This window comes from Urocitellus parryii, chromosome 4, assembly GCF_045843805.1.
Source record: "Urocitellus parryii isolate mUroPar1 chromosome 4, mUroPar1.hap1, whole genome shotgun sequence".
Lineage (NCBI taxonomy): Eukaryota > Metazoa > Chordata > Mammalia > Rodentia > Sciuridae > Urocitellus > Urocitellus parryii.
Genome location: NC_135534.1, coordinates 167,783,006 through 168,071,363, shown reverse-complemented (window position 1 = coordinate 168,071,363; position 288,358 = coordinate 167,783,006). Strand labels below are relative to the sequence as shown.

The window sequence follows — 288,358 nt, the reverse complement described above, 5'->3', positions numbered from 1 at the left end:
AGCCTGGCATTCCAGGATCACATTAAGTTAATAGTGTTAATTGACCATTTTCTATTATTTAACTTGGCATAAAGAACAAAGTCCACAAGTAGGAAAAACTTTTTTAATCATTTATTTATTTTTAATTTAAAATATAGATTAAAATGTGGGGGCATTTTAATAGCACCTAAAGACCCACACACAATGTGTAAATATGAAGATACATAATTTGCGTTCTGGAAGATTTAACCAATCTGGCCTGTCTGTAAATTGAACAGACTAGGGTCTCCTCCAAGTACAGTACAGAGTGTTGTTAAGAGAATAGGCTTTGGAATCAGAAAAGCAAATATAAATGCCTATGTCCACCATTTTCTAATAGGTTACACTAGATAGTTAATCCTTAGCCTCTCATCTGTAATAGTATTTTTTAAATTTTTTTTTGTAGCTATAGATGGACACAATACCTTTATTTTATTTTTATGTGGTGCTGAGGATCAAACCCAGTGCCTTCCACATGTGAGGCGAGCACTCTACGGCTGAGCTACAACCCCAGCCGCTATAATAATATTTTTAAAGTATTTATCTCATGAGGTTGTTAGAAGTACCAAATTAGATAATATATGGAGAACATTCAGCACATTGCCTGGGAGAGAGTATGTAAGAATTAATATTACTATTTTTTTTAAAGTTTTAAAAATGGCATTAATAGCCATAGCTCAGAGGAAGCTTGAAAACATATCTCACTGATTAATTTAAAAGAAGGGAACAATTAATACAAGATATGTCCATATAATTTAAAGTGATCACAAAAGTAAAGGACCACAACAAACAATTCATTTATTTCCAAAAGCAATGTTTTATTCAATGTGCCCTATGGATTGATTACCTATTTCAAATACAGAAAAACACTTACTAAACCTCATTCTCCTTTAAAAATAAAAAACAAATTCACAGTGCAAATAGAAATGAAAATAAACTTCCAGTTTAGAGATAGTGAATTATATGTGTATTAGCGTCTTCTCTCTCTCACTGTCCATTAAAATAAAATACGTCAATTTTTAAGGACATAAAACCAATAAGACAAAGAAAATGGAAGAGAAAACAGGAAACAACAGAAATTCGGAAGCTAGACACTGTCAGGCCAGAGTTAACAGATACGGCCGACGTCAAAATGCTATTGCTAAGTGGTCAGTGTGGAGAAGCAGTAGATACTGCAGACCCTATAAAAGATCATAAATTATTGACCACTTGTAATAAGAAAAGGGAAGTGGAATAAAATTAAGAGGAGTAGTTGAAAGTGTGCTTAAAACCTGTTAGATAAAATAAGATACCATACCACACATACTAGGGTGGCTGTAATGAAAAGACAGTGGTGAGTGTTGAATGGGATGTGGTACATTGGAGTCCTCATACACTATGGTGGGAGAGTAAATGGTGCAGCCATTTACAGACCAGAAGTTCCCCAAATGGTTAAACAAAGAGTTACCCTATCATACAGCAATTCTATTCTTAAGCATATACCCAAGAGAAACGATTATGAGTCCACATCAAAATATGTAATAAAATGAATAAATATACCCATAAAATGGAATATTATTTGACAATTAAAAATGAAACACTGATACATGTTATAACATTATTCTAAAGCAAAGAATTCAGTCAGAGAGGCCAAATTGTGTGATTACACTTACACGAAATGTCCAAGTAAGACAAATCCATTGAAACAGAAAGCAGATTAGAAGTCACCTCAGTTGGCTGTGGAGGCATTGAGGAGGCAATGGTATATGGGAGAAATGGAGGGAGGGGAGTGACTGCAAAGTTCTTTCTTTCTTTCTTTCTTTCTTTCTTTCTTTCTTTCTTTCTTTCTTTCTTTCTTTTGGTTCAAGATACCTCTTTTCTTTGTTTGTTTGTTTATTATAATTAGGTATAGATGACAGCAGAACACAGTTTGATTCATTATACACAATTGCAGCACAACTTTTCATTTCTCTGGCTGTACAGGACATAGTGTCACACCATATGTGCAGTCATACATGTACCTAGGGTAATGATGTCCATCTCATTCCACCATCTTTCCTGCCCCCATTCCTCTTTCCCATCCCACCTTCCCTTTGCCCAAAGTCCCTCCATTTTTCCCATGCTCCCCCCATTATGAATCAGCATTCACTTATCAGAGAGAACATTTGGCCTTTGGTTTTTGGCTTATTTCATTTAGTATGATATTCTCCAACTCTATCCGTTTACTTGTAAATGCTATAATTTTATTCTCTTTTAATGCTCAGTAATATTCCATTGTGTATATATTTCACAGTTTCTTTATCCATTCATCTACTGAAGAGCATCTAGGTTGGTTCCATAGTTTAGCTATTGTGAATTGAGCTGCTATAAACATTGAGATGGCTACATTACTGTAGTATGCTGGTGTTAAATCCTTTGGGTATAGACGGAGGTGTGGGATAGCTGGATCAAATGTTTGTTCCATTCCAAATTTTCTAAGGAATCTCCATACTGTTTTCCAAATCAGTTACATCAGTTTGCAATCCCACCAGCAATGAATCAGTGTATCTTCTTCCCCACATCCTCACCAGTACTTATCATTGTTTGAATTCTTGATAATCGCCATTCTGGCTGGAGTGAGATGAAATCTTAGAGTTTTTTGATTTGTATTTCTCTAATTGTTGGAGATGTTGAACATTTTTTCATATATTTGTTGGAGTTCTTTATTTTTTTAAAAAATATAATTTATAAATACATGGGCTATTTTGGAGTTGATGAAATGTTCTAAAATTGATATGATAGTTGAATAACTTTGTAAATGTAAAAAAACCATTGAATTATATACCTTAAATGGATGAATCTTATAGTATGTGAATTATATTTCAATGAAGCTGTTCAAGAAGAGTGGGGGTTGTTTCTCAGGAGGGGATAAAAATGATATTTTGTCAACACAGTTATGAGCAATAAGATTAGGCTGAAGTTTTTAACTGAATTTGAACTTTGTCCCTTCTTTCCCCTTGGGATCCTAAAAAGTTGAATAATGTTTATCCTCTACAGAGAGGGATTCAGTGTATTATTGGGGTATCTCACTAACCCAAGGGACCATTTTGCTACAGTGTGGCTCATAGTCAACAAAATGAATTCATCCTCAGAGCTTCCAGTCAGCCTTTGGGTGCACCACTCTTACAGCAAAACAGGTATTTGAGGGAACCCTCTAATGTAAAAAGAGAGGCTCACAAAAACATCCAGAAGAAAAGCAACCTGAGCTGGGTATGGTGGCTGGCAGCAGGAGGATTGCAACTTTAGGAACACTCTCTCTTCAAAATAAAGAATAAAGGGGTGGGGATGTAGCTCAGTGTTAGACTCCTGGGTTCAATCCCAAATTCTGAAAAAAAAAAAAAAAAAAGCAAACTGACCTGGAGGAAAGAGACTATGAAGGAAGAAGTAAATCAGCATTTTAAAATGATTAATATTAATATCAGAAATTAAAACAATAGAATTTTATATTTTAAATAGTCAAATACATCTATATAATGATACTATTACATTATATATATATATATTATTTTGGTGGTGTATCAAAGCTACATCTCCAGCCATTTTTATTTTTTATTTTGAGACAGGGTCTTGATAAGTTGCCCAGGTTGGCCTTGAACTTACCTCAACTGCCTGAGTATCTGGGATACAGATGTATGCTACCACATCAGGCAGATGTGGATTATTTTAAAAGTATATTGCTATATTAATCTGGGTGTGCTGGTGTAGGCCTCTAATCTCAGTTATGGAAGGCTGAGGAAGGAAGATGATGTTAAGTTTCTGACCTGTGTTTGCCATTTAGTGAGACCCTGTCCCAAAATAAAAAATAAAAAGGGCTAGGGATAGAGCTTAGTGGTAGAGTGTATGCCTGGCATATGTGAGGCCCCAGTACTTGGGAGCAGAAAGGCATTTTGCTCTACGAAAAAAAAAAAAAAAGCCATCCTGAAAAGACTACATACATATTGTATGATTCTAATTATATGATATTCTGGAAAAGGCAAAAATGATAGTGATGTAAAAAGATCAGTGGTTTTCAAGGTTTAGAGGGACCACAGCAATAGTAGGTGGATTACAGCAGATTTTCAGGGCAATGATGCAATTCCGTGTGACAGTGTAATGGTGCAATATGACATTTTTCATTGTTAAGCCACAGAACTTTACAGAGTAAAACATAATGTTTGCAAAATAAAAATTTAAAAATAAGGCCAGGGGAATCTCAGAATGACATATAGAAAGTCACAAAGGAATCAATATTACAAATATCAGAAACAACCTCACTAAAGTGGTTGGGGAGAAAAGAAAGAACCTCTTAACTTTAAGTTGCAACATTGCAAATATTAAACTGTGGAATTCTCTTAATGTTAGTAAAGTTAGAAAATTTTTTTACAAGTGACACCTCCAAGTAAGCATGAAATGTTCAAAGATGAGTCCAAATTACAGGATGTTTATTGTGACAAAGAAACTTTCTTGATAGGGTGTCTCTAATTTTTGAAAGGAGTTCAGCATTCCATTTTTTCCCCTAATTTTTATAAAGTATCTATTTAAAAATAAAAAGTAAAAGTCATTTCTACGCTAACCCAGGTCAAGTACTTGCCTATTATGTTATCTTATTCCATCTTCCAGAAACTTGAAAGATAGTAAGTTCCATTTCATTTTACAAAGGAACATTACATAAAAAAAATGATCAAGATCACAACTATGTGGTACATTTTCCATGAGTTTTTATGGGAAATAAATATAAAAATGAATAATTTTAATATGGTTTATGCATATAAAACAAATATCTTATTACAGATTGCTAAGAATAAAACACATAATGAATGTAAGTATTACTTATTAAGTTCAATTATTGTTCAGTGTTTTCTGAAAATTTCAAAAAGGACTTCACAGGCGATGAGTTTTGAGTTGGGCTTTAAAGTGTGGATAAAATATAAATAAATGGATGTGAGGGAAGAGGAATTTCAGGTGGAGACAGCTAGAGTCAAGAACATAGTGGTAAAGAGTGAATTGGAGTAAAGCACTTTTCATAGGACTTTCAAATCTGTTTTTTTTTTTTTTTTACTTAAAAAGATATATAGGCTCTGCAATCTATATCCACTAATTTTGTGGCTCTCCTAAAGTTCATATTTAACTTTCTTCAATATATTAACAAATATGGAAACAACAGCTAAATCATTGTCTAACAATGTAAGCCCTGGGAGACTTAAAATTTCCCAGAAACACACACAGAGAGAGTGGCAGAGTTGGGGTGTGAACAGACATTCTTGGTTTCCAAGTTCTATTCTTTCTTTTTCCCCTTTGCAATTTTCTTATTGATGTATTTTTCTTATGACTGCCGTATTCTCTTTTTATTTTATTTATTTATTTACCTTAATGTGTTATATATGACAGAAGAATGCATTTCAAATCACAGTACACCTATAGAGCACAATTTTTCATGTCTCTGGTTGTTCACAAAGTAAAGTCACACCACGTCTTCACACATGTACTTGGGGTTCTATTCTCTCTATTCCTTCTTCATTCACAAATAAGGAACTCAGGGCAAGCTGTATTACATAGTAATTTATTAAGAAATAATACTATAAGGTCATTAAGTGAGGTCATTCCATTCTCATTTCTTTAAAAACACACACAGAATAACAGAACAAAGTATAAATAGAACACAGTCACCAGGTTCCCTCATAAACAGGAGTCAAAATAGACCAACAGTTTAGGGAGGAAGATTATTCTGTTTGGTTTGTGTTAAATTTGAGCCTCTTCTAAAAAATATTGGATTTCCAGAGCACGCTTTACAGAAAAATCCTCCAAAGAATGGTGAAACCACTTGAAGCTTTGACAGATTTTGTAAATTATTTGTGTTTATGCTTGCTTACTATCATTTCAAAGAGTCCTTTTCTCTTCCAGTTACATGACCAAGTTGCAAGTTGCCCTCTTGATAGGTGTTAGGCATGTGCCTTTCCTTGGCTTGAGAGTTTAAATTACCTTCTATCATTACCCTCTTTGAAGACAGATTTCAAAGAAGAGATGCAGCCTTTTTTAGTGAGTCCCATGCTTAAAGATATGCCTGGTCTCTACCTTCACCTTCTTCTCTTCAGTTCAATGGAAACCTGATAAAAACCAGGCCTGGGGCTTATCCAAACCAAGAGAATCAAAAGAGACAAACCCCACTGGTGCAGCAAACCAACATTTTTACCCTACTCCTGTTTTCCCAGGAACTAAGAATTTCTCTCCCTCATTATGAACACATTACCCACTTTGAGTTAGTGTTATTTAAAAAAAAAATAAATCAAGACTACTTAGTCCTTTAAAAAGATGACAAATTTCTTAGTAAAATGTGTATAAATATTTTCTAGGGTGGTTTTTATCTTAATACAATAATTGGAATGTAAGAAACAAGAAAATGAAAGTAGTTGACTAAATTTCCAGTGGATTGAGAAATAAGCTAATAAGACTACATTGACAAATTTATGTCATAAAATATATTTCAAGTTTAATCAAACATTGTTAGGAGTATTTGAATTATTCTGAAAATAATTTATAAATTTATATGTGCCTTTTTCAAAACTTATCTCTATTGTGTTTTTTTAAAATTATTTTATTTGCCATGTATTAATCTTTTTTTTTAAAATGGCCTGTTGTTAAATAGTGAGCCCCAGGAAAGAGATCAGATAATTTTAAGTTTTGACAATATTGAACAACTTTTAGTCCTTTTATTTTTGTGACACATTTTTAATGTCCATATTAAATGTGTCAATCCTTGCTTAATATGTGCCTCTTAGGTATAGACCTCATAATGGAAATTACCGATGGAATCATTTTTAAAATGCTAACGAGATTCTGGAATGTTCATCCTTTAAAAATAAATGGTTAGGGACTGGGGCTGTGGTTCAGCGGTAGAGCACTTGCCTGGCATGTGTGAGGCACTGGGTTGGATTCTCAGCACCACATATAAATAAATAAAATAAATGTCTGTCAACAACTAAAAAGTATTTTAAAATAAATAAAATAGGTAGGTAAATTTGCTTTAGGAGGTTTTTTTTTCACTTTTACTTGTGAATCATGGAATTTTATTCTGTACCCTACAAAGATGCACTGTTAACTTAATGAACTGAGTAAATTATCTCTGCTGAGTTTCCTTAGGCACTTATTTAACTACCTAACAGCATCACCTGCACTCTCACAGAGAGCCCATCCTTGGAATTCTCTCTCTTTCCTTTACCCTCAATCACAGAAAAGTGCCGAAAATTGTTTAAGCACGGTGTGTCTGCATGCTGCATACCACAAAATAGGCCAAAACATAAGAAGCCAATGTAGTGGAAAGGAAAAGTATGTATCAGCCACATGATTGTATATTACCAAGATGCTCAGACATCCTGTTTTGAGACACCATTGCTATGAAGGGGAAAGTCACCTATTGATGAAAGTGAGCTTAGGAAAATTTTTATTTCTGTAGTCATTCTTCAAGTCTGGTACTTGTCTCTGTCCCCTACCCAACCCCACTTCCCAATTACAGTAATTAGAAAGCAGGACATACCCCAATGGAATTCTTCTTTGTTTGAAACTTCCTTACCAGAAGTTTATTGTTCTCTCTTCAAAAAAAAAAAAATCACATTTATTGCTACATAACAGTTGTGTACATGTGACATTTTCTATTAAAGTGATTTAAAATCTTTTTACATTTCTTGCTGCTAGTAACTGACCTTGCTGCTAATAGGTTTATCATTACCTATTAAAATTAAAAATGCAATACCCTCCTACCTAGCAATCCTACTCCTTGGAATCTGTCACAAAGAAATAAACACATCAGTAGATAAAGACAAACAAGGATGCTTATTGCAGCATTATTTGCAGAACCAAAAAAATGGCAACAAAATGAATGTTCAGACAATTAGGGGGTTGCTGACTAGATAATGCTCCATCTAAATCATAGAATACTGTGTTGCCATTAAAAAATATGAATATAAGGTACACCCAAATGAATCAGTTATTTCCCACAGGTAATGCTAAGTGAGAAAATATAACCTATGTTTAAAAATTGAAGATTTTTAAAAGCCCTGTTGTTTGGAGATATATATATATATACTGGTAAGAGAGCACTCTACCTCTGAGCCACCAGCCCAGCCCTATATTCTGGATTTTAATACCCTGTCTGAGGAGCAGGTGATAAAGATCTTCTCCCATTCTGTAGGCTGTGTTTTCATGTTCTTAATTCATTCTTTTTTTCTGTGCAGAAGCTTTTTTAATTTGATGCCATCCCACTTATTGATTCGGGATTTTTATTTCTTGTGCTTTAGGAATCTCATGAAGTCAATCAGTTCCTGAGCCTATATGTTGAAGTGTTGGACCTACCTACATTTTCTTCTAGCAGGTGCAGGGGTTCTGGTCTAATCCCTAGGTCTTTAATACACTTTGAGTTTTGTGCAGGGTGAGGGATGGGGTTAAATTTCATTCTACTACACATGGATTTACTGCTTTCTCAGAACCATTTGTTAAAGAGGCTCTCTTTTCTCCAATGTTTGTTTTTGGAACATTTCTCAAGTAGGAGATAACTGTGTTTATGTGAGTCTCTCTCTGTGTCTTCTGTTTCATTGGTCTTCATGTCTGTTTTGGCTCCAGTATCGTGCTGTTTTTATTATTATAGCTCTGAAGTATAATTTGAGCTTTCATATTGTGAGGCCTCCAGCATTGCTCTTTTCACTTAGGATTGCCTTGGCTATTCCAGATCTCAATTTTTCCAAATGAATTTTAGAACTGCTTTTTCTATTTTTGTGAAGAACATCATCTTTGGTACTTTGAGCAGAATAGCATTGAACCTATATAACACTTTTGGTAGTCTGGTCATTATGACAATATTAATTCCGCCTATCCCAGAACATGGGAGATCTTTCCATCTCTAAGCTCTTCTTCAATTTCTTTCTTTGGTGTTATATAGTTTTCATCATAGAGATCCTTTGCCTCTTTCTTTTTCTTTTCTTTTCTTTCTTTTTCCTTTGAGATTATTGTGAATGTAACAGTTTTCCTATTTTTTTTGCAGCAGATTCATTATTGGAGTCCAGGAAAGCAATTGATTTATGTATTTTGATTCTGTACTTTATTAAATTTGTTTAATCAGCTCTAGAAGTCTTCTGGTGTAGTATTCAAGGTCTTCTAAATATAAGGTCATGTCATCTGCAAACAGAGACAATTTGACTTTTTCTTTTCCTATTTGTATCCCTTTAAATTCCGTCTCTTGCCTGATTGCTCTTGAGTTTCAAGAACTATTTTAAATAGAAGGGATGAGAGCGTGCATCCTTGTCTTGTTCCTGTTTTCAGAGGAAATACTTTTAGTTTGGTATGATGTTGGCCTTGGATTTGTTTCATATAGCCTTTATGATGTTGATGTAAGATCTTTTATCCCTAATTTCTCTAGTGTTTTAAACTTAAATGGGTACTAGACTTTGTCAAATTCTTTTTCTGCATTTATTGAAATAATCCTGAATCTTGTCTTTAACTTTATTTATGTGATGAATTACATTTGTTTGACTTGTGTATGTTAAACTAAGCTTGCAGCCCTGGTGTAAAGCTCACTTGATCATGATGCCCTATTTCTTAATGTGTTTTTGAATGCAGGTTGCCAATATTTTATTAAGAATTTTTGCATTTATGTTCATCAAGGATATGGCCTCAAGTTTCCTTTCCTTAATAGGTCTTTGTCTGGATTTTGTATCAGAATGATACTGGCTTCACGGAATGAATTTGACAGTGTTCATTCCTTTTCTATTTTATGAAATAATTTGAGGAAGACTGATATTATTTCTTCTGTGAAGGTCTGGTAGAACATGGTTGATAATCTATCTGATCCTGGGCTTTTCTTTGTTGGGAAGCTTTTGATAGCTGCTTCAATTTTATTACTGATATTGATCTGTTTAAGTTTTCTGCATCTTCATGCCTCAATTTGGGTAGATCATATATATCTAGGAAATTGTCAATATGTTCAAGATTTTTATTAGAGTATAAATTTTCAAAAGAGTTTGTAATGGTCCTCTGGATTTCAGCAGTGTCTATAGTGACATTTCCTTTTTCACATTCTGTTTTGTTAATTTGGGTCTCCTCTCTCTTTCTTTTGGTTAGTTTTGCAGAGGGCTTTTCAATATTTTTTATTCTTTCAAAAAAAAACAACTTTGTTGATCATTGATCCTTTGTATTTTTTATTCTCAATTTTATTGATTTAAATAATTTCCTGTAGTCTACTGATATTGGTGTTAGTTTGTTCTTTGCCTATGGTCTTGAAGTGTTAACATTAGATTATTTATTTGGTATCTTTCTATTTTTTTACCATTTTAATGTTTGTATTTGTTTTAATTAGTTATACATGACAATAGAATGTATTTATGTACTTTGATATATTATACATAGATGTGATATAATTTCCCATTTTTCTGAGTGTACATGTTATAGAATTATATTGGTTACATATACACATAAAGTAGTAATGCCTGTTTTGTTCTTCTATCTTTCCTATCCCCACATCCTCACATCCCCTTCCCTCCCTTCCCTTCACTTCCCTCTACCTAATCTAAAGTAACAATATTCTTCTCTAGTGCCCCCTGCCCTATTGTGAATTAGCATCTGCATATTGGAGAAGACATTCGGACTTTGGCTTTTTGGGTTTGGATTATTTCGCTTAGTATGATATTCTCCAACTTCATCCATTTACCTGCAAATGCCATAATTTCATTCTTCTTTAAAGCTGAGTAATATTCCATTGGAGGAAATATAAATATATATAAATAAATAAATATATAAATATATATATATGGAGAGAGAGAAGTGTTCCAAAAACAAACAAGCAAAAATATATATATATATATATATATATATATATATATATATATATATATATATATATATATATCTCACATTTTCTTTATCCATTCATCTATTTAAGGACACCTAAGTTGGTTCCATAGTTTAGCTATTGTGAATTGAGCTGCTATAAACATTGATGTGGCTGCATTACTATAGTGTGCTGATTTTAAGTCCTTTGGGTATAAACCGAGGAGTGGAATAGCTGAATCAAATGGTGGTTCCATTCCAAGTTTTCTAAGGAATCTCCATCCTGCTTTCCATGCTGGTTGCACTAATTTCAGTCCCACCAGCAATGTGTGAGTGTACCTTTTCCCCACATCCTCACCAACATTTATTGTTGACTCTATTCTTGATGATTGCCCTTCTGACAGGAGTGAGATGAAATCTTAGTAGTTTTGATTTGCATTTCTCTAATTGCCAGAGATATTGACCACTTTTTAATATATTTGTTGATCGATTGTATTTCTTCTTCTGTTAAGTGTCTGTTCAGTTCCTTAGTCCATGTATTAATTGGGTTATTTGGTTTTTTGCGTTAATTTTTTTTAGTTCTTTATATATCCTACAGATTAATGCTTTATTGGAGGTGCATGTGGTAAAGATTTTCTCCTAATCTGTAGGCTCTGTCCTCACTTTATTGTTTCCTTTGCTGAGAAAAACCTTTTTAATTTGAATCCATTCCATTTATTAATTCTTGATTTTACTTCTTGATCTTTAGGAGTCTTGTTAAGGAAGTCAGATCCTCGGCCAAGGCAGTGGATTTGGTCATGTATCTCTATTTTTTCTTCTATTAGGTGCAGGGTCTCATTCTAGTTCCTAAGTCTTTGATCCACTTTGAGTTGATTTTTGTGCAGGGTGAGAGATAGAGGTTTAATTTCATTTTGCTACATATGGATTTCAAGTTTTGCCAGCACTATTTGTTGAATAGGCTATCTTTTCTCCATTGAATGTTTTTGGAACCTTTGTCTAGTATGACATAATCGTAAGTATTTATGTGGGTTTGTCTCTGTGTCCTCTATTCTGTACCATTGGTCTACCAGTCTGTTTTGGTGCCAATACCATGCTGTTTTTTGTTACTATAGCTCTGTAGTATAGTTTAATGTCTGAAATTGTGATGCCTCCTGCTTCACTTTTCTCTCTAAGTGTTGCTTTGTCTATTCTGGGTCTCTTATTTTTCCAAATAAATTTTATGATTGTTTTTTCTATTTCTATGAAGAATGTCATTGGTATTTTAATAGGAATTGCATTAAATCTGTTTAGTACTTTTTGGTAGTATGGCTCTTTTGCCAGTATTAATTCTGCCTATCCAGGATCATGAGAAATCTTTCCATCTTCTGAGGTTTTCTTCAATTTCTTTCTTTAGTGTTCTGTAATTTTTATTGTAGAGGTCTTTCACCTCTTGTGTTAGATTAATTCCCAGGTATTTTATTTTATTTTTTGAGGATATTGTGAATGGGGTAGTTTTCCTAATTTCTCTTTCAGTGGAGTCATCACTGATATATATAGGAATGCATTTGATTTATGGGTATTGATTTTATATCCTGCTACTTTGCTGAATTCATTTATTCTAAAAATTTTTTGGTGGAATTTTTTTGGTCTTGTAGATATAGAATCATGTCATCAGCAAATAGTGATCATTTGAGTTCTTCTTTACCTATTTGTATCCCTTTAATTTCTTTCTTTTGTCTAATTGCTCTGGCTAGAGTTTCAAGGATGATATTGAATAGAAGTGGACATCATTTAGAAAGATGATGCTGTTGAATAGAAAGAGGACATCCTTGTCTTGTTCCAGTTTTTAGTGGGAATGCTTTCAATTTTTCTCCATTTAGAATGATGCTGGTCTTGGGGTTAGCATATATAGCTTTTACAATGTTGAGGTATGTTCCTAGTATCCCTAAGTTTCTCTAGTGTTTTGAACATAAATGTGTGCTGTATTTTGTCAAATGCTTTTTTTGCATATATTGAGATGATCATATGATTCTTGTTTTAAATTTTATTAATATAATTTTATTGATTTCCATATGTTAAACCAACCCTGCATCCCTGGGATGAACCCCCCTTGATCATGGTGCATTTATCTTTTTAATATGTTTTTGTTTGTGATTTGTCAGAATTTTATTGATAATTTTTGCATTTATATTCATCAGGGATATTGGTCTGAAGTTTTCTTTTCTTGATGTGACTTTGTCTAGTTTTATAATTAGGGTGATATTAGCTTCATAGAATGAGTTTGAAGGGTTCCATCTTTTTCTTTTTATGGAATACTTTTGAGGAGTATTGGAGTTAATTCTTCTTTAAAAGTCTTGTAGACTTCAGCTAAGAATCCATCTGGTTCTGGGCTTTTCTTGGTTTGTAGGCTTTTGATGGCATGCTCAATTTCATTACTTGAAATCAATCTGTTTAAATCGTGTATGACCTCCTCATTCAGTTTGGGTAGGTCATGTATCTCCAGAGATTTGTCAATGTCTTCAATATTTTCTATTTTATTGGAATATAAATTTTCAAAATAGTTTCTAATTATCTTCTGTATTCCAGACATGCCCATTGTGATATTTCCTTCTTCATATTGTATTTTAGTAATTTGAGTTTTTTTCTTCTCTTCATTAGCATGGTCGGGGTTTATCTATTTTATTTATTTTTCAAAGAACTTATTTTTTTTAATAACCAACTTTTGTCTTATCAGTTTTTTTAATTGTTTCTTTTTTATTTCATTGATTTCAGCTCTGATTTTAATTATTTCCTGTCTTCTACTGCTTTTAGTATTGATTTGTTCTTCTTTTTCTTGGTCTTTGAGATGGAATGTTAGGTCATTTATTTGTTGACTTTTTATTCTTTTAATGAAAATGCTCAGTGCAATAAACTTCCTCTTAGTACTGCCTTCGGAGTGTCCCAGAGAATTTGATATGTTATATAAGTGTTCTCATTTACCTCTAAGAATTTTTTAATTTTATCCTTGATTTCTTCTACTATCCATTCATCATTCAATAGGGTATTATTTAGTCTCCATTTGTTACAGTAGCTTGTATTTTTTATTTTATCATTGATTCCTAATTTTATTTAATTGCAGTCTGATAAAATGCAGGGTATTATCTCTGTTTTTTTTTTTGTATTTACTAGAGTTGCTTTGTGATATAAGATATGGTCTATTTTAGAAAAGGAGCCATGTGCTGCTGAGAAAAAAGTATATTCACTTGTTGATAGATGAAATATTCTATATATGTCTGTTAAGTTTAGAATGTTGATTGTATTATTTAGTTCTATATTTGTATTATTTAGTTTATGGTCTGGGTTGAGAAATCAGTTGAGATCCGAATTGGCTTCCCTGAATATGTAATTTGATTTTTTTCTCTCACAGCCTTTAAGATTTTATCTTTATTCTCTGTTAGTCAATTTCATTATAATGTGACTTGGTTTGGGTCTGCTGTAATTTTGTACATGTGGGGTCCTATCAGCCTCTTGTATTTGATTTTCCATTCTTTAGGTTTGGGAAATTTTCTGCTATTATATCATTGAAAAGATTGTGCATTCCTTTGGTTTCTATTTCTTCTCCTTCATCTATACCAATAACTCTTAAATTTGGTCTTTTCATGTTACCCCATAATTCTTGGATGTTCTGTTCATAGTTTCTTATCATCTTCTCTGCATGGTCAACTCTACTTTTAAGATTATATATTTTGTCTTCATTGTCTGGGATTCTGTCTTTCAAGTGTTCTAGTCTGTTGATTATGCTTTCTATTGAATTTATAATTTGTTCTACTGATTCCTTCATTTTGAGGATTTCTGCTTGTTTTTTTTTTTCACAATCTCTAAGTCTTTATTGAAGTAATTTTTCACTTCCTGTATTTTTTCTTTGATTTTGCTCCTTATACTATCCTTTACTTCACAGATCAGTTGAACTATGTACATTCTTAACTCCTTCTTGGACATTTCTTCTATTGTGTTGTCAGTGGCTTTTGCTGTTGAAGTGTCTTGGTTTGTTCAAGGCACTACATTCTCTTGTTTTTTCATTTTGCTCATGTGTTTTCCTATCTAGAAGTATGGACCTGAGGCAGCACAAAATCTACCCTGTAGACCTATAGTGTCCCTGAAAGTTTCCAGTTCCTCGCCTTTAATAGTGAGACCAATATTAACAGCACTCAATGTAAACAATATATAGCCTTAAACTTAATAGCTCCTACTAAGGTGTCTCCTACTTTCTCGCATTAAACCAAAATGATGAGTTTAATAACTATCTATAGTATAAACAGAAAATTTGTTAAAATAGTTTACAATTTCAAGTAGTGGACAAGAGGATAGAGGTAGCATAGTACTTGATGTTTGCAAGGGAGGAAGAGAGAAGCTAGAAGCAAAAATTCACAGGAAGAGTGGAAGAGGGGCCCACAGAGATTGGCACTTGGTTGGAGAAAAGTTGGAAAGAAAATACAAGAAAATAGACAAGAGAGAGAAGAATAAAAAGAGAAAAAAATTAAAGACAAAAGAATATAAAACAATGCAAGACACCATTTATATATCATTGTCCTCCACACACTGATGCATAAAAAACACCCTGTTCCAAATACAGTAGAGATATTAGTGAATCGAAAAATAAAAAAAATAAAATAAATCTTATTGGAAAGTCAAACTGTCTCTGTCAGTGTTCAAAAGTTTCTCAGCCCTTTCCCTGACGTCTCTCAGGATCATCAGACCCAGATCAGCCTTCAGAGACCCAGTAGTTACTATCCTACTGATCTAGGCTTCAGACACTTCAGGCTCACCCATGCTGCAGTCCCAAGATCTCAATGCTGCTCCTACTTGCAGAGAGACCATCAGGGATACACTCAAAGGAGCAAACCTGAGATGCAGCAGCAAGACAAGGGCCACCAGCACTTCCAGCAGGAGGACCCCAGGCATCTCTAAATTCAGAGGCACTCCCATGCTGGACCTGCAGGTCCCCACTGGAGTCCCCAGATGGAGGATCTAAATGGGTGCAAGCCATGTGCACCCAAACCTGGAGTCTCCCCCACAGCAGTCTTCTAGGTAGTGGTAGCATATATAGTGGTGGTGGTTGTTACCAGCAGGCAGCAGGTCAGCAGCAGTGGCAGCTGCAATTGCAACTGTGGGGGCAGCATCACCAGGTTATCTCTGGGGTTCAGGAGTGGTGTCACGTCAGTTGCATCCTGGGCAGCGGTGTCTTCTGTGGAAGCAGCAAGTGGTTTCAGCTGTAAGGGCTGCATGGCTTGCACCCCAAAAGAAGACTTCCAGGTGATCTCAGAGTGGCATCAGTGGCATCAGAGGCAGCAGTGATGGCAGTAGCAGTGCAAGCTGCAGATGATTGGAAAAGAGACCTTCCTTTGTCAGCAGCAGTGACCTCAGAAGTAGCATAGGAGGCAGCCAAGACTGTGCCCCTCTTTCTATTTTTTTTAATGTAGGAACTCCATGCTGTAAACTTTCATTGTAGAACTGACTTCACACTGTCCCAGAGATTTTGATATATCATTATTCTTGTTTCTAAGAACTTTTTTTAGTTCTCCCCTGATTGTTAGAATGTTTTTTTAATCTTTTAGTTGATATCTAATTTCATTTCATTATAATCTGATAAGATGCAAAGAATTCTGTTTCTGTGTCTGTGTGTGCATTTGCTAAGATTGTAAATATGATCTATTTTAGAAAATGTTCCATGTGCTGCTGAGAAGAAAATTAATTCAGCTGTTGATGGATAAAATATTCTATAGATGTTAGGTCCATTTGATTAATTGCATTTTTTAGTTCTGAAGAATCTTTACTTAGTTTATGTCTGGATGGTCTATCTAGTGGTGAGAGAGGTGTGTTGAAATCACTCAGTTTTATTGTATTGTGGCCTATTTTATTTTTAATCTTGAGAGAGTTTGTTTTGTGTAAGTAGATGCATCAATGTTTGAGATATAAATATTTACAATCATTTTATCTGATTCGATTGGATGATTCAATTCCATTAAATATTATGAAGTGATCGTCTCTGTCTCTTCTGATTAATTTTGGCTTGAAGTCCACTTTGTCTGATATGAGAGTAGCTATCCTTCCTTACTTTTGGCAACACTTGCATGATATGTCTTTTCTCATGCTTTTACCTTCACCCCTGGATATCTTTATCTGTAAGGTGAATCTCTTACAAACAACATATGGTTTGTTATTGTAATTATAATCTAATCTGAAAATTTATGTATTTTGAGGAGTTTCTTAGCTTTTCACACTCAAAGTTATTATAGATTATTTTTATTCCCTGATATTTTGATTTATTTCTAATGCTTAATTCAGAATTAATTATCTTTTCAATTGATTTATCTTCTAGGGCAATTTATCCCCATGCCGGTTTTCATTTTTATTTTCCATTTCTTATTCATGAAATAGTTTATTGAATATGTTTTGTAGTGCAGACTTTGTGGTTATGAATTATATTTTAGTTTCTGCTTATTATTGAAAGTTCTTATTTCAGCTTCAATTCTGAAGGATAATTTTCCTGGGTATAGTAATCTTGGTTGGCACTCATTTTCTTTCAGAACTTGATATATATTATTTCAAGCCTTCCTAGCTTTTAGGGTCTGGGTTGAGAAATCAGTTGAAATCCAAATTGGTTTACCTCTAGATGTGACCTGTTTTTCTCTTGCAGTTTTTAAAATTCTATCCTTATTCTATATGTTAGGCATTTTCACTGTAATGTGTCTTGGAGAAGATACTTTTTTGATTCTGCCTATTTGGAGTTTTATATGCATCTTGTATTTGAATGTCTATCTCATTTCTAAGATTTGGAAAATTTTTGAATATTATTTCATTAAGAATATTGTGCATTCTTTAGTTTGTATTTCAGAGCTTTCTTCTACCCCAGTGATTCTTATATTTGGTCTCTTGATGTTATTCCAGATTTCTTGAATATTCTGATCATAGTCTCTTTACATCTTTTCTTTATGGTCAACTTTATTTTCAAGGTTATATACTTTGTCTTCAAGACCTGAAAATATACCATCAAAGTTGTCTAATTTGTTGGTGATACTTTTCACTGAATTTTTAATTTTTTTTATATCTTTCATTTCCATGATTTCTGTTTACTTCTTTTTCAGAATCTCTTTATTGAAATGATTTTTCACATACTATATTTTCTCTCTAATTTTACTCCTTACATCTTCTTTTAGCTCATTGAACATTTTAACTATTGGACTTTCTAATTCTTTCTCTGACATTTCCTCCACTGTGGTGTCGATAGAGTCAGTTGTTGATGTTATGGCTGGTTTGTTCCCTTGCTTTCTCCTATTGCTATTTGTTTATCCATATTGGGATGCTTATTGCTTCTCCTTTTATGCAAAACTATTTCATGAGCTTCTTTTTCTTAAGAGCCCTGGGCTGGGTGTATATCTAGGTATATGTGGCCTCTGCTGTTTCCTGTATCAGCACCAATTTGAGAAAAGCTATTGAATCTTATTTACTACAATCGTTTCAGAGCAAAGCTACATACTATTCAATCTTATGAAAAATTAAAGACTTTTTGATACTCCTCTTTATAGTTCTCCACCCACTGGCTGCTGCTGATCCAGGTGTAAACTTGTAGTAAAGTTCTGGAAGAGATTGAAAAATTAGTTTTTACTTACAATAAAATTGCTACAACATTATATAGGGGCTAAAAGGGAGAAGAGAAAAAAAAAACTGGGCAAAGTGGGGGCAGCAGGGAGAAAAGATAGAAAATAAAAATACACATCAATGTATAAAGGAGAAAAAGATGAATGAAAGTGTGTGGATTTGAGGCAGTAGCAGACAATATAAGAGGAAGAAGAGTGGGTAAGAGGACAAGTATAAACCAGAGATAGGAAAACAAAGATAGAATGATAGTGTGTGGATTTGAGGCAGTAGCAGACAATATAAGAGGAAGAAGAGTGGGTAAGAGGACAAGTATAAACCAGAGATAGGAAAACAAAGATAGAATGATACCAACTAATGCTTTAATTAAACCAAGAGTAGAAATATCATTAAATGGGTTGAGGACACAATGTTGGCTATTAGGGTAACAACTATCAAATCAAGATAAAGAGTGATATATATGATCAAAGTTGACATTAGAGTTATTTATAGTAAATCATGCCAAGATGAAGAAAATTCTTACTGACGGTTGGTTTGAAATTCATTAGGATTTGGGACATTTAGAAGATTTCCATCATTCTTTGGCTTTGGATCACTCCATAGATGCTGAAGAACAGGAGCCACTCCCCAATTGCACTGGATCTCCCACCAGCTAGTTCTCATTTGTCAGCGCAGGGACCTGAATTGACTGACTATTCAGAGGGTGTGATATTATTTCTGATGTTTTTTCTATCATGTGCAGGTGTTTAAGATGCAAAGCTCTGGGCTGTCTCTGATTGCCATGGGTCGCCATGTACTTGCTCCCTCCTATGGGATGGTGTAGAGCCTGGTGGCTGTCTAGAAGCACAAGTCTAGTGATTATGGATTTTCTGTGTGTGATCTGTGGTGCAAAGGTGTTCCTTCAGCTTGTTCACCTATGTTCTAGTTTCCGCTGCCTCAGGTTGGGAACTGTGGGTGTCGCTTCCTTCCCTCTGCTGTGACTGAGGCAGTGTTCAGCTAGTGTCCAAACATTCACCAGCTATGACTATGGGTCGGTTGGGGTGCTGTTGCTCTCTGTTCTCTGCTGCTTTAGATCCAGGCAGCTTTCCACCTTGACTGACCTGCTGCTGGCAGTGTTCATGATCTGGACACCATTTCCTTTAGGCTTTGTGGGACTCAGGCAACTTCCTGCTGTGATCACCCACCCACTGGCTGCTGCCATGATAGGAATCATCCCTCTGTATTGCTTGGAACCAGGAAGCTTCCACCACGATGAGCCCCATGTGTTAGCACAAAAGACCGAAGCTTGATGCAAACTTCATGGATCATTTCAGCTTTTTATTCAGGAATGAAGTTCATGCAGGAACAGGGTATGAAGGAACCTGGTGATGCCTCTGATGGACCCACCTTTGAGCCGCTGATCAAAGGAGGAATATGGACTTACATAGGTCATACTGGAAGATAACCTAATTATTGCCAGAGCGTGTCTAATGAAAGGTCCGGGGTCAGCAGTCAGTGGGCCAGATGGAGGGTCTAGTGTCAGTGTTCAGAATTTATCTCTTTCCTTTGGGGTCTCATTGTACTGTGAAAGGACTTATTTTGGGAAGGATTAATACTTTAACTTCTTCCCAGAGATTGCCAGTCTAGGCTTGGATGGATATTCCACCCCCCACCTCGCCCAGTCTTGTCACTGGGAATGAATGTCCTGGGAAAGGATCAATGCTATCAATGTACAATGGCTTTCTTTTTTACTCCCCTCCCCCAGGATGCACTGTCTTGTGGTTTTTCATTTTCCATACCCAACACCATGCAGGCTGCGGCTGCGATCAGGCGGACCCTCCCTTTAGGCCTCCCACCAAGATCCCTGGACACCTCTCTATGCTGCTGGAAATACAGTCAGCTTCCCACTGTGATATGCCTCCTGCGAGCACCAGTTCCTGACAACTTTTCTTTCCTCCATGGAACCAAAACTGCCTTCTCCTTTGAATCTGAGCTCTCACTTCCTGCTGTAGATCCTCTCTGTTTGGGTTCCCTCAAAGGTTGTGTAAAGCGCTGTTTTAAGCAAGCCCTTCCTGGGCTGGGGCTGCTCTACCCCACTCCCCTTATTCATGGTGAGAGTGAGGGGGTTTCAGTGACTTTTAGCCAGTTGCAATCCCTCCACAAATCCTTTCTAGAAAGATTCTTAGATGCCATGCGGATTTAAAGGGCAACCAGTCATCTAAGGGTGCCACAAATGGCTGTGGAGCCTGGCACATCTTGCTGGCTATAGTTTGGTTTTGAATTGCTTGGTCTGTTTCAGTGACCCTGCTGATCTTGCCACTTTTCAATTCAGTCTGCTTTTCTTTTCAGTTGTTGTTAAGGGAGTGAACTTAATGTGCTTTTTTCTCTTCTCTTGCTGTTGCCCCTCCCTTCTTCTTCCCGCCCTGGCCCCAGTTCAGGGTTTGGGAACTCTGCCCTCATTTTCTTCTTCTGTAACCAAACTCCGTCTCTCCAAGTCTCAAACTGTGTAATATTAGGTCTTAGAGCATTTATTCTGTCACTTGTCACAAATGAGCAGTTCCTTTAATTCCTCTGTGTGCTTTGGGGATATCAAGGATCACTGTCTAGCTCATTCTGCCATCTTCTTCCAATTAAGCTACATATGAACTATTCAGAAATACTTTTTTTTTTTAATAAAAGGTATTGGACTGGGGATGTGGCTCAAGCAGTTGTTTGCTCACCTGGCATGCGCGGGGCGCTGGGTTTGATCCCCAGCACAACATAAAAATAAAATAAAGATGTTGTGTCCACTGAAAACTAAAAATTAAATATTAAAAAATTCTCTCTCTAAAAAAAAAAAAAAAAGGTATTTCTGTTGTTCTGAAACCCAGCTTTCCTTCTCCCTGGAAAAGTTGTGGTGATATACCATTCTCAGCTGATGGAAACCTGACTGTGGGCCTTCTGTGACATTCAAAACATCCAGAAAGAAGGAAATCCAATGAAGAAAAATTCTATAGTGATTGCTGCTTATCTAGTTTTGATCACTCTCAGAATCAGGATATTGGTTATCCAAAATCATTTCTTAACTATGGCAATAAGTTTCTTAATTTAGACTGTTTTGATGATAAAAGAAAAATCATCCCTGCACTGCAAGTGTACCTCAATGGTAGAACAGGTGCTTAGCATGTAGGCCCTGCATTCAATCTCCAGCCCACATGTGCACCCCCCCCACACACACATAATTGTTCATCTAACAAGTATTTGCTAAGTAATTACCAATGTAACATTATTCTAGAAATTGTTGGGAATGAATGAATCCACACTATATGCTATATATATTATATAATATATATATATATATATATATATATATCAATACAGAATTTATCATAAGGCTATTATTTAGTTTCAGCTAAAATTTAGCATGTTAGAACTTCAATTAAGATTTTTGAATGGCAACACCTTATACAAAATGAAAAGGTAAGAAACAGACTGAGAGAAGATACAATATAACAAATGATTAGGCTCCAAAACAGTAGTAAAGCTTTAAGAGACAATACAATACAAAATAGGCAACAGCAATAAAGAGGTAAATTCTAGAAAAAATAATGTCCAACAGTCACACTAGTTACCATAGAAATCCCATTAAAACAATCCAGAAAAATTTAAAATCTGAAAACACCAAGTTTAGGAGTTGACTGGTGGGAATATAAACCAGCACAATCTCTTTAGGAAAAACAATTTGAAAACATGCATTCCCTATGATCTCACAATTCTACATCCAGGTAACTAAATTTGTATATTTGTGCACAAGTCATGTACCAGAATGTTCATTGAGGCACTGTGTTGTAGAAAAATATAACACCTTAAATATCAATCAGTATCACTGAAAGAAAATCATCCACGGTTTATTCATACAGTAGAATATAATACAGAGGAATTAAAACAAATAAAATCAGAACCAACAAGGATAGTTTCAATAAAGTAATAGCTAATTGAAAAACAATGTAGAATGATACATATTATGTAAATTTTAAGAACATAAATCAATTATACATTTTTTAAAGAGAGAGAGAGAGAGAGAGAGAGAATTTTTTTAATATTTATTTTTTAGTTTTTGGCAGACACAACATCTTTGTTTTGTATGTGGTGCTGAGGATCGAACCCGGGCCGCACACATGCCAGGCGAGTGTGCTACTGCTTGAGCTACACCCCCAGCCCTCTATATTTTGTTTATAAACACATATATAGAATAAAAGCCTGAAAGGATAAACACCAAATTTAAGGTGGGCTTTGGGATGGGTGAGGGAAATAAGACAACACTATATTTGTAATCTGATGTCATATTTGTTATGCCACAATATCTGTGAAGACAAAATATTAACAATTTGTTAATTCTAGGTAGTGAGTACACTAATGTTTATTGTAAAATTCATTATATTTATTGATTTTTTAAGATTTTTCAATAAAATCAGAAGTATTACCATGACTGTTCTGAAAAATTGGATAGTAGGGAAAGGCAAGAGTTCAGTCAAGGTCCAAGCAAAACACAATAGGGTTTAGAATTAATGCTGTAGAAACAGAAATGAAAAGAAATATTGGCAAGGTGGTATTTTAGTGGTAGTTTTAAAAGCTTCTGATGAATATGAAGAGTAAGGGAAATAAAGGAATAGATGATACCTCTGAATATTAAATGCATTTTTGCACATAGAAACTTTTTTAACAGGCATAGATTTATTGAAAGGGAGAGTAATACACAATAATGTCGTGTAGGGTGGGCAGAGCAAGAGAGTGGCTCAAGGACCCAATGTCTGGGTGAGTATGGTTTTATATGCTGAGATGCACCTTGGTTTCCCTCACTGCTTGCACCATTTGTTCCTATTGATTACTTGATTTTTGCCTGATTTAGAATACCGAAACTGTGGTGGGAGTTGCTATGGCAATAAGCCCTCAGTGATAGGAGTTTTCATAATAATGGAACTTATCCTAAACAGAGACATTATAATGTCATAATAACTCATCTGCCTGTCTTGTACTTCAGCTGGCATATTTCTTGCATCCTGCCTCTGCCATCTTGACATTCTTAAACTCCTATCTCATTTCCCCATGAAAGAAATGATCCCAAAATTCTTTTTTGAGTGGTTAAGGGGATGAGGGTCTTATCTTCTGTAGTTGCTTCAGGTGGGCTGGGGACCACTGTCTTTGCACAATTGGGGATCACAAAATTCCCTATCTGGTCAAGTCAAGACAGCAGGTACTTGGGTTCATTTGTGGGATCAGTTTGAAGCCCTACTGTGGCACCAGATAAGAAGATAAGAAGAGATAAACTTTGTTAGCAGATTTAACAGGCATGGTGTGAGCAACAGAATTAGGAGCACCAAAGTTGGCCCACCAAGGGCAGCAACCAAGATATCCAGTTCCAGATTTTGACTGTGATCTTATGACTCTTGACAGCTGCTGCCAAATCCTGGAGTCATGGTCTGCTAATTTCTTTCTTGCATATGAAACTATCCTAGATTGGTTTATATAAAAATATCATTTTTCCTTCAGCAAGACACAGTTTCCTCTTTTTGATGGTTAGTAGAGCTAATATTCTTTGGTCTGGAAAGTATGTTTAATGAGTCGATTTGGTTCTGGAGTATAGACTTACTTTTTTGCTTATAGTTTGAGCTGGTGAACAGTGTCTCAGCTGGATAAAAACCTGGATAAAATTAAATCGTATATTGTCATAAATGTCACTTGAAAATAGTTACTTGGGATAACTACTTGCTAACTATTTCAGGCATAAAGGTAAGAATATTATACTTCCGTATCTTGTTGGGAGGTAATGCTTGGCTGGTAACTAGCTGCCATATTTTTAGTTAACTATGCTGAAACAAGTTAACACAAATGTAGTGGCTTAATGCAACATCGATTTATTATCATGTAGCTCTAGATATCAGAATACTAAGGTTTTAGGGGAGACTTTTTTCTTACCTTGTGTATCTTTTACAGACTATTTGTCATGTAAATGGTCCCTTCCTCTACTTTCAAAGTGCATCATTCTACCCTCTCTCTACCTTTATTGTCACAGCTCCTCTTTAACATGGACTCTCCTCTTCTAAGGATGTTGCGATTAGTGTCTATTTGGATAATTCAGAATAATCTCTCCATCTCAAGATTCTTCATTTCTTCGCATTTGCAAAATCTCTTTTGGGAGGAAATGTATTTTCAGGCTCTAGGAATTAGGATGTAGAGACCTTTGGGGACCTTATTTGTCTACCCCCAGTGATTTGGAAATCTTATTTGCACATATTTTTCACTCTTTGCTCATTCACTGTTTTTGCTTCAATGTAAAAAACTTAAAAATTTTTGAAAATTTAGAGGCACACAGGTGAATTTCACTACAATCAACAAAATTAGAAATATATGTCTATCTTAGCCAAGAAGTCCTCGGTACCAATCTGCCTTGCGACCAGCATGCAAGCTTCATACTAGAGGTTCTAAGCATAGAAGTTAACTAGTGAGATCAAAATAAACACACATAAACTCAATTTACCTTTTTCTTGACCAGGTCAGAGATGGTCCTCCCCGGCTCCTGCCTCGAGCCACCTGGTGGGGTAGCGAGATTTACACAAGAGACTATCAGGAGAGAGGAAGGGGCACGCCAGAGAGTGGCCTTTTATTGGGGAACAAGAAATTCAGGGGAAAATTCCATCCAATGAAGGTCGAGGGGGACAGCATTCCAAAGTCAGGGTCAGTGATTGGTCTCAGGGTCAATGGTCAGTCACACCCCCATACAGACGGGCTCTTGCACCTAAAAAGGGTGGGGATAAGTTCTGACACAGCTTGGCCAGAACGTCTCACACCCAGTCAGGGAGGTGCGCAATCACGTGTGAGAACGACCTCCCAAAAGCACCTCTTGTAATAGTTGGGAGCCAGAGGGACTCTTTGTCTTTTACCAATCATTTTAAATGATTGCAATATAAGTTATGATTTTTAGGGGCTCGGGATTTAGCTCAGTGGTGGAGTACTTACCTATCATGTATGAGGCACTGGGTTTGATCCCTAACCACACACACAAAATGATTTTCAAGTTTTAAGACTTATTCCTCACCCCCCATTTCTCACTTCCAAACACAGTGAAATCTGCTTCAGGCATGTTCAAATGTATGTTGTGCTTCCAATGCAGTCAACTTGGTAATGCAGGTTTTCAGCCCAAGGATGTTGCCTTTATTCTCAACACTTTTATAGCTTCGTTTTTGGAATTGTCTTTAAAGACAGTTCAGCAGACACACAGGAAAACACAGCTCGTTATTTTAAGGTCACAAGGTACTTTGCCTACTCTGTCTTCTTCCCTTCCCCATTGTTTTAACCCACTTAGCTTCATCCCCACTCCTTCCTCTGCTGATATTAGTGCCAGAGATCTGTGAGGCTGAGAGGAAGGCCTGGGGAGCCAGACTGTGACTGCAAAGGGGGCAGGGAGAATGTCATACAGCTCACATGGCAGCAGACTCACAAAGTTTATTTGTGGGATCCAGCCCATTTCACATACTGAATAATAATAATTTATAATTTGCTGAGTGTCAAGAAATCATGCCATTAATATAAATGTAGGCTGAGAATTACAGACAGACTTTTTGGTATACTACTTTTTGGCAGGAGAGGTGGGATCACTGGGGAAGAAACTGAATAAAAAAATAACAAAACTCATCCATGTACTGATTCTTTTCAAAGAATGTCTTAATTCAGAGGCTTTTTAAGAACAATTCTATGATTCAAAGCTTTCCAACTCCAGTAATGAACATTTACTAGTTTGGTGCATGCATAAATGAAGAAAATATTGATAATGGCATCATGTGAAATATCTATGAATATAATAAAGACTTCAAACATTTTGAAATACTGGAGTTATTAAGTGTAAACACCAACTCCAAAACCTCTGATATTTTCAATTACTGAATTTATGGGATATTTGTTATCCAGATTCTTTCCATTCGTAAATATAGTATCTAAAATACTATATTTGGAGGCCCATTATACTATAAATAAAATACTATAATGGAGGCCCATTCGGAATATAGTATCTAAAATATTCCTGTTACATATTTTAATTATACACATACTTATATGCATTTATATTTTTTATTCTTGGACCAATTAAGATTATTCCTCAATAAAATATATCTAGAAACTGAAGAGTAATCAAAGGAAATACAAAAAATCCTACTTTAGATTGTAATCTCACATAGGAAAAGGTTTTTTTCCCTTTTACAGGACAGACTTCCTGTATTTAACAACTACCATTTGGCTTCCTCCAGTGGCTCATCCCCTGGATATCAGAATAAAAACCTCTAATTTCTAAACCTATGCTGTTCAATTTATAGCCACTCTCCACATGTAGCCACTGAGTATTTGAAATGTGCCTAGTCAGTGCTTACAGACTAAGATGTGTTGCAAGAGCAAAATATTCAACAGATCTTAGGGATTTATAATGAAAAAAATAATGTAAAATAGATGTCATGAATAATTTTCTGATGACTACATGTCAAAATGAAAATATTTTAGACTGCTAAATTAAACATATCATTAAAACTAATTTGGCCTACTTCTTTTGACCTTTTAAAGGAAGGTAAGAGGGTTTTTAAAATTTACATATTTGGTTTACATCTGTAGCTCTCATTCTGTTTCTATTGGACACTGCTATTTTAAATCATCAGGGTAGTATTTCTTTCCATAGGATCAGATAGTTTATTAAACATGTTTGAGTTATATTTATGCAGAAAATAAATTTGATTCAAAATATTTTGAAACACTATCTACTTAGTCACTAACTCCCTGAAAAAAATAGTTTTGTCTCCTATTTTCCAAATGTCACACAAACCACAGAGATTTAAATGACTAACAGTTGTATAAGTGGGACAAGTTGCACTAAGTTGCTCAGGCTGGTCTCCCACTTGGGGATTCTCCTGCGTCAGTCTCTGTAGTAGCTAGAATTACAGGCATGTGCCACCTTTCCTGGATCTCAAAAGTATATTTTTTAAAAACTATCAAAATACTCATTAATTTCAGTACTACACAAAGAACTATCTCAATTATATTTACAGAAGGGCAAGTTTGGTACTCTTCGGTTTTTTCCCCAAAAAAGTATATGAGTAAAATCCTATGCCTCATCTATTATCATAATCTCTCTACATATGTCTGTCCATCCATCTGTCTGTCCGTCCATCCATCCATCCATCTCCAGAGGAACAGAAATCAGTCCTGTCTTTGAATAAGCTTCAGAAAGTTCCCTTAGATTATAGTCATTATGCTAGGGTACATTTTAGACATTTCTGCTTCCAAGCAGAATCCAAGAGACTATTTGAAGCACTCTTTTAAAAAGATATTAATGGATAATTTTATTAAATATCTCTTCAACATTAACCAATGGTTAATATGGTTTGCTTAAAGTTTCATATATGTGTGTTTGGCATTGGGGATTTGAACCCAGGAGTACTTAACCACTGAGTTACATCCAAGCCCCACCCCGCCCCCCTTTTTTAAAATTTGAGACAGGGTCTTGCTAAGTTGCTAAAATTTTGAGACAGGGTATGGCTTTGAACTTGCAATCCTCATGCCTCAGCCTACTGAGTCACTAGGATTATAGGTGTGTCCTACCACACCTGGCAACTTTTGAATTGTTAAGATATAATTCATATACCATAGAATTCACCCAATGAAAATATAAAATTAATTTTTAAATATTCAGTTGTGCAAACACCACTATAATCAATATTAGAACATTTTCATTATCTCAAAATAAACATTGTGCCTTCAACTCTCTTGGTTTCCATACTTAGGCAACCACTAATAATATGTGGATTTATCTATTCCAGATATTTATATGAATAGAACTTATAATAGTTGACCTTTTGTGTCTAGCTTTTCACTTAGCATGTTTTCAAGCCTCATCCATACTTTAGCATGTATTATTACTTCATTCCTTTTCATGGCTGCATAATGTTACATTGTGTGAATATACTGTATTTATCTGTTCATCAGTTGATGAATAATTGGGTTATTTCTACTTTTAGACTACTATAAATAATGCTACCATAAACATATGTATACAAACTTTCGTGTGGATATGTTTTCAATTCTCTAGGGGATTATGAGAGAAGTTGCTAGCATTTGCTAACTCTCTATTTAACTTTTGTGTATGTGGTGCTGCGGATCAAACCCAGGGTTTGTACTTGCCAAGTAGACATTATCTCTGAGCTACATCCCCAGCCCTATGTTTAACTTTTCAAGGAATTTTCAAATTGTTTTCCAAAGTGGCATTTGCCCTTTTAATTTGGATTACTCCTATAAGTTTCTGATTGAGTCTATCTTACCCCAAACTAATTCAGTGCAATAAGCATTCACTGGTCAGCTCATCTGCCAAAGGGTCTATTTGGCAGAGAGGATAGAGATGACTTTGACACCAACCTTGTTCACAGGGAACCCACAGCCTGATGAAAGACCTCAAAAGTGCAGGAGAAATAAGTGAGAGGTTCTTCCTACCACCTGGCATCTGGCTCAGAAGAGGAAGGAAGAAATACTTGTGCCCTATGAATATAGGATGAGTGTAAGATATTCAAATAACCCTGGTACTTTACAATTAATTATACAAATCACACTCAGGGCATATTTAGCAATGAAACTTTTATTATTGTTTTTATTGCTGCTGCAGCAGATTTTTATACTTTTAGATGAAACAATCCATGCTAGCTGTTTCTAAAAATTATCTACATCTAGTGACACTTTACAAGTGTATGGGAAATTAACTGATTTGGATCCTATTTTCACTAGTTATTCTCAATCACAAAATTACTGAATTTGAAATTAGTCTGACACACAAGAAACTCAGATAATTCTAACAGCCAAGGGGAAAAATTTATTTAATTTGGCAAACTAAAACTCCCTCAGTCTCCTATAAGGCAAAGAAGAGATACCTTAGGGGAAAAAATTATGAGTGGATAAAAAGGAGAATTAAATGAAAGTGATATTATAAAATCATAAAAAAGTGAAGTAAAATGTTTCAAGAAGGGAGAGGTTAATAATGCTAAAACACTATATGGAAATTATACTGAAATAAAGCCACAGTCTACTAATTCTAGTAATAATATATCACTGAGTATATTAATAAGAGTAATTTCAGTGAAGTAGAGGTAATTTCAGTATTTAGAAAAAAGAGTAAGATTTAAAGTAGAGTAGCATTTGAAGAACTCTGAATGTGACATTAATGAGAGAAAGAGAAGGGAAGGTGTTTCTATGCTTAAGGATGAAATTGATGAAAGAAAGATTAAAGCCAGAAGAGAAGAACAACAGAGGAAGATTCCTAAAGAATTTGGAAAAGGTATGATGAGAACAAGTGAAGGAATTACACTTGCATAGAGGGGACTTCTCTTAGAGGAACTTAATAACTATGCTTCTAGGATACATGTTTCTTCGAGAGAAGAATGGTACCATTAACAGATGTTTGTGTGGGGGCAGTAGTGATGGAAAAGTTAAAGAAATATAGTGACTATACAGTATTTTATAAACAAAGAAATTTCACACACATTAGATGCCATTGAGTCTTATAACAACTCTGGATATAGGCTCAGGAAGTTGAATGAATTTCTCAAGAGTCCTTGAGATAGTGAGCAACAAAGACACTTCTTCAGAGCTTTGTTCCTCATTAATAACAGAGGAGCAAGGTGATGAAGGAAAAGAACCATGGGAATGAGGACTAGCTTGAGCAATATAAAGGGACGTTTTTCCACCTGTGGGATATCTTTGTGGAGATTAGAATGAATTCCCTAAAGACCTAATAAGAGCATGCTACAGGGACACTGCTACATCGATGTTCATAGCAGCACAATTCACGATAGCAAGATTGTGGAATCAGCCTAGATGCCCTTCAATAGATGAATGGATAAAAAAAATGTGGCATTTATACACAATGGAGTATTACTCTGCATTAAAAAATGACAAAATCATAGAATTTGGAGGGAAATGGATGGCATTAGAGCAGATTATGCTAAGTGAAGCTAGTCAATCTTTAAAAAACAAATACCAAATGACCCCTTTGATATAAGGGGAGTAAACAAGGACAGGGTAGGGACAAAGAGCTTGAGAAGAAGATTTACATTAAACAGGGATGAGAGGTGGAAGGGAAAGGGAGTGAGAAGGGAAATCACATGGAAACGGAAGGCAATCCTCAGGGTTATACAAAATGACATATAAGAGGAAAGGAGGGGTAAGACAAGATAATACAAATCGAAGAAATGATTTACAATAGAAGGGGTAGAGAGAGAAAAGGGGAGGGGAGGGGAGGGGAGGGGGGATAGTAGAGAATAGGACAGACAACAGAATATATCAGACACTAGAAAGGCAATTTTTCAATCAATGGAAGGGTAACTGATGTGATACAGCAATCTGTATACGGGGTAAAATTGGGAGTTCATAACCCACTTGAATCAAACTGTGAAATATGATGTATTAAGAACTATGTAATGTTTTGAACGACCAACAATAAAAAAAAAAACAATTCTTATTACACATATATACCACAAAAAAAAAGAAAGGTATTGTGTCTGACTACAATTAAAAAAATAAATATTAAAAAATGGCATCTGTACTGAAAAAAAAATGAATGATAGTTAAATAAATGTCCAACCATATTTGTGTGGTGGGTGCTTCTACCACAATGGAAGAAGTGGGAATAAAGTCAGACTAGTAGAACACAGAGAAAATGGTTGACTTTATGTGGTAGTCAAAATCCCAGGGATTTCTCCTTTATTGGAAAATAATCTGTTAGTACTAAATTTCCTCTGCAGTCTTGGAAATGCCCCACCCCCCACTTTTTTTTTTGGCATTATAACTCCTGAGGCAGTGAACACACTATGTCAGTACATTATCATGGTATAGAATTTCAGAAAATCAGTTTGAAATACTTTTAAAAAATTATTTGCATCAGTTCACATTCCAATTCTGAAAAAGTGAGAGACATGGCTTCAGTACCCAGCTCAATGCTATGCTGAATGAAGTTACTGGTGAGGGAAAGGAAATATTTTTGGAATTTAAAATCTGACAAATTAGTGTGGCTATGCAAATTTGTATCAGAAATCCAATCTATGTTCAATGAAAAGGTACTAGAGAGAAATTTTGAACATTTTTTCCCCCTGGAGCTTGTTTTCTGGATGAGGTGGGGGCACCTTAGAGTGATATTTTGTAAGAGATTTGCTTACCTCCTATTACTTGGTACTCCTTTAATCATCTGCCACTTAAGGCATCTTATGAATATCTCTTATGATCTAACTGGCTACCTCCAGCATGCCTCTAGGAAAAGGAATAAAAGCAACTGGACATTTACAGTTTCACTAGATCTCCTTTTCTAACTTTGATATTTCTGGTAGAAAAAGAAACTGAGCCAAAGAACAGCTTCATGAGAAGACTCCAGAAGGGGAATGCCATTTGACTTTCTGATAACCACAGCAAGTAAAGGACAGATGCTTACATGGTGACATCATAAAGGCAGTAACTCATATACACTCCAAGGATCCATCCATCTACTGTTGGCATTTTTGTTATTTCCTCCCAAGGGATGCTCGCTTTTCGCTGTGGGCTACATGGGAAGTTGGAGAAGCTGGAAAAGCAATTTTCTTTTCCTCTCCTGCTTAACCATTTCCCCTAATCCTGAGACACAAGGTCCCTGCTTTGTCCTTGGAATTGGGGGTAGATAGTGATGGGGGTTGGTCAATCACTAAGGAAGCTCTCCCTACATCCAGTAAACTAAGGGAAAATTCATTTCAACAAGAAGCTAATTAAAGATTGAGAAAAACTTTTTTAAATGAATTATATTTTCCTTTGATAAAAAACATTCAGATTGAATTTATGGATTGTATCAAATATTTTCACCTTCATGTTAGGCTAGACTTCCTCTAATACAGTGATTTGTCTGTTGAAAATGATAACAGAATATGAGATAATATTTCAGTTTGATTAGTCAGCTTAGCTATTGTCTTCTAATTTTAAATGGCTAACTTAGTAATAGTTCTTTCTTCTCCTTCTGCCAAATATAACCTCAACTGATTAAATGTCTCCCCCTGGCTTTATCATGTTATTATCATGATTACCAGAAGATTTTGAAATAAAACAAGTTAATTTTGAAGACTTCATTTTCATTTTTTTTAAATTTTGTCTTATGAAAGCCTTATCTAGTGTGCCTGAGATTCTTTTAAGTAATAGACAACTTCTGACTCATGCTTCTTCCAAACTCTCCTGTATATTGGGTATGTTGGACTCTCCAATGAGTATTATTTTCCCTCCTGTGACACAGATTCTCCTTTATGTGTAACCACTTGACTTATAGGAACACAAAGAAAATGACCAAGCAGAATAGCTTAGGTTTTTCCAACACAGGTTAGGAGATTTTCAGAGCAGCAAGTAATTTCAAAGCGTTATGAAAGAATATATTAAGGCAACAAAGAATAATCAAAGATCTTCTAAAGTAGTAAGAAACAGAGCGCCTACAGAATGAGAGAAAATCTTTGCTATCCACACCTCAGATAGAGAGCATTAATCTCCAGAATATATAAAGATGCAGTATCAATTAAAAAAATACATTATGACAATTCTCTAGTAGTCCACATTGATTTCTTCCCTGAGTCTAAACACTATAATTTATTAAGGTTGTTTATACTGAAATTGTGTAGCAGAAGGAAAGAGCTACAGAGAAATTAGGGCCACAGAACTTCTAGATGTACTACTAACTGATATTTTCTCTAGTGTGATATTTACTCCACACTCTAGTTCTAATCCTGCATTGAATTTTGTGCCTTAGCATGAGACTTAAGTATGGTCCAGTTATTTAAAAAAAAATCAAGAACTCATTCTATTTATTGATAAAGGATGGGAAAACAGACTTGCTAGCTTTCCCATGTTGATCTTCATTAGTAAAACTTCTCAACGTGTTTGTTCAGTCTGCAGCTTCTTTCCACATGACTTTCAAGGTGTATTTTAACACGAATGGAACTCACTGAGTGATGTGACTGAATGAGGAAGAGCTGGTTCATGCAGATATTAAACTCTAATTCTATCCCAGCAAAGAGAATATTCTTGTTTGATTTGTTGAAAGGCTCTGAGAGGAAGGAAGAGACATTAGTGAGAATTTCCCTCACATAAAACATGTTTAAGTTTAAAGAAATCCTGCTCAATTATGTTCCCCAAATATCACATATGAGTAATTTAGAACAGAAGTTAGAAACCTTGCTTTTTAAATTTTTTTCCTGTCAAGCTTCCTATCGTTAAAATGATACACACACACACACACACACACACACACACACATATATTTTTTAATATGTCTTTATTTTCTGGGTAAAGACAGTTTCGGTTCTACACAGAGCCAATGACCAAAGAATTGTTGTACTACCTGTATTAGGCAGCTTAATGTTACTGTAATGAAATTCCTGAGATAGGCTCTTTGATCAAGAAAAGCCCTCAATTGGTAAAGGCCTTTCTTGTTGGCAGAGCCCAAAGTCATACAGATTATCACATGAAAAGATATAGGGACTTATGCATGTCAATCTAGTTTCTCTTTTCTTATAAAGCGACCAGAATTAAATCATTGGGCCTCTACCCTTATGACCTTATCTAATCATTTTCCAAAGGCCTAATCTCTAACCACCATAATTAGATGAAGTTTCCACACTCATAATGATTCACAATGGGGGCCAATTTTCAACACATGAAGCCTTGAAGGACATTCAAACCATATCACCACCATACATCCTTTAAACAAGTAGTACATATATAAAACTTTGTTTGAATTTTCATTGCATTTCTAAGTATTATCCATACATGATAGGCAATTTAGAAAATCCTAAAAAGCTTTAGGAAGATTAAAACCACCCATAATACAATCCCATCACTCATTATTAATAGTAAAAATTTACTTGGTAATCAGTTTGAAAGGGCCCAGGAAGAAGAACACAAGCAGAAAGAGAAAAACTAAAGAAAAAGTAAAGCTTTAGAATTTGCTTTGAAATGGGGAAAATAAATAATACTTACCATAAACAAATTTCTCAAATTCCTATCCTCTAAGTATCTATAATGTAGAATCATTATTGAAGAGAATGTAGGAATCAGTTCTCTTGCTTAAGTCATATCCTGGCTCACCTGTGGTTGTTACTATAGACAGCAGCAACATTTCTTAGCAGTCACGCATATACCTAAAGGATCCTTTTTTAATATTTATTCTTTTAGTTGTTGTTGGACACAATACCTTTATTTTATTTATCCATTTTTTATGTGGTGCTGATGATCAAACCCAGGGCCTCAAACATGCCAGGCAAGTGCTCTACCACTGAGCCACAACCCCAGCCCCCTAAAGGATCCTAATCACCAAATTACACCAATTACTTTATGAATGAAGAGTTTGGCAAACTGTCATCAAAATTCGTTACTTGTTACTTCTACTGAATTACAGATTTTATCTCTTTAATTCCCCAAAGAGTATTTTCTTGTGAATTTAAATATGATAAACACTTTATGCTACCAATTTTCAGTGGAAAATTCCACATTACCACACACAAAAAAAAAAAAGAAATCTGTGGTGGCTAGAAAAAGACACACTTAGGAATCCCCTGGAGAAAGCCAAAAAGCTAACCAAAGGACTCAAGGAAATGAAATTATTTTATATATAAAATTTTGCACCCTAGACCATGAGTCTTATGTGACCTAGGGTCTGTGAAAGTAAGAGCTCTGAAGACAAACATTTTTGGAAATGCCTTACAGTATATACTCCTTCTTGAGTGTGTTACACATTATCATGTTAAGAGCTTTCAGTATGGGCTGGGGATGTGGCTCAAGCAGTAGTGCGCTTGCCTGGCATGCATGCGGCCCGGGTTTGATCCTCAGCACCACATACAAACAAAGATGTTGTGTCCACCAAAAACTAAATAATAAATATTAAAATTCTCTCTCTCTCTCTCTCTCTCTCTCTAAAAAAAAAAAAAAAACAGCTTTCAGTAGTCAAGAAGAAAACAACATTTCCCTAATTTCTCTGACCATGAATCTGTTGGTGGTAGAACACCTATTAATAATTTAAGGAACCCCTTTCATGAATGTCACCTTAATGAATTTATCATTGTCCAGGATCTTCCTCTATATTAGTAATCCTAAACAAGCTCAACAAGGGTCATTCCTCTACCTAAACTTACACAGATTAAGTTGAACAATTTATAGTGATAAATATTTACTTTAAAAAATTAGCATGAATAAAATGATATGAATAAAATATTTGTCACATAAATGATGTCTCAATGTAAAAAAAGTTCACTTTTTGGTCTTCTTTTTTATTTTTTAAAGAAACAAATGTTCTTGTTTCAGGATACTGAGAAGAAGAGCTACTTGTTGAACATGTTATCAGAACAAAAGAAAGATGTTGAGAGCCACAGCCGAAGGGGCCCCAGCAAACTTCCAGCTGCCAGCAAACTTCCAGCTGCCAGCAAACTTCCAGCTGCCAGCTGATGATTGGCTCAAGTGGCCCCAGCAACTTCTAGCTGCCAACTGATTGGCTCCTCTGTGGTGATGCTCATTGGGCTGTTTCCCTGCCTTTTCAGACCATGGAGCTGCTCATTGGGGGACTTTTTTTGGCTCCGCCCACGTGACCCAGCCAATCGGCCTCAAGAGCAGGAGGAGTGGGGGAGGTTGAGAGGCTTGTGGGAAGCCGGTGGTGGCAGTTGGGCTCTGAAGGTTTTCATGAGGAGCTGTTTTGTTTGGCGTGTGTGGTTCTAAAAATAAAGTTCGTTTCTTTTGACAAGTGGCTCCTGAATTGTGCCCAGCCAGACTGTGGCATTTGGTGGGCCACACAGGGAATGACTGAGGGTAAGTGATAAGGTAAACTGCTCACCCCTGAGGGCAGGGCGAGAGGATGGGTAGCCATTTTAAGATACTTCTTTTGTTTTGCTTCACTTTTGTTTTAAGTTGCCTGTCCCTGGAGATGTGTAAGATGGAAGAAAAACTGCTCACATCTGAGGAACAGATAGGGAAAAAGGACGGATGGATGGATATTTTAGGAGGCTATTATAATGATTTTGTGTTGTTCCAATTTTGTTTCACTCTGTTTCAGTTTTGTTGGGTGTTATCTTGTTGGGTTGTATTATAGTAGAAATATGGGATCAGAAATTAGTAAAAAACAAACTGAAAGAGTGTTAAATAAATTGTTAGAGGAAGGAGGCATCTCAGTAAAATCAAGAACAGTCAGGGCATACGTTGATACAATACAAAAATGTAGCCCATGGCTTTTTAAGGAGGAGTTGTTAAATATATCACAGTGGAACCATCATGGTGGAGATTTAAAAAGAATAGAAAAGAAAAGCCCAGGGACTCTGCCAGTTGGCACATTGCCATTGTGGATGTTGGTATCTTGTTTGCTTAGTCCAAAGCCATCAGTTCAGACAAAGGTAGAGGAAGGAGAAGACATATTGATTCAAGTAAAAGAGAAGGTCTCTCAAGTTAGTCAGAAAGAGGAAAAGATTCAAGTAAAAGAGAAGGTCTTTCGAGCTAGTCAGATAGAGGAAGAAAGCTTAGAGCAGAAAAAGACATCAGGGGAAAAGTTACAACAGGAGACTGCTACTAACACCTTTCTATCACCAGAGGGCATAAGTGTCCAACCAACAGTGCCACCTCTACAGGAGACCGCTACTAACACCTTTCTATCACCAGAGGGCGTAAGTGTCCAACCAACAGTGCCACCTCCATATGCTGGGAGGCCCCCAATCCCTGCAGTTGATAGTTGGGATCCTGAGACAGGATCTCAAATATTAACATGCCCTGTATTTGAGGCAGGAGGGCAGCTAATTCACCATGCTTTAAATTTCAAAACAGTGAAGCAGCTAAAAGAGGCTGTAACAACCTATGGTCCTCAAGCACCCTTCACTGTAAGCATGGTCGAATCCATTAACAACTTGAACATGACGCCAGCAGATTGGACTAATATGTGTAAAGCTGTGCTAAATGGAGGACAATACCTATTATGGAAGGTTGCCAATGAGGAATTTTGCAAGGAGACGGCTAGGCGAAATGCAGCAGCTGGTTATCCTCAGAGAAATCTAGATATGTTGTTAGGAAAGGGACCTTATGAGGATCAGCAGCAACAAATTGCATATGATCCTGGTGTATATGCACAAATTGCTGTAGATGCAGTTAAGGCATGGAAGACTTTACAAGGACATGGAGGTTTACAAGGTCAATTATCTAAGGTAATACAAGGAGCTAATGAACCTTATGCTGAATTTGTAGATAGGCTTATTCAAACAGCTACCAGAGTTTTTGGGAATACAGAACAAGTAATGCCATTACTAAAACAACTGGCTCATGAGCAAGCGAATTGTTGGTGCAGTGAACTCATTAGACCATGGAAACATGAAGATTTAAACACATATATTAAATTATGTAGAGACATTAATGAACAAGAGCAAGTCGTGGCAGCTGCAGTAAAACAGGCTTTAGAACAAGGGCAAGTCGTGGCAGCTACAGTAAAACAGGCTTTAGATGCCAGGCCAAGAACATGCTACAATTGTGAACAAACAGGACATTTTAAAAGGAATTGCCCCATAGGAGGAGGGTTTAGCAAAACTAGGTATCAAAGGAGTAGAATACCGGGTATTTGCCCACGATGCCGTAGAGGGAGACATTGGGCTAATGAATGCTGTTCTCAAACCACCATAGAGGGTACTCCATTATCAAAAAATGAACAAGGACCAGGTGTTTATCCACGATATCATGGAGAAAGGCATTGGGCTCTGTTGCCAAAAAATGGAGATGGGGGCCAAATGCTCCGGGGCTCAAAACCACAAATATATGGAGCACTGGAACCCAGCAACCCCATCAGGGTAGTGCCCAGGACACATTGTCCATCAGATCCCTCATCAGACAAACCAGAGGGAGCGCAGGGTTGGACATCTGCGCCTCTGCCAGAGCAGTACTAACTCCAGAGATGGGAGTTCAAATCATTCCCACAGGGGTAAAAGGACCTCTTCCCAAAGGAACACTAGGCTTATTATTGGGACGCAGCTCTTCTACTCTAAAAAGACTTATGATAAGTCCTGGGGTAATTGATCCCGATTATGAAGGTGAAATAAAAATTATAGCCAGTTCTCCAAAGGGTATATCAGTAATTTCACCAGGAGATAGAATAGCACAGTTACTAATAATACCCAGCCTACATGATAAATTTTCCAGTCGTACTGTAGAAAGAGGTTCCAAGGGATTAGGCTCCACAGGTATAGATTGGCCTATGCTTTCTTTAAATTTAGATTCTCGCCCCATGCTAAAACTAAATATTCAAGGACATGAATTTAATGGGCTACTGGATACAGGTGCAGACCTTAGCATCATCTCTCATCAAGAATGGCCAAAACATTGGCCATTACAACAAGCCACTCAAATGCTTTGAGGCCTAGGAGTGGCAACTAATCCCCATAGAAGTGCAATGGTATTAGATTGGAAGGATCCTGAAGGATGTGAAGGAACTATACAGCTATATGTATTGGATCATCTTCCCGTAAATTTATGGGGACGAGATGTCCTAGATCAATTAGGTTTGACATTAACAAATAACATCAATTAAAATGCACCCACTATTATGGCTAGACAAGGTTTTAGGAAAGGAAAAAGATTAGAAAAACAAGAACAAGGTATAGCAGCACCAATACAAATAGATCAAGGAACTGACAGACATGGGTTGGATTTTCAGAAAGGGCCACTGAGACAATAAAAGTTACTTGGAAATCATAAAGACCAGTATGGGTTCCTCAGTGGCCCCTGACTAAAGAAAAGATACAAGCAGCCCATGACCTGGTCAAACAACAATTAGCGGAAGGACATATACAACCTTCTGTATCTCCCCATAATACTCCCATTTTTGTCATCAAAAAGAAATCTGGTAAATGGAGATTATTGCAAGATTTAAGAGCCATTAATAATGAGATAGTTATTATGGGACCTGCTCAATCGGGGATTCCTCAATTGTCTGCTTTGCCAAAAACCTGGCATGTTTTAGTTAGAGATATTAAAGATTGTTTTTTTTTCAATTACAATTCATCCTGAGGATAGTCCACATTTTGCATTTACTATCCCTGCACTGAATCATGAAGGTCCTGATCAGAGATATGAAAGGAATGTACTTCCTCAAGGGATGGCTAACAGCCCAACTATGTGTCAAATTTATGTTAACAAAGTAATCCAGCCACTTAGAAATCAAAATCCTGAATGTTGGGAGCCATTCTCACACGTGATCGGGTGCCTCCCGTTGAGGGTCTGAGGCACTTTGGCATATGTCGAAGTTTTTCCCGTCCCTCTCCTGATGAGAGAGCCCATCCGTGTGGGGGTGTGCCTGACCACTGACCCCGGGGACCCAATCGCTGACCCTGACCTTGGAGTGCAGCCCCCCCTCAAGCTTCATTGGATGGAATTCTCCCCTGAATCTCTGGTTCCCTAATAAAAGGCTACTCCCCGGCGTGCTCGCTCTCTCTCTCCTGCTAGCCCTGAGTAATCCTTGCTGCCCTGCTGGGCGGCTAGAGGAGCGAACCAGAGAGGGGAGCCGTCTCGGACCTAGCAATAGAATTAAGGTAATTGAGTCTTGTGTTTTTATTTCGATCTCGTCTAACTAACTTTATGCCTAGAACCTCATTAATGAAACCACTGCGCAGGCCGCGTGGTAGACCTGAACTACAAATATTTCACTATATGGATGATGTATTATTAGCACACAAAGATAAAAACACATTGCTAGAATGTTATGCCACACTTACAAACTTATTAAAAAAATATAATCTAGAGGTAGCAATAGATAAAGTACAATTAAATTTTCCAATTAATTATTTAGGAGTTCTATTATCCTCAACCATGGTCCGTCCACCAAAAATTCAAATACGAGTAGATCAACTCAAATCACTTAACGACTTTCAAAAGTTATTAGGAGACATAAATTGGATAAGGCCTTATCTAGGTATACCAATAGGAGAGTTGGGACCTTTATTTGATATCCTAAAAGGTCCATCAGATCCAAATTCACCCCGCATGTTAACGCCTGAAGCAAGAAAGACATTAAAAATCATTGAAACATATATGGAAAATATGCATTTGGATAGAATTGATATAAGTTTGCCTTTATTATTTAATGTACTACCAACAAAAAAATATTCCTACAGTAGTATTTTGGCAAGAAGGTCCATTATTATGGATACATTTATCTTATTCTCCTAACACTATTCTTACTAGGTATCCTGAAGCTGTAGGACAATTAATACTCAAAGGAATAAAAACAGCAAAGGGAGTGTTTGGAATTTCTCCCAATAAAATTATTACTCCATATACTATGAATCAAATTGATGAGTTAGCTAATGAGTTAAATACTTGGGCAATAATCATGTGCAAATCTAATGTTTCATTTGATAACCACTTACCATCTAATCCTTTATTGTCTTTTTGGTCATTGCATCCTGTAATTTTTCCAAAAATGACAAGAAAAACACCTATCATGAATGCTCCAAATATATTCACTGATGGGTCAAATAATGGTACAGCAGCAATAGTTACACCTGATCAAACTTTTACATTTTTAGTACCCAAACAATCAGCTCAAAAGGTAGAGCTTAATGCAGTTTTACAAGCTTTTGTGATGTTTAAAGATTTTGTATTTAATTTATTTTCCGATAGTCAGTATATAGTCAATGCTATAGTATCCCTTGAAGATGCTGGTAGGATTTCCCCTTCCTCTACTGTTTTCTCTTTGCTTTCCACTATACAAAGTCTAATCTGGGACAGAAAAGATCCATTCTTTATAGGACATATCAGGGCACATACAGGATTGCCTGGAGCCCTTAGTTTGGGCAATGATTTAGCAGATAAAACTACACATGACATACATATTTTCTCTACACTAGAAACTACAAATTTTCATAAAAAGTTCCATGTCAATGCTAATACTTTACAAAAGCATTTTTAAATAACTAAGGAACAAGCTAGACAAATAATAAAACAATATCAAAATTGTGTGATCTTTTTACCACAAGTTAATCTTGGAGTCAATTCTAGAGGATTGATATCTAACCATATTTGGCAAATGGACGTCACACACTTGCCAGAATTTGGAAAATTAAAATATTTGCATGTTACAGTTGATATTTCTTCTGGATTTTTGATGGGCTCCCTTCATGCCGGAGAAAAAACTAAAGATATTATAGCTCATTGCTTACAAAATTTTGCCACTGTGGGCGTTTCAAAACAGTTAAAAACAGATAATGCCCCTGGTTATACTTCTACCTCTTTTAAACAATTTTGCTCATCATTTGGCATTACTCATATAACAGGAATCCCATACAATCCACAGGGACAAGGCATAGTTGAAAGAGCTCATCAAACTATTAAAATGTACTTATTAAAGCAAAAAGAGGGAATTGGGAAGGGGTATATATTCCCCAAAGATAAACTTAAAATAACCCTTTGTACTCTATAAACTTTTTAAATTTGGATTCATCAGGACTTAGTGCTGCAGAAAGGCATATGTCCAAAAAATGTGCATAAGCCCAAGGTACTTTGGAAGGATATTCTAACAGGACAATGGAAAGGTCCTGACCCAGTAATTGTCTGGAGTCGGGGGTCTGTTTATGTGTTTCCACAGGTAGAACAGCAGCCGATTTGGATTCCAGAAAGATTAACTAAAGTGATTTCTACAGACCCAAAAGATGATGATTTGGCTCAAATCCACAACAACTGTTATCCAAAACTCCAGTTTGGCTATTCTTACATCTGCGACAGAACCAGGATGCTTTTTTCAATATCTATTTTATTATTACCCTTTCCCACATCATGAAGTTCTATTTTGTTTTTTGAGCTCATAGAGACCTAGGTTAATGTTTTGCTGATCAGTTCTATTTTTTGACTATAGAGTTTTTAAACATTGCAATAGAGATTTCACCTGTAAAAAGTTATAAGGCCTTTACTATTATGTTATGTGTTGTGTGCACACTTGTGTTTTATGTTATATGTTTGTATGTATGTATGTCAATATATATCATATATGATGAGCGCTCATGAAAAAATGAATCCAAATATTTTTTTATTCATGTGATTTAAATGGTTTAAATTGGGTAAACAGCTGTTGAGGATTGTTTTAATATATGAACAAAAAAGGAGGTTAACAGATGTTTGTTTACTTTCACCTTTCCTTTTCATTATATTTAATAATTCTGTTGAAGATAAGGTACATTGTTAAGAAAATTGTTTTCTTTTTTTCTTTTTTTTTTTTTTTTTAGTTGAGATATGAAACTGTCTTGAAGACAGTCACTGTTTTTTTTTTTTTTATTTATTTATTTTTTTTTTATTGGTCGTTCATAACATTACATAGTTCTTAATACATCATATTACACGGTTTGATTCAAGTGGATTATGAACTCCCGCTTTTACCCCGTATACAAATTGCTGAATCACATCAGTTACCCTTCCATTGATTGACATATTGCCTTTCTAGTGTCTGATGTATTCTGCTGTCTGTCCTATTGTCTACTATCCCCCCTCCCCTCCCCTCCCCTCCCCTCCCCTTTTCTCTCTCTACCCCTTCTACTGTAAATCATGTCTTCCATTTGTATTCTCTTGACTTACCCCTCCTTACCTCTTATATGACATTTTGTATAACCCTGAGGATCGCCTTCCATTTCCATGCAATTTCCCTTCTCACTCCCTTTCCCTCCCACCTCTCCTCCCTGTTTACTGTAAATATTCTTCTCAAGCTCTTCGTCCCTACCCTGTCCTTGTTTACACCCCTTATATCAAAGGAGTCATTTGGTATTTGTTTTTTAAAGATTGACTAGCTTCACTTAGCATAATCTGCTCTAATGCCATCCATTTCCCTCCAAATTCTATAATTTTGTCATTTTTTAATGCAGAGTAATACTCCATAGTGTATAAATGCCACATTTTTTTTATCCATTCATCTATTGAAGGGCATCTAGGCTGGTTCCACAGTCTTGCTATCGTGAATTGAGCTGCTATGAACATCGATGTAGCAGTGTCCCTGTAGCATGCTCTTGTTAGGGCTTTAGGGAATAGACCGAGAAGGGGAATAGCTGGGTCAAATGGTGGTTCCATTCCCAGCTTTCCGAGAAATCTCCATACTGCTTTCCAAATTGGCTGCACCAATTTGCAGTCCCACCAGCAATGAACAAGAGTGCCCTTTTCCCCGCATCCTCTCCAGCACTTATTGTTGTTTGACTTCCTAATGGCTGCCAGTCTTACTGGAGTGAGATGGTATCTTAGGGTAGTTTTGATTTGCATTTCTCTGACTGCTAGCGATGGTGAGCATTTTTTCATGTACTTGTTGATTGATTGTATGTCCTCCTCTGAGAAGTGTCTGTTCAGGTCCTTGGCCCATTTATTGATTGGGTTATTTGTTATCTTATTGTCTAATTTTTTGAGTTCTTTGTATATTCTGGTTATTAGGGCTCTATCTGAAGTGTGTGGAGTAAAGATTTGTTCCCAGGATGTAGGCTCCCTATTTATCTCTCTTATTGTTTCTTTTGCTGAGAAAAAACTTTTTAGTTTGAGTAAGTCCCATTTGTTGATTCTATTTGTTAACTCTAGCGCTATGGGTGTCCTATTAAGGAATTTGGAGCCCGATCCCACAGCGTGTAGATCATAACCAACTTTTTCTTCTATCAGATGCCGTGTCTCTGATTTAATATCAAGCTCCTTGATCCATTTTGAGTTAACTTTTGTGCACGGCGAGAGATAGGGATTCAGATTCATTTTGGTGCAAATGGATTTCCAGTTTTCCCAGCACCATTTGTTGAAGATGCTATCCTTCCTCCATTGCATGCTTTTAGCCCCTTTATCAAAAATAAGATAGTTGTAGTTTTGTGGATTGGTTACTGTGTCCTCTATTCTGTACCATTGGTCCACCCGCCTGTTTTGGTACCAGTACCATGCTGTTTTTGTTACTATTGCTCTGTAGTATAGCTTGAAGTCTGGTATTGCTATACCGCCTGATTCACACTTCCTGCTTAGTATTGTTTTTGCTATTCTGGGTCTTTTATTATTCCATATGAATTTCATGATTCTTTTATCTATTTCTACAAGATATGCTGTTGGGATTTTGATTGGCATTGCATTGAACTTATAGAGAACTTTTGGTAATATCGCCATTTTGATGATGTTAGTTCTGCCTATCCATGAGCAGGGTATGTTTTTCCATCTTCTAAGGTCTTCTTCTATGTCTTTCTTTAGGGTTCTGTAATTTTCATTGTATAAATCTTTCACCTCTTTAGTTAGGTTGATTCCCAAGTATTTTATTTTTTGGGGGGATATTGTGAATGGAGTAGTTGTCCTCATTTCCGTTTCAGAGGATTTGTCGCTCATATACAGGAACGCCTTTGATTTATGCGTGTTGATCTTATATCCTGCCACTTTGCTGAATTCATTTATTAGCTCTAATAGCTTCTTTGTAGACCCTTTTGGGTCTGCTAGGTATAGAATCATATCATCTGCAAATAGTGATAATTTAAGTTCTTCTTTTCCTATTTTTATGCCTTTAATTTCTTTTGACTGTCTAATTGCTCTGGCCAGTGTTTCGAGGACTATGTTGAACAGAAGTGGTGAGAGAGGGCATCCCTGTCTTGTACCAGATCTTAGAGGGAATGCCTTCAATTTTTCTCCATTCAGAATGATGCTGGCCTGTGGCTTATCATAGATTGCTTTTACAATGTTGAGGTATGATCCTGTTATCCCTAATTTTTCTAGCGTTTTGAACATAAAGGGATGCTGTACTTTGTCGAATGCTTTTTCTGCATCTATTGAGATGATCATATGGTTCTTATTTTTAAGTCTATTGATGTGGTGAATAACATTTATTGATTTCCGTATATTAAACCAGCCTTGCATCCCAGGGATGAATCCTACTTGATCATGATGTATAATTTTTTTGATATGTATTTGAATCCGATTCGCCAGAATTTTATTGAGGATTTTTGCGTCAAGGTTCATTAGAGATATTGGTCTGTAGTTTTCCTTCTTTGAAGTGTCTTTGTCTGGTTTTGGAATCAGGGTGATGTTGGCGTCGTAGAATGAATTTGGAAGTTCTCCCTCTTTTTCTATTTCCTGAAATAGCTTGAAAAGTATTGGTGTTAGTTCCTCTTTAAAGGTTTTGTAAAACTCTGCTGTATACCCATCCGGTCCTGGGCTTTTCTTAGTTGGTAGTCTTTTGATGGTTTCTTCTATTTCCTCTATTGTTATTGGTCTGTTTAGGTTGTCTATATCCTCCTGGCTCAATCTGGGCAGATCATAGGACTCAAGGAATTTATCTATGCCTTCACTATCTTCTATTTTATTGGAGTATAAGGATTCAAAGTAATTTCTGATTATCTTCTGTATTTCTGAAGTGTCTGTTGTGATATTGCCTTTTTCATCCCGTATGCTAGTAATTTGGGTTCTCTCTCTTCTTCTCTTCGTTAGCATGGCTAAGGGTCTGTCAATTTTATTTATTTTTTCAAAGAACCAGCTTTTAGTTTTGTCAATTTTTTCAATTGTTTCTTTTGTTTCAATTTCATTAATTTCAGCTCTGATTTTAATTATTTCTTGCCTTCTACTTCTTTTGCTGTTGTTTTGCTCTTCTTTTTCTAGGATTTTGAGATGAAGTATGAGATCATTTATTTGTTGGTTTTTTCTTTTTTTGAGGAATGAACTCCAAGCAATGAATTTTCCTCTTAGAACTGCTTTCAATGTGTCCCATAGATTCCGATATGTTGTGTCTGTGTTTTCATTTAACTCTAGGAATTTTTTAATTTCCTCCTTGATGTCTTCTAAAACCCATTGATCACTCAGCAACCTATTGTTCATTCTCCAGGTGATGCTTGCTTTTTCCTTTCTTCTTTTATCATTGATTTTCAGTTTCATTCCATTATGATCAGATAAGATGCATGGTATTATCTCTACCCCTTTGTATTGTCTAAGAGTTGCCCTGTGACATAGTATATGGTCTATTTTTGAGAAGGTTCCATGTGCTGCTGAGAAAAAAGTGTAGCTACTTGATGTTGGGTGGTATAGTCTATATATGTCAATTAAGTCTAGGTTGTTAATTGTGTTATTGAGTTCTATAGTTTCCTTATTTAACTTTTGTTTGGAAGATCTGTCCAGTGGTGAGAGAGGTGTGTTGAAGTCTCCCATGATTATTGTATGTTGGTCTATTAGACTCTTGAACTTGAGAAGAGTTTGCTTGATGAATACAGCTGCACCATTATTTGGGGCATATATATTTATGATTGTTATGTCTTGTTGGTGTATGGTTCCCTTGAGCAGTATGAAGTGTCCTTCTATATCCCTTTTGATTAGCTTTGGCTTGAAATCTATTTTATTAGATATGAGTATGGACACTCCTGCTTGTTTCCGCGGTCCATATGAGTGATATGATTTTTCCCAACCTTTCACCTTCAGTCTATGTATATCTTTTCCTATCAAATGCGTCTCCTGTAGACAGCATATTGTTGGGTCTTGTTTTTTGATCCATTCTACTAGCCTGTGTCTCTTAATTGGTGAGTTTAAGCCATTAACATTTAGGGTTATTATTGAGATATGGTTTGTTCTTCTATCCATATTTGTTTATTGATGTTACTAAACCTGATTTGTTATCCTCTATGACTACTTTCCCCCCTTTACTGTCCTACCTCCCATTGTTGGTTTTCAATGTTGTTTTCCATTTCCTCTTCCTGTAATGTTTTGCCAAGGATTTTTTGAAGAGATGGTTTTCTAGCTGCGAATTCTTTTAACTTTTGTTTATTGTGGAAGGTTTTAATTTCATCTTCTAACCTGAAGCTTAATTTCGCCGGATACACGATTCTTGGTTGGAGCCCATTGTCTTTCAGTGTTTGAAATATGTTATTCCAGGATCTTCTAGCTTTCAGAGTCTGTGTTGAGAGATCAGCTGTTATCCTGATTGGTTTACCCCTAAATGTAATCTGCTTTCTTTCTCTTGCAGCTTTTAAAATTCTCTCCTTATTCTGTATGTTGGACATCTTCATTATAATGTGTCTAGGTGTGGATCTCTTATGATTTTGCACATTCGGCGTCCTGTAGGCTTCTAGGATTTGGGATTCTGTCTCAATCTTCAATTCTGGGAAGTTTTCTCGTATTATTTCACTGAATAGACTGTTTATTCCTTTGGAATGGAGCTCTGTGCCTTCCTGTATCCCAATGACTCTTAAATTTGGTCTTTTGATATTGTCCCATAATTCTTGGATGTTCTGCTCATGGTTTCTTAGCAGACTTGCTGAGCTGTCTATGTTCTTTTCCAGTTGAAATACTTTGTCTTCATTGTCTGATGTTCTCTCTTCTAAGTGATCTACTCTGCTGCTAGTATTCTCAATTGAGTTTTTAAGTTGGTTTATTGTTTCCTGCATTTCTAGAATTTCAATTTGTTTGTTTTTTATTACCTCTATCTCCCTGTGAAATTGATCTTTGACTTCCTGGATTTGTTTGTCAATGTGATCTTTCTAAAAAAAAAAAAAATTGTTTTCTTTTAGTGCCTTCTGGAATGTTATATAATTTTTTCTTTAGCCATTATTGCCAGAATTCCTATCTTCATCCCAGTGAAGACAAAAATAAAACCAATCTACAGCTTCTGCAATAGCCATCACTGAACTGCTTGCAAAACTTGCCTGGACTATGTATCACTTGTATACATTGTGAACTCACCTGTATGCATTGTGAACTATCTGTTGGTGCAGTGACTTGTGGTAGTGTTGGGGTATTTTTGCTGATGATGTCATCGGTGGTACAATTTTTCCAAAAGGAGCCATCAATTGGCTTGGTATATCTTCCTCCCTTCTGCTTGTCATGGTCGTTCAGCTAAAATTTGGGGGCCAACAGAGGTGAGGCAAAAAACCTCACTCCCCCCCAACTGATACAAAGACCTATCCACAGGTGTGGCTGTATACTGGACCGGTAGTCAGTGACGGGTAAGATCCAATTGCAATGGTACCAACCTAAGACAGGAGGCTGATGCCTTGAGGTCAGTTCATCCGATAACAGGTAAGGACCATATGTACTATTGGACAACCTAAGGCAGGCACGGTCCCTAAGCCACATGCTTGTTGTTTAAACAGAGAGGGGGAGATGTTGAGAGCCACAGCCGAAAGGGCCCCAGCAAACTTCCAGCTGCCAACTGATGATTGATTCACAGCGGCCCCAGCAACTTCTAGCTGCCAACTGATTGGTTTGTGGTGATGCTCATTGGGCTGTTTCCCTGCCCTTTCAGACCATGGAGCTGCTCATTGGGGGACTTTTTTTGACTCCACCCATGTGACCCAGCCAATCGGCCTCAAGAGCAGGAGGAGTGGGGGAGGTTGAGAGGCTTGTGGGAAGCCGGTGGTGGCAATTGGGCTCTGAAGGTTTTCCTGAGGAGCTGTTTTGTTTGGCGTGTGTGGTTCTAAAAATAAAGTCCATTTCTTTTGACAAGTGACTCCTGAATTGTGCCCAGCCAGACTGTGGCAGAAAGATAGTTTTAAAAATATTTTATGCTGGCCAAGGTGACTCATTCCTGTGCTCATCTGTAGTTACTATAATGTCTTCAAAACTGCTAATTACTATACAATTCTAGTTCTTGTGGATTTTCTGTTCAAATGTTTTGGTTAATACTTACAAATTAATCTACTTAAGTCTTTCTAATGGTACAAAAAGGGAATGCAAACTCCACAGTGGAAATGAACAGCTATAGCCATAGTTCAAAAAAGTCTACTGCAAGTGCAGCTTTTCTTTTAAATTTCATTTTTCCTGGCATATATATGTGAGAAATATTTTAAGAATGTAAAGATGTAAAAGTTTTAAACTTTAATTTAGGATAACTGATATATAAAGAATATGTTATATACATTGATATAGCTTTTAGTATGATAGAATATACATTAAATATACCCTATTTGAGAAGGTTCAATGCTAAAATCTCTTTTCTATATGTCTTTTTCTAGAAGCAAAATTTGATAAGCTTAATGATTTAAATGCTAAATCAAAATCATACTCCATGTATCTTTCCTAGAGTTGAGACATTAAAAAATTATCTCATTTGTTGCCATGAATCTAAATAGTCAATTTTCATTTCTTTATCTCTTGGTTCACCAAACAAAACAAATAAAAACATAACAGAAAAAAAGATGACACTTTTGTATGCAAACTCTTTATTGAACTATTTTACTATTTAAAACATTATTCCTTAAAGCAGCCACATTGAAAATGTACACAAATTTTAGAAATTTTCAAGAGTAAACTATTTTTAGTCAGCTTGTACAAACTTCAGGGGCAAGAAGATACTTCTTTAGAGACTGCCAGTTGATTTAGACTCAGTTTCTGTTAGTGTTATGTAAAGCATCCATGATGGTTTTATTGTACTCTGCAATCTGCTTGGTCACATTTTTAATAATGGGCTGGTAATCACTCTCTTGACTCTTGGTTGCTATGACTAACCACATGAGTTAAGGAGAACACTGTTAATAAAAATATTCATCAATTGTCTCAGGAACTAAACCATACTGGTATTTTTCTTATTGAATATAAATAGTATAGAAAATATGCACAATTAAAATACTTTCAAAATACAGTATGTTGTTTTTAACAGGTTAAACATCAATTGAACCCTAAGATAAGCAAAACTTGTTTCAAAAATGTTTATCCACAATATACTTAATGTTATGTATCTCAACTGAATTTCTGCTCTTAGAACAATAATAATATTCAAAAGAACCCATGCTCTCTAGAATACAATACAGAATTTCAGGCAAATTTCTAGATTTCTCCCCCATTTCAAATTACCTATTTTATGTTACACAAAACCAGAGAGCTAGGCTTTAAGCATGTTGTGAATGTCTTTCTATTTTTAAACTAAGTTACACTACTCCTGGGAAAAGAGTCCCTAACTCATCTTATTTAGTGGTAAACTGGGGTACATTCTGGCTCTCAAGTGAAGTTCAGCAGCACCCTAAAGGAGAACATATGCCACCACTTGGTCAGGATCTAGTTCTCCAAGTAAAGATGTCCCTGAATGAGTCAATAAAGGGAAAAGAAACAACTTCTGAGAAGATATTTGTTACAACTCCACAATATATGTTTTCAGCAGCAGCTGCCTCCTGTGACTGCGTAAAGATGCATAAAAAAAGGGGGCTGGGGGTTATGGTTCAGCGGTAGAGCGCTTGTCTCGCACATGCAAGACTATGGGTTCGATCCTTAGCACCACATATAAATAAAGTTATTGTGTCCAACTACAACTACAAAAAGTAAATATTAAAAGAAAGATGCATAAAAAGATGGGATGTAAGCATCATTTTGGTAGAAATGAGGTTGAACTGGCTGAAACATGGATGAAATAAATCAAAGGTCAAACTTATATTCTCACAACTCACTTAAAATTCCCTTTTCTGCCCTGATAGCCAAGATACAGTATTATATACAAAATTCTAATATATGCAACTATATTCATATGGTTATATATAATTCTCCTAATAACTCTCTTAGAAAGAAATACTATTTTAGAGGTAATAAAAAATTGAGGTTTAAACAGGTTAAGAAAACTGTCCAAAGTCCATAAGCTTAATGACTTAAATGCTAATAGGTGGAGTGAACATTAAAACTAGATTTCCTGACTTGTACACTTAATCACTATGCTACAGTATGATTTTATACTCCTATTCTGGCAAATCTCAAAGTCTGCTTTCTATTTATTAGTTACTCTGGGAGAGTACACACACACACACACACACACACACACACACACTCTCTCTCTCTCTCTCTCTTTTTCTTTCTTTCTCTCTCTCTCTGACACTCCCTATCTTAGAGTGAAAACTAAGTATTATTTGTTTATGCCCCACATAGTTAGCTCAATGTTTGGTACATATTAGGTATTTGTTAAGTGTGTGTTGAACTAAATTTGAGCCTTTAAAAAAATTCCTAGAAAGAAAAACAGTCAAGTTCATTTGCACCATTTTAAAGGATACATTCTTTCATCACAAAATTATTTTGCTCCTGGTGTTGCCACTTTCTCTCCAAATTTGTAAGCTAAAAACACAAAAGAAAAATGTTAACTGGGGCTCATATTCAAAACAATTATAAACCCTTCAAAGAGGATAAAAAAATTCAATTTTAAATCTTATCAACTCCTTGAATTTTATTGAGATAAAGTTATGGTAAATACAAAAATTTTAGGAATGATTAAAATAGTGGTAAGTACACTGAGACAATACAGACATCTATAAAAGGTTTACTCTGTATGTTTATTTTAATTAGAAATATTTAAAATGTTTATTATACCAATGAACATGCCAATTGAGACAATTTATGATTTTCCATTTCCTAAAAGAACTTAGAAAAAAGGGACACGGTGAGAATCTCTCCTTGAAATCTGGAAGTCTAATGCCACTGGAGTAATATATATTCTAACACTGTCAAAGGTTCAGCTATATAGGAAAAACTTCCTTATTTCCAGGGTTAAATTTCCTGTCTAATTTCACAAGCTGTGATAAGAGTAGAGCTGCAGTGTGAAGATTATAAGAGGGTTTGCAAAAAGTTGGCACTGGTACAATAATTTCTGCATCAACAGGAAGCTAATGTGGATATTATATTGATGGTTGCTTCCTCAGAAGACAATTTCACTGTTATAGAATTAAATTGTTTTTCTGATTTAATTAACCTTGTAACTCTGGGTTATGGTCTTTCTTTTTTAAGATGCATAGTTTTTCCTAAGAAAAGGACTGTCTGAAAAATGAAACAATAAAAAAAAATTCTGCCTGGATATTTCAAAGAAGTAATGAACATTTTTAAAAGTATGGTAACTAAAGCAGCTTTAAAAAAGAGTTTCTACTCTCTGTTAAGATTGTTTTCAGGGTCTAATTTCAGTCTTGATGTAGCACCCATCCCACTGCTTCCTCCAAAGAGATAAATCTAGATATTAAGATGAATTATAACTAATTAATTATGTGAACTATATGTGCTATAAATTAATACTATTAAATCAGAACTATTGCTCCCAAATAGAACCTTGAAGTTAAGATAGTCTTAAGGAAGCAGTCAGCACTTTTTGGCAGTAAATCTCTAATAACCTTTTGCAAAGTCAAGTACCAGACTTTTTCTCTTTGTTTCATACAAAGAAGTGGCCTTCTTATACCAATGGACCTCTTAAGTGCTACACAAATAATGATAGTAAAGTAATGGTCAGGTGGTCAAATTCCTTTTTTATTATAGATCTATATTACTGTCTTTTCTTTAAATATCCAAGGACATCATGAAGCTTAAGTCCATTTTTGAAAATCTGGGGTTTTTTTTCGCTATAATTTATTTAAATAGCTTCTTATATATAATTATTTATAGATGTTAAAAAAACAATTTTTAAGAAAATAGTTATAAAAGATGGGACACCAGGATTTGATTTGATCAGCTGGGAGTCACAAATGACAACAAATAATACAGACAAGGATTTAATATTGTAGTATCTGTTATAATTTCGGAATAAGCAATATATGGGGATAGTAATTAGCACTTAATGTGGCAATAAACAAGGTAGCCACTGATTGACTCTAAAAAATGGCATTTGTCAAGTGTTTTCCACCTTAAATCATCAATTCAAAGAAACAGGAGGACCAAGAAGGGATAAAAAAATACAGCATTTTTTTTTCTAAGAGCCATCTGAGATAAGACAATGACCTCACAAACATTTTCTTTATGTTTCTTCTCTAGCACACATTCCCACTTGAAACAAGCTAATTTTGTCACTTCCAAATCTTTATCTAGGTTTGAATATGAAGTAGAGATAGAATAACTGAAAAGTAAAACTGAATTATGCAAATTAGTGATTTCTAAACTTTTAGTAGTTGTGGAAAACTTTTATGAGACTACTTCTTTCAAGAATATAAGGTACATTGTTTTTTTTAAATAGTATACCTATACAATAGAATTGCTTATTATAAAAATGTCATAAAAATGAAAACAGTTACAAAGACCATATGTACACAAAGATTTTACTTTTTAAAAACAATATAATTGATATGAATGCATGAATGCTAAGGGAAAAAAGTCTCAAGGATTACACATCAAAATGTTAATAAGGGTTGTATCTGGATAGTAGGAAAGTAAAGTGACATTTTCTCCACCATGATCATATTAATGTATAAAAGAGGATATTTTTAACGTATCCAGTATGTTAGTGCAAATTGCTAATACAGACTCGATATGAAAACAACTAATCCTTTTCTGACCATATTTACTAGTTTTGTATATGATACACAATGCTTCATTCAGTCATTCAAAAAATACTTACTGAATATCACACCTGTGTGAAAGCTAATTGTCCAGTGTTGAAGATAAAGTGAATGACACAGACATAGTCTCTTCTCTCTCAGAGCTCACAGTCTAGAAGACTTCTTGGTAATTACTCTTCAGGTAATTACCAAGAAGGCGAGTGGCAAGAAAATGGGCTACAGTTATGTCTGTGCAACCTATGTAAATAATTAGAGATGTGAACCAAAAGAATAGGACAGATAGCCTAAAAGGAGAAGTGAATTCCAAAATCATTTTAAAATTTTGTTTTACCTGAGCATGTGTCTCATTTTCTTGCAATTGTGTTTTTAATGTTTCATATTCTTTGTTTAGCTTTTCCATTATTTTCTTAAAGGCATTTCTGCGGGTTGATAACACTGTTCTCTCCTGATGTAATTTCTATAGATTCAAATAGAAGTAAGTAAGAGGCTACAGTGAATATCCAGTAAGCCAATATAAATCTCATTTGACTCAAATAACTTCAGTTATTATATTATGGTAAAATTCTACCAAGGCTAAAATTACTCTAAAACATGTTTGCAAAAATATCCTTTGAGTTAAAATAAGCTATATTGATATTGATTCTGTTAAAATAACTCAGTTAATATTTCCATATCTGTCCCTACCCTACAAAATTTACTTTAAATTAATGAAAATGGCAATGGAAAGACACTAACAAATTTAAAGTAAGAATATGTTACATCAAACCTGGATTTAACAAAGTTCACATCTCTTGAAATGCTCTGTATTAACTAGTAGCTTGTACTGTTTTTGAACTTTTTTCTTTTGTTTAAAACTTTAAGTCACTCTAAATTCCTACTACATATGTAAATGTTCTCAACCTGTTCTCAGGATACACTAGAGATCAGTTTAAATTCAAAGAGCTGTATGTCAAATACTAGCGTATATGTCAAAAAATCAACTGAAAAAGTTCTATAAACTACATATACATTAACCAATCAAGAAAAAATTTGAATTATAATTTTTTAAGACTTGGTTACCATTTACCTTTTTCTTTTCTTCACCTGATGATTTTAAAGCTGGCAAATCATTATATGTCTCCAGATCAGCTGTCATTTGCTTAATTTTGCTTTTTAGAGACTGTTGTTCCTCAGTCATCTTACTTTCCAGAAGCTCCATTTTCTGTAGATCCAACTGTAGACGTTGACTGTCTGAAACATAATTTTTTAAAAAAAATCTCATCTTGATTTTTAAAAAATATTTTTTAGTTGTAAGTGGATCTTTTATTTTCTTTATTTATATGTGGTGCTGAGGATCGAACCCAGGGTCTCACACATGCCAGGCAAGTGTTGTACCACTGGGCCACAACTCCAGCCCCTGAAACATAAAAATTTAATGTCATAATTCATCAAAATTTTATTCCTTTCATATAAGAAAATACAACACAATAATTAAAAATCATGTTTTATGAGAGTATCTGCAAAACAAAAACATGCTCACTGTGACTCTTGAGACCATATAACTTAAGGGGAGAGGGGAGAAATGAAGCTTTGGCAACCAATTTAGCCTGTTATATATTAGCCACATCTGCCTCCATGCTCATATAAACATAAAAACATACATAAGTTTTGTGTGTGTTAAGTAATATAAATACTATGATATAAACATCTCTTATTTTTAATAGGGTTATGATATACCCACAGTTACATTTAAAAAATCAAGTTATAAAATGATATATATTTGAAAACAATTTTATAACTATACATATATAATTTTTTTTTCAGTTTTCACTGTTTGCTATAATTTCTATAAATTCACTATGACCAATGAGTTAGCAAACAGATTGCTCCTCGGAGAAATACAGCGTTGGGTTCCTGCTAGTCTGTGGTCACAACACTTTTGTCAGCTGACAAATACACAATCTTATTTTATGTGTGTTTCTGTTTAAACACGTTATTCTACACAAGTTGGTGATTTCTTAACAATGAACTCATGGACAACAGCTACATGTGAATGAAGCTTGTGTAATATACATTTTGTCCATAAGGCACATAACAGCTTTCATGCCCTTAGGAACACCAGATAGCATATCAGTACTTTGCTTAGAGGCGTTTTAGCTTGATCACCATAGAGAAGCACAAAAATGTGAAAAGAATTTTTTTGCTGGCACTAAATACCTAGCCAAAAATGAAACTTGTTTACAGCACAAGACCTGAGAATAAGAAGTCATACAGTTAGTTGCCTTTTTCAACCTCTATAGGGAAAGTGAATATTGGGCTGTTCAAATTTTCACCACTCTGTATATGTCCATGAAGAGCTGTAAAAATGCTGCCAAGTGTTGATTTGGAGTTTCAAATTAATTTAAGTGAACAGGAAAATTCACAAATATGAAAGCCATGAAAAATGAGAACTGCCTATACCCATACATGTACATGTCATTCTTTTATTCAGAAGTACTGAGCATATATTAAATGCCAAATAATAAGGATACTCTAGAGATCAGTTTAAATTCAAAGAGCTATTTTCTAGAGGTAGAACCAGGCAATTAGATAAATATTTACAATAAGCTAAATGACTATGAAAAGAGTAAAAATACAGGGTGCCATAAGCACATTTGGCAGGGTCAAGACTACTCTCTTGAGACAGGCCTTTTAACTGAAGCAGTAGGGATTAGTAATCAGCCAAACAAAGGTAAAAATGTTGACTTCAGTCAAAATACTTAGAAAATAAGCACATTTATGAGGGATTAGTAATCAACCAAACAAAGGTTAAAATGTTCCAGAGAAAACAATCAACGGGTATAAAGTCTAGAGGCAAGAAAGCATGGACCCCTAAAAAATTACCGAATCCAATATGTTGAATATTAAATAGCATCTAATAGTCCTATTAAATGAATATTCATAGTAAAAAATAGTGCTTCAAAGCCACTGATTAAAAAAAAAAAGGGGGGTGTTATATAACCAAATCTTTTAAAGTTGGTATAATTAAAGCAGTATTTTCTTGAATGTTTCTTTTATTCCCTCTTAAGAGTTTTAAAGTTCAAACATATTGACACACATTATTAAAATATACATATATGTATACATACAAACAAATATAATAGGTCTTAATGTTGTGGCAAAGAGTTCTATTGGATTCTTATCTCTACTAAGGTTGGAAATGTTACAATGAGACTCAAAAGTACTGAACAAATCACTAAGATGTAGAGTGTTTTAACTATTTTGTACCCTTATCTCAGATGTTGAACACCTATAAAAATTTAAATATAGCATATAATGTATAACATATTACATAGCATAAACTTATAATACAATTGTAAAATTATATTAGTTCATAAAACAATATATAATTTCCAGATTATGATTGCAAGTCTATTTTAATATACCTATGTCAATTTTGTTAAGATATCTGTATAATTGAAAACTTAGGATTTAATGGGTAAATGCTCTAAATAAGAAATGTGCTTATTTTCTAGGTATTTTGACTGAAGTCAACAGTTATATACCTGCAAATGTAATTTGAATGTATACTACTGAAATTATTTAAGAATTATACAAACTGATTTCTCTAGAGAAAAGGAGAAAATGGTTGGTTGGTATAGGGTAAAGTTTATCTTCCTTTAACAACAGGTCCTCATGAAAAGCTAAAAGCTTCTCCAAGGGAAAAGACAGGAAAAGGATGCAGTCTAGTTCCTTCTGATATGCTATGAAGTTGCAAAGTTTACCAAGCAGTGTGTACATAGTAGCAAAATCTCAGAAGGAACCACTTTGACCTGGGGAAATGTTTCTGAAATATTGTGCCCTCAGCACATTTGTTTACTCCCTGGAGTTTCCTTTCCAAAAATATAAATAAAAACCACGGCTGACAGACTCCTTGCCTCTTCACTCAAGTGGTACATCAGTGTTTCCCGACCTTCCTGACTTCTTTTTCTTTCATTATCAGCCCCTTAAGGAGCATTTGCAAGCCCCCTGTCCATTACTCTCCTTAAGATTTTATATCCTAGATATAAAATCTGTTTATCTGTTTTTTTTTCACTTGTCCCCAAGAAGCAATGTTACCCACTTTGGGAACAATACTGCTCCATTAAAAATCATGATGTACACTAAGAAAATCAGGAGAATCTCAACTATAACCTCAAGGATAGAAAGGGAGGCAATTCACAAAAGGGGGATACAAAATGTACTATATCTGAAAGGTGAACAAAAATATTATAAATGTCCTTTGGTGATTTTTACATACAAGGAATTTCTTGAGGTGAAGGATGACATAAGGGGAAGGAAAGGAAGAATAATTATATGTTTGGTTCAAATTAGCACAAAAATAACTCAAAAATGACATTAACTTGGGGATAAGAGAATTTAACTGCTAATAAGAAAAACTTCCAGCAAAATCTTTAAAATAGTAATAAACTAGATTTTTATTCTATTAAAGCCAGTTCTCAATCTTTTTCAACTATATATCTTGGAAGAAAAAAATAATTCTTGCTTTTTTTGTTTTAAGTATAAAAGTATTCAAGGAATACAAAGTCCTTATCATTGAATTTATTTCTTGTTATTGATTACTTGCTTTTATGAAATCTGTGTTTCTCAACAGCTGTTGTACAAAGTCAGCTTAAAATAGGAAAAAAAAATATGTTGAATTAATATTGACCTTAGAGAAATGAAAAACTTAAGCACTATGGTAAAAAACACAAAACAGAGGTTTTTTCTAGATGGAACAAAATATAAAATTCCTTAATTTATAGACAAAAAGGAAGTAAAAATTTTAAAATAGGCACATATATCCAAAAGAAGTAAAAATAATTCACTGATATGAGGTATTTAAAGTACTCAAACACAGAAACAGAGGTAGAATTGTGATGGCCAGGGGATAGGGGAGAGTTGTTCCATGGGTATGAAGTTTTCAAGATGAAAAAGTTCTAGAGTTCTATTGTATAATAATACTTATATAATTTACACTACCATGCTGTACACTTAAAATGGTTAAGATGTTAAATTTTTGTTATGTGTTTTTACCATGATGAAAAACATACTTAGAGTCAAACCAATAGTGGATATGAAACAAGGTTAGTATGTACTTCCTGCGGTTACTTGGCATGTAATTCAGATATAAAAAAAAAATATGGCAAAAAAATCTTGGCATAAAATACACTTAACTATATAGAATTATAATAACTATTTACTTATAAGTCTTAATTCAAAGGTATACTATGATCATTCAGTATGCATTTATAGGTCCATAATCCCTTTTCTAAAACTCCTGGGCAGTTATTTTCAGAAATTAGAATTCTTTGGATTTTAGAAAAGTAATATATGCACATACTAATTATAACTTCTATAGCAGGATCTGATGCAGCACCCAGTCACTGAGTTAATATTTCTAAAATAAAGAGTCATATAAAGTGGGATAATTAAAGACAACACATAGTCTCATGTCAATTCAGGTCAGGTTTGATTTTGCTGTCGAGATCTTTTTAGATTTTTGGGAATCCAGATAAGGTACTGTAGGGTTCATTCCATTTCAAGAATCTTTAAACTGAATTGACAAAAATTAATTAAATCTTTATTTCCTATAATCTCACTAATTGCCAGATTAAGTCTAAGTAGACAAAAACGTAGCTAACTCAAATTCACCATATACCAATATAAGAAACACTGTAGTTAGATTTCATACAGTTTTTACATGATTTTTTCCCAGCCTCTTTAAGCTGACCTTTGTATGTTTCTAATCTCTACTTGCCCCATCCCAAATACAGCCATTAGTCACTTATGACTTTTGTACACTTGAAATGTGTCTAGACTGAATTAAAACATTTGAGTATAAAATATCTCACTAATAGTAATATTAATACAGATTATATATAGGTGAAATGATGATGCCATAGATACACTGAGGTAAATATATTAGTAAAATTCACCTGTCTCATTTTACTTTTTTAAACACGGCTACAAGAAAATTTTAATTATGTAGTTGGCATTATATTTTTCTTAGACAGTGCTGCCATAGTTGCATGCTACTGAGCCTAGCTGAATCTATTTAAATTAAGCATCATCCCTTCTAGGACAATTGCCCTAATTATTCTCTCACTGACCAAACTCTATTCGGGCTTTTTTGAGCCCTTCTCAAATAGACCTTATTCTTGGCCTATAAAAACTCCAGACTTGCAACACAATTACTAATTCTTTCTTCCCCCCAGATTAAAAGATTTACACAAACACTAACATAGTTCTAACATCTTATGGCTGCATTACTAGGATGACCCCTTAAAGTGCACGCCTGAGAAAACCCAACATTGCCCAAAGAATTTACTGTTTGTTCTGATATCTGACAATAGTCCCCTGAGCACCTGTCTTAGAACATTTACTAAAAAAAGCTTACAAATGGGAAACCATCCTCAATCCCTCTGAGTTGTATACACATCATTACAACTCAGAAGTGTCTTTCTCAAGGATCTGAAAGCCATTCCTTTGAAGTGTAATCATTAGGAAGGTCAGAGTCTCTATAGAAGCCTAAATGGGTTAATTGACAATTGGCTTAATCAACAGTTATGCTGACCAAAGATTGTTGTTTTTTCAATTCCCTATTCTAATGAACCCTCAGGGATGGGGGACAAGCAGACAGGCCCTGCATCTGTTTTTTCCCTAAAATTCCCAGTCACCTCTGTAGAAATTGAAGTTAAATTTAATTCACACTGGATCCTTTCTTTACTGTATTATTACTTCATTACTGATAAAAATGTGTTCTTGCCACTTTAGCATCCAGCTTTAACTTTGATATTTCCCAGGACACAGCATAGACAAGGAGGAAGTACAGATGTTTCTTGACTGACAATGAGATTACTTCCAAATAAACCCATTTTGAAAAGAAGTTAAAAATGTACTTAAGATACCTAACCTACTGAACCTTATACTTAGCAACACAGTACAATGTAAAATACTGGTTGTTGACCCTACTGATTGCATTGCTAACTGGAACCCGTGGCTCATTGCTGCTGTCCAGCACTGTAAGAGAATATCACACTATATTATCATTAGCCAAGAAAAATATCAAAATCCAAACTTCAAAAGAGTTTTTACTGAATATGTTTTGCTTTAGTACCACAGTAAGTCAAAAGAAAATTATAAGTCAAACTACCGTTAAGTATAGGATGGTCTATTTCAATAAATGTTGTTATATGAATGAGAATATACTAATGTAATACTAGTAAGTTGATAAAAAAAAGTCATATAAAATTATGAGACCACAAGTGATTGAAGTAATAGACAATTCTAAATAATATATTTCCTCAACAATTTCCAAAGAAGTCAAAGAGAATAACATTGATATATTTTATATATAACATTGATATATTTTATACCCTTCCTCAATGAGATTTTCAAAAACAGAGAGAATAACATCAATAAAAAAAGTTCCAATTTGTTACAAAAACAAATAAAGAAAGAATATAAAGTCTAGGCCAGTTTCTTACCTGAAGTCAAATTCCTAGCTGTACTTTGTGATTTCTGCATTTCAGTAGATTTAAAATTAAGGTCATCTTGCATCATCTTTAACTCTTGATTGGTGATAGATGATATCTGTTTCATACGATTTATATTCTATATTTATAAATAAAAATAGGAAAAATTCCACTGAATTAACTCTTCAATAAAAACCACTGAGAAATACTGTGGAAGAATGGGATCCTTTCATTAGTATTATTTTTTTAAATACATCATATAATTTTGATATTGCAGAGAAATTAGAAATCTCTCAAAATAGGCAATAAACTCAATTTTTAAATTTACTTTATTTCACTGTAGAAAAAAATAAACTACCCTATTTTACGAACTGATTGTAGTCTTAAAACTAAAAATACTGAAAAGGGATCAGGGACTTTCCTATAATAGTATCACACATATCAGATGTTCAATAAACTATTTTGATAGTTCAAGATACTCATTGGGTATATCTAGAAGAAAAAACTCTATTTATAATGAAAATTACAATGTAAAGTATATTAACATTTTCCACATAATGTTTAGGTTTTGAAATTTTCCAAGTTTTTCTACTACTTCAAATAAAACAGGGAAGAAAAAAAATCTTAATAATTACTTTAATAAGTGCCTCACTTATTGCTGAATACTGATATTATACATATTTCATTCTTTTCTCCTATTGCCTAATTAGCTAAGACTTTGCTAGAAAGATAAAAATTAATAAATTAAATAAATAAAATAGCAAGCAAAGGAATATAAAGGAAATAGTTTAAGTGAGCAGACATAATATGAGCCTTCCATTTTTGTATTTGGAAAGTTAATCACAGTGAAAATAATGGAGACACAAAAACACACTCATGGTACTTACCCGACTACAATGCTCCAGAAGTGTAACAATGTTGGCTTCTATCTGTGCCTTCCTTTCCAGTTCCTGATTCTTAGTTTCCTCAAAAGTCTCTATAAAAGCTGACAGATGAAAAATATGATAAGAGAGAATATTGCTGTATATAGTTAACACTATATAAACCCTGATTTTTAGGTCTTTAAAATTAAAATACATTTTAGAAATTCAAAACAAATATAAATTTTAAACTACCACTGCTTAATTTTTTATTAACTAAAGGATAATTACTCAATAAGAACATTTCTACAAACTTTCAAAATTTTAAAGCCTGTTATTATAAACTTGATATGAGTAAACTAGGAAGTTAAAAATATAGGCTCAAAAGAAACAAACAGTAAAAATAAAATAAAAATCAGAAAACATCTGTTTTTACATAGGTTCTCCTTGATACATCTATAATTTTTAACACCTATAATTGGCCATTGGCTTTATGAAATTAATATTACTAAATACCTATTTTATCTGAAAATGTATATTTTACTTAGGTTAGATTAATCTCAAAATAAATTTAGTAATTCATTCAGATTAAAAAAATAGTCTAGGAAATCATCCCTTCACCTTTCTAATACAGAACTATCACATAATTTTGCTCTTATTTATACTCTTCAAGAGTTCCTACGGAACTTGTGAAAAGTAAAAAAAAAAATTAGTTAAAAATTTTACTATTAATATGAGATAAACATATGGTCTATCTTTCTATTACACTCTTTTCTACTTAAACATTTAATATATTTTTTAATCAAAACAGTCTTTAACAAAACTTTTTTTTAATGAATATGGTTGTCAGAGACCATAATCAACATTAAAAAAAAAACAACTATTATTTATGCCCTACCTTCAACATTTAACTACAGATCTTAGCTACAAATAGCCTGCTTCTATATCAGTCATATATTAAATAATCATATGTTTTTTTTTCACATAATAATGTCTGTCAGAGGTTATTTTGTTAGAAAAACAAACTATAATAAACACTTAGGAAGAAATCTGGATGAAGTGCCTTGCAATTTTTAAGATTCTGGAACATAGGAATTATTTTAATTCATTCATTAAACATTTAGTAGGTGAAATTTATTAAGATACATCTAAATGTCAGATGCCACACTATTTCCAACATATGGGGCTGTGACACATCATTCCTTGATCTTACACCTACTTCTCTACTAAAAAGCACTTAAAAAAAATAAAGAAAGCAAGGAATTAATTTTGAAATAATTTTTGGTACTTGTTGAGGCTGTAAAGAAATCGAGTTATTGTGAAATCAGAATTGATAATTGCCATTTTGTAGAAAGTATCCATGAAGGTAACAATTGACATCAGACCTAAACAACTTCAGATATTAGCAAAATGATAATTTAAAAAGGAAACTGGTAGTAGATAATTACATATTTTATAAATATACAAAGTTTAATTTAAGATCTATTTATAAAGCTAAGATTAAAAAAAAAAGTGAAGGAAAAACTCTAACCAAAGACCACTAAAGTTATAGTTGGTAACAGAAACAAGTAAAATGAACAGAGGTGAGGGCTAATAATTGAGACATCATAAAAAGCTGTAAAAAAGTGAAAGATATGAAGGTGAACATAGTCATGTATAAGAAGACATTCAAGGGCTGGGGATGTGGCTCAAGTGGTAACGCGCTCGCCTGGCATGCGTGGGGCGCTGGGTTCAATCCTCAGCACCACATAAAAATAAAATAAAGATGTTGTGTCCACTGAAAACTGAAAAATATTAAAAAATTTTCTCTCTCTCTTTAAAAAAAAAAGGCATTCAACATTCAAACAATAAGTGGTCTATAGCTCCCTCTATACAAATTACAAATGTAAATACTAGTTTTAGAAGCTATCCCCATTAAAACAAAACAAAACAAAAAACCTCATGCCTACATGTATGTGTGTGTGTGTGTGTGTGTGTGTGTATGTATGTGTGTATATATATATATATACCTTTTAAAATTCCTAAAAATGAAAAAAAGTTCTATAATTCTTCATATTTTGCATTTATTAGCCATTATGTCTTCTTAAAATGGGATCTCTGATTTGGTATAAATGAAAAGCAATTTGAAATATATTTTTATAGTTATAAGATCATCACTTACTGTCCATATTTTCCTCCCTTTTTTTTAGCTCCTTGTATTTCTGATTCATTTCACCTATAAGAAATACAAAATTGAACATATATTTCAAAACTTCCAGTTATAATATTCTAAATTAGAAATATCTTTTAGGTTCTCTATATACAATTATTCACTGAATATTTGATATTTTTAATTGGTTGAAATTCTTTTACATTAACTTACAGAGTATTTTAAAGAAGCTATATATTTGTGACTTGACTATTTGGAAAAACAGTTTCCTGACTGGAAAAGACTTATAGGCTTTCTATTCCCAGGGTGGGGTTAATCAGCCAACATATGAACACTACTGATGACAGGAAGCCTAAGTTCTGAAGGAGATACATTCTGTCTTTAAATAGTTCACAACAGCAAACAAGCTATCAGGGTAACATCTCTCAGAGAACTAGGGATTTAACAAATAATTAAAGTAAAAATGTACTAAGTGCTTTCATATGAAAAATAGGAGTAGACATCAAGGACAACTAATCTGGTTCAGGGACTGGGAAAAATTCTCTAAAGGAGTAATATTTTTGCTGCATATAAAGAATGAATATGAGTAGCTAAGGAGGCTGAAGCAGGATGATTCCAAATTTAAAGTCAGCTTTAGCAACTTAGAGAAACCCTAATCAACTTAGAGAGACCTTTTCTTAAAATAAAAAATTAAAAAAGGATTAGGGATGTGGTTCAGTGGTTAAGCACCCCTGGGTTCAATCCTTGGTACCAAAAAAAAAAAAAAAAAAAAGAATGAATAGGAGTTACTTTGTCAAGATGCAGAAAATGGAATGTCAAAGAATTACCAATACCAAAGTGTGGAAGTGAGGATGGATATGAAAACATGAGAAACTGAAAGTGGTAGGGCTAAGAGAATGTGAAGTTTTAGAAAGGTAGCACAGAGATGAAGCAGATTACAAAATACCTTATAAAATACATATTAAAGACTGGACTTTCTCCAAAAGACAATTATTGAAGAACTTTAAGAGGGACCAAGTCTGGATGAATGATGAAATATGCCTGGAGTAGGATAGATCTAATAAGCATGGAAATTGGATTTTCATTTGAGACATTCAAGAGCCAAAGTGAATGATTTTGCTTAGGGTTAGAGAGGGAGGAGTCAAGTATAATACACAGGTTTCTGGCTTAGGCAACTGAGAAGATGGTGGTATTAACTGGAAAGGGGAATGTCGAGTTTAATGAACATGAAAGACATGTAGAAAGGGACAAAATACAAGGCCCAGTGAGATAAATGAAATATAACATGTCAGCCTAACAAAGAGAACATTAGGGATCATGATTACTTTATAATAGGATTTTACAGTAATGCTGAGCTTTGGAGGCACAGGGCTATTTTGAATAGTGAGATGGCTGCAGCTCCCAGCTCCCAGGTAGAGAAAAAAGAATAAATGTGTGATTGTTTCAATCTGTAGTTTCTTGATCCCAGTCAGTTAATTCTCAGCTTTCTGTGGAAACTAGTAAGCTTAGTAAGATGATACCCAGCAGGTATGAAAAGAATAACAAGCTGAATATTTCTAAAGGAGATCCAGATTAGAAGTGGCCTCTAGAAGGACTTTAAGAATAGAGTGCAACTTTTACACTTTTCTTGTGATTGTAAGTTAGTATAACCACTATAGAAAGCAGTATGGAAGTTCCTCAAAAGACTAAGCATGAAACCATCATATGACCCAGCTATACCACCTCCTTGGTATTTATCCTAATTAGTCAACACACTATAGTGATATATTATAGCTGCATAATTCACAATAGCCAAACTATGGAACCAGCCTAGGTGTTTATCAATGAATGAATGCATAAAGAAAATGTGGTATATATACACAACGGAGTTTTATTAGCTATACAGAAAAATGAAATTGTAGGAAAATGGATGGAACTTGAGACAATTTTATGTTAAACAAAATAAGCCAAACTTGGAGTCAAGGGTCATATATTTTCTCTCACATATGGAAGCTAGAGAGAAAAAAGGAAAAGAAAAGTATGTGTGTGGGGGGGCAGGGATCTCATGAAAATCAAAGGGAGGTCAGTAAAGGAAAAAGAGCAGGGGTGAAGGAGAGGGGAAGTGCTAGGTAGGGACACTGGTCACATTATATTGTTATAGTGTGTGCATGTATAAATGTGTAACCACAAATTCCAACATTATGCACAATTACAATGCACCAGTAAAAAAATAAATAAAAACAATAAATAAATAAGAATTCCAAGAAAGTGGGTAATCACAGTGGAAAGTCCAAAGACTAAAGTTCCAATAGTCAGTCTGTGTTCTATATATCCACCTACATGGTATTGAGTTTTTTCAAGATCTGGCTAGATAGTAAAGTTAGGAAACAGAGTAATAAACTGGGTGTAGAACTCTGTAATTACTGGGGAAGCGTGGATCTCCATGTGCTTTGGTGGTGAGTTACGAGGTCAACAAACTACTTTTTTGCCCTATGGTCTGAAATTGCTTTTCTCAAATTCACTGAGGATAGCCTTGATGCTGAGAAAAGCTTCAGGGTCCCAAAATATTACTGGTAGTAAAAAGCTAAAAGTGAAAGATAAAGTGAATACATGTGGTCATGAGTTCCTAGCCAGGCTACAATCAGTACCAATGGGAGATACTATGTCAACACAGCTAAGGCCTTGGATACATTAATAACTTTACTGAATGACTACACAGTGAAAATTAACATCAGTATACTAACAATAATTATAATAATGCAGTATGATTTGTTGTGAGGGAGAAGTGAGAGGTAACTTGTTATTAGTAACACATTTTTCATATACTTAAGTTTTTTAAAAATATTATAAGACAGGGCTAAAAATTAATCCCATAAAAATGTCAACTATTCATTTACCTTACTAACTAAATTTTTTGAATGGAAAACAAGGAAAAAGAGCTAAAGATTTTAGGATACATGATCTGGGACAACACTCTGATCAGAGAGTGATACATATAAATGTCATTAAAATATACGTGAAGTACTAGAACATCCAGTAGCTCTGAATCTGCCATGGCCTAGGTTATAAATAAAGTCCATAGTTCCTTGTTTTAGCTGTCTGAGAAGTTCCACTCTTGAGAGACTGATCAGGCATTAAAGGATTAGGAAGAAGGCCTGGATTCTTAGCTTTATGCAAATTTAATTACCACTTTTTATTTCTTCTTCTAAACTTATGAGAATTCCCTACACATTCCTTTTCTATTTATTATCCTGCTTTTGATCCTCAAGGCAGGAGGTTTTCCCTCTTTTTCAAAATGAAACTGCTCTCAATACAGTTCTGAGTCCTAAATTATCAAATCCAAAGGGCAGTTTTCAGTTTTTATCTTACCCTGCAAAAGATTTGCCATTATAGACAGATTATTTCAATTTTCTTATTTCTTTGTTTCCCTTTATGCTTTGTTTTTGCTTTTTATTGGGGGGGGGCAATTTCTGTCTTTTCTTACTCCCAGATCACTTTCTGTCTTTATGGGTTTCTCTTCCTTCTTCATTTAAATTCTGAGTTAAGTACTAATGCTGAATTATTTGCATAACAATCTCACTCATTCTTGTGGTTTAAAAAACCGTCAAATCTAATGTTTTCCCTGATTTTGAAATCCTTTCAACATCTCATACTTATAATTAAACTTATTAGTTTTCCCCCTCAAAATTTGCACCCATTTTAATTCCTTATTACATTTGTTTTTTACTTATGTGCTGCTGAAGTGAGCTCCATATTATATTTGAATGTCCTCACTATCTACTTATTATCCAAGTCAGAAACATGGAGACTCTTCCCCTCATTATCCTCAAATATTCCTCTCCTAGCTGTCAACATACTGAATTGGAAAGTATATCTGGTACATGTCTCCAGCTGCAAGCTGGCCAGCCAGATTAGATGGGACAGAGCTCCACATATCTCAGCAGAATCCCAAGCTTCAAAGAAATTTCCTCTGATATCACGGCTAGGAAGGAGAGTGGTGGGAGCATTAGAACTGGTCTATTCTGTGATTTCCAAGTGGAGAACTGATGTCTTACCTGCCAATAAAAAGGCAATGTAGAGGTGTGGGCAATCCTAAAGCAGGATAAATGTGATTACCAAATATATCCTTGGATTCAACATTACAGGAAAGTAAAAGATCACAGATAGAAAGAAGTAAATCAGAGTATCACATTGGCAGTGTAATCAGGCAAACAGAAATATTTGAAGTGGTAGGATCAACAATGAGGAAACCAAAAAAAGATGGGAAGAGACACAATGATACAATGGGGTAATTTTGGAAATATCCTCTAATTCTGAGTATCTGCTGTGACCATAATTCTACATTCATTTATTTATTCCATATATTTACTGAGTATCTACCATGTACTATTATACATAGTAGGGATACGATAAGGAACAAGGTAATTTTTGCCCTATCCTCAAAATGCTTATGATCTGTTAGTTTGCAATAACAAAAGGTATAAGGAAACATAAGTGCTGTAACTGAGTTATGTATTAAGCATTATGATAATCAGATGGGTGAAAAGTAGTCGGGGGTTTTTACATTATCAGGCAATGTAGAAATAAAAGAAATAATATATTTTCCTCCAAAAAATATACCCTAATAAGACTTGTACACAAAAACATATACTTCAAATTCAGGCTCTTCCTCTCCCTCAGACAGGAAGGAAGAAATGGGTATGGACTGTTACCATAGTCTTGGGCTATAGCAGAAAGGACACCATTGCTCTTGGATACTCCCTGCTTTAGCCAGCCAGTGGAGATATGGTCTCTTCATATTACCAAGAGATTCAGTGCCATCACAACCTCCTCTGTCCTCACTGTGAGGAAGTTCTGAAATTTAATTCTCTTGTCTCGGGGTAAAGGTTGGAGCTATCTTGATTTTCATACTTTGAGAAATAGTTCTGATCTAGAGAAGATCTGATTATGATTTTCAGGAATGGGTAACTACCCCAATCTTCCCTCCTGATCATAAATAAAAAGAGATGTACTAAAAACTCCACTGACCTCAAGGCGCTCAACTCAGCAAGCCTTCAAATTTTGGAGTTGAAAGGGCAAAGAAAACAGAAGCAGGGAGATGGAGCAAAAAAACCCCAAAAGACTTCTGCATATTCAGGTGGTTCCTTTCCTGCACCTGGGGCAAGCTAAATCTCCCAGTACCTCATGTGCTATTGTTTCATTCCTTATTACCATTCTTAGTACTACTCCAAATGAATTCCAGTTCTTTACCCTTTTATAAGTATTATGCCAAGAAACTTATGATTCCAAGAAGACTATCACTTCCCATAATCTTAGATGGGTTGCAAAGTTAATGCAACCTAGGATTTCAGCTGTTCTCAGGGCTATATCCCATTAATCCATAATGAGCTATTATTACACCCCTTGTAACAGTTTCACATATTTTAGTTAGCCAAGCCACTTTCTTTCCTTCCCTTCCCTCCATCATTCCATTCCCACTCCTGCTGTTTGGTGCTGAGGATAGAATGCAGAACCTTGTGTATGTGAAGCACTCACACTTCCACTGAACTCTATCCCCAGATCTTGAGCCTCCAATTTTCTTTTTCTTTCTTTCTTTTCTTTTTTGATTGGGGGTAGTAATAGGGATTCAACCCAGAGTTGTTTCACTATCGAGTTACATCCAAGTCCTTTTTGATACAGGGTCTCACTAATTTGCTCAGTCCAGCCGTGAACCTGCAATCTTCCTGCTTCAGCCTCCTGAGTTACTGGGATTACAGGCATGTGCCTAGGAATCAGGCCATTTTTGTATTTCAATTTTAATTAGTTTGGGGATCTATTAAAGCCCGTCTGTTTATATTTAGTCTATCTTTCCCACCTAATTTTCACATGCTACTACAGCAGTATCCAACAAATTAGAATTTAAAATCCTTCTAAATTGCTCTATTAAAATACATATAAACAATGTTTTAAACAAACTTTTGGTTTTAGATGTCATCCCACTTACTAACTATACATTCCCTGCAAAATATTTTAAATTCTGGCAGAAATATATCTTTAAAATTAGGGAGACAAGGTCAGATAATTTTACTTCTGAATGCAAGAGGCACTTTAAAAAATATAATGAAAATTCTCTAGACATGTCATAACAATTAAATAATCATTGCTAAAAGCCTCACCATCTCTAAAGAAAACAAAAGAAATATATGGATGATCTTTTCAACAGAGTAATATCAATCAGATGGTAGGACTAGTAGTCCTTGGCATATACTAAATGCAACATAGGTCCTCAATTATTTTCTAAAGCAATGGTTATTAAACTTCAGTATGAGTCAGAACCACCAGGAGGGCTTGCTAACACACAAATTATTGTGCTCTGTTCCTGTTTCAAATTTAGTAGGTCTGGAGTGGGGTCTAAGAATTTGCATTTCTAAGAAGTTTCAGATGGTGCTGATTCTCCTAGTCAGAGATAATCCGACCATTTAAATGAAAAATACCAAGTGTAGTTTAACTAATTTCCACATAGAACAATAATGATTTGTTCCTCATCTGATATATAGTGAGAATACAGAAAGTAGAAATGAGTAAATGCCATTTATTATCCCAGATACCAGAAGACAAAAGCTTTGAAATTAAAAGATTATTTTGTATATATTTAGAGGAAATACTAATGGAAAAATACTTTCTAATATAAGCTTAGAAAACTATCCAGAAAAAATTACTCAAGTTTCAGTCTATAAGCTAACAGCATTAACAACACTGTTAGCTAATATTTAGGATAACTTTTGAAATTGAGTCCTATTCTGAGTCACACACACAGACACATATATCCTGCATTCAGCTAATCCTCATAATAAGCCTATAATGTAGGGACTATTATTATTTCCCTTTTAAAGATGAGAAAACTAAGGTAAAATTAGTTTAAACATTATGTCCAAGATTGAACAATAAAAAATAGCAATTTGAACCAAGGTACTCTGGTTGCAGAAAAACACTAGTCTTCCTTAAATATATATTTTTTTAATTTTACCTGATATAACCAACGAATAATAGCTCTTAACTGAGGTCTTAGAAATCTGAGTATAAAGAAGTATCTTACAAACTAAAGAAAAATATTACATTTTGTACTTTTACTACTCTTCAAAGATGCATGTAAATTATAATAAATACTTTCAGAATTTAGAAAAGTAATCCAATGTTTCTACCTTATGTGTACTTCCATTATGATCTATGTTTATCACATCATAACAGTTATATATTTATATGCCTGTGATGTTAATAATCTGTGATAAGGGGGCTGGGGTTGTGGCTTAGAGGTAGAGCGCTCGCCTACCATGCATGAGGCACTAGGTTCGATCCTCAGCACTGCATAAAAATAAAATAAAGATATTGTGTCCACGTATAACTAAAAAATAAATATTTTTAAAAAATTAATCTATGATAAGACTTAAAACTGAATCCATATTTGGAGTACTGGACTCTAAGAATGAAGAAATAGTTTTTTTTGTTGTTGTTGTTTTTTGTGAGTAACTGTGCTCAAAAACCCCTCCTAGAGAGGTATGTGACTGTACTTTGTTAATTGTTCATCAATCCTAATCTGTGTGTATGGATTCTTAGAAAATTAGCCCCACCTTGTGGTTAATGGCAATACTTCACATTCAGGCATTTAAGAACAGTCCAAATTTTCAAACTGGGAAGAGATGAATATATTACCTTGACGGACAAAAATTAAAACATTTATATAGCTGGCACTGACAAGGAAACATGTTTATATACTGCTGCTGGTTGTATAAAATGGGTCAGCATTTTCTGAGAGGAAATTTGTAAAACCAAAATTATAAATACTATTCTATTCAAAATTTCACTTGTAGAAATTTATTCTCTACAAGTACTGCATAAGTAATAAGCATTAATATAGGATGTTTATTGCAGCATTTTTCTTGGAAATAGAAAAGCAGAAACAGTGTAAATGCCAATGTGGATACAGCAAATACTATACAAACATTACCATAATAGCGGCTAATGATTATCACAAGTGTTTCACGTGCACTATAGGCGTTATTCTTAAGTCAGACTTCACAGCTCTAATATTAACAATTATTCTTTACCACTTCCCAGAATAAGGTATATATACTTTCATAAAATAATGTGCATTAAACATAGTTAAATAAAAAGACTAAAGCTCAAAAGAACTATGCAATATTACTCCATTTAAAAAATTAAAATTTGTAAATGCATAGAAAAAAATGTAAAAGGCTAAACATCAAAGTATAAACAATGATTACCTCTGAGAACTCAGATAAGTGTGAAAAGAGAGATGATTTTTTATTTATATACTTTTGTAGTACTTGAATTTTTTCCACATTAAATACCCATCAGATTCATTTTTTTAAATCACAATTTTTAAAAATAAAAATTAGCTGAGTCTTTAAAATAACTTTAACAAGTTAAGAAAAATAATTTTTAGATTTTACTTTTTGTTTGTTTGTTTGAGATGGAGTCTCACTATATTTCCCAGCCTAGCCTCAAACACCTAGGCTCAACCAATCTTTTTGCCTCAGCCTGCCTGGTAATAGGGACTATATGTGCTAGCCACAGCAAATGTTTTTAAAAGCCGGAAGGGGTGATTGAGGCTAACTGCACAGTCAATGAAAGTACATGAAATGGTCATTTGGAACATAACACCCTCTTCTCTCTCTCTCTCTCTCTCTCTCTCTCTCTCTCTCTCACACACACACACACACACACACACACATACACATACACACACACACACACACACACACACAAACTTGTTAAAAGCCAATAAAATGAAGCATATCCAAGTGATATGTTTGGTAATTTCTTGGTAAAGATGGCAGATTGAACATGCATATCTAACACTGACCTCCTTCAAACTCCACTAAAACTATAGAAAAAATAATGTTTAAAAGTATAAACTCCTGCCAGGCATGGTGGTGCACGCCTGTGATCCCAGCAGCTGGAAAGGCTGAGGCAGGAGGATCGTGAGTTCAAAGCCAGCCTCAGCAACTCAGTGAGGTCCTAGGCAATGCAGCAAGACCCTGTCTCTAAATAAAATACAAGAAAGGGCTGAGGATGTGGCTTAGTGGTGAAGAGCCCTGAGTTCAATCCCTGGTACCTAAATAAATAAATAAATAAAAACTTCCAGCAACTCAGAAAAGGAAAAAAAAAAAAATTAGAAGATGGAAGTGAAGATGGAAGTAGTAACTAACTTAGCAGACTTTTGAAAATCTAATCGTAAACCCGCATGAGTAAAGTTGAGAACCACCCTGCCTAAAGACTCAGCAATTTCACACTGTAGTAAAAACTAACCACTTATCATCTACATCCTAAAGAATGGATTATCAACAATCTTGAGTCGAAGAACTACTGAGAATGCAGATAATACAGATAAATGTCTACTGCTTTACTGGAAAACATGAACCCAAGATACAAATCCTCTAGAATGAATGTAATAAACTCTTAGTTAAATCCTCTTTGGGGAAGAGTACATACTTGCATCATCTTAAAATGAGGGGGCCCAAAGAAGTAACTAGAGTTCAATTTTCACCTTTAATTCAATTTAAAACTCTTTCTCTGCTAAAATGTGGGTTATTTAGTTCATTTCAGAAACATTTATTTAGTGTTTACTTTTTCAGATGCTGTATTGATGATAGAGACTACCAAAGTCTTGAGGACTTTTAAAAGGGAAGCAATTTAGAGAGATCTTATCTCAAAATAAAAAAGGCTGGGGATGTTGCTCAGTGGTTAAATAACTCTGGGTTTAATCTCTGGTACCAAAAAAAAAAAAAAAGGAAAAAGAAAAAAAAAAACAAGAAGGACAAACACATGAATAGATATTTGCAATATAAAGTGATCAATGCAGTGATATGTTCAAGAACAAACATGATTTAAAAACATGGAGGATGGTCACTCAGTCCCACTCAGAAAAGAGTCAGGGAAGGAAGTTAAAAGTTATGCTGGATGAGAGGATACCTAAGCTTAAAGGTCTTAAAGGATGAAAATTTAATCAGCTAAAAAAAAAAAAAAAACAGGAAAAAGAACATTCAAGATAAAAAAAAAAAAAACAAATAGTAGCCGCAAAGGATTAGAGCATGAAACAGTTTGCTATATGGTTTCTTTTTTTTTTTTTTTTTTTTTAAAGAGAGAGTGAGAGAGGAGAGAGAGAGAGAGAGAGAGAGAGAGAATTTTTTTTTTTAATATTTATTTTTTAGTTCTCGGCGGACACAACATCTTTGTTGGTATGTGGTGCTGAGGATCGAACCCGGGCCGCACGCATGCCAGGCGAGCGCGCTACCACTTGAGCCACATCCCCAGCCCTGCTATATGGTTTCTAAATGTAAATTGTTAACACAAAGTGTGAAGATGATGAGGGGTGGAAGGGAAGGTCAATGACATAGAGTCTAGATTACAGAGGGACTAGTACGACATGCAAAAATTCTTTAACATTATCTTATATATCACTGGCAAACCACTGTTAAACAGAAGAATGACACAGAATCATATTTTACATAAATCACTCTGGCAATATTATGGTGAAAGAATCTGAGAGGGGGCAAGACTGGAGGTGGGGTGACCAGTTAGGAGGCTACTACAATAGTTCAGGCAGGAAATAATGAGGTCCTGAACTAACAAGTAACCTTCTAACAAGTAACCATCTAATAAACCCCCCTGTGCTGTTAAACCAATAATCTAAGATGATTACAATACAGCAGAACAAAAAAAGAATGCACTGATATATATATATATATATATATATATATATATATATATATATATACACACACATATGTATATATCACATATATACAAGAATATATATATAACATATATCATATATTTAACAGATATAAATGCTTTTTGCCACCATTACATAGAATTAGATTCTTCTTCTGCCTTAAAAAAAGGACAAAGATTAGAAAACAAAAAGAGAAATAGAAGCTAAAATCCAAAGCATTCTGCACTTTCTCTCAGAACTAGCAACTAATAATACATTGTTACTCCCACCACCCAAGATATTTTAGTGAAAAAACTTAGGAGGAGGAAAATTTAGAACACGTCCTATGAAGCATCAAAAATCAAGAACATTATAAGATTTTTCAGAATAGTTTTGAATATATTAATAAAGAAAATCAAGAATACTAGTCTATATAAATAAAAGCAATGAAATTATTCAGTAAAGAAAATAGTATGGTCTAAAGATATAATATTTCAGATAAGATAGGAAGAATAAGTTCTGGATATATATTATACAACATGATTACTATCAATTAATAACAATGTAGTATATTCTTGATGATCACTAATAAGAGTGGATTTTGAATATTACTACCAAAAAATAAATGTGAGGTAAAGCATATACTAATGTTTATTGAGCCATTTTACAATGTATACATATTTGAAAATGTTATGCTATATGCAATAGTTTTTGTTAATAAAAACAAATTATTAAAAATAAATTCTTAACAATTTATTGTGAATCTATCTTGCTATATGTGACTTTTAACATATATAAGACCTGGTGAGATAGAATAATTATATTCATTTTTCATGAGAAAACTAGATTTTGGCAAATTCACTTACCTAATAATGGAGTTTTAATGTCTATCTGCTTTTAGATGCCTTACTGAAAGCCACACACAGCTATATAAAAATTAAACTATTTAAATCTAAGAACATTTTTATTTCACAAATACAACACTTCAAGTCAGAAGGTCAAAGCTTAGATTTAGGCAATGGAACTATGACTTTGGAGTCAGAGACCTTGGTTTAAATCTACACTTTATTCCTTACTAAAAAACAAAACTTTTTTGAGCTTCAACATGTATAAAATGGCTTAACAAGGCTTCACAACTTTCTTGGAAAGATGACAAAGTGACTATCCCAGGTAAGCAGTAGTAGGTAATGATATTATTTACAAATCAACTAAAGCATAATAAAATTTACATGCCACTTTAAAAATCAAAGTTAATGGGCTGGGATTGTGGCTCAGCGGTAGGATGCTCGCCTAGCAGGTTGGATCCTCAGAACCACATTAAAAAAAATAAATAAAGGCACTATGTTGTGTCCATCTACACCTAAAAAATAAATAAAATTTCTTAAAAAAAATCAAAGTTAAAAAAAATTAAAACAGATCACTCTTTCCCTGCTATGTTTCTTTAGCCATAATAATTACATGTGCACATTTTATACCATGAGGTGGGAAAGATTATCCTGATCTTTCCCTCACTGACTCATAAGAATATACAATCAATCAATGATAAACTGAGAGAATATTACCTAGTTTGCAGTTAATGTGCCACAGGAAACCCACCTTTCTCTCCTTTATTAGAAAGTAGCTGGCCAGGAAACTATAATGCTCAACCTCTTCCTCTATCCAAACATACCACTATAGTTTCCAAACCCCCACCACAGAATTTCCACGTTTAGACCCTAAGCTTCCTTAGCTGTTCAGATCCCTGTGCTGTTTCTTTAAATCTCACTGTTGGAGAAAGTTGGGTGAAAAAGAGGATAATCAGTGCCTGCCACCTCATACATGAAACTGGCTGGGAAATTAATTTTTCTTGATTATTTGTGATAGCTGTGTCTTGATTCTCACCTCCTCAAACTCTACCAATTTCCTTAATATTGGACCACACTGAGGAAGTAAAACTTAGGAATCTACAATTATTTTACTTCTTTAAAAACCTGCTTTGTAAAACACTGAATAAATTCTTACTAATATGCAAACATGAGGTTATTACAAATTTTTGAACAACTCAAATAATTGCTTTAATGTTACTCATAATATTCAGCAGCATATAATTTAGTAAAATTAAAATATAAAGAATTAAATAATAAATCCAAGGTAGTTAAATTATTGCTGAGATTCCAGATAATGCTATACTAATACTACTATAAAGCTATTAATCTACATCATAAAAATGTAAAAGTACACTAGAAACATTACCTTGGTGTTCCTCTAAATCCATATCAAGTTGTCTAATTTCTTCAGTAAATTGATTTGTTTTTTCTTTTATATCTGTTAACCTGTTGAAAATATTATTTAATATATTTATGAAGATAATAGGACGCTCAGTAAAAAAAAAAAGATGTTAGGACATCTTTTCTAAGTTGCATAATATCTAGAAATAATATACCCTATTCTGAAGATAATACTATAAGCATAAAGAGAAAATCTTTTCTAGACCCGTTTTCATGATTCCTATTTAGAGCACAAGTGAATTCTGAAAACACTAGGTTGCCAGGCTACAAGAATAAACTGTTCCTTTTAAGCTTGACTTGCATATTAGGAAAGTAGAAAATAGTTAGCAGCCTTATTTTTGTAGGTTTGTAAAAAGTAAACTATGGTGGCACCCAGAAAGGGAATATTTACTCATGGTCAACATTATACAGGTTAAGCCAAAAGCACTGGCTCACACCTGTAATCCCAGTAGCTAGAGATGCTGAGACAAGAGGGTTGCGAGTTCATAACTGGCCTCAACAAAAAGTGAGGCACTAAGCAACTCAGTGAGCCCCTGTCTCTAAATAAAATACAAAATAGAGCTGGGGATGTGGTTCAGTGGTTGAGTGCCCCTGAGTTCAATCCCTGGTACTAAAAAAAAAAAAAAAAAAAAAGATTATACAGGTGAAAATGATGACAAAAATGTTGACTTTGTAGTAAGTATTACTACAAAGCTAACAGTACTCATGTCATACTAGAATAAGAATAGATATACATATCAATGTATTAAAATTGTAAGTTCAGAAATAAGATCATATATGTGTATACAGTCAAATGATTTAGGACTAGAGTGCCAAGAAAAATAAATAGGGAAACAATGGTATTTTCAACAAATATTTAGTTATCCCAGCACTATGCACAAAAGAATAAAATTGTACTGCTATCTCACATCATATATAATAATTAACACAAAACAGATCAGAGATTTAAATGTAAGAGCCAAACTGTAAAACTCTTATTAAAAGAAAGCTTAGGCACAAATCTTCATGACCTTGACATTGGTTTCTCAGACATGATACCAAGGGCTAGGGATGTGACTCAGTGGTAGAGTGCTTGCTTAGAATATGTGAGGCCCTGGGTCTGATATCCAGTAATACACACACACACACACACACACACACACACACACACACACACCTCTAAAAACATAAGCAATAAGAGAAAAAAACATTTAAGTAGACATTATCAAAATTGAAAACTTCTGTGTTTCCAAGGACACGAATAAAGGAGGAAAATGATGACCCACAGAATGAGAGAAAATTTTTGCAAAGTGTGTATCTGATAATAGTCGTGTATTTAGAACATGAAGAACTCTTACAATGTAATAATAATAAAACCCCTATTTTAAAAACAGGCAAGGAGTTCAATAAATATTTCTCTAAAGAAGACATACACATGGTCAATATACACATAAAATGAAGCTCAACATCATTAACCATCAGGGAAATGCAATTCAAAACCATAACAAGACACCACTTTATACCTATTAGGATGACTAGAATAAAAAAAAGACAGATAATACAAAGTAATGGTAAGGATGTAGAGATAATGGAACACTCATAAGCTACAGGCAGAAATACAAAATGGCAGAGTTGCATGACATCCCAAGCTTTTGTCTTCTGCAATCATTTGATCCTAATGGACTCCAACTCATCATGTTAAACAGAATACCACATGAAACAACAATTCTATTTCTGGATACACACTCAAGAGAAATAAACACGTATGTCCACACAAAAACTAGCACATGACTGTTCATACCAACATGATTCAAAATAGCCCCAAACTGGAAACAAGCCAAACATCCATTACCTGATGAATGGATCAATAAATTATGGTATATGCATACCATGGAATATTATTTTAAAATAAAAAGAAATGAAATACTGAAATATGCTACAACAGAGATGAACCCTCAAATCATTATCTTAAGTCAACAGATCCAGTCACATAGGACAATTTACATATGATTTCTCTTATATGCAATGTTCAGGATAGGCAAATCTATGAAGACATAAAGGAGATGACTGGTTCTAGAGCTGGGAAAGGGGCAAGAGAGGTGATGGTTAAAAGCTGTGGAACCAACCTAGATGCCCTTCAATAGATGAATAAATAAACTGTGTGTATATGTGTGTGTGTATGTGTGTGTGTGTGTGTGTGTGTGTGTGTGTGTATACCCAGCTCTAGAACCAGTCATCTATTTTATATATATATACATATATATATGTATATATATATACACACACACACACACACACATATATATATAATATATAATATATATATATATATATATATATACACAATGGAATACTACTCAGCCTTGAAGAAGAATGAAATTATGGCATTTGCAGGTAAATGGATGGAGCTGGAGAATATCATGCTAAGTGAAGTAAGCCAATCCCAAAAAACCAAAGGGCAAATGTTTTCTCTGATAAGTGGATGCTGATCCATAATGGGGTGGGGGGCAGCAAGGGAAGAATGGAGAAACTTTGGATTGGGCAGAGGGGAGGGAGAAGAGAAGAATGGGTGTGGGAGTGGGAAAGATGGTGGAATTACATGGATATTATTACTCTATGTATGGGTATGACTGTAAGAATGGTGTGACTCTACATCATATACAACCACAGAAATGAAAAGTTGTTCTCCATTTGTATATACAAAAAAAAGCTGTGAGGTTTTATTCAGGTGACTGAATTGTTCTAAAACTGGGTTCTGGTTACTCAACTCTATAAATATACTAAAAATTTCTGAATTTTATACTCTAAATATGTGAAATATATTAATTATATCTTAATACAACTGTTTATAAAAAGCACTTATACTATTCAATGGCTCTAAATTAAACACTCAAATACTCAAAGAATAAAACTGCAAGCTGCATCAGTATCCTCAATGTAAACCATACGAAAAATACCTAGAATAATATGTACTCTTGTACTTTTAGAATGTAATTTAGGAGATGAGAAATGAACATAAAATGTACTTACTGTCTCTCCATGCTGGCTATTTCCTGATTATCTTCTTTAACCTATATAGGCATAAAAAGAAAATAGTATTTAAAGAATAAGTTATTATTAGACTCCCTTAAGGAGAATTTCCTTCTAGGGTATGTTGTATTAAAATGTCAAATCTAGTATTTTCCTTGAAATCTATTATTTAGAATTCTACCTTTGAAGGTATATAGAACATCACTAAGGAATTATTCAGATTCCATCCTGAGTAAAAACTGAAATACACAATTGTATCCACAAGGCACCATCAGATTCATATCTCTTCAGACCTGGATCAATTAGCTGATATAAGTATCTAGAATTTGAGACCTTCCCATACCCTAGGATAGGGTTGCCAGATTTTTTACAAGACCTGTTAAAACAGAATTTCAGATAAACAATGAATAACTTTTAGGGTACATGTGCACAATGTAATATTTGGAATATACTTACCTCAAAAATATCTTTCTCCATATATATATATATATATATACCTATCTAGATACATATATATGAATTTTAGATGGCTTGTATGAAATTCAAATTAATTAGCCATTCAGTCTTTTACTTGGCAATCCTAGCCCAAGATTACTCTCTCCTTCATTGCTTCCACTGACTTCTTCCTAAGAAACTTCAGGAGTTCTAAATTTTAATACATTTCATAAGATTATAAAAAACCCACTGCATTCCAAATCCACTGTGCTCAAACCTAGACTACAAAGGAGTTCCTGACTAGAGCTATGCTCAAATATATATTCTAGTCTCCCAAGGACCCTAGAGTTAGGGTATCTCAGGATAAATATGCTAATTATAACTGATAACTAAAAGTTAGCCTTGAGGTACAAAGCAAGCCACTAAGTACATGTGACATGATTCTATGACATATAATTTCATAAGACATCTTAATTCTATTTCCTTCATGGAGACACTTATACTAACAACTACCAAAAGTCATTAGACTTGGGATATTTCATTTCTAAATGAAAGGCCTAAAACAAATAATGGAATACATCATATCTTCAATAAGATTATATAACTATTTAATCATCAATAAAGAAGAGTTTTGATGTTTCCAAGTTAAGGATCCAAATATGAAATGGCCAAAATATGCAAAATGGCCATATAAAATAAGAATTTTACCAAAAAAACAAAGTAAAAAAAAAAATTCATGTGAGAACATGATTTTTCTCTAAATTTTCTTGATCAAGTATTTCATATTTAGGTGAAATTAACTTTTCACTATTGTTTTTACACAATAAACTTGTACCCACAAGGCACCATCAGATTTTCTAGTGCTTATTGGTATTATTGGCATGTCCCTTAAATAAAACAAATCAACACATTTAATAAAACCCAAACTATTAAATTTAGTTTTTTTTTTTTTTACCTGCTTAAGTAATCGCTCTCTCTCTTCCATTGGAGATCCCATGCTTTTGTCTTCTGCAATCATTTGATCACGATGGGACTCTAACTCATAAAGTTTTTCGTGCAGCAATACAGCCTCCTGTTTTACCTGGGAGTGTGCTATTTCCTAAGGAAAACAAAAGGGGAAATTTAATTAGGGTCTTTGTAGGTTTAGATTAGGTCATTAAAGCCTAATCCAATATGAGCGGTGTCCTTATAAGAGAAGAGACCACAGAGACACACAGTGAGAATGCCATTGATAGATAGTATAGGCAGAGACAGAAGTGAGGCAGCTGGCAGCTTTGCAAAGAATGCCAATGACTGATGGCCACCGCCAGAAGCTAGGATAAAGCAAGGAAGAATTCTATCCAGTTTCAATGGAAACATATCTCTGAAGATACCTTGATTTCAGACTTCTAGCTTCTAGACTGTGAAAAAAATTTTTTTGTTCCTTTAGGCCACCCAGTTTGTGACCCTTTGTTATGGCAGCACTAAGAAAATAATACATGAAAGTAGAATAGTTATTATCTATTCACTATTATTCTACTGCTCACAATGAGAAAATAAGAATGAGATAAAATTTTTATTGGATAACAAAAAGAGCTAGGAATAATGGTAGTGACAGTGATGATTAATTGACATTTGAACCTATTATTTCTTGAGCATTTGTTACTGCCAAGCACTGTACTCCATGTACTTTATATGCTATCTCTAATACTGAAGCATTGTTCTAGAAGGTAGAGTTATTACTATCATCTCCATTTGACAGATGAAGAAACTGGGGATATGAGGTCTAAATAATTTTCCGAGTTAACAGAGATACAAATGGTTATATTGATATTTGAAACCAAGCCCACAGCATAAATGAAAACAAATTCTTTTAAAATATGTTTTTAGTTGTCGATGGACCTTTACTTTGCTTTTATTTCTATGTGATGCTGAGAATTGAACTCAGTGCCTCATGCATGCTAGGCAAGTGCTCTACCACTGAGCTGCAACCCCAGCCCCAAATTCTTTGTTTTTCCTCCTCCATTTATTTATATTTTCTAGTGCTAGAAATCAAACCAAAGGCACCAAGGCCTGATATATGCTAGGCAAGTGTCCTAGCACTAAGCAACAATCCTAGCCGCATGACCAAATTCTTAAGAGGGAAAACCTCTTTTAGAGGTATTCTTTTTCTTAATAATCTCTCTTTCCATTTGCCTAACAATACGATACACTTGTTCAAACTCTATGTTGCTAAAACTGTTCTTGAAGACTCAAGCTTATTTTGACACTTGTTTTTTCTTAAATATCCCTGTGAACTAAGTATGAGAATACAGAGTAGAGAACACAAATTAGATATTAAATAAACACTAGTCAACTGACAGCTATCTGACATGTTTTCTTGAACAACAAAACCAGAATAAACAAATAAAAATAAAAGAATTCTGGCAGAAGTTAAGTAGAAACAGTGACCTGTGTTTTCTTGATTTGAGAATATGGTTAATGTTTCAAAACTCATTTTAGGCATGTATGTACACTGCCAAAGAATAGTGGCATCAATTTAAAAAAATACAACTAAACTAAGGTTAGAGCTCATGGTTTTTTCTACGGAAACTAAATTTGTCAAGTGAAATGACACTTTCACTCTCCAATCCACTTCAAAAGAGAATGAGAAATTCTTCATGCCAACTATATTAATATAAAATGTAGTTCTTCTTCCTTAAAGCATATTTCCATTAGCACAGAAATCCAAGGAAAAAAATTCTATGTACATAAATGTGGACAATTAGACAGAAAAATTAACTATTTTTAGACAGCACATTCTAAAAAAAAAAGAATTATAAATTACTCATGCTTATTTTTTTTTTTTACAAGGGAGAAGTCAAACTACAACTTACCAAACTAACTACAATGGGTTACTAATCCTATTATCATATTTCTCTCAGTCTGTAAAGGCAAGCAAAACAGTGTACTGAACTGAACTTTGAGGTACAGACAGTAAGTACATGAACTGCCACAGATATGAGATAGTAATTCATAGAAAAAAAATTCCACCAGCTAACAAATATATAAACAGAGACTCAACTTCATGTATAAATACATGAAAATTAAGACAAAGTAGTAGTCAGGTGTGGTGATGCCCACCTGTAGTCTCAACTATTAGGAAGGCTGAAGTGGAAGAACTGTTTGAGCCCAACAGTTTAAGATCACCCTGGGCAACTCAGCAAGACCTCATCTTAAAAACAAAAACAAACAAAAACAGACCAATAAATTGAAAAGTTGTATAATCCTTGCTGTTAATGAGTGTAGGAGAAAATAAACTCTCAGATAAGTTACTCTAGGAGTAAAACTTGGAGCAATATTTTGAGAAGTAATTTGGCAATCTCACAACATTTTAGAAGTGGATTCTTTTTGGTTCACTGTCAGAAATTAATCTTATGATTTGTAACTTTGCATAAAATATGCTTTCACTGGAGCATCATTGAGTGTTTCAGAAAATGACAACTAAATTATTCATCTACAATACTGTAATCATGATGCAACATAATATCATACATTAAAATAAGGGGAATCTCTAAAATGATACAAAATGGACATTCCATAGATGATGTTGGGCTGTAGATGAAGCTCAGCTGTAGAGCACTCAACTAGCATACACTTGCCCATGTGGTGCTGGGTTCAATCTCGGACCCCCCCTCCCCCACCACACAAATAGATGACAATGTTAAGGTGAAAAAATAAAAACCTCAGATAGCATATGAGCATTTCAGGTATGAATCCCATTTTAAGTTTTCCACAACTTTAAAACCAAGATAGAATTATAGGATTGTTGTGAAGATTAAATGACCTTGCTACTGATATGTGTTAAGAGCTCAAAAATAACAAAGGAAGCACTCAATAAATATCAGTTCTGTCTAGAGAGAGGGACAAGAAAGACATTTTTGCTTTCATCTTTTTTGATTTTTTAAATCATAAACATGCTTCGTGAATTGAAAATTGCTTTAGATAAACAAGAAAACACAAGCTTTTTACATCCTGAAAGTAATTAACTCATCCCTCTCCCTTTTCATTTGTTTGTAAGTCTCTTGTGCATATATTTAACTCACTATTATATTTTTGCATTTCCCAACAGAACAGAATAATTTGTTTTGTATATGATAGATAGATAGATAAAACTAATTTCTTATCCAACCAAAATCTTTGTGGTATACAATGGAAGGAAAAATTACTGAACTCCTGTTAGTAAACTGATAAATAAATATCTACATGCTTTATAAGTTCCATTAAGGAGGCTGGGGATATAGCTCAGTTGGTAGAGTGCTTGCCTCCCACGCACAAGGCCCTGGGTTCAATCCCCAGCACCACTAAATAAATAAATAAATAAATAAATTCCATTAACAATCAGCTAGATTATCTTTTGTAATTAAGTTATATATATAAGTACTCTTATTTGATTTTATACTTACAGTTTCCATGCTCTCTTTTTTCATGTTCAGTGAATCTAGTTGTTGCTGAAGTGTATCTAATTCCTAAGAAGGGGGAAGAAAGGGCAAGTAGAAATTACAATAAGAATTTCTATTTCATTTTCATTCAAATTTACACAGTAAATTTTGTAAATATCTTCAATTGATATCTTGCATATTGACTAGAATTTATTAACATTTCAATATTTCTATTTTTTACTGATTCTTTTAAAAACTTTGCCATATACCTTCAAAAAAAATTTATAAGCTTGTCAAATGTGGCTAGATCTTTTCATGATGAATCATTATGGTGTTCTGATAATTTTAAATATCAGAAGCTTTAAAATTAATGTTGTCATTGCTTAAAATTTGGTTTTTTTTTTTTTTTTTTGGTCCTCACAGCAGGAATTTTACTTGGGTTGTCAGAACTTCTCCAGCCACTGGGGTCTGGGCAGTCCCTGACCACTGCCTGTTCACAGGCTGAACCAGCTAGGAATACTGCCTTGCTAGGGGTTGCTGCTCTTAATTTTGATTTTTAACCACATTTTTAAAAATCTTTTGCTCATATCCTATGATAAGATTCTTGTTATGGTTGGATGTGAGATATTCCCCAAAACCTCATGTGTGAGACAATGCAAGAAGGTTCAGAGGAGAAATGATTGGGTTGTGAGAGTCTTAATCCAATCAGTGAATTAATCCCCTGATAAGGATTAACTGAGTCATAACTGGCGTGGTAGGGTGTGGCTGGAGGTGGGAATTGGGGGTATGGCTTTGGGGTATATATATTTGTATCTTGAGAGTTGAGTCTCTGCTCTCTGATTATTAAGTGAGCTGCTTCCCTCCCCGCTCCAGCCCTGAGGAATGGTGCCTGCTACATATGGATTAAGACCTCAGAAACCAGGAGCTGCAAATAAATGTTTTCTCCTCTGCAATTGTGTTGGTGGGTCCTTTAGTCACAGCAGATAAAAAGCTAAAAAATCCTTAAACTGATTATTCATTATAACCCTCAGAAAAATTAAGTATACCTTGGTCCTAACAAAGTATTTGGTAACTATTGTGTCATATCTGTAATATTTCTACAATATTTTTCTTCAAAGCTTCTTTTTATCTTTTTGTTTGTTTTATTTTTGGTGCTAAGGATTGAACCCAGGGCCTTATGCATGCAAGGCAAGCACTCTATCAACTGAGCTAATATCTCCAGCCCCACTTCATTGTATCTTATACATTTTGTCTAAAATAAAAGTTTAAACTAAAAGGTCACTGAAGGAAATATCTGAGAAACTAAACAGTCACTATGGGCATTTACAGGGCCTAAGTCTTGCTAACATTTTAAGGAGCAGCTAGATATGAAAGGCACCATCATAACTGAACAATCTATTATCAATGACCCCTCAGCAGCCACCTAAATTGTTACTTAACTAACATGATTAGAGAACAATAACCATTCAAACTGAGGACATAACAGGTGAAAGAGTTGCTGTTTATTAGACAGGAAGAAAAAGAAAGCTAATATCCATATGATGGCTCCTTTAGTTCATGAGGTCTTTTAAAGTTCCCATTAAAAATTCATAAAAATGCAAGCATTTTCATGTATCTTTATGATATATAAAAATGAAGAATGCATAGAACTGAACAAATAATAATTATATAATGTCAATTAGCAGAATATCTTGTTAAAATGAATACTCTGATCACCAAATCTAGTCAAGCTCAGGGTATGCTAATGCTGTTTGATTTTCAGATGCTTTTAGTAGCAAGACTGATATATGCCTAGCACATTATAGTAATTAATATTACCTGCAACAGTTTCTCATTTGTGGTTTTCATCTCTATGTACTTGACTTGTTTTTCAGGAGACATATTTCTAATAATACCATCTGCTGCTTGTTTTTCTTGTTCAACTTCTTCTTCTACACTTCTAATTTGTTTTTCTTTCCTGAAATCAAAAACGCACAATATTTCCATTACTATATTGAGGAAAAAAAAATCAAATAATTCCAGTTAGGTCTTAAAATTTAATAGAGTACCTAAAGATACTGAAACAGTGGCCTTCATAAACACAGGCTTATTTTTACATCTTTCTCTTTTCCATCTCCAAGTCCTATTTCTATATTCTTTATTTTACTTTACTAAGAAAACAGATTATTAAGTCCTTACACATATGAAGATACATTTATAACTTTTGTTGTCATACACTAGAGACAAATATAAGATAGTTAAGTTTTAGAATCATGGTTTTCTTTTTATTTTTAGTTGTAGATGGACATAATACCTTTATTTTGTTTATTTAGTTTTTTTTTATGTGGTGCTGGGGATAGAATCCAGTGCCTCATGCATGCTAGGCAAGCACTCTACCACTGAGCCACAACCCCAGCCCAGAATCGTGGTTTTCAAACATCCTTTAGCCACAGGAAATCTTTGAATAAATGAAAACTTGTATAGAAATCTGCCAAGTAAATCAATGCAGCTTTGACTGAATTGGCAAGTAGGGAGACCTCTAATACAATTTGATTTTTTAAAAAAGAAACCATACCTTTAGATTAACAGTAAGCTTTACTTAGTTGGGCATGGTGATAATATGCCTATAGTTCCAGTTACTTGAGGGTCTGAGGCAGGAAGATTGATTGAGCCCAGAAGCTCAAGGCCAGCCTGGGCAATATAGCAAGACTCCTCATCTCTTAAAAAGCATTAGTAACAACAATGAAAATGGTTGAGCATGTAGCTCAGTGGTAGACTAACTGCCTAGCATGCTGGGTTTGATCCAGCATCATGATAAACAAGCAAATGAATATCTATAGTATTATGCTTTGGGCTAGGTTGTGGCTCAGTGGTAAGGCACTTGCCTAGCATGTGTGAAGCATTGGGTTCAATTCTCAGCACCGCATATAAATAAATGAATAAAATAAAGATCTGTCAACATCTAAAAAAATTTTTTTAAATATTATGCTTTGCTTAAATTCCCTTTACCTACCAATTTAATTAAAATAGGTATCTAATAAATTATCACTATTTTAGCATTGTAATAGTTTAATCTCCCTAGAAATATAAATGTTAAGTAACAGTGAAGTAAATTAGAAACAATAATCATCTTATCATATAATTACAAGAAACACCAGTATTGTGTGCCTTACGTGTAAACTCAATTAATAGAGTAGATAAAGTTTCTGGAAAAAAATAGTTGAGATAGAACCTATGTAAATACTTAAAGATTTTCATATAAAAGCCTGATTTAATGTATTTTCAGTCTCAACATCTTAAAAGTTCTAATTTGGCTTCAAACTCTGATTAATCTATCACGATTTACTGTATTTTGTTCATAGATATCAACTACAGTTTTCACAATCACCAGCTAAGCCCAGTGGATGCACAGATCCCCATATTCTTCTACTCACCACTAGCACAAATAATCTAAATTCCAAAATTTTCCAACAAACATCATTTCGAAATAACCAAATGAAAGATGAACATAATGAGACAGATAACTAATGCATTCCCTTTGAATTTTAATTACAATAATATAACAAATGTGTTTGCTGTTATTACAATTTACATAGGTATATGAGCTCACAGAACTTCTAAGCAGAAAGTATCATCTGTTTAAATCTGTTTTATTGAGCAAGGATACAAAAGCCCAAAAGTATTAATCTTTTAGAACTAAATCATTCTAAATTTCGTGATTATTCTACTGTAGTTAGATGGGAACTAATGTTGTAGAGTTTCCCATTTTACAGACAGGAAATTATAGCATAAGGAAGGTAACTGATTTTCTGAAGGTCATATAATGGCCAACTGACAGGTCTTTTGGTAATTTGAGCACTTTGCTCCTGTTTTAACTTGGCAGTAAAACAACCTGTGAAGGTGTCATAAAAATGAGTAAATAACAAGTTGAAAGGAAATGGAATCCAAACATAGTGTTATACTTTTTCAATCTGTATCTTTCTAAATACAAAATAGCTTTAGGACTAACAATTTACTTTAGAAACAATATATCGTTTAAAAATATCCCTTCTCAATATCATACACTTTAAGTCACAAAGTTAAATTGTCAATTTGTCAATATTTTGATAACATTTTGAAGAGTAAGAAACATAATTGTTGCTTAGTGCAGTGAGGCTGACTTTGAATGTGCAATCATACTGTCTCAACCCTATCTCTAAATAAAATATATATATTAAAAAATAGGGCTGGGGATGTGTCTCAATGGTCGAGTGTCCATGAGTTCAACCCTGGTACCCAAAAAACAAAAAAGGTTAAGCAAGCCCCTTCCTTGTTGTACCGACAAAGTCAAAGACGACTTTAAGAAATTTTTCTTCTGGTCAATCTTTTGCTAAGGAAGTTCAGCTTTTTTTTTTTTTTAATCACTTATTCACTGGGTACAAAGGTTAAGACAAAGTGAAATCATATGACATACTTTTTTCTATGTGAGCTCCTCTGTGCCCAGCTCTAATGGTGTAAAAGAAACCGAATAAATTTCTTCAGCACACCAGTCTCAGAGACAAAAGGAACAAGTAAAGGTAAGATGATATATATTTATAGGTTTGGTTGTTGCTGAATTTTAAAAAATTAACTGTGTTAAATCTGTACAACAATCATTGCCTTTAATAAGTAATGAAAGAGCAGAAAATGTGATTATATTTTCACATGGTCTACCTCAAAAATAATATAAACCTAAAACATGACCAAGAAATCTTTCACAAATAAAATTATAATGAAATATAAAGTAACTATTTTTCTTTGAAGAACAAAAGGTTAAGTCTATCCAAATTCATAAACTTTTTATTTTGAAATATAATATTAATGGAGCATTTAACTGAAAAGCAAATGTGCAAGAGGAAAGGAACCGCTAATAGAAACTACTGAAACTGGGAAACAATTATTATCCTTACTTGTGTTTTGTTTCCTTAAAGTTTTCCATTTCAAGTTTTTAAATTTGCACTCATATACACAAAACCAAGAACAAACAAAAATATTCTATAAAACTTATAAGGACAGGAATAAAGTTAACCATCAATCATTACCATCTTACTCCAAATACACTGAATTCTGACACAAATAATTAAAACAGGTAATGAAAAAATTATGTATGGATTTCATTTAACCTATATAATTGTAACATCCATTTATTTCATGGCATATAGTACACATTAATAACAAAATCCCTGAACTTGTACTTTAAACCTCATTAAGAATATGACTTCTTTTTTTAAAAAACTTATCATTTCCTGTCTAAAGCTGTACATTGTAAGCTATGTAAAAGGGCTCTTAATTTTATGAAATAATTTTAAAAACTGATATTCTACTTGGTTTCTATTTGTATTAGTTCCTAAATAATCATTACATAAAACTCAAAATATTTCAAAATGAGAAGAAAAATTCCAAAAGAAGAAAAACAGAAAATAATTTTCTTTTTAAATCAACTTTTTGAAAGTGTACATTGACTCATGAACAATTTCTTCATAATCTTCTGACTTGCCACTCTGTGGAAATGATTTCTTAAAGGCAGACAGCAATACTGCCTTTCAGTGTCGTGATGATCAATAGTCACTCTGTCTCTAAAATTTTTCCCGCTCTCAAAAGGCACATACATATGTGGCTCAGTGTATTTCATAACTTTAGATCTAATAATGCTTTAGATTTGTTGAATGTTTCCTTGTACAGAACCTTGAGCTGAGCATATGCTGTTTTTAAGTCTAGAATTTATCAAGAGGAAGGAAAACATTTACTTTTTCTTTATTTGTACTAGGGATTGAACCCAGGGGTGCTTTGCCCCTGAGCTACACCCACAGCCATTTTTATTTTTTATTTTGAGACAGGGTCTTGCTAAGTTTCTTAAGGCCTTGCTAAATTGCTGAGGCTGGCCTCAAACTTGCAATCCTCCTGCCTCTACCTCCCAAGACACTGGGATTACAGATAAATGCCATTGTGCCAGTGAAACATTTCCTTTTCTAAGTCTTGGAATTTTATTTTTTAGCACACTAGAGAAAACAATTATTATTAAAAAGATAATAAACACAGCAAATAAATTTAAGACTGTCCTATTTACATTTCCATGTACGCTCACAGTCCTACCTTGCCTTCATTTTCTTCTTCACCTGCTTCTATTCCACATCAAGTCCTTAAATTCAGTTTTCTTTGTAGTCTATTTGCTTCCTTTAATCACCCCTATCTACTATATATATCTGAAAAACAGCACTTCTCCCTTACTCATCTCTTCATTCCACCAGAAACTTCAGTAAGAACTTTACCATATCACTGTAACTATCCCTAGAGATCATTAAACACACATAAAATATATTTTGTAAATTTAAATTTAGGCATCTCCCTTTATGGGCAATGGACAGGAATAATGATAGCTTAACTCATTTCTGGCTTTAAAAACGGTTCTATTATTATCTATATTTGAGTTGCATCAAATCTAGGAGGCCAAATAGCTTTGTCTAACAAATTTAACTATGCAGAGAGAGAGTAGATGGGGAATAAGATTAAATAGATCAATGAACTGAAGGCAATGAGTAAGGTGACTACAACAGACTAGCACTGAAATAATAAATTCCTATTGCTAATGAGACAACAAACTTAAGTAATTTGAAAAGAATCTTCTCATTAAGATTAGTTTTTCTAATTCCAGGTCTATTGAAATATTCTCCTCGAAGCATCTTAACTGTTACAAATGCTCTAAGAAGGCTTAAAAGACTAAACTTTAAAAGACCCCTAATGACAGATGTATTCATACTCTTTCAAATCAGAAAATTTGTTTGCAGAAGGATTTCCAGTGTCAACTTTGAGAAAACAGAATGAGAAACAAAGATCATGAATAAAATGATTAAATGGAAAGTTAATGATTTAATAAGAATAGTATTCTGCAACAAATGGCAATTTTTGGTAAAAAATAACATATGAAATGCAGCCAATAACACAACTACTGCCCAAAACTTGGAAAAAATTAAAAAAAGGTTAAAAGGAGTATAAACTCACAATGACACAAATAACAGAGGGTACAATAACAATAAAACTTACAAAGCACAAAGTTAATAGATGAATAGAAATTGACTGGGAAAGCAAAATTTTCCCAAGTCAGCAAATGGAAAAACACTGAAAAGCCACTTGATTTATATTCTGCAAGAACTTTGAATGGTTCAGAAATGGCAGCACCAGGTATTCTGAAAGTAGAGGAGGGGCTAGGTTCAACTTGCTTAGTGCCTGCAAGGCTCTGGATTCAATCATCCTACTGGCAAAACAAAACAAAAACAAAACCAAAAACCTTTGTTTTAAAAGAATCTTTAAAAAAAGTCTAAAAATAATGACATTTATGGATTCCTTAAGAAAACAGTCAAGCAAGTTCACTCTAAAATGCTAATTCCAAATCAGCTTTTCAGTTCCTCACTCTTCTACATAACCTCACAACAAAATATTAACATATGAACAAAGCCTCCAAAAAACTGGGAAAGTATAGCTTGGGGACACATATTCTATTTAAGGGAAAAAACAACAAAAGGCACACACACACAAAATAATAATAAAGGCAAGAAACTCAACAGATACTGCTGCAGAAAATATTGAGAGAACAAAAGTTCTTAAAATTAAAAAGAAGACAGGAAATAGCAATCTTTAACAGAATTTGAGAATAAAAATTGAGGATACTTCAAAACATAAGAGATGTAATATAGGAGAGTAGAAAGAAAATCATTGCAGAAGGTTCAATACATAATAAGGTAGTTCTCCATAGAGAAGCAGGACTTGGAGGAAAAAAAAAGTGATGAAGAGTATCGTCAACATTATTAATGGAAAAATTCCCAGAAATTAGAAATACAGCTTCCAGATTCAAAGTAACAATCAAGTACCCAGTTTAACTGATGAAATTAGACTCTCACAAAGACACAGAATCATGAATTCCAGAATACTGATTTTAGAAGCTTTTAGGGTTAGGAAGAGGCAAGGTACATTAAAAGGATAAATAAGTAAAATAAGGTAACAACTGAAACTCAAAAGACAATGGGGCAAGAAAATCAACATTTTCAGGAAAAATTATTTCCCATCTAGATTCAATTTCTAGCCAAAGTATCTTTCAAGGTCCAAAAAAATTTTTCCATCCTATGTACATTTTCCAGAAGTTATGAAGCACCACTGAAATGAGGTAATAAGCCAAAAAAAAAAGGGGCATTCTAGAAAAACAGGAATCCAATAAGGCAGGCAAAAGAGAATTTCTGTGATAAGGGCAGAAGTCAACAACCATGTAGAAAGAAGGCCCATTGATCAGTTTCTCTAGCTTAAAGCATGGTAGCTCATTTGCAAGCAAATGAAAGACATTAAATATCTAAAATGAATTAACTAGAGAATTGCCATGAGATAGTGTGAACATAAATTCATTTAAAAAAGAAAAAAAAAACAGTCTGATTAATTTAGAGTAAAAAAACCATGTAGCAATGGGAAAGTAATCCTCTTACATAGCTCAGTCACTGATAACTTATATATACTTGTGATAACATAAATGCTGAATAGCCATCTAAAATTACAAGTGACTATATTTGGAAGTCAATGATGTATTTAAGAGTAGGATAGAGAGTATTTGAAAGAAAGCTAAAGATTTTCATCTCCCACAGTTAGTTATAAGCCAATGGATTAACACCAACAAATAACACCTAAAATTGAAAAATCAAGAATTAGCAATACATGAATATAATCAAGCACACATATACACATAAATATACATTCTTCTGGACTTTCTTTTTTTATATATTTAATAAAAATTTAAATGTACTTTAAAGTTTCTTTCAAAAGATCTCATGAGACAACTTAGAAAATAATATCATTCTCCACAGGAGCTTTTGTTAAGATCAGAGTGCAGGGATGGGGAATAGCAATGAACTTGTTTCTTATTCTATGTATTTTAAGAAAAAAGATATTTAAAAGAAAAGAAAATCCATATGTTCTCAATAATCTTTACAGTTCTTGTCTTTACTGAGACGAAATACTCTCTCTTCTCTCAGGCCTGCAATATGAAATTCACATGCATCACAGTCTTGTTTTGGCCCTTCTCCATGCTATTATTATCGGACAAAAGCCAGACTTCTAAAATAGTAAGTTTTTATAATCAAGAGAAATGTCTAAAATATCTAAAGGCAAACACCACCACCACCACAAAATCTGATCCCTAAACTATTCTTTAGTTATTTGTATATATTCAAATCTGTGATCTGAGTCATCCTAACTTGACAAAGGTAATCTTTACTTTGTTTTTAAATTGAGTTCTTTTTTAAAAGTTGGTGAAAGAAGAAATCTGTAAATTTTCACTATAAAATCTGAGATTAGTTCCAAGACATAAAAACCACAGTTTAAAATTATAGGGGAAATTTCAACTGCAAAGACAGGCAAAACAACATTATTCTTTGTATCTATATCCACAGAAGGAAAGCACTTCAGGTTGTGTGGCTCATTAAATTTACTCACAGATGCTGAATTTCTGATATAAGACAAAATATTTCCTTTTAAAATATGAAACTTTTAGACATTGGCCCATCAAAGCTGGAATTGGGTATTATTTTTTAATTATTTAAGAGCCCTAGCTATATGTTGTTATCTCCACTGATTTTAAAAAATTATACATTTTAAATAATTCCCCTAGAAATGCCTACCTTGCATGTTAAAATATTAAGTTAACCAAATTATGTAATATTTCTACACATAAAACAGCAATATATCAATATTCTTTCTCTCTGTAATGATTACATTAATTACAGTTGGAAGATACCTGTATAACATACTACTAGCATTTCCCTACTTATTCTATTAGAATTTCCCTAATCTTCCCCATTTCATCATTAAAAACATTCACTTTTCCACATTATAATGCCTAAAGATGAGAGATTTTTTCCAAAATGATTTCCTTCCAACATCAAAGTGCATGAATATGAAATTTTGAGAAATTATATTATTTTTTCCTGATTAATAAAATATCTAATTTTTTTTCTTTTTTAGGAAGTCAAATGTAATTTCACTGAAAAGGATTATTCTTTGATTCCAGTGGGTATCAATAATAATGTTACTATCCTTGATCTCAGTTATAACAAAATTACTTTGAATGTTACAGACACAAGGGTGCTACAGAAGTATTTTTTACTTACTGAGCTCTATTTGATTCAGAACAATATCACTATCTTACATAATAGTAGTTTCAGTAACCTCTCCAATCTAGAAATCTTAAATATATGTAAAAACTCCATTTATGTTATTCAACAGAATGCATTTGTAGGCCTAAATAAACTAAAACAATTACATCTCTGCCAAAACAAAATATTACAACTGAATCCTGACATGTTTATGCCGCTAAACAACTTGAAACTTCTGAATCTGCAAGGAAATTTGATAAGCTACTTTGATGTACCACAACTATTTCATCTGGAATTAATCATTTTATATGGAAATCCATGGAACTGCACTTGTAGTTTATTCAATTTGCAGAACTGGTTGAAAACATCAAATGTGATACTAGGTAAGGTATCATCATTTAATTAAAATTAAAATGTGATTAACTTTTGGCATTTTGCCCTAGAAAAATCTTTTTCATCTTTAAACAAACAACCAACAAAAAAATCCAGCTGAGTGTGGTAATGCTTTCCAGCAACTAGAGAAGTTTAGATAGGAGGATCGAAAGTTTGAGGCCAGTTGGGCAACTTAGTCACTGCCTAAAAATTAAAATTTAGGAAAGGATGGAAATGTGGCTCTGCAGTGGAGTACTCTTGGGTTCAATAATCAATACTGACAAGAAAAAAAGAAAGAAAAACTATCTATTGGGCTAAAGTTGTAGCATTTTGCAAGGCTCCAGAATAGATCCCAGCACTGCCAAAAAGTCAAGAAATAAAATTTCTGTTAAAGGAAAGAAGGAAAAAATATTTAAAAAGTAACTTCTGGGGATTTGGGATGTAGCTTAGTGGTGGAGTACCTGACTTGCAAGAATGAGGTCCTGGGTTTGATTGCCAGTGCTGTGCAAGAAGGAAAAAATCCCAAAAAAACCATCTCTAAAGAGTTACTCTCCATTCCCCACCCCCTGACTATAAAGAAATTTAAATGTATTGGGCTTGCAGAGACAACACATAAGACCAATTTGTTTTTCTTTAAGTACTTTCTGTTTATTATTAGATATCTTGTTGCAGAGTAGGTAAAAAAAAAAAAAAGGTGTCTTACTTTGTTAACTGCAAACCAAACACTGCTTGAGATCCAGATTATAGCCATTATCATAATCATAAAATCTTTATAAACACAGACTAAAATATATAAATAGTTAATGCATTTAAACTGTATTTATAAAGTAATGGGAATGTGTATCACCCCTCATTGTGTTACTATGCAAACACATCAAGACCTCGTTATAACATCCTTAATAATGAGAGACATGTCAAAAATATAGATAAAATAATCATAAATGTTGCTAACCATTCTTATTCTCTATAATAAGCCTTAATTTATTCACTCTTATTTACCAGAAAATGAGAACATCACCATGTGTAGCTATCCACACAGCCTGACGTGCTACAATATCAAAACAGTACCCTATATGGCTGAATGCTACTCAAAGTTTGCTTCATCTATAACTGAAGATCTTTATGTTCATTTTCAGTCCATTAGCAATTCAACTTTTAATAGTTCTTTAAACAATTTCACAAGAAATTCAGGTAATGTATTGGTTTTTAATATTAATATTGCTGGAGGTGTTAGAGCTACTAGAATTCAATGTAGGCTCTATTAGTTATCACCCAAATACCACAGTTGATTATTTCACTTATTTGAGACAAATTATAATTTTTTAATGTATGTAAATCAATACTTGTCTTATGTGAATGAGTAGCAATACCTGCAAAGAAAAGTGGGTAAGGGATGAGTATCCTTTATCCAAAATACTCAGGACCAAAGTGTTCTGAATTTTGAATTTTTAAAAAAATTTTGAAATATGTGCATATACATAATGAGATAGAAGCCAAGTGTAAATATGAAATACATTTGTTTCAAAAACACCTTATACATACATCCTAAAGATAATTTTAAACAATATTTTTAATGCACCTGTGCTTTGACTAATGTGTCACATTAAGTCAGATGTGAAATTTTCCATTTAAGGAATTTTGAGCATTTTGGATTTTCAGATTAAGGATGCCCAAACTGTAATTATTTTAGGAAAAGGTATTATTTCACCATACTATAAAATATCTTTTATTTAGTAACTAGTAACTTTTGTGTACCAGCATTGGAGAGTAATAGGAATATTACATATTTATTTTCATCAACTTAACCAAATCTCTTTCTCTTCCATTTAAGAACATGAACCTCTTGGAAAAAGTTGGGTTTTTCTTGTTGGTGTTGTTGTCACTGCACTGATGACTTCACTCCTCATCTTAACTGCAATCAAATGCCCAATATGGTATAATTTTCTGCTTAGTTACAATCATCGTCGCCTAGAAGAGCATGAGGCAGAAACCTACGAAGATGGTTTTCCTGGAAATTCAAATTCTCTTCCACAGATAGGAGATATAAACTCTGAAGACACTACAGTAATATTTGAGCAGTTACATTCATTTGTGGCAGAAGATGATGGTTTTATTGAAGATAAGTACATAGATACCCATGAACTATGTGAAGAAAATTAATTTTAAAATGTTTGACTGCTGATAAAATATCAGACCACTCACAGCTTAGATGTGGAGACTTTGATATGTAAAACATACCAAATTGGAGCTAGTAGATCTTCATCTTAATATCATATACACAAATATCATAAAAATGTTTTTCTTATTGAGCAAGGGGATCCAAATGAAGTAGCTGACACTCTTAGAGCTAACAGTTACACAATTAGTTAATCTACAATGCTAACATTATTAATCTCAGCAGTACTTAGAACAAATAAAAAGGCAGCTAGTGTATTATTCATTAAATAAATGAATATATTCTTATAATAACACATATTTGTGATATAGGACATATTAAATTATACTAAAGTCCCAGTCATTAAAAAAATAAAATATTTTAGATTTATGTCATGAGTTAAAGAACAGAGAACTTCGACTACACACTAAGATTAGTTCTATGTTCACAGACTGATTTCATGGTATTGAAAAATATTTTATATTAATGCTTCCTGAATTAGCAAAACATATTTACTCAAAATTTAGTAGAAACTTAAGCACAAGGCACAGTGTTCAGGTATAATCCTTAATGATTACTACCGATTTCAATCAGAAAAAACGGCTATCACCAAATTTCATGATTGGCACAATTCAGTACCATGGTGGCTTCTCAAGTGGGCATCACAATTATTTATGAATTCTATTTATAAAAACACACATTTCTGCCTCTCTCTGGGAGATTATTCGAATGAATCTGTGCTGGGACTAAGGAATCTTTAGTTGGTCCATGGGTAGCTGATAACATGGAGCAATGTTTCTCAAATTGTTTTCTAGAACACTAACCTCCAGAGAGACATTCAGAAGTATTTATAGGATAAGAAAAAGGTACATGGGCCAAGCACAGTGGCACACCTGTAATCCTGGCTACTTGGGAGGCTGAGACAAGAAGACTGTATTCAAGGTAGCCTGGGCAACTCAGCAAGACCCTTTGTCAAAATAAAATTTTAAAAAATGGCTGGGTCGGGGGTGGTGCACACCTGTTATTCCAGGAGTTCAGAAGACAGAGGCAGGAGGATCACAAGTTCACTGAAAGCCTCAGCAATTTAGTGAGGTCCTAAGCAACTTAGCAAAATATCCGTCTCAAAATAAAAAATAAAACGAGGTGGGGATGAGGCTTAGTGGTTAAGCACCCCTGGGTTCAATCTCTGTACCAAATAAATAAAAAATTAAAAATAATTGGGATACATACAGCTCAGTAGTAGAGCACTTGCTTAGCATGGATGATGTCCTGGGTTCAATCCCCTGTGTGTATATGTCTGTCTGTCTTTCTCTCTCTCTCTCTCTCACACACACACACAAAAATAAATAAATAAATATAAAAAGAAAAGAGAAAATTTCAAGGGTGCATGGTCAAATTACTATAGAAAACACTGTGTTTAAAGGAAGTGAAACAAGATCCCTTGATATATAATATAGAACTTATCTGAGACTTTACTAAGCTAAACTGCTTTCTCATTATTCAAGAGAAACATATTAAGAATTTTTCAAATTTATTTACTTGGTACAACTACTAAGAGCTCATAGCACAATAATAGTCCAAAGAACATACTCTGCAAAACACTAGCCCTAAGACTGTAAAGGAATAGTTCATCTAAAGTCATTATTGTCAATTCCCTTATAATCAACCGGCTGCAAATATAATTTTAACAACTCATTGATGCTAACTGATGTTAAAAACTGTAGTAAAATCTGTAATTTTAATATTCCACACATAGAAATTAGTGTATTTATCTGTTATCTTAAACTATAAAGATCTCTGAAACATTGAAATATACTTATGGATGAAATGTGGATTTTCCTCATCATAATAAATGCAAAGCGAAAGCTGTGGATGAACAGGGTTATTTATATGCTGAAAGAGCTAGGAGATGGGTACATAAAGGTATACTATTTTTGTGTATGTTCAAATTTCTCTATAATAAAGTTTTTTAAATGTGTATGTACTTGATAATTCCTTAGAAAAAAGAGACTACAAATGTACATCTTGTCATGATCTGTAAAATAGTCATTTTAAAAGCTATATACATATCAAATTCTACTTTGAGGAAAATATCTACTCTGGGGAAATAAAATCTGTTTATGATGATATATCCTCTGAAATAGAAGAACTGATCCAAGTTTATAATACATATTTACTTGTGTTTATAGAAGCATATTTTCAATAAAAATATGAACATTTTGTCTAATATATATTATCCATTGCCTTAAACTTCAATTTTAAGAATGAGATAATTACAGGGATACAACACATCTTTTTCCTAAATAAGCTATCATTCTATCTTATCTTTGCTAACTATAAGGTGCAATTATTAATATTTGAGAAACATAATAAAATAAAATATAATTACAAATGAACAAAGGTTGTATCTAATCTCTAAAATCCAAGAACCTTTTATCATTATATTTTACATATTCAATAAATATCTAACTAAATAAAGAAAAATAAATGGGTGTAAAATTATAGTTACATATGTTTTAAAGAACAAATGATTTCGACTAATCCCAAACTAGGAAATGTAGACACTAGAATTGGAAGAGAATCATTAGTTTAAGCATGTACAAGAATAACCGGCTTATTATGGATAGGTTTCCCATAATGAACCAGATTTTCATGCCACACTAAATGATGGTACAAATAGGAAATCTGCCATTTCCTGGTCTCTCTGAATGTGCAGAGTCAAGGTAGATTCTTAGGTTATTGAGATGTTTTACATCTTGTTAACACAAGAAATAAATATATCCTCAGTGCATATGAAAGTAAACTTCATATAAATAGATTTTCCTTTAATTTAAATTTCTGCTTAAAAGAGAAAAGAATCTATTTTACTTTAACCTTAAATGCAAACTGTAAATATAATTTTGAAACTGGTGACATCTCAGGACAAATTATGATATTTAAAATTTTTTTTCTTTAATCAAATGAACCAAACACATAAAAACTGTGGTATTTTTAAACTTAAATATATTTCCGGATAAAAATCTGCAAAACATTTAGTTATAATATTGATTTATCTGACTGAGGTATTATATAACTTTTCAGATAATGGGATAAATGGGGACTCAAATGTTCTAAATTCTTTAAGATTTTTATATTTTTTTAAGGTTTTTTTTTTTTTTTTTGGTAAACTTAGGATACATATTTGATAAATGGTTTCAAACCAGGGTAACAGATAGAAAGAGGGAGAGAAGCAAAAAAAAAAAAAAAAAAAAAAAAAAAAAAGAGGGAGGGAGGAAGATTTCAAGTAAGAATTTGGTTTCCAAAAAATAGGTCTTTGTGTAAGAAAAGAAACTGCCAATATTTTCAATTTCTTAGAAAGGACTTTACAAGCCAGGTAAAGTGGTACAAGCCTATAATCCCAGAGGCAAATGAGGCTGAAAAAGGAGGATCACAAGTTCAAAGCCAGGCTCAACAACTTAGCAAGACCCTAAGCAACTTAACAAGACCCTGTTTCCAATAAAAATAAAAAGGGCTGGGATGTGGCTTGGTAGTTAAATGTTCCTGGGTTCAATCCCTGATACGAAATAAATAAATAAACAGCTATCAAATAGATAAATAAATAGCTATCAGGACTGGGGATGTGGCTCACTGGTTAAGCATCCCTGGGTTCAATCTCTAGTACAAAAAAAAAAAAAAAAAAGTACTTCACAACAAAGCACTTCACAATAGCATCAAGTGATAGGAGAAAAAGAAATTTTTGTTTTAATCAATAAAAAAATTATAGTTACCTTTCAAATGTTTTATTACTGTATTTCAGTATTCTGTCATGAAATATTTACTGTTTATGCAGAAGTAACATGACAGTGTATTTGTTATTACTGAATTTCATGATTTTTGTTAGTAATTATTCTTGCTCTCAAACAGATTTATATTAATACATTTTGGGTCCAGAATGAATTTATATGTGTGTTTATACAAAAATAGCTCATCTTTCATGTTTGTGTTGTAATATAAAGTATCTAATTAGGGCCCAAAATTTCATGAAAAATAATTACATCATGTCTACTCATTATTTTTGTATGTGTTACTGTCACTGTCACAGTTAATAACAAAGTCAAAGCTAGCTAGTATTTAGTCTTTAGATAGGTTATAAAGACACAGATAATCTACAAATATAATATAGAATACTAATATAATTATCAACAATGCTAATAAAAATTTAAATAGTCTACTAATGAATTTTTAGTTGAACTGGGGTTAAAATATCATAATCTAATTAATATTCTAAGTTAAAATTATAAATGGAAGATATAATAACATTCTTATCTCAAATTTTAGGTTCTTAGAAGCAGAAATTATTTATATATAATCTATACAGTCATTTTCTTCATACAGAAGTTTGTAATTTAGTGGTAAATGAAGATAACATGTACAAAAATAAAACTTCCATTGCAAATATTTATTTTTAATTTAAAAAGGCAATAGAAAAAAAGTTAAAACTTCTATAAGGAAATAAATAACTCACTAGTTAAACTACATAGTAAACTCATTTATAAATCTGATTTTTAAATAGAATAAACTTACGCTTGTCTTTCAGTAAATATGATATCCATACTTTGTGTTTCTCGATCATTTTGAGCTTTAAGCTGAAGAAATAGTTAACACAGAGAAGTTAGTTATAAAAATGTAACCATTAAACTGAATACTTTCTTTAAAGGTTATTCTGGTTATGAACCAAATACAGATTATAATAATAATCCTAATGCCACAAAGATCCAGAAAAAAACTACAGTAATTGTTTCATTTAACAAAGAACACCATGAGATAAAAAGAGCTGTTTTCATAAACATCATAATCTCATGCCAAAAATATTCACTGTTCTTCAGTGATCTGTTAAATAATCCAATGTAACCTTCATTTATAAAAACAACATCTTAAGAATTTACTGGTTTTCAATAAACGTATAATTAATAATGTGAAGAATTTAGAACCAGCATGGGTTTTTTGTCTCACATCACTCAGTATTTACGTGAGTACTCCTAGTTGACACGACCTGTGCAAATCTAGAATAGAATTTGGACATATCCCAAATAACTGACAATGCACATGAAGAAGTTCTTACTTTTTATTTCTAGCACAGTTTTTAATTATGTGAATTATTCTGTATCCTAAACATAAAAATAATCTACTAAATTATCATGGTTTTAGAATCTTAAATTTAGAAGAGTCATTTTATAAACTATGTTTTTACCGAATAGTTTCTGGTCATGTAAATAAATTATAAGCTATATAAGTTATGAGCTTTATGTTATTTTCTTTCTAATGTTTATAATCAAAATAGGCTAGCTATGAACATTTCGTTGTTTTCTACCAAATAGTTAATCTAAATAAAATTCTTATTTACCAATCAAAGGTCAGAACATCTGGCATTGTGTCTACTCATTTTTTCCCCTTAAAACTATAAAAAGATATCATTTATCTCTACTGAGTACTCAACTCCACTTATACAAAAATTAAAACTGAAGTATTTTTAACTAATCTATAAACAAGCAATATAGAAGACATTCTAAGGTTGAGTACAAGGCCAATTCAAACAGAGCCTTGTGGACAGACAGTGAAGCATCTACTTGGAGGAGCCACTCAATAGGAGGAATTTAAAAGAGCAACTAAGGGGGTTCATCTATAACAGTGATATTTAGAATCAAAGTAATGTCCATCTCTAAGGCCTAAAAGATTTTACCAAACTACTTTTAGATATAGATGCTTTATTTTGAGGATACTATTTTTATAAATCTATTGTTTATATTTATGAATTCTCTTACCATGTTGTAATCATTCATTACTTCTTCCATTTCAGTATTGGTATTAAGTTTATCTACCAACTAAAAACAAAAACACAAAAAACCCCACATTCTGTTAGTCTTAACATTCTGTACAATTCATAATCAAAGTAATTCAATCTCACATAATGAGTAGTAATTTAAGTACCAATACTTGAAAGCATCTTATCTTTGAAGATAAAAACAAATATTGAGCTAACTAAATAAATACATATTATGCATTTGGCCAAAAAGTAAACTACATTTTAGTGTGGAAAAATAGGTAATAATGAAATACTCTTCCTGCAACTCGTACCTTAAACAGCTTTGTCTGCTCTGAAAAGACAGAAAGATTAGAAAAGACTGAAGTTTACCAGATTCATCACTCTCTTTTTCTCTTGGAGAGAACGTCAACAGGTTTTCAAATTTACACTACTGAAAAACAGCTTTCTTTTTTTTAAAAATTAAAAAAAAAAACAAAATCAACAAAGGAATCCATAGACGACACAATAGTACGCCTACTTCAAAAAGTTAGGCAATGATATTAATAGCTAGCACAAAGTATTTGTGCCAAATACTGTTACATGTACTAACTTATTTAGTTTTTTTAGTATTATTCTATGAAGTAAATACTATTGTCTACATTTTACAGATAAATTTAGGAAGTACTGGAACCAGATAGGAAATCAAATTATTTAAACACTAAAACAAACAGTGTAAGTGTAATTGATGACAAAAGATTAAGCTTTATTAATATAGGATATATATCAGTATACATCACATTTTCTCATTTGTTATACACATAAGTGCTAGTAAGACTTAGTATTTATTAAATGCTAACTATAGGTTAGACACCTAGTTAAGTGCTTTCTATTTATTGGGTATTAGCTCATTAAACCTATAAACAGCATATTTTATACATTATTAAGATCTTTCTTTTTGTTTTTGGTGAGACAAGGGATTGAACCCACAGGAGCTTTACTACTAAGTTACATGACCAGCCCTTTTAATTTTGAGATAGGGTGTCTTGCTAAATGGATGAGGTTGGCTTAAATTTTGTGATCCTTCTGCTTTAGTCTCATGAGTTGGGGGGATTACAGATAGGTGTTCACCACTATGCCCAGCTTATTAAGTAACTTATCAAATACATTTTTGCATAACTAATAATTACTTTTATATATTGTCATCCCCATCTTATAAGAATATTCTCTCATATTTAGAATACAATAACATTTACTAAAGAAAATATTACTGAACACGAGATGTTACAAAATGTTTGTTATGGATTGTGTGGTTCTGAAAATTTAAAATTTAAAATATACTATAATCAGCAAAATTTTATTGATAAGCAAAATATAACAATATAGATATATCATAATTTATGTAATCATTTTTAATAGGAGTAGTGAGATAAAAGTTTATTATTTTCTTTAAATCTGGACACCACTGCTGTATAATGTTCCGAAGAGTCAGAATAAAGAAAATTCTCACAATGAAAATTTTCATGGAAGCAACAACACCCAAAGGCTTGAGGCAGTTATCAGTAGTTCTAAAGCAACTGTTTTTTCTTGAAGTTCACATTGGAAAGGATCCTTGGTGGAAATATTTTATGTTACATACTCTATTTGACAGAATGTACACACAATAAAACATACAGATGGAAGTAATTAGTGTGCTAAATAATTAAATTTTAAAAATTTCATGATGGCAAAATTCCATAAAAGGGTAAAGGTGTTTTCAAAGCAGTGGCATTGTTGGTACCCAGTAAATTCTAGCTACTAAATTATTATTTCAGTATTGTTATAGAAAGAAACACATGTGTGTTTGTGTACTCATAAATTAATGTGTTTTAAAACATATTAGAAGAATACATATCAATCTGGTAAGCCAAATAATTTCTGATGAGGAAAATGAAGGAGAGAAGAAAGGGGCACTTTATTCTCTACATATTTTATAGATTGACTCTTTCACAGTAACTATATATTCATGTATTCTTAAGCTGTAAAAAAAAAATGAAAATATTCAAAGCAAATTCTCTCAGAAAAGAGCAAATACCATGTTGTAGTCTGCTAGTTGTCCTTGAAACTCTTTGATTTCAACAGCTAAAGTCTCTGCCCTGAAAGCATAAAATAAATACATTCATGTAAACATTATGGATAACTACTAATTCTTATTCTATGGATATGTAATATTGAATGAATACTAAATTAATACCTATTCAGTAGTAAGAGTACATAAAAATATCTTTCATATTTTAACTGCAAAGTTACTTACCTCTTTTCATATGACAAATACACTGAATTCTCTTGATTATGCATTTCTATTTCTTTCTGAAGTTTATTAATTTCAGTTGTAAGTTCACTTATTTTACTTCTGTAAAGAAAGAAGAACGTCAGCCATACTTCTAATCTAGAAAAGGCTTTCTAGTTACAAAATTCATATATATATATTTGTAGATTGTCTATAATTACAACTAATGAATAATTCTATTTCCAACATGATCAAGGTTGGAATTTTCATTTGTATTCATAAGATAAAACCACAAAAGATGTATTTGGAACTTAATTGCCAATGATATAACTAACTACTTTACAGTTCAAAAATAGTAATAGAATATACCCTCATGTTTTTGTGCTATCCACAGTGTAACAGATACAGTCATGATAGATTATTTGCTCAGCTCTATAAATATTGTATCCATCACTTTTGTAAGTCTAGATAATTAATAAAACCAATTAAGTCCTAAAAAAGACTTTCTAGTTCAACAAAACAAACTTTTCATAAATATGCAATAATATAAATAGTGTGAAATTCCCTAAGAAAAAATGTTTCAATGGTTTATTTGAATAAGAATAAGGACTATCTCATCTAATTCTACTCAACTGATAAGAAACTGACATAGTTTCTCTAATTATTAAGAAAGGTCAAAAAGAAAGAGAATTGAAGCCTAGTCAAACAGATGTAGATTCCTGTCATTCTTAAAACTGCTACAATTTTTCAATAGTGGCATTACTGACATTTTAGGACAGTGACTGATAACTTTGTGGTAGAGGGCTATCTTATGCACTACAGTATGTATAGAAACATCCCTGGTCTCGATGCCAGCAGTAAAAAACCCCAATTGTGACAACCAGAAATGTGTATAAAAATTGCCAAATATGGGCTGGGGCTGTAGCTCAGTGGCAGAGCACTTACTTAGCATGTGTGAGGGACTGGGTTTGATCCTTAGCACCGCATTAAAAAAAAAAAAATAAACAAAATGCTTTCCATCTACAACTATAAAAAAATTTTAAATTGCCAAATATTTACTAATGGAATCAACCCAGTTGAAAACTAATGCTCTAGAAAAACAATTATACTAACAAATATTCTTTGATGCAGAAGCACAAAACCTAAAAGGAGGCAATGCGATAACCAGGCATTGTTTTATTTCCTTTTTTTCTTTTGATTAGAATGTCACTGAATATCAGAGACATTATACATCATCTCACAGACTTACTGTCTTTGTTATTAATCTTAGTTTTAAGGAAAGATGGCCTCCTAGGAATTTGAGAATCAAAATGATCCTCCAGGTAATTAAGAAACAAAAGAATCAAGAACTAAGAAAGTAAACAAGGCTTTTAAGGCATGATAGAAGAATGGATTAAATTAAATGGAAATAAGAGAGAAAGAAGATACAGATGAGGAGCCAATAAGAAAATAAAGTAAAATTGGAAAATGTAGATAGAACAATAGGAAATCCAAGCATATGGTAGGTAGAAAATGACCAAAAGTTCTCAATTTGGAGCTAGACATTTGACAAGTTCTTAATTTAGTGCTTCACACTTAAGTGACATATGACAAAACTTATGGATTAATTAAAATTAGATCATATTTGTAGTAATTTACCAAACATATATTTATCTAAAACCCTCTACTGATTAGGGTGTCACAAAAAAGTATACAGATTTTTCCTTTTTTTTTTTTGGTGGTGCTGGAGATTGAACCCAGGTCCTTGTGCATGTGAAGCAAGCACTCTACCAACTGAGCTATACCCCAGCCCTCCATAGATTTTTTCTTTTTCATTAGGTATAACAGGCGACATTACAATAACACAAATGTTACGTTTCAGAATACCAAAAAGTTTAGAATATTATGTTTATCTTCAGATGAAAACAGTAAACGTTATGATATGGTTTGAATGTGCATGTCCCCAAATCAATAGTATTAAGAAGTGAAGCTTCAGAGCTGATTAGGCCAGAAAGGCTCTTCCCTCATAAATAAGATTAGGTAGTATATTATGAAAGGGCTGGAGGGAAGTGGTAGGCCCTGTTTTGCTCTTTAATTATGTGAGAGAGAGAGGACACCTAGATTGTGCTATCTATTGAACCAGGCCCTTATCAAACACTGATCCTACCAGTACACTGATCCTAGACTTCCTAATGTCCAGAACTAAGAGAAATAAATTTACATAATTATTAAATCACCCAACTTCAGGCATTTTGTTATAGAAGTACAAACAGACTGAGACAAAATATATAGCTCATATATATGCAAATACATAAAATTTTATATCTCAGTCTAATTCTATTATTGTATATATTTTACAGAATAGCCAAATAAACCAGAAATTGATAAACTACAAAATAATTCTTAGGCATCAACAGATACCTAATTATTATGATAAGAACCATAGATAAAACTTCATGATCACTCATAGAAAGACATGTTTAATTAACATACCTAAGAAGTCCGAGATAATAAGATTTGTCTAAAATTTGCCTCTGGGGACCTGAAAAAATGTTTAAATGTTAGTGTCCAGTCTCAAAATGCCAGCAAAATAGCAAAAATCCAAAGCACAACCAGAATTATACATCATAATTCTCAGACAGCTTTCATTACTGCCACCAAACATTAAGAAAAGAGAACTAGTATCTTAAAATCATGATATTTTAAAAAGACCACAAAGATGGAATGATGTGAGACTATTAAGATAGTAGATTCATAGTACAGGCTAGCTAAATGGAAACTAGGCATAAGGGAGCCTAAAAAAAGAAGTTTCTCTGACAACAAAATATAGTAGGACTGTCCAATTAAGAGTAGCTACATGGAACTACTGAGCACTTGAAAAATGGCTGGTGCTACTAAAGAAATTAATTTTTATTTTACTTAATTTTGAGTATTACAAATGACTATTAGATATTGGAGACTTTAGATATTCCTAAATGTGACTAAGAGACAACAATTTTCCGAATTTCTCTTAGGAGACTTTTAAAAACATGATGTTAGCTGGGCGTGGTAATGCACGCCTGTAATACTAGCAACTCAGGAGTGCGAAGCAGGGGGATGGAGAGTTCAAAGCCTTGAATATACTTCAAAGCCTCAGCAACTTAGTGAGGCTCAAAGCAACTTAGTGAGATCCTATCTCTAATAAAATATAAAAAAGAGCTGGAGATGTTGCCCAGTGGTTAAGTGCCCCTGGGCTCAATCCCTGGTACCTGGTACCTAAATAAATAAATAAATACATGCTATTATATTTCAGTAGAATGAAGAAAGTATTCCTAGGGGTTTGGGGCATAGCTCAGGGGTAGAGTATTTGCCTAGCTAAGTTCAGGGATCTGGGTTTGATCTCCAGGCATGGCAAACAAAACAATAACAAACAAGCCCAAAAAAGTATTTCTAGGTTAAATGTCCCAAATTTTATAAGGGATGAAATGCCTTGCAAAGTGTGAGAAGTAAAGTCTAGAAAGTACTGCCTGTAATGTCTGTTCTTAGTAGAAAGGAAAAATGTCTTGTAATAACTGGAAATGGGACTTAGAATAAGAAAGAACAAAAGTCACAGCAGATAATGGTGCATAGTGGTAACAATCTGAACTCTCATGTAAGGCTTTGAAGTATATTCATAGAAACAGACCATTTTAAATGACACTTGGTCTGTTTTGAAGGAAGTTTATATAAGATAAATATCTGACATATTCTCTAGAAAATTTAAGTATATTTCTATCCTTAATGTTTTTTGAAAGTAACATTAAACATTTAAAAATTACTTTGAATACATTTTAAAGATTAGTTGAACAACTATATAATTTTGCTTCACTTTTATAGTATTGATAATTACTAAAAGTCATGACATATTATTATAAAAAGTACAGTCATCTCAAGGCAATTGTAGGGGACTGATTCTAGGACCCCTTGTATAGACACCCAAATCCAGGAATTCTCAAGTCTTTTATACAAGATGACCTAATATTTGCATATAACCTGTGTGTATCATTGCATGTAGTTTAAATCATCTCTAAATTGCTTATAGTATCTAATATAATGTAAATGCCATAGAAATAGTTGTTGCACTATATTGTTTAGGGACTAATGACAAGAATAGCCTGTATGTGTTGAGTACAGATGCAGCTTTTTTCAACTATTTTTGATCTGTGGTTGACTGAATCTGCAGATGTAAAGCACTGAATAATAAGGGTCAATTGTACTATGTATCTTAAAATTAATTTTTTAATAGCAGAATATCTTCTTCCCTGATAAACCATTTGTCACAATAAAGAACATAATGATTTTTTTTTTTTTTTTTTTTTTTTTTTTTGCTGGTAGTTGAACCTAGGGCTTCCATAGGCTAGGTAAGTACCCTTTATTGAGCTGCATCCCCAGCCATTTGTCAAAATTAAAGAAAAAAACTTTTCACACACACACAAAAAGTTTACCAAGGTTTGTTTATATATACCACATACACAATATGCATTCATTTTTCTAATGATTTTCTAAATAGATGCATAATGAGAGATTCAGAAGAGACTTATTTGCCAGACTTAGTTCCTTATTTAAGAATTAGAATGGAGCCAGAGTGGTAGCACATGCCTGTAATCCCAGTGGCTTGGGAGGCTGAGTCAATAGGATTGAGACTTCAAAGCCAGCCTCAGCAAAAACGAGGCACTAAACAACTCAGTAAGACTCTGTCTCTAAATAAAGATATAAAATAGGGCTGGGGATGTGACTCAGTGGTCGAGTGCCCATGATTTCAATCTCCAGTACCAAAAAAAAAAATAGACTGGATCTTTATAATTATTAGGAAAAAAGTAACATTTCTTGACTCACTGATTATAAATACCAATATTTTAATAGCTTCATTTTTATATGAAAACTACTAAAAAGTATATCAGAATATTGCTACATGATTTTGAATTCCTTTAACTTATAACAAAGTTACATATTCAGAAAAATGAATATCAAAATAACTCATGTTTATAACTTACTAGTTTACAATGTGTTTTCATATTCATTCTGTTTTTATCTCACAACCATTTTATGAATCTAACAAGAATTATGTTCTAATTCTGATTTGGTTATATGGTAATGTAATACTTTTTGTACAAAATATACTCATCTTCATAAAACAAATACCTTTCATCCCAGTTTTCATTCCACTCAAACCTTGCTGTGTTACAGGACGATCAGCAACTTTGATCTGAGATGACAGAACACCACCAGTCCCCAAAGGACCACCACGAGAACCTGGTCTTGCTGTTCCAGGGGGCAACTAAAAAAAAGATTTTACTTTCATTAAAATAGTAAAAAACAGTCCTTCTAGAATGCAAAGATAATTTGAAAACTTAAAATTCTACATAATTAGTAAAATATTCCTTGCATTTTTACTGTATGGAATAATACTATTATTCAATATTATTAGATAATAAATTTCTTGAATATTTAAATTTATGAACATATTATATCATATAAACCATATACATTAATGGATAGATATGTACTCACATGGAAATATATTCAGAACATATGATTGAAACAAAAGAGAGATGCAAAACAATGCATATATTAGGTGCATGTACCAATATGTTAAAACAAATCCCTTCAATATGTACAACTATATTGCTCCAATAAAAAAAAAAATGGAAAGAATATCAATGCACGTGGTATTATTCTGATTTTGGAACAGACCAAAACCATACAAATTATATGTGCATATGTGTTTGATTATTTGTAAATAAATGCACAGTAGAAAAGTCTAGAAGATAGATACAACACTATTGACAGTGTTTACACATTCAACAGGAACTCCATTACTTTGTTGTTTGCATATTTTAAGATGATTATTATTTTTGAAAATACAAACATTAATAAGTGGCAATGTCAGATTCATTTTGTAAATATTTAATTAACAAGCATTAATTCTTATTAGAACAAAAGAAAAAGATATCCTAGTTTAGTATATCTAAGGAGATGTCAGAAAAGTCTTTTCTAAATTGATGTGATAATACACCCGAAAACTCTAGAAAAATCTGAAAACATGAGGTACTGACTTTAACAAAGCTATTCCTGCCCCCCAAAATAAACATAGGACCAAGAATTATCTGTTGTTTGCAGTTAACTTAAGCATCAGCTTTAAGCACCCTCTGAGTTAGTCAAAGCCATCTGTGTGAATATCAGAGAAAATATTACAGACATTGTGGTATATTCATTTCTTCCTACTTTATTTTCTATGCACATATAAATGCATGTTTATAAGTTAAGTTGAGGTTACACTTTTTTTTCTTAATTCTACATTATAAAGAATTTTGCCAATGGCTGGGGATGTGGCTCGTGCTCGCCTGGCATGCGTGCGGCCCGGGTTCGATCCTCAGCACCACATACCAACAAAGATGTTGTGTCTGCCAAGAACTAAAAAATAAATATTAAAAATTCTCTCTCTCTCTCTCTCTCTCTCTCTCTCTCTCTCTCTCTCTCTCTCTCCTCTCTCTCTAAAAAAAAAAAAAAAAAAGAATTTTGCCAAGTGTGGTGGTACACACCTGTAATCCCAGAAGCTTGGGAGGCTGAGGAAGGAGGATTGCCAAATTCAAAGCCAGCCTCAGCAACTTGGTGAGACCCTGTCACTAAATGCAATATAAAAAGAGACAGGGAAGTGGCTTAGTGATTAAGTGCCTCTAAGTTCAATCCCTAGTACCAAAAAGAAGAATTTCTTTTCTCAAATATATTTAAAAATAATTTTAATGACTATCTAATAGCTCATTATAGGGATAAAAATATCATAATTTAAGTCTCACTTGTCATAAGGTCATTAGGTCTCAAGACTTTTCTTATTATGATACTTAAAAATATGTAATCATCTTTACTGGATATTCTTCTGCTGAGAATTATTCTGTAAACTTTATCCCACTTTTTCTAATATAGTGTTTTTCTTCTTGATTCACTGATTTATGACATTATGCTCTTAATATTTAGCAGTTTGTTTCTAAAATTGCTGTGGCAATTAGAATATAGTTTCACTCATACTCAACCTTTATAAAAAATGTTTATGCAATTATGCTTCTTATTAGTTTTGCTTTTTTATTCTAGATGAATTTTGAAATAATTTTATAGTGGCATTCCTTCCATCCTTCAGAAGAAATCTCATGGAATTCTGATTGAACATAGGTTTATAGACTTAATACAGAAAAAACTCTTACAAATTAGTAAAGTTTGTTATATCATTTTAAGATTATGAATTCTGTTTTTATAAATATTTTTTACCAGCTTATCATTTTTCTTGGTGTTTTCAATTTTTTAATTCAAATATATAATTCTGAAATTATTCTCCTTAGGGTTGGGGATATGGCTCAGTTGGTAGAGTGCTTGCCTTGCATGCACAAGGCCCTGGGTTCAATCCCCAGCTCCCAAAAAGCTTTGAAATTATTCTCCTTTTCATTACTTGGCATTTCAGTTCTTATTAGAAAGTCCTAGCCTATATCAAGTTTATACGAAATATAAATTCTCTAATGCAGCTGTGATTATATTTTCAAAATATCAAGTTTCAAAACTATTTAGAATTCTGATAAAAGATGTGAGAGAGGGATCAAAATCTTTTTAAACAAATAGTTTGTTTTTGGAATGTTCTAATGAATACTCTATGCTTTTACAACTAAGTTGAAATGCCATCTTAATCACTAATTCTTACATATGCTTGATTCTATTTCTAGTCTATTTTATTTCATTTGATTCTGGCACCAATGCACTGTACCATTTAAAATTATTGTAGCTTTAAAATAAAATTGAGGATCAGCAACAGCGGGCAACATCCCTCAGTGGTGTTGTCTCAAAATTGTCCCATATTTATATTTTCACATGTTTTACAAAAAAACAAACATATTGCTGGGCATGGTGGTGCACACCTGTCATCCCAGTAGCTCAGGAGGCTGAAGCAGGAGGATCACAAGTTCAAAGCCAACCTCAGCAACTTAGTGAGATGCGGTCTCAAAATAAAAAATAAATGGGCTGCGGATGTGACTCAGTAATTAAGCATACCTAAATTCAATCCCTGGTACCAAAAAATTACAAAAAAAACAAAAAGTCATTTATATAACTTTATGCTTAATGAATAAAGGAACACAAAGCAGAATCTCTCATACAGAGAAGTTTTCCAACTTCTACCATGATATATGCATAAGCATTCCACAGATTTGTTTTATTTAAACTTACTCCAGTCACCACTCGATTATTTCCTGATAGGGGTCGCATTCCAGAAGGAGGTCTTCCTGTCAACCCAATTCCACCTCGTGAAACAGGGCGAGATGCTGAAGCTTTGTGATTACTGGCCATTATTTGTTCACTTTAACCACTGTTTGGAAACAATAAATAGTTCAATTTTCCTTTGATGTCTTTTATAGCAAGATACAATTGTTCCATTATACCCTTTCTTCAAACATTTAATTCATGACCATTATTCTTGCAAATTACCATTCCAGGAACACTATAAGGCTAAACCTGCTTTGATTTGTTCAAATTTGACATTAACCTATTATATTATGTCCCATCATCCTATACATAGGATACCTATAAAAACTTAGAACAAGTACTTAAATGCCCTACAAAGATCCATAGAACAACAGGGCATAATGGGTTAATATTCCATTTAGAACTACTGGACCATTTATTACATGATTTTTCCTTATTTCCCACATGATTTTTCCTTATTTCCCTGTTATTTTACAAGCTCCTCTAATTAACAATCTATCTCTCTCTCTCTCTCTCTCTCTCTCTCTCTCTCTTTGGTATTTCTGATCCTTAACCATGTTTCTATTCCAACTTCTGTTCCTACCACCATCAACAAGTTATTTCCTACTAACTGGAAAATCAAGTCTTTTATCATCCATCTTTAGAACACACAAATTAACCTAATCCATTTTGCCCTCCAATCTCCCTAGCCATCCCTATTCTCGATCAAGATCAATCTCTATTCTGATTTGCCCTCTTGATCCCATCTCCTTTGGGCATTACCTCCATTTCTGTTGATTTCTTGAAACTTCCTCCAATCTCTTAAGTCAGTTTTTTGCTAACCATAAAAACTAATCTCTTGATCTTACAACCATCTCTAACTCTCCCCCAGATATTCTTTCTTTATGTAACCAATCTTTTAAGAAAACCCTGTTTTTGCCAGGCATGGTGGGCATGCCTGACTCAGGATACTGAAGCAGGAGGACTAACAAGTTCAAGGCCATTCTCAACAATTTAGCAACACTCTGTCTCAAAATAAAAAAGGTTCTCTCATTTGCAGAAGCTAGAGTATTATAAAGGAAAGGGGGAGGGAAGGATAAGATTACTTAAAGAACCAATCAAATTAATAAAGGAGTGAAAGGAAGTCTAGTAGAAGAAGAGAGTGGGGAAGATCAGAGGGAAAAGGGTGAGGGAACAGGAGGGATCATAAACTGAAACTGATTTCTATGCAGGTATGAGTTTGTTGGGATGAACTCAACTACTATGTACAGCTATAAAGCTCCAATAAAAAAAATTAAAAAAAAATAAAAAGGCTGGTGATGTACCTCAGTGGTAAAGGGCCCCAGGTTCTATTCCAAGTACTCCCGCCCATAAAAAGAAGACCTATTTCCTGGATGCCCACTATTTCATTCAAATGACCCCTGCAAATATTGCCAAGGACATGACATCTATTACTAGTTTCCATTCTTACATGAAACCATCTCCATAATATTCTCCTTTTGAACATCTTTTTCAGTCTCCTAGATCTTATTCTGCCCTTCAGTAAGAGCATTCCCCAAGATATCATCCAGCCTATTTTTCTTTTTTTGCTCTAAGCTCTCATTAGGTCACCTTATCTACACTAAGGGCTTTAATAATTAAAACTGAGGATTCATAACTCCTTATCTCCAGTCCTGACACACTCAGCTTAAGGTGTTTATATCCAAATAATTATTTAACATCTCAACTTAGATGTTTCCTAAATATTTCAAAATAAATATACGTAAATCTAAACTTCTGATCATCTCCCCAAGTTATTCTTTCTCTTGGCACCATCTTCTAGCTGTACATAAGTCAAACACTTCATCCTTGATTTCTCTTCTCCTTCACTTCCCAGAGCTTATCAAATAGTTCTACTGATTTTATTACTGTTTAACATGTGTCTTCCTCTCTATTCCTATAGCACTGGTCAATTCAAGGCCTCCCTGACACAAGTGGACTATTACATCAGCCTCTTAACTAGTTCCCTTGCCTAACACACAACTTGCCCATTATCTTCTCTAGGAATCCTTCCATGATCACTCCATAACCACCTCCACTTTCTTCAATTTGAATTTGTTGGTCAGTTCTATATGCTACTATGCATTGTGCACATGTATCTATCACAATTGATATTAACGATCTGCCTAAGTATTTCTCTCCCTTTACAGGGAAAGCTGGATTTTATTCATCTTTATATCCTCAGCATCTGTCTCAGTGACAGGCAGAAACTTTGTTGACTTTTATATCTTTTCAATCTCCTCTTATACTAAGAGATTGCTAATTACAAAAATTTACTAAATTTGGTCAGGAGTATAGCTCAGGGATAGAATACATGCCTAGCAAGCAGAAAGCCCTGTATCAATTCCAACAACAACAACAAAGAGGAAAATTTTACTAAACAGTCAAAACAAAGAAATGATAAATGTTTGCAGAGATAGATATTATTAATCCAATTTAAACATTACATAACACACATATTGAATCTCATGTTACCCCATTAATATGTACAATTTTATATATCAACTTTTAATAAAAATAGCATTTAATAAAAAAATTTAAAATAAACAAAAATGCTGATGCTCACAAACAATACATATGGCAAACTAAAATAGCTTCTCTATTTTTATAACCTATACCCAGTTCTTGCTTTTTTTTTTTTTTTTTGCAGCACCCATGTTTAGTATATATTTTTTTAAATGCTAGGAAATGAAACATAGGGCCTCATGCATCCTGGGCAAGTGAGGCAAGTACTGTACCATACATACCTGGCTCTTTCTATTTATTTACTTTGAATCAGGATCTGGTTAAGTTGTCCATGATGACTCACAACCTGCAGTCCTTTTACCTCAGCCTCCAAATCACAGGCATATATCACCGCACCTGACTTGCTTTTATTCTTTCTACTATCTACTTTCTACTGTAACTACGCTGATGACTCGTATATCGATATCTATCCTCCTGTCCTTTAAACTGGACACCAATTCTGATTTTCATTTTTTCACTGGAAATTTCTAGTCAGATATACCATTATTACCTCATATTGTTAAGTGTACTTAACTGCCGTTTTGAACTCTGCAGACAAAGCAATAGCATTATTTAAAATGGAAAGGGGGATTTCTTGAAATGAGTTTTTGAAAGGAGAACAGGGTTTAATTTTAAAACAGTTTCTCCAAGAGCTAGTACAATTAAACTGTGGTTTCCAGCAGAATCAGTCACTCTCATTTTAGCTTTTCTGATAACTTTCAAGAAAACTGCCAATATACAAAAATTCCATCTGATTTTCTTTGCCTCTGCTCTACTGGTAGTGGGGAAGGCTTAGCATTTACATTAGTCTCAGTGGGATTAAGAAAAAGGGGAAGGAGGGGCAGTAGTAACAAACTCTGGGATTCATATATTCACACAACCTTCGGGATTATTCACACAATCACAGTTGTGTGCCTGTCAATTGGTGCCACATAGATTAGGGATACAAACTTTACTTCTGACAGTTACTATCTGCATAATCTTGACACGCACTTAGCTTCTCTGGATGTGTTTCCTCATATCTACAATAAAGTGTGGCCATGAGCTCCACCTTGTAGAGTTATTGTGAAGATCAGATACCATACCTAACACATTTGGCACTGTCCTCTCTAAACCAACCATTCCCACAAGTGTTACTAAGTCCCTTCCACGTAACCAAAGGACATATCTACTCCTCTGAGTAAAATCCTTCAGCCCACAGGGACTCTCTCTGAGGCTCTGGGATTCTTCTGTCTAGTCCCGCTTGGAGGGTCTCCTCAGGGTACTCCTGGAGATCTCTGCGCACCCTTCGCTGGAACAGAAAACTTCAGCGGCCGGCAAGGGGCCCAAAACAAACCCCTAAGAGCTGAAGAATTGGATAAAATCAGCGCCGCCTGAATAAAGAACCGGCGCACAAAGATGCGAGAGGAAGAGATGGAACCTGGGCTTTCTCACCTCCACCGTCGCGGAAGGAGGGCGATGGCAAGGGTTCAGGGCGCTCCACTCTTTTCGAGGCCGTCGCTGCGGAGGAACTCACCAGCAAGCTTTTCCCTGCCCGCGACTCTCGGTCACTCAGGGGCGGCTTTTCAGGCCCTCAGGCCTAACCAGCTACGGCTGCGTGGCGCTGCGTATCCTGGCAACCGGGGTGGGGTGAAGAAGGGCCCTGCGCCTGATTGGTCAATCCTGGACCTAAGATCCCGGTACCCACAAACGAACGAGATCAAACTTCTATCGCGATATTCGAGAACTAGCCTTGTTTTTTTCAATTATTTTTTGGAAGACATGACAACAGGCAGGTTGACTAGAAAAAAGGAGAACATTGTATTGAGACACTTTGGTTTTCTTGACAGTAAGTGGGACTTCTGAGTGCCCGACCTGAACCAATTCTATGTAATCTGATGCTCATACCCCAGACATGTATAAGAACCAGACTTTAGGGAGTTTACTCAAGAAAGGGTGAAAGCCTTGGCAAGTACACCCAGTGTCTAACACTGCAAAGGTCTATCTGTAGCAACCAATGTCCAGCATCAGTATGTTGTTGCAGGCAGCAGTGCTTGTTCTTAGTGCTGTTCTCAAGAGGGAAAACATGGCAGAATAGCATGGTGGCACAAGGTTGCGCAGTGCAGGACATAAACAGAAGCAGAGGGGCTGGGGAAGGAGAGAGAAGATATATTCTGTTGTTTTTAAGATACAGGGATATTAGGTGGGTGCGGTGGCACATGCCTGTAATCCCAGTGACTTGGGAGGCTGAGGTAGGTGGATCCCAAGTTTGAGGCCAGCCTGTGCAAATCAGTAAGACCTTTTTTTTTTTCAAAATAAAAAGGACTGGGGATGTAGTTCAGTGGTAGAGTGCCTGTGTGTTCAATCCCCAGTGCTAGGGGTGTGGTTGGGGATAGATAAGTGACTAAGTTAACATAAGTTTATTTTAAGAGTATTTGTGTATTAAGTTCCTGTCTGGCTCAGGACAGGAACTGTCTCCTCCTGGAATCCCTATTCCTGTGCTTTTCACTGTCAAAAGTCTTGTTCATCATTCAAGTCTCAACCCATATGTTCTTTCTTCAGAGAATTCTCTGGCACTCCACTGAATAATCTCCAATTCCCTCTGCCTCTTCCCTATTTAACATCTCCAATGCACCCTGTGTTTTTCTTACTAAAAAACTTTGAAATATAAACTTTAGCATATGTTTCAGTTAGCTTTTGCATCACTGTAAATGAAATATCAGAATAATTTCAAGGAGAAGAGTTTATTTGGGGCTCATGGTTTCAGAGAGTCCACTGGTGGCTGACTTCATTGCTGTGGGTTCAAGGTGAGGTACAACATCATGGTGGAAAAATTCAGTGGAGTAAAGCTAGCTACTCAGCTCCTTGTGGGGTCAGGATAGAGCAGAAAGCAATAGGGCATTCCCCCAGTGACTGACCTCCTCCAACCATGCCCATCTGCCTAGAGGTAAGACCTAGTCAGTCTATTCCAACTAAGATGGATTGATGAGGTTACAACTCTCATGATCTTATCATTTCACCTTCAAATATTCCTGCATTGACAGTAATTTTTGAGGGACACCCCATATCTGAACTATAACAGCATGTGAAAAGTTTAAAGAGCTTGAGCAGGCAGCAGTTGTAAACCAGAAGTGGTTCAGGACTCTGTTAGAGGTGGCTGAAGGCAAACATTTTATAGAGTTTATGTAGAAGCAGAATAAAGATTATTTGAAGCTGGGAGTGGTGGCATATGCCTGTAATCCCAGCTATTTAGAAGACTGAGAGGAAACCAGACTCAGCCAAAGAATTATACACACACACACACACACACACACACACATATATCTCCATAGTCTGGTTGGCTTATTGGTCATTTGACTAACCCTAAGATAACAACCAAGAGATTACTTGTTATTGAATAAGGTCAGTTATGCCAGAGCCCACAGAAGAAAAAAGTCAAAAAATATGGACATTTGCAGTATGAATGTAGATTTTTTTTAAAAAAAAACAAACTTTCAGAAATAGCATCATTAAATGTTTCTAGAGCAGAAAAACAGAAGATATTAATGAATGTGTTAGTGAATATTCACATCAAGTGAAAAAATACTAGATCCACTGATGGGAGTGTCTATGGAAAAAAAATGGCTATGAAAATTCAATGTACATGTCCTTTGACCAGCAATTGCACTTCTAGCAATTCAGCATATATTCTTTTTAAAAAATATTTTTTTGCGTTGCCAATGGACTTTTAAATTTTTATTTATTTATATGTGGTGCTGAGAATTGTACCTAGTGCCTCACCCATGCTGCACAAGCGCTCTACCACTGAGCCACATCCCCAGCCCTCAGCATATCTTCTTATTGGATTCATGTACATATATAACACATATGTTCATAACCAAGGTTATTCATTTGAACAGTATTTGTTACAGCAAATGACTAGAAAAAAATCTAAACACACTGATTAAATAATACTAGAGCCCTAAAATCTCATTATTTGATTATTTAAAAAATGGGATGGACACATGGCTCAGAGATACACTTGCCCAGCATGTGTAATCATACTGAGAATCAAAACTGTAATGCATAACTCAGTTTACATAAATTTTAATGTTTGGTCTGGATTGGGTAACTATCCTGTTTTTTTCTGGAAAAAACTTGTAACATCATCTAGAGTAGTCCTACATGCCCTCAGGCACATGGCAGGAGAATCCAGAATTTGTCACTTTGTACACAGATGGAGAGTAAGAAGAAAATGTTTTAAATGTATGAATTGCTTAACATCTAAAATATTGTAGAGCTCAGTTTTGTGTTCACAAAACTTAAGTTTAGTCTGAGCTCCATTACATTCTTGCTATGTGATTTAAGTTATTTCAGTTGTTAACTAATTTAAAAAATACTATTGAACATATGTCATATATGAGATTGTTAGATAAAGTTGGCTGATCTTCTGCCCTCACTGATTCCATGTATTCCCTGATTACACAGGAGGCTCCCTTCAGAAAGTCCAGAGGAAAATTAGGCAGCTTTTGATTGGCTAAGCTTAAATTTCCTTTTACTGTTGAGTTTGGCTTTAGTGCAGGAGCAATAGCACAATGGCCTTTTTGTTGATTTATATATATATTTTTTTTTCTGGTGCTGGGGATTAAACCCAGGGGTGCTCTACCACTAAGTTACATCCCCAGTCCTTTTCATTTTTGAGACATGGTCTCACTAAATTGCTCAGACTGACTTGAAACCTGGGGTCCTCCTACTTCAGCTTCTAGCATTGGATTACAGGTGTGCACAATCACACAATTCAACAGCTGATCTGTTTGTCGTTGATGAGACAAATTCTTTATTTGTAAATGGGAGTAATAAAACCATCTGCCTTGCAGGGTTATTGTGAGGACTAAAAGACTGAAAATTGCTTTGTACAGTGGAGAAAGGTTCACTGAGGATCTGGTATATATATCATCTAGTTTACTGCCTCATATATATGAGGCAGTAAACTAGATGGTTGACATTTGAGATGACAGAAGGAAATTTAGTCTGGTAGAAAAGACACACACATTTATGTGTTAAAATTCAGTGAATACTACATTGAAGATAACAAAATTGCACTGGTCTACAGAAGAGCCAGAAGATGATAAACTGATGTTGAAATGTGACAGGTGGTAAAAGGCATTATAGGTTTTTTTCATTTGTTTTTAAGATTATGTACAAAAAGCATGGAAACATGAATAGCATGATGTGTTCAGGAATGGTGCTAAAGTCAATATGGTTGAGGGATGGGAGGAGGCACCAGAGATGAATCTGGAAAGGAGATATAAAAGACCTTGTATATTGCTGTACTCAAAAATGGAAAACAAAGGTTACTGAACAAAGGAATAACACAATCTAATTTTTAGAAAGATAATCCCATTTTAATGTGTAGAATTGGCTGGAGAGTAGGGGCAAAGAGTCTAGAATCATGTTGAAATTTAAGCAAGAAACTCTGGGGCGCGGTGGCGCATGCGTGTAATCCTAAGGGCTCCAGAGGCTAAAGCAGGAGGATCACGAGTTCGAAGCCAGCCTCAGCAATAGGAAGGCGCTAAGCAACTCAGTGAGAGCCTGTCCCTAAATAAAATATAAAATAGAGCTGAGGATGTGGCTCAGTGATTCAATCCCCGGTAGTCCCTTCTCCGCCTCAAAAAGCAAGAAACTACTAAGTAGAGATTTCTAATAGCTAGAAATTCGGATCTAGAGTTTGGAGATATCAATCACGGGATATACATTTAGAAATAAGCAATAGTAAACAGTCCACCCAGGAAGAAGTTGCTACAGCAAAGCAAGTATTAAGATGTCAACATTTCAGGATTAAAATCAGAAACAGAAACCAGAAGAGTGGTGATTTCCAAACTTCGAATGAGAATTTTAAGAGGAAAAAAGTGAGAAAGGCGCTAACTGGACTTGGCAATTTAGAATGGGTTGTGGCGAAGTGAAATTGGTGGGAGGGAAATTGTTGGAGGACAAATCTTGTGGACAGTCGCACTCAACGTGGTCCAACGACGACAGGCAACATCACCCGGGTGTGCTTAAAAAACATACATTCTCAGGCCTACCCTAGATCTACAGAAGCAAAAAGCCACCAGACGAATGTACATACTGCCTGAAAGAACGGACACGGACCACCATACTCATTAGCTAATCTGATGGCACTGGGCAAGGAGACTGGGATAATTTGAAACAAGGCAAGCGAGGTTAGTTTGACGCCAAGGGTTTCTTGTTTTCATTGAAAAACAACGTTTACCTTGTAAAAATCTCAGGAGACTCCGTAGAGAAGGTGGGGAGAAATTGGGGTAAGTAAGCCCTAACAGGAGTCAGGAAGCAATCTCCACCGCTACGCAGGGCGCAGCGCGGAGAATCCAGATTTAAAATATCCGGGTTCGGCTCGCCGGCAGCTCACACCCCCGCTGACGCGCGGCACTGTGGGATTTGTAGTCCTGGCGGGAATCCCGTATTACAAGAAACAGTTCCGCCAAGGCACAGCAAAGGACCAAGTAAGCAAAGCACAGGGCTCGGCCTGCACAGAAAGACCGGGCGTGGTTCTCTCTTCCTCCGCCGGCGATCCAGAGAGCGGGAGGGGAGCGAGCCGCAGCCCCGAGTCGGCCTCGACAGTCGGGACGCACACACTCTGCGTCATGGCGGGCTGAGGCGGATGATGAATTCCGGCGTGCAAGTCAGGGTTGCTGTGTCACTCGGCTCGCTCGGCGCGCCCCTTCCCCGCCGCCCTTCCGCACCGGCTCCCAGGCTCTTCCGGTCTCCCGTCGCTCCTCACCTGCAGGCCCAACTCCCGCGGCAGCCGGTGCACGCCAGGTGTGCCCTGTGGACGGATCTCGCGCAGTGCCCGGGTTCCGGGCGTCCGACCCACACGGGCCATGGCGAGCGGCGCCGCCAGGTACCGGCTGAGCTGCTCCCTCCCGGGCCACGAGCTGGACGTGCGGGGCCTGGTGTGCTGCCTCTATCCGCCGGGGGCCTTTGTGTCGGTGTCCCGAGACCGCACCACCCGCCTTTGGGCCCCGGACAGGTGAGCGCTGCGACTTGGGCTGCCCTTGGCTTCGTTGCGGGCTTCCCGCAGGGAAGGAAGAGCGACCCTTCCGGGCTGTATACTTCGTTTCCTGCCCTCGGTTCCCAGGTCCCAGCCGATTTTCAGAGCTGTGGCACTCTAGGCGCTCAGTGTAAGACTTCAGATTTAAGTGGATCTAGTACGGGTTTGGAGGACCAGACACCTGCCGCCTTGTCTTAACTTGACCACTTCACGAGTTGGTGACCTTGGAGGATCCTCTTACTTTTGAGGGTTTCAGTTTTGGCAGAATATCTTCCAAAGTTTGTTTTAGAGTTGAAAATTTACTGATGCCAGGTGCACCTTCCTAAGTGAGGTAATGTGAAAGCATCTTTCATATTGGTGATTTGTTGTTTTTCTTTTTTCCTAGAAGTTGCTCTGTAGTCTTCCTTTAGATCTCAAAAATTGCATTTCAGAAGGTTGCATTGAATCCTCTCTTTGTGGTGCAGGTTAGAGTATTTTAGTCTGGGCTCTGTGATGGATCACGTGGATGATACCCCCAAGATGCTTATTGCTGTGTGGATATGCTCTTTTCTTGAGGAAGGCTCATTGCCTTCAAAGTTTTATCAGCCAAATTCTCAAACTAAATAAATAAATAAAAAGGTCCAGATCAAGTTTAAGGGTTTACAACTGATTGTAATTGAGGTTACTTACTTTGTTTAATAAGTCTCACATCACTAGAGGTTTCAGATTTGGGGTTACCATTCTTAAATTCAATTGCTAACTATTGGGAGAAAACAGACAATTCACATGTTTATGGAACTCTCTTAATCTGCTGAGGAAGATGAATTGACATATATATTATGAAGAATACAGATAAAGAATGGGGGGGGGGGTAGTGTTAAAAAGGAAGCTTCTCCAGGAGATGTTTTTGTTTTTTAAAGCTGACATCAGAAGCATGAGATGGATTGTGCTGGTCTTGGGGAGGGAGAAATGAGGATGGTTGAGCTGGAAGACCTAAAATGAAGGAACAGCCTGGACAGCAGGAGGAACACTGAGTCCCTGTATTGAGAAAAAGGAAAGTTCCTGTGTAACAGGAGGATGTAAATGGTGAGGTGAGCCTGGCAGGAACCAGGTCATGGAGTTCAGAGGTAGAAGCATTCAGATAGTTGGGAGTATGATGGGATTTCTTGTTGAGAAATTTTTGCTATCTACTGATAGAAAATAAATTGGAAAAGGACAAGTGTGAAAATAGATCTGTTTGTAGGCTTTTGCAGTAATGCAGCCTACACATGATGGTAGATTAGACTAGGGAAATTATACAGCAAATTCCTGTATTGACTTGAATAAAATGATCTCTAAAGGTCTCTTCTAACTCTTTAAGGTTCTGTGGTATTTCAAACCACTTATAACATGTTAGGTAGCTGTTTGTGTATTTGAGAACAATGATTAATTTTGAGACTTTAAAACGGTCCTCCAAACATAACTAATTAAATACATTTTTTAAAGATTGGCTTATATCTCAGTGATAATGTATACTAAGAAAACACAATTCAATCCTTGGCACCAAAACAAAACAAAACAAAAAGTAAATGCATAGAATCAAGTTCAGTAAAAACATGCTCAGAAGGATATAAACATTGTAGGAAGATGCCTATTTTAATAGTGGAATCCTGTCATTAAACTTTTATATGTTTGTAGGACTGTGCCACGTTGACAAAAGTTTAAATCACTGGAAAGTTGCATAATCTAGGAACTTGATGAACTTTGGTCTAAAATGATCTTGTATTTGAGAACTGATTCTAATCTTCTATTTGAGAACTGATTTAAATCACATTATTTTTCCCCAAATACATTCAGGTGTTTATATGAAAAACTTGCATTTTGTCAGGCACAGGGGTAGATATTGGGGTATTACTGATACAAGATTATTTTTCTCTTTCCAGCGCTCAGGTTAGAACATCTCCTTCACTAGGTGATTGACATTTTATGCTTCCTAACTAGAATGTCTCAAACTACACCTTTAGTGTTATAAAAGGGTTCACAAGGCTGGCATACTGACAGTTTTTATTTCATGGGATATTAATAAATTAATGAAAGACTGTACAATGCTTGGAGTCAGGTAGTAAATGAAATATGTATTCACAAGTACATTGTCAGTATGGTTCTGGCTCAAGGTAGTAAGTATAGGGATGAACTAGAATAGAATTTACTTCTCGGGAGACACAGAGTTCTCTTCTAGGATGGACTAAATCAGATATCTAGTCTTAAACTGAAATCCATTGAAAACTCAGAAAGTCTCTGGACCTTCTGAAGGTCCTTTGGACACTATTTTTCAGTAGTACATAAAATTGAGCCAGCCAACCTGCTCCTATTTCATATTACTTCAGATTTCCATAAGCTGTCTTCGTACTAAATTGGATCTCCCAAGTCTGTCATCATTTCTGGGTTGGGAGAGATGAGATAAGGCTTGAGCATCTTTGCCTTTTGAAAACTATCCATATTGGAAGATACAACTGCAGGTTGAAGTTCATACATTCAGTATTCTCTGATCATGCTAAGGATAAAGTGACTTCTCCCTCTTGTAAACTCAGTACTTTGGGTTCTTCATCCAGTATATCTGTGGGGTTTGTTAGGAAACCAAAGCAATTCCTGCTCCCTTCATATTGCACCCCACATTTCTCTTTCTCAAAGGCAAAAATTAGTTATCTAACTCCTAATTCTTACATTTTACATCTATTTCTCTATATAAAGATGTGTTCTGTGCAGTATTTAATTTTAAAAGATTTTAAAAATTTAGAAATTCAAATATTGGACTTATTTTCTAAATTTCTTTTTGTTTTTCTCCCATTTAAAACAATATCTTCTTTCTCTTTTTGGCTATAATTTTTATGGAATTACCTTGACTTATTTGTGAAATTTTGTCTTTGTCTCATGGTTGCAGTATTTTCAAGGATCTTAATGATTTTTATTTTTCTATTTTATTTTATTTTTTTTTCCTGAGTGGTCTGTTTCCTCCAAATTGATGGGTTGTTTTTGTTTGGTTGGTTGGTTGGGTTTTTTTTGGGGGGGGGGCGACTCATGTTATGCTGGAGGCATTTCCTCAGATGTTTGGTAATCTGTATTGTGTCCTTATTGTTGAAGATGGAAATAAAAAGCTCTTGGGAAGTTCTCTGCTCTTAGCTGGCACTTGTTGATTTTGAACTTAATTGGTGGGGCTATTTCCCTGGGCTGATCTCCAGCCTCAGGTGTTTTGTTTTTGGTAATCTTGGGCTTCAGTATGAAATTACATGTTTCTCACAGTTCCAAGACTGGTGCCCCCCCCCCCTCCATTCAGACTAACCTTTTCTAAGTAAAAGTTTCATATGTATGCAGAGTACAAGAAGGGTATAGTTGCCAGGCTGGGGTGGCTGGCAGTCTTTTCTTTTTCTTAATACTTAAAAGCATTTTTTAATCCATTCAAAAACTACTTAATGCTTACTATGTAAACCATTGTGTTAGTAATTTGGGAAAATATAAAGAAAAATCAGATCTGGATTCCACCATTACAAAATTCATAGACCACTATGGATGATGCATACAGACATTTATGCTGAGAAGTGCTAAAGGACACACATACATAGACTTAGTAATTTACCTAATATTGATTTTATTCCCCCCCCCCCCCCCAGTACTGGGGATTGAACCTAGTGGTGCTCTACCACTGAGCTACATCCCCAACTCTTATTTTTTGTTTGAGACAGGATCTTGGTAAGTTGCTGAGGCTGGCCTCAAACTTATGATCTTCCTTCTTCCACTTCCAAATAGCTGGGATTACAGATGTGCACCAACCCCACCACCCATACTATAGATTTTTCAACATGTATTATTTTAAAATTTTCTCTGGGCTTATTGATAAATGTTTTCAAAATAACATTTTTAAAAACTCTCATAAATGAAGTGAACAAAAATTGGCTACTACCAATTATCTTCCTTTGAAGATTTTTTTCATATGATTCAACTGATTATGAAGATTTTCTATTGGTTATGCTTATTCTTGTTCTGTGCTTTTTCCCCATTTCTGTAGATTTATAGTGCTCATAACCCCCCCTCCATTTATTTTTATTTTGGTAAAATACACCTAGGGGGCTGGAGTTGTGGCTCAGCAGTAGAGCACTTGCCTCACATGCATTCTGCACTGGATTTGATCCTTAGCATCACGTAAAAATAAATACACAAAATAAAGGTATTATGTCCATCTACAACTAAAAAAAATATAAAATATATAGCTATCTAACAAAATTTAGTTTTGTAACCATTTTTATGTATAAAGTTCAGTAGTATTAAGTATGTTTATGAGGTATGCAACTATTACCACCATCCAGCTTCATAATTTCATCTTATAAAATTTATACTCATTAAAATAATAAATTCCCATGCTTCCTTTCCTTAGCTCATGGTAACCATCATTATGTAACTGGCTTTTTTCATTTAGTTTATCCTCAAAAGTTCATTCATATTTTAGAACCTGTCAGAATTTCTTTCCTTTTTGAAGTTAAGTAAAATTCTGTTGTTTGTGTTGACCACATTTGTTTATCCACTCATTGATTGATAGACTCTTGGGTTGCTTCCACATTTTAGCTATTGTAAATAATGATGCTGAACATGGTTGTCTAAATATCTCTTTAAGACTCTGGTTTCATTCCATTAGAAATATACTCAGAAATGGGATAACTGAATCATGTTTTTTTTTTTTTTTTTTAATATGGGGAATTGAATCCAGTGGCATTAACCACTGAACGACACCCCAGCTCTTTTTCATGTTTTGTTTAGAGACATGGTCTTGCTGAGTTGCTTAAGGCCTCACTAAGTTGCTGAGGCTGGCTATGAATTCACAATCCTCCTGTAATAGCTTTGCAAATCCCTGGAATTACAGGCATGAGCTACCATCCCTGGCTGTTTTAGTTTTTTGATTAGAAAAATCATCGTGCTCTTTTCCACAAGAAGAGTCTTGTTCTTGGGTGAAGTGTTCTTTTTTTTTTTTTTTTTTTTTTTTTTTAAAGAGAGAGTGAGAAAGGAGAGAGAGAGAGAGAGAGAGAGAATTTTTAATATTTATTTTTTAGTTCTCGGCGGACACAACATCTTTGTTGGTATGTGGTGCTGAGGATCGAACCCGGGCCGCACGCATGCCAGGCAAGCGCGCTACCGCTTGAGCCACATCCCCAGCCCAGGGTGAAGTGTTCTGTTAGTTTTAGTTGGTTTATTGTGTTAAGCCTTTAATTTCTGTACCTATTTTCTGTCTAGTTGTTTTATTCATTATTGAAAATGGGGTATTGAGGTCTTCTCCAATTATTGTAGAACTATTTATCCTTCAATTCTGTCACTTTTTGCTTTGTGTATTTTGATGGCCTGTTATCTGGTGTATAAGTGTCTATGATTGTTTTGTATTCTTGCATATTGCATTTTTATTAATATATAATAATGTATGTCTCACTTTTTAAAAACTAAAGTCTATTTGGTCTTATATTAGTATAGCTAACCCTGTTCTCTCTTGGTTACTGTTTTCATGGAATTTTCCATTGTATTTGTTTTTAGATCAAAAATGAGTCTCTTATAGACAGCATATAATTGGATCATATTTCTTAAACCATTCTGCCCATCTGTCTTTTGATTGGAGAGTTTAATCCATTCACATTTATAGTCATTACTGATAGCATTTTACTATTTATTTTCTGTATACCTTATAGCTTTTTCATCCTCATTTCCTGCATCACTGTCTTTTGTGTTCAGTTGATATTTTGTAATAAAAATTTAAATTCCTTTCTCATTTCCTTTTGTGTAGATTCTTAGCTATTCTCTTTGTAGTTACCATAAGAATTGCATTGAACATGCCAAACTTTTAACTCTAATTTGAGTTTATACAAGTTAAATTCAATAACATACAAATTCTGCTCCTTCACAACTCTGTTTTTCCTCCTTTTGGTTGTGGGTGTCAAAAAACTTCATCTGTACATTATGCACTCCAAAACATTAATAATTATTTTAAATGTATTAGTCTCTTAAGTTGTAAAAAGCAAAATATAGAGTTGCAAACCACTTCTGTATTACTAGATGTATTTATCATTGTTGAGATCTTTATTTCTTCATATGCCTTTGGGTTACTGTCTGATTTTCTTTCATTTTACTCCGCAAGACTTCTTTAAGCATTTCTTGTGGGGAAAGTCTCCTGGTAACAAACTCCCTTGCTTTTGTTATCTGGGAAAGTTTTAATTCCTCCTTCCCTTTTGAAGAACAGTTTTGCAGGGCATAGGATTCTTGGGTGAAGGGTTTTTTAAATTTTATTTTACTACTTTTAATATATTGATACATTTCCTTCTGGCCTCCAAAGTTGTGTATGTGTGCACACACACGCGTGTGCCAGTGCATGCATTGGGAATTGAATCCAGGGCTTTGCACATGCTAAGCACCTGCTCTACTTCTGAGCTATGTACCCTAGACCTTCCTCTCAAAAGGCTTTGATGAGATCCATTATCTTGAGAGGATCTTTATATGAGTTATTTCTTTCTTAGTGCTTTCAAGATTCTCCCTTTGAAATGTGTCTCAGTGTGGGTGTCTGTGTCTTGAAATTTGTTGAGCTTCTCTGGATGTGTATTTTCATACCTGGGATTTTTTCAGCAATTATTTCTTTAAATATTCTCTCTTCTCTCCCTCTTTATGTATATGGTTCTCTTGATTGTTTTCTACAGGTTGCAGAGGCTCTGTTCACTTTTCTTTCATCTTTCTTCTTTTACTGAGACTTGATCATTTCTACTGTCCTATCAAGTTCACTTAATATATAACAATGGATTTGTAAAGTAGTATATACTCTAAAGTTCAGCATGAATGCAAAATGAAAATGAATACTTGGACAGTTATGTTCTAGGGTAGGGCACAGGACAAATATTTATCTATTAATTGTCTTGTTTTTCTAGTCCTAACAGGGGCTTTACAGAAATGCACTGTATGAGTGGCCACTCTAATTTTGTATCTTGTGTATGCATCATACCCTCAAGTGACATGTACCCTCATGGACTGATTGCCACTGGAGGAAATGACCACAATATTTGCATTTTCTCACTGGACAGTCCAGTGCCTCTTTATATTTTGAAAGGTCACAAAAATACTGGTGAGTATAACACTTTGGTGTTTTTCTAATTGAAGTTTTTATCCCCTTGAAAGTAATATTTACATATTTATTTTTTCCAAGTTTTTTTTTTCTTTCATCTATAGCTATGGCTTGATAGTGCAAAACTTTTTCTGTCACTTTAGTTCTGTGAAATCTCTGTTCCAAATGTACTTGTGAATTTAAAGATTGATATGCTGATATATATATATGATTTGCTTTGTTTTATTTTATTTTACAATGGTGGGGATCAAATCCAGAGCCTTATGCATGCTAGGCAAGCACTCTACCATTAAGCTACACCCCAGCCTATATATAAAAAATAAAGTGTTTATTTATAAAAGGAAGAGGCTGTATAATTTTAATATACTTCATGGATTAGATCTTCTACTATTTTGTGTGGTAAAGTTATGTAGAATATGTCTTTATCTTTTGGCTGTCATCTCTTTGCAGCAAATTGAAGACCAGGAAGAAATGCATTTACTAATCTAATATCAGTATTGAAGATTTTTAAACTTGTAAATACCATTTTCCCATAATTTGTATATATTCCTGGTTCTGTGGTGATTCTGGATTTATATATGGCAGAACAGCTCTTTGTTATGAAGTGGCAAGCTTGATCAGTCCATTTACACGGACTTATTTTTATATTTATGGCTGGAATAATTTGGGACATTACCCATAAATATTTCAAACTTAATTCCTTTGAAAAATTTGTAAAATGTTTGTATGTGTAAAATATTTCACACAGAGTGAAACAGATTTTTACAATTTTTTTATAGAAATCTGTAAATGTATACAAAATAGATACTAGGGGTTTTGTTTTGTTTTTGTGTGTGTGTGCATGATGGAGATTAAACCCAGGGTCTTACCCATGATAGGCAAATGCTCCATCCCTGAGCCACACTCCCAGCCCAAAATTTGGTATTCTATAATGAGTTATCACATAATCATATATACGAGAGAAAAATATAATAATCCCTTCCATCTATGTATTTATATAGCTTTAAAAGATTATCAACAAGTGACCTTTTTTTTAAATCTTACCCTCTATCACTGTTATTTTAAAAGAAATTCTTGATATACTATTTTATTTACAAATATAGCAAAATGTAAACTTTAAAACAGGGATAATCAAACTTTTTTTGTAAAGGATCACATACTAAATATCTTAAGAATTTTCAAGCCATATGAATGCTATCATTACTCAGTTCTGCCACTATAGTACAACAGCTGCCATAGACAATAAATAAATGAATAAATAAATAAATGTGCACATCATTTTAAAAAGTTTTAGAGGTAAGTTATTCTACCTTAGAAAAGTGATCCAAAAGAAGAATTTTTTTTTAAGTTAACTATTTCCAATGCACTTCAAGTACTCTGTACATAAGTGCAGTAATAATAGAACATTCCAGTGATTTAATTTACTGGCCCTCTTGGCACTTGAATTTAAACAAACAAAGAATAATGAAGTATTACAGAAGTGTTAAGTCAGTCTTTAAAAAAAGAATTTTAACTATTTGAAAAGCACCTTTTCATATAAATGGGAAAATTCACTTTAATTTCAACATCTAAACACAGTAGTTCGTGTATTTATTTGTACAGTAATATCTTTCAGTGTTTGTTCCTAAGAACAAGTGTATGTAGATACATTATGCATCATAAGGATGTTTTGTGTTCTCATTGCAAAGACTAGTTATGTAATTCTTGAGTATCTAGTTTCATTGGCATGGTGGTGGGTACTTTGTAGTCCCAGCTACTTGGAGGCTGAGGCAGGACGGTAGCTTGAGCCTATAGGAGTTTGGTGTCAGCCTATGGACTATAACAAGACCTCATTTCCCACTCCTCTTTTCATCCCCAAATTAAAATAATTTAATCTCTCTGAATTTTAGTCTCCTAATCTGTTAAATGGAGCAATATCTGGTTCCTGAAGTTGTTGCAAACAGGAATACACTTTTTATAGTGTTGGACACATGGTAAGCACTCAGTAACTTAGCTGATGATACTCAGTCAAGGTTTCTGTCTTCTGCTGTATAGAGAGAGGCTCAACACTAACCCACTTTCAAGACCTCATGTTACAGATTTTACCTACTACTCTTTGTCCTGCTTTCCTTTTCCACCTAATTTTTACCTTAGTATATTGTATTTATTTTCAAAATCACGTATTAAATTTTTCTAAAACAAAGTAGAAAATAAGGAGAATATTAATTTAACTGGAATTTTAATCAACTTGGTTTTTAAATTTTATTTTTGTCAAAGAAAAAGTATTTACTCTAAGGTTAAGGACCCTTTTTTATATGTTGCAGGAGGTCTGGGAAGCACTTACTTTTTCAAATGTTTTAACATATAAATCAGGGTAGGCGAGGTTCTTATACAATATAGTAACAAATAATTCCCAGATGTGACATAATACAGAATATATCTCATTCACCTTACATGTTCAACATGAATCAGTAAAGGGATTATGCCAGATTTTCTCAGAGTCGCTTTATCTTTACTTGTGCTTCAGCAGTTATTGCATCAATGAAAGGACAACTTCATATACAGGAGGAAAATACCATCCTCTTATGTGCTTGAAAAGGGAGAACTACCACAGTGTGCCTTCTGGTCACTAGCTACTTAGATTGTTTTCCCTTCTGCAGGCAAAATACACCCACCTCCCAAACAGTCCAAATTCCCACTCAGTTACAGCATAAAGCCCAAAGTTAAGTACTTTGAAGTGATGCATAGTATTCTGAAAATCAGGGAAATGTTGTTTAGGTGTTTCTGCATCAGGTCTATATGTAGTTCCTCTTTAATTCAGAGGTATGTGAGCTAAAAGCACCTATATCACCCATACTTGTATACTATTGTGGAATGGGGAAGAGCAAACATTCCCATTAAGAAAAAGAAACAGTGCAAAATAGCAGTTTCTTGTCTATTGCCATTCTGAAATTCAAAGAAATGATTATTTCAAGAACCTCCTACTCTGAGATTTTTTTGATCAGTTCCTCCTGATCCTATAAGAGAGGTTACAACCCTTATTCTTTGTGGCTTTGCTTTGATTCTCTGGAATACTTGTCCTTTTCTAAGATAAATAAAAAATGTATTTTTAGCTTTTGATGGACATAATAACTTATTTTTATGTGCTGCTGAGGATTGAACCCAGTGCCTCACACTTGGTAGGCAAGCGCTCTACCATTAAGCCACAACCCTAGCCCTCTAAGATAATTTTTAATATTTATGATTTTGAGCCTGCATAATTTTACATTGAGATAGTAAAGCATTTAATTAACGATTCTAATACTGTTGAACTTTGATCTTGGCTGCAGGTTTTTGTTTTGTTTTCGTTTTTGTCATTTTCTTGAAAGTGACCCTAAATATTTACATAAACAGGGTTTCAAAAATCACCTGCATTATTTTCCTATGGTTGTTTCTTAGCGCCAGAAGGAATTATGCAGCCCAGTTAGTCCTGTTCCCTCATTTTACAGACTAGGAATCTAAGGTTAAGCATTCATTATCCCAGTGGTCACACAGTTTGTTTATATCCAAGCATTCTTCTACCAGAGCCTGTGCTCTTGACCACTGCATTCTTCATCTCTATTGAGTTGAACCTCAGTTGGGTATTCACTTCACAAAGTGTTTTTAAAATTGCAATAATTGGGCTGGGGCTATAGCTCAGTGGCAGAGCAATTGTCTAACATGTGTGAAGCACTGGATTCGATTGTAAGCACCACATAAAATAAATAAAATAAAGGCATTCTGTTCATCTACAACTACAAAATAAAAAATTAAATTGCAATACTTTAATAATTTGCAAGGTTAAGCATTTTTTCTCTATGAAAGTGTATTAATTAATGACTTTTCCCCCCTAGTTTGTAGTTTATCATCTGGGAAATTTGGGACATTACTTAGTGGCTCATGGGACACAACTGCTAAAGTCTGGCTGAATGACAAATGCATGATGACCTTACAGGTACAGTATGTCTGTGTGAATATTCTAGATAATAAACAAGTATGATAATTCTATGCAACTTAAACTGATACCCATTTTACCCACAGGGTCATACTGCTGCTGTATGGGCAGTAAAGATTTTACCTGAACAGGGCTTAATGTTAACTGGTTCAGCAGATAAAACTATTAAGCTGTGGAAGGCTGGAAGGTGTGAGAGGACTTTTTCAGGTAAGATGGGGTAGACAATTTAATTATAATTAAATTTATTATATTGTTCCATTATTATTACTTCTTAGTTGCTCAGATGATATTTTTCTCAACAAATTAGAAGCTTAAAAATGACATTTGAAAAACATCAGTATTTATGAGCCAGCTAACTTGGACAAATGTAATTTTCTGACAGTTACTGTTTAGTATCTTTTCTAATGTTATAATGAACTCTCATAAAACAATCAGGTGTAGACTAATAAAAAGTTATCTGATATGCTATAAAATGTGTATGCTTTTTTTGTGTTTTTTTTATTGTCATTTTAACAGGTTCAGGCTGAAAATTGAAGCATCCTTACTGATGGTAGGTCAGCAGTATAATCTTTAACTGAAAGCATCATTATTGCCTTTATTTTTGTTGAAGTACATTGTTTAATAATAATAAAGTTTAGATTTTTTTTAATCTTGTGGGTTTCCATAGAATACAACTACACTGAGGTATCTGCTGTCTAACTTTTAATAATTTGTTTGTTTTTGTGCTGGGGATTGAGCCCTGGCCCCTCTGCTGTCTAGTATTAATATAATTGATTTATTTATTTGAGAGGTATTTAATTTCGGTGTAAGTTTTGATCATCACCACCCTGGATAATACTTTGAAAAAAATAAAAGTAAAAAGTCCCTTCATACACATAAAAGTAACTATAGGTGGAAAATAATAAGTTATAATTAAGTATCCCTCTCTTTTCTGCATCAGTATTTACAATTTATATATCAAGTCTTTAATTTAGGATAACAAATCTAAATCAACAAATACTGAACATGAAAGTTTTGTTTTCTCATTTTCTTTATTAGGTCACAACATCAGAAAATGTTTTGTCCTTAAACTTAGGAGACACTTACTTTGTAATATATATTTTGATATATTTGAATATTGTGACTTTTATGAATTATTCTTGTTAAAGAAAAATTAAAAAGGAATTGTCAGGTGAACATGAAGAATTTTTGGAGTCAAAATACTGTCTCTGAAAGGTTTAGGAAATAATTTAGAAAACAATGTGATTAAAGCAAAATAACTTCTGAAGAATAGAAAATATTGCCATAACTGAAATACAATTTTGATTACCAGGCTTTTCTATAGAAAAAAGGAAAATTTTGTAACTTGAAAAATCACATTAGTAACTAATACGTTTTATAATTTTTGTAAACTCTATGGAGCCATTGAGCAAAGGATACTTTTTTTTTTTTTTTTAAATGCAGGGCATGAAGACTGTGTAAGAGGTTTGGCAATTTTGAGTGAAACAGAATTTCTTTCCTGTGCAAATGATGCTAGTATTAGAAGATGGCAAATCACTGGCGAGTGTCTTGAAGTATATTATGGACATACAAATTATATTTATAGCATATCTGTCTTTCCTAATTGTAAAGGTAAGAGTAGTGTATTCTCTGTATTAAAATTTTGTTTTGTGCGTTATTTCATTCTACTCTTGAGCTGAGGACAGGAGGGCTGCTTACTTAAATCAGCTTATTGTTAACTAAATATTTCCTAAGTATCTGTTTTCCCAAGTGGAGAAAATTATATTGCCATCTTTATATTAATTCAGATTAGTGGTTGTATTATAAAATGTTCACAAGTATCTGAGGAATGACTTTCTGTTATTCATTGGTACATGGTATAGGTTATAAGATGTGAAGGAATTAAAACGTGATTTTTGAAGTTGTATATAATTGACTAATATAAAATTTAAAACTAATTTTAAAACACATTGAGATTTAAAAGATCTGTACATATAGAAAGATGTTGTTTATAAAGGTTATTATTTATGTCTAAACAAGTTTTTTTCCCCATTTTCATTAATTTTAGATTTTGTGACAACAGCAGAAGACAGATCTCTGAGAATCTGGAAACAAGGAGAATGTGCTCAAACAATCCGACTTCCAGCTCAGTCTATATGGTGCTGCTGTGTGCTGGACAATGGTGACATTGTGGTTGGTGCGAGGTATTTATATTCTAGTCAGTCAATAAATTTTATGTATCTAGGCCTATGATAGGCACTAGAGTGTACAGAGGTAAGCCATAGGAATAGCAGGTGAAATGAGAAGACTGCACATTTCCATTAATTGAGCAAAGTAGGTATAACAACTATTACACAAATGACACATGATATTACACTAATGATACATGATATACAAGTATTGTACTAAAAGTTGTACCGTCCATACATTGAATGTAAAAGAAGTTAGAGGATGTAAAAATTTGTGGGAAAATTTTCTGAAGAAGAAGAAATTCAAATTGAATTTTGAAGGATAATGAGTAGGAAAGGAAATTAGAATTTCCAACAAAAGATATAAGCTTCTATGGAATGAATGTGATATTCAGAGGAGATGAGGGAAAAGGATGAAAAATTAAGGCGGGAACATTAAATAGTAGATATGATGGGGCTTAACTATTGGTAGTTTAGGGTTAAGGTGTTATAATGCTCAAGCAAGAAATGATATTATTAAAGTGAACCTTGTGTGTCATTAAATATATATCTTAAATTTAACTAGATGTGACGTGACAGGAAAGCAAACTAGAAATTAACTGCAGCAGTAAGATATGAAGTTAAAAATCAGTGATCCCACAATGGCACTGGATAAGAAATAAATAAGATAATTCAGACAAAAATTATGAGAATAAGAGTGAAGGGAAAAGATAATACTTTAAACTTTTGGTGGTTGGCAATTCCCATCAATAAAAATGGAAAAGTGGGACAATTAATTTGGTGCAAAAGTTATAACTTTGGCTTTAGACTTCCTCTAAGTGTTGGTCAGCTACACCCATGCCAGTAGATCATGGACAGTTGGAGCCTAGTATAAGAACTGAAACTAAGGTAAAGATTTATCTAAAACTGCCATAAACAAACTATTGATCACCTTTTTCTGAGGGAAGATGTACAGAGGAAGAAGAGAAGACTAGGAACCGAATCTTGCAATACACTATGGATAGAAGGGGCCAGTATGTTAAATAGTACAAAAGAATCCAGATGATGAAGTGGAGGGAGATGACAAAGGAGAGATTTTGGAGGGAGATTATCATCAGTGTGGAAAAAAGAAAATGCAAGAGGTGTGAGGGAATTGAAAATTAGAAAAGCATTAGGATTTAGTTTAAAAATTGTTATTAGTAACTCTTTTGATGTCCTACTTTGGTAGAAAATGATAGAAAAAATGGCAAGAGGAATTAAAGAGTTGAGAGATGGTTGAAAGAAAGGATTACAGATTAATCTGGCATTGAAGGTAATGGGAAAAATGTGATAGCTGTAAGAGATAGAGGTTTAATGAAATAGAACTCTTTTATTTATTTTTTGCCAAGTCAAAGGTTGGTTTGTTGGCTTAGCTTTATTTTCCACTAAGCATATTAGAAGTTGAAGAAAAAACAATTGAAAGAGGGAAATTGATTTACATAGAAGATTCTGTGGAATTGAGTGGGATGAATACAATTGAAAGTAGCTAACTTGGCTCTCCTATTTCAAAATTTAGAATTGAGGAACCATAGAAATGGAGTGATTTTTTTCGGGAATAAAGTTTGAGGGCTGCTTTGCAGTCTAAACTTAAGGCCATTGTTTTTCTTTGATTGAGGTTACTGCTCGGTACTAGTAAGGTGAATAAAGCCCGTGCTTCCCTATTGAACATCTTTTATTTTATAAGTATTAGGGTGGGTCTTTGAGCCTTGTATAAAGTAAACCAGTGCACTATCCTTCTTTATAGTAAAAAAACCTATGTAATATTGACTTTAAAAGTAAATTGCATAATTCTAGATTGTTATGATGGAAAGTAAATATTTAAAAGTTATATTAAATATGTATTTCTGTGTCCATTTTCAGTAATTTATAATATGGAGTAATGTTCTGGGGTCAGTATAGTGCTATAAATAAATACATAGTAACATTTCTTATATTCACAAATGAATTTTTGCTTTGGATCATTCAGGTGTGGAATGTTGATATACTATGGCAATGATTTTTAAAATCATTGTGTTTGTTTTTTTTTATAGTGATGGTATTATTAGAGTGTTTACAGAATCAGAGGATCGGATAGCAAGTGCTGAGGAAATCAAGGCTTTTGAAAAAGAGCTTTCTCAGGCAACCATTGATTCCAAAACTGGTGATTTAGGGGACATTAATGCTGAACAGCTTCCTGGGAGGGAACATCTGAATGAACCTGGTAAATATTGCAGTGTTTCTAATAGCAGTTTAAAATGTCACCACATTTGCCTTTGGGAATACTAAGAACGATAAGAAGGGAGAAAATGTTGTTTTGCTAGTGTTTCATTGTTATTCTCATTGCCAGATTCTGTTTTTTTGTGAATTTTTATTACCACAGGTAACTGCTATGAGAAACTATGTTGCTCTTGCACCTATCTCACAGTGTAGACTTTGAGTGATGCTTCCCATGAACAGGATTTTTTCCTTTTAATAAGAATCTCAACACTTAGCTCAAAAATAGTAGAAACTTGAAAAATACATAGGTAATATTTTTTGGCTAATCGAATTCCCTGAAAGAGTTATAAAGACTAAACACAAAAGTGAATTCAAATATAGCAATGTCTACAAGTTAGGGATCATTTGAGTTTGAAATCCAAGAACAAAAGTCATCTCAAGTAAAACCTTATGGATATATCCCTGACCCATTACATCATCACTTCTCAAAACTAGATTCATAGAACCCTGGGGATCTGAAATTTGTTAGGATGCTCATGAGGTCAAAACTATTTTTATGATAGTAGATGTTATTTGCCTTTTTATATTTTGTAAAGGTTTGCATTTAGGATGCAAAGGCAATAGTGGGTAAAATTGCTAGCTCTCTAGCAGAATCTTTTTTTTTTTCTTTTGGTGATAGGTATTGGGATTTAAGCCTAGACGTCTCCCACATCCTAGTAGTACACACCAATGAACTATGTTCTCAGCCTTTTATATTTTATTTATTTTGAGACAGTGTCTTGCTAAGTTGCCCAAGCTGGCATTAAACTTATGATCTTCCTACTTCGACTTTCTCAGTAGCTGAGAGGGATTATAGACGTGTGTCACCATGCCCAGCTTAGAATCACATTTTTTAAGCCTTATATTAGTTCGTAAAATTTCTTTACAACCTTTATTTTCCTTTGGTCACTTTCTACTAGAATTATTACTAAAATAAAATTTCTACTAAAATAAAATTCTCTTTTAAATTTCATGTATACATTTTAGTATTAAAATTTTTCTTTCTAAATGTTTTCAAATTTTACTCTGCCATTCTACTTTTGATTCTTACAATTTTTGTTTTAAGGTACTAGAGAAGGACAAACTCGTCTAATCAGAGATGGGGACAGAGTCGAAGCCTATCAGTGGAGTGTTAGTGAAGGAAGGTGGATAAAAATTGGTGATGTTGTTGGCTCTTCTGGTGCTACTCAGCAAACATCTGGAAAAGTTTTATATGAAGGGAAAGTATGTTAAATTAAAGTACTTTCTAAATATCATTATCTTAGACTATTAGACAAATTATAGGTATTTTTTTCCCTGTGCTGATAAATTTTTCTTTGGTGCTTTGACATTGAAAACTATATTACTGTGGGGAAATTATCTTTTTACCTGTTTTGAAATAGATTTTTAAAATATGTCGTCCATGTAGAAGAAGCTGCACTTGATAGGCAAGTTAGCCATAATCTGTCTTTTAGAATTCCCATACATAACTTTTCCCACTAATTTTGGATTGGGGACTTCTGTTCCACCTCTCATCTAGTGCTACATCTATTGCTTAATGCCTGGCTGTATTTAACTTGACAAGACTTGAGGGATCCTGCAGGGCAGTGCTTATTTTGCCAGCAGGTTTTGGTAAGTAGGGTACCAAACAGCTGATAACTTTTCTCTTGAGATAAACCAGTTGGAAATCTTCCTTTGGTTCTTCCTTTGTCTAATAGAATTAATGTTATAATCCATTTCCCATCGCCTTTCTCCCCACCCCCTGTGAAATACTAATCTTACAGCACATAAAATTACAGTTAATCTTTATCTTCCAAAGAGGAAGCTTTTAGCATTGCGCTTTGGAGAAAGTTTAGGCATTGCAATTATTAAAATAAAGAACACATTGACCTCTGTGTTATATATATATATATCACTAACATATGAAAATTTTTTTTAATGTTCCCATTATAGGAATTTGATTATGTTTTCTCAATTGATGTCAATGAAGGTGGACCATCATATAAATTGCCATACAATACCAGTGATGATCCCTGGCTAACCGCATATAATTTCTTACAGAAGAATGATTTGAATCCCATGTTTTTAGATCAAGTGGCTAAATTTATTATTGATAACACAAAAGGACAAACATTGGGACTTGGGAATACCAGTTTTTCAGATCCATTTACAGGTAAGTTAGGGTTTGTATTAACTCATATCCATCTGTGTTAGCTTTCTGTTGCTGTGATTAAATACCTAAAATTTTAACTTAGAGGAGGAAAGATTGTTTTTAGGATCAGGGTTTCAGAGATTTCAGTCCATGGTCATTGGCTGTATTGATTCAGGTCCTGTGGTGAGACAGGACATCATGATGTGGGGAAGGTGTGATACAGCAAAGCTGTTACCCCATGGCAGACAGGAAGCAGAGAAAAAGCAAGAGAAAGGGGTCAGGGACCAGAAATAGTCCCCAAGGGCATGCCTCAAAGACAAAGTCCCTTGGTACCACCTCTTACAATTTCCACCACCTCCCCAGTAGTCTATTGAACTATGTCAATCCATTGATGAGGTTAGAGTCTTTGAGATCTAATCACTTCTCAAAAGCCCCCTCTGATTTTATGGGACTAAGCTTTAAACATGAACCTTTGGAGGATATTCTAGATCCAAACTATCACAATCAGAGTTAGTTTTTGACTTTGGCCTTTTTGAGGGGTGCGGGGTTATTGGTGATTAAACCAAATGCCTTGGGCATTTTCTAAGCACATGCTATACCACTGAGCTTGGTTGACTTTTTCTGATGTGTTTAAAACTATGATTAGCTGTTTAAATTCTTTTTAAAAATCTACAAGGGATTTTTACCTCACATCTATGATTGATATATTTTTAACCCTTGAATTATACAATTCTGTGTTTAGAAATAATTATTGTCTTTCAAAAATATAGCCTCACTGTAAACTAAATAAATTAAGAAAATTTGATTCAGTCATTTGAAATAAAAATAAACTTCTAAGTTCCTTTATATAGTTCCCCCGTTGTGCTGGGGTACATTTAGAGACTCCCACATGCTAGGCAAGTACTCTATTGCTAAACAATGCACCTAGACCCTAGTTTTCTTTTTGTTGTTGTTGTTACCAGAGATTGAACCCAGGGATACTTAACCACGGAGCCACATACCCAGCCCTTTATATTTTCTATTTTGAGACAGGGTCTTGCTAAGTTGCTTGAGACCTTGCTAAGTTGCAAAGACTGGTCTGGAATTTGTGATCCATCTGCTTAAGCCTTTTTAGTCGCTGCCTGATTCCAGGCATGCACCTTAGTTTCCATTTTATAGTAATATTTAGTAAAATGAAATTGTTTTCACTGGGGTATAGTGGCAGCAGCTGAGGAGGCTGATGCAAGAGGATCCCAAGTTCAAGGCCAACCTTGAGAACTTAGTGAGACCCCATCTCAAAATAAATAAAAAGGTCTAGGGCTGGGGTTATTGCTCAGTGGTAGAGCGCTTGCCTCTCCTTTGTGAGGCATGGGGTTTGATCCTCAGCACCACATAAAATGAATAAATAAAATAAATGTATTGTCTCTATCTGTAACTAAAAAAATTAAAAAAAAAAAATAAAAAGGTCTAGAGATGTTGCTTGGTGGTAAAACACCCCTTTCACTGGGTTCAATCCCCAGTACAACACACAAAAGAAATTATTTTCACATGAAGGTAAATTAGTTAATTGTACATCAACTCTAGGGCTGAATTGTGATTTGCATTCCACATGCTTATTTCAAGTTAGTTTTTAACATTTTATGTAGTATCTGAAATGTTATAAATGGGGTTAGGAGAGCATGCCAATCTGTAAAGTAGTATTAGCCTGAAACTAAAATTCCAGTAATTTTTTTTTCTAAGTTCTATTTTCTTAACTTTAATGGTTTTCTGTCTTGGTCCCAGCACATAAATATTAAAATCACTTTAATCTAATATAAAAAGAATTGCAGGTGATCTCTGACCTAAATAATATATACGTACAATCAATTCCTATCCCATTCCTATATAAATTCACTAAAATTCCTGCTTTTACTGTTGCTATCAGGACGATGGGCATTAAATGCTAATCTTTTTGATTTTTAAAAGATTACTAGTAATACTAATTAAGTTAATTAGAATTAGCTTACTAATACTAGTAATTACTACTGATAATTAGTAAATACTAATAATTAATAAAACTAGTATTAGTCTGAATTTTGGCTCCCAGAAAGTAGATTATGATCCTAGTAGTATTACCCTGAGTTCTAGATCCAGGAATCTGAGGAAACAGAATGCCACATTTTTGTTTAAGGCCTACTCTAAATAAAAATTTGAAATAGGTAGTTTATTGTTAATTTTTTTTTGTTGTCGTTTCTTCATGTGTGTGTGAGAGAGAAGGGGAGATACTGAGATGCTGGGGATTAAAACCAAGGCCTTCAATATGCTAGGCAGGTACTCTGCTATTAAGCTATGTCCCTAGCTCCCCATTGTCTTACCGACCTAATTTTTCACATGGTAGTGATTCCCTTGATCTACAAAAACCCATAGCCTCTTCCTGTCTCAATTTCTTACATAGTTCTTCTCTTTTGGGTACTCCATGTTTCCAAATTTTCTCTCTTCTCCGAACCCAAAGTAGATCGCCCAAAGTAATTTACTACTGAACTAAAAATGATTTAGCCCTCCAAATATATGAAGTTAACACAAAAAGAAAAAAAAAATTAGATGCTTAGTGCCTGGATATTTCTCTTGTTGAAAGTTCAGCCTCAGGTCAAAAGAATGAACTCTCAAAATAATAAATTCTCCCTGCAATGCTGGTTAAGCCATCTTGTGGGATGAGGGCAGGTATCAAGGCAGTTGGTTGAGCCTGGAAACCTAGCAACTCTTTGGCTTATTTTGCTCTTCCCAGATGTTATAAACATTCTTACATATCTTTTTGTGGACAACCTGATTATTTCCCTAGAGCTACTAACACGACATGTATTCTCATATATTGTATGCTTGTAAATGTATAAATGGAAATATTTTTTTGGTAGCATTCTTACCCTTTGTAATTCTTTCCACCACTAGTTAGTTATAAGCTTCAATGGATACAAGCAATTTTTGTTCCCTGCTGGATCCCTGGAACTGAATCTACTGTTTGACACCTGAATTAATGAACCAGAGCTTCTCTAAAAGATTAACATTCAATGCCTGTGGTTTTGATAGCAACAGCAACAGCAGGAATTCTAGTGAATTTGTATAGGAACAGGAATTTACTATATGTGTATATTATTTAGGTCAGAGATCACCTGCAATTCTTTTTATTTTAGAATACCAGTTATTTTAATATTTACATGCTGGGGCCAAGACTAAAAAAAAAAAAAAAAACGCATTAAAGTTTAAGAAAACAAAACTTAAGAGAATCGCTAAAATCTTAATTTCTCCCCAGTCATAATGCTCTATTGTATTCATGTGACAGCTTTGCTCTTCAGCTTTTCTACAAGTTTGGGTTTTTCTAATGTAAGTATTATACTGTTTATGAAATTCAGAATTTTGGTATACGTCAGCTTTTCCTTTATTTTGTACACACAGGTGGTGGTCGGTATGTTCCAGGCTCTTCAGGATCATCCAACACTATGCCAACAGCAGATCCTTTTACAGGTGGGATGTAGTTTTAACTTATTCTTCTTTACCACATAGATAAAGCATTTTGTGTTATGTGGTTTTACATTTTAGAAGTATTATCTAGTAACTGATAATTTCCCTTAACTATATTTTCAATTTTGATTGGTCTCCTTTTCTTTAACTTCTAATTTTTGCTTTTTCCTGGAATAATTTTGTAGATCTCCTTATGATTCTTGAATAACCTATTTTTAGAACCCATCATTTTCTCCCATGGTTCTTCCTGCCAGGAGAGTAGAATAGTACAAGAATATAGGTTTTAGAGACAGACAGACCTTGGTTGAAAATCTGGCTCTACCACTTACTTGCTATGAGGAGTTGGCAAGTTACCTAACCTATCTCAGCCTATTTTTTTTATCTGTGAAATTAGATAATAGGGGAGCCCATCAACCAAGACACAGCATGAGCGCCATCATTGGTGAGATGCTACCAGTTACAAGCAGAGAAGGAGCTGTGTGAGTCCTGATATTGGATGGAGCCATGCAATCAAGAAGTCAGCCCAGGCATATTTTGACTTAGCGTGGGAGGAGACATTTCACCTGACTGCCCAGGATTAGTCTTCCTAATCTAAATTATTAATGGCCTTCCTGAAGCCCTTGAAGTGTCTTTGTATCTCATGAGAGTGAATTACTGAGGTAATTCAGTGTCAATACTACTGGAAAAAAATCACCAGAGTTGGACTTTAATGCAGCTGAAGAAGTCTGTATTTCAGAATGGCTCTTGATATCTTTTGTGATGCTGTTGTTGGATCTTCAGGCAGAGTTCTTGGACAAAGTACCAAATTTGAGAAGAGATTCATAGCCTTTATGGAATCCACTGGCCTTACAGTCTTAGTACTGTGGGCTATAAAAATGACCACCCTATGATCTGCTCAGCCATAGATTGGGCCAACACACAACCTTAGGTCAGTGTCGTGAAATTATGAATTGCTCTCAATGAGCTTCCTTTTTCTTGTGAATGAACTGGTGGCCCAGACAAAAGTACTTATACCCTATGCATTGATAGCCAGTGTACTAAAATAACCAACTATAATGCCAAATGATGTGGCAGTACCTTGACTATTAAGGAAGTCTTTGATGACATAATGTAATTTCAAAAGACCTGAAGAGTGGATAATTGATGACTTTATCAGCAGTTCTGGAACAGTGATGACTTGAAAATTATTCCAACAGAGTTCCAAAAATGTCACTGGTGGCTTTTTTCTGTTACCAACAATATCAAAAGAACTCCTGGAACCATTCATCATAATCAGAGCATGTCTCACTGTTGCACAGTGTCAGTAACAGAAAATGCAGTAATTGTATAGATATGCAGATAACATACTAAATGTCTAAGAGAATTGTTTTTACGATCACTGAACTACACTTATATAAAAAAAATAGATAACAGCACATACCATATTGAGATATGAAAATTAAATGGCATAATACTTATAAAGTGTTTAGCAAAATGCTTGAAATACAGGGCTGGGGATGTGGCTCAAGCCGTAGCGCTCTCGCCTGGCATGCGTGCGGCCTGGGTTCGATCCTCAACACTACATACAAACAAAGATGTTGTGTCCGCCAAAAACTAAAAACTAAAAAAAAAAAAAAAAAAAGAATTAAAATTTCTCTCTCTCTCTTTAAACAAAATGCTTGAAATACATATAAGGAATCAATATATATTAGCTATATTTTTATTGTTGATGTTGCACCCCCAACTTTACCAAATAGCATTGAGGCCCCAGATTTCCCCATTTGGCTTACACCTTAAATCAACCCTAATTCATTTTTCTTTTCTTATTAATTTATGCACTACTCACATTTCTTATATCTATTAGAATGATCTAAGAAACTTAAATTAATTATCCCAATGTTGTACCCCCAGAGATTTTGATTCCTTCCATTAGTGGGGAGATTAAAAATGCTTATACTTTAATCCTTCATCCAAGGATTCTGATTAAATGGTCTTAGTTCTGATTTGCTCTAATGTATCTCTACAAGTTCCCTATTTGTTTCTAGAGGGGCACCAATTTAGAGTACTATGTTATGGGTAGACTCTGGGAATCTGCCTATTAAATAGGTAACGGATTCAGGTGATCAGAAAACACATTTAGAAAAGTGTAGGACTATAGTCTGCCTTTTAATAGCTTAATGCCTTGAGCAAGTTATTCAGCCTAAAATATTGTGAATTATAATGGTGTTTAGTTAATATTTGAATGAATGTGCATATAAGATGCTTACCATGCTGGCTGACATAATTAATGCTCAACAAATCTACTTATCTGTGGTTTCATTGTTGTTATTATTTTTGGCAGTATGGAGAATGAGCCCAGGGCCTCATGTGCTAGTTGAGCATTCTACCACTGAGCTATATCTCCAACCTTTTTAATTTTTTTTTTTTTTTTTTAATTTTAAGACAGTGGCTCACAAAATTGCCGAGACTGGCATTGATTTTGTGATCCTCCTGCCTCATACTCCTGCAGATATACGCATGTGCCTCCACACTTGGCTTTTGTTTATCGTTTTTTTGATTTTATTTTTTGTTATAGTTTTTTTATGTTTTCTGTGTGTCACACTGATTATAGCAACTCCTACATTATATACAAACTCAGGCCGGAACATGAGCTCATCTTCCTCCTTCACTCAAAGGCTAATCCAGTCCTCTGAACATCTCCAACTCTTGCTAATTCTGCTCTTACCCTCTCTCCCTCTCTCCTTCCTCCCTACCTTCCTTTCTTCCTTCAATAAGACAGCCACAAGTATGGTCTCAAATGTAACTGGGCTGTTGTCATAGCACCCCTAACTATTATATAAGTCTCTTCCAATTGTCTTATGTGCTCACAGGTAGCCTTATTCTTTTCTTTTTTAGTATAGGGTTCACATTTCATTTTGGAAAGCTTTCTCTTTAATCCACTTGTTTTTATAACTTCCTGAATTTCTATAATTATAATGTATAAGGCATCCAATGTTTATTTTGTCACTTGAAAATTACTTTTTTACCTAACATTTATTGGGCACTTATTATATGCACAGCACCACTCTATTTTCTGTATTAAATTTTATAGCACATTTATTATGTATATAAAGGTGCTATTCTGGAAGTATGTCTAATACTAAAAATAAGTTATGTAAAGAAGGAATAGTATGGACTTTATAATTTGTAGTTACTTTTGCTTACCAGAAGTATTATTACATTGCAGGTGCTGGTCGTTATGTGCCAGGTTCTGCAAGTATGGGCACTACTAACATGACTGGAGTTGATCCATTTACAGGTATATACTCTTAATATTTCTCTCTCTCTTTTTTTCTTTTTCTCTCTCTTAATTTTTAGAATTCATTGGAACTTTTAATGAAAAAGTCAGAAAATTTGTATCGTTTTCTTGATTGAGAAATATTTTCATAGTAAATAATTTTCTTGGCTTGGCTTTTAGAATTTTGTTAAAATTATCTTTTACTACACATTAGAGTCATCTGAGAAGCTTAAAAAGAATAAGCTCAAGCTCATCCCCAGAGATGCTCAGTGGTTTAATATTGCTCTAGGTTAGGACCTTGACAAAGTTAGTTTTATAAACCTTCAATTTGATTTTAATATGCAGCCAGAATTGAAAACTAGTGTAGTAAGTTGGGTTTCTCATTACCCTTAGAAGAATCTATATTTATTCCATTCTCTGTTCCTTCATGCTTCCTTAATATGCTGAGAGTATTACTCACTTTATTGTTATCCATTGTTTTTTTTTTTGTTTTTTTTCCCCTGTATCTGAGAATTATTACAATCTCTGTTCCTTCATTCTTCCTTAATATGCTGAGAGTATTATTCACTTTATTGTTATCCATTGTTTGTTTGTTTGTTTTTTCCCCCTGTATCTGAGAATGAACCCAGGAGCATTTACCACTGAACCATATCCCCAGTTCTTTTTTTCTTTCTTTCTTTTTTTTTTTTTTTTTGAGACAGGGTCTCCACTAAGTTGCTGAGGCTGACTTTGAACTTGTAATCCTCCTGCCTTAGCCTCCCAAGCTGCTGGAATTATAGGCATGCCACACCTGGCTTATCCATTGTTTTCTTTAAGAAGACTAAAAAAAAAATTTGTTTTTATGATTTAGGCATGAGATATTTGATCTTCTTCTTAGCAACTAATGTCTTTTTATCCTAAGTATCTAGCCTAGAGTGTGATACAACTCATCACTAAATATATGCAGGCATGTTTTTCTGTTTTCTGTATTTCTGTAAAATGTAAAGCTGTGTCTGTGATTCTTCTCTATCAAGGTTGACAGATCTCTGGGCATGTAATTGCTATTACTACCATGTAATTACTATTTTATGTTTTGTGTGATAATAGATATGTATGTGAATATATATCCATATTTATATGCATATGTATATGATAATTTGAATAGCACATACTATACAAGCAGCATAAAAGAAGTTCCCATAAGGTCATCACTCTACTTAAGAATAGCTTGGCATATGATTTTATAAGCTGATTTTTAATTTTAGAAGTAACATTGGTTGGCAGTATTAAAGCATAACATAATTAAAATTATGGATTCCTGAATGAGAATGCTTAGATTCAAATCTGCTTCTTTTTGTCTGTTTTACCATGAAAAAACTATTTGATGTATCTCTGCCTCTGCTTTTCTCATTTGCAAAGTTGAGATAATATCTACCTCCTAGAATTTATGTAAGCAGATTTTTTTAGAATGTGTTTGACAATTGCTAAATTATGTATTGTAACAAAAAACAGGCTTAAATTAACAACGTTCCTTCCCGTTTTCCAGGTGTTTTTAATAGTTTGTATCTAAACTGGACCTTTATATACCTGAGTCCAACCTGTCACCTAGATTAATGAAATGCCTCCAAACTGGTCTGGGGTCCATACTGCAGCCAGTGATCTTTTTACAGTTCACTCTGTTGATTGTCCTTTCTTTTTTTTTTTTTCCTTTGTTTTATTTTTATTTATTTATTTTTTTTAAAAATAGCATTTATTTATTTATTTATTTACTTAGTTTTTTTTTTATTGATTGTCCTTTCTTGATTAAAAAAACTCTTTAAGTGGCTTCCCCTTGAATATTTTCTGCTGCCTTTATATTCCTCTGTGCCTTTCTTCCCCCCAGCTACACTGACCATCACTTTCTTGAGCATGGTATGCTGCTTTCTACTTCAGGAACTTTGAACACAGTTTTGTTTGGGGATACTTAAACCCTTTGCTTTGTTATGTTATTGATTGTTTAACACCCCCTTACACACACCTATATGTGTCCTTTGCCATATCACCATTCTATCATGTTCTCTTTAAATTCTATATTTTTCCTTCAGATAATTTTATTGTACTTAATTATTTGGATATTTATTTGTACTGTCCTTATCACAGCTTGTAGACTGTAACAACCAGGAGTGCAGGTAGTGTCTTTATGGTCCATCTTTGATCATGTCAATGAATGTTTTATACTTAACAAATAGAATTCATTTTGTACACTTATAACTTGGTGTATTTTTATTTGCCTTTACTCCTTTCTATCCTTTATATAATCAGAATATTAAATCTGTCATAATTTTTGCAAAATACCTTAGTTTTACATTAGAACAAAAATGGAGTATAAATAGTTAAAACGTTAAGTAAGATAAATTAAAACCAAATGAGGTAGCACACACCTGTAATCCCAATTACTCATGAGGCTGAGGCAGGAGAATCCTAAATTTGAGGTTGTCTGGGTATCTTAGTGAGACCCTATCTCAAAAATAAATAAAGGGCTGGGGCTCTATCTCAGAGATAGAATGCCCCTGGGTTCTTTTTTTTTTTTTTTAAATTCAAAAATTAAAAATCTTTTTTTTCAATTAGTGGCTCATAGAAATAATAAATGGTCATTTTTAATTGTCCACTAACAATGAAAGTGCTCTATTGACTTTGATTGCTTTCGTGTCATTTTTTTTTTCTCAAAAAAATCTCAGTATAGGAAAAAATGTAAGTAAATAAAATAAATTAGATTTAAATTATACTTTCATTGAAATAATTTTATTCCATTAAATTTACTGAATTTTCATCTGGTGCCAGCCTTTATCATCAGATACTGAGTTTTGGTTACTGTAATAGAGACTTAATGAAATAAAAATCTTTAAAAGAATATAGGAATTTGCTACTTGGGAATTTATAAAGAAGATATAGAAAGTAATTAGAGAAAATGACAATGACTATCATTTGAAGTAAACAGTAAAACATATGAGAAAGGAGAGATCATTATGTTAAAGAAGATAGGAGTGGAAAGTTTCATAATTGTTTTGCATTTAGATAGATACAATACCTTTACTTATTTATTTTATGTGGTGCTTAGGAGGATCAAACCCAGTGTCTCACGTGTGCTAGGCAAGCACTCTACCACGAGCTCCAACTCCAGCCTATGTTTTGCATTTTTTGATCGTTTAAAAATACACAATTTGAATTAAATCCTTAAAACAGAAAGTAGAAAATATAAAAACTAAAGGCATTCTTCTACATGTAAGCTTCCATTTTCCAAAGCCAAAATTTTTATATCAACAAATTTTTCTTAAGTTATATGTTTTTATTACATGCACTAGTAATTATATATCTCAGTACTTGTAAAAACAAACTTAGGAAAATCTCATTTTTGATCATTCCTTGTGATTGTCATGATTATTTATTTTGTAAATAGGGAATAGTGCCTACAGATCAGCTGCATCTAAAACAGTGAATATTTACTTCCCTAAAAAAGAAGCTGTCACTTTTGACCAAGCAAACCCTACACAAATATTAGGTAAGCCTTTTTTAATTAATTTTTTTCACAATCCACATACTGTTGGAAACACTGTGAAAGCTGTTTTTCTAAAATGTGAGAAATTGGGTACTTGTATGAATAGAGGCTTCTATTGTGGTATTATACAGCTACATTTACTACAAATGTAAAATTTGGTAATGGGCCCTTAATACTTTGTAAGATACCTTACCAAATAAAGGATAAATATTTTATTATGACTTTAATGAGAATAAACTATAGGAGGGAAATGTAAGTTCCACCTTATAGTCATTTCATGTTGTCAGAAATAAGAAAGTGAATGAGTAAAGCATTTGAAAAACAAAGATCTTATTTTTTTTTTTAAAGAGAGAGAAGAGAGAGAATTTTTTTAATATTTATTTTTTAGTTTTCAGCGGACACAACATCTTTGTTTGTATGTGGTGTTAAGAATCGAACCCGGGCCACACTCATGCCAGGCGAGCGTGCTACCGCTTGAGCCACATCCCCTGCCCACAAAGATCTTATTTTTAAAAAATTAGTGGCTCATAAAAATAATAAATGGTCATTTTTAATTGTCCACTAAAAATGAAACTGCTCTAATGACTTTGATTGCTTTCATGTTTTTTTTCCCCTCAAAACAAATTAACAGTGTTGTTTCAGACTAAGAGAATTACTGTCTCTACCACAAAGATTATGGTGAGAATTAATTGAGATAATGTAACATTTGTACCTAAATATAAGGCAGGGTTTTTGTTTGTGTGTTTTGGTTGCTATTATCCTTCATATTACCTTTGTAAAAATCACTGATATTGATAGCAATTTTCTTCATTTTTTTGAAGAAAAATATATATGCACACTTTTGTACAAATATGAGATTTCTTGTCTTTTGTATTCTTAAAAAATTTTGTTTTAAATAGAATATTAGTGTTAAAATTTTAATACCAAAGAGTAATGAAATAGGTCCAAGGCTATTTATGATTGATAAAAATTTGTTTATGTTCTTTAATCTCTGTGATGGAAATTTCAACTTTTTTATTCTCAGAGTAAGAATTTTTGAAGAAATGGTATTAGATGACTCAAAGTTTTTGTGATAATAAGGACATAGATATTAAAGATACATGTGATAACTCTGAAGGAAATTATAAACACGAAAGTCAAAGTAATATTTTATTAAGTTTTAAAAATATTGTATGTCAAATATGCATATTGAACTCAGTATATTTTAAGTCAGTTAATGCTTGTTTCATTGAGTCATAGAAGTTGGCATAATTTGACCAAAAATTTGTTATAAATTTTCTCATTGGGAAAGTAGGAGTTTGACTTTTACTTGGGTATATGTAACATGATGTTGCTTTGAAAATCATTCAAAATGGTTACAAATACAGTATACTTTATAACTAATTAAAATATATCATTTTCTATTAAAAAAAGAAAGTGTCACAGGGTAAAATTAAAATGATCACAGTTATCTTTTTTTTTTTTTTTCCATCATATAGTACTTAGCCAAGAAATACTCACAACCCTTATTTTTATTTCATGGTCTAGGCCAATTGCTGAGAAAAGTCTTAATGTCATACAGTAGAATGTTCTTACTGAAGAAAAAAAAAATGCTTTTTATGATTATCGGCTAACTGTAGTTAAGAGGATTCTGAAGATTTCTCTTTGGGTTTTAGGTAAACTGAAGGAGCTTAATGGAACTGCACCTGAAGAGAAAAAGTTAACTGAGGATGATCTGGTACTTCTTGAAAAGATATTGTCTCTAATATGTAATAGTTCTTCAGAGAAACCCACAGCCCAGCAACTTCAGATTTTGTGGAAAGCCATTAACTGGCCTGAAGGTAAATAAGCACTCTTCCACATATAACTAGAAAGCTTTTATTTCAATCCCTACAACTGGTGTTTCAAGATTAAATAAAAATTAACCTGATAAGTTTGAATCCAAATTGTGAAAACTTCACAAAAAGGATTCACTATATCATTGTAATTCATAATCTTGTTTTGATTACATGCCTTATGAGAATCTAAAGGTACAAGCTGAGTATACCTTATCTAAAATGCTTAAAGCCAGAAGTGCTTTGTATTTGGGAGTTTTTCAGATTTTGAAATATTTACAGACTTTACCAGTTGAGCATCCTTAATCTGAAAATTCAAAATCCGAAATACATTTTGAAAACCTGGCATTTCAGACTCTGCATTTCAGATCAAGAATACTCCATCAGTATCCAGGCATGGTGGTGCATACATGTAATCTCAATAGCTCTGGGGGCTGAGGCAAGAGAATTGCAAGTTCAAAGCCAACCTCAGCAACTTAGCTAGGCCTTAAGAAATTCAGTGAGGCCTTGTCACTAAATAAAACATTTTAAAAGGCTAGAGGTTTGGTTCAGTGGTTAAGTGTCTCTGAGTGTAATCCCCAGTATGGGGGGCGGGGGGAAACAAACCTCAATCTGTCGTATCTGTCATATAATGAATGATTCCTGTATATACAACAGTTTGTATACCATTTCAGCATTTGTGCATCCCCTGCAGGTGATCCAAGAAATTTTTTGTGATTTTTCATCTTAGGCTACAAACACTTGCTATATGATATTTGATCTCTCTATTATGTCAATTTACATCTTAATTGCAAAAGTGTCCTCTCCCCCATTTTTTTCATGTCATTGATTTATTGGATAAAAGGTCATTTTGTTCTACAAAATGTCCCACTTGGTAGATTTGACTGATTGCTCACTGTGTTCCACTGTATTTTTTTTTCTAGTGGCATTATTAGATTTTATTTTCATTGGCTTATTACTTATTTTCGAAGATCCTTTATCTTTTTTAAGATTGTTTGTAAATGATGCTGCATACTACTTTTATATTGTGATATCAGAAATATCAGGTTTTCTCACTTGGAGTAATGCCAAGATTATTGCATGAATTCAGATGTATCTGTCCAATCCCTTGATTACAAAGCTCCCACCAATCTATGAGTATTCTTATGGCATTTGTTGGTTGAATTGTTCTCTAAAAAACTTTCCCTGTTCAACCCATAGTATTGTTATAGGAATTTTATAAACAAAATCCCCATTACATTAATTCAGTTCATTATTGACTACTGTGTGTCATGCTAAGTTACCTTATTTTATAGAATATCTGGATTTATAGCAATAAATTCAGTAAATATGAAAAACCAACTAATGTATTTTCCAAAAATATGTGTTTTGTGGAGCAAGCACATAATTTTTTTTTAACATTTTCTAAGATGAGCATATCTTAATTTTGTAGCAGAAAGAAATAATCCTTTAAGAAAGCTTAATAGGAGCTAGGTGAGGTGGTACATGTGTGTAATCCCAGATGCTTGGGAGTCTGAGGCAGAAGAATTTCAAGTTAGAGGCCATCCTTGGCAACCTACCAAGACCTTGTCTCAAAATAAGAAGGGCTGGGAATTGTAGCTCAGTGATAGTGTGTCCCTGGGTTCAATGCCCAGTACCACAATGAAAAACAATTTTTTTTAAATTAATACTCAAAGGAATTTTCTAGATTTTCATAAACATTAATGAAATTTTCTTTTTAATAGATATTGTCTTCCCTGCACTTGACATTCTTCGGTTGTCAATTAAACATCCCAGTGTGAATGAAAACTTCTGCAATGAAAAGGAAGGGGCTCAGTTCATCAGTCATCTTATCAATCTACTGAACCCTAAAGGAAAGCCAGCAAACCAGCTGCTTGCTCTCAGGACTTTTTGCAATTGCTTTGTTGGCCAGGCAGGACAAAAGCTCATGATGTCCCAGAGGGAATCACTGATGTCCCATGCAGTAGAACTGAAATCAGGGAGCAATAAGAACATTCACATTGCTCTGGCTACATTGACCTTGAACTATTCTGTTTGTTTTCATAAAGACCATAACATTGAAGGGAAAGCTCAATGCTTGTCAGTAATTAGCACAATCTTGGAAGTTGTTCAAGACCTAGAAGCCACTTTTAGACTTCTTGTGGCTCTTGGGACCCTTATCAGTGATGATTCAAATGCTGTACAATTAGCCAAGTCTTTAGGTGTTGATACTCAAATAAAAAAGTATGCCTCGGTATCAGAACCAGCTAAAGTAAGTGAATGCTGTAGGCTTATCCTAAATTTGCTGTAGTATTGGGGAATGGGGGTTGAGATTTTAAATTGATTAGTGTTTTTTTTTTTCCTCACATTTTTCATGACTGATTAAAGATTATTAAAAAAAATACTGTGGATTAAGTTAAAGTTCAGATCTTGTAAACTGGCAAGGAGGGGAAACAAAGGAGAAATAAAATTTTTGCACTGATGAATTGTGAGATTTTCCTGTGTAATATGGATAAATTTTCAAGAATATAGAAACAAATTAAGAAAAAACTGTAATCAACAACAACACCATCACATGTCATTTTCTCCATACCTTAGCCATTCAGAAGAATACAAGGGGTTTTATTTATATAATCTGTTTTTACTAAACTGTTAGTTGTTGGTGGTTATCTTTTATTTTAACTTCTTCGATTAGTTTCATTGTTGGGTTCTATGAACATTACTGACATATTTCAAGGTTTTGTTTTAACATTTACTATAAATTTTTAAATATTGTTATACATTGAAAAGATAATTTCTTGATTTAAGTCATTTATAAATAGAAAGTATATTTGTTTTCTAGCTAATTTTTAGATGAAAAATCAAATTGATAAGTTAGATCATATATCAATTTAGACGAGAGGCCTTAAGTTGCATATAGATTATATCTAGTTTCTTTTCCCCTTCCATGTTTAAGATAGCTTCATTTTCATTCCAGCAATGATATTTGTTTACTTTCAGTTATTTCCATTATTTAAAACATGTTCAATTTTATTAGGCACTGTGTAAGCAAACCTATATCATATCTATGTTATTTGAAAGTCCAAAGGCTGTTGTGTGAAATTAATGTCTTGGATCCTCCAATATGACCCATGCAGTATACTACACACTTTGACATTTACTTCTCGAACCAGCTTTAAATGAGGGATGGTATTATCTCTGTTGCAAGTCTAAAGATAATGGAATGAATCATGATAGGAGAAAAGAAAGCAAACCCAAGAGTGAGTTAACTATTAAAAGTACTAAAATTTCTCAGAGAAGGTGGTCAAAGAACATCCTTTCTGAACATCTTAGCAACTAAAACAAAGAACCATCCATTAATTTTAGATGATTGGTTGTAATCTAAGACAATCTAATTTCTTAAGCAAATTTTTATTTTTTATGTGGGAGAAATGTTTTCACCAAAAGGACTTGGCCTAAAATCATGAGCAACATTCTTAGCATTTGTGGTATTACCATGGGGGTTTCCTAGCCAAATTGAACTCTGAAAAGGCCTTTTTTCCTAGCATGGGAAGAAAAGTTTCTGATTGTTTAGATTAATCAAGGAAAAACTTCTGGATATCAAAAGGAAATCAGAAAAATGTAAATAGAGGAGGTATGTACCTTGATAAGTATTAAATCGTACCTTCTTGGTGTGCACCTGGACTTTAAATATTGTTTGCTAGCTCAGATGCCTATACTTTATTTTTTGTTGAATCAGGATTTAAATTGTTACATCAAACTTAAATGACAAAACTAAGAATTTAACCTGGATCAGACTGGTTCCATTACAATACACTGCCCTCCTAATATGTCAAGTCTACCATGTAATTATAGGTACAATTTGGCTGCAATATTTTGAAAAACTAGGTACCCTTGAATAATTGGACATAGTCTTATTTAACAATATGAGTCCACTCTACACAGTTTAGGGGTGGCAAACTGTAAACACTGTTTGCCTTTTACTATGGTGAAATATTCTTAAAACATTTTTATTATTTCATGTTTATACAGTTTAGCAAAAGGAAAAAAAATAATTCCACTTGAAGGATGTATTAAATAGTGGTTTAATTATTCTTTAACGGTTTTACGTTTCTTTAAACTTTTCTGTGATTCTCCTAATGTTTTTATTTCTAAATATAAAAGTAATAAACATTCATTGAGTAAAATACACATTCACCTCACCCCTCCAAATAAAAATTGCCTGTAATCTTATTGTCTAGAGAGAACCATTCTTAATATCTTATGGCATGTTGATATGTATGTAAATATGTGTCATTTTTGTATCATGCAAACTGTTTGATCTGATTTTTAAACTTAACATATAGTACACATCTCCACCTATTAATAAATGTAATATTTCATTATATGAATATACCCATGACCTACTATCTGACACTGTTTATAATTCTTTGCTATCGAGCAGTGCTATGACAAATTTCACAAGGAATGTTTTGTAATTGTAATTGATGAATCAATTTAATGAATGTATTTAAGACTGATACCCATGGCCAAATCACCTCCAGTGGAATAACTCTTAACAAGTAGTATACTTCAGATTGCATTTGAAAGTCCATTGCCACTGGGTGTGGTGGCATATGCCTGTAATCCCAGCTGAGGCAGAAACATGTGAGTTCAAAGCCGGCCCCAGCCACTTAGGCCACAAGCAACTCAGTGAGACCCTGTCTCCAAGTAAAATGCAAAATAAAACTAGTGAGTGGTTAAGCGCCCCCGAGTTCAATCCCCAATACCTCCCCCCAGCAAAAAAATAGAAAAGAAATCCCATTGCCTGCAAAAGACATAATTATGATCTCCATTTCATAATTATTCACTTTTTAGATACATATGTTTGTGTTGTGGTTCTCTTATGACTAGCTGAGTTTGATATAGCAATCAATATATGACCAAATAGCAATGTGATTAAATGTTATGTATTTCATAATCTTCCTAAGTGATAAAAGACACATATCTGAAAATATTTCAAAGATAGTTCTGGGGATGAGTTGGAGATAGGTTCCTTAGTAATACCATTATGTACATTATGATTATTCTGTAAGGAAATTATAAAATGAATAGAGGACTATTTGTGATGTATCGTCATTCCTAGAGGTCTTGAGAGAAATTATCCACTTGAGATTAGAAAATGTTAATCTTCTAAAAAAGTAATTTGAAATTATTCAAATTTTAATTCATTTTTTCTGTAGAAAATTCTATGCAGTACAGTTATATGACAAATTTGAAGACTTTTAATAGTTAATACCATTTTCCCATGAGTTTTTCCTTTAATTTTTAATGCAAATGCTCATACATTAAAGTACTCTTCAATTTATGAAGGGTTATAGCCTGATAAATCTATCACAAATTGATGGTATCTTAAGTCAGAAACACACTTAATACACCAAACCTGCTGAATATCATAGCTTAGCAATCCCAGTGAACTGTAGAGTATTGTGTGCTCACATGATTGTGTAGTTGACTGGGAGCTGCAATTTATTGCCCCTATCCAGCATCATGAGAGTAGTTTACTACATATAACTAGCCTGGGAAAAGTTCAAAATATGAAGCAGAGTTTTTCTTACTGCTTTCACATCATCAAAAAGTAAAAAAAAAAAAAAAAAAAAAAAAAAAAAAAAAAAAAGTAGAACCATTGTAAGTTAGGAACTATATAATCTACAATTGTTAATGTTTTGTCATATTTTCTCTCTCTGCATATAAACTTTCTTTTGAAACTGCTTAAAATTAAATTGCAGAGGCAATGTGCAATGACACTCAGCTGTAATTCCAGCTATTTGGAAAACTGAGGCAGGAAGATTATAACTTTTGAGACCAGCCTACGCAGCTAAGTGAGAACCTATCTCAAAAAGGGCTGAAGTGTATATTATCCATTCATCTGTTTGAAGGGCACCTAGTTTGGTTCCACAGCTTAGCTATTGTGAATTGAGCTGCTTTTAAACATTGATGTGCCATGTCACTAGTGTATGCTGATTTTAAGTCCTTGGGGTATATGCCAAGGAGTAGGATAACTAGGTCAAATGGTGGTTCCATTCCAAGTTTTCTGAAGAATCTTCATTTTGCTTTCTAGAATGGTTGCGCCAATTTGGAGTCCCACCAGCAATGTATGAGTGTACCTTTTCCCCCACATCCTTGCCAACATTTATCGTTACTTATATTCTTGATTGCTGCCATTCTGACTAGAGTGAGATGAAATCACAGTGCAGTTTAATTTGCATTTTTCCAATTGCTAGACATGCTGAGCATTTTTTCATATATTTGTTGACTGATTACAACTGGCTTAGTTATCTTAAGTTATTTTGGCAAGAAACTCCATGGGTGATATGTATTTGCTCTTTTGACTTGATTGTATCATATCTGAACTTCCTTAAGGAAGCCTTCTGTGAAGTGTCTGTTCAGTTCCTTTTTGCATTTATTGATTGGGCTTTGTCTTTTTGGTGTTAAGTTTTTTGAGTTCTTTATATATCCTGGAGATTAATGCTCTATCTGAGGTGCAGGTGGCAAAGATTTTCTCCCATTCTGTATGCCCTGTTCACATTCTGATTGTTTCCTTTGCTGTGAAGAAGCTATTTAGTTTGATACCGTCTAGCTTATCAATTCCTGATTTTACTTCTTGCATTTTAGGAGTCTTGTTGAGGAATTTGGTTCCTAAGCCGACATGGTGGAGATTTGGGCTTACTTTTTCTTTTAGTAGGTGCAGAGTCTCTGGTCTAATGCCTAGGTCCTTGATCCACTTTGAATTGATATTTGTGCAGGGTGAGAGATAGGGGTTTAATTTCATTTTGCCACATATAGATTTCCAGTTTTCCCAGCACCATTTGTTGAGAGGCTATCTCTTCTCCAATGAATGTTTATGGCACCTTTGTCTAATATGTTATAACTGTATGTATTTAGGTTTGTCTCTGTATCATCTATTCTGTACCATTGGTCTTCGTGTTTGTTTTGGTGCCAATGCCATACTGTTTTTGTTACTGTAGGTCTGTAGTATAGTTTAAGTCTGGTATTGATGCCTCCAAGAATCAGGGCATTTTTAATAACATTCTTTATAATTGTAATATCATTGCACTTAAGAAAATTACTAATTTCATAATATCTAATATCTAGTCCATGTTTCAGATGTTCTTATTTGCTCGAAGAATGCCTTTTGCAACTTATGCTTTGAAAGGATCTAACCTAAATAATCAAGACTTATTTATTGTATTAGTTATATAGTCATATGTCTCTTTAGTCTCAATCTAGAACAGCCCATCTTGTTTTTAAAATATTATCTTTGAAGAGTCTAGGCTACTCTAGAATGTGAAGCCCCACAGTTTTTATTTATACTATATACTTCTAAAACCCTTATGTATTATTTATTTTTGCTTAATCAATCACTCCAAAAATTAATGGCTTAAAAAATATGGACTGGGAGGTATAGTTCAGCAACAGGCTACTTGCCGTGCATGCACAAATCCCTGGGTTTGATCTTGAGCACTTAAAAAAAAAAAATTCCCCCCACTTATTTTCTCACAGCTGCTAGCCTGTTTCACATGACACTAAATCAAGGCATCAGTTAAGGCTGATAAGTCACTTTTAAAGACTCTGGGGACAGATTTATTTTGAAGCTCACATGAAGCTGATGTTCATGTCTTCTTGGGTCCTTGGACTGAGTTCCCAGCTAACTGTTGACCAGAAGGGTTGTCCTTGTGTTTTGTTTTTCTTTTTCTTTGGTCAACACGACAATTTGCTTTATCAGAGCCAATAAGAAGAGAGTCTGCTAGCAGGACCAAAGTTGGAATCTTAAAACCTAATCAAAAAGTCATATCTCAGTATTAAGTATTCTGTTGGTTGGAAGCAGGTTACTCAAGGAGGGTGGATTACTAAAGGCTCTGAATACCAGAGATAGGATCCTTGGACACCATCTTAAGAGTCTGCATATGAAAACTGTTTCCTATAAACTGAACTGAAAGCTACAGCCAGAGACTTGGTTAGATTAAGAGTAAATTATTTGGGCAAGAAATTCTATAGGTGATATGTATTTGTTCTTTTTATTATTATTTTTATTTATATGTGACAGAAGAATGTATTACAATTCTTGTTATACATATAGAGCAAATTTTTCATATCTCTGGTTGTATACAAATATATTCACACCAATTCGTGTCTTTATACATTTACTTTGGATAATAATGTCTATCACATTCCACCATCATTTCCAACCCCATGCCTCCTCCCTTCTCCTCCAGCCCGTCTGCCCTATCTAGAGTTCGTCTGTTCATCCCACACTCCCTCTCCCTATCCCACTATGAATCAGCCTCCTTAAGGCCCTTCTGTAAAACAGATATTACCTGGCATTCATCCTAGCATTAAAATGTGTTGCTGGGGCTTCACATTTGTCCCTAAAGGAACATTTTAGGGACTTTTAACACAAAAGAGCCAAAACTGACTCAAGGGACACCTTGAGGAGTTAAGCTCATGAGCAGCACCTTTGACTCACATTTCCTTTGGTCACAATCAAAAGACTATAGGAAACTGCTCATGGGAGCATAGGCTTTCTCTTAAAGAACATCACCACTCCCCCACCCCCGCCAAATCTCCAGGTGGATTTATGTAGCATACTTAGGCCAATGGGCCTACAAGATTTGGGACAACCCCAAATTACAGTGGCCCAAATGGGGTCTTTTGAACCCAAAGTTGATATATTTGTGCAGTCAATTGCAAAAACTTAGTTTTAAAAACAGTGGGAAAATTACTTTTAGTGGTACCTAGAAGTATCCAAAAGAAATTCAAAGAATAGTCCTTCTCCAGGAAATGAAAAAGAAATTGTCAAAATTTATTTCAGAACCAAAAAAGGGAGATACCTGGATTTTAAAAAGTTCCAGAAACTTCTACCACCTTCGATGCTCCTCTAGCTCCCCTCCCAGCTGCTCCTTAAGCACCCCTTTTACATCTCTTGTCAAAACTTTCCATACCAAATCTACCCTGTTCTCCATCTCTTCCTGAGGTAATACTTCCTTCTTTTTATCCTCTTCCTCTTCCAGACAAAACCCAATCTGCTAGAGTCAGCCACCCAAGACTTCTGTTTTGGCAGTTCCTTTCAGGAAAAGTAACTGGTAGAGGAGCACCAACCTTAATATTATGAACTCTGGAACAAATCTGAATTTGAAAGAACTGTCAGACTAGGTGTGATGGCATATACCTGTAATTGAAGCTACTTACAAAACTGATGTAGACGGATCACAAGTTCAAGTCCACTTGGACAAATTAGCAAGATTCTGACTAAAAATAAAAAGGGCTGGAGATGTAGCTCAGTATTAGAGTGTTTGTCTAGCATGTACTAAGGCCCTGGGTACAATACCCAATACAAAAAAAAAAAAAAAAAAAAGAAGAAGAAGAAAAGAAGAGTATTGTTAGGGATTTTCCTGATCCAACCAAGGCCCCCATAGGATTTGCTAGAGAATTTGACCTAAATATCCAAACTTTTGATCCAACCTTTATCGGTTGGTTCACATGTTAGTTTCTGAAGGAGGAGCTAAAGAATGGTTAAAAAGGCATTAGAGGATTTTAACAATGTAGATGCAAAAAGGTGTAACCAAGCTTGCACTTTAACTTTTCCAAAAGGTGGTAAATTGAAAGAGAGAGAATAAGAGAGCAATGACAACAAAATGCAGACAAATCTGTGCTTATTACAAACATTCTTTGGGAAAAAAACTTTCAAAGGCTATTTTGGAATGGCTGATGGTCAAGTTTTAGACCTATTAGTAACAAAAAACTCAAATCATTGACTATTATACATTCCTGGACATTCAAAAGTAGATTCCCCTGAAAAGAAAAGCAGTCATCTAGTAGATGTTATGCATCCTAGATCTGAAGGACAAATTTATTGAACAGCCTTCATAGTTACTGTTAAAAGAGGTACAAAAAGTCCCTGAGAAGCAATTACAAATACAGAATAGTAAAGGAACAACTTTCCCCTTTAAAATTAGTGTATGGTACCCCAAATGACAGACCAATTCTCCCCGTGGGATTTTAGTTACACTTCTTACAACATATCCATGAGTGAACTCATTGGAATCCTGATATAATGATAACCTGTGTATAACAATATTATTGGAAAACATCTATTAGAGTTGCTCAAAGGGTGTATTCCCATTGCACTGTCTGTTCCAAATGTAACCCTGGAAAGATACTTTATGGGTCATAAGGACAATTCCTTTGCCCCTGGGACCTTTTGAGATATGACAATCAAAATTTGTTCATTTGCTACCATCTCAGGGATATGAATACACTTTGGTAATGATTTGCACTTTTTCTCGTTGGGTTGAAGTACTTCTATGCTACAGAGTCATGGCCCAAATGGTAGGAAAAATCCTACTAGAAAAGAATATTTCTTCTTGGGGAGTCCCTTCTGAATTCCACTCTTAATGGCAAACACATTCCTTTAGCTAAATAATTCAGCCTATTTGTAGGCGAATGGCCAATGTTTCAACATTTTCATTATGCTTATCATCTTCAGTCATCGGACTTGGTAGAATACATAAATGGAATAGCAACAATCCAACTGGCAGAATTGACAGTTTTAAAAAATGTTTTATTACGACATTGTTCATAATTGTGGGGTTCATTTTGACATTTTCATACATGCATGGAATATAAATTGCTCCATTTTAGTTCCCAGTAATTCCTCTCTTCCACCCACCCCCCACGTTCCCAATGTTCCCCTTCATCTACTTCACTGGTCTTCTATTTTTTTAAATTGATGCTTTATAGATATGCATAACGGTGGAATTACTGTGGTATATTCACATACGTATGTAGCATAATTTGCTCTTTTTCATTCTGCAGTTCCTCCCCATCAAATCCCTTCCTATACCCCTTTGATCTCCCTTCTGTTTTCATGGAATTCCTGTCCTTTCTTCTCATATTTTGCTTTAGTTTCCTCATGTGAAAGAAAACATTTGACCTTTGACTTTCTGACTTATTTCACTTAGCATGACATTCTCCAGTTCCATCCATTTTTCAGCAAGTGACATAATTCCATTCTTTTTGGTGCCTGAGAAAACTTCATTTTGTGTTTTTTTTTTTGTGTGTGTGTGTGTGCATTACATTTTCTTTATCCATTCTTCTGTTGATGGGCACCTATGCTGGTTCCCTAACTTGTGAATTGTGCTGCTATAATCATTGATATGCCTGTTATCACTACAGTATGCTGTTCTAGTTCTTTTGGATAAATACCAAGGAGTAGGATAAATAGGTCTGCTTCTGTCAAGGTCTTACTAAAATTCTTGCAAAAAAATTCAAAGTTGAGTAGTTCCATTCCTAGTCTTTTGAGGAATCTGTATACTGCTTTCCACAGTAGTTGTACTACTATGCAGTCCCACCAACAATGTATGTGTACCTTTTCTCCCATATTCTCACCAGCATTTATTTGTATTTGTGATGATTGTTATTCAAACTGATGTGAGGTGAAATCTCAGTGTTTTTTTTAATCTTTTTCTTTTTTTAATATTTTATTTATTTTTTAGTTTTCAGCGGACACAACCCGGGCCGCACGCCTACCGCTTGAGCCACATGCCCAGCCCCCTCAATGTGGTTTTGATTTGCATTTCTGTGTTTGCTAGGGGTGTTGAACATTTTTTTTGTGTGTGTGTGTATATTTGTTGGCCATTTGTGTTTCTTCTTTTGAGAAATTTGACAGAGGTTTCTAACCTTCCCTGACCAAAGGCTATCCTGCTGAATTTACTCAACCTTTGTTCCACTCCATTTGGAAAACACCAACTTTCTCTTTGAAATAGCAGGGAACCCCACGAACCTACCTTAATATATCCAGGTCTTCTCAAAAGAGAAATTCTCCATTACTGTAAAGGTCTTACAAAACTTCTTGCAAAAAAATTGCAAGTTAACTAAGGATTGTTTTAACAGACAGTTCCTGGGAGACAAAGATATTATGAAAGATCACAATTTTCAACCTGGAGATGTTTTCTACTAGAAGTGAAATAAAAAGACTCTATCCAACTTTTTAAGAAGGGACACAATCAGGTATGGTTATACAGTTCCTGTGTAGCAAAATTAAAGGGCATGGACTGGATTTATCTTTCTCATATAAAAAATGGACCTCCTCTGGAGTGGACCTCCATACCCACCAGAGACAATGAAAATTAACTCCCAGCAGAGTTCTTTTAAAATTAAAATAGTGTACAATTTAAAATTGTTTAATTGAACATATTAATAGTAATGTGAGGTTTCTACACAGGTATATATTGTGTAGTATTTAAATCATATTAAGCATATCTGTCTGTCACAGGTGAGTGGGGTGCTGAAGCTCCAAACTTTAGTTCTTGTCCGGATGAAAGAAAATTTAGAGTCAGACACTAAAAACCAAGCATGAGAATTTTATTTTAAATGAAAGTAAAGCTCAGCAAAGATTACTCTCAAGAGAGGAAAAGAGTGGGTTGCCTCTGAGCAGAGAACCCAAAGCAAACTAAATACTACTTCCAAATGTATTACTTATTTGTTTGCCCTGAGAACTGAGGTCTGTCTTCTGCAGCTTTCTGCAGCAGTCAACAATCAGATGTCTAACTCCTCCTTCACTCTAGTTGATCCTTTCTGGAACTATCATTGCAACCATCCCATTCAGGGGGGCTTCATCTATAAGCAATTAAATGTTAATGTGGGTTCTGGGGTCAATAACTGGGCAAATTTCATCTTAGTACATCTGTGCTACTGAAGAAATTTCCCCCTGATACACACTGATAAACCTATGGCCATAAATCCTAACTGTACAATGAATGATCCCAGTTAACCCTGTTAGGGGTTATCCCCATCACGTTTCTTTCTTGAAGTATTTCTTAATTGACTCCCCTCTTTTGCACCTGCCCCTGGCTCCAGGTTAGTACTTCTGTTGTTTTTCTACAAGTTGTTTGATTATTCATTAGTCTTCAAAACAATTTAAAGAAAACCGTGATCTTATGTTGTAGGTTTGCTTCTAATGCTGATTACTAATTACTACCTAACACCTTCAAACAGTTATCATTTCTTCCTGGCAGATTATGACTAGCTCTACATGAGGTGAAACTTCAGTCATCTGGTATAGTCTGACCTAACTTGCATGTTTCTACAGACTCCGAGATGCTTTTTTCCTTCTTACCATAATTCTTAAAAGGAATGTATAACATAAGTGAAAACCAGCAATTGATGTCCTGTGTTATTTTTGTCAACCAGTGCAATATTTGAACAACCTGTTTGCTGTAACCTTTTTGTTGTTTGTCTATAAAAACCCAGGCTTCACTGGGTGTGGAGCCTGCCTGTTGTCACACTCCTTGGGAGGCTGAGGACAGATAGTTTGAGCTCAGGAGTTAGAAGCTAGCCTGGGCAACACTGTGACACCTCTCAAACACAAAAACAAGCAGCAAAAAATCAGACCTCTCTTATGCCATTTTGGGAATACTTACTCTACATAAGTAGAATTCACCGCCACAGGTGGCCATCTTAATTTTGGTCTCTAATAAAACTTTCCGTTCTTACTTTCAGTGTGCCTCAACTTAACCTTCAGGTTGAAATACTATCATCAAATGTCTTGCCTTTTGAATGTCTTTTTTCTAAATGCCTCCCCACCCCCAGCCCTGGTACTGGGGATTGAACCAGGGACACTGAGCTTCATCTGCAACACCCCGGGCCCCGTCTTTTTAAGTAATGTCTTTTAAATAGATTGTGTCTTCTTACTGCCCATACTGGCTTTGGAACTTGCAATCCTCCTGCCTGAGCCTCCTGAGTAGCTGGGATTACAGGCATGCGCCAACCCACCCGGCTCTGGGCACCTTTCGAAGTAACGTGATAATATGCCTAGAAATGACTCCTAATGAAGGAAAAAAAAAAAAAAAAAAAAAGGAGGCCCAAGATCCCCATTCTTCTACAATTCCCTGAAGTACATTTTCTAAAAAAAATTGCACCAGTGACGGCAACAAGATGAAACTATTTTTCCCTAAAATTTGTTATACTGTTATTAGTGTACAATTTAGAGACCAACGCGGAGCCAGCAACTACACCGTTGCTTTGTACTAACACCGAAAAGAGGTATCCAAAAGGAAGAGCAGCTGCAAAGCTCCACCTTCCGTCCTTTGTACACGCAGAAACTCAAAAATAATCCCAATGAGGTCGCCAACACTGTGCCTTACCCGCTCCAATTTATCACCGCAATTGGCGTGGGCATCGCGTCAGGTCGCGACACCGCCTCCAGGAACAACACACCACAGTGTGCGCCAAGGCCGGAAGTGACGCAAATCCGCGACGCCAGCGCTCGCCGTCCGCTGCTGCTGGAGTCAGATTCTGTAGCTCCGGAGACGGCGGGCTTTCCCGGATGGTTGCAGCGAAGGGATCATGACGGGGAAGAAATCTTCCCGGGAGAAGCGGCGCAAACGAAGCGGCCAGGATGCGTCCGCGGCACTCGCGGCCCCGGACCTCGTACCGGTCCTTGCCAGCAGCGGCAGTGGAAGCACCAGCGGCTGCGGGAGCACTAGCGGTTGCGGGAGCGTCAGCTGCTGCGGCAACGCCAGCTTCAGTGGAAGTGTCACCGGCGCCGGGAGCGGAGGCAGCTGCTGGGGCGCGAGCGGCGCGGATCGTGGCGAGCGCCGGAAACGGAGAAGCACCGACTCTTCTTCCAGTGTCTCGGGCTCTCTGCAGCAGGTGCGTGCGCTCCCCTCTCGCCGCTTCCCGCAGCTGCTGCTGCTTCGGAAGAGGGAGAGCTACTAGACCCGGTGGGGCAGAAAGCCCCAGGGTCCACTGGTTCCCGAAGTTCACGGTCCTGAGCCTTGATGAACCCACTCCGATGTCTTGAACTTCCAAGTTTCCGGGTTTAGTGAAACAGTTAACTTTGTTATTTTTTGAACTTTAGGTCCTTTCCACTCGTGGTCTCCTTTTTTCCCTGTAGAGTATGTATGGGTCAGGAGCTTGGTGGCCTTCAATGCCCTTGTGAGCCAGACGATTTATTTCTCTATCTTCACCTTTTGGGTTAAGATTAACTCCACCTGAGAAAAATTGAGGCCCAGAGAGGTTAAGGAGCAAGAGTTGTTAGTAGCTCCTAGATTTGAATCCATTGTCTGGCTCCACAAAAGCCATGTTTTTATGCACCATATTTTATGCAGGTTTACTAACATACCTCCATTTTAAAATTAATTTATAATTTATTAAAGAACAAATGAATACATACTTAAAGAAAAACTATGCAAGGCTCTCTTTGTGCCTCCACTGTAATAGTTGATAGGCAGCCTGTATGAGCTGAAGGAAGAACAGGTTATATTTGAGTAATTCAAAGGCCATTTATCTGAACGGGCCAAATAGTCTATATGATCCCAAGGGCAATGTGAAATCATTGATTTTGTTTTGTTTTGTAATTGGGTATTGAACCCCAGGGGTCTTTTATCACTGAGCTACAACCCCAGTACTTTTTATTTTATTTATTTAGTTTTGTTTACATGGTGCTGGGGATTGAACCCAGTGCCTCTCCAATGCTAGGCAAGAGCTTTACCACTGAGCCCCAGCCCCAGCCCCAGCCCTTAATTTTTATTTTGAGATAGGGTCTTGATTATTTGCTGGGACCAGCTACCAATTTACAGTCCTCCTACCTCAGCCACCTAAGTAGCTGGGATTACAGCCTGCTTCACCTGTAACTCTTGAGACTCTGGAGGCTGACACTGGAAGATGGCAAGTTCAAGGCCAGCCTAAACAACTTAAGGAGATTCTGTCTCAAATTTTTAAAATTATTTTTGAAAAAGGGCTGAGATTGTAGTCAGTGGTAGAGCACCCCTGGGTTCAATCCTCAGTGGTGTCCCTTCAACAGAAAAGAAAAAAGAAAATGAGTGTTTTAAATTACTGAAATTACTTGGTTGCTTGGAATATGATTAAATTATGTAACACTTTTAGAAATAGTGGCTTATGGTAAATTTACTGCTTATGATATTTATGATTTCTAACATTGTATTGCTATTTTATTTATGTGAATTTAAGGAGAATGACAATGAATACATGACACTTTTGAGTAATAGCTACTTGAAGGAATATCCTGATTCACCAAAAGTCTAAAACTATACTAAATGTTGACTGTATTTTCATTTGTTTGTCCTGCTATAACTTTCCTTAAAAGCTATTTCTTGAATTAATTGTACAATAATACTGAATATTTAAATATTCTTTCCTGTTTTAGATAAATGTGCAAAGAGGAATTTGGAAATGTTTAACAAACAGTTTGTTAAAGTGTTATGATGTTATGTATATGTTCTATGTATTTTAAGTAGTATTATTGAGAGTTGTATATTCTTTTAATTTTAGGAAACCAAGTATCTTTTGCCAACTTTGGAAAAAGAATTATTCTTGGCAGAGCACAGTGACCTTGAAGAAGGTGGACTGGATCTGACTGTGTCATTAAAACCAGTTAGTTTCTATATATCAGACAAAAAAGAAATGCTTCAGCAATGCTTTTGCATTATAGGAGAGAAGAAGTTACAGAAGATGCTTCCTGATGTGTTAAAGGTACCTTATTTCATTATCAGACTGTACTCATACATAGATAAACTCTGTAGCAATCATGTTACTGAATACAATTTATAATTGGGTGATACCATTTAAAACAAGCTACTAGAAGAGGTATAAGAAAAGGAATTTGGAGAGCCATTGATGACCTTGTATATTTAAAAATGTGCTGAGAAAAAATATTTTAGAAAAATTTTGACACTATGGAAATAATTCTGTTAAATGCAGGCAGTGGTAGTAACTACATAAGAAGTAAACAAATCTTTGTGGTACTTCAAGAAATACTGTTGTATAACAGTATACAATGATTTTTGTAATAACTTACATTTCATTAAATTTTCAAGAGTTTCCATATATTTATTTTTTAATATTTTTTAGGAAATATGTTATTTTGATTTTGCAGTTATAAAAGAGGACTTGAACAAGTTAAGCCCAAGATCATGTATCTAAAGTATATAAAGAATTGGATATTTAAACCTTTAGAACAATTAGACGTAACATAAATAGGCTATGATTAAGAATATCTAGAAACTGAATCACACTTTAGTTTCTTTAGCAAACATGATTTTATTACCATCAGGTGTCTCAAATGTACGAGTTAACTGACAGTTTTTCAGATTTCCTCCTATAAAAAGATATATGTGAATCTACTTGGGGCTTTAATAATTTGTTTTATTTTAATATTTCGTTGAACAAAAATTTTCTCACAATAGCAGTTTTCCTGTTGATATTGGACCTATAGTATGTAAATGCAATTTTTTAAAATGTCATTTTCTTTAGAACTGTTCAATAGAAGAAATTAAAAAACTATGCCAAGAACAATTAGAACTCCTGTCTGAAAAAAAAATCTTGAAGATTCTTGAGGGTAAGAATGCATATTTCTACATTCTGGTAACTTTTTATACTATTTTCAGCATAAGTCTTGGGTATATTTTCTCATAAATGTAACCATAAATTCATTTTTGGGGAATCACTGAAAAATATCTTCTGTTTGTACTGAGAAATATAATTTACAGGGATGTGGCTCAGTGGAAGAGCACTTGCCTAGCATGTGAGGCACTGGGTCTGATTCTCGGCATCACATAAAAATATATAAAAAAAGGTATTGTGTCCATCTACAACTAAAATTTAAAAAAAAATAATAAATATAATTTATATATCAGAATAGAATTTCAAGAATAAATTTGATATTTTTTTCTAAATCTCACATAGATAAGAGCATAAATTTGTACACTGTAATAGATAAAATTTAAAATGTCTACAAAAATACCATTAAAAATTACTGAGAAGATAAAGATTTTCATTAAAATAATTTTTAATTCCACTTTATATTCTTTATAACTTTTCGTGACATATTGCATGTTATTTCTGCTCTGATAAGACCCAGATGCAGAATTAGAAGAATTCATTGTGATTTGTCAATACTTGTATATCCCCTTGAAGTATGACTGTTCTTTGTGATGCTGATTATTCTAGAATTTTGGATTTTCAGGCTTTTTTTTTTCTTTTGGAGCATCAAAGATTTTAATATTGGCATCACAGAAAAATAAACAAAAATTGGATATGCAATTTTAGACAGAACAACTTTTTAAATGTAAAACATTTAACTGTGTGTGGTGGCACACTCCTGTAATCCCAACAACTCAAGAAGCTGAGGCAGGAGCATTGCAAGTTGGAGGCTAGCTTAGACAACCTAGCAAATGAGACCTTGTCCCAAAATAAAATTTTAAAAAGGGCTGGGGAGGGCTGGGGTTGTAGCTCAGTGGTAGAGTGCTTGCCTTGCACGTCTGAGGCACTGGGTTCGATCCTCAGCACCACATAAAAAATAAAATAAAATAAAGGCATTGTGTCATGTACAACTAAAAAAACTTTTTTTAAATGAAAAGGGCTAGGGATGTAGCTCAGTGGTAGAGTGCTTGCTTAGTGTGCATGAGGCCCTATGTTCAATCCATTGTACTGCCAAAAAAAAAAAAAAAAAAGAGGTTTAATGGATTTATACTCTGGAAATAGATGTTTAGGTAAGTATGTAGTCTTTAAATAAATAAAAATATGTTATTGTGTGTATGTGGTGAAGGGAAGAAAATGAGAAAAAAAGCATCCAGATTCATTTTAAATACAAATAATTGAAAATGTAAACTTGTAACAACTATAAAGTTTTAAAACATGCATCACTTTTAAAGGTGACACTTTTGTGTAAATGATTCTGACATTTTAAACATGTTTTCAATAGTGTATTTCATTTACAAGGTGACAATGGTATGGACTCTGATATGGAAGAAGAGGCAGATGATGGCTCTAAGATGGGATCTGATTTAGTCAGTCAGTAAGTTAAAAAACTTTCATTTTCATTTCAGAATTTATTCTTTTGGCAGTTCCTAACATCAAGGATATGAATAATTTTCTGTGTTTTATTTATATAAAATAATTCAATAATGCAATTGTTTACTTGTAATAATTGAGTATTTTAGTATATATGAAGATTTACCTAATTGCTTTTCAGGATTATAGTAATTTTTCATTAACTATTATACATAGATATGGAACAACAGTGATGCTAATCTGAAGCAGAATCACATCTCTTGTTTGGATTTTGAGTATACTATTCACGTTACCCACGATTTATTAAATACTTACCCTACCAAACACTGTAATGTCTGTTAATTTTGGGTGACAATAGTCTGATTTCAGAGATGAGCTTGTAAGGTTTATTTTACATACGTTTACATAATCTTTTACATATAGGTTTGGGTGTATACATACATATTCATATTTACATATATACGTGCATATATTTACTTATAAGTATGTGTAATTTGATTATTATGATGACAAAAGTGCCAGAAGTCTTGGGAAGCTTACTAATCAAGAAGCAATATGCTGATTTTTTTAAATTATTCTGCTTTATTACAGCATATCAAACTTTCATTCACTAACTTTAACATCTGTTGATGATTTCTTCCTAAAAATCAATTATTGTCTGGTAATTGCCAAAGACCAACATGTATCTCTCTTTGCAAAGCCTGACATTTTCTCAGAAGAGTAAGAAAAGCTTTGCTGTACAGGCAATATCTCTAATACAAGATTACCAGAAGTAGTGATATAAATAAGTAGTACATACTTAAGCTGAAATCTAGAATTTTTTGATTTTTAATAGAAGACTGTCTGGTAAGCATCACCCAAAAGAACAATTTCATGTTAAAACTTAGCATCAAATTATTTACTTTTCCTAAAGGATTAAAAAGGTCTTACTATATTGTTTGATTGCCTCATAATTAATTGCTGGCTTTTGATCATCACATGCATCTTGCTTAGGGTGTTCCAGGGTGATTTATACTTAAATAGAAAATGTGCACATTTTTAATAGGTCTTATTATTGGTTTTCTGTAATCCCATTTACTTGACTGAATCAAGAGGTTCAAAAGTTTGAGATCAGCCTCTGCACCCTATGGAGACCCTGTCTCAAAAAAAAAAAAAAAAAATTGTGCCGGGATGTGGTTCATTGGTTAAGCACTCCTGGGTTCAATCCTCAGTACCAAAGAAATAAATGAAATACTTAGCTGGGAATACTTTATATAATATACTAAGCTTCATCAGTTAGTAGCATTTTACAAGGCCTGTTACTTTTTAGTACTTTTGAGTTTATTTTTTCTCTTTTGTGGAGATGGGGATAGAACCCAGGGCCTCATGCATGCTAGGCAAATGCTCTACCACAAGCTACATCCCCAGCCCTAAGTTTCTTAAGTCATCTTCATCATTTTGTTTCTTGATGTTGCTTATAGAATTCTAAATTGAATTTTTATTTGGCTGCATTAGTTTTTCCCTTTATCCAAATCTATTTTTTCCAGTTTTGAGATATTAATATTTAATACCTTTTTTCCCCATACTTGAGCACTCATGCCACCTTTTCTACTGTTGAAAGCCATTGAATGGATGCCTAGTTAGAATAGAATCTAATTCTCTTAAACATTACAACAAAGTACGGTACAGTGCTTGCCGTTTGAATTATTGTAATAAAAATCATGTCTGTCTGTCTGTCTCTCTCTTTTAAAAAAAAAAGGTATTCAGCTATTTCAACAAAATTTATGGGCTGGGGATATGGCTCAAGCGGCATTGCACTCGCCTGGCATGCGCGGGGCGCTGGGTTCGATCCTCAGCACCACATAAAAATAAAGATGTTGTGTCCACCGAAAACTAAAAAAAATTCTCTCTTTAAAAAAAAAATCATGAATTAATTCAAAATGACTGTTGAGAAGAACTCATTCATACAATGTAGTTATAAGACAGGTCACATGAACTTTTTTTTTTTTTCTTAATGTGGTACTAGGCATTGAACCCAGGAGCTCTCTACTACTGAGCTAAATCTGTGCCCCATTTTATCCTTTGTGTGTGTGTGCGCGAGTGTGGTATTGGAGATAGAACCCAGGGCTGCTCTACCCCCATCCCCATTTTTTTTCCTCTTTGTTCGTGTATTATACATAATAATTGGATTCATTTTGATAAAATCGTACATGCATGGAATTTGATCTACTCCATTTCAGGGCCCAGTGTCCCCTCTTTTTCCTCCCTCCCTCCTCCTATTTTCCTTCCTTTACTGGTCTTCATTTTACTCATTTATTTATTTTTCTATTTATTTTTGGTACCTTATAGATGTACATAAAGGTGAAATTCATTATGGTATGCTTATACATTTACATAGTATAATTTTGTTAAATTTATTTCGCATTTCCTCAGCCCTTTTTATTTCTTGTTGTGAGACAAGGGTCTCGCTAAGTTGCCCAGGCTGGCCATGAACTTGCAATCTTCCTGCCTCAGCCCCCTAAATAGCAGGGATTACAGGCATGCACCATTGCACTCAGTGACATTAAGTTTTTGAGTGCTATAGTGAGTGGATTGAATAGTCATAAATACAGGTTGAGCATCCCTAATCCAAAAATCTGGACTGCAGAATCCAGACTTCCTGAATGTCATATCAGTGCTCAAAATGTTTTGAATTTTGGATTTTGAATTTTCAGATTAGGGATATTCAATTGGTAAAGTTTATATAAATATCACCAAATCTAAAATACTCTGAAACCTGAAACACTTCTTGTCACAAGCAATTTGGATAAGGGATACTCAAATGATATTTCCAAAAGCTTATGGAGCTCCTACAAGCCAGATCATTGAGATTCTTCTGAATGACCTGAGAATATGTATATTTCTAAATCAAATTTCTAAGCTACAGAATATTAAGAAAACAGCATTGTGTGCCAGGCACTATTTTAATTCTTTTGTATACCTTCATTCATTGAATTTGTTACAACAACCTTACAAGGTGGGTAAGTATCATCATCATTCTACAGAAGGAAAAAAGAGGTCCTAGTTGATTTGTGTGCCTTAGATTCTACAGTTGCTTGTGAAAGGTGGAGGCAGTGTTATTCATTTGTAAAGTGAAGATAAACCTTGTTTCTTAGAATTATAGAGATTAAGTGAGCTAACTTGACTAGTTTGTTCTTATTAATAATATGTTAATTATGAATGAGGGAAATGTTCTGCAAAGTGAAGCAAAGAAAATGGTAAAAGGAGATGATATGGAAATATAATGCTTTTAACCTGACTTTTCTTTTCCTCCTATTTCCTGGAGTAGGAAAATTACCTAAGTGAGTAAACTCATGCAGCCAAAAAAGGAAACGTGAGGTTTTCAGTTGTCCTAAGACATCTTAGAACAAGTTTATGCAGGGAACTTCATTTACCTTGGCATTGAGCAAAATCTGAGGCATTGGGTAAAAGCAGGTTTTTTTTTTTTTTTTCTTATTAAAGCCTTAGAAGGCTGCTTAAGAGGTCTTAGCTGGCAGAATCCTTTGAATCCTCTTGGAATGTATGACACTTTCCTGTTTTCTTTTGTGCTTAGAGGGACAATTCAGTCTTCAAACTTCCTTCCTATGCTTCAACAGAAAATTCAGTTTAACATGTTTTGTGCTTAAAATTCCCATGTTTTCCATAACCTGATGCTTTTCCACTCAAAACAGTAGTCTGACCTATCTGGATGCTGAGGGAACAGTCAGTCATAAATAGGTAAAAAATGAATTAAAGGAATTGAATAACTTGGGTGTGGAAAACTAGACTGAATAGCTGGAACAGGCAACTTCTGTTGGGCCCTGAATTGATAGAATATAGGAAAGAAAACTTTAATAAGGTAATGAAAACCTTCAAGGAAATAAGAACACAAATATAATTTCAGAAACTAAAGAAATTCTGATTTCTAAATTTAGTAGACAGACTGATAAAGAGATTAGTGATGATTAGGAACTGAAGCATTGTCCTGTAAGATCAAGTTGTTTAAATAGATACAGAGTGATAGAAAAACCTCAAGAAAAAAAAAAAAAAGAATGTAAATCATTATGTGTAGTTCATGGGAGCCTGGAAGATAATTTTAGAAGACCTATCACGCAGATAAAATAGCTAGGAAAGTCGTGATGAAATGATATTAAATGTTTTAAGTTAAATACTTGCCTTAAGACTGTAAGTGCAGAAATAATGAGGAAAGATCTTGTTACAGACTAAATTGTGTCCTCTCGAGATTTGGTGTTGAAGTCCTGTCCCCCGGCAACTCAGAATGTAACCTTATTTGGAGATTAAAAGCAAATAATGAAATTAAAATGTAGTGGGGAATGCCAATCCAGTATGACTGGTATGTCCTTATAGAAAATTTGAACACACTGACAAGACACTAGAAACTAATCTATCTGTCTGTCTGTCTTTCTGAGTGCTTACACTTCTGAATTGGGGGAACTGCCTTGCTGGTGCAGGTGGTCCTATGAAGCTAATAGTGCCACACAGAAGCTTAAGAGAACCAGCTATTGCTGTCAGACTGAAAGGATGTAGCTAGGAAAGCACTGACAGAAATAGCAAGCAAATAGAAAGGAGAAAGTCCCTTCATCTTTTTTCTTCCAAATCTTCCTTGACTGTATCTTCAACATTTCAACACAAAGGTAAAAGTTAAATAAAGGAGAATACAAGAATAACAACAAAGGATAAAAATTCTGTAAAGTTTATCTTTGTATAGATTAGAATATAGAGAAACTCCTTTTGGATTTGATGAAAGAAATAGGTAAAGAATTTTTAATTGTGATTAAGAAGGAAGGAGACATACCATAGGTATGTGTGAGTTTGAAAGAATAATGAGAATCCACATGTAGAATTGTGTACACAAACATGAAAATAGCAAATAAATGTGTTTTTTAGCAAAATACAATTTAAATTGATCCTCTGCAGAAGTGGAAATTTGAAAAGTTTAATGTAGAAGAAATCAGAAAGGTGGCTACGGACCTGTTGAGAAAAGCACAGATGAGAAGGATTCACATCTGAATTATTACTTACATGAGTCAATACACGTAATGTGTTTACAACTAATAAAATGTTTAATAAATGCCAGCTGTTGTTATTTACAAATAGGTCACACGTGTGTCATCTAAAATAGTCCCATTCCTAGGAAAAGATGAAAATGTCTTCAGTTACAGTTTCTGTAGTTTTAATACTAAAAATCTCATAGTGTTGTAAACATAGAGAGGATTATAGTCCATCTCTTTGAGAATATAGATTTGTAGATACAAAAATGATAACTTATATAGAATCTAGCAGTGTATCAAGTGAGTGATTACACTGCTAAGTACAGTTTACTCCAGGAATTTACAAGGAGACTTAATTAGAAAATCTGTTAGCATAATTTATCAATAAATAAAATTACATGATCATATAAGTAGATGCTATGCCTTTGATAATATTCATTTGTTGTTTTATTGTATGTAAAGCATACATGATATTTTGATATACATTGTGAAATGACTACTACCATCAAGCAGATTAAATTGTCCATCATCTTGCACAGTTACCTTTTTATGTATGTGGATATGAGCCCCTAAAATTTATTAGCAAATTTCTTATATACATTACAATGCAATATTATTAACTGTAATCCCCATGCTATACATTAAATCTCTAGACACATTCTCCGTAACTGCATCTTTGTACCCTTTAACCTATAGCTCCCCATTTTCCTCTTGTTTCTCCCTGCTATGACCACCATTTTACTGTTTCAATGTATTTGAGATCATGCACTACTTTTTTTCTGTATCTGACTTTTTAAACCTAGCATACTGTCCTTCAAGTTCATATGTTTTCCCAAATGACAGGATCTCATTTTTAAAAGCTGGATAATTCATTATGCAAATATATATATAAATATGTTTATATGAATATATAAGTGTATATTTTTGCAAATGTATATTAATATATATTCCATACTTTTTTTGTTGTTTGTTTATTTTGGTTCTGGGGATTGAACCCAGGAATACTTAACCACTAAGCCACATCCCCAGCCCTATTTTTGTATTTTATTTAGAGACAAGGTCTCACTGAATTGCTTAGGGCCTCGCTAAATTGCTGAGACTTGCTTTGAACTCACAATCCTCTTGTTTCAGCCTCCAGAGCTGCTGGGATTGCAGGCGTGCGTCACTGTGCCCAGCTCACGTTTTTTTTTTTAACCACTCATCTTCCAGTGGATATATAGGTTGTCTCCATATCTTTGCTGTTTTGAATAAGACTGCAATGAGTATAGAAGTAAAGAAACATCTGGGGCTGAGATTGTGGCTCAGGGGTAGAGCGCTCCCCTAGCATGGGCGGGACCCGGGTTCGATCCTCAGCACTACATAAAAATAAAGACATTGTGTTGTGTCCATCTACACCTAAAAAATAAATATATATAAAAAAGAAATATCTGAAGTGACAATTTCATTTTCTTTGGATAAATACCCAGAAAATTGGTTTACTATATCACGTGATAGTTCTATTTTTACATTAAAATTTTTTTTCTATAGTTGTGAATGGACAGCCTGCCTTTATATTATCTGTTTATTTTTATGTGGTGCTAAGGATTGAACCCAGTGTCTCACACATGCTAGACAAGCCCTTTACCACTGAGCTAAAGCCTCAGCCTGCTAATTTTAAATTTTTTTGAGGAACCTTCATAGTCTTTTCCATAACGACTGTCCTAATTTATATTCCTACTAACAACATACAAGAAAGGTTTATTTTTTCTCCACATCCTTGCCAACACTTACCTTTTGTTTTTTCATAATAATCACCCTATCAAATGTGAGGTGATAACCTCATGTTTTTTTTTTAAGAGAGAGTGAGAGGGGAGAGAGAGAGAGAGAGAATTTTTAATATTTATTTTTTAGTTCTCGGCAGACACAACATCTTTGTTGGTATGTGGTGCTGAGGATCGAACCCGGGCCGCACGCATGCCAGGCAAGCGCGCTACCGCTTGAGCCACATCCCCAGCCCAACCTCATGGTTTTGATTTGCATTTTTCTGTTAGTGAGGTTGAATACTTTTTCATACTCCTGTTAACCATTTTTATGTTGTCTTTGGAAAAATATTTATTTAGGTCCTTTTTCTGTTTTTTTGTCATTTATTTTGCTATTGAGTTGTGTGAATTCCTTATATATTTTAGATATTAACCCATTATCAGACATATGATAGCTTTCATTTATTTTTTATTCTAATTTGTTATATATGACAGGAGAATATATTACAATTCATATTTCACATATAGAGCACAATTTTTCATGTCTCTGGTTGTACACAACATAGAGTCATACCATTCATGTCTTCATGCATATACCTGGAGTAATGATAGTCATTCCAACATCTTTTTTATCCCCATGTCCCCCCTCCTTTCCTTTCCTTCCCTTTGCCCTATCCAGAGTTCGTTTAATCCTCCCATGCTCCCCCTCCCAACTCCACTATGAATCACCCTCCTTATATCAGAGAAACCATTTGGCATTTGGGTTTTGGGGATTGGCTAACTTCACTTAGCATTATATTTTCCAACTCTGTCCCTTTACCTGCAATTCCATGATTTTATTCTCTTGAATTGCTGAATAATATTCTATTGTGTATATATGCCACATTTTCTTTATCCATTCATCTCCTGAAGGGCATCTAGGTTGGTTCCACAGTTTTGCTATTGTGAATTGTATAAACATTGATGTGGCTGTGTCCCTGTAGTTTATGCAGTTTTTAAGTTCTTTGGATATAGACAGAGGAATGGGATAGCTCGTTCAAATGATGGTTCCAGACCCAGCTTTTCAAAGGATGGTTCCTTTCCAAGGAATCTCCATACTGCTTTCCATAATGGCTGTACCCGTTTGCAGTCCCACCAACAATGTATGAGTGTGCTTTTTTACCCACATCCTCGTCAACACTTATTGTTGTTTGTGTTCTTAATAGCTGCCATTCTGACAGGAATGAGATGAAATCTTTGATTTGCATTTCTCCAATTGCTAGAGATGTTGAACATTTTTTTCATATATTTGTTGATTGATTGTATATCGTCTTCTGAGAGGTGTCTGTTCAGTTCCTTGACCCATTTATTGATTGGGCTATTTGTCTTTTTGGAGTTTAGCTGTTTGAGTTCTTTAATTACCTTAGAGATTAGTGATTTATCTGATGTGCAAGTGGTAAAAATTTGCTCCCAAGATACAGGCTCTCTATTCACCTCACTGATTGTTTCTTTTGCTGAGAAGAAGCTTTTTAGTTTGAATCCATTTCATTTATTAATTCTTGATTGATCTGCCTTGTTCTTAGATAGATAGAATTAATATTGTCAAAATGACCATACTACCAAAAGCACAATGCAGATTTAATGCAGTTCCAATCAAAATTCTAATGACATTCTTTATAGAAATAGAAAAGGCAGCCATGAAATTCATCTGGAAAAATAAGAGACCGAGAATAGCTAAAGCAATCCTTAGCAAGAAGAGTGAAGCAGGTGGCATCACTATACCAGACCTTAAACTACACTACAGAGCAATAGTAACAAAAACAGCATGGTATTGGCACCAAAATAGACCAGTGGTACAGAATAGAGGGCACAGAGACTAACCCACACAATTACAGTCATTTTATATTAGACAAAGATGCCAAAAACATGCATTGGAGAAAAGACAGCCTCATCAACAAATGGTGCTGGGAAAACTGGAAATCCATATGCAACAAAATGAAATTAAACCCCTGTCTCTCACCATGCACAAAACTCAACTCAAAGTGGATCAAAGACCTAGGAATTAAACCAGAGATGCTATACCTATATAAGTAAGCCCAAATCTCCATCATTTTGGATTAGGCCCCAACTTCCTTATTAATAAGATTCCTTTAGCACAAGAATTAAAATCAAGAATCAATAAGTGGGATGGATTCAAAATATATGATAGCCTTTTTATTTTGTTGATTGTTTGTTTACTTTGTTGATTGTTTTCTTTGTAGAAACTTTTTAGTTTGATAGTCTTATTTGTTAAAATTTGAGCAATAGTTCCTGTAGGTGAAAAAGGTGGAATAGAAATGACTTAGAAATGCTAAACACCATGTGTCTAAAACTTTACTATCCACATTTGAATTAAAATGAAGAACCAGATAGGAATCCTGTTACAACCATGATTTCAACAGTTTCTTAGAGATTCTAGTGAATACTTACAGTAATATGATAATTTTTTGAAAAAAAGAAATGAAAGTATCTTCTTCCAGTTTATAAGATTTTAAACCTAGAGTACTTGAGAGTTTTCAGTTTAAAAAAGATTTAGATAAAATGAGCATATATAAAATGTGTGTAAAAGAAAGTAAATGTTACTATTTTCTAGGAGAAATCAGGAATTGGAAAAATATTCTGTTTATAATAACTATGATATACTTTCAAGTGTATTTAACAGAAACATAGAAAGAAAACCATAAAACCTACTATAAAACAAAAAATAATGGGCCTAGTTTGTGGCTCAGTGGTAGAGTGCTCGCCTAGCACGTGCTAGGCCCTGGGTTCAATCCTCAGCACCACATAAAAATAAATAAATAAAATAAAAGTATTGTATCCAACTATAACTAAAAAATAAATATTTAAATAAAATAGTTATCTGAAAAAGTACTTTACTTATATAATCTACGGCAGGGGTGGAGGAGTGATATTCTTAAACTAAAATCCTAGAAACTATAAAAAAGTATTTGTGTGAAAAAATGTTAAAAATGTTTGAATGTCAAAATATGGCATAAAGTCAGTAACCAGAGAGATGATCTTGAAGAAATGTAGACAGTTCCTGACTTAACTATGATTTGACTTTATTATGGTGCAGAAGTGCACCTCATACAATCCTTCTGGTTTTCACTTTTTTCTGAATACTGAGTTATACTTAGGAATTATCTGGTGTGCTGTTGCACAGGAGGTGACTGTATATAACAGTTATATTGTAGATATTTCAAAAAGCTAGAGAAGAAAGGATTTTGAATATTTTTTATCATGAAGGTAAATATTTGAGGAGATGTTTTAATTATGTATACATGTATGGAAACATCAATACTCCAGTAATATGTGTAGTATTTATGTTTTTATGTATCAGTTTTACATAAAATCACTTGAAAAGATAGGCTTTGTTATAGATGATTTTGCCTAAACATAAGTGGCCCAACCACAAGTTTAAGGTAGGATAAGCTCTGATGTGCTGTGATATGTTAGGTGTATTAAATGCATTTTAAACATATATTTTCAGCTTACAATGAGTTTGTTGGGAAGTAACAGCATCATAAGTCAAAGAGCATCTGTACTTGGCAACAAGAGATAATCAGTAATATTAAGCAGAATTGGATTTGGGAATGGAAACACAAGTTGGAGTAATGTGCTTAGAAGATTCTTTTGGAAGGAGCCATGAACTATGGAATATAGGCAGCCTTTTAGGAGCTGGAGAAGATAAGGAAATGGATTTTCCCTTGAAGCCTCTAGGAGAAATGCAGCATTATTTCCACTTTCTGGTTCCTTTAGATTTATGACCACCAGAATGTCTCGAGAATTAATTTATTGTTTTAAGACACTAAATTATTGTTTGATAAAGGAATAACAGAAAAATAATACAGCATACTTGATTCAGAAAGACCTGGGCAATAAGCCAAAATTATAGATTGGTTTCCTAAATCCATAGGAGTTTTTGTTTGATCTAAACAATGTTTACAACAAACATTTAAAAGCCTAGTGGCATCACACCAAATTCTGGATTTCTATGGTTGCCTGAAAAATCAGATCAAGCAACTTTTCCTTGAAACACAAAAAAATTATTTGGGGCTAGTACTGCTACTCATTGTATGATATGTATATTTTAGTATGCTGCATAGTACTTTACTCACCTAAACATTTTATGTATAAAATGTCTAAGATGAAAAGAAAATACACAAAGGTGGAGGTTGGCTTTGGAAATAATTATGTCAGTTCGTCAGTTTCTTGTTTCCTGAAAAATAAACCTTTATTTTCTTGTCCAAGTTTTAGTGAATAAAAATAGTTTTTAAAATGTCTAGATAAAACAGTCTGTATTATTAATACATAATTTGATGTTTTCTGTTAATAGGCAACCTATATTCTTTTAGTTTTAATCAGAAAGGATATAACATAAATAGAATTGTCCAAGAAGCTGTAAATTGATATCTTTCCATATGAGGTACATGTATAAGTGTGGGATATTGAGTGTGCCCTATATATATTAGTTTCCTTTTAACCCATTAAAGTTTTGTTTGTTTGTTTGTTTTTTGGTACCTGGGATAGAATTCAGAGGCACTTGACCACATCCCCAGCCCTGTTTTGTATTTTATTTTGAGACAGAGTCTCAGTGAGTTGCATAGTGCCTCGCCTATTGCTGAGGCTGGCTTTGAACTTAGAATCCTCTTGCCTCAACCTCCTGAGCTTCTGGGATTACAGGCATGTGCCACCATATCCGGCCCATTAAAGGTTTTAAGATACAGAAGTACACACAATTGCTTGTGCACAAATTATAAAAATTCTAAAACTGTCTTTGCATTTTTAAGTAATCTTATTATGTTTCCACCTTTATATATTTAAATAGTATTTTTCCTCTGAAGTCAGCTTTCAGATATATTTTCTTCCCAAAGTTCTCTGATCTCTACTACTGTTTAAAAGATTATTTGCTTACTTTTACCTTAATTTTTTTGGCTACCATAAGTAACAACAAAAAACAGTTTTTAAGAATAGTTATAAGGAATTTTTGACAGTGTGCTACCTAAAACTCAAAATTAGTTATGAATTTTAACTTATAAAAATGTAAAGGAAAATGATATTTAGGAACTGTGAAGAATAATGTTCATAGTTTCTAAATGTCATCACTTTTAAAAAGGTGAGTGATGGTATTGTTACCTTAGGGAAGCAAATGAGCTAATTTTTATTGTATTGCACATAGTCTAAAAACTTTAGCATCTCTAATTTTTCATTGTTTTAAAACTATTAGGATTGTGACATGACTTACAAAAGTCACAGATTAAGATGAATTGCTTTAACAAAAATAACATTCTTAAGAAAATAAGATAATATGTATCCCTGGGTATAGAGTGTTTTATCCTTGGAGATGGGCTGGCAAAGGAGCTTTATTGTAGTTAAAATAGCGCTAAAAATGAGAACAGGTATTTGGGCTATAATGTTAGATGATTATGCTCCAAAGAATGTGTTTATAATGAAATTTAAGTCTGGAATAGTGCAAGGAACTAATCAGGATTGAGATTTTATAGGTAAAGAATAAAAGTACAAACACTTTAGGGAAATCTTTGCAATGTTTTAGAATTGCCTTCCTAAATGCTTTTTTATGAATTTTAAATGAATGTGCTTTTGTTGAGTGATATTGAGGGAGATATCAGTGGAAATGAATTTGTATTTCCCAATAGATAGTAAGCAGTGCTGAGATATTATAGTTTTAGATAATAAATTAAAAAATTTAGATTCTCAAAATAAGTTATACTACAAAGTAAGTTACATGTGAGTGTTCTGGAACTGTTGTTTTTAGCTGCTGCTACTTTCTTAGCTAATTTAGAACCTGCCTATTCTCTGCTATCAAATTCAAATTTTGAATGATTACCTTTTTAAAAAATAAGATACTTCCAAATGGGCCTTAAATTTAGGAAATACATATGCCAAATAGAACCATTTTTACTAGACTATTTAAATATCTAGTGAAATTTATAGGAAATTGTTTTGTGAAGTGAAAAGTTCCTTGTAAAAGAACTATTTTAAAATCTCCATTTAGGTTGTCCATTTAGTAAATCTAATATATGGATGCATTGTTTAAAATAGAACACATGGATAGTCTTAAAATACAACAGCTAAAAAGAGCAAGTTACTACTTAAAATTTACAAGCTAATGGTTACTAGTGATACTGGATTAGTTTTGTGTAAAATTTCTTAGATAGTCTATAGTTATTCCACTCTTCAAAAGAAGAATTGTTTTCTGCACATTGTTTATAGTCAGGATAGGTACTTTAGAGAAGGTAGAACAAAAGAAAAACTTACAGGGGATTTGATGACTGATTTGCAGTAACATGTTTATTTTTGAGAATTGTGCTATTCCTTTGGCTTGGTCAATTGTATTGTTGAAAGCAGCAACTAGAGTTGTTTGTATGACCATTTTCAGTTGCTGAATCCTAGCAGTGACCTGTGGTAGAACTCTATTGCTGTTTATTGGTTTAATAAACTTTCATATATACAATTTATAGTCCATCTAGTTTCATGGCCCAGTTAGTAGCCAAAGATTAACAGCCATGTTAGTTTTCCTATTGAACTTCCATAACACAACTACCACCTTTTGTTTTTAATAATAGTAAGCATCCATGCCTTTTTTCATGAGTTGGAGCTGTCCAGTCATTAGAGTACTGAGTTTGTTTTAGTTCAAGCAATGTGTATTCCTGGACTGTGTATGTATAAATAATTTTAGAAGGACAGTATTATTCAGCCAGGTGCTATACTTGAACAAAATTTGAACTTGTTGGGAATAAAGGAGTCCTCCATGAATGGCTGTTATTAAAATTAAATGCCATAAAGTATTTTGAGTATAGTTTACTGTTCCCCCGGAGAACTGGATTAATCTATAGTACATACTTAATTCATACTTTTATCAATGAATAGAAAAATAAGCTTCAGGTAGACCTGAGACCTGGACTTAATTGGGAATGAAAGACTTGGGAGTTTGACCTGTGGTTAAACAGTCAGCTCATATAACCACTCTGCAATGCATATGGTTGTTGAGTGGCATTTACTCATTTTGTTTAACTATGATAGAAACATTTTAACATATAAAAAAGACAGTAATACCATTAACACTTGCATTTCTATCACCCACTTTATCCCTTCTCATGTTGTTATTTTGTTGTTGTTTTTGGTACCAGGGTCACTTAGCCACTGAGCCACAACCCCAGCCCTTTTTATATTTTATTTTGAGGCAGGGTCTTGCTAAGTTGCTTAAGTTGCTGAGGCTCTGGTTTTGAACTTGTGATCCTCCTACCCCAGCCTCCCAAGCCCCTGGGATTACAGGAATGTGACACCATGCCGGGCTCCTTCACATGTTATTTTAAATCCCCACCTCTCAACTTTTCCCAATGTGATTTTGAAGCAAATTGTGACCTATTTATTTCTAAATGAGAAGCAGGTAGATACCTTTCCAAAGTCTTTGGAGCATTCCCTTAGCATAGGAATAAGCTTCCAGAGGCACCAGGTGGGATCTTCATTTTAGTTAAAGTATACAATCTGCCAATGGTGTTCTTTGTGGGAAACTTTAAGGGATGTAGAAAGCAATGTTTTCTGTTTTGGTAGCTACCTCTACACAAAATAGTTACATATTCTTTTTATACAGAAACCTTAATTTTATACTGTGCCTGTTGTCATTTTTCATCAATTAATTAATTGAGTCATCCTGCTGTTCAAGCACTGAGTTAGATGATTTACAGGTTATTTCTGTTTTTTATTCTTTCTCCATCACTTGTTTTAAAAATTGAAGTTATTCTTAATAACTTACTTATTGTATTTGTTGTCCTTTCCATTTCATTTGAAAAATAAACTCAGTGGTGTTAAAAATGTTCTAAATTGGATACTAAAAACTGTTCTCTAATATGCTGTGCATTTTTCCTACCCTGTGAACTCTTTGCTTACCAAGAATCACTCATGTGTCTTTCTAATGCAGTTATTATAATTGTACAGTTTATTTAAATTAAAGAGAAGGAGGTGAAATACTAATATGAAAAGAGTAGTTGATTAATTTGAATGCTTTGGAAATACAAAAAGTTGAGATGTGGAAAAGTAATCAGTGGTGGGGAAATAATAATAAAAGATGGGAAGAGACATTGTACAACTATAAACTATATTTTTTTGATTCAGATTTTTTCATTTTAAATAAGCCAAAACTAGAAATATGACATTGGTTTATGTGAATTGGATGATATAAAACTATTCTGTGAAATTATGTTAAAGGCAAGGCCATGGCCCCATATCTAAAGATTGGTGAATTTAAGAAGCTTTTGTATTTGTTTATTTTAACCTAAAATTCTTAAAATTATGTTAAGTAACTTTAAAAATTGTTTTCCTGTGTTAGTAAATTTTTTTCAGGTTAGTGACATTTCCTTTCTATATTAGGGAGTTTCTGTTTTGCTTTTTGCTTTTTGTTTCAAAAAATGTCAAGCACATAGAAAAGTAGAAAGAATAGTATAATGATCCTTCATATTTCTGTTGTCTAGATCTAATAGTTATTACAACTCTTTATATTCATGTCATCTATTTTGTTGTCTTTTCAATAAATGATAGATATTTTAATTATAAGTATTTTTAATTTCTGGAAAACAAAAAACTATAATCCCCATATAACCATTACATCTTTATAATACTCAACAAACTTTGCAATATTCTCTAATATTGTGTGATATCCATATTTTCCCACATGTCCAACAGGTGTTTTACCTGTCTTTTCTCCAAAGCAGAGTATAATCAAGGTCTATATTTTGTACTACCTTTGATTATTATATCTCTTAAGTCTCTCTTAATTCTATTCTTTTTTTTTTTTTTTTTTTCCTGGAAGAGGTGATGGTGCTGGAGATTGAAATATTGAAATCAGGGCCTCCTGTGCTAGGCAAGTGCCCCCTCCCACCTTTTAAAAAAAGTTTAGCTTTTTGAGGAAATAAGATAAGTTCTTCCTATTAATATCTTATCTGCTGGCTTTCCCTAATTTCTTCTTCATGATTTTGTTTGTCTTGTTCCTATATACCCTGAATTTTCATATAAAGTTGGAATAATTTAATTAGTAAATGTGTTAGTTTCCTATTTTTTCTGTCAAAAATTACTACAAACTTAATGACTTAATCAGGACACAGATTTATTTTCTTATATTTCTGAAGCTCAGACAGTAAAATCAATTCTACTTGGCTAAAGTCAAGATGTCAGCAGGATGGTTACTTTGGGAAGCCCTGAGGGGAGAATCCTTTTCCTTGCATTTTACAGCTCCTAGTTGCTGCTTGTATATTTTGGCTTGTGGGCCAGTCTCTTATCTTAAAGTACAAGACTCCAGTCTCTGCTTCCAGTATGACATTGCCTTCTCTAATTCTGAGTCTTCTTGGGGCCGTCTTACAGTGACTGCTGGAATCACAGTGGACTCACCAGAGTTATAAAAAAAAAAAAAAAAAAAAACTTCCCAGCTCAAGGTCTTTAACTTAATCACACCTCCTCCCCTTTACCAAATAAATTAACATTCATAGGTTATGGAGATTAGAAGGTGGGGTTATTTGGTGGTCCTATCATTTAGCCTAGCACAGGGAAAATATGAAGCTGAAGTGGGGTGTTGGCACACACCTGTAATCCTAGCTGTATGGGAGACTGAGACAGGAGGATTGCAAGCTGGAGGTCACCCTTGGCAATTTAGCAAGACCTTATCTCAAAATTTTAAAAAATTAAAGAGACTGGGTTTGTAACTCATTGGTGGAGTGCTTGCCTAGTCTGTGTAAGACCATGGGTGTTAGGAGCCACAGCAAAAATATTGATACAGGCACCTTTGGATTTTATTGACTGCCAGCCAGCAATTCACATTCATATGGTAATTGGACTCATGCTGTCTAGCTGGGCCCATTTTCAGGACTCAGGTTACTCATGTCACTCTTGTAATGGGAGAGTTCCCATTGGTTGGGAAAGGATGGTAGGAGGGTGTTCCGGGGGAAGGGGAAACCCCCCTGGCTCAGGTAGAACACACACACGTGGCGGACCCACCTGTTAGGGGACGCACACGGCCTCTCTCTAAATAAAACTTTGTCTTAGTTTGACTGGCTTGTGTTTTTGTGCCCAACCGGGTTGCAAGATTGCAAGCCCGCGTGCACTGACAGCTCAGCAGGGAATCGCTCAGCAGGGGTGCCACAGGCAGTGCTCGGCAGCAGGAGCGGGACTCAGCCGGCCCGGGGCAGCCTGCGGCACATGGGTTCAGTCTCCAGTAATACAAAGTGAAGCTGAAGATAATAGTTGACCCTTACTGAAAGCAGTGGTGTGTGTGTATATATTTTTATGTGTTTCTGTATACATTTGTGTGTCTATTATATATATGTACACACGTACACATATACTCACATTAAACAAAGGTCTAAAATGAAAATAAAACCTTTGTGTTTTACCTTCCCATCCCATTCTGTCCTCCTTCTATCCTTGTCTTTTCTCCAAAGTAGTACTTCTAAACCTTTTGCATGTCAGGAATCCTTTTGAGATCCTTCCTCAAAATAATGTTTCTTTTAAAAAGTTTTAATTTACAGATTAAAATATAACCACAAAGGAGGGCTGGGGTCGTGGCTCAGTGGTAGAGCGCTTGCCTAACATGTGTGAGGCATTGGGCTCAATTTTTAGCATCACATATAAATAGATAAAGTAAAGGTCCATCAACAACTTAAAAAAAATATATATATATATAAAATACACACACAAAGGAAATCAATTATTGAAATGGTTAATAATATTAAGATATTTTATAGTATAGTAATAATGTATGTACTTATAAACGTGTTAATAAGACATAGCAGCAGTTCTAGTAACTTTTCTAATTTAAAGTAGTTATGACTGTTTTGGATATCTGTGACAGGTATGTATGTGAAGGGATCTATGATTTCTGTTGGTGACAGTGTCATAGGCACTGGTATTGTTTAAAAAAAATGCTTATTTTCAGTTAGATCTTAGTGAAAGTGTAGATTAATTTCCGTCATCTCTGCCTGGCTGACTAAAGTCCCAAAGATACCTACATTCTAATCCATAGAATCTGTAGATGTTAGTACAGTCAGCAAAAAGGAACTTTGCAGATGTGATTTAAATGTTATGCTGAGGTGGGGAGGTTTTCCAGGATTATCTGGGTGGGCTCTAAATGCATTCCTGTGTATTCTTATATGAGGAGGGCAGAAGTAAATTTGATACAGAGGAAAATACTATATGGTAAAAGCATAGGAAGGCAGAGTCAGGAGAGTTGTTGACTTCGGAAATGGAGGAAGGAGCCATGAGCCTAGGAATAAGAGGAAAATATCTTCTTTGCTCAAAAGGCAAAGAAGCAGTGTTCCTTAGAGCACTGGGAGTTTGGCCCTACTTGATAGATTTAGGCTTAGACTTTTGGCCTTCAGAATTGGGAGAGAAAACATTTTTTTGTTATGATGGTAATATGTTACAGCAGCTTTAGGAAACAAATTTACCATGCAAGCTTACAGACCACTTCAATTCAACCCACAGATCTGGTGTGGGTGTGAGAGGATGAGGTAGAGATGTTCCAAGGTCCCTTGCGTCAGGTAACTACTGCTAATATTTTCTTGTGTATCGTTTGGGTCAGGAGTGTTGTACCTGTACCAGAGTGTTCGTCTTTATCTATCTAGTGCTGTTGTTTAACATCTTATTTGAATTGTAAGTACATACACATAGTTCAAAAAATTTAAAAGGATGTAGTGACAATAAATAAGTCTCTCCTTTTGCCATTCCTCATTCTTTCAATAAACAATCCCAGTAAACTAGTTCTTATGTATCACTTCAGAGCTGTTCCATACATATACAAATGTATGTGTACGTATATATTTTCTCCTTACACATGATCGCGTGCTGTGCAAATTGTTCTTTGACTTTTACTATTAAGTTGTTTCTGCATAATAGTGTTTTTTTCTTGGATTTTTGCCCTATCCAGTACACATAAGGCTTCTATATATTCCAGGGTACATTGTTTGATTTAGCAGTATCTAAACAATCTGTTAATAGACATTTAAATTATTTATTATTTTTGTTACTATAAGTGGTATGAATATTTATGTAATTGTCGGATTTTTTGTATTTATGAAGGATAAATAACTAGAAGATAATTGTTCAATCAGTTGTCTTGGACATAGACATCACCATATTTAACTTACACTGTTTAATTTATACTCCCCCACCCATGTGAACTATTTTAATATACTTTAGCTGATATAATGTTAGTCAACATTTTGGTTTATTCTGGTAAATAAAAGAAATTCCTGGAATTTTAATTAATGCTATTTTATGAATGAAATTGATCATCTTACCACAGAGCTGTTTGAATTTTCTTTTCTGTGAACTCTGTCATTTGTTTACCATTTGTGTATGTGGGTTGGGGGATTTTGGGTGTGGGACTTTGGGTGTTTGTAGTTTTTCTTTTATGGTTCAGGTTTTAATTATTTTTACCCTGTGTGTTGCTTGTTTTGACTTTGCTATGGCTTTTATTTTTGCATGCATAAATATTTCATGTTTATATTGTCTAATTTTATCAATCTTTTATGGTTTCTGGCTTTTATATTTAAAAAACACGTTCTTTATACTTTCTTTTAGTACCTCATAAGAGCTTTAAAATATTTAGTTCTTTGATCCATTTGGAATTTATTTTGGTGTAGGTTTTAAGACGGGGCTTTAAAGGTCCCTTTTAGCTTTCATCTTACCATATCTCTCTTAACAAGTATCATGGATAAACTCAGGGTATTTTTTTAATAATTCTTAATTAGACTGCTAAGTACTAAATTTGTTCTATATATTTATCTTCTTTCAGCTGCATTTATTGTTAATTCCCTTATTTGTTTTGTGTTACCACTTTGTGTGAACCTGTATGTTCATTAATGTTTTCTTTTAAGTGGAAAGGCTAATGACATGGATGTGATTACAAAATCCACAGTGCAGAATAATACAAAAAATCATACTGTGAGAAGTAAGTTTCTTTCCCATTTTTTGCCCTCAGTCTGCCCTTGAGAATTATTAGTCTTTTATTCCTTTTGTTCATATCTTTGTTTTCATTGAAATTTTCCACTTTTAAAATCGTAATTCTGTTTTGATGAATTGAGAGCACATACTAGTTTTTCTAGTAAAGAAATATTTTCCTTCTGTGGTTTTGAGGTCAAATTCTGAATGAAAATTGATTTTATGCTTCTGTCTACACATACACACATACGGTATAAAAGCCTAAATAAAGCAGTGAAATAATTTATGATTTTTAGTTGGTCTTTACTATTAATTTTTTAGAAAACATTCATTGCATATGTGTTATTTTTTGTATTTATTTCCAAATATTTTCTTTTAAGCTATTAATGCATTAGAGGATTTTTCTCACAATGAGATCCTTTTGCCATATTGACATTCTCTATAAGCTTTAATTCTTTTAGATATACGTACACACACACACACACACACACACACATACACACACACATTTAAAAGTAGCAGACTGAATTTTGAGCTGATAAAGGATAATAAATTTGTTATCTGGACACACTTGTGCTCTCATTTCCTTTATAAATTGCTATTAGGCTGTAATAGGTAGAATATTCTACATAATAGCTAAGTTTATCTGAAATAATACAATAAAGTTTTCAGGAAATCTTTGGAGAAAGCATTACTAATTATTGACAACATCTTGACTTATAATGTTTAGTATGCCACATTTTCAGTATTAGAACCTGTATGTTTTACCTTTAGAAAGTGAATTTATACTGAATTTTTGAAACATGAAAACAAGATTGTATGGATAGAGCAAAGAAGAGATAATCACATTTTTAATTTTTGAAATTACATTTAAATAGAATAGGTTGTTAGAGTCTATAAACAAGTCAAGATGGCGCCTGGCATTTTGCAGAGGGAGTGGTTTGTGAAGTAACTCCAGCGAGCCGTTAAGTGTGGAGATTCCTTATTGGTTGACTGCTGTATCTAGTTTATGTTAATTAAAATAAGCTGTGTGTAATGTATATATACCCCTCCTGTCCTACAATAAACGGCTCCCACTCCAGCTGTGTCTATACAAGTTCCTCGTCACACCCCCCCCCCCACCCCTGGTTATTTTGCTGCAGCCGAACTGCGGCAATAGGTATAGAAAATTGTTTAGTCATAAGTACTTTAGGTCCCCTGGCATCGTGTGATGCACACCTGTAACCTGTTATTGGGGAGGCTGAGGCAAGGTTCTCAAGTGGGCAATTTAGTGTTTAGACTCTGTGTAAAAATAATACTACAAAGGGCTAAGAACACTTGCATGGAGTGTGCAAAGCCCTGGGTTCACTTCCCAGTCATGAAAAAAAAAAAAAGAAAAGAAAAAGAAACTTGAATTACAGGTTGGCAGTTTATACAGTGAATCTTTAAAGAATCATAATGTGAACCAGAGAAAGATAGAGAATCATAACGTGAACCAGAGGAAGAACTGGGGTGTGTTAACTAATTATATTATATTATTTGGGAAAAGTAAGTGGAGATGTTTTTCTTTAGCAGAGATAGTATTAAGTTTTGATGTCTTTTGTGGAATGGAACTGATGAGGGACTCCAAGGTATGAATTGACTTTATTTGCTGTTTGAAAAGACTGAGAAAAATTAGGATTGTTTTTGTCTCATTACATAGGGTTTGAAGTTTAAGTTAGCTACTATATTTATCATTGTTCTGAACCAGTTCTAAGGCTTTTATATGCACGATTTTTTAAAAAAAAAATGAAATGGTTTTATTTAGCATAGTAAAGTTTATCTTTTTAAACGTAACAATTCTGAAAGTTTTAATAAATGGATAGATGTATGTCTACCACCATAATCACAATACAGAGTACCAGTGAGTTTGTAGTCAATTCCTTCTTGCATCCTTACACCCAGCATAACCGACCACTGTTCTGATTTCTGCCCCTTGGTTTTTCTTTTCTTTTCAGCACATCATATACTGTAGATGGAATAATAAAGTATATGGTCATTTGACTCTAACTTCATTTAGTTAGCACAGTGCATTTAATAATCATACATGTTGTATATTTCCCTCATTGAGGTACTCTAGAAGGCAGAAGAATAGTGTCTTAAAGACATTTATCCTCTAATCTCCAGAACCTGAGAATATATTACTTTACATTTATAAAAAGGGTTTTTGCAGATATAAAATTAAAAGCTTTGAGATCGAGAGATGATCTTCTATTATCCATGTTGGCCCAATTGAATCACCTATGTTCTTAAAAGTAGAAGAGAGAAAAATGGGTCAGAGGGTTGTGACATAAGAATTTAAACCTGCGAATGGTCTTCAGCTTAAAACCATCAAGGAAACAGGGACCTGCCACCTTAAGGAACTGAATCTGCTCAAAACACAAAAGAATAGGAGGTGGATTTTTATCTAGAGGCTCCAGATAGGAAAACTGCCTGCAGATGTTTTGATTTTATCCAGTGAGACCCATCCCAGACTTCTGCCCTTCAGAACTGTAATCAAATGAATTTATATTCTTTTAAACCATTAGGTTGTTGTTATTTAAAGCAACAATAGAAAACTAATACAAAGGCATTAAAATTGTTTCAATTTTTTATTGTGTGGACACACAAATTCATCTTACTTAAGCAAATATTTAGGAGAAGGATTGCTGGGTTCTGTCTGTATCCTTGCTGATACTAAGTATGAGAGTTTCATTTGTCAGCTGTTTTTATTTTAGTCTTTCTAATTTATAGTGGTAACGCACATTATCATTTTAATTTTCATTTCTCTAATAACTTTTGATGTGGAATTTCTGTTACTGTTCGTTAGATATCTGTGTATCTTCCATTGGTGAAGTGACTTAATTTTTTAATCTATTGTGTTGTTTTCTTATTATTGTGATCTCACAATTCTTTATATATTCTGGATATTTAAAAAAAAATTTTTTTTTTTTTAATTTTAAAGCAGATCTCACTGTTGCCCAGGCTGGCCTTAACTACTGGGTTCAAGTGATCTTCCTGCCTCAACCTCCCAAGCTGGGATTATGGGTGCATGCTATTGCACCTGACTTGATAGAAGTTCTTTATCAGATGTGTGGCTTGCAAATATTTTCTCCAGTCTATATTTTTGTCTTCATAGTCTCTTTGGAATAGTAGAAGTTTTTAATTTTGATGAAATCCAACTTACCTGTTACTTTTATTTATAGCCCAATTCTGATGACATCCTTGCTTAACCCGAGGTCATAAAGATTTTTTCTATATCTTAGAAGTTTTATAAATTTACACATGTCAGTTTCTGTTTCATTTTAAGTTAATGTTGTCATAAGGTATAAAGTATAGGTTAAAAAATCATATCCATGTAGACATCTGATTTGTTAATACTACTTTTTCAAAGACTAATCTTTTTCCATTAAATTGCCTTTGAAACTTGGTTGAAAATCCTCTTGATCCTATATATGTAGTTTTGAAATCTAATAATATACATTCTCCAATTTTTTAATTCTTCTTAACCCCCCTTTTGACTATTTCTTATTTTTAATAGTAGAAAAGATAACTTGGCTTCATTCATTCACCTGTTCCCCTCTCCAGCCTCCATTCCCTTGTACTAGCGATTGATCCCAGGGCCTGAATGCATGCTAGGCAAACTTTGTACCTCTGAGTTACACCCCCAGCCAGCCAATCAATTTCATTTTATTTTGTGACAGGTCTCACTAAATTGCCCAGTCTATCCTTGAACTTACAGTCCTGCCTTGGTCTTGGTCTCTACAAAACTGGGATATAGGACTTGGTGCTGCTGTTTTGTTTTTGTTTTTACTTTCAGGAATATGGAGAAAATAATCCAGAATTATACCTTTCGTTATGCCAGTTTATCTGATTCGTTGTCAGTTGACTTTTGCCAAAATGAAAATGATCAGACTGGCTTGGTCTTGTTTATCATTTTGTTGAGATACTTTCCTAGTATTTTTCATTTGGACAAGAAATTGATGCTCCTCCCTGACATTTAGAAATATACGTATGTTAAATCTTTATAAATTCCCATGTGTTGTTTTTTTAATTAAGTCTCTCAGTGTGTTACTTTGATTTTTTTTAATTCATGGATTTATAAGAAAGGATAGCATTAGGTAGCTAACTATTTGAGTAAAATAAATTTGGAGTCTGGGCATGTAATTCATTGATAGAGAACTTGCCTAGCATGAGGCAAGTGTGAGGTCCTGGGTTTGATCTCTAAGAAATTAAAGAAAGAAAGAAAAGAAAGTTGGACTAATGCTAATTTGAGAACTTAAATATCCTGCTTTCTTATAATTCAAGTCCATGCTTATAAATTTAGGCTGTTTTAAAGAAAGAGCATTGCACTTGAAAGAAGGGAATTAGAAAAAACAAAAACAAAAAACAGTCTTATTCTCTAATGGAAAGGAACACAAAGATCATTGCAGAATTTTTAATCCAGACTGGCTTTGGCAACGTGTTCCCTGTCTTGCCCCATCTTTCCAGTTTTTTGTTAGCAAGTTCTTAAAGTGTCTGCTAGAAAAATTTAAACGCCATTTAAATATAAAAAATATAATATAAAAAATTGGGGTTTTCCAGTTCTGGCTTTCCTATTTTAGGTTTTGAGTATGTCTTCTCACCTGAGAGTAGACTTTTCAATTTTTATAAAACTAGAAATAAGAGACATAGATTTTGTAGTTTTCTCATACTTAAAGACATTTCCTTTTTTGTAAATATCTTGCCTTTCTTGCTATCTCATGGAGATGGTTACATTATATTAGAGAACTTTAATCATATAATTTTAAGAGTAATAAAGTCTATATCTTAGAAAAATTAGCTAGTATTGATTTTTAAATTTTAAATTATTGAAAACTGTTTCTTGTTTTTTTTTTCTTTCTGGTTCCCCCACACCTATCCCAGATACTACTGGTATAAAGGCATGTAGCTTTTCACTTTTCTGCCACAGGGTGGTGTACTATACCTACTGTCTGAAATTCTCTTGGTGGCTTCAATAGCCTGATTAAATCCAAGATAAAATTTTATATGAGTTCATGTTGAACATGCAAATAAATAGTTTATGACAAGATAATCTTTATAGAGGAATCTAATTTTATTTGGGGGATGTTTAAGGGACACTGACACTTTTTATTACATTTTTTCTTTTCTTTTCTTTTTTAATCGGGGATTGAACTCAGGGCTACTCAACCACTGAGCCACATTCCCCAGCCCTATTTTGTATTTTATTTAGAGACAGGGTTTCACTGACTTGCTTAGTTCCTTGCTGTTGCTGAGGCTCACTTTGAATTTGTGATCTGCCTCAGTCTCCCAAGCTGCTGGGATTACAGGTATGGCTACTGTGCCCAGCTTTTATTGCATTCTTATTACCTAAATTATTTGAAAATAATTTCAAACTTACTAAAGTGTTACAAGAATAATACTGCTGTAAGAATCATCCTTATAACCATTATCTGTATTTACCTATTAACATTTTATTCCTTTTACATACATAATTACATATGCAAGTTTTATTGTTGTTGTTTGTGAAACATTTGAGGCTAAGTTAAATACATCATTGGCACTTTGCCCCTCAATATTACGTTGTGTTTTTCCAAAGGACAGCAGTATTCTGTGGTATAACCACAACAAGTATCAACTTCGGGAAATTTAACATTGATTAAATCCTTTTGTCCAATCCGCCATCAGTATTTGAGTTTGTCTTTTGATTCTGAAATATTTTTTATAACATTTTCCCCTCCAGTTCTGTGGTCTCAAATCAGTTATAACGCTCAGTTTTCATGACTGTTTGGCCTCCATTAACCTGGAATATTTCCATAGCTGTTTGTCTTTCATAACATTGAAATTGAACTTTCCTTATTAGAATACTGCTTATTTCCATTTTGGGTTTGTCTGATGGTACCTTATAATATAGATTACACATTCTCAGAATACATAGCTCTGTGTTACATATGTCCATCTTCCTCTTATTGATTGTTATATTTTGTTTAAGTAATTTTTATAAATTTGTTTATTTTAATTAAATTTATTTGAACTGATACATAAAATGCAAAATTATACATATTTTTATTAGTTGCTCAAAACATTACAATGATCTTGACATATCATTTATCATAGATTTGATTCAAATGGGGTATGAATTCTTATTTATTAATTAATATTAATGGGGTATCATGATATTTTGGTACATGTGTACATTTTTTGTAAATTTAGATATATGTATATACACAAAGAATTAAGTGCCATTCAAAGATGTATAAAGCAAATAAATATTTTCTCTAAAGGGAACTACTTAGATGTTCTCAGTAGGTAATATCTAATTTGATTAAAGGTTTGAGGTAAAGAACTTCCAAAGTTCTTTATTTTGTCCCTAGATTTTCAAGAAAAATTGTTGAGATCTTATTTGGGATCTCCCTATTATTTGGTGAAAAAATAAAATCTGAGTAGGTGATATTAGACCATAAAGAAGCATAAAATGGAGACATGACAATTATAAATCATAGATGTCACAATTAATACCAAAACCAAATAATTTTTTTGTTTGAATTCATACTTCTATTAGTGAAGTTTTGCTATAAAATAAACAAATGCATGCCAAATATGATGACTGGAAAGAATATAAACCTTTCAAAGAAATTATCATATGTCTTTTTTAATCCCTATTTTGAGGGATTTGGTGTTGCTAACTAGATAGAAATAGTTTTGTGACTAAGGAAATTTTCTAAATATTTTAATATGTTAACCTTAAGGTATATATAAAAATTTTCCAAAGGCAATGGCTACATATTTAGAGTAAGATATACATTTATTTCATTTAAATATTTACAGTTTTTTGATTTTCTATTTTGTCAAAAAGTATTTGTAGCATCAATATTAGGTAGTATAATGCTGTCATAAGAAAAGTATCAATTTAATTTGCAGCTCTATTACAGAACATAGTGAATTGAAACTTTTTTGCATGATTTTATATTTAATCCATTTACTTTGATTACATATGTACATTACATATAAATTATGCATTTTCTACATACTGTAGACATCAAAGCATTTGAGGTATGAAATTTGATGAATATAAAGTAATTTGAATTCCAAAATGTCCATTAAATTTAACAGTGGAACTTAAAAAATTATTGGATACTGCTGTGAGTTGTGATTTCTCCCATCAGCTATCCTGGAGAGTATTGGAAGGCAGAAAAAATTACCTCCATGTTCCTTCTAGGTGTGCACTTTGATTTTACAAAGAAATATACTGCTTAACTTGGTAGTTGTTTGTAGCTGCTCCTTTTGACACTAGTGTACATGTTTTTGAGTCTTTGGAGTGTACTAAACGTTACCTTGGGGCTTAGAAGGATTCATTATATCTTTCTTTGTGCCTAACTTAATTCTAAGAACTTGGACAGTAAATATTCAATTGAATATACTTTAAAAATTCTTTTTATTTATGTTCATTTCTCAGACAGGACACCTGTATAGATTCTACTTCATCTCTGAGAGAGAACAAACAATCTGAAGGTTTGGAATTAAAACAAGGTATGATTCAGTACTTACTTTTTGTTTAATTTTTACTGATAATGAATTTGCACTGTTCCATCTTGTCCCATTTTACAGATAGGAGAACAGAGTAATTTATTTGGTTGAGGATCAAAAGAAGAAAGAATGTTCTTTGTTTTGTGGTTCCTTTAGTTATTAGAGTATCAGGTATACTTTAGTTTCATGTAGTTGTGTAGAGATGCCATCAGAAAGACATTGTCATCTTGAGTAGTTTTAATTCAATAATTTTTGTTATGTATTCTCAGTTATGAGACTATGGGGATACATTTAGTGAATAGCTTTGAGTTGTATACAGAAAAATATATGTTAAGTTTTATAGGATAAAATTTCCCCCTCATATATTTTGTGCTTATTTACTCTTAAAGAAGAAAGTGTTTTCTTTAAATTGATAGTTTTTTTTTAGGTAACCAGGTAGTATAAATAAAGAGATTTTAATTTATTTAAACCTCATAGATTAATTAATACAGTTAATCTTTAAAATGTCTTTTTGGAAAATGTCACTAGGAAAAATTGAAAGTAAAATAAGTTTTTATTAGTTACACAAATACCACCTAATAATTTTCATTTTTCTTGTGAAATCAAAGAAGTGAGAATAATGCAATCAAGGGGATTGGATTCTCTCTCTCTCTTTTTTTTTTTAAGCTACTGAAGATTGAATCCAGAGACATTCTGCTACTGAACCTACATCCCCACCCCTTTCTACTTTTTATTTCAAGGAAGGATCTTGCTAAGTTTTCTAGGCTGGGCTTCAACTTAAGATCTTTTTTCCCCAGCCTCTATGGTAGGCTGGATTATAGGCATGAAGTACTCTGCCTAGCAAATTATCTGTTATCTTGAATGACTTAGAATAGTTTGTATAAAATTTGAGTTACAGGGACTTCTTTGGTAAAGAGAAACAGGCCATCAGTATTTTTTTTTTTTTTTAACTTGTCACATCTGGGCATAGTGGCACATGCCTATAATGTCAGCTAGTGGGGAGGCTGAGGCAGGAGGATCACAAGTTTTAGGCCAACCTTAGTAATTTAGTGAGGTCCTTCCTACATAATTTAGTGAAACCCCGTCTCAAAATCAAAAGGGCTAGAGTCATAGCTCAGTAGCAAAGTGTCCCTGGGTTAAATCCCCAGTACAAACCAAAAAAAAAAAAAAAAAAAAAGAAAAAACAAAAACTGGTCTATTACTAATGGTAAATTAACAAAGTGAAAACAATTGGATAATTAATTGAATCAATTTGTTCATTTTATTTGTAGTGAAAACAAGATTTAGATTTTTCTATAATTCTAATTTATATGCAGAGAGATTCATTAATGTTTCTGATGGTTTTGAAATTCTCGGTGCTTTTCAAAAGTTCTCTTTTGTTAGCCTTATAAATAGACACAATTTATCCTTATCTTAAGTACCTCCACAGAATAAACTCAGATTCATAGTTTTATTGGCATTTATCATGTGTAAATACATGTCAAACATATTATTTTCTTCTAATGTCATCACAGTCACCCTCTTATACTTTATGTATACTTAGACTATACTACTATTGTTTCTTTTCTTCCTTTCTAAACCTCTTTGTATCAAATGAGTCGGCAGTATGCAAAATATGCTATTAGATCATCTGGGGAGAGAAAAACGTCACATACAGGACAGAAAAAGCTAAAAACAACAGGTTAATTCCAATCTTCTATGGGGAGGGATGGAAACTTCATTGTACAAGTTAGCCAGGCTTCCTTCTAAGCGAAGGTGTTTTTCTGCTTCTGTGCTCAGGTATCCAGAGTTCTTCAGAACTACCTTCCTACTGCCAACAGCCTATTTTGCTGTGATTTTCTTTGGTAAATTTAATTATTGGGAAAATCAACCATGGAGGTACAAGAAGAAAGAGGAAAAGATTTCAGAGTAACCAGATGGCACAAAGTCTAGGCCTTTTATGCTTACAAAAGCCCGCAGACTTTACTAAGGTTCTCACCTAAGGCATTAGCAATCACAAATGCACTGCTGGCATCAAGTAGAGATGAGAAGACATAAGATCCAAGTGTTAACAGTACCACTGCACAATTCATGCTCACATTGTGACTAATCTGTAGAAAATGTTGAGTTTCAACATAGTTTTAAGAAAGCATGAAGCTCTTTAGAAAATAACTATAAAGTAACTGTAATGTAAAATAGTTTGTCATATAATTATATAAGCATGAATTATCCAAAATGTTTGTTTATGCAGAACATCTTCCAGATAAATAGCAGTATGGCTGAAATCTGAACCAGATAATAAGTAACCAGATAGTAAGTTGCCTAGAGTTAACCAAGAAGCTGAGGTGTATCAGGAAATGGAAATCCTAGTCAGCTCAATAAAAATAATCCCCCTTTTTCTAAATGAACTAATTATTATCTACTTATAATATGCAAAACTCTCAAAATCTGAGACTCTATCTCTAACTTTCTTTCATAATTAGCAAGTCTTGCTCACATTGAGCCTAATAAAAATATTATAATGCTTCCTGCAAATGCATTGTCATTTTAATGGCTTGACCATTTAAGAAAATTAACTGAAGCATATTTACTACAAAAGTAACCCTATTTTTAGTAGATCAGAATATATAGTAGCATTTAATTTTTCATTGCTTTTTCAGAGAAAACCTTATTATATGACTTATTGGCATATAATACTGACAAGTTATTTAAATTGCATTTTAAGTTTCTAAAACGTTTAAGTATTGCTTGAGTAATTATTCAAGTAATACTCAAATATTAACTAAATTAGTTAAATTGAAATTGTCCTTTCTTTGTCTAGTACTGGTTGCATTCATTTTCTTGATAGGAAATGTCTGAAACTGGCTATACTGAAGAGGAATATGGGAATATACACTAGTTTCTACCATACTTAATAATGGACGAATATCTAAAGACCTTTAACTGTGAAATATTACCTAAACGTAAATATAATCTGTTGGTTGTTTGGTTGGTACTATAGCAAAATAGGAACTCCTTTGTTAAAAATAGTTTCTTCAATCATTCATTGTCAGACAAAGGCCATTTATAGGAAACATCAGTTATAGTTTTATTCTTTAGCACAACTGTGTGTATATTCACATGGCATATTTACCTGTGCAAGCTCACTGCAAGCCTGACATCTTATGGTTAATTTCCTAGGATTTTTAGAAATTGTGTTATTAAAAAGATTTAGTTCCCCTTTTAAAATAATGATGAATTGTTTAATTTTTAAGTGGTCATTTGTGCTATAATTAAAAAATGAAAAGCACTATTTGAGGTATTTAACATATGGAAAATATTTGTTAAAATATCAAATGAACCTGTGCTAATATTAGTAAGTTATCTTCCTATAGACTTATTTGTGAATAAGTTTTCTCAAGACATTCAGCAGTATTAAAACACAGGTCTGTTTTTAAATTGTTTACAATTGAGAATGTGTGTAGTTGTGTGATTTACTATAACTTTAAATATTAGATTCTTATGTTTGAATTTCTTCTTGGGAGGAAATTAGAAAATTTTGAATACTATACATGAGCAGTAGCTGGGTTAAATTTGTACATTTAGATTGAATAGTTGAAATTTCTGGTAATTACTTTAAAATATTTGAAGGGTTGTTAATTAGAAGAGTTATTAAGTTTGTTCTACATGGCCCTCAAGAATAAAAATAGTCAGTAGATAAAATCATTATTAGACGAAAATTTCTAGTTTAGTTTATTTCAGATAATCAGAAGTGTCAGAAAATGGAGTAGACCAAGTTCCTTATTGCTGAAGGAGCTCAAACACAGGTTACCTAAACCACCACCTGGTGATGCTGTTGTACAACAAATTCAAAGCAATGGTTGGATCTTTGGCTTTGATGCTGAAGTCCCTTAGAAACTGTAAGGTTTTATCAAGACCAGTGCCTAGTGTATTATTTGTACTTGGGAAGAGTTCTACTTAGGGTAGTTTAGTGAAAGCGGAGTGGAATATATAAACTTGTTATCTCTATTGTTTTTGGTCTATCAGAGTAAAAGAAAATATGCTTGATTAATCTTTAGGCTTTTTGATAGTTCCTGGAAACATTTTCATTTGAATGAAGGCATTAAGTAATATTAACCACATGGCATAGAAATTGAACAAAATCAGTAAGGTGTCTACTACATTTGACATTAATTTCTCATGAAAATCCTTTCTTGTTAGAGAATAACATGCAAACACACAATGTGCACATAGAGAATTGCTTTGGTTAGGCTCAGATCTTACCAGTTTTTTAAAAAAATGATTCTGTTGCTTCTGAAACTGTGGTTTGGCCTTCAAGTTCATGAATTAGTGAATGTCAGACAACTTTGAGAGCTGCCTCGTTGAGTTAAGGGTATAGCTCAGTGGTAGAGCAGTGACTGCTCAAGGTCGTGGATTGGAACTCCAACAATGCAAACAGAAAGAGAGAGAGAGAGGGGGAGAGGGAGGGGGAGGGGGAGGGGGAGAAGAGAAGTCGATAGATGGACTTTAATAAGGGAGAATGTTTGTTGAAGTTTAACTAATGTGATGAAAACTTAGAATAGTTTTTTTTTTTTTTTTAATGGACTTCTTTCAGCCAGTCAGACCAGTGGTCATCAAAATGTGATTATCATACTCCAAGGGGATGCAGAAAAAAAAAATACTAGAAATTCTAAAATAAATAAGTAATATAAACATTTATTTTTAAGTTTTTCCCTTTAAAAAAATCTGATTATATAAATATGTGAAATTTGTGATAGTATATATACATCAGTTTATAAGTAAATAAAATATATATGCTCAGGTGGGTGTTTGAAAATGTTTTCACTGAGTGGTTGACAGAGGCTTTTTAGACTATCATAAAGAATGCCAGGGATTAGAGAATGGTAGGATGTTGGACTATGTGGACAGAGTTTCAGTTAGATGGGTTCAGTCAGTTTTAGTCTTAGGATAAGTTCTAGAGATCTCTTATAGCATCATGACTGTATGATAATAATATATTGATTATATACTTGAAAGATGCTGAGAGAATTGATCTTTAATGTTTTCTCCACAAAAAAAAAAATAGGTATGTAAGGTGGTAGATATGTTATAGCTTGATTCAATCATATCCTAATGCATACATATACCAAAGTAACCACATTATATACCATAAATATGTATTAATTTTTACTTATCTGTTTAAGTAGGTAAAGACTAGAATCAAAAAGAGTGAAGAAATGAATTTACACTTAAAAAGAGTTGAGTTTTGCTGAAAAGAATCTCACAGCCTTAGACAAGGAAAAAGTGCTGTTAGGAAAAATTTTTTAAAATAAGAAAAATGCCATCAGAGAATTTATTGCTTTTTAAAAGAAAAGAGTGACCTTCAACTAATTAAGCAGCATTTGTAGGCCAAGAATTTTAAATGTCTATCTTGTATGCATTGCATAGAAATTTCTGGATTGGTGAATAAACTCTGTTCACTTTTTCTTTGAACACCTAAATTGCAGATGTGAGTGTTAGAGAGCCCTAGGGAGACTGAAAAGAAAGTGTTATATGTATCTGGAGTCGGAAACAGAGAAATATGTACAACTGTTTTAAGAGTTTTCTCTAATTCCTTTTCTTACAAGCCCTTGATATATCTCCTTAACTGACTTTACCAATTAAGTAGTCATGAAATGCAAATTCTGAGCATTGAGTTTTAACATCTTTAAAGGATTTTAAAAACTCATTCTGGGGAAATGATGTCCAGTTCAACAGTTGAAGAAATAACAAAAGATTATGGTATAACCATCATTGAAGCTTAAGAATTTACATTTCTCTGAACTTTTTTCACAAGCTGATGGCATCAGTAACCCAAACAGGATCCTTCCCATTTTCTGATTTGTCTTTTTCTTTGAGTAGTATTTGAATGAAAGGCTGAAAATTCTATTTGGTATGGCAAATTAGCCCATACTGTTTTTGTGCCTTTAGAAGGCTTCTGTGTTGCTTTTAAATGTAAGATTTTTTCCTAAGATTAAAGAAGTCACCAAGCACAGTGGAACATACCTGGAATCTCAATGACTGTAGGGAGTGAGGGTGCTGAGGCAGGAGTATCAAAAGTTTGAGGCCAGCCTCAGCAACTTACACTCTATCTCACAATAGAAAGGACTGGGGGTGAACTCCTGGGTTTGATTTCCAGTACCCCAAAAAACAAAGAGCTGTGGCATGGTAGTGCACACCTTTAATTCCAGCAACTTGGAGGCTGAAGCAAGTTCAAGGCCATCCTTGGCAATTTAGCAAGATACTGTCTCAAAAACTAAAAGGGATGGGGGTGTATCTCAGGAGGAAAGAAAAAAAAAAAAAACCCTGGGTTTGATCCTCAGTACTACAAAGAAAAAGAAAAGGTAAATTTGCAAGGTTTTGGGGTGCATAATGTCCCATGTCTGTTTTATCCTGGATGAAATTACAAGCCAAGTGCAGTAGTGCATGCCTGTAATCCCAGCTACTTTGGGAGGCTGAGGCAGGAGATACAAGTTTGAGGCCAAACTCAGAACCATAGTGAGCTCTTTTGCAAAATTCAAAAGTGGGGGCGGTGGGCCAGTGGACTGAGGATGTTGCTAAGTTGTATAAATTGATTCATTATATTGAGAGAAATGTTTAAATTCTGTCCATTTTAACATTCTGTCCTGTGATACATTTCATTGGCTCTTAGGCTATACTTTTAGGGCAGCTACTTCAGAGGTTGTAGAGTTCAAATCTTCAGTAGGTGTTTGGGTCCCCTTTGGGACACTGGGTACTTTTCAGTCATTACATTCTTGTCCAGTTCATTAGGAGTACCTTTTTATCAAAGTGCTTCTAGGGGAAGATAGTAAATACTAGGCTTGAATTAATTTGCCTAGTCCCTAATTTAATTAGTAGTTTGAGCTGCAACATCATATTGTTGATAATGTGTTTTTCTTTCAGAAAACTAAAAATGTTTAATTAAAATTAAAAGAGGGGTTTTGGTGTTTTTTTTTTTTTTGAGGAATAATTTTAGGATTACAGAAAAATTGAGCAAAAATAATAGAGATTTCAAATATATCTGCTCACCACCTCTCCCCCATTGAACCAATTAATGCATTATTAACTAAAGTTCATAGTTTACATTAAGTTTCCCTCTTTGTATTGTACATTCTGTGGATTTTGATAATTGTATAATGACATGTGTCCACTATTACAGATCATACAAACTACTTTCACTGCCTTAAAACTCCCCTGTGTTCCACCTGTTAACTATCACTCCCTTCAACCCCTGGAAACCACTGATTTCCCCCCCCCCCCACCACTGTCTTAATAGTTTTGCCTATTTTGGAATGTCATACAGCTGGAGCCACTCATTTTGCGGTCTTTTCAGATTGGATTTTTTCACCTCACAATATGCATTTGAAGTTCCTCTGTCTTTTTGTGGCTTGATAGCCGAGTTCTTTTTATCAATGAATAATCTTCCATTGTATGGATTATTGCAGGGTTTATCTGTTTGTCTATTGAAGGATATCTTGGTTGCTTCCAGGTTTGGGCAGTTATGAATACAACATTAGTGTGCAGATTTTTGTATGCACATAAGTTCTCAATTCACTTTGGTAAATACGAAGTTTAATTTTCCAAGAAACTGCCAAATTCTGTTCCAAAGTGTCTGTCATTTTGCATTCCTACCGACAATGAATTGAAAGTTCCTGTTGCTCCACATCCATTTTTTCATACATTTATTTGCCATTTTATTTTATTTTATTTTTGAGTCAGGGTCTTACTAAGTTGCTGAGGCTGGCTTTGAGCTTGCAATCCTTCTGACTCAGCCTCCAAGCCTCTGGGATTATAGGGGTGTGCCACTGCAATTAGGCCACCTGTTCTAATTCTAATACTTTCTCCAAGAACATGTTGCTCCCAAGCTTGTTTTTCTTTCTGGTCATACTGAAACTGAGTCATTTGTTTTCTCTTTTTCTTAGCCTTTAGCTTTGTTTTTGTTACTTGTGTAGATTCATACCAGTCTTCTATATTAAACATGGATTATGTGCTCTTTTAATGTGGTCCATTATAGAGATTCTTCTGTAGTTTTCACATTTCTTTGAATATTTCATCATTTGGATAATTAGTTACATAAATTATTATACTTATGCATTTTTTTATAAACTGTTCTTTCCCATGAAAATACCTTTTTATTGATCATTCTGAAAAAAATCAAAAAAACAAAACATACAGGACATTTTAAAATGTGAACTCCCTCTTCAGTATTCTAAACTCTAAGGTGATAACAGCTATTTTTCCCAGAGGTTCCCACTACTACTACTTCAAATATCTTCTCTTGTGGAAAGAATTAGGGCTAAACTGACAGCTTTTATTATTTTTCCTACTCATTCAATCAAAATGATCCTTGCTTTAAGGAAAGGTTTCAGTATGTTTAATGAAATACACTGCTACTTTTTTGTATGGTGATGATGTCTGGCTGCTTACTATATGTATATGTCATGGGCACTTCCACATTTTCTAGAATTTGAATCAAGCTTTTAGTGTATCTTTCTGAGCTTATATATTAAACAAGGAAAAGAATACCATAGGAAATGTGATTTTTTTGTGAAATAGACAGTGATGTTGAGCTTGTCTTCCTTGGTTGGGTGGATTATAGAGCACTGAGATGTTACTAGCAGAAAATGTGAAAAGTCTACCTTATACTACATGATTTGACACTTTAAATTTTGGTGTCCGTACTTTAAGCTTACCATAAGCACTATGACAGCAAAAGCTATATCTTTATCATGCCATAAATATTTTGTTGCCTTACTTGTAGCATTTTGCAAGGCCTGCCTCTTCTGTGGCCTTTACAACACCATTATGGCATATGTAATGATACTAAGTGAATATAAATTGTTTCTTGGAGCAATCTCTTAAAGGGTTAGTTAATGGATTTGTTATTCGTAAAAGTTGGGTTTGCAAGCTAGTGGATACTAATGTTATTTGCAAAATCAGTGAGGGTTCAATAGAATACTGGGTAAATTTTCTCTACTTAATTGTTTACATTTTCTTCTTTCCTACTACAGTTGGTTATGCTAGGATTAAATCTTGAAAATCATGGTCAAAACAATGCAGTTAAATGTAAATCAATAGTTTCATATGCTAGATGGAAAAAAGGCCAAGTCCTGTTAGTTTTAATGAGAAGATTGAAGGGCATTACAGAAAAGTTTGTTTGTTTATGGGTGAACTCAGGGGTATTTGATCACTGAGCCACATCCCCAGCCCTATTTTGTATTTTATTTGGAGACAGAGTCTTATTAAGATGCACCTTGCTTTTGCTGAGTCTGGCTTTGAACTGGTGATCCTCCTCCCAGCCCAGAAAAGATTATTCTTACATAGTAAAAGAACAATTGTTGGGCTGGGAATGTGGCTCAAGCGGTAGCGCGGGCATTGGGTTCAATCCTCAGCACCACATAAAAATAAAATAAAGATGTTGTGTCCACCAAAAACTAAAAATAAATATTAAAAAGATTCTCTCTCTCTTTCTTTAAAAAAAAAAAAAAAGAACAGTTATTTCCTGCAGCTCACTCAAACTCTTAAAAGTCATCAAATGGACTTTCCACCATTAGAATACATTTGAGATGTGTTCTTTGTAACTTGAAACTTAGGAAAATCAAAATTATCTGTTCTCTAAGAAAAGAAATCCATGGAGGCATGTCATTGCTGCCCAATGTATCATAGACTTTGCTACTAATGAAAGGTTCCATCAGGTCAATAACACTGGAAGCCTTGGAGAGTTGAGATTCAGAATCAAGAGGGAAAGATGCTGAAATGTGTCATTATGAATGGCATCATCATGAAACATGAATTATTTAAAATCAGGTGGGAAAAAGTAATTAAAGGGAAAATCAAGTAAAATAGCTTAATCCTTTTAATAACCAGGTCTATGATTGCCTTGTAGGAATATTTGATTTTCTTTTTTTCATGTTGCTATTTATACTCCTACCCTTTCCACACCCATTATATTCAAACATCTGAACTTCATTTGTAAATATGATTCTTATTTACAATGGTTTGACTTAGAATATTTGACTTTACAATTGTGCAAAAGCAATATACATTTAGTAGAAACTATGCTTTGAATTATGAAGTCTTCTTATTTTCTAGGGCTAAGTATATACAGTATAATATTCCTTCACACTCTTGCTGTAGGTTAATGAAAATGTTTGAACACATTTAAAGTAGGCTAGACTAAACTTTGATGTTTCATAGGTTAGATGTATTAAATGCACTTGCAATTTAACTGTATTTTCAACTTATTATAGGTTTATCAATATGTAACCCCATCATAACTCAAGGAACATCTGTAGTGTGTATCTGTCAGAGTTAAAGAGTTGTCTCTTTAAAATATAACCACATTACCTTAAATAGCAATAGTTTCTTAATATCCCCAGGTAATTAGAAAGTGTTCAGAGTTAACCAGGTTGTAGTCAAAGCTGGCATTTTCATATTAAGATTGACCAACTGATTCAGGTGTTGTCAGCCTTACACTTAATGGTTATAGTAGCTATTGATTATTGTCTAGATCCATTATTTCATTAGGGGTTACAGAATAATGATATTTTAATACTCAGATATTCAAAGTTAGGTTTGCCTCTGATTGTCTTATAATATTTCTTAAATAATGTTTATGAATTGAGATCCTAATAAGGCCTTCATATTTAATTAGTTTGTGCTAAGTATTTTTAAAATCTATATGTTCCTCCTTTTTCCTTTCTCCTTGCCTTTGCAGTTTGTTTCTTGAAGAGGCTGAACTATTTGTTCTTTAAAGTTTTTCAGTTTTGCTAATTGCATTCCAGTTTTTCTGTCTCATATTTTCTATAAATTGTAGTTTTAGAGGCATTATATTATTCGGATTCAACATGCAAGAATACTTAGAAGCAATGTTGTTTTCCTCCCAAGAGGAAGTATATAATATGTCATTGCTTCTCTTTTCATGATCCTGTTACTAGCCATTGAAATTGTGTGTTTTCCAGTCATTGATGATAGTACTTTTTGTTCTCTGAAGCTAATTGCTGTGGTTTGAGTGTGTCCCCCAAAAAACTTCATGTGTTTGAAACTTAATGCCCAAATTTGTATGTTAATGATATTTGGAAGTGGGCCTTTGGGAGATAACTGGGTTAGATGAGGTCAGGATCATGGGCTCCCTGAATGGAATTAGTGGTTTCATAAGAAAAGGAAAAGAGACCTGAGCTAATAAGCACACTTGATGTATCTCTGCCATATTATGACAAAGCAAGAAAGATCTCCCCAGATGCTAAGCAGATGCTGGAAGGTAGAGTTTATTTTGGCTCATGGTATTAGAGTTTCAATCTATAGTCATCTGATTCGTTGCCCAGGGCTGAAGTTGAGGCAGAACATCATGCGGGTAGGGCATGGCAAAGGGAAGTTGTTCCTCTTATAGCAGCAAGGAGGCAGGGAGAGGAGTGGAAGGAGTCACAGAGAAGATGCACCCGTCCAGGCACAACCCGAATGACCTACCTTCTCCAGCTCTGTTCCATCTGGCTACAATTACCGCCCAGTCAACCATTGAAACTAGGATGGGCTGATCAGGTCGAAGCTCTTATAATCTAATCATTTACCACTCAGTAATCCTGGGTTAATAGGACCTTTTGGGGGACCCTTCATATTCAAACCATAATACCCTCAAATTCTGATATTTAACAGGTGATGCTCTGCTCTTGACAAGCCATTTCAGGATGAAGACCTTCACCCCAGATCAGTTTTCTGATTTATTTTTCTTTTCCATGGTCTCTACTTGATTTCTGACTTACTCTGTCATTTTATTCAAGTCCCTGCTCAAAATGTTGCCAGATCATACCACAGTGATCATTGTCTGTGAAAGTGTCCCCTGCTACTGTTTGCTTGTCCTGCTTTCTTTTTCTTCACAGCATCTGACATATTTGTGTATTTTCAATTCCTCTTCCATGGCTTAAAGGTAAGGACATTTTTGTTCACTGCCATTTCTTCAGTGCTTAAAACAGTGAATATCCATAATAGGTGTCCAGTAATTCTTGGTGAATTAATTATATTAGGTTGATGTTGAACTTCATCCTCATCTCTTAACCTTTATTGCATATTTGGAATCTATTTTTTTTCTTAGTTGTTGATAGATCTTTATTTTATTTATTTATACGTGGTTCTGAGAATCGAACCCAGTGCCTCACACATGCCAGGCAAGTGTGCTACCACTGAGCCACAGTTCCAGCTCATTCTCTTCTACCTTTTGAGAGATTTCTTTAACATTATCTTTTATCAACCATTAGATATTCACTTTTGAGAACTATATTTTTAATTTCTAACAGTTGTTCTCTGGTTCTCTTTCCCTTTGCATCCTGTGCTTGTTTGTGAGTGCAATGTGGACTTTGTAAGAATACTAATAGGCTCCCTCCCTCAGTGGATTATTCTGATCCCTGAATTTACTTCTTCCTTTATTCATCTTGGTACTTCTTTTGTTGTAACTGGGTTTTTGTGGTAGCTGGTTTGGGTTTCTTCAGCAGCTGTTTGTCAGTAAATGCTCTTACTTTGATGGAAAGTAGATGGGATAGTAGCAAGGAAGGAAAGGAATGGAGTTCAGTTGGCTCCATTGATTCTGAGGCAATTTAATTTTAATTTTTGTGCCATTTGTTCCACAGTTAACTCTTCCTTGCTTCCAAGATTTGTAAAGAAGAATTGCCCTCTTCTGTGGTTTGGTTTTGCTTTGCTTTTATTTTTCTGTCAGTTGGATCATGTCTATTTATATTTTTTAAAAATCCTGCAAAACTTTTATTTTTTAATTTTTAGATGGTGTCTTTTCTTGTTAACTAATACTGATTGTTTTTTTTTCTTTTAGCACTTTTTTCAAGATTATATTCTTTTAAAAATAACTCATGTAGTCTACAGTAAAATTAGAAAATTCATTTTCCTCCTCTACTTTTACCCCCCCCCCAAACACCAGGAATAATCACTATTAATAATCAAAAATACTTATATCATTTTTAGTAAAAAAATATGATTATTACTCTTTGATTTACTTTTTTACTTTAAAGATATATATCTTGATAATTTTTCTCTCTTACTAATGTACTATCTTTTTTCCAGAAAAATTTAAATTCTGTTTTTTACTCATAGTAAAAAGTAATATCTTTTTAAATTTGCATTTGCCTAATTAGAAACTGGGTAAAGCATTTTTTGCTTATATTTATTGGCCCTTTGTTTTCCTGTTTTTTGAAATTCATGACTTGTTCCTTTGTTCATGTTTTTTTCCCCTAAAGACATGTAGATGTTCTGTATATTCTTATATTTGCATTTTTATAAATGTATTTGATAATATTTTTTGTAGTCTGTTCTTAAAATTTTACTTGTGTTTTTCCTTTTTCAAAAGTCTTATACCAGTTTTATTTAGCTAAATCTGTTAATTCTTTTCCTTTGTGGATTTACAATTTTGTTCTGTTTACTTAGGAAAGACTATTTATTAATCTTATCCTCAGTTAATTGAGAATTGTTATGCTATGCTATTATTTATCTAAGTATCTGTCTCTGTTACTTTAGTGGGTACTCTGCAGGAAAGTCTCCCTGAAGTGTCTTAAATTGTATGTAATATTTTAGGGATCACCCATCTTACTGGAGGAACAAAATTAATGTAAGGAATATATCATATCTTTTTTTTTCTTTGTGAAATGTTTAGTTATTTTGCTTCTTTGTGACATCAGCAACTTGAGTCTAATTTTTTATTTGCTCTTTGCTGTGCTGTTTTTGATTATTATGTCTTTATTTTCTTTTTTCCTTTAAGTCTTTAATAGAGCTTGAAAAATTAAGTGGACTTAAGCCCACTAAATAAGTTTGCAAATTTATTTAGTTTACAAACTGATTTTTAAGATTTTTATTATGTTATATGATTACTTCTAATTATTATCAGAGTAATTTTTGAATGTAACTTTGTGGAAATGAATTCTAAAGCTTCATTAAAAATAGATAACACACACACAAATAGAACCACATTACCTGTATTATCTTTTATTACTGGTTAGGTTTTATTTAAAGGAGTAGAAATGATTTGCCGTTTAGTTGATTTGTTATCCTCATTCATCATCATAAACCTGTGTGAAAACTTGATGATGCTTCTTTGTGGAATTCTTTTTTAAATTTTGAAATATTTGTTAACCTATTTAAAAATAAAACTAAGCTCACTGTTAAATAAAATTTTTATGAAAATAACTTCATTTCTTAAAACAAAAATTGATAGAAGAATGGCATAGTTTTTTACATGTGTGTAAATCTCTGTTAGCTTCTATATTCCTTCTCTGGGATATAGTGTTTTGGTTAAAGGATATGGAGAAAATCCAACTACGCAGAAATATGTAGTTAGAAAATGGAGAAGGATTTTAATAACCATTTCAGACAATTGTGAATATTCTTTAATACTAAACCCAAACTGGTAGTTTTTTAAAGAATAGTTGAAATTTGGGACTGAAACCATATCAGTGAATATTTCATACTCTAGTTACATTAGAATTCATTGGTTAATTTGTATTCTGGATTGATCTTTTAGTTACACATAATTTTGTACCATGTTACTTAGAAGATATTGGTTCACCAACTATAAAGATCTTCCAAACATTGATAGATTTTATTATACAATACCAAAAAAAAATCACATTCATTAATATACTATTGATATCATAAAAAACTTTTTTTTAAAAGAAAATTTTTTTATCCCACATGATAGTGGGATTGTGACATATTTGTTATTTGTGGAACTCTTTTTTTAATATTTATTTTTTTAGTTCTAGGTGGGCACAATATCTTTATTATTATTTTATTTTTATGTGATGCTGAGGATCAAACCCAGTGCCTCATGCATGCTAGGTGAGCGCCCTACCACTGAGCCACAGCCTCAGCTGCTATTTGTGGAATTCTTATATAACTTAAGAGAATACTCATTTCCCCTGAAAACACACACATACATACAAATGTTTGTGTATATGCTCACATGCATGCAGAATGGTAGATCTGAAGAACAGAACATAATGACACTGAAATTTTAAGCACTTGGAGGCATTAAGGATAAAGTTATTTCTTTAAAAAATGTATAATGTTTACCCTTTTTACTTTGAGAATCATAATTGATAGAAAAAACCTATGATTTTTTTTAATGCCAATGATGAGAGTAAATTATTTTTGGAAATGTATTCATGTTTGCACATGATGCTTTTAAAAATGTGAGTTACTAATTCTGCTAGAATGAACTAAATTCAGCAATAGTGGAAAAGACCTGAGGTATGGTACTAAAATCTTCAAAGAATTTATTGTGTCCTATTATATAAGTCATGTCACTTGTTCTCAAATTTGTAAAATAAAGTGCTTTGCTAAGTCATTTCATTTGTATAATTCTACAAAATTTTGGCATGTGTGATATGGTTATTTATGGACAGATGGAATCTATGAATATGTTTAGAATTACTGTATGACAACTTGGTCATTTGGATTATGAATTATAATTTTAAATATAAACAGAACACCAAATGTATAGGATATCATTTCTTCAGTGATAAGCTAGATGTACTTTTTTTTTATATAAAAGCAAAAAAAATGAAGCAAAACCCACTTTCTGCTTACTGAAATGTTTGAAACATCCATAGAGAACATAAATGAAAAAGAGTGTCCAGATTTTTTTTCCTTTGAAATATTGGGCTTGTATACTTAAATATTTTGATCCTGAATCTTTGATACTGATAATTTTATAAAATGAAGATTTTATTATGTAAGCTTAGGGAAGAGTAGTTCTTTAGCTGGGATTCATTTCTAAAGAAGCTTACATAAACAGTTTTAAAAATGATCTGAATTAAGTGATAGTATGTATATAACTTGGTGCTTCTTAGCCACTTAGAAAGTATTTGAGAGTGTAGACTTCCTCCCCAGGAAAATAAAATAAAATGAACTTAATAAACATTTATTTCCCTTTTAAAAAAATTACACATACTCTTATAAATCCCTGTAGCCTCTTTGTAGAATTATAAGCTGGTGGTATGTGACAATGACAGTCAAATTTACCCCCATATAAATTCAAAGCAAATTAATTTCATAGGAATTTTTCTACTTTTAATTTTGTGACAGCCTATGTGGGATTGTGTAGTTGTGCGTAGTTTTGTCATTAGATACTGGTCTCTGGACTCATGGAATAATAAGTAAACCTCAGTTATAAAGTTGAGACATTACTTTTCTCTAAAATATCTTATCAAAAAAAGTTGGTAAAAACTAATAGAGCATAATTTACTTAATATTTGTGGCTACGACTGTCGGAAATTTCTTTTGGCATAATCCACATGATGAATATGTTAAGTGAAAAGTGAGTGGTAACTATATCTTAGGGGGAAAGAGAGGACAGTTTATTCACTGTATATTTTTCTGTTGATTTAATTTACTATTATGTTATGACCTTGGTCTTTAAAGATACTCTTGGATAATTTTCTTTTTAATTTTTACTTTGAGATAGAGTCACACTAAATTGCTCAGACTGAGCTCAAATTTCTCATCCTCCTGTCTCAGCCTCCCAAGTAGGTGGAATTACAGGAATGCACCACCATGTCTGGCTTTCCTTCATTTTCATAGCAGAGAAATTGAAAAGGTTAGGGTATGCCCAAATGGCATACTTAATGGCAGTCTAAGAATTAGGACTAAATTATCCTAACTTTCAGATTTTCCCCCTCTCAGTCACCCCTTCTGTTCATTATCTATTCTGTTCATTATCTAATAATAGAAAAATAAATCACATTTTTCAAAAATTTATATTTTAAAATCTTTTGAAAAGTCTGAAAATTTTCATTTCAAATTAGTGACGTCAGATTTAGAATTAGAATGTTAGGTTAAAGTTTGCTAGGCACTAAAATTAACTTTCTGCGCTTTGGACAACTCTGCACATCTTTTCTTGAATTTGTTTTTGACTTAAATTATAATACTTAATATAAAGCATTATTTCTTTTTAAAATTTTGTTCTTTTTAATTGTACATGACAGTAATAAAACATTATTTCTTAAGACAAAAGGCAATATTTGTTTTTCTGTAAATTTTCTCTTGTTATTTGGAAATACTTGCTGCTTTGGGGAGATACATAAAATATTCCCTGGCATCAGATAATTAAAATTCCAACTATATTTTTATACATTTTATTTGTAGATGCAAAATAATTTATTGATTTATTTTTCACTTTAATTTTGGAATAGGGAGTTGTTTTTTAATTATAAGAATATAGGAAGGTGGGGCTGGGGTTGTGGCTTAGTGGTAGAGCGCTCTCCTAGCACGCGCGATGCACCGAGTTTGAGCCTCAGCACCAAATAAAAATAAATAAATAAAGGATTGTATCTGACTACAACTAAAAAAAAAAAAAAAAAAAAATTTAAAAATGTAGGAAGGTTGGCCAAGGTCAGTAAATTGTTTTACAACAATGGAATAGAATTGTTTGTCCTTCCCATATGTTCTATTATTAGCATTTTCCATCTGTTGATCTGTGTTTTGTAAATAAGTTTTCCTTACTATTAAAGAAAGTTATCAAAGCCAACATTTTGAAAATCATTACTTTTCAAAAAATTAGGTACTTAAGAGATAAATAAATTTGAGGTATGAGTACCTAATGTTATAGATGATGCCTGGATTTAAGTGGTATTCAGCATGAAGGCCGAGGTAGTTGAGATTCATAATCTATTTATAATTCGAGGTCTTAATATCAGTTATAGAAGTTTTAGAACAAATGCGTTTTTAAAAATCATGTTGTATTAATTTTATTAATTAAAAACTCTCTTCATGGAGACTTATTTTATCTTAGAAAATGGCCTTAGGCATTCTCTTTTAATTTATTGATTCAGAACCAAGTGTTTGAAAAAGCATATGAAAAGATTTAGGATAATTGCAATGCACAAAGTGTCCAGCTTGCTGATGATATTTTCCCTTTTTTTGTAGTTTATAAAGCAGAGAATTTTAAATACCTTCTAGAAGGAAATTTTACTTCTTCAATAAAAAGTACTCTATCCAAAGAGTTTCCCCCATCAACTTAGTTTGTAATGTGGAAGCCTCATTGTGATATAAAACATTACAATATTTTTATTAGGAAGAGAGATCATGGGTGCTCCACATGATGGAATATGTTTCCCAGTACTTCTGTGTTGTAATAAATTGCAATAAAAAAATAGAATTTATATGAAATTTGATCTGTTTGAAACTTGAGCCAGTGGGATAATGGATTGTGCTTTGGACTCCAAGGTGGGAGGTGGGGTCCAAGTAGCCCTTTAGTCATGAATAGTAAGGAAATTTCAACGCAGGGCATTTAGGTTACAAGGTTCTTTTCCCATTTTTTGTTGTTACAGGCAAAGGGGAAGATAGTGATGTACTCAGTATAAATGCAGATGCTTATGACAGCGACATAGAAGGCCCGTGCAACGAAGAAGCAGCTGCTCCTGAGGCCACAGAAAATACAGTCCAGAGTGAAGCTGGTCAGATAGATGACCTGGAAAAAGATATTGAAAAAAGTGTGAATGAGATTCTGGGACTGGCAGAGTCTAGCCCAAAGGAACCCAAAGCAGCCACCCTGACTGTTCCTCCACCAGAAGATGTTCAGCCTTCAGCGCAGCAACTAGAACTGCTAGAACTTGAGATGAGGGCAAGAGCAATTAAAGCCCTAATGAAAGCTGGTGATATAAAAAAACCAGCCTAGTTATTTAACTTGAGTTTGAATTTTAGGTGTGTTTGATGATGAAGCCACATCCTATAATTTTGTATCTAAAGTTTATTTGGGGTCTTATGTGGTATTTCTTATGTAACCCTATTAGGTAAACTCATCCTAGGCCTAAAATACTTATTGTTTTTGTTTTGTTTTTTAAATTTTTATATTATAGATATGTGTTTGAATTCATGGCACATACGAATGCTATTTTAGATGAATAGCTATGTTTGCAAATACTATCTTCAAAGCCATTAGGGAAGAGTCATGGTATTTTTTTTCTTTGTTTTTAAATGTTTGGCAACAGACCCAAAAGCTTTAAGAAGGATTGACCAAGCATGTTTCTCTTAAGGCGACTTCTATTTTGCAATAAATATTAAAATTTTTGCTTCTAGATTTGTTAATGGTTTAAGAAATTTTGTTTTGTGTATATGTAATTTTAAAATATTTACTGTTTTGAAGTTGCCATCTGTGAATATGGATTTCCTGGTTAAAACTGAGTAGTAGTTTTTGTTGTAAGGCTTAGAGATCTGCTCTTTATGACTGAGTAAAACTTTTTTTTATAAAGAAAAAAAAAAGACTCAGTTTAAGGCAATTTTTAATAATATAGAATTAATTGCCCATATTAAATTCCAGCAGACAAGCCATCCTAACAGGTATTTGATCCTATTGAACACTTTGTTCAAGTTTTTTTTTTTTTTCCTTCAATAAAAAGGAACAATTTTGATTTACATTCCAAGCTGTCAGGAAAAGGAGACTGTTTTATTCTACAAGGTTCATCTGGTGGTGTTGCCTGAAGATCTGATGTGCTATAATTTTATGAATCAAAAATAATAAAAGACTTACCATTCTGAATCTAAAGACTTTTGATACTTTTCCGAAAGTAAAGTTAATTTCAAGAACTTTTGATAAGTTGATGTAATAATTAGTCTAATTTTGTATAGTTTTTGTAAACAAATTAGCATCCTATCACAATTACAAATGTTCCCCCCAATTGGTAATTGCAGTTGTTTGATACCAAAATAAATTTAGATAGGGTCCCTTAACTTAAAATAAATTAATTTTTTTCTAAAATATAAATCTGGAGCTGTTTTTATATTTGAAAACAAATGTATATTTTATTTATAAGTCATGTTCTACTGATAATGAGGATTTTCCTTAAACTTACCTTGCAGGGATTCTTTTACTAGCTGACTTAATTATATGTTTATTTTAGAGGGTATTTTAAATGGATATAGAGGACATTTGTGAAACATTGGTGTTGTTAGAGTTACAAATTTACATTTTGCTTCTGAACACGTCTTTAAATAATCCTGTCACTATCTTCCTCTCCGAATCTAACAAAGCATAGAAACCTGTGTCATTTGAAGTGTTTCTTTTAGGCTGGTAAATGTGAAGATGACTTAAATAGTGCTCACAGTTATCACTTCATCATGAGAAAGCATTGATTATGGTAAAATAATTCTTCTAGTCCAGCTTAAGCTAAAAGTTAAAATAATAAAGTAGTACAAACTAAACTGTATTGCTGCTTACTAATTATAAAATGTGATAAATGGCATTTGTGTGATTAAACGTAAGAGTAGGAAAAGGTCTGAGTGTTGTGGATTATTAAAGCCCTCATCTCTTGAAGTACTGTGTGTCTCTTCTGTTCAGTGTGTAAAATGCTTTGGAGAATATTTGATTGGAGTAGATATTTGTGAAACAGAATGAACTAAGTGAATTAGAGACTACTGAGATTCCTAACTTTAAAAAAAGAAAAAGAAAAAAAAAAGAAACAGCTCTCTCTGTCTTTTTAATGTGAACAGATTTAAGAACTTTTTGAAAATGATGGGCTTCAGAAAATAGGAATAAATTTGTTTTAGAAATGCCTAATAGGAAAGTGCCTCATTGATCTGAGGCTGCCATTTAAAAAGTTAGTTCATAGGTATTTATTGCTTCTAAGGTCTTCAGTCTTAAAGACAAATCTTAAACCCAGAGATGTTATAGATTTTAGCATGGGACAGATTGATGAGTAAAGATAAACCTGTTGCTTCTTTTTATGCTTGATTCTTTTTTTTAATATACTTTTTTTTCTTTTTTTTATTGGTTGTTCAAAACATTACATAGTTCTTGATATATCATATTTCACACTTTGATTCAAGTGGGTTATGAACTCCCATTTTTACCCCGAATACAGATTGCAGAATCACATCAGTTACACTTCCATTGATTTACATATTGACATACTCATGTCTGTCGTATTCTGCTGCCTTTCCTGTCCTCTACTATCCCCCCTCCCCTCCCCTCCCTCCCTTCTTCTCTCTCTACCCCCTCTACTGTAATTCATTTCTCCCCCTTGTATTATTTTTCCCTTTCCCCTCACTTCCTCTTGTATGTAATTTTGTATAACCCTGAGGGTCTCCTTCCATTTCCATGCAGTTTCCCTTCTCTCTCCCTTTCCCTCCCACCTCTCATCCCTGTTTAATGTTAGTCTTCTTCTCATGCTCTTCTTCCCTACTCTGGTCTTAGTTACTCTCCTTATATCAAAGAAGACATTTGGCATTTGTATGCTTGATTCTTTCCTTTTGTTAAGGTAAGGAAAATGTTTGGGTAATAATTAATTGATAATTAAGTAAAAGAGAAAAAATGGCAGCCAAATTTTCCACTTAATGTCAAATAATTCTAGTATTTGAATTGGGATTTGACCCAAATTTTGAATGTTGTATGGCAACTGATTACAGGTCCTCTGCATTAATGAGCAGCTGTCCCAAGCAGTAGGCCTTGGATCACTTCGAAATGTTCTTACATATTGATTGACATGTATTTTGAAAGCTTATTGCCCGGTTACTAGTAAAACATTGCAATTATGAAAAATCACCCCAAACCCTCAAATCTTTCTATTGAACACCACCAGTTCCTTAAGATTATCATGCAGTGTATCCTTTCATTATAAATGTTTTTGCCAAAACCAGTTTTCAGCAAAATGTTAGATCCTAGAGCATGATTAGTTATCAGGGTAAAGGCATGCTGAATCACTGGAAGAGTAATACAAATTGCAAAGAAATATTCATTTTTCAGTGTCATTTTTAATGTAGATAAAGCAGGAGTGAACCGATATTTGGGTCACATATTTAGGTAGTCTGAAAGTTTTTAAAGTTCTTAGTTCAGTGCCATCATAAAAAGAAAGAAAAGAGAGTCCAGGCATAGATACTTTGCTTTGATCATATCTAATTCTGAAAAAGACCACTGTTTAACTTAAAACTTCATTTTTAGTTACTTTTAATTTTTCTTTTTATATTTAGGTAGACTCCCTTTTTAAACAAGTGCTCTAATGAGTATACCAATAGAAACTCAGATATATTTCCTTGATATTTGGTAACTATTTACAGGTGCTCTGAGATGAAAAGAATGTGTGAGTTAAGAGCAGAGAGTTCTGATTCTGCCCTAACCAGCTGTATACAAATGACTGTAAAATGAGGGAAGTAAATTATTAGCCAAATATATGATTTCTTTCAGCTATATTGGTCTGTGATCCCAATATACAATATAGTAAAACTTATGAAAACAGAATTCTTTTCATATGTATTTTTTATATCCTCTAGTCCCTCCCCCTCCAATTCAAAATGAAGCAATTTTATTTAGTCTCTGTTCCTTGCTCTTGCTGGATATGAACATCAATCGAGTTTCCATTTTTTTCCCCCTTACTACAGTCTTCACTGTCAGGATCTCTTGGTAAGTATACTGCCTATAATTACTCATTTTATTTTAACTTTTATTATTTTAACTTCTTTTATTTATTTCAAAATAATGCATAAATAAATTTAAGGTTTTTCCCCAAAGAATCTAGTGAAAAATAGCACTTTCTTTCTCTGTCCTTTTTATATGTAGCTATTGCTACAGAGAGGTAACCACTTTCAAGTCTTTAGCTATTTCTTATAGCATTATCTCTGTCTGTTGCAAAATAACATGATTATTCTGCTGCTTCCTGATATTTTGGTTTTAGATTTATCTGTTTTATATTTTGGAATATGAAGACTAAGCTGTAGTTCCTCTGACTCTCCCCGAAACATTCCTTCCTTCATCCTCCCTATATTGCAGTTACATTACACTTTCTGGTAAAGTAAGTGTTCAACAATTATAACTGCTTTGACTCTGGGATTACTGTGCACAGCTGAACTGTGTGTATCTGTAATTGTATTTCCTTCTTTGGTCCAATTTTGTTTTAAATTTTTTAGAATTAATATAATTGCCTAATTATTTCATTTGCTCAGTATTTCTAATAGCAGATATAACTTATACCCAGGCTGTCCTCTAGAAGTACAGATACATTGCATAATCAGTTTTTTTTCTTTAAAGACATTCTTCTGGAACATTCTGTTCTTTGGTAATCTGAATTGGTTTCTCTTTACCTCATGTTGGGGCCCCCATTTCCTGAATTCAGTCGTCTTCTTTTGGCTTATTTCTTTACTTTGACATTCTTCCTATGAAGGACAGCATGAACAATAAATTGTTTTTTGATTTATTTGTGTGACAGTATGGCTCAGTTCTATCCATTGAAACTTTATGTGAGTGCAGATGTCTAGGCTGGAAATCCTTGGGAGCTCTGCACCAGTGCCTTCCAACTTGCACTGATGCTTTTGAGAATTCATTTGTCATTCTGGTTTTTGATACTTAATGCTTTGTCCTATTTATTTCTCTTTGGAAGTTGTCAGGATCTGATCTTTATCCTGACTCTTCTGAAATTTCTCCATGTATCAGGGTATGGATATATTTTCATCCAGTAAGTTAAATATTGTGAACTCTGAGGGGGGAAATTGAAGTCATTCAGTTCTGGGAAGTTTGTATTATTTCTTGGGTAAGTTTTTCCCCTTTATTTTCTTATAATCTATATTCCTGGTACTCATTCTGATATATCTAGGCCAATTTTAAATTTTTATTGCTTCTACTTCCTTTTTCTTCCACTTTCTAATATTTTTCTCAATTTTGTTTTCCTATGACTTTTTAAAAATTTCATATTTTTAATATCCAGAAGATCTTTTTGCTGTTTTTATTTTCTGACTATTCTCTTTTCAAAGCAGCATTCTATTCTTGTATCTATAGGGCAGTGGCTCCAGCATGGGATCCCAGTGACCTTGCACATATCCTGGTTGGCCATGCAGTCAGAGCTTGAACTTCAGATTGACTAAGTCTTGATGGACATAAACCCTGTGATCCTCCCAAGAACATGGCAAGACAGTCTCAAGAGGAGCCCTTACATGACCATTTTCTCATCTGCCTTTATTCTGGAAGTCTTCTTGTCTTTCAAGAGAATGGCTTGAGGCTGTTTCCTACCTGCCTTTCTGGGTCCTTTGAGACATGAGACTTTCCACCTTTCCCCTGTCTTAGGGCAGAGCTATTAATAGGCTATAAAATTGCTTAGCTGCACAGCAGCAGGTGTCAGATCACTCCCTAGTATTGTCATTTGATCCCTTTTGTGTTGATATCACACAGCACAAAGGCTATGGACTATTTCATTATGTATTTTCTCATTATCTGTGTAAGTAATAAACTTTCTGAATCAAAAAAGCACTCTTGCTTCTCCTACTGATTGAACCTGTCAGGACTTGCTTGGCCCTTGCCTAGGCCTTGTGCTTAGCAATTTCATGGATAAATATTAATTTTAATGGTTATTTTCTTTGACTTCTTGCCTTCTGTTTTCTTCAAGTTAATTTTTTTCTTATTTGTTTTGCTATTCAATATTTTCTCAGTTTTTTAAAAATGCTTGCTGATGTTTTACTGCTTGCATATATGAGTAAGACGCTAAAAAGCTAGTTGGAAGTTTGTGACTAAGGCTCTGTAATGGTGGAATTCTCTCTCCAGCTGGATATCCACAATATGAAGACTTTTACTTAATCCACCTATTTTCGATAGACTAACCCTGCCTTTAATTCTTCATGCCTGTAATTTCAGCGATTCTGGAGGCTGAGACTGGAGGGTTGAAAGTTCGAGACCAGCCTTAGCAACTTAGACCCTAAGCAACTTGGTGAGACCCTGTCTCAAAAAAATAAAGGCCTGGGGACATGACTTAGTGGTTAAGTACCCCTTAGTTGAATAACTGGTAACAAGAAAAACAAAAACGAAACAAAACAAAAATTCTACTTGGTATGTTTGAGTTTAGAATCTCTTCCACTTTGCCAGAATCTTGAAGCTGATGAATGAATGAATGAAGGCTTGTTGTCTATGTGTGTGGAGACCAGCTTTCATGTTCCCCTTCCACTCTGAGGAAGAACCTGGGATCCTCATTACTGTGCCTTACTTGAGTTTAATGTTAGAATCATGTTACTTCTTACTTTCGTCTCTCTGTGCACTTAGCTTGTAACCATCTTCATCTACTAAGTCGTCCCCATTCATTTGTGTTCCAATTTCCAAAATTTTCTTGACCCATCTCTCATCTTTTTACTGTCTAAAATGGATTATTCCTTTTAATCTCTTTGCCATTTTAGTGCATGTTCATGAAGGAGCCATGACAAAGCTCAGTTTTAATTTGAGTCAGTCGTTTCTTCTTAGTGTGGGTCTCTGTCCAAGAGTCGTGGCTGATTGCTTTAGGGAGTTCTCAGGGGATATACTGCTCCAGCTCCTTTTAGATTGTATTATTAGACCTCACTTTGACCTGCTATTATTAGAGACAGAACCCCTCCCAGTTTCAGCTGACAGCCTCAGATTGGCTTGCCATGATTTGTACTGATTTTAGATGTCTCCTGTGTTTATGTTGTTTAGCTGTCCAGATGGCTTCCCTTTCTTTCTCCCACAGAAGTGCTGATATGGTTTTATGACTTGTTAGTGGTTTGTTCTAATCTGATTATATTAAGGAGTTTGGGGGTATACTTAGTTTTAAATGTGTTGGTATTTCTATTGCTTTGCCTAGTTTTCTGTGGGAATTTGAATAGATTCAAAGACTGTCATGTGGAGAGTATGCGTATGTTTTTATTTAAAAACACTTAGTCTTATTTGTATATGAATAATATTTTATATCCAAGAAAATAATTTATATGTAAATGATATTATTGAATTATTTTCAGAATTTTCTTAAAATTATTTTGTTAATTTTGATGAATTTTCCTTGATGGTAAAAGTTATTTTTCTTTTAAAACTAAAGCCTGCTTTTCTTATCTTACTTAGAAGAAGTTGTTAGTCTAAAATAGCACTTTAGCACTGCTCATTAAGAGCATAATTTAATTATATTAGATATAATTTATAATAATTGTTGTCAGTTGAAAGATTATTTATTTGTCTTTTGGTACTGGGGATTGAACTCGGGTGCACACTACCACTGAACTACACCCCCAAGCCCTTTTTATTTTTTGAGACAGGGTCCCACTGAGTTGTCCAGATCGGCCTGGAACTTATGATCCTCCTGCCCCAACCTCCTCAATAGCTGGGATTATAGGTATGTGCCACTGCGCCTGTCTGAAAGATTTTTTAAATTATGAAGTAGAAAGTACTGTATATTAAAGTGAACACATAACTTTTTTTCCCTGTAAAAGTATGTAACACTTTTTTTTATTAGTTTTATAGTTATACATAGTAGTTGTATTCATTCCGACAAACTCATACGTGCATGGAATTCAATTTCAGTTCATAATCCACCCCTATCCTTCCCCCTTTTTCTTCCCATCCTCCTTCCTGTCTCCCATATTCCTTCCTTTATTAGACTTCCTTTCCCTCACTATTTATTCATATTTGATTGGTTCTTTTGACCTATGTATATAGGTGAAGCTCCCTGTGGTATATTTATGTATGCACATAACGTTATGTTTTAAGAATTCATTCTGCTTTGCCTCTCCCTACCCATTCCTCCCCTCTGCCTATCACCTTCTTCCACATTACTAATCTTCCCTTTATCTTTATGGAAACATAACTATGGATTCAGAAGGACCAGTATTTTAATGTTCTTTTAAAAGTTTTTTAAAAGAGAGAATTCACTGTGTCACTTTTAAAAGAGAAGTTGTTTCCTGTGAACAATTTATATTTGTTCATTACTTTTCTGTTTTAGTATATCTTTCCCTGAAACATTCAAAGTTCAAAAAAGAGATAGAAGTTGTGGTAATTGATCCTTGCCCTTCATCCTCCAGATATATTTGACATGAGATTTTTAAAATAATATTCTGTTTTTAGTGTGATATCCTAAGTCACCAATTTAATGAAAATTTGGTATTATTGCTATTATGTTTATGGGTCTTTATATCATAGTCTCAAGAAAAACTAAAAACCAACTTAACAAAAAACCTCTCTGCCTGAAAAGAGATTCTGGAAGCATCAGTAAATATAGTTTTTGTCTTTTAGTGGAAAAGATTGCTTGATGTAGTTTTAGCTACAAAACAATTGTTTTGGTGTTAAACATCTGTGTAATAGCTTTTTGTGGAATTTTTCTATTAGTAAACATGGAAGACGAGAATATAATATCAAGAATGCTATGATATCAAATTAAAATCTGAATATGATGTCTTTTGACTTATTCATGATTATATAAACCTTCATGTTTATTTCTACAACAAATCTGCAACATGCAGAAAGAAAAAAAAAAGTCTTTATTATGTTCCCTTATTTATAGCCAAATTTAAATGTTAAAATACTGCATTTTCTTGTCAAGTTTCATGTTTTATAGTTCTTTCTTGCTATTAACATTAAAATATGTAAGCGGAATACTTATGTATTCTGAAGCCTGTAAAAAGGTTTTTGTGGGGCACTAGTTAATCTTACTGCTGCTATAGTCACCAGAGAAAGAGCCAAACTGTAAATACTGTATAGTTATGAAAATGTGGAAGAAAACCAGTCATTTTTGTTTTTTAAAAATACATGTTCATATACTCAGCTGTTCTCTAAATGTACCTTAAGATGTCATTTTTTCCTACCTGGTCTGTAAGTAGAAAATCTCTTGTCATGATGTGAATTTTAGCCTATATGGCAAAAATCAGGTTTATATAACTTACTGCTTTACATCTTGAACAAATAAAATCAATCCTTCCCAATTACAGAATACATAAAATCAATCTTTCCCAGTTACATCAACATATGACAACTCTTAAGAACTTGGTGTTCGTGTTTCTATTCATATATTAGTGCTAAATTATTTTTTAAAGCCTATAGCCTTTAGTGAAAGTTAAGTGTCTCATTGATAGCTATTTATTTATTTATTGGTACCAGGAATTGAACCCAGGTGCATTTAACCACCAAGCCATATCCCAGCCCTTTTTATTTTTTATTGAAAATAGGGTCTCGATTAGTTGCTTAGGGCCTTGCTAAATTGCTGTAACTGGCTTGAACTTGTGATCCTCCTGCCTCAGCCTCCCAAACTACTGGGATTATAGGCAGAGGCTACCATAGTTATTTCTTAAATCCCCCCCCCCCCAATTTGTGCAGTGATATAGAATTCAGGAACTTTTAAATTACAGTTTGGGAGTTGTCAACACATTTCATTGTGAATTGGCTTAAAATTATTTGCCTTGATTAGTGAAATAGTTACAGAAAATAGAACTTTGGTTGGTTTACATTTAGAGCTTAAGGAACTACCAAATGAATTAAAACTGATGGGCACATATTAAACTTCATGAGCTTGCTTAACATACCTGCTTCCAACCAGCCCTACCTGACTAAACTTTTCTGTTTGCCATTTTTTCTTTTTCACTTCAACCTCACTATTAACTTCTTTCCTTTGCTCTTCTGTCATTTTCCTACCTCTCACTTTCTTCCTTAACTGGTCATTGTTTGAGACAAAGATTATTTTTAAAACATTTATTTTTAGTTGTAGGTAGACATGATATCTTTATTTTATCTTTATGTGGTGCTGAGGTTTGAACCCAGTGCCTTATGTATGCTAGGTGAGCACTCTACCACTGAGCCACAACCCACCCAAAGACTTTTTTTTTTAAGTCTTTGTTGTATTCTCAATTTATAAAATTTAAGAAAAATAAAAATAGAAGCCTGGTGTGGAAGCACATGCCTATTTCCAGGTACTTGGGAGGCTGAGGATCACAAGTTTGAGGCCAGCCAGCCTGGGCAATTTAACAAGACCCTGTCTCAAAGTTTTAAAAGAGGCAGGGGGTTATAGCTCAGTGGTAGAGTACTTGCCTAGAATGAATGGGGCCCTGGATTGTTCAAATAAATAAATAAAATACATGTCATAAAACTTAAAGACCTATTATTTAGATTTTTAAATAAATAATTGGGAATTTTATAATTCTAGAACCAGAGAAATAGACCTCTTAATTAGATGAGATCAGTTTCAAGTACCAACATATTTTAATTTTATTACAAATGATTTTCAAAAGCATACATTTTTAAATATTTTTTTAATTGTCAGTGGATCTCTATTTTATTTATATGTGGTGCTGAGAATCAAACCCAGTGCCTCACACATGCTAGGCAGGCACTCTACCACTGAGCCACAGCATACATTTTGAACTAGTGTCTTTTTGTTATAGTAAATGGTCAAGGTTTTTGGCCATGTCACTGTCACTCTTCTTCCCTTATATCCCAAATCATTTCAGTACATAAAGGCACTCAAATGTTCTTTTTCTCAAATATTTCTCCCACAATGTGAATTTAAACAAGTAAAAGTACGTGAATGTTACGTCAATTTGAGTTCAAAGAATTTTTCTTAATTGTTTGTGGTTTTTTGATTCCTCATTGATTCCCTCATTTCTCATTTGTAATATTGTGGGTTTATTGCAAATAATTTGGACAAAAGATAAAACTAGAGAGAAATCCTTCTCTGTGAATATAATCTTGGCTTTTCTAATATTTAAAATCATCTATTGATTGAGTTAATAGTATGCAAACTTTTTTCACTAATCCAATTATGTGTGTGTACATATATACACGTGTTTATTTATGATAATATTGACAAGTATGAAATATAAAAGGCAAGGTACAATCTAAAGAGAGTGCATTTGCACAAATAGAAAAGCTATAAGGTTGATACCCTTAAGATCTACATATGTTCAAGATATCACAAAATTTTAATATCCTAAAATTATATGTAAACTATGGTTGCTAATTCTTAAAGCTCAGAGAATGTTGGAGGTGTGATAGAGTGTTGGGAGATATGCAGAGGAAGCACATTCAACAGAAAGAAATAACGTCCAAAATGTAAAAGTGACAATTATGATTAGCTGGTTGTTGGAGACTGTTCAGTGCAGGGGGAAACATCACACACTGAGGAGTTTTGTTTATCACTACACTGTGAAAATTGATGTTTCTAATGATGAATCTGCAAGAAATGCGATTTACGTGCAGTTGTGTGTAAATAAGTTTTATTGTAAAAATAAAATATTTAGGTATGAGAAAACTTTCTGTGGGCAGATACTTTTCTTGATTAACTAAATAAATGAGGTATCATTTTGAGGAAAGTATTTGAAAACACGATTATATGCACTTACACTTGCTTTGAAGCCTGGTTGCAATCACACTCTTAAAGTTTACTGGAAATTATGTGGTTTTTTGTTCATTGAAACAGTAGAATAAAGGAAATGAACTTGTGTGCTCTGTGATAGATGGCCACTTATTGTCTCTTAAAGCAAAAAATATGTTCATCACTGAAAGCTGAAATTAGTCCCCAAACTAGTGTGTTTTGTAAGACACTTTTTATAAACTCAGTGAAGAACACAATTAGGGATAAAGGCTTTTATGCTTGGCGGGGATAGTGGAACATTTAGTTAACATACATTGTTTAACATCACTCTAGACATTCTGTTTCTATGCAGTAGTTGCCATTATATATCTAGTACTTCATATAAATAAGATTTTTTTTTAATGATTGACTGTAACCGAATAATGCAAACCCTTTGGTGGCATAGTCAAAGTGAAATACACTTTGCACATAACAGGTATGGGTTTGGACACTGAAGAGGAGTTCATTCAAAACCTTCAACACTACAGTTAAGAAATCACACTTTTTTAAAGCCATAAGTTTGCTTCACGATTCAATGCAGTATTGCTATAAACACTTTTCTGAGTGCCTTGTTATTAATTTTTGGGTTTGTATTATCCTGCAAGGAGAGGTCCCAAATTATACTTTCACAATTGTTCCTGTAAACATTTAAATCTAAGTTGTCAAAGCAATGAGTCTATCCTTTGTTGCAGGTATGTAATAACACCTCAGTAAAATAATAAAAACACAATAAACTTAAAATGTTCTTTTAATGTTTTAAATTGTGTCATTTCTCTTTTTTTAAAGGATGAGGGTGTTGGAGAAAAGAGAACTTCAGACTTTTTTTATTTAATTGAACTAACAGCATGTGCTGACAAGTAATAAATAACAGCGATTCAGAGTGACTAAATAAATTGGTTTCCACAAGCAATGATTCATCTTCTGTCTTTCATTGCCATCAGGCTAAGAAACAGCTTCTTTCTGTCAGCTTATAGGAAAGATATTTGAGAATATAACAATCTTGTTTCTATTCTTGCTCTAGTAAATTCTATAGTAGTTCACTTTAAAATATTTAGATATAATTAAATCTGGTTGTTCATTTACTTAAGATTTTGTGAATTTGTAACTGTTCAATCTGATGTTCCCATTTTTCCTTTGACTCCTGAGTTATTTAGAAGTGTGTTATGCTAGTAATGCTCCTTAATGTATTTCTGTAATTTTTACAATTTTATTGATGTTCATATACTATAATGTTCACTCTTTAAAATTGTACAGTTCATTGGTTTTTACAGAGTTAGGTATCTGACAGCACCATCTAAATCTACAACATTTTTATCACCCTAAAAAGATACTTTATACCCATTCACAGTTACTCTCCACATCTGCCTTCCCCCAAGCCCCTTGCATCCACTAAGGTATTTTTTGTCTCTAGGATTTGCCTACACTGCTCATATAAATTAAATATGATAGGTGACTTTTTGTGTCTGACGTTATTTTCAAGGTTCATTCATGTTGTCAAACATATAAATACTTCATTTTATTGTCAATTAATGTTCCATTTACAGATTTTACTATATTTTTTGTTTATCCTTTCATTTGTTGGTTGACTTCTGTGTTGTTTCCACCAGTTTCTGGCTCTTATAAACAATGCTTCTGTGAACATTCATGTGCAAGTTTATGTGTAAATACATGTTCTCACTCTTTTAAGAATTTACCTAGAGTAGAATTACTGGGTCACATGGTAATTATGTTTGACTGCTTGAAGAACTGAAAAACTGGTTGGTGCTGGATTATTTTTATCCACACAAATAGTCTTGAACCTCCTTACTGAGATACACTTAAATTACTTGAGGGATCTTGAGTTCTCTTTTCACATTGCTCTTTGATCAGTGCTACACTGCCCTGAGAACTCTCAGTGCCTCTAGTCCTTCACTCTTCATTTTCTCAATTTAGAAAGTGATCTGTGCCCTGCCTGGGTTCCCCTGCCTTGCTATGGCCTGGAACTCTCTCAAAACAGCAGTAACACTTACCTCATTTGTTTTCTGCCTGACAAGACTCACTATCTTTTGTTTTACAGTGTCCAGTGTTGTCAGGACTTGCTCCACACACTCTGTTCTTGGTTGTTTCAAGTGGACAAGTCATTCCTGTTAGTGTTGCTCCACTTTGACCAAACGTGGAGCTACTTTCATTTTTTTTTTTTTTAAACCCCCAGTACTAGGGATTGAACTCAGATGCTCTACCGCTGAGCTGCATCCCCAGCTCTTTTTATTTTTTACTTTGAAACAGGGTCTTGCTAAGTCATCCAGGCTGGTCTCAAACTTGTGATCCTCCTGCCTTAACCTCCCAAATAAGCTGGCAAATAAGATCCCAAATAAGCTCCCACCACACCTGGCCTCACCTTAATGGGTATATTCACTGGATATGGAATTCTGGGTTGCCTTTTTTTTCCACTCAGTACTTAAAAGGTGTTCTACTGTCTTCTGTCCTCCATAGTTTCTAATAAGACCATGGTATTTTAATTGTTCCCTTTTTAATTATGTGCCATTTTTCTTTGGCTGCCATCATAAATTTTGCTTTATTTTTCCTTTCCTCATCTGAAACTAGAGTTACTTATATATTAGGCCTTTTAATATTGTCACAAAAATCCTTGAGGCTTTTTAAAAATAAATTTTCTCTCTTATTCAGATTGGATAATTTCCTGCACTATCTTCAAGCTCATTGATTCATCTCAATTTTATCTCAGTTCTGCTATTAAGCCCATAGTGACTTTTAAAGTTTTTTACATTGTGTTTTTCAATTATAAAATCTCCATTTGGTTCTTTTTTATATTTCCTCTGTCTTTGCTGAAATATCTATTTCTTCATTCATCCAGACGTTATTTTTCTTTACTTCATTGAGCATAGTCATAATAGCTGCTTTAATGTCTTTGTCTGATAATTTCAATATGCAGGTTATCTTTGTTTGCCCTTTGTAGATTGTCTTTAAAATGAAGACAAATTAATGTATATTGAACAGATTTGTTACTATCATCTCAATTAAGAAATACAATATAGTTAGCACTCCAGAAACTCTGGGAGTTTTTTGGGTTTGATTTTTTTCTTTGTTTGCAATGCTAATTTGGTTTATTTTTCAAGAATGAGAAAAATTATGTTTATAGGATAAGGGAGATAACTGATTAATCACATTTCTGAAAGAGAGAAGAAATACTAAGGTATTTGATTGTGTTAGTCATCAGAGCTTTGTAAATCAAAATCTTGATGAAATACCACTGAACTACCATCAGAATAGCTAACATTTAAAACTTGACTACTCATGCACTGCTTGTGGGAGTATAGGGTACACTATGTAGGAAAATAATATATCAATATCTTCTAAAGCTGAACAAACTTATAATCTATGGCCTAACAATTTGACTCCTAAGTATGTATCTGTTGGAAATGTTTATATATTACACTGAAAGAGATAGGTAAAAATGTTCACAGTAAAGGCATTTTAAAAGCCAAGACTTAAAAAACTACCGAATGTCCCATCAGTAGGCTACTGAGCAATTCACCTGTCATCTGTTCATGGAATGGGACGTTATGTAGCAGTTAGTATGAACAAACTGCTACAACATGCAGGACGGAAGATTTACAACTGTGATGTTGAAGGAAACCAGATGTGGAAAGGGTCATGAGGAGTGATGGTTACATGGATATGTTCTCTTTGCCAACACCCATCAATATTATGATTCATGGACTTTTCTATGTTATACTTTAAAGGAAGCTAACTTTTTGCTAAAAAAAGAGAAAACCCTCCCTGCCGTATGTTTGTCTTGTTCTTTTAGCAAGATCTAGCAATTTAGCTACATTCTCAGCTTATCAAAATACATTTTTCCTATATCTATATTTGGGAGGATGGATATCAGATTTCTTATGATTGGAATCATTGAATGCTGAGTTTCGTTTCCTGGGGCATAATCTATAACCATCCTAGAGGCACTATGTATCTCTGAGTTCCATTTCCATGTTGGAGTTATTTTAAGATGTTATTTATATGTTGTGTAAGCAGTCCTCTTCCAGAATCTTTTACATGCAGATAGTTGAAGTCTTCAGGAGAAAGTTGAGAATTATAATACTGTATTTTTTATAGTAATAATATTCTTTAAAGCCACCAAAGAATTTAGAAATGGAATCACTGTGTAAGATTTGTGGGACATTTTAAACTCATAGAAAAGACTTGGACTCATTTACTTCAAGAAATAGGCTATATTTATTTTCTATTTCTGTGTAACTATCCCAAAACTTTTTTTCTTTTCTTTTTTGTACTTTTGGAATTAGGGATTGAATCCAGGGGCTCTCTACCACTGAGCTACATCCCCCCTATCTCATCCCTGGATTTTTAGTTTTTGTTTTACATTTTGAGACAGTTCTCAATAAGTTGCTAAGACTGGCCTTGAACTAGTGATTCTCCTGTCTCACCTCCCCCAGTTGCTGGAATTACAGGCATGCCCCACCATGCCAGGTTTCTATTCCAAAACTTTGTAGCTTTAAACCACCCAAACATTTGTTAATCTCATAAATTCTGTGGATCAAGAATTTAGTTACAGCTCAACTGGCTTCTCTGGAGCAGTATCTCTTACAAGGACAGAATCAAGATGTCATCTGGGGTCACACCTTATTTGATGACTAGACTTGAGCGAGAACCCACTTCCAAGTTCACTCAAGTGATTTTTGGTAGGATTCCATTCTGAAGACTTCAGTTTCTCACTGGCCATATGTTAAAGATCTTCCTTGGTTCCTTGCCACATTTTCCTCTGCACAGCAATTAATAACATGACACCTGTCTCCCAAGCAAGAGAGTAAGAAAGGGTAAACAACATGAGAGCCTAAGTGTTTCATTCTAAACATTAAAAGTGACTTACTAGGTCCAGCCATACTCAAAAGTAGGGAATTACACAAGGACGTGTAGCAAGGTGACGTGTAGTTACCTAGTGTTGTGGCACACACCTATAATCCCAGCTTCTCCTCTGGAGTCTGAGGCAGGAGGATCACAAGTTCAAGGCTAGCCTGGGCAATTTAGTGAGAGACTGTCTCAAAATACAGTTTAAAGCCCGGCGCAGTGGCTAGGGAGGCTGAGGCAGGAGAATCGCAAATTCAAAGCCAGCCTCAGCAATTTAGTGAGGTGCTAAGCAACTCAGTCAGACACTGTCTCTAAATAAAATATAAAGTAGGGCTGGGTATGTGGCTCAGTGTTTGAGTGCCCCTGAGTTCAGTCCCCAGTACTCCCTCAAAAAAAAAATTAAAGAAAAAGGGGTGGAGCTATAACTTAGTGATAGAGTGCTTTGGGTTCAATTCCCAGTATTAGAAGAGTCGTTGGGGGCCACCTTAGAAGCTATCACACTGGGCTTTGTCTATGAGTAGCCAGGATGGCAGGATGGGGTTAGAGTACACAGCAGTTTGTCTTCAGTGAAGATTTTCCTTTAGTTGATTTGTTCTGACATTTTTTCTTTAAGGTATTTGTCTAATCTTAATTAATTTGGACCAAAACATAATCTCTTCACATCTTAAACCTTTTCTCTGCACTTCCATTTACCCTATTTTTTTCTCTATTCCTTGTCCTTTGTAGCAAAGAACTGTCTTCCTATTTTGTAAGATACATTGTCCTAATTCTAAAGGTATACTCTTGCTTTTTGAAGAAGTAAGAAGTAAAATGTTAATTTACTTATCCGTGTTCTGTTCTCATGCAAGAGGGTGTTTGCCTATGTAAGTGTTGGTTGGTAGAACTCTCAGCTGGGATTTTTTTTTTTTTTTGTGCCACCCACGTTTCATTTAGCAGTGGGAGTTTTGATTTAGGTCATCATATTTTCCTCTTAACTACATCCTTCAAAGAAGATAATTGATGCCACTAGTAAATGTTAAAAAATCTCTTTAAGGCCTTCTTTACTTGCAATAAAATACTGTATTATCTGTTTTTCTTAGTGTTGTAGGTAATGAATTTTAAAAAGACTTGAAATGATGGTAGCTTTCGGCCCTTATTAAACAACAAAGAAAAATTATTGGGGAATAAATGTACAGTTCTATGAATAACTGTTTTCGGGTTGTAAAATCACATTTATTTATGTAATGTTTAAATAATACCAAGACAGGTGGTTAATAATTCCAATCTGCAACCATAAATGTAAAATAAGTTTATTTAAAATTTTTTTTAAATCAGATGGACATGTGGGGAATTAATCTCTTGCTCTTTCTAGGGAGAACAAATTTAAAATAATATACAAATATTTAGAAAGAGTTTCTCAGTCGTGGAGCATTTCTCATTTTGCTTCTCATTGGTACCTTTCTTATTGTTGGAAATGCTGAAGTTTTGAAATTCTCCTTTTCTGTAGTGGGTGGTCCTCCCTTTTACTGAAGAATGGATTTTGTGGCCACTGAGTCAGCAGTTACTTTGACTTTAACTGAAAGAGATGAAGTTCCTAAGAGTTTATTACATATGTTTCTTGCCACTGAGTGAACAAGAAAAATGCATACCCACCAATGCTGACTGGTTGGTAATTTCTGAAACACGATGCCACAGCTCCTCATAAATAACAGAGTAACAGAATCATGAAGAATTTGGCAGAGATCAATCTCTAGATGGATGAGTTAGTCTATAAGCAAATAGCTGCTCGACTCCCTTTGACTTTTAAGAATGCTCTATGTATTTTCTAACCTAAGCTCTTGGATTTCAGTGAATCTCAAGAGATCACAAAATTTTTACAGACTAACAAAGACCAACAGCTCAACATTGGTGTGTGGTGGTACATTGTATTTTAAGTGGGAAACAGGTGGGCCACACATGCTACTTCCAGGGACTCTAATCCTTACCTTGCTATCATGGAGATTTGCCAGGACTGTTGAGTGAGCTGAATTTAACACTGGTGTCATGGGATGAGAAAGCAGTATAAATTTCATCAATGATCTGTGAAACTCTGCCAATAAAACATTTGGTGGCCTAGTTGTTTTGTTTTATTTGTGGCATATTTATAAGACTGCATTAGCAATGTCACACACACACACACACACACACACACACACACACACACACGAGAGAGAGAGAGAGTCAATTAACTTAGATCAAAGCATAAGCTTGGAGCTAAAGATATTTTCATTTCTTGCTACTCTTCTCCAATAAATGTGCAAAGAGACTAAAAACTTACAGCAGTTTGATAGATATATCATCTAATACTTCTTGTTGTTCTCATTGGAACCTGCCAGCATTCTCATCTCTATGAATGAGCAAGATGATCTAAAAGCAAGTGAATATAATTTGAACTTTCAGCTGTGATATAAACCCAAACAGTTCCTGATAGCATCCATCTCTGTGGACAAGGAATAAGGTAGCAGGAGATGCCTAGAAATGGTCTATGAGGTACCAACAGACTTTTGGCAGGTGTCAGCATGGTGGTTAGAAGTTTGAAAAGAAGCTGGACATGGTGACTTATGCTGGTAATCCCAGCTTCTCTGGAGGCTGAGAGAGGAAGATCACGAGTTTGAGGCCATCCTGGGCAATTGAGTAAGACCCTGACTCTGAACAACAACAACAGAATGCTGTAGCTGTAGCTTATTGATGGAGTGCTTTGCCTAACCTAGCATGTGTGAGATGTGTGAGGCCCTGTGTTCAAACCAAAAGAGTTAAAAAAAATTATGTGGTATTTTTAATAGTCTTTATACTGTGTTTGCCTCACAGTAATGCTGTTAGGCACAGGAAGATCTGATCTTTTAGGTACTGAATGGAGTGTGCCTGGCTAAGAGATTTGTGCCTCTGTTGGCTGGGATATGCAACGGAGTGTCTTCAGCACCCTGTAAAGTGGCACACTGAGGTTTAGAAGAGTAGGAGTTGTTACAAGTCCCTGCTGTGAAATCACAGGATCAGATGGATTTTCTATTCTGAACACCTGATTGCTAATCCCAAATATTCCCAACAGAAAACTCTAGGTAGAATAATATGAAATATAGGAATCTTAATAAATTGTGTGTGGCAGGGGCAAACTTGTATTACAATGAGCATAATCTCCAAACCTAAAAATAGCATGAGAGAACTAATGCACCAGTGGTCATGTTAGCAATTGTGGAAGGAGGTAGCAATATTTTGTTTGTTGATGTTGACCAAGAATTCTCTACTGTAGCAAGATGTTTTAATAGTCAAGTGCTAGAGACTTATTTATTAATTGATTTTTGTGAGAGGAAAAAGCAATATTCAGTTTGGCACGTTCACTTGAAGAACTCTTGAGAATCCAAAGTAGAGCAGTTCAGGGGGCAGGAAGTATTGGGAGCAAAGACCTAGTAAATTAATCTGTTTCTATGTCTCCCCCAACCCACACACAAACTTTTCTTGAGGCTCTATAAGAGGAGCAGGTTTTTTTGGGTACTAGAACAAGCAAAGGCTGAGATTATACCAGCAGGCATTTAAAATAAGCACTTTATACATGTCAAAGTTACTCCTGTCCATAATGCCAGATGAAAGACTTTCCCAGTAACTTTTCCCCTTACTTGTTTGAAAAAAGTTTATAGTAGTATGGTAAGATTGTGGATCCCTCTGGCTTCCAATCTTGTTCTTCCACTGCAATCTATAATGAATGTGGACAAAATTACTTACAATTGCCTAGACTTAGTTTTCCTAACTGTAAACTAGGGTTAACAATACCTGGAAGAGTTGCCATGAGATCTAAATGGGATAACATGAATAGTGCTTGGTATGTTGGGGCTAAATACAAGCAGTCTCTTGTTGTCTTTTTGGAAGGTTTGAACTAGATGAAAAGAAATGAACAATATCATTCATTGATGAACTTATATTCACTGACATTATAAGAGGATCTTTTAAGGACTAACAGAACTGCTCAGTCAATCTCTGATTCTAGAAATCTGCATTTCTAGGATAATTTTGATGCCCAACTAAGTTTTAGATCACTGAGCTACATAAATGCTTGAAATTCTATTTTATTATTTCCCATCACCATTTTGAAATCAATTTAGTTAGATAGCTCATATTAAACAGTGTTAGAGTCATCTATACTTAGCTTAAAAATATTTTCAGTCATGGGCTTGGTTTTGGAGGACATTTGTATTGCTTTTACCAAATTTCACTTCCCTAGCACTAATACAGCCTGATTTATGTGATAAAATTCATTCCACAGATATTTATCACATACTGTATGCCAGACACAGAGCTAGGTGCTTCTAATCAGTTAAAAAAAAAAAGCAAACCCCTGATTTTGTGGAGCTTAGTAAATTTGAGCTTGTTGGGTGTTTTAGCCTTTGCTGCAATTATAATTTTAAGTGTAATAAGTGTCCAAACAGACTGGGTGCAGTGGTACACTCCTGCAGTCTGGTACTGGGGAGACTGAGGCAGGAGGATTACAACTTCAAGGCCAATCTCAGAAACTCTGTGATATCCTGTCTCAAAATAAAAATTAAAAGGGCTGGGGATGTAGCTCAGTGGTAGAGTACCCCTGAGTTCAATCCCCAGTGCCACAGAATACAAGATAGATAGATAGATAGATAGATAGATAGATAGATAGATAGATAGATAGATAGATAGGTGGATAACCAAACAGAAAGTTTGCTAGCATACATAGTTACAATTTGTTTTTATTATTTATAACATTTTATTATTGAAAGTTTCCAAATACATAGAAAAATTGTCAGGATTTTACAGTGAACATCAACATACCAGTAGCTAGATTCACTCAGTAACATTTTATTATACTTGCTTTATTGCATTTATATCCATTCATTAGCCAATTTTATTGTTTGTGATGTATTACAAAGTAAATTGAAGACACTAGCATACTTCACCTAAATACTTCAGATACAGAGTTTAATATTTGTTAACATTTTTTTTTCTAATTTTTTGTAGATATAGATGGATAGTATGCCTTTATTATATTTATTTTTGTATGTAGTGCTAAGGATCGAACCCAGTGCCTCACACATGCTAGGCAAGTGCTTTGCCACTGAGCCACAACCCCAGCCCTGTTAATATTTTTTGATGTAATGTTTACATTAAAATGTACATTTTAAAAATATATGAGTTCACAGAAATTTTGCAAAAACACATGTATCAAGATGTAGAACACGGAATGTTTTCTGATTTTGCTTCCCAGTGAATCTCTCCCCCAAACCACAGATGTTTGAGTTTTTTACCACCCTGTTTGAGTTTTTTACTCAATAATTTTGATATTCTAATATCATGTAAATGAATTCATGCCATGTTTGCCTGTGTAAGATGACTTTTACTCTGCATACTATTTGTGGATTTATCCATGCTGTCTCATGTATCAGTAACTTGTTCTTTTGTGTTGCAGGTTTCATTGCTTATCATAGTTTTCCTGTTCTTCTCTTGATGGACACTGGGATTGTTTGTAGTTTGGCTATTTGAGGAATGTAGCAGTGAGCATTCTTGCATAAGTCTTTTGTGAACATATTTTCATTTACAGTAAATAAACAGCTGCTTGTAGAACTGTCCTTACAACTTTTAGAAGAAACTGCCAAACCTTTTCCCAGCACACTTGTGTCATTTATCTTCCCATTGACAGTGTTGCTCTGGGTGCTCCATTCCTCGCCCACATTTGATGGTGGCTGTCTCTGTATCCTTTTGATCAATGTGTAATGGTATCTTCTTGTGGTTTTAATTTGTATTTACTTGATAATGCATGTTGTTGAGCACTTTTTCATGTGCTTATTGGCCACGTGTACATATATGTTTTTGATTCCATAAGTTCTTTGCCCATTTATAATTGCGTGGTTTATCTTTCTGTTGTCACAGTTAGTTCTATATCCTAGATACCAGTCAGTTGTCAGTTATATTTTGCCAATCTTTCCTCCAAGTCTAATCAGTTGTCAATTATATTTTGCCAATGTTTTCCCAAGTCTATATCTTGCTTCTTTATTTTTTTAATTGCGTCTCTTGATGAGTAAAAACTTTAAATTCGATAAGGTCTAATTTAAAGGTCCTTTTTTCTTTCCCTGTATGATTATTGTCTTCTGTGACCTGGGAACATATTCTCCTTTGCTTTCCTCTAAAAGGCTTTTAGTTTTAGTTTTTATGTTAGGTATTCATTTTCTATTTTATTTCCATTTTCACTATTTTTTAAAATTGATGTTATTATTTTTTAAATACATAACAACAGTGGAATGCATTACAATCCTTATTACACATATAGAGCACAATTTTTTTATATATCTCTGTATATAAAGTATGTTCACGTCATTTTATGCCATTATATGTGTCCTTTTTTTTGCATTACAATTCTTGATACACATATATACACAATTTTTCATATCTCTGTTTGTATATAAGGTATGTTGACACCCAATTCAAGTCTTCATACATGTACTTTGTATAATGATGACCTTCACATTCCACCATCCTTGCTAATCCCCTTTTTATTTTCACTAATTTTTGAGACTAAGTCTTATGGACAATGTCAAATAAAATCCAGTTAAATTACTTTTACATATGAACAAATAAGTGAAATTTAATCAGGTTATGAGAATCCTATTAGAATATTTTTCCTGACAAAATGTGCAAATATGGAATTATTGAAAATCTCACCATGTTTCGTAATTAAGGTTTGTTTTCAATCATATAGTTTAAGAATAATAAAGGTTCCTGTGATAAAAGAGCAACCTTGACTCAAAGAGGTGTTTTAACATACATTGGTTCAGGTACTGGGAAAGGCACTGTTCTGTGCATTTGGGTATAATGGCAAATGTTGGGCAAGAACAGCAGCACCCACGTCCTTTGTGTCAGTCTCCTTGCACAGGGTCCCCAGGAGGAAAGTGAGAGTAGAAACCATGTCCTCCTTTGTTACCTTATTCTTCATGTTCCCAGTTGACCTCACACTGGTTCTCCTAAATTTCACCTTCAATTCTGATAGAAGATGACCGTGGCTGCATTCCTTCAAGCAAAGTTGTCACTTGTGTTCCTTTATGAGGTTTGGACCCCAGCTGCTGTGTCAGTCTGACACACTGATGAATGAACAGGCCATCTGATATTCTGTCCAATGGAGGGCACTGGCTCATTTAAACACTCACATAACATTTGCTCTGAAAATGGATTTTCTGAAACTTTCCACTTAAATAACTGTGGATTAACTTTCAGTGAGGCCAGCATAGTGGAAGCTAAGCAGAGCGTATAAGCCCAGACTGTTGGGCCGCTGCACATTGTCACAGTTCTGCCTTAATTCACTGCATATTGCTTCCTTTGAAATTTGCAACCAGATTCTAAATTATTCACCTTTTAACATCTGGAAATGTTGAAAGCATTTAGCCATTTGTTCACCTTGTTTGAACAGTACATCCAGGTGGGGTAAGAATATATTTGCCAAAGCAAAGAATACGCCTCTAAAAGATTAGACTGGTAAGTTCAAAATGGTCTCTGTTGTAGCGTAGACGAGGCATAGAATGTTAGTGATCATATTTTTATGCAGTCCTACTACTGATAGCATTCCATGTTGTAATGTCTCCCCCAAAAGATTTTTTTTTATGAACTTAAAAAAGTTTCTAATATAAAGGTTATATTATTGCCAAATGCTAGTTTGAAAGAACCAAATAGGATTTTGAAGATTACCCATCTTTGACAATGCCTTAAATTTTTATCTCCTTATCCATTCCTCATTGCTTTCTTTCTCAAGACATTATGGTTTATTGTGTCTCCACTAGGTACCTTGCATGTGATTTACGCAGTGAATGGCCCTGCTTTTGGAGCAAGTTAATGATATAATATCCCCATTTATATTCAGAGCAGTCAACACTTCCTAGCTCTCAGAATAATAAAAGCACCTGCATTTAATATACATGGAAGAATGGGAAGGAAAATAGCAGATAAGGCACAATCAGGTAAGTGTAATCAGATAAAATATCACAATATTATAGTAGATCAGCATCTGGTAATGACTTGAATTTTGAAAGACTGACAAACAGCGTGGCCTAAAGCAGCCAGGCGTACCTCATTCAGAGCAACTCTTCCCAGAGCTGATTGCTCCTCTCATGTGTTTTCTGGCAGATTAAGCAGGTAGAGTTTCTTATTTTAACTCTTCTAGAACTACACTGTGCCATTGGAAAAACACTGGCAATGTTCCTTTTAAGCCCAGCCTGGAAACAAAAACAAATGACATGTCTAAAAGTAAACTTTGTACTTGCAGCAGTTATCTCAAATTGATCCAAATCAATTTTATTAAAAAGCAAATTTTGCAGTACTAGGCAGAGCTTTCATTTATATCTTTGTACTTGCCTGCATGGCATGAACATTTTATTCTTTTTTTTTAATAGCAGGGGAAAACTGTTAGGTTATTAGAAACTGATTGCCCTCTGAGAGCATCTTCACTTTTGACCATTGGCTGCTGGTAAACCTAGCTGTGTATTTTCAGCTTTGCATGAGTCCTAATGTACAGAACCATATGGAGACAAGTAGAAAGCTTCAAATTTGCCAAAGTAAGAAGTGCACAAACCCAGTTTGTAGATGAAATTTAGCAGTTTTCTTTCTTTTAAGTTACTCTTTGTTGGAAGCCAGTGACCTCTTCATTTAATTCATTTCAGCTTACCAGGTGCTGGGGAGGATCGAATGTGGAAGTTGCAAGAAGTGAAGCAGGCCCAGGTGCAGAAGGGCTATAGTACACATACAGCCAGCTGACAGTCTGCCCCAGCATTGGCATCCCCAACCACAGGAGGGCCCAGCTCCTTCGTGGAGGGATCAGAAAGCACTGGATCTTATCTGCTATAATCGGAACAGGATGTTTTATGCCGAAAATTGAACTGACAGCTCTATCTACTGAGAAGGCTTTTGTTCACTCTCTTGTTCCTCAAATTGTGTGCTGTTTTGTTTTGTTTTAAGGGTGGCAGCCCTTGGCTTTGGCCAACCAGTGTTAAATGAACTTCCACAAATATGATTATGAATGAAATGAAATAACTGTCCATTGCATTTGGAAATACTCTATTTCTGTGGAAATGGCTTTTCTCAAAGTACCTTTTTCTATCCCCCTGCCTTAACTTAAACTGCCATAACAAAATGCTATAGACCAGGTGGCTTAAATGACAGAAACTTATTTTCTTACAGTTCTGGAGGCTGAAATCTGAGATCAGAGTGACAGAATGGTTGGATTCTGGTGACAGCCTTATTCCTGTCTTAGAGACAATGTTCATTTCACTGTGTGCTCACATGACTTCTTCTTTGGGTATGTGCAGAGACAGAGGAAACCAACACTTTGATGTCCATGTATTAACCCCATCATGAGGGTCCCACCATGTTGACCTTATCTAAATCTAATTACTTCTGAAAGGTCCCATCTCCAAATGCCACATTAGCAGTTATGACTTCAACAAATAAATTTGTGTGGTGGGGAATGTTTATAATTTAGTCTATAGTATCACCCAATTGTTTTATCATAGCAAAGTTGAGACAAAGAGAACTGTCTTCAAAATGTTGACAAGACAGCCTTGGCAACTAAGCCAGACCTTGTCTCAAAAAAAAAAAAAAGTGTGTGGGGGTGCTGGGGATATAACTCAGTGATAGGGTGCTCCTGGGTCAATCATTGGTACTAAAAAAATCAAAATAAAAATATTTTCCAAAGTATTGACATGAAGAGTATTAGAATATTAGTAGTTCAGTCCTGTGTTAGAGAGCTTTGAGTTGTTGTGACCAATATGCCAAACAAGAACAACTTAGAGAAGGAAAAATTAATTTTGGTTCATGGAGGTTCAGTTCATGGTTAGCAGCTGCATAGCTCTGGGCCTAAGGAGAAGCAGCACATCATAGTGGAAAGGTGAGACTGAGGAAAACTGCTTATTTCAGAAAGCAGAGAGAACTTGAGTACAAGGATCCAAGGGCACATCCCCAGTGACTTCCTCCAGCCATGCCTACCACCCATTGATGCATTCAAATTATTAATCTCAAATGGATTAATCCTCTGTTTAAATTACAGCTATCATAATTTGATAATTTTACCTCTGAACATTCCTGTATTATTTCACACATGAGCTTTCCTGGGGACACCTCACATGCAAACTATAACAGGTCCATAATGGAGCAAATATCAGTTGATTGAGAGTGTTAATAGCCATGTGCTTTGTCCTTTCTCACCCATGCCCACACCCACACTCATGAAGCCCTACTGTACCTACTGTAGGTTTATATAGGATGGGGTCAATCACAGAAAGTGTCTGTGGCAGAAATTAAATGGAAAAATAACAACTTTCAGGATGCTTGTAGTGTCAGCAGTCTCTTGTGTTTTCTATCCTTGCAGTAATATAGACTAATCACTGATTTCAGAATGATAAATTAACCTACAGGGAGCAAATTCATTACCTAGGAAATTTTCAGTAATATACTGAATACCAAGGTTGGAAAAGAACTGATTTTCAGAAGATTTCTAATAACAGAAGTAGAAAGCACAAAGGAGTTTGTGGAGAATTGTGGGTTAATTACAACACCCTGTTTCCCAAGCATTTCATTTTGTATAATGTTTGCTTTTGGAAGATGGACTGAGATTTACGTTTTACAATTGAAATACTGAGCTTCTTCAAGGTCATGAGATAAGATTGAGATTATCAATTTAAGTATGAATTGCACAATATTGAAAATGCCTTTCAATATTGAAAGTTGAAAATGCCTCTCCCAATAGCTTTTTGTTTTATTTTTGCATTTTTGTTGTAGCCTATAAGGAACAATCAAAGAAGCCTGTTGTTATTATTTTAACTTGTCATTTTGTGAATCTGGGCTATGAAAAGCAATGCTGGCCATGTTAGAAAGAGATGTATCACTCTCTGATTTATGATAGGCAGCTTAGATAAAGCATGATCCAAGTTATTTTAACTTCTAAATTGAAAACCTTTTTTCTGCTTGAAGCCACATTAAGAAGTATTTCATAAATAGTGATGGCATTGATGTAATCAACCAGGTTTTTTTCTGGTTCTGCCTGAATTCCTCACCCTTTCATCAAAGCCCTTTTCTTGTGGGACTATGATGCTATAATCAGGAGTAACAGAACTGTCTGAAGTGTGGCCTGAACTTCCATTCATCCTGAGTTTTTAGTTATAGATGTACTGTCTGTAGATGGGGGTGAAGCATAAATCTTTCTAACTTAAGGCTGTGGCATATACATTTGCCATCACCAAACTATTTTGGATGTATGAGGTTCTGGTCTCTTAGAAATGTTAGTTGGGAAAAAAATTCAGAACAATAGAAGGATTGGGGAGAACTATAGATGTGAGTACTCTTGCCATTAAAGACAATAAGAATCATCATCCCGATAGAATCTGTGATTACTTCCCAAGGCAGCAAATGTTGTTCTTTTCCTCTGTATATAATTTGTGTTGAAGATTTTAGGTGACTAAAACAACAACAAAACTGAAAACAAAAACAATATTTCTTAGTTACCTTTTCAATTATATTTTGAGTCCTTTACTCTCACCAAAGGAAATACCCAAGTCCACCTTTGTTGAATGCATTGCCCCAAAATAAACTTGGTACATGTCAAGCTTCTGGAATTAGAAAAAATTCAATCTTTTGGTGCACCAGTTCTTGCTGCCTGTTCATTGGGGGTCATTTCACTTTTTGCTTTAGCTTTCTCGTTTTAAAAGTAGGAGTTTCTCATGCCATACGACATGTCTTGATTTTTGCTTTGAAAGATAGATCAGTTCTCTCTGTAATAACTGAATGGGGGTTTCTAATGTTCATTACCACCAGAAAGTTGCTAACCTCCAAAAAGCTTCGAGAGAGGCCGAGGTATCAAAGCTCACTTGTGAAACCAGCAGGGAAGCCCTTCCGAAGTCTGCAGATTGTGAATGTTGCCTGTATATGGCAGGTGTCTCCGGCCTGAAATATGGTGGCTGAGAAGTTAGCCTTGGGCCAGGCTAAATCTAGGGGGGAAAAAAAGATAAAATATTCATTAAAAATAAAATGAATATATTATTTTATGCCAGTTTTAATACTTTACCCATTTCTTAGCTTAATTCTAGATATCAGAAAATTTTGTCATGATGTGATGGGCACATAAATTGTTCAATATTTCTATAAAAACATTATAAAAATACATACATAAGTAGATGTCCAAGGTACTTTGTTGGAGATGAGAAATTATTCAGTATCAAAAATGATTAGTGGAGAAAAATCATCTTAAAATATAGTAACTTTGCTGAATAATGAGTGTTACAATTAACATATTCTACAAATCTATCAATTCTGTGGCTTCACATGTCCTTGTTCCTCTCCAAAATTAATAATGACAGACACCAAGACCCTATTAATATTTTAATAATCTAATAGGCACAGGCAAGCATGTAGCAGAGAAGAATGTCAATCAGTGGCCAGAGCTATTGAGACATCTCAGGAGACTTCCAGGTGGGTGAGCTAAGTCCTCATAATTCTTTTCTTCATTCTTCCTGGGTTCATTTTCCTAGCATCATCCAGTTTCAGCAGCTGTTCTAATTTTGAGCAGAAGAATGATGTGCTTATAAAAGAAAAACTGTGGGCTGGGGCTATAGCTCAGTGACAGAGCTGCTTGCCTAGCATATGTGAAGCATGGGGTTTGATCCTCAGCGCCACATAAAAATAAACAAATAAAATAAAGGTTTTCTGCCCATCTACAACTACAAAAAAAAATTTTAAAAAGACAGATCTCACAAGAATATTTAGGATTCATTATGTCCACTGTATATTTTAAGAAATACTAATGTTCATGTCAGTTTGTATCTTTAAATGCTGTCATCTGGAAAATAATAGGAGCTTTTATAAATAATATATATTTGGGAGTTTGAAGAAATAGATTTTCTCTGATTTTAGCATGAGCAGTCTCCTTGCTCTAATCATTTCCAAATTCTTCTTCACTACAAATTATGTAACATGTATAGACTACTATGGATTCTAGAAAGAATAAAACTCAATGAAAGGAGGAAAAAAACCAGTGACCAACACATATAAAGTGCTTAGGGTAGTGCCCCACCCAAAGAAGGTCCTTCACAATGTTAGCTTCCTGTTCTTTTTGCTTCTGAGAGGCTCATTTCCACAGGAAATGATGCTTGACTTTCCTATGTTTCACACAATCTATTTTGCAGCTCTCATAAAATTTTCCTGAGTTTGGAGTTGAAGATTTATTAATAGTTCCATCTTGCAAGAACATGCCCATATAATTTGTTGCCAATGCAGATTGTTCTTCAGAGGAGGAAGGTCCCTGCTGGGGGTTATGTCTGGATGGTTTTGAAAGATCATTTGTTGGAAACCACACAGGACCAGAGAGATCACACTACAGAGACTGAATTTCAAATCTAAATACCACTACTTGTCGGAGACCAGCTCCAACAGGGGGTCTCAGGAGAAGAACGGATGGTGAGGAGTCGGCGAAAGAGGGGGTGGAGAAACAACACAGACACCAAAGTGAAGGTGTTGATCCCAATCTTTATTTGTGAAGTTGATCATATATACTTTTCATTTTGGCAGGCTTACAGTACTTTGTGGTTACAAAACAGGAATCATTATTCAAAGAAACAAAATATTACATAGTTACAATTAGAATAGAAGAATGTATCTTGGCTTATGCATAAGCAAGCATTTGTACTTTCAGTTCGAGTTTTGTTTTGAGCTGTTTCTGCTTAGTTAACTTTTAATAATAGTTACAAATGTCCCAAACTATTGGCCTATACCTTGACTATTCTTTCTTGACTTACTGACTGGAACCGTGCCATGGTTACGGCAAGTGGTTGACTTGTTATTACTTTTAATCAAACAAAAGTAAGAGCACAAACCATTGTGCACAGGAACAAGAACAAGTTGCCCAGTACTAAGCACTAATCTGTTTTCTTAACATTAATTTTTCTTCTCTAGATTTTAATTTAATTTCTCAAAAACTTCCTTGACAGGAATACAGGGAGTTTTTCATTAGACATTAACAATTTACACTCCACAGCTGAATCATTGCATTTAGAGCAAACAGATCTATGTTTTAGAAGTAGTTGCATTAATTGGGAAAGTCATGATTTTTCCTTCATACTTAATGGTCATATGAGAAATTGCAACTATACTTATTAAAGGAATACAAAAACAAATCAGCACATTCCCAGAAACATACTGCGCTCCTCCAGAGGATGGACGCCTTGCGCCATCCACCTCAGTAGGGCCTTGCCATTGCCTGAGTCAGGGGAGGGGCGCAGCAACTACTGATCTCTAGAACAAGGTTGGGAGAGACGTGGGGGAGAAGCCCGTAGAAAAGACATGATTTCAGAAATAAGGGAGAAAAGGGAATTTTTGCCAGGAACCCAGAATCAATATGCCCATCCCATGACCAACACCCCCAAACACAGGTTTGATAACAACTTCTGGAATCTGTATAAGGCCACAATTCGTTCTGTTCTTAGAGGCTTCTGACACTTGAGCCAGTGATGACTCATTTTTTAATCACCTGATTATAGTTAGGGCTCACAGACAAATGTTTTAAAAAATATTTCCTTGTAATTTACGGGGCAGATTTTTGCTTTCCTATTCACTCTGCTGCCAGGTTGCCTGACTAGGATTTTTCTCTCCACAACCCTACCCAACACCTACCCTAATGTGCTTGCTATATTTTCTGGTAATTCTCACAGTTTCAGTCCTCACCAGATTTCACTAAGCTGTTGTGCCAGGCACATATTATTGGAACTGGCTCCCTTCTTGTTCCTGCATGTCAATCCTCTATTCTTCCTCAGGGTCTACTCCAGCATCAACTCTCAGTGAAGTTTTCTCTTCCTTCTCGGGTCCATTGAGTTCTGTTCTTTTTAATTCCACAGCACATTGAACAAAGTATATGCACAGAGTTGTACTGATTTGTAGGCGTGCCTGTCTTCTTCAGCATACCACTTAGGCTTCTTGACAACAAGGTCTCCTCCACTGGTTTTTATGTGCCTGATGCATAGTGGGTGCTTATGGAGCATATGCTGAACAAAGATTTGACATGTTCTCTTTTGTTAACATGCAAGAAAATAACTTGACATCAGTAGGGAGCTTGGGACATGAAAGAAATTAGTGTAAAGAATAAATATTTACCTTTCATGGTGTGCTTAAGACATGGAAAGCTACACATATTTAATAAATGTAGGTAAAAATAATTGGTTTGGTGATGGTAATGGAGCAGTCATTGTGGTGTGGGGTAAGGAGGTAGAGCAAGAGCACTGGTCTCAGGGTTCTAGGCATAGCTTTGCCAGAGAACCTTGCCACCTCAGTTCTTTCTTGACCTAATTTTTTCATCTTGTGGAATAGAAAGACAGGAGGAAGTAATCTTACATGAATTTAAGGTAATTCAAGCCCTAAAACTATCATTTATTATAGTGGTAGCAGTTAAGAAATGCCAAGCACTGCCACAAAGTCCTGTCTCTGTATCCCCACACAAAGATGCTTGAACATTTCTTGTTTCCTATTCAGATTTGGAGTCTTCTAGGCACTTTTTCATTTCTTCTTCTTCTTCTTCTAGTTGTAGATGGACACAATACCTTTATTTTATTTATTTGTTTATTTTTATGTGGTGCTGAGGATGGAACCCAGTGCCTCACACGCACTAGGCAAGCACTCTACCACTGAGCCACAACCCTAGCCCTAGGCACTTTTTCTTAATTTCTTCCTTTTGTGCTCATTGCCCCCTTCCTCCAGGCCTATGTGTTTTGCCTTGAAGCTGCGGAGCAGTTGGAACATAGTGCAGTATTATGTGGCTCTTCAGTTTTTCCTTCAGGGTGGCTTTGTGCACCTCTCCACTACCCCTTTGTTCATTGCTCCTCACACAAATCTTGACCTCTCTCCAGCAAACTTATCTCCAACAGGCCCAGACAAGATTTTTAAGGTCTTTCAGGGTGTTTTGCTCTTATTTTCTGTGCAAAAGGTATGTTGGCAGAGGACTCTCAGATCATTTCACCATCAGTTTACCTCCCTTTTTTTCTATTTTCTTAGAACCCACTTTTATTATGATGAGAGCACTGAGTACTGTTTGCTGAAGGTTTTCTGTGTGTTTGTATTGTGATGGGGGTTTATATAATGCCTGATTGCTTACATCACTAAACCTTTCCATTGTTCCTGAAGGATGAAATATAATCATTTTGGAGATGAGAATATGTTCTCAGATTGTTTGAATAACTTGCCAGGATTGTCCAATTCCAAAGCCAATGCAGTTTTCACCATATCATGCCATGTCCTAGCATATGGAGGTCCTTTTCAGTTTTTTGTTTTGTTCGTGTCAGTTTTTTGTTGGTTTCAGAAACAATTATATCACCAATAAGAAAAGACTTTCACCTCACCTCAGCACATAGAAGTTTGTGTTTTGTTTTTTCTTATGTTCTTCTACTCTTTGTTTAGAGTCACATATATTTTAAAGAGTATGACCATAATGTGGAATTTGATTTTATTATATTAATACGAATTCTTCAAGTATTTTTTGTTATCTTTTTTCATGTTATCATTTTAATGGCTGTATAATTTTAATCAGATTGGTTTATCATAGTTTCTTGAAAAGTTTAATACTGCAAAACATATAGATTATTTCCATTTTATACTGAGATAAATTATAATAATGACATTTATGTACTTTTTAAAGATAAATGGTAGTACATTGACTTTTTTAAATATTTTTTTTTAGTTGTCAGTGGACATTTATTTTATTTATATGTGGTTTCGAGATTCAAACCCTGTGCCTCACACATGCTAGGCAAGCACTCTACCACTGAGCCACAACCCTAACCCTACATTGACTTTTAAGAAACTTTTTATTATGGAAATACTGATGTATTTATAAGAGAGTAGATAGGTCCTACTTGGACTTATCACCCAGTTTCAACAATGGTAATCAACATTTTGTCCATTTTGTTTTATCTAATCACCTTTTTATTCAGAGTATTAAAGCAAATTTAAATTTAAATATCTTACTATTTTACTTGTAAATACTTCTGGATACATTTGTAATGGATAAGGCCTCTTTACTAAGGTTATCTAATATTCTATGATCTCCATTAAGGTCTATGTTTAAATATTCACATTTAGTTTGTGCAAATTAGGATCCAAATATAGCCCACACATTGCAGTTGATTGTTACCTCTTTAAAGTTTCATTCATTCTAAAGAAGACACACACACAAAGACACACACTTTTTTAATGCCATCAATTTGTTGGATAAAACAGGTCATGAGTCTGTATAATATTCCAACAGTCTGTTGTTGATTGTCTTTTTAAGGTATCATTTAACTTCTTTATCTACTCTATTTGTTTTGATTATGGTTAGATATAAAAAGTTTAATTAGACTGCAGCTCAGGCTGGGGATACAGCTTGTTGGTAGAGGGCTTGCTTTGTATGTTCAAGGCCCTGGGTTCAATCCCCAGCACCACCAAAAAAAAAAAAAAAAAAGAGAGAGAGAGGGAGAGACTACAGCTCATTTTTTAGGGAAGAATACTTGGTAAGTGTGGTACTTTTTAAAATTTGTTATCAATTTTAACAGAACATTTTACCCCTTCTTCATAAGATCTGTTTTTCCTTGTTCTTCTAGAAAGCCTCTTATGTAGGCAGCCTCTCCAAACTTAAAGCCCATTCATGTTGAGTCATGTGACTGGATCCCTGCTGATACAAGCTTCTATTCTAGGGTACTGAAACCAGTTTTGTTTTAGCCCCTTCAACCTTGGCAGAAAACTAAGAATTGCCTGAAATACTTTTGAAAGCTTTTGGAAGCCCAAGAAAAACCTGGATTTGAAAAAGAGATAATTGAGAATTGAGGAAGGATGCATCAACCTTCCACAATGAATATACTGGTTCACAGGCTGAGACAGGACCATCCTCTTGGCTGCCTTTATAGGTCAGGGAAGGGCTGAGACAATACACCTGTTTTCTGCTTCTAAACTCTTTTGACTTTAGGTTAGTTTAAATGAAGTTTCTCTTTGTAGAATGTAAATATGGAAGGCTATTATGTACAACAGTGAGCTCTGTGTCTGTCTCCATCATAGTGATTCCCTGGGCACAATAAGAAAGCCATGGCTGGAATGTGGGGATGAGGTGTTCCTATCTCCTTATTACACTTTCTCCCTTGTATTTTATGTGGTGTTTGAGGCATCTCTCAAGGCCACAGAATAAGAAGTTTCCCGCCAAACAAAGCAAAGGAATATCCATGATGTAAGGCTCCCAGCATTGTCTAAGAATTAAGAAGGCAGAGTAATTCTTTTCTTTTTCTCTGGATCCCAGAAAGTAAGAACCATGTATGGTTTTTCCCCTTAGGTCAATAGACAAAGTCAGATCTTCCAAATCCTGGTTTGCCTGACCATTCAAACCCACTACGTCTTCACACTGTTGGTAAAGTCCTAGCATCACTGGGCAAGAAGATGTAAGGTACCTTTGCAACCTTCTCCACCAACCTTAAAACTGGAAATGCTTGATTGAGTGCCATTATATTTTTCAGATATATGCCAGAGGCAGTTCTAAGAATGTGTTAATAGGATGTAGATAGCTCAAAACAAGAGCTTCAGAGAGAAAAGAGCTGTGAAGTGCTCTATTTAAGAGGGTGGCCTTTCTTTTGGGACTAGATTCAAGTATCTTACTTTGTCCCTTTTATCTTATTGGACAGGCTATGTAATAGAGACTTTGAATTTTGACTTTGAGCTGTAGAAACACAGAGACTTTCCTCATTCTTTTAACTTCTGGTTGCTCATTTTATTCATTACTATTTTATGGTATAGGCAACGTCACTGGAAGGTCAGTCACAGAAACTGAGAATCCAAGAATAGAGAAAAACTGAACATAAAACATTGTTTAATTCTATGTTTTTAATTAAAATTATTTTTATTTACTTAATCTTTGCTTAATTTACTTAATCTTAAATCTTTAATTTAAGATAGAATGTTAAACATTTTTTTTTCTGTTAAGGAATGACTTTGTCATATATGAGCTGTTTTTGAGAATCTTTATTACTGTTGTGTTTTCCTAATGTGCTTCTTCAGGCATAGGAAGCAATTCTTTCTCTTTTCTTTAAAATATTTATAAGTTTTTAAGTGGACATTCTGATAAGCCATGTTCTATTGCAACATTCCTTCTTTGGCCATATGGTCCTTATTGCTCCTTTGATTATTCTATAATGTGTGTGTAGTAAGTATAGGATTAATGGATTCAATGGAGTATAGGCAAACTATAGTAAATAAGAGGCTGGAACAGCATCTTATTTCTTTTTGTTTTGAGCAATAAGGAAAAAAGCAAAATTGAAAGAAAGATAATGCTTTAGGCTTGAGTTTATACAAAAAAACTACAGCAATTTAAAGTTTCTTTTAAACGTTCTTGTTCAGCAATTCTTAGAGAGTGGAGTGTTTATTAGACAAGCTCCGACTCTTCAATACTTTTACCTTGTACTTGATGGAACTGAAGTTCCTTTGGTTTTTCTAGATCAAATGGATACTTAGTTGGTAAGTCTACTTAAGTTTCTCCCCTAATATCCATGTTTGTTAAATTTAATCAACATTGAGTAGGAATGACAAATGTTTACCTTAGGAAAGATTAAACTAAGTTTTCACTTGAATTGCCTTTTATCAAGGAATATTTCTCATTTTATAAGAAATCTTAGTTTCATTTTCAACATTGTCACTTCATACTGTTATGGGTAAATACTAGAACTTCAAAATGGTAAGCCCCTATTATATGATATAAGACTATAAATGCTTTTGCTGTACCTTCTAAAATGCAAGGTGAGTACTGCTAGGTTGTTTTTCCTGAGTTTTCAACAGCATTGAATATATATATATATACACCCACCAATGCAGGGAAGACAAAAATTATTTAAATGTAAATGAAGAAGGTTGGTAACTATTTCAAAGGTGAGTCATGAATCTTTTGTCCCTCAGATTCTCTAGATAAAAAATATGAATAAGTTGGCTCCAAAAATTGTAAATCTGCCTCTTATTTGAGACCTGGTATGGATGTTGCTCTTGCAGGTGCTGATTCAGTTTTCTCTTTTCCTTTCAATGTCCTCCATGTGTTCAATTATCTTCTCCTGGCACTCTACCTTTGGAGAGAAGCTTTGTAGAACCCAGAGGCACCATTTTCTTTTGTCTTATGTTAAATTGCTGTGCCCAGTCCTTCCCTGTGAATATATACAATTTGTAAGCTGAGCACTTCGTATGGGCTCCCTAGCAATGTTCAGTCCATATTCAATTCTTTCTATTGCATAGGCGGTTTGGGCTTTTAAGCAAATAAGGGAATAAATTTATATATATATATATAAAGTTAAAAAATAAAAGCTTAACTATCAGACATGAATCAGATGTGCTATACAGACTAATCCGTTATTCGAGCTTATCTGGAACTCATGAATTAATCTTAATCATGTCTATTCTTTTAAAAATATCAACAGTTAAAAATTGCATGTCTTATTATTAAAAATGGTTTTGGAGCTGAGATATAATCTCCTAAATGAAGGAATAAAAATAAGAGCAGGATGAGCCAGCAACCATTTTTCTTCCTAAAAACTTAAAATAAATGGAGATCAAGGAATGTTAGACATTGTTAAATAAATCAGAGGTCTTGTGACATTTCTAATATTTTATTAACAAAATTTTGATTTGATTTATCTCTTTAAAATAACTAGCAAGGTATTCTCTAAGTGCTAAAACATAAATTACAAATGCAAAAGCTTGATTTATGTTAATGGTTGATAATGTGTAGGGCATGCAAGTGATCACAGGTTCTGTAATATTCCCTGAATGGAAGGATAGATTCAGAAAAGTACTAAAGAAAGTGCTGCCTTAGGCTCTATTTGTTGATATATAGATGATGGCTGTCTTCTAAGAAATGATATAACCTTGATGATGTGAACTTTCACTTCCATTTCAGACATCTCCAGATTTTAGTAAAATCTGCTCGACAGTTCTGAGTGCTGCCCTGTCTCCATGATGGATCAGAAATATGCAGATCTCTACAAGGATAGCATAGGAATTAAAAAAAAAAAAAGTCTGACTACTACTTAGGTGATATTTGGTCTTTCTGATCCCTTGCAGTAATATTTACATTTTTATATTTCTCAACATACCTTCCTTTCCCCCACCTCTTCAACCCTAAATAACACCAGCTGAATTGCCAATTCCCAATTCTGTGTCAATCCGAGATATGCCTTCTCTAGATTACTTGGGTGGCTCAGTATTTTAAGAAAAACCACATGGTCCTGAAAATTGGAACTGCTCCACATTTTTATTTTCCAGCCTCAAGTGTGTTTGTTCCGTCTGCATCATTTGGCCATCTTCTTGTGCTGCGCATGGTTGTCCCCTTCTGATCCTGTATGTCTCCCCTTAAATGTGACTCCCTAGGAAATCCTTCCCTGACCTTCTTATCTAAGTAGGTTTCTTCTCACACACTGCTCTGTTTATTTCATGACACTTTACACTCTACAATTCTATTTTGGTGTTCATCTAACTTGTCTGTCACCACAACAAATTTCTTGTGCCCAGGGACAGAATCTATGTTAGTAATTGGAGTAGTAGTGTAGTTATTGGCATGCAGCAAGCTCTCAGGAAAAAAAAAATCATTAGATAAATAAGTAAATTGTAAGAATGCATTTGAAAAAAATAAACATTTTAAAAACTACTGATTTTTACAGTGCTACTTTTGAATGAATGTAAACATAAGCCCAAGAGATATTCTTACAGCTGTTAGGTTGCATTCCCTTTCAAATAAACTTCTCCTGCCTGTGGTGGTTGAATGAAGAGACCCTTGTGTTCTGAATTGGGAACTCACAGCAGTTGTCCAGCTTTTGTAATAGCAGTTCTCAGCCTCCCTTTGTCTGCAGGTGCACACAGACTGGTGCTGTTAACATGTGCCATCTGAACACACCCAGGGTGGTTTGTGATTCCCAGAGCCCAGACTGAGACTCACCTCTTTCCTCCCCATTGCAGAAATCACATTGGGATGTAAGTGAGTGAGTGTAAGTCTTTACAGAAATTGCCTTGAATCTATTCAAGTGTGTATCAAAAGACAAAAGACAAACCAATTATAAATTTTAGGGCTCTTTTTTAGTAGTAGTAAATTACCTGCTATATACTTCGCAACTAGTCAGTACACGTCAGTGTGTCATGACACATAATTTTTGAATTGGTGTTTTAGAAGTTGGTCTCAAACCTCTGGGGAGAATTTTATTATTTATGTAACTTTTGGGAAAGAAGAAAATGCATATAGTTAGTAGCACAAAGTGGCAACCCTATAGGAGAGGAACTCATGAAAATAATATTTACAATAAAGCCTATACTGATACTTGGTAGGTGTTGACTTGCAAGCCCTCTCAATGATTAACATAAAATGCTTATTAAATAAGCTGAGCCATATAAATGTAAATATTAGCATCTTTAGTCTCAAAATGCAATTTCATATAGCTCAAACCAATAAATTTGTTAATATTTTCTATTGTTTATTTAAAATGCACTTGTAAGTTCTGGCAAAAGAAGAAGAGTAAATGTGTCACAGTAGATCAGATAGAGAGAGGTTATGGGAGAGGAGGGGAGTGGGGATAGGAAGGGCAGCAGAATAAAACAGACACTAGTATTGCTGTATGTATAAATGTGGCTGTATTACCAATGTGATCCTGCAATCTGTATACGTGGAAAAATAAGAATTCATACCCCATTTGAATAAAATGTATGATATCTCAAGATCATTGTATTGTCTTGAGCAACCAATAAAAATAAAAAAAAAAAAAGAAAGTTTTAGACCAGTACAACTCACTCTTAAAACTAAAGGTGAACTGAGTTTCCATTCTAGCTCATAGTTTCTTGGGAGAGAAATGATTACTCTATATAAAATAAGTTTTTTTAAAAATAATGAAATAGAATAGTAATATGTGGGCCACTATATAATTATGTAAATTACATAGTTAAATCAAGTCCTGCTTTAATATTAATGATGATAAATCCTTCCTGGCTATGAAAAGGAGAGTCCTATAACATGAAGGGCCTAGATAGAAAGAAGACAGGCTTACTTCTATGAAAGATCTCATTTCCACCATTGATTATGGCTGCTCAATGTAACTACAGTCCTTTGGCTCCTACTGGCTGGGTGAAAGAAGCAGTGTTGAATTAACATTATCATGTTACTGTCAGCATGTGAGATTTGTCTGCAGTTCCAGCATTTTTAGAACATTTGATGTTAGTTGTGGAACACTGGAATAAAATTTGCAAAATAAATAAATAAATAAATAAATAAATAAATAGAGGAGTAACCTAACAGTGAATCTTTTAATGTCTTTTTTAGTGTTTTCTTTGTCAACATAAGCCAACCATCATTGAGTCTGTCAGTCTTGCTTGGATAGCCTTGCCTGGCCCAAGTTTATGTGCTATCAGGAGACATCTCTAAGGCATAGTAGTTACAATCTAGGTAGAAGAACAAGATTCATCTGGGAAGTAAAGTTGTATTTATATATGCTAGATTATGCAAATCCAACAAATAAAGAACAGCTTTTCTTCTATGGTTCCTACCATGGCTCACCATACATGTATTTTAAGAAAATTTTATATTTATAGAAAAGTTGCAGTGATAGCATAGAGAGTTCCCACATACCCTTCACTCAACCTCCCCTAATGTTATATCTCACATAAGCATGGTATATTTGTTTATCAAAACTAAGATAGTACCATTGGTATATTACTAATAACTAAGCTACAGACTTTATTCTGATTTTACAAGGTTTTTCACTAATATCATTTATCTGTTCTAGGATCTAATTGGAGATACCACATTACATTTAGCTTATGTGTGTCTTTTTTTTCCAATATCTTTATTTTATTTATTTTTATGTAGTGCTGAGGATCGAACCCAGGGCCTCTCATGTGCTAGGCAAACACTCTACTGCTGAGCCACAACCCCAGCCCCATATATGTATCTTAATAATTGATAAAATATAAAAATAAGAGGGAAAATATTTTACCCATGCTCAGACAATACTGCTGTTAATATTTATGAACATTCTTTTCCCAATGCTTCAATTTAACATATACCACACACATTTTAGGATTGGATTGCATTTATCATTTAGCAAATCGTATTACCTATATCATTTTAGTGTTTGAAAACATTTTTAATGTGTGCATAATTTTTGTCATGTGATTGTACTATTGGTTAACATTAGCAGATTATTGAATAGTGGTTGTAATTTTTTTTTCCTCTTACAAATGTCACTGTGCAAAGGGGAGGGTGGGGTGGGGAGGGTGTATGGGGGCAGGAAAGATGGTGGAATGAGGTGGACATCATTACCCTAGGTACATGTATGACTGCACATATGCAGTGATGCTGTATCATGTACAACCAGAGAAATGAAAAGTTGTGCAGCAATTAAGTTCAATGAATCAAAATGCATTCTGCTGTCATGTATACCTAATTTAAATAAACAAATTAACTGAAAAAATGACACTGTGATGATTTTCAGTGCATATGAGCTTTGGGCGATTTTCATATTTCTACAGGTAGGTCACAAGGAAGACCATGTCATATAAAGACCAAAGGTTTCTCCACCCTTTTTTTTAAAATTCAAGAGTAATAACTTTTAAACTATACTGAAATCTCTACAAAATGCAACTGAAAATCTCCTCCTGCTCTATTAGACTTAGTTCCCTGAGGAAAAGAAAGCATTGTGAGGTTTCTGGCTTTAACCTGAGCCAGTGCAATTGAAATTATTGGTGGTGCAGCCATGAAAAAGTATAGCTTTAAGCCTAAGGTTTTCATAAGTGTTCCAAGTTCCAATGGATTCTTGGGAAGAATATTATAGCCCCATTATCTTTTGACTCATGTCTCGGGGTGGCATTGCTTGGGCCTTTCCTGTGATTTTGGTTGATCATTCTTAGTTTCAGAATTTTGCTAGCCCTTTTTCACTCAACAGTAATTTTGGTTACTAGATAGCAGATATCAACATGGGGTAGGGGAAAGACCCCACTTGTCTTTGCCCTCCAGAATAAATAATTCAGCCGTTTCCAGGGGGAGCCCTGTAAAGCCACACCCTTGTGCTGCAGTAAGCTGACACTTGTTAGTCTTGAGGCTGAATGAAGGAAACATCATGGGATCCCTGGATTGCAAAGCCACAAGCCACAATGCCTGGACATTAGGAACTCTCGATCTATTGTGAGAGCTTACTACTATGGTGAAACAGAATTTGGACAGTGAGAAAAGTTTGGCTTCTGGAGTTAGACAGACCTGGTCTCAAATCCTGGATATAGTACCTACTTTTTGACTTTAAGTGAGTTATTGAACCCCTGAACCTGAGCCTTTTCACCTGTGAACACGAGATCATTATATAGGCTATTATTACAATTTGAGTGAGGTGTTAAAATATATAGTGCCTGGCACATAAGTCACCATTGGATAAAATTTTATTAAATGAAGGTATGGATGAATGACTCACCTTGCTGGTTGAACATTCTGTTTTGAATAGGGATATGGCTATGTGTTATATAAAGCATGATAATATATCAGTAAAATGAATTAAATGTTAATTTCATGTCCCCCACCCCCAAGGTTGCTGACAGCATAAACCAACTCTGGGTAGACTATATTGACTGAACACTGAGGTCCTGACATCTGAAAATTAAAACAACAAGTCTTTGGGTGGACCAAGCCAGAACAACTCCAGGATCTTAGAAGCAGAACACCATGAATCTTTAGAACATTAACAACTTTGTTTCTCATTTTTAGTGATCTTCCATCAGGTGCATCAGCTCTGGTCAGAGAAGTAGGGGCATGTAGTACAAGCATGGCTACTGGGGATCTGCTATGATTTGGTTATGAGGTGACTCTCAAAGTTCCAGTATTAATGCAGGAGTGGGAATGATTAGATTATGAGAGCTGCAACTGAATTAGTGGATTAATCCATTTGGTGGATTCATAGTTTGAATGAATTACTGGGTGGGAACTATAGACAGGTGGGGTGTGGCTAGAGGAAGTGAATCACTGAGGTTGTGCCTTAGCGATTATATATTTTGTCTGTGGCTCCATGCCCTCTTTCTGCTTTCTGACTATCATGAGGTGAGCAGCTCTCCTCTGCCATGCTCTTTTGCCATGATACACAGCCTCACCACAAGCCGGGAGCTATGCAGTTGGCTGACAATGGACTGAACTCTAAACCACGAGTCAGAATAAACTTTTCCTCCTTGAAGTTATTCTTGTTGAATATTTTAGTCACAGAGACAAAAAGCTAACACAATACCCCTCCTCTGCATCAGGAACAATTCACAGGGCAAAGGTGAATATTGGATGCTATTAAGTTTAACAGGCTTTAATGAGATGTAATTGATATACAATAAGCTGCATATATTTAAAGAGTATCATTTGGTACATTTGAGCATGTGTATATACACCCAGGAAACTATCTCCATGATGAAGACAATGAATATATCCATCATACCTGAATGTTTCCTTGTGCCCTTTTGTATTTCTCTTCTCTTAACCATTCATGCCCCTCTACCTGTTGTAGGCATCTACTGATCTGCTTCTGTCGTTGTACATTAGTTTGAATTTTCTAGAATTTTGTGTAAATAGAATCATATACCATGCACTTTTTTTTTGTCTTTTTGTACTCACTGGAATTATTTTGAGATTCATCCATGTTGTAGCATTCCTTTTTATGGATGAATAATATTCTATTATGTGGATATACTACAATTCGTTTCTCCATTTAGTTTTTGATAGTTGTTTGGGTTATTTCTAGTTTGAGGCTATTACCAATAAAACTGCTATAAACATTTATGTACAAGTAGGTTTCATTTTACATTAAAAATTCTCAAAACTCAGCATTAAGAAGACCAACAATCCAATTTTTAAAAATGGGTAAAACATGAAAAATTTGCCAACAAAGGTATACCAATGACAAGCATATTCAGAGACAAAAACCCCCAGCAAAGTTTCTTCAAATGAAGAACTAATAACCTTACCTTATTATAATGCTTATTTTATGGATAAGAAAACTGAGACTCAGGGAATTAGGCAACTTGATCTGGCACATAAGTCACCATTGGATTGAAATTTGAATCCAGGCCTGTTAACCTCTGCCTAAATTCTGTGTTATACAGGTAATATTGATTAGAAGGAGGCTTCAAAAGCTCAGGTTGGAAACATGGGAACTCATGAATTAGAAATGCAGTTTCCATTTCCTCTCCTGATGAAAGTTTTGGCATCTATTTCACTCAAAAGGTAAACAGTCTATGCATTTTCCAACATCCAGCTTTATCTAGATTCTCGTAGAAAACTCACCAAGGCTTCATTGGTCCAATAAATAAACAGTTTTGTTTAACCATGATGATGATTAAGAATAGGAGCTTTTTTTTTTAGTTTTTGTTTTGGTTCTGACAGATGTCAGTTTGAATCACACTCTACTCTTACTTAATTATGTGATACTGGGCAAGTTACTAAACACTTGGAACTTTGATTTTTTCATCTGTAAACTGGTAACGATGGCACTGATCTGTGATTTAAGAGTTGGAGGAACTGATGTATATGAAGAATTTGCCACCATGTCCTACACTTATTAAACCTCAAAACACTGAGGTTACTTTGCCACCAGAAATAATGCAAACCATTGTTTAAAAAAAAACAACAACATGTGTGTTAAGTATTGCACTCACGATAAAACATAAAACACTAATTCACCACCGGGTTTTATTTTGTATTCCTCTGGAGGACTTACTCCCTCCTGTAAAAAATGGTAATTCAAGGGAAGATGATGGCATTTAATTCTATAAGAATTATTAAGAAGTAAGTGAAATATTTATTCTTTAGTTATAAATGTTAGAACTACTCTTTTGTGGGAATATCCATAACTGTTCTTCAGCCACTTTAGCTGAGTGGCCACATGGAGTTTTAGAGTTTGGTTATCAGGTATGCAGTACCCACATAGTAAAGAAATCAAAGTAAATGTAATGAAGAGCTCTATGGAGCACCATTCCTCATGCTGAGAGAACCACAGCCCGGTTACAGTTTTGCTTGGCTTTTAGACCCCACCAGGCACTCACACTTACTGTACACTTCCTTCACCCTTGGCTTGTTCTATTGCCAACAGTTCTTTTCCCAGGCCTTGAAAGTGCTACCAATGATGTCTTTTTCTCTGTCATACTATGTTTTTTTTTTTTTTTTGAAATATGGTGCATGTTTTGGTTAGCACATGGGGGCTCCAGTGAAGCTTCCTCTAAGCACCTGGATATGGGATGGTGAGGAGGGACAAGCCAGTTTCTCTACCAGATGCCTTCAGCAATTTCTGCTCCAATAGTCTTGTAATAAGGCGATCCTGCAGAGAGAGCTTGGAGTTCTACTGTTTAGCTCCAATGCTGATATGCAAACTTCCCAGAAGACTGGCCCTGAGAACAATTTTTTTTTTTTCATTCTGGCAAGGCCGTGCTCATTTTCAAAGCAGCTGGGTCAGGTGATCTCTGTCATCTCCCAGCTATAAATACCTGAAGTGGCAGGACATTGGAGCTCTGTCTCCTGCAGCATAATTTAAATGGTCTCCAGTTATGCAGGTTTAATTCTGACATCTCCAGCTTTAACCAGGGGATGGTAAGATATTAGGGGAATTCCTTGAGCATAAATGTTGACATGTTTTCTTTGTGTGTCATTGTTGTGTTTGACCTTATCACTTTTGCAGCAATTATTGCTCTTTCAAATTTAAAACAAATGTGCAACACTTTACAGATTCCTAAGTTCAATTAAAAGGTCTGTAAGTTTTGCCCATAACACACCATTCATTCATTTTTTAAACTGTGGTAAGACATACACAACATCTTTACCACTTTTTTTTATTGGTTGTTCACAACATTACAAAGCTCTTGACATATCATATTTCATACATTAGATTGAAGTGGGTTATGAACTCCCAATTTTTACCCCAAATACAGATTGCAGAATCATGTCGGTTACACATCCACAATTTTACATAATGCCCTATTAGTAATTGTTGTATTCTGCTACCTTTCCTATCCTCTACTATCCCCCCTCCCCTCCCCTCCCATCTTCTCTCTCTACCATGGGGTAGAGAGAGAAGATGTTAATTTTTAAGAGAAAAAAATACAGTTTAAAATATTGATTGTGAATTTTTCTAGTCTATTTTCAGAGTTGCTTTAGAACTATGTGGTGTAGATTGAGATACATGTTTAGTTTACAAAACACATTTAAGTAGACACACAAAATTATCAATTATTACAACAGTCTTTGAAATACTATTTTTTTACTAAACCTTGTGTTCAAGATTGTTTATTATGTGTAGGTATACTTTTTTTATTGGTTGTTCACAACATTACAAAGCTCTTGACATATCATATTTCATACATTAGATTGAAGTGGGTTATGAACTCCCAATTTTTACCCCAAATGCAGATTGCAGAATCACGTCGGTTACACATCCACAATTTTACATAATGCCTATTAGTAATTGTTATATTCTGCTACCTTTCCTATCCTCTACTATCCCCCCTCCCCTCCCCTCCCATCTTCTCTCTCTACCCCATCTACTGTAATTCATTTCTCTCCTTGTTTATTTTCCCATTCCCCTCACAACCTCTTATATGTAATTTTGTATAGCAATGAGGGTCTCCCTTCATTTCCATGCAATTTCCCTTTTCTCTCCCTTTCCCTCCCATCTCATGTCTCTGTTTAATGTTAGTCTTTTCTTCCTGCTCTTCCTCCCTGCTCTGTTCATAGTTGCTCTCATTATATCAAAGAAGACATATGGCCAATTTGGAAAGCAGTATGGAAATTCCTGGGAAAGCTGGGAATGGAACCACCATTTGACCCAGCTATTGCCCTTCTCGGACTATTCCCTGAAGACCTTAAAAGAGCGTACTACAGGGATTCTGCCACATCGATGTTCATAGCAGCACAATTCACAATAGCTAGACTGTGGAACCAACCCAGATGCCCTTCAATAGATGAATGGATAAAAAAAAATGTGGCATTTATACACCATGGAGTATTACGCAGCACTAAAAAATGACAAAATCATGGAATTTGCAGGTAAATGGATGGCACTAGAGCAGATTATGCTTAGTGAAGCTAGCCAATCCCTAAAAAACATCTTTACCACTTTTAAGTGGAGAGTTAGTTTGGTAGTCTTCAGTACTCTCATATAGTTGTGTAACCATCACCAATATTCAAATCCAAACTCTTTTCATCTTGCAAAACTGAAACTCTAACCCATTAAATAACAATTCCTTCTGCTCCCTGCCATACCTTCTGGCAGTTACCATTCTACTTTCTGTCTATATGTATAAATTTGACTATTCTACGTACCTCCTATAAGTGGAATTATACAGTATTTGTCTCTTCTTGGTTTCATTATCAGGCACATTGAGAAAGCAGAAGTTAGTGGACTTTCTAGTACCCTTAGCAAGGACACCCATGTAGAGAGTTAGGTGGATCTCTTATTTACCTTGAAGTCATTAAACATTTTGTGTGTCTGGCTTTCTTTCTTCTGATTCCATTTTCACAAATCAACCTTCTGATTGTGGTGTGGCTTCCTAACGTATATATAACTAGTTGTCTCCTGAGCAACCTGTTTATACTATTTAGCACTGTATTGCAGTTTTGGGGATACTGCCATCCCTAAACTTCAGAGATAAGCCATAAACCCATACTCTTTGTCACAGTGATTGGTTCACAGACAGTGAGTAATCAAACCCTAAATCAACCCTCTGACTAAGAGATTAGTTCACTGGACAGATTCTTTTCTAAGTTAGTCCAATCAAGGTGAAGGTTAGAATCTTTATTTGATGGTAGGGCAGAAAGAAGCCTTCCTTCTTTTACCAAAATTGAATAGAAAAATGAATATCATCTTCCTGCTGCTAACAGCCATTATATAGCCATGAGCAGTTGTACTAGCAGGGTACTAATATAATGGAATATAGAACTGATATATGGGCAGAAATATAATTCTTGGTGATAGTCTTAAGGTGTTGGATCAAGTCTTGTCTGAAGAACTCCATACTACAGATTTTTTTAAGTTACATAAGTTAATAATTAAAAAAAATTTTATGAAATTTGAGTTGGTTTTCTATTACTTATTTTTAAGTACACAAATCTGTGTAACGAGTCATAAAACAATGGTAAAGTTGACTTTATGTATTTTAGCCTTTTGGGTACTAATTTCTCATTGTGAAAAAATATGTTGGTATTCTGATTCTACACATTAGTTTCTTCAACTTATTTACTGCAAGATATGGATTCATTCTCAGGATCCTGACACAGTTCAGCTTCTGGGTTTGTCCTACTGAGGATTATGGTCTATTTTCAAAGTAACAGATATCACACTGTGCAGGCATCCCAGGAGATGACCTTAGCATATTTGTCACCTTCAAGGTTCTCCTAGGACTTGTAACTTGCTCTTCTTCTCTTTCTATTTTCATAGCCACTGGAAATACTTCTGAACATTCGTGATAGCTCTCAAATAGTGGCTAGTTCTTTTCACATGATTGGCCAACTGACCTCTCACACTTGGTCTCACAATCCTAGAAGTCACCTTCTCAGGTTCTGTCACATTCTCTGATTACAAAGGATAGCTAAGTCTCCTTCCTTTAAAGTTTGAGCCCTTTGCATGTGGCAATAATAGCAGTGATATTGTCTAACAGATTGCCTAGAATATAACATGTCCATTTGGAATCTAGGGGGCCTTTCTAGTTTTGTCATTGGCAGTCTAGAAAATGTTGGAAGATAACCAAGTCCATTGAAGCCTCAAAATTTTCTTGTTCTTGTTTAGCCACTGTCTTAGAACATTTGGTGTTGCTGTAATACAATATCACAGATTCGGTAATTTGAAAAAGAAAAGAAATTTATTCTTCACAGTCCTGGAAGCTGGGAAGTCCCTTATCAAGGTGCCAAATTTGGTGAGAGTCTTCCTACTGTGTCCTCACATGATGGGAGATGAAAAAATGACAGGACAAGAAAGAAGGGAAAAAAAACAGACCTCAAGTTGTTTGTTTGTTTGTTTGTTTGTTTGTTTTTAAATCTGGAACCCACTCTTGGGAAAACTAACTCACTCCTGCAATGGTAGCATTGATCCATTCATGAGGGAAAACCCTCATGACTTTATATGAGGTCTTAAAATTCCCACCTCTCAACACTTTTGCAATGGGTATTAAATTTCCAATACATAAATCTGGGAGATGTATCCAAGCCATAGTAGCCACTCTTCTTACTTATCCAGACCCCAGAGATTTTTCTGATGTTGGAGTTGTGCATTCTTAGTGATTCACTCTTCCTACTCCCTATAAAGAAATCTATGTATTACTTCTCTTTCCTCTGCTGGACCCTGGGTAAAAATATACACAGAGTGGAAAACAACATATTAATGATAGGGTTGTTCCCAAGTGGTGTTCTCATGAAGCATTTCTTCATAAAAGGACTCAAGATGCAAAAAGAGCAAGAGCTAATAAAAAAATTAAAATCATACAGAAAATCCGAGTGTGTATTAGTTTTAATTTTACCCTAGAAGTTGCAGGTCCTCCAATGTAGGGAAATTTGTAGATGAAATTATGTTCAGTGGTCTCTTGATAACTGTCCCTGGATATACATTCCATCAATTGTGGCTAAATGCAGATCTGTCCTCCTGTCAGCACCAAGACATACTTGGGATTCCAGTTCATAAACATTTAAATGCAGTCACTTAAAACCTATTGTGGCCCTGAGTTGTATTTTCTCATTTTTGGTGATGGGATCATTTTTTTAAAACAAATCATGCTGTCTGTGTGGACTGGTTGAATAGAGTGCCCTGAAAGTCTTTAATAAATTATAGGTGGATTTATGGGTTCTGCTCAGGGCCATGGTAGATTGGCTGAGTTGAAAAATAAAAGGGATATATTTATCCATTAGGTCCAGTGGGTCCTAGATATTAGGGGAAAGAGGTTCATGGGTGGAAGTTGCCTTTTTGTTTTTTTTTAATATTATAGACTTCTGTACATGGGAAACTTTCTAGAACTCAATAATTCCACATTAAAGTGACATGTTGTCTAATTGGTCACTTAAGAAAACTTCCTCAGTGTCATCCAACTTACATTCTGGAAAATCATGGTCGTGAGAGAACTCTCAAAGTCAATCTCACAATTCAAATTAGAAAATGTCAGCACAATCCAAGATGGGTGGGTCTTATTGATTGGCTTAGCACCTCTGAGAACAGATACTCCTCATGTTGGGTGTGTGGGAGACCTTTGCCTTTTGGTTTTATTTCCCCCATCTGTTTTCTCCTGTTAAGTTTCCAGCTCTGGAGAAGAACATCACAGTTATCCCTTACCCCTCCCCATCCTCTCCGATGGGTGCCAAGCTGAAGGGCACCAAAGTCAAAAGTTTTCTTGACCAATCCTCACAGGACACCGTGTTCACTCGCTGGTTCCTGAGTCACCCTGCCAATCAGCACCCGCCACGTCATCAAAGCAACCCTTCTTAAGCTGAAGTTTGCTGGCTCACGCTGCTGTGGCTCTCTTCCTCTCCTTTTCTTACCCTTTGGGCAGCCACCCAATAAAATCTCCTGGTTGAATTTTCCTCTCGGGTGAGTCGGGTGCCTTGAACCACAACTTCTCTGGCACTAATGTTTTCCTGCACATGTTACATTTTTTTTGAATCTCTGTGCTCCAAAGGTAAACCTTCATAGCCACTCTCATATTATTTCCATTTTACAGATGAAGAAATGAGGTAAAGCATGAAAATGGCAAGTATGCAGCATAGAATAAAATGCAAAATAAATTATTGGAAGAAAATAATTTTGTTTATATTTTGACCAAATGTCTCTTTGAGGTAAGGACAAAGTCCTATTTATCTATGTAGTCCTAGCACTAACAGAGAATTGGGTCCTGTAGGTACTTAATAAATCTTGGTGAAAGGTGTGAGTGATTGACCAGTTAGTCAAAAATCTCCTTGTTTCAAGTAAAGTAAAAGTGATTCAAGATAGAATATATTTTATTAAATGTTTTTCTGATTATAAAAATGATAAATGTTTATTGGGGAAAATTAGGCTAATACAGAAGAATGTATAATAATATACTTTTCATAGTTATCTATAACTTGGAGACAATAATTTTCCTTCCAGTCTTTTCTGTATCCATTTTTCCTCTGAACTGATGGGTCCTAACATAAACATAAGCAAATCCTTTCATGTTCCCTGAAACAGCCAGAACCCCCACCATGGAAATATGAGGAATAAGACTATGACATAAAAAGAGAAATGTGAGAAGCACAGAAGCTTTGGACATTCTGTGTACAGGGTTCAGAGATCTCATTTCAATTTCAACCCCATTTCCTTTTCTGTTTTACTGGGAGAATGACCTTGAAGGAGGGAGAAGTCACTCTAAATAGACAGAACAGTCTTGGCCACAGCCCAGATCTACCACCCAGGCGCAGAGGAGAGCCCTCTGATGTCTCTTGAATGATTTAGCTTTATTGCCTATTGTCTCTCTCCCCAAATTGCCTTTAGGATGAATGTGCCAGCCAGAACCCATATAGAGGACACTAGCTTCCCAAGTAGTTCACAGGATGTGGATGTTTTTTTATGAAACATCCTTCAAATTGACCATTAATGGAAGCTGTATTTTGCACCTTACAATGAGGAAATTACAGTGCATTAGGAAGTTCTGCATTCTGGCTTAGGCAGTGAATTAGATGAGGGATACAGGCTGGGGTGCTTTCCTACTGGGCATAATACTCAATTTATTTTCATTTACATTAATTTCTCTACATCACTGACTACACAGGCATTAAACTGTTAAATGCAAGCAATTCCCAACTGCTTGATGCAAATAGAAATGTTTAATGAATAATAATAGAAGAGAAGCCTATAGACTAACCAATATGCAAAATCGTGAGAGCGTGTTAATCAACCTTTACCATTGCAGAGGGCTTGACAAATTCCCCTCCCTCCTTGCATCCTGCCATCCTCCCCACTTCCAAGTTTTCTTTGAAAAGAAAATAATAATAATAATAATAAAGTACATTTACATGGAAGAAAATAGAGTAATGTAGTATTGTTTGATGCTTCACCTCTTACATAAGCACCATGTGAACTTATCTGGAGGATTCCATGAAGCTTAAAAAAAAAAAAAAAAAAAAAAAAGAATCCTACCTCCCTTTGGCTCTAGTGATGAAGTAGTTCTGCTGATGAGACCAAAGGGGATTTTAATGTGTAATGTCTTCATCTCATACAGCTACCTACTGTCCCCTCAACCTCACCAGGCTGTTAATACTAGAGTCAACTTGAGGAAAAAAAGATGGGCCCTTCTTGTTGGCACTTTATTCAAAAGCTTCTGCTTCTTTGGGTTATCTCTGGCAGTAGGATCTTAAAGCCTACATCAAAATTAATGGATCTTCCCCCTCACAGTTTAATTACCACCCAGGGACTTCACTTATTGTGGTTAAAAGGGAAACCTGGCTCTGTTCTTCATGAGCAATATGACCAGGTAAAATTGCTTTAACTTTTGTGAACCTCAAATTCCTCATCTGTGGAATGGCAACAAATACCTGTTGTGCGTGATTATTTCCCATACCCTGGCATACTCAAGTCTGCAAAAAACACATAAAGAGATTGGATGGAAAAATAGCAGAATGTCAATGGTAGTTTCTTCTTTTTTCCTGTTCTATACTTTCTATAATAAGCAAATCATAAGCACAAATAACCTAGACAGGTGCAGACCTCAACAGATTCACTGATGACGTTTATTTATTCATAGATTCAATCAATCAGGCACCGGAGGGGCTCACTTTCTGGTAGAAAATGGCCACCAGTTACAGAAGGGGTTTGAATTTTGTAAGGTACAATGAAGGTGATTTAATCATTGGAGACCAAGGATGTGCCAATCAGACAGTCAGAAAACTAGTTGCGCAGGTTAAAAATTTAACTCAAGAAAGCAGTTGTAAAAAATTGGATCCTCATTGTTACCAGGAGGAGATGAGATAGGAGCTCAGATCCTGAGGGAGGAAAACTCGAATCCCACCCAGTGCTCTTCTTCTTCCTGGGGGTTCACTGTTCCCCAGAGTTTCACTATTTTCTGTTTCCTCCTTCCAGGACTAATTGACTCTGGGAGAAGGTTAACGTACAGGGCCTCTTCTCTTTAGGACCCATTGTTACTGGAAGAAGACTTACTATGAGAGGTTTAATGTTTATTTCCCCTCCCCTCCTGGGCCACACTGACCTTCTGTTCTTTTTGAGGTTGTCTTGGGGATGTTATTTTCCATAACCCTTCACAAACTATCTTCAATAGGAAAATTATGATTTCCATTGTTTTTATGATTTATTGATTCAAGCTCACATAGATTAAAATGATATCTGTTGGAATTTTTCCTCTCATTTATACAATCTTTCCTCTCAAAAGAGAGATCAAGGAAACAAACAGAAAAACCCAAGGTATGTTAGTATTAGTTTCCATTTGTTGCTATAACAAATTACCACAAATGGCTTGGTGGCTAAAAACAATACTAATTTCCTCTCTTGTAAATTACAGGTCAGAAGTTTGAAATGATTATCATGGGACTAAAATCAAAGTGTGGCAGCTCTGCTAATTTCTGCAGGCCTTGGATGGAGAATCTGTTTCTTTGTTTTTTCTGGCTTCCAGTGGCTGCCTGTATTCCTTGGCTTCTTCCTCTTTCCTCTATCTGTATCCTAGTCTTTGCTTCTGTCATCACACCATCTTCTTCCCTTATAAGAGCCCTTGTAATTATACCAGACTCACCCAGTTACATGACAGAATCTCCCCATTTCAGCGTCTCTAGAAAACATCTGCAAATTTCATTTGCCATATTGAGGAGTTCTTTTTTTGAAGTGGAGTGGACATCATTCAGCCTTCCTCATGGTGCTTATAGAAGAGGTGGAACATTCAACCAAAACCAGGAAAGGAAAAGCAGCAACAAAAGTTCCTAATACTGAGCAATAGCAAGCCAACTGCTTTATATAAGAGATCCATTCCCTTCTTACAGATTTATCTGCACAGGACCCACCACACTCAGGGAATTCAAGGTATTTGGGACTGGTATGAATGCACAAGTTGATGGTATCCTATTAAAAAACCAAAATCACTGTACCCAACAATGAAAAACTATCAGGTCCCTTCTCTCAAAATCTCTAAGATGCCAGAAATTCAGTCTAAAATTATTATTATTTCTGTAAAATGTCAATTCTTTCTATTAAAAGGCACCAGAAAGAATTCAAGTCGGGGACTGCTCCTTGATTCAAAAGCAGCCTATTTTCTCCAGCTTGGTACTAAGATGTGCCAAGAATAATTTTTTTTTGTAAAGCAAAAAGGTTTAAATTATTATTTTTGTTGCAAAACTGCCACAGGTTATTAAAGTAACATCAGGAATGGATATAATCAGATCTCATCTATTATTAATGAGGTTCTGCCTTAATGTGATCATTATAGGTATGTGCCTCACACCTAGAAGCTATCACCTAACATAATAACAACCTGAAATAATGAGTTGCCAGCATGATATTTTTCTTTTGTGAAGGGTTATACCTATAGGGTTGCTTTTCTCTTATAGCAACAACAACAATAATAAACTGTATCATTTTAGACAGAGACAGGTGTAGATTTTATTTGTAATATAATGGTTACTGCTTAACATCTTTACAGTTAAGATTCGCTACCAAGCCAACACAAAACTATTTCGAAAACTGTATTATTGCTACTCATAATGATTATCCAAGAGCTAGAAAACCTCATCTGACTTTCTATAACATCTGTGTGTGTGTGTGTGTGTAAGAGAGAAGGAGAGTTCCAAGATATGATTATGCTTATAGGTTCATTTATTATGAAATTAGAAAATATTCTTTGCCATACACACACCTTTTAACTACAATCCCTTTTTTTTCTCTAAGGCAATGGTTCAGAAAAGACATAAATGAAATCTTTGTGAATAGAGGCAGAAAGAGACCACATCCTGAGTCGCTTGGCTTCTGGTAGCATCCTTTTACAGCAAGTTATTACAAATAGTTGTGCTGAGGCTTGCTCACAAAATCCTGTTTAATCCTTAGTGCGTTGAATTCTACAGGATGCAGTTTCCTGGAGACCAGATTAGGCAGATTTAAGTATCAGGAATTAGAGCGGGTGTAGAAATGAGGGTCAAGTATCCAAGGACCTGACAACAGCAAAATTGGTTCATAAAAGCCCAGTGTTGGCCAATTACATCCTTCACCCCTCAAATGGTTATTCCACTGTCCCACTTCTCCCTCCCTTCATGGCTGGACTCCACTTTCTTAATCTTCTCACTCCCAGCTCTGCAATGTGACTCTTGCTTTACTGATCTAATTTGGGACAGTCTTCGGTGATCTCTCTCAACTATTTATCAGACTTCATCTAGCCCTGTCCCTAGATGCAGAATGGAATGTTCACCCCCTGGCTGGATGGCTGCAGGAGAATGTCCCCATAGCATCTCAACCTGTACAAGTCCGGTTTTGCTCATTGGCTTCTCTGCTCTCTCTAGCTTCTATCCTCACCTGTCCTTGCTGACCTGCTTAGTGAAAGGCTTTCTCTTCCTCTGATTCCCTCAGTCTAGAAATACCTCTGTCTACCTTTGCAGTTCCTGGATTCTGTGCTTTCTTGCTTGACCAAGTGGTAAGTTTCCCTCTTATATCTATTCCTGCTACAGTAACCCTTTAACTGATCTTTTCTATCTCCATACTAGCCTTCCTTCTGCTACTATGCCTCCCAGCACTGGTGGAATCTTGACACTGCTGGTAGTACTACTTCAGGGAGTGGATGCTTAATAAATGCTACTTCGTTGTTTCTTTAGCTTCACAGCTTTTTCTGGTAAATTGAAAGGTTCAGTCTAGATAAACTCTTAACACCCAGCCGTGGTCTGATATTTTGTATGTCTCTAAGAAATGGAGGATGGGGTTTTCATTTGACTTCTGCCTGAATATTTTATCACTGTTAAATTTGGGCCCAGGCTAAATAGTGATAGCAATATTTTAGGCTCATTCTTCACTCTAAATCTCTCTCTCTCTACCCCATAGACTTTGCCATTTCTCAGGGTAACTCAAGTTCTAGAATCAAGTGTGCTCAGAATATGAACTAGACTAAGCTGAATAAGACACTGGACCATTTTCTATGGGGTGGACTATTTGAAATGCCATCTTCCTATCTATAAAGGGAGGAGATTGAAATAGGGAATTATAGGGTCCATTCTGCTTCCCAAATGTCTGTGTCTCCTTAGGACTTTGTTTATATGCTAAGTTGAGGGTTTAAAATGATTTATTGCAAAGAATCACATATTTTTGTGTGCATTTTCTTCAGTTTTTCAAGGTGACCTTGACTATGTATCTCTTAGATCTCTGACCAATTATTGGAGGCCCAGCAACTGGCCTCGGAAATCCATCCCTGCATCATCCTGGCTGGCCTTCCAAGGCTGCTGCCAATGATACAGAGCAGGTCTGTACCTGGGAGACACAGGATTCTACTGACTAATGGGGTTCACTCAAGGACTCCCCACCAGCCTTGCTGAACTCTTCTTAGAAATGAGTTGCATTTTCAAAGACCTCTACCCAACTTTGCTGCCTTCTCTGTGGCTTTGATCTCCGCCTCCTTTGACTCCCTCCTCATTTTCTCTCACAGGCTCTTCTCCTAATAAAGTTTTCTTATGTCTTGGTGACCACTTCTCAGATGACCTACCCTAATATACAACCTGCACTTGATGTCATAATAAATTTACCTTTGCCCATGGAAGAAAATGGGAAAATTTTGTCTGGTTTTAGCATTACTATGGTTTGAATGTGTTTCCTTCAAAATTCAGGTGTTGAATCTTGGTTAGGAGTAAGGGCTCCTCCTTCATGAATGGGATTAAAGCCCTTATAAAAGAGGCTTTAGGCAGTATTTGACTCAGTTGCTCTTTTGTCCTCTGCCATGTTCTTCCCCTCCAGGAGCTGTGGTGTCAAGATGGCATCTTGGGAACAGAGACGAGGCCCTTACCAGAGGATGCCACTGCTTGCATCTTGATCTTGGACTTCCCAGCTTCCAGAACTGTGAGAACTAATTTTCTGCTCTTTATAAATTACCCAATCACAGGTAGTTTGTTTCAGCTGCATTAAACATGTTAAAACAAGCATCATTTGTACACCTGCAATCAATCCTGTGGATTCTCTTTTCCATAGCAAAGGCATTCATCCATTCATCTTTTATTTAAATTTACCCTCTAAACTATAAGAAAGAGCATAATATTTTTAGAAAATGCACACATGTGAAAAGAAGAAAATAAAATTACCCATAATCCCTCAACTCTCATATAACCATTGCTTTCTGGTCTCTTCAACAATAAACAAATAATTCTTTTATAGATAGTAACAACAGAGGTTGATAGATATAATGATATAGCAGAGGAATTGGAAAACTTTTTCAAAGGTCTAGATTAGTGAATATTTTTAATTTTATTGGTCATAAAAATCTGTGTTGCAACTTTTCAACTCTGCCCTTGGTAGGGTGAAAACAGTCATAGATAACACATCAATATGAGGCTGTGTTCCAATGGAAAAAATAGGCCTTGAAACCATGGTTAACTAATCCATGATTTAGTGAAAGAAAAGATCTCGATAAAAGACCCAATCTTTGAGTAAATGGGAATATTCAGATCCTGCTTAACATTACCCAGTGGGGCCATAGAAATCAGCCCTAGGGATTTGTGTAAATTGGCAGCTGGAACAGAGGATTCAAGCAGAGTCATGGAAAAATGACTCTCTTGGAGGATCCCAGGGTACAGGGGCACAGTCCCTAGAAAGTGTGAAAAGCTCGTGTTTGTGTGGAACTTTCTCCTAAGGAACTAGCTGTGATTTAAAGTGAGAAGGGGAATAACAAAGCTGACAGCTTCATCGTGGTCTTTTGCTGTTGTCAGGCATGAGTTAAGAAGATTGCAAACCCTTCCTAATGTGCTTTTCCCATTTAATTTTGTGGCTGCATAAACTTTCATAGCAAATAATGAGTTGGGGCTGTAGCCCAAATGTTATGGACTCTTTATGTATCTGGAGAGCCTGCGGAGTGAGGTGCTGCATTCTAATGGCCTGCTTAGCCAGGCACCGGCTGGGCAGCGCAAGCTGGTTTTGGCCTGAAGAGGGATTCTGCAGAATTGGAGGGGAACCCACCAGAGAGCTCCTTGGCCTCATGGCTACCCTTCGCTCTCCACAAAAGCATTTTTCCCCAAGACATGACAGCTATTCCTCTTGGGTCGGAGGGAATCTGTCCCTCAGCTAGAATTCTGACTCTGTCTGTCTTGATTTGGGTGTTGAAGATAAATGCTTACCTAGGAGTCCTGTTTTCGACATCCACGCTTGCACTCCTGTTTGTCCACAGAAATGAACATTGACTACCTATTCGCCCGTCCATCTGCTGTGATGGCACCGTGCCTGAATCCTGGCAGGGCAGGGATACTACAAAGGGCTGGAACTTCAGGGCCTTGTGTTTGGAGGGATAGCAGCGAGGGGAGAGAATAGGAAGGGCACAGGCATGGGGAGAAGAGAGGCCGTTGTTCTCACATTGCCCTCAATCTTAGTCACCTAGCCTCTTCCATCCACTGGCCCTGCCTTTCTCCTCCAGGAATTGAGTCCTTTAGACAACTTGGGTGTGAGAATTGCATTTGTGCCTGGGGATAATGAATTTTGAAATCTGGCTCCAACCACAAACATCTTGGAGTTAGCATTTAAGGTAAAAAGAGTGGAGGGGAAAAAGCAGTTTATAAAATGATAATGCACAATGGTTCCTGTTAATTTAGAAGTGTGTGTGTGTGTGTGTGTGTGTGTGTGTGTGTGTGTGTTTGTGTGTGTATCAGTATTTCTGGAGGTGGCTAGTGGGATTACAGGTGATTTCTATTTTTCATTTTTTATTTATTATCTTCTGTTAACATTTTTTTCAACAACAGATATGTGGATGAAAACAAAACACAAATAGCCATAGAATATTAGGTATAAAAAAAGACTTTACTGAAAGACTTAACCTCTGCCTAGGAAGAAACCTCTGTCCAAGGAAGAATTTCCAAGCCCACTGTAAAATGTTACACAACTGGTGAATTTCAACCTGAGTCTTCAGGACACTAAAGGGCCTGGAAGCAGAGGGGCTGGTGCAGGGGGCTGGAGCCAAAGAGTGTGCCAGGTCAGTAGGAGGAGGCCAGACCTTATTCATCGGTGTTATTTTACTTTCTCTGAAAAAACTTCAGTGGTTCCCACTATCCCCAGCCTTTCCTGTAAGAGTTGACTGCTTCCTTTTCTGACTCCACAAAACATTTTGTAGGTGGCTATCAGAACAGTTTTCTATTGTAGGTGGTTTTCATTGATACATTCTGGCCACTCTCTCCATAGAAGGGGCATGGGCTCTTGGAAGGGAAAGTATTATCTCCCTAGCACTTAGAGAACCTGGTTGATGGTGGATGCTCAAAACAAATCTCTCCATTCCTCCAACCAGAAAACTCATTTTTTATTGACTTCGTTTATTGTTTTCATTTTTATTATTTTTGGTAAAATATAGATTACAAAATTTATCATCTTAACCATTTTTAAGTATATGGTTTAGTAGCATTAGGCATGTTCACACTGTTGAGCAGCCATCACCACTGTCCATCACATTAATTTTTATCTTCCCAAACTCATTCTCCATATGCATTGGCAGTAACTTTCCATTCCTCCCTCCCTCCCTCATCCTCTAACAACCACTACTTTATTTTGTCTCTATAAATTTGCTTCTTCCAGATGTCTCATATAAGTGGTCCATCCATTTGTCTTTTGTGACTGACTGGCTTGACTTAGAACATCCACATTCCAGCTGTTTCCTCCACTCATCTGCAGTGCCCATTCCACTCCTTGATCATCCCTTATTATGACCCTAGTCCCATCCTAGGCACAATGAGATACTGAGGCATAAGAGGAAGCCCTACCTATAAGACATCTGTGGTAGCATGTGTCAGAATTTCCTTCCTTTTGAAGAAAGATAATATTTCATTGGATGTTTTTACCACATTTTGCTCAACCACTCCTGCAATGAAAGTGGGTATACAAATATCTGTTTGAGTCTTGCCATCAATTCTTTGGGTAGCTACCCAGAAGTGAAATTAGTCAGAAAACTATTTTTTAAATATGGATGTAGCCTGGCATGAAGTGGAAACAAGAAGAAAAGGGAGTCATCAGTGTAGGAGTTCAAGAGTCTAGTAGGAAAACCACAGATTTACCTACTGAATCAGAATCTCTCTGGGGACTAACTGGGCAGGAATCTGTATTTTTAAGTACTCCCAGGTGATTCTGATGATTGGCTAGGCTTGAGGACCACAAAACTCCATGATTTTCAAGGTCTTCTCCCACTCCATAATTCAATAAAACTGTTACCCCCTCCTAGCCACAGGGGTTCTGTGTCTTTTTCCTGTAATAATTTCAAGAGTAGCTCACTGTCTAATTCTCATAGGAGTTAGAATAGCAAAATAAATTATACCTACTAAAAGATTATATTTGGGGCTGGGGATGTGGCTCAAGCGGTAGTGCGCTCGCCTGGCATGCGTGCGGCCCGGGTTGGATCCTCAGCACCACATACCAACAAAGATGTTGTGTCCGCCGAGAACTAAAAATAAATATTAAAAATTCAAAAAAAAAAAGATTATATTTGTCCACAATGGGAGGCAAGACACCTAAAACCATAAATTAAGCACTTTGGTATGTCATTGTCTTTACCTCACACCTTTGCTGTTGATTTTGTCAGTATCTAACCTGTATATAGTAATACTAACAACCATTTATTTTATCAACACTAACAACCACTTACCATACTCTTGTACATACAACATTTAATTTGCCTCAAATCTTTCAAGGCACGTATTTGCCTTCCATATTGCATCAAGATGCCGAAGCACCAAGGTTTTAGCATGTGATGGGATCTATAATTAGATCCCATTTTTGTTTCCTGATATCACATTGATTGTGATAATAGTTTGTAGTTTGCATGTGTGCAGTGACATCTCAGAGATTTGGAGTCTAAAGGAAACCCAATACAATGATGTCTGGCACTGAGATTGGAATCTATGTCTCCTGATTCCCACTTTAAGGTGCACAGAGACTCACTTTGAAGTTTTCATGTTTTCTCCTGGCTGGCTGTGAACTCTAGTAGGTGTGGCTTCATCTTGTGCCTCAATATCCTATTATGTCTAACAGGGGGCAAGTTTTGGATTTCAATCCAGTATAACTGTTTACTACTATGAGACTGCAGGCAAACTGTTAGACTCTGAGCTCTAGCTTCATCATCTGTAAAATGGAAAGATGAGTTAAAGTTCATAGAAATAGATGGTAAATGAACCCTGCACAGGGTCTGACACATGTTGGCACAGTAACTATTAAATCTTCTCTAACCTCCTTCCCAGGAAGAAGCGTGCCAACTTCAAGGAGGAAACTGGTTGGTCAGTGGAAGGAAGCTACATTGCTGATGCGTTGGGATTGCTGGAGGTTGATCTTAGGGTAAGACCCAGAAAATGGCTCATTTTACATTTATATCAAATCAAGAAGGGTCCAGAGGATGTGGTAACACACTTCTATGCAAGCTACTCTAAGAGGCTGAGGCAGGAAGGTTGCAAGTTTGACTAGTCCGGGCAACTTAGTGAGACCCTGTCTCAAAATAAAAAGGGCTGGGAATCCACCTCAGTGATAGAGTGCTTGCCTCACATGTGCAAGACCTTGGTTCAATACCCAGCACTGCAAAAATAAAACAAAAAAACAAACCATAATACAATTACACACCTGTATTAAAAGCTGCATTATTACCAATAGGCAAGAAGTGAAAGCAAACCAAATGCCCAGGGGCTGGGGTTGTGGCTCAGTGGTAGAGCGCTCACCTATCATGTGTGAGACACTGGGTTCGATACTCAGGACCACATAAAAATAAAATAAAGGTATTTATTGTGTTCACCCACGACTAAAAAAAAATAAAATACTTAAAAAAACCCAAATGCCCATTTATGGGTTAATAAACAAAATGTGCTATATATACATAAAGGAATACTGTACAGCCTTAAAAAGGAAGAAAATCCTGATAAATGCCATAACAGGGATGAAACTTGAGACATTATGGTAATTCAAATAAGTCAGTCAAAAAGACAAATACAGTATGATTCTACTTGTATGAGGACCTCAGATTAGTCAGACTAATAGAAAGTAGAATGGTGGTTGTTGGGGGTTGGGAAAGAGGGAATGTAGAGTTGTTTAATAATAAGCACAATTTCAGTTTTTTGAGATTTAAAAAGTTCTGAATACTTATTCAGTAAGTAAGTGAACATACTTACTGTCACAGAACTGTAAACTTAAAAATGCGTAGATGGCATTTTTTATGTTATGTGTATATTGCCATAATTAAAAATAAAAATTAAAAAAGTCCAGGAGTTATAGTTTCCATTTAATTCCAGCTGCACATCAGGCTACATCTTTATTTTCTGAGTCTGAGCTGAGAAGCTGAAGCCCTTTCTTTGGAGATAAAACTCTATCCATGCGGCAACAGGTGGAAAATAGCTTCATAATTTTCAGATTAGCAGACTTTCCTCTGCTAATGTCTTCCTAATTATCATGTAGACTTAGCATTGAACCATAATTATTATCAGTTAATTAGACCTTAAAATGTATCTTTGATAACACCTCTGGCATTTAATTATGTAACTGGTAACTTATGAATGTTATTAAGGGGATATATGACTACAGTAAAGTATAATTAGATCTCATTTTTGTTTCTTGATATCACATTGATTGTGATAATAGTTTGTAGTTTTTATAGTTTATTTGGAAATGGTCACATTAAATTGATAGTCTATAAAACAAACACCCATTTTAGCGAATATTTTTAAATCCTTTTAAAAAGAGAGAGGCCATGAGAAAAGGAAAAGGGAATGATCATTCTTGAAGCCTTTAACAAAAGTTCACAATAAATAAATGGCCTGTTTTCAAGGCCATTTCTTTCTCTTAAAAGCAAATAAATTTAAGAATTCATCTCATAAAATATTAATTCTTCCTGTTGGAAAACAGAAAAACAATGACCAAGCTACTTCTACTCTTGTGAAAGTAAAAAATACTTTTCTCAAAAGTTGAGTGCACTTAAAGCACACACAGAGAGAATGAGCAGTGAGTCTTTTTGTTGAATGAAGTCTCCCTTTTAGAAGAACACAGTTCATTTCATATCTTTGTAGGAGAGTTAAAGGTCAGCTAGAAATCAGTTCATCCAGTAGGATTAGCTGGTAGATTTGAAGTCCCTTGAGGGCCAAGATCTGTCCCTTTTGTGATTTAATATCACTTACAATTCCTAATGCACACAGGCTGGGTATTTAATGAATATTCATTGCCTGTTGGGTTAGATGGCTTAGGGGAAATTAAAGAAACTCTGCTTTATGCACTTTCTCTCTGAAATGGGGACAATGAAACACACCTTTAGAAAATAAGTTGAGATTCTGGTGAGAAGTCTGGTGGATTAGCAGATATTTGGCCACAGAGGAGCCTGGATGCATGAGGACTAGTAGGAGCAAAGAGGAAAGGAAACGGAAGCAGGTCAGGTGTGAAAATAAGCCACCTGACACATTCCCATTTGGAATTTATATGGTTAGTCTAAGGTGGACAGACGGACTGAATAGCTTTAGCTCCATGTCTTGATTGGTAATAGAAATGTGATACATTAGCTGGAATTTGGGGTCCTCTGAAATGTAACACAGATGAGGAAGCTCGTGGCTTAATGCCACAAGGAATGAAATAAATCCTTGTCTAAAATCAAGGAAGTGTGTTGCATCTGTCATTTACAGTAAGTTCTTGTAAACACAATTCTCATTTTTTAGTTGAAATTAAGTGAGAAAATACTAAAAACATTTTGATAACATAGCTCTGCTCTGCACAGAATAACAACTGCCCTGATGGCCTCCTTTTGCTAAATAGCAGCTTGCTGCTTATATACAATTTCAGGGACTCAGAAGCCCTTTTCTTTTTTAGCTTTATCTGTCCTAGCCAATACAAAACAGCTTTGATTTGATCATTTGTGCACACTAATTTACACTCTTTCTTTGCAATGAGTAATCCTGTGGAGAACAAAAGCATGTAGACAATAGACCTGCTCAGAGAACTGTGCTGCAGGCTGTAGGGCTTACTGGAAGGAAAGCTGGAATGGCCAAGAGGGAGAGGTCCTCACTGTGTGATTGCAGAAACCATGGCTTCACCTATAGAAATAGAGAAATTTGATATCTTTGGTGCAGGGGTGTCAGGGCAAGAGAATATATTTGCAAAGCATACAGTTGGAGCTTAAGAAGTGGCAGCTAATTTTCCTCTAAATGACTGTAAGGAGCTGAGGTACAAATTGAAAATCCATTGAAATGAGAAACCAATCCATTAACCAATGAAGAACATGAAAATGGAAGTAAAACCTGAAAGACCAACCTGTTAACTCAGAGGAACTTGAATGTGCTTTGGGAAGAAGTAATTGGGTTTCCCTGGAACCCTGTAAGTATGTTTTGTTTTGGGAAGTGCAGAGTGATATCACATGAAGGGGCCTGGCGAAAGACCAGAAATCTGGCCCATTCTTCTGTGGATTATGTGGCCTTGAACAAGCTGGCTAAATGTAAGTAAGGAGATTGAGTTAATTTCTCAAATTCCTTCCAGAACTATGATAATGGAGGCCTGGGAACAGAAATAGTAGGGTTTGGAATCAGATACAAAGAGACATCTAATTTTTTTGGCACTATTTGCTGATGATATGATTCTATACCTAGAAGACCCTAAAATTTCCACCAGAAAACTTCTAGAACTAGTAAATGAATTCAGCAAAGTAGCAGGATATAAAATCAACAGTCATAAATCAAAGGCATTTCTGTATATCAGTGACAAATCCTCTGAAAGGGAAACAAGAAAAACTACCCCATTTATAATAGCCTCAAAAAAAAAAAATACTTGAGAATCAACTCAACGAAAGAGGTGAAAGATCTCTACAATGAAAACTAAAGAATGCTAAATAAAGAAATTAAAGAAGTCCTTAGAAAATGGAAAGATCTCCCTTGTTCTTGGATAGGCAGAATTAATATTATCAAAGTGACCATACTACTAAAAGCACTATACAGATTTAGTGCAATTCCAATCAAAATCCCAATGACATTCCTCATAGAAATAGAAAAAACAGTCATGAAATTCATCTGGGGAAATAAGAGACCCAGAATAGCTAAAACAATCCTTAGCAGGAAGAGTGAAGCAGGTGGTATCACTATACCAGACATTAAACTATACTACAGAGCAATAGGAAAAACAAAACAAAACAAAACAAAACAGCATGGTATTGGCACCAAAGCAGACTGATAGACCAATGGTAGAGAATAGAGGACACGGAGACTAACCCACAAAACTACAATTATCTTATATTAGATAAAGGTGCCAAGAACATGCATTGGAGAAAAGATAGCCTCTTCAACAAATGGTGCTGGAAAAATGGGAAATCCATATGCAACAAAATGAAATTAAACCCCTATCTCTCACCATGCACAAAACTCAACTCAAAATTTATCAAGGACTTGGGAATACAGAAATATTCTGTACAGAGACCCTGCATCTAATAGAAGGAAAAGTAGACCCTAATCTTCATCATGTGGGATTAGGCCCCAACTTCCTTAATAAGACTCCTTTGGTGCAAGAATTAAAATCAAGAATTATAAATGAGATGAAATCAAACTAAAAAGTTTCTTCTCAGCAAAAGAAACAATCTGTGAGGTGAATAGAGAGCCTACATCTTGGGAGCAAATTTTTACCTCTCACACATCAGATATAGCACCAATCTCTAGGGTACATAAAGAACTCAAAAAGCTAAGCACCCAAAAGACAAATAACCCAATCAATAAATGGGCCAAGGACCTGAACAGACATTTCTCAGAAGATGATATACAATCAATCAACAAATATATGAAAAAAATGTTCATCATTGCTAGCAATTAGAGAAATGCAAATCAAAACTACTCTAAGATTTCATCTCACTACAGTTAGAATGGCAGTTAATATGAAGACAAACAATAATAAGTGTTAGCGAGGATGTGGGGAAAAAGGTATACTCATACATTGCTAGTGGGACTGCAAAGTGGTGCAGCCAAATAGAAAGCAATATGGAGATTACTTGGAAAATTGGGAATGGAACCACCATTTGACCCAGTTATCCCTCTCCTCAGTCTATATCCAAAGGGCTTAAAAACAGCATACTTTAGGGACACAGCCACACCAATGTTTACAGCAGCACAATTCACATTAGCTAAACTGTGAATTAGATGCCCTTCAATAGATAAATGGATTAAAAAATGTGGCATATATACACAATGGAATTTTACTCAGCAATAAAAGAGAATAAAATCATGGCATTTGCAGGTAAAGGGATGGACTTAAAGAAGATAATGCTAAGTGAAGTTAGCCCATCCCAAAAAACCAAATGCCAAATGTTTTCTCTGATATAAGGAGGCTGATTCATAGTGGAGTAGGAAGGGGGGAGCATGGGAGGAATAGACGAACTCTAGATAGGGCAGAGCGGTGGGAGGGTAAGGGAGGGGACATGGGGTTAGAAATGATGGTGGAATGTGATGGACATTATTATCCAAAGTACAGGTATGAAGACACAAATTGGTGTGAATATACTTTGTATACAATCAGAGATATGAAAAATTGTGCTCTTTATGTGTAATAAGAATTGTAATGCATTCCACTGTCATATATAGAGAAAAAAATTAATTAAAAAAGGAAGCACAATATAATAAAGGAAGACAATTAACAGAAAAAAATAGACGTCTAATTTTTTTTCTGTCCTATTCTCTACTATCCCCCCTCCCCTCCCCTCCCCTCCCCTCCCCTTTTCTCTCTCTACCCCTTCTACTGTAAATCATTTCTTCCATTTGTATTATCTTGTCTTACCCCTCCTTTCCTCTTATATGACATTTTGTATAACCCTGAGGATCGCCTTCCATTTCCATGCAATTTCCCTTCTCACTCCCTTTCCCTCCCACCTCTCATCCCTGTTTAATGTAAATATTCTTCTCAAGCTCTTCGTCCCTACCCTGTCCTTGTTAACTCCCCTTATATCAAAGGAGTCATTTGGTATTTGTTTTTTAAAGATTGACTAGCTTCACTTAGCATAATCTGCTCTAATGCCATCCATTTCCCTCCAAATTCTATGATTTTGTCATTTTTTAATGCAGAATAATACTCCATTGTATATAAATGCCACATTTTTTTTATCCATTCATCTATTGAAGGGCATCTAGGCTGGTTCCACAGTCTTGCTATCGTGAATTGAGCTGCTATGAACATCGATGTAGCAGTGTCCCTGTAGCATGCTCTTGTTAGGGCTTTAGGGAATAGACCGAGAAGGGGAATAGCTGGGTCAAATGGTGGTTCCATTCCCAGCTTTCCGAGAAATCTCCATACTGCTTTCCAAATTGGCTGCACCAATTTGCAGTCCCACCAGCAATGAACAAGAGTGCCCTTTTCCCCGCATCCTCTCCAGCACTTATTGTTGTTTGACTTCCTAATGGCTGCCAGTCTTACTGGAGTGAGATGGTATCTTAGGGTAGTTTTGATTTGCATTTCTCTGACTGCTAGCGATGGTGAGCATTTTTTCATGTACTTGTTGATTGATTGTATGTCCTCCTCTGAGAAGTGTCTGTTCAGGTCCTTGGCCCATTTATTGATTGGGTTATTTGTTATCTTATTGTCTAATTTTTTGAGTTCTTTGTATATTCTGGTTATTAGGGCTCTATCTGAAGTGTGTGGAGTAAAGATTTGTTCCCAGGATGTAGGCTCCCTGTTTATCTCTCTTATTGTATCTTTTGCTGAGAAAAAACTTTTTAGTTTGAGTAAGTCCCATTTGTTGATTCTAGTTGTTAACTCTTGCGCTATGGGTGTCCTATTGAGGAATTTGGAGCCCGATCCCACAGCATGTAGATCATAACCAACTTTTTCTTCTATCAGATACCGTGTCTCTGATTTAATATCAAGCTCCTTGATCCATTTTGAGTTAACTTTTGTGCACGGCGAGAGGTAGGGATTCAGATTCGTTTTGATGCAAATGGATTTCCAGTTTTCCCAGCACCATTTGTTGAAGATGCTATCCTTCCTCCATTGCATGCTTTTAGCCCCTTTATCAAATATAAGATAGTTGTAGTTTTGTGGATTGGTTACTGTGTCCTCTATTCTGTACCATTGGTCCACCCACCTGTTTTGGTACCAGTACCATGCTGTTTTTGTTACTATTGCTCTGTAGTATAGTTTGAAGTCTGGTATCGCTATACCGCCTGATTCACACTTCCTGCTTAGTATTGTTTTTGCTATTCTGGGTCTTTTATTATTCCATATGAATTTCATGATTCTTTTATCTATTTCTACAAGATATGCTGTTGGGATTTTGATTGGCATTGCATTGAACTTATAGAGAACTTTTGGTAATATCGCCATTTTGATGATGTTAGTTCTGCCTATCCATGAGCAGGGTATATTTTTCCATCTTCTAAGGTCTTCTTCAATGTCTTTCTTTAGGGTTCTGTAATTTTCATTGTATAAATCTTTCACCTCTTTTGTTAGGTTGATTCCCAAGTATTTTATTTTTTGGGGGGATATTGTGAATGGAGTAGTTGTCCTCATTTCCGTTTCAGAGGATTTGTCGCTGATATACAGGAATGCCTTTGATTTATGCGTGTTGATCTTATATCCTGCCACTTTGCTGAATTCATTTATTAGCTCTAATAGCTTCTTTGTAGACCCTTTTGGGTCTGCTAGGTATAGAATCATATCATCTGCAAATAGTGATAATTTAAGTTCTTCTTTTCCTATTTTTATGCCTTTAATTTCTTTTGACTGTCTAATTGCTCTAGCCAGTGTTTCGAGGACTATGTTGAACAGAAGTGGTGAGAGAGGGCATCCCTGTCTTGTACCAGATCTTAGAGGGAATGCCTCCAATTTTTCTCCATTCAGAATGATGCTGGCCTGTGGCTTATCATAGATTGCTTTTACAATGTTGAGGTATGATCCTGTTATCCCTAATTTTTCTAGCGTTTTGAACATAAAGGGATGCTGTACTTTGTCGAATGCTTTTTCTGCATCTATTGAGATGATCATATGGTTCTTATTTTTAAGTCTATTGATGTGGTGAATAACATTTATTGATTTCCGTATATTAAACCAGCCTTGCATCCCAGGGATGAATCCTACTTGATCATGATGTATAATTTTTTTGATATGTATTTGAATCCGATTCGCCAGAATTTTATTGAGGATTTTTGCGTCAAGGTTCATTAGAGATATTGGTCTGTAGTTTTCCTTCTTTGAAGTGTCTTTGTCTGGTTTTGGAATCAGGGTGATGTTGGCCTCGTAGAATGAATTTGGAAGTTCTCCCTCTTTTTCTATTTCCTGAAATAGCTTGAAAAGTATTGGTGTTAGTTCCTCTTTAAAGGTTTTGTAAAACTCTGCTGTAAACCCATCCGGTCCTGGGCTTTTCTTAGTTGGTAGTCTTTTGATGGTTTCTTCTATTTCCTCTATTGTTATTGGTCTGTTTAGGTTGTCTATATCCTCCTGGCTCAATCTGGGCAGATCATAGGACTCAAGGAATTTATCTATGCCTTCACTATCTTCTATTTTATTGGAGTATAAGGATTCAAAGTAATTTCTGATTATCTTCTGTATTTCTGAAGTGTCTGTTGTGATATTGCCTTTTTCATCCCGTATGCTAGTAATTTGGGTTCTCTCTCTTCTTCTCTTCGTTAGCATGGCTAAGGGTCTGTCAATTTTATTTATTTTTTCAAAGAACCAGCTTTTAGTTTTGTCAATTTTTTCAATTGTTTCTTTTGTTTCAATTTCATTAATTTCAGCTCTGATTTTAATTATTTCTTGCCTTCTACTTCTTTTGCTGTTGTTTTGCTCTTCTTTTTCTAGGATTTTGAGATGAAGTATGAGATCATTTATTTGTTGGTTTTTTCTTTTTTTGAGGAATGAACTCCAAGCAATGAATTTTCCTCTTAGAACTGCTTTCAATGTGTCCCATAGATTCCGATATGTTGTGTCTGTGTTTTCATTTAACTCTAGGAATTTTTTAATTTCCTCCTTGATGTCTTCTAAAACCCAGTGATCACTCAGCAACCTATTGTTCATTCTCCAGGTGATGCTTGCTTTTTCCTTTCTTCTTTTATCATTGATTTTCAGTTTCATTCCATTATGATCAGATAAGATGCATGGTATTATCTCTACCCCTTTGTATTGTCTAAGAGTTGCCCTGTGACATAGTATATGGTCTATTTTTGAGAAGGTTCCATGTGCTGCTGAGAAAAAAGTGTAGCTACTTGATGTTGGGTGGTATAGTCTATATATGTCAATTAAGTCTAGGTTGTTAATTGTGTTATTGAGTTCTATAGTTTCCTTATTTAACTTTTGTTTGGAAGATCTGTCCAGTGGTGAGAGAGGTGTGTTGAAGTCTCCCATGATTATTGTATGGTGGTCTATCAGACTCTTGAACTTGAGAAGAGTTTGCTTGATGAACACAGCTGCACCATTATTTGGGGCATATATATTTATGATTGTTATGTCTTGTTGGTGTATGGTTCCCTTGAGCAGTATGAAGTGTCCTTCTATATCCCTTTTGATTAGCTTTGGCTTGAAATCTATTCTATTAGATATGAGTATGGACACTCCTGCTTGTTTCCGCGGTCCATATGAGTGATATGATTTTTCCCAACCTTTCACCTTCAGTCTATGTATATCTTTTCCTATCAAATGCGTCTCCTGTAGACAGCATATTGTTGGGTCTTGTTTTTTGATCCATTCTACTAGCCTGTGTCTCTTAATTGGTGAGTTTAAGCCATTAACATTTAGGGTTATTATTGAGATATGGTTTGTTCTTCTATCCATATTTGTTTATTGATGTTACTAAACCTGATTTGTTATCCTCTTTGACTACTTTCCCCCCTTTACTGTCCTACCTCCCATTGTTGGTTTTCAATGTTATTTTCCATTTCCTCTTCCTGTAATGTTTTGCCAAGGATTTTTTGAAGAGATGGTTTTCTAGCTGCGAATTCTTTTAACTTTTGTTTATTGTGGAAGGTTTTAATTTCATCTTCTAATCTGAAGCTTAATTTCGCCGGATACACGATTCTTGGTTGGAACCCATTTTCTTTCAGTGTTTGAAATATGTTATTCCAGGATCT

At 34.6% G+C, this 288,358-nt stretch overlaps 4 protein-coding genes, 1 long non-coding RNA gene and 2 other non-coding genes across 8 annotated transcripts; 6 read left to right on the top strand and 1 right to left on the bottom strand.

The window, feature by feature from the left end:
- Nucleotides 1–49,610: 49,610 nt before the first annotated feature.
- On the bottom strand, nt 49,611–118,059 carry Ift74 (intraflagellar transport 74). Its single transcript, XM_026387856.2, has 20 exons — nt 117,867–118,059; nt 113,874–114,012; nt 110,808–110,943; nt 108,141–108,189; nt 105,693–105,791; nt 105,474–105,534; nt 103,422–103,481; nt 102,184–102,245; nt 86,785–86,923; nt 84,991–85,053; nt 81,522–81,665; nt 80,132–80,172; nt 77,088–77,167; nt 64,175–64,228; nt 62,041–62,138; nt 61,166–61,292; nt 54,745–54,908; nt 54,010–54,135; nt 51,423–51,483; nt 49,611–49,894 (listed from the first exon to the last, which is right to left on the bottom strand). Exons 2-20 carry the CDS (start codon nt 113,991–113,993, stop codon nt 49,776–49,778), a joined length of 1,803 nt encoding a protein of 600 aa, XP_026243641.1. The 5' UTR covers nt 113,994–114,012; nt 117,867–118,059; the 3' UTR covers nt 49,611–49,775.
- On the top strand, nt 84,819–84,891 carry Trnag-ccc (transfer RNA glycine (anticodon CCC)). The gene has a single exon. It is a non-coding gene; the product is annotated as a tRNA-Gly (tRNA).
- Lrrc19 (leucine rich repeat containing 19) lies at nt 93,984–97,625 on the top strand. Its single transcript, XM_026387857.2, has 4 exons — nt 93,984–94,064; nt 94,963–95,476; nt 96,468–96,656; nt 97,297–97,625. The coding sequence occupies exons 1-4, from the start codon at nt 93,984–93,986 to the stop codon at nt 97,623–97,625; spliced, it is 1,113 nt and encodes a 370-aa protein (XP_026243642.2).
- On the top strand, nt 113,002–113,076 carry Trnaa-ugc (transfer RNA alanine (anticodon UGC)). Its single transcript has one exon. It is a non-coding gene; the product is annotated as a tRNA-Ala (tRNA).
- Nucleotides 118,060–122,682: 4,623 nt separating the features above from the next.
- Nucleotides 122,683–155,843, top strand: Plaa (phospholipase A2 activating protein). Of its 2 annotated transcripts, XM_026387853.2 has the most exons (14): nt 122,687–123,438; nt 130,365–130,558; nt 134,410–134,510; nt 134,597–134,717; nt 135,954–136,121; nt 136,558–136,693; nt 138,727–138,896; nt 139,998–140,155; nt 140,864–141,083; nt 144,471–144,539; nt 147,742–147,813; nt 151,208–151,309; nt 152,962–153,126; nt 154,845–155,842. In XM_026387853.2, the coding sequence occupies exons 1-14, from the start codon at nt 123,290–123,292 to the stop codon at nt 155,408–155,410; spliced, it is 2,391 nt and encodes a 796-aa protein (XP_026243638.1). In that variant the 5' UTR covers nt 122,687–123,289; the 3' UTR covers nt 155,411–155,842. The 2 variants fall into 2 exon arrangements, with proteins under 2 accessions (XP_026243639.1, XP_026243638.1); XM_026387854.2 differs by lacking the exon at nt 151,208–151,309 and having other exon boundaries at nt 122,683–123,438; nt 154,845–155,843.
- An 11,561-nt stretch (nt 155,844–167,404) lies between these two features.
- Nucleotides 167,405–219,473, top strand: Caap1 (caspase activity and apoptosis inhibitor 1). Its single transcript, XM_026387908.2, has 6 exons — nt 167,405–167,790; nt 169,432–169,632; nt 170,413–170,497; nt 171,880–171,955; nt 199,122–199,195; nt 217,513–219,473. Exons 1-6 carry the CDS (start codon nt 167,485–167,487, stop codon nt 217,857–217,859), a joined length of 1,089 nt encoding a protein of 362 aa, XP_026243693.1. The 5' UTR covers nt 167,405–167,484; the 3' UTR covers nt 217,860–219,473.
- Nucleotides 219,474–224,606: 5,133 nt separating this feature from the next.
- Nucleotides 224,607–242,097, top strand: LOC113182127 (uncharacterized). The gene is made up of 3 exons (XR_003300677.2): nt 224,607–224,659; nt 225,194–225,270; nt 241,935–242,097. It is a non-coding gene; the product is annotated as an uncharacterized LOC113182127 (long non-coding RNA).
- Nucleotides 242,098–288,358: the final 46,261 nt, after the last annotated feature.

Bases quoted from the DNA above. Each gene is read 5' to 3' on its own strand.
- Lrrc19 (XM_026387857.2), top strand. From the start codon at position 93,984: ATGAAATTCACATGCATCACAGTCTTGTTTTGGCCCTTCTCCATGCTA. The intron at 94,065-94,962 runs GTAAGTTTTTAT...TTTCTTTTTTAG, and splicing joins AAAGCCAGACTTCTAAAATA to GAAGTCAAATGTAATTTCAC. The intron at 95,477-96,467 runs GTAAGGTATCAT...CTTATTTACCAG, and splicing joins AACATCAAATGTGATACTAG to AAAATGAGAACATCACCATG.
- Ift74 (XM_026387856.2), bottom strand. From the start codon at position 113,993: ATGGCCAGTAATCACAAAGCTTCAGCATCTCGCCCTGTTTCACGAGGT. The intron at 85,054-86,784 runs GTAATATTAATT...CCCCCTTCTTAG, and splicing joins CAAATGAGAAACTGTTGCAG to GAATTAGATACACTTCAGCA. The intron at 54,909-61,165 runs GTAAGAAACTGG...ATTATGTTTCAG, and splicing joins AGCTAGGAATTTGACTTCAG to ACAGTCAACGTCTACAGTTG.
- Plaa (XM_026387853.2), top strand. From the start codon at position 123,290: ATGGCGAGCGGCGCCGCCAGGTACCGGCTGAGCTGCTCCCTCCCGGGC. The intron at 141,084-144,470 runs GTAAGTTAGGGT...TTGTACACACAG, and splicing joins TTTTTCAGATCCATTTACAG to GTGGTGGTCGGTATGTTCCA. The intron at 147,814-151,207 runs GTATATACTCTT...TTTTGTAAATAG, and splicing joins TGGAGTTGATCCATTTACAG to GGAATAGTGCCTACAGATCA.
- Caap1 (XM_026387908.2), top strand. From the start codon at position 167,485: ATGACGGGGAAGAAATCTTCCCGGGAGAAGCGGCGCAAACGAAGCGGC. The intron at 169,633-170,412 runs GTACCTTATTTC...CATTTTCTTTAG, and splicing joins TGCTTCCTGATGTGTTAAAG to AACTGTTCAATAGAAGAAAT. The intron at 199,196-217,512 runs GTATGATTCAGT...TTGTTGTTACAG, and splicing joins AGGTTTGGAATTAAAACAAG to GCAAAGGGGAAGATAGTGAT.